The following is a 288,358-nucleotide window of genomic DNA, read 5'->3' on the forward strand; positions in this document are numbered from 1 at the left end:
TCTGAAAGAGTTTAGCCTGGAAAGATCTCCTCATTTTGTTGAAATAGGAAGCAAATGTCTTCAATCAATAGTCAATTGGGATATATGCTCACAAAGCAAATAAACAAACAAAACCCACCAAAACTTATAGCACATACACCAGTGTAGTCCTCAGAACTATTGGTTTTGTCTGGTCTGGACATTCCACTGGATTAAAGCATGGAAATAAAGAAGCCTAGATCACAGGTTTGATTCTCTCCCAGGTGAGGTACATTCTCCAAGTGCAAGATGTCTCCCTTCTAGAAAGTTCCAGCCCTTGAACCCCACTGGCTGTTTCATAAATTCATATTTCTCATCACAGGAGCAGCTGGGTGAGACAGTGTGACCCCTTCAAAGCAAACACATCACTTTAGCACGTCTCTAAACACATGCCCTTTTGCCTCTCGGCCATAGGTAGAGGTAGAAATTTTCAAATACATCAGAAGAGAATGTAAAAATCTTTATTCACCAAAACTTACCTTAAAAATAGAAACTTGTAGTTCTTTTCCATCACCATGAATGGGGACCATTTAAAAAGTGCTATAGAACAATAAACCTCAGCCTGCCATCTGTTTTTATAAATAAAGTTTTATTAGAACATGGTCATTCCATTGATGTATGGTTCATCTATGACTTTCATGTTACAATGATAGATACTGTATGGCCTACACAACCTAAAATATTTACTACCTGGCCTTTTATGGAAAAAGTTTGCTGATCCCTACTATATAATGTGATCCCAAAGTTTGAGGCAGAATAATGTCCTGGTTTAAAGCGCAGACTCCAAAGTCAGTATTCTGTTCAAAGCCTGGTTTTGCTGTTGAGTAACTGAGGCCTTAAATAAAGTATCCAACGTTTCTGGGCCTCAGTGTCCTCATCTGTAAAACAGGAAGATTAATAGCATCTCCCTAAGAGAAGTGTGGAAAAGATTAATTGAGATAATACATCTAAAAGGGTTTCAAATATTGCCTGGCATAAAACATCTTTATTAGTATGACATTGGCAACAGCTGTATAAACTGAACTCCAACAGAAAAGCTTCAGCTGAGTTGTAAATGGCACTTAAACATGCTTGTAAGAATTTCCAAGATTCATTGCTGTGTTATACAAAGGGGATTCTCAGCTTATTTCCAGTGACAAGCAATAGGCTGACATAAATGACAGCTTAGGAACACAGCCATTTTATATCCTTTCCTAACTCTATCCCCAAACCATTGCTTTTGATTTCAATAGCTTATGTCTACATATGTCATACATTAGTCTGTAGTCAGACATTCAGACTTCAAATTATTTGATCTTCAGACTTGTCATTCTTCATGTATTTTGCCTTCATCACATCTCCCTTGGCTTTTTTTTTTTTTATGCCTAGTACTCATTCCTTAATATTGATTTTACAACACCTACAAATTCTAGAGGTTATGGAGGATGAGGAGAGGAGAACCTCCACACTTCCACTTAAGCCAATGAGACTCACAAGATAGTGTACAAAAATCCCCAGAGAGTATTTAAAATGCAGGTTCAGTGCTCACAAAATCTTTTTTTATAGGGCTGGGAGGGTTCTAAAAAACTGCCTTAGTAGGAGGCAATACAGCTGATTCTTACATTGGATCAAACTTCGAAAAGCACTAACCTCCTCCTCCTCTTTCTTCTACTTTATCAAGAGATCAGCTTTTTGAAGTCAATACATGCGTCACCATGTCCCCTTTCTCTTTGAAAGACTGACTTGTATTTATTGGGGACTGGCAAAAGTGGGAGTGGGGCTAATATGTTTATGGGCCTTCATTGGTCTCAAATGAATAGTATGAATGGACTTACTGAAAAAAAAAAAATAAAACAAAACAGAATTTTATGCCTGCATGTAAGACAGCATAGATTTTCTGAGATGAATAATGATGCATACCATGTATCAGAAGGTAAAATTAAGCTTATAAGACTTTTCAGCTATATTTGATACTTTGGAACATGAAGGTCCTTATAGATCAATTTAAACTATCTGGTTGAACTATCTGCTTTAGTAATTACATGATTTTTTTCTGACTTTGCTAGTTTCAATTTGTAACTCCAAGTTTGGGAAAAACATCTCAAGTTAAAGGTTGGTTTTTAAAATCATTCTGTTAACCACTACCTGCCCCCCTCCCCATACAATGGAATGAATTATTAGTAATATGCTGAGGTCATACAGCTCTGCCAAGCTTTACTTCCTGTTTCTACTTGGGTTAGTTTAGTATTATTTTCCAGTGTTCTGAAATTGCATGTCAGAATTTATTTGGAAACATAATAATTTGGAAATGGATATCTTGCTAATTGGAGCATCTGTCTCTAGCTACATCTCTTTTCTTCTCTTTGTAACATCCTGATTTATAATGATCATCTCACCTTTGCAGATATTGCAGTATTTAGGAATAATGCTCAACCCTGTTCTGTCTCTGGAATAACATAAAGTCATCCTGGGTTATGCTATTATTCTACTACCTAGGAATTATCTCTGTGCTTCATTCCCTATCGGTTTGGTTTGTTGCCAAAGTGGTGATTTATGTTTGCTTGCTTCTAGACTATATTATTGCAATACTTTCATATACAGACTAACTGATTAGACTCTGCACAGAAAGAAAGGAATACAGTTCATTTAATCAAGTGTGTTACACACAATTCCCTGTTTCTTTAGGCTCCCTTATGGTTTCCTTTTCTGAGGAGGTATACAGAAGCCACACCACCAAAGTCAAGACCCTGACAATTTCCATTAATGTCTTTGAAGCCTATAGATCTTAGGTTTCTAGAATTGGTATAGCAAAAGAGCGCTTGCTTATATTTTGATAATTGCAAGTTTTATCCAAATAGATGTATAAACAGAGCTGATTTTGTTTTTGCTCTTAGTTTTCTTTCAGGGGTCATTTAGATTCAACATGATGTATACAATGCATCTTATTCTTATGGAATTAGGCCCTTTGGATTCCCTGGTGCGAAGAAATGATGGTTCTGGAGAGGAAGGAGTTTCTCACATAGTCTAACATTTCTCCCGGTGCAGATAACCTTAGCCGAAGGTAGACGCTTAACAACTGAGCCATACTGGTGCCCCCCCCCCCATGCAGCTAACCTTTATCTGGCATCTGTGGTCAATAACCATTCAGCAACCCTTTGGTCACCTTTAGTGGTGGGGTCTTCAGGATTTTAAACACAGCTGGTAGAACTGCTACGTATTTCTAGTTGCTGGTTCCTTTTTCCTTTTCAGTAGGATCTCAAGCGTCCTCTGTGGTAATCATCTTGGAGCCTTGTTTTGTTTTGTTTTGTTTTTCTCTTTTCTACAGCACTTGCTATGGACAGGTTGTGTCTGCCAGACTCATATGTTGAAACTCTTATCCCCAGTGTGATGACATTTGGAGATGGGGCCTTTGTGAGGTAATTAGGTCACAAGGAGGGAACCCTTTTGATGGGACCCTTGGGCTGGCCCTTATGAGAAGACACAGGAGAGAGCTTGCTTCCTTTTCCTCTTTCTACCAAATGAGGGTACAAGATGGACTTCTATAAACCAGGAAGAGGGACTTCACCAAAAACCATTGTGTTGGCACTGTGGTCTCTGAATTCCATCTTCCAGAGCTGTGAGAAAGAACTGCTTCTTGTTTAAACCATTGAGTTGATGCTACTTTTATGACAGCAGTCCAAATGGACCAAACCAGCTCTCATGAAGTATATCCATATGGTTACCCCTTCACCAACTAAACATATCCAATTTCTTTTGCCATCACTCACCTCCCTGGTTTTCAAATACTTTACCGTTCTGTTCAAGTTTGTAGCAAGTACCTCTCTTTGCCAGTTTCTCTCCTTTACCAGCCCATGTGATCCTGATAATACTACTTAACCACTTCCTAACTCGTACTACAATAGACATGCATAGGCCACACCTTCCTACTCAAAAACTCGAAATTCCAAGAAATTCACAGAAGGAACCCAATGCAGAGAAAAAGACTTATTTAATCAAGCACTCTCACAACTCTATGAGAGAGAAAAAAAAATTAAATCTTGTGTATAATATAGCTCCACAATGACTAATAGATCAAGTTTCCCGTTTACTTCCTGATAGAATGGGCATAATACTATTTTTTTAAAGTTTGAAAAGATAGAATCCAAATGATAATAATACAAATTCTTCTGGAGTGAAAGTATTACAGATACCTTTTGTTGCTTCAGCTTATTTGATGCTTCTAATTTTTTTCTACAAGGGGCCAGCATTGTTTCTGTAACTCTTTTTAAGACAGCCGGCATTGTTTCCGTAACTCTTTTTAGACTCAATATTCTAAAACAATTTGTCAATTAATTATTATGGCACAGATGACTTCCAAATGTTTAAACTCTGGGCATTAAAAAAATAGAAATTATATTTTAACATCTTTCAGTATAAAGCAATTATAGTTTTATAATTGAGACAAAATCATGAGAAATTATCCATGACCCTAAAGTAAAGGTGAGGATTCTGAACAAAGAATTCATTGGAAACATTCAAGCAAAAACATTGCTTCTGGGTACATTGTTTTAAATCCATTTCTTTTGGAACCTTAATGTGGAAGATGCACATACAATGATGTTAGCCCAGGGTAACACACAACAGAAAATGTATTATTAAACTTGGAATACTTATAAGCATCCTTAGACAAAAATGTCCAAAGTAGCTGCCTGAATTGAGACATCTGGAAAATGGAGGCATTATGTGTTGACCTGGGATAATTTGCTATGATGCTGGTGATTTCCTATTCATTTTCTTCAGTACTTTTCAAAGGACTATTGTATTTAAAAACCAAATTGCTGGCACTACGCAATTTGTAAAAAAAATTACACCAAGTACACAAATTACTGGAGAAAAATGCTGCCTGTAGTTTCCAACCAAGTTAGATCCACAGAAAATGTCGTGTCAAAATCCTGCAGGGTCATCCTGTATATATTTGAGGATGAATTTATTACCTTACTACCCAGACCATCCCAGCATTATAGAGCAAAAGTTGCCTGTGTAATGGAAGCTTATGCAAACATTGATTTCTTGTGGTTAACTTCCAAATGTCTTCAGATTATTCTTGGGCACTCTTGGAGCTTATCTCTTCACCCAGCAGCAGACAAGTGAGTTAATACACGGTGCGTGTGTGTCCATTTCTGTTGACACAATGTACAGGCTATCAGTTGCTATTAATTCCAGGAGAGTAAGGGCAGGGCAGAGGGCAGGCAAAGCGGAATCCCAACAAAACAGAAAAAGAGAATATGCGCTGTCGGACCTCTTTTTGTCGAACAGTTCAGTTGGGCACTCACTGATCTTTTAAGGTCTGTGTTTGTACTACCTTCAATTACTTGCTGAAAGCAGCACAGATTGGCTCGTACATGTCATTGTTTGGAGAGCACAGAAACGTGAATTAAATCTGTCAGTCTTTTGATCTGCATGCCAAGTCAACAGTGTAGTCATTGTAAGTACTTATCAAAAAAAAAAAAAAACAAAACCCAAAAACAACAAAAAAAACCCACCCCCAAAAAACCCACTTTGTATTTGGCCATGAAGAAGAGAAGGAACAGTTTTTGCCCTTTTGCCTATTTTTATCACTCTTCCAGTAATACTCCTTTTCAAAATGACATTTTTTTTTGTCAGTAGGAAAAAAAAAAAAAACAACTCTTGTCAGATGCAGTTCTTAATTATAGATTTTGAGATCTGTGAAGGCTTGCATTACCTCCTTCCATTCAGGATATAACCACAAGAGTAATAGAGAGAGAAAGGTAAATAGTAACCCAAGGAAAATACTGTTTTGCATTGGTCCCGGTACAACGGTGTGCAATTTCTTCCCTTAGTACTTTTCATAAAATTGAATACTCTGGGAGTAGACAGCACATAAAACAATCTTTCAGGAAGAAAGGGGAGGAGACACTGAGTTTCATTCAAGCTGAAGTTCAACATTAAAAAAACATAATCGTCTACTGGAAAAAATGAGGTTGGCACTCTCCATTTTGTTTAATCACCCAAAATAAACATTCTTATCATGTACAGTGCTTCAAGAAAGAACGAAATGCTTTCCAAATCATGTTGTTGAAAGCACAAAATTTGAGGACCAAGATTAAAAGCTCCCTAATTTTTTATTTAGCTTGTGTAATGGTTAATATTAATAGAAAAAATGTGCAGAAGTTTTACATTTGAATAGCCACAAGTAATTAGAAGGAGATGGATAGCACTGATGGTTGAACAATCCCTAAATCTCAAAGTATTAACTATTTCTTAGGCGTCCAGTAAGTAGGAGATTGACCCCATCCAGCCATTTGATGTGGAAAGGGATGGAAGAAAACTATAAGGAAGACAAGCGAGGTAGAGCGAAGGATCTCAGTAATAACCTATGTGATCAAACTCTGAATAACAGAGCAGCGCCTTCTAACTGAGAATCGTTTTGAATTCATAGCTAATCCTTATCCCCACAAAACAATCTGGAGGTAAACCAATCAGTCTCCAGCATGGAGAGTTAAGTCTCTGGACCTTCTGGGTTAACATCTTTAATGACAGTGACATTTATTTTATTTTAGGAGCTTAAAAGAACTCCCCCATCTGACCAACAATTAATATCCAAACCAACGATGTGCTGAAAAATCATGTTGACCATAATTGGGAGTCACTACAAGTTCCGTCTTCTAGACGGAGAGGAGAACAAAGATGCTACTGAATGTGTTGTCTTGGGTCTTTTTGTCTGGCTGACCTCTCTGTAGATGAAAAATCGGTGACAGCTGTAGCTGTGTGCGGCACAAACATCGCTCTCAGTATTCTGTGTAACACACACACTTCAGCTCTCTTTGCTTTGTTTCCAGAGGCGTTTTATTCTCGAGTTTCAAAGCTGAGAGGCAAGAAAAAGTGCCAATTGGAAGTCAAAAACAAAATAGTGAGGAGATACACTTTAATAGATTCATCTGCATCGCTTTGTTAGCAATCTGTGGTTCAGACTTTCATTTCTCCTTCACTCAAATGAAGCACATCTGAGCCACATAAAGACATAGTCTCTGAATAGCAAATTTTCATAGGAGGAGGAATCATTTTTGTTCCCTCATTTCCGCAAATAAAGTTTGTAAGGAATTGCAGGTTGTGTTTGGACTGGTTCCAGTGTCAGCTTCCGACGTTTGATTATCTACATAAACCCAATATTTTATCCTGCTGAAGTGGAGTAGAAATCTCCAGAGATCCTGTCTTTAAAGGGTATTTCTAGTACTTTCTGCTTTCAAATGTGTTCCTCCTCCCTGCCCCCTCTCTGTCTCAGCTCCCTCTTTTTTGTCTTCTCTCTCTCTGGTGTGTGTGTGTGTGTGTGTGTGTGTGTGTGTGGCTTTTCTTCACAAGTTCTGGCCAGATCTTAAGGCAATATGGAACTGAAAAATAGTTTTTTTGTGCTTTTGTCCATAAACAATACCTCTGTTTGAACTTACTTGCTGAATATCACGTGTCTGAATTCTGTCATATAAGGACAGGAAGTATTATAAGTATTCAGTATAACAGATGTGGGGCCATGTAAAACTTAAGAGTTAATAATCTATGCATTGTTTTTTAGTGAATGAATACCAATGCATTAATGGTGCATTTTACAAAAAAAAAAAATGCATATCCAGAGAAAATGGAGAAAATTTGAGTCTGAACATGAAGGTGACGCGCACTCTCATGCCCTGATAAAATGCCAAAAATATAACACACAGCTCCTTCTATGTGAGTAACAAGGAAAACCTGGCCTTTAATTAAGACAGTAGCCACCATGTTTGTGGTAGTGTTCTTCGGTCAACATCACAATGGTGATTTAGTAATCAGCCAAAATTCTGGGGAATTCTGCTGTAACAGCCCCATACTCAAAGTTTTAGGTGGAGTGAGACGCTGTAGCTTAACAATTATAAATTTGATACGTGGAGTCAGACGGACCTGAGTTGAAGTCCCAATTCTGTCATTTACTGGCTGTGCGGCCTTGGGCAAATTACTTTACTCTCTGAGCCTGTGTACTCAATCATTAGAAGTGGAAAATGAAAGAGCTTTACAAGTTTGTACAAGAGAGCTTCTAAATTTGCTGGAAGGATTAAGAGAGAGAATTCCTATAAAGCCCTGGCAGGTAGTATGTACTCAATGGAGGGCAATGACTTTATTTTATTATTATTGAATTAAAGGTTCTATCAGTTGTCAGTTGGCTCCAGGGGTGTTGACTCATTGATTCATCCCAGAGTAGAGTTCTTCACACCGAGTGAAACTTCCAGCGGTTCCCAGAGGAGGAAAGCAGAGGAAGGCAGGGAGAACAGTGAAGGAAGAAGGAAGTGGAGGTGGGAGAAGTTCTGCTCATCAACTAATGTGCCGTTGACCGTGAACCTTCCCACTGAAGGGGAAAACAATGAAGCGTCAGCCTTTGAACTCCAAACTGTGAGCTAAAACTATAGGAGTGTCTTGGGCATCTTCCCACTTGCTGCTCCAGAGATACTGAGGAAGACTGGTAGGAGTCTAGGTGGTTTCAAAACATAAAGCAGTAATGAGGAACCAGAGATGGACAAAGTCTTAGCTCTGTGAAGATTATGCAGAGTGCAGGATGGTACAGGTGAGGTAAGGGGCAACTTTGAGGTCCCTCTTGAAAATTCTAGGCTCTGCTCTTGAATGTCTGTCCTGTAAGCAGATCTCCATAGCCTCCAGAGCACACTCTGCGTGTACATACATTCACACTTGCACGGGCACACACACACACACGCACAAGTGCCCTTCTGATTTCAGAAATGCTTCCCGCATAAGCATTTAATTGCCTAATAGACAATCTAAGACTTAAAGTTAAGAGCTGGACCCCAAACAAGCACTTAGCACACAGTCACTTTAATATCAGTAGTTGCCCAGAAATGCTTTCTGATATAATACCTAAGAGCTCACCAAATGGCTTCTCAGGAAAAATTATTATAACAAAATCTCAGTAAATGTCTAAATGTCGAGGCAGGAAATAGCACCTAGTTGTTTAAGCCAAAAACGATTTCTCTCCCCCTTGCCACATCCAAACTATTGGCAACCTTGTTTTCTTGGCTCTAAATAGATCCCAAATCTGGCCACCATCTCTCATTCCCAGCCCTTGTCCAAGCACTGTCACTTCTCACCTGTTGCCTCTCTCACTCCTTGGGAATCCAGACTTTACGCAGAAGTCAAAGAAATTGTTCTAAATGTCAATCAGAGCACACTGTTCCCTGCTCACCTTCCTCCGATGTCGTCCCACAGGACAGAGGAGTGGTCTTACGGCCAAGCTTTCCAGATTCACACTTCACTTGTCTTTGGCGGGGAAGGGACCAGCCTTTGGTCCCTTCACTAGAACCTTGCTCCTCTTTGGCTCCTTTGCACATTCTGTCCCCTCTGCCGGAAACACCGGCCTCCCACATTTCCCGTGGCTATCTCCTTGATATTCTCCATACCTGGTGTGAAGTGACACACCTCCACAGGGTTCTTCACTGACCACGCAGGGAAAAGGCCACCATCCTTGCGACCACACGCTCACATCCTGGCTTCATGGTTCTTACTGCTATTTGACTGTGTCTTGGTCATTTCTGTTGATTTGCCTGGTGTCTGTTTCGCCCAGTCGAGAGGATAAGTTCTGTGAGGGCAGATGCTTTCTCTTATTTATCACTGATTCTTCGATTCCTAGGACACTGTCTAATGTCGACTGTTGTGGAATAAGCATGTGTTGAATGTTTCCTATGAAAAAGTATGATAGTAAGCTCTTTACATGGTGTATTTTATTTAATACGCCCCAACATTTTGAAGTTGGGCACAATTAGTTTCCCCATTTTCACAGAGGTGTATGAGACGTAGAGATTAATAACTTCCCTAATGAAATGGCAAGTGAATGACAGAATCGGTCTTTCAAAAATCAAGTCTATTGTGACATAATTTATTGAGAGTAAATTATTCCCATTTTAGGTATAGAGATTAATGAGTTTTGATAAATGTATGCATCTGTGTAAGCAGCACTACGACTAAGATACAGAATATTGCCATCACCCCAAGGGGTTCCCTTATGTCTTTTCTAAGCTGCTCCTAACTAACCCTGGCCCCTGGCACCTGGCGATTTACTTTCTATCATTATAGATTAGATACAACGTATACTCCCTTGTGGCATCTATATTTAAACCCAGTTTAGAAACTATGCTCAACTACTTTGTTTGGCCCTAAAGCCATTTCTGGCATTATCATCTTCTTTGATGCATGAATAGGTGACATTCAGAAATTTAGATCAGATTGCTATACATTCCAGAATTTTTATAATAAAAGTCTATTGTGCAAGCATAAATATAGATATGTGTCCATAAATAAGATAACTAAATAGCCACCATTTATTAAGGTAAAAAAATACTCAAAAACTAGGTTCAAATTCTGGTTTTGCCTCTTATTAGGTTTTGTGACCTTGACTTACTTTTTCACATACCAGGTTTTAGTTTCCTGATCCACATATAAAAATGCACATATTTATATCCAAATTGCAGAGACAGTACAAAGACTGTGAGAGATCTTGTAATTAACACAAAGAGCAGGTACCTGTACCGAACAGAGTATGGGTAACCACACCACTCATTACTATTTCTATTCCAGAAGCTAGGCTACACTGCCTTAAATTCATAGTAGCATTTGTCTTTTCGAAGTATAACATTTGCCTATGGAGACTCAGGCATCTCTGTGAAGCGGGTAGAGAAAGGAATTGTTACTTGGGCTGTTCTGATGGAGAAGCCACAGTCAGAGTGAAGGGCATAGGCTGCAAAGAGCGCTGTTGGCAGGGTGAGGTCAAGAACACAGATTTTCCCAAACACTCTCAAAGTAATTCCTGTGCATTATGTATTGTCACTATATTTTTGTTAAACTGGCAGAAGAAAACTTCCCTCATGGTATTTGGTAAATGGGAGAACTTAGGCAAGAGTGTCTTAAATGCCTTTTTGAATTGTTAGTGTTAAATAATGACAGAGCAAGGATTTAGCCTGTGGATTTACCATTTTCTTATCCCTGAGCATGCCTATTCCACAAACTTTAAAACTAGAGCTTTACGTAAATGAATTACTAATCAAAGAAAATGTAGAGAATAAAGAGACAGAAGGGAAATGGAGAGAACTCTAAAGAAATTTGATGGAATAAAGATAAACACTGAAAATGGTAGAAGTTGTGAATATGGCCCATATGTTCTTCTGAAGCCAGAAATTACCCAAATAGGTGGGAATATATGGCTGCTAGACAAGCAATGTACCAGAAATATCCATTTAGGGATATAGTAATCAATATGTTATCAAGAACTGTGTCTTCAGAGTCATGGAGAATCTGGTGTTCGAATGATGACTCAGAAATTTCAAAATTCTTGGTCTGTGACTGCTTAAAATGAGTTATTGGCTTGAACCAGAACAGAGAAGACAGCCTTGCAGTGCAGAAAAAACTGTACTCCCTCTTAGCTAGCTCCTTGAAAAAGAATGTTGTGATAGCTGATGAAGAAGCACTTTCTAAAATAAGAATATCTGTTTTGGGTACAGAACAATTCTTAATATTTCAATGTTTAAAAGCAATAGTTTCCAGCAGTGTTGAAAATTAGTAGAGTATAATGTTCCAGAATTCTTGTGCCCCTTTTCTGAAGACACAGAGTGGGGGAGGAGGGCTTTGCTGCTATCAAGTCATGAGCTACATGTGGTATACCTCTTGAGTACTCGCTGGCACAGACCTAATTCTACTCCCTCCATTGCCAATCTACTTTTCTTGCCTTTTAAGATACAGCAGAGTGAAGGTTATACTTTCATCTTTTTGATGGAGATATAGAACTTCATTCTCTAAGAGAAAGATACTTTCTGAGTATTTGTAAGGAGATCTTATTCCCAGGAGGGCTTAATGAATACCACAGGTGCCCAGATGTCAAGAAGACTTTAGGAACAGTCCTGCCTAGAGGCAGAATGACATATCTTAGCGGGAGGTGTTTGAATTATGCTGGAATTCAGAACATGCAAAGACACACTATAGTACTTTATATCAGTTCATTCCTATCCCTGGCTCTTAAGTAATACAAGAGCAAAACAACCCTCCATGTTTCTACATGCTGAGGATGTGTGGGTTGCATGCGCATATGGGGTTAGGTTTGGAAAGAGAATGTCTTTACTCCTTACTGAAGTGCCCCTCTTGGTGTTTGAGCCCCATTGTTCAAGTTTAACAGTCAATCTAAGAGAGAATACATAGCTGAGGAAAGATAGCTCAGCAAAGTTGGGGAATCAGTAAAAGTTATCACCAATGTCTTTTTATGGGACCACAGTTACCCTTCTCCCCCATTGTGTGACTCTGTGATTCCCTCTATGTTCAGTTTTCCCATCCTAACCACTCTACCCTACCATTACCCAAAAGCCATATGCCAGAACTTTCCTGGGATCTTGTCAAAATATTGACTTGGACACTTTCCGCTTCCAGGCCCAATGCCATGTGACCGCACGTGTGTCTGTCATGGCTCACATAGCATCTTTTCAGATGTGATTTAGTGCCGATCATGAAAAATGAACAGTGTTAACATACAAATCTGAATTTTGTACTTCTCCAAAACAACAGAGGGATCTAAAGATACTGGGTTTACCATCCTGCAGCACAACAGTCTCCAGGAGTGGACGGGCTGCTGCCCCCTCCCCTCAAACAAGGTAGACACATTGTAGTTTCCCAAGCTCCCAGAGGCGACCTGGCACCTTTTTTACTGTTTACATGGGGTAGGGTGTGTGGTTAGGGACTTCTGGCCACTGTTAGTCTCCGCCCTGGCCCTGTGGGAGCACAGTGGGGAGGAGTTCCCCATCCAGAAGCAGAGAGGGGAGCTGAGCAGCCTGGAGGAGAGGACTCCATGGCCAGCAGTTCGGTCATTATTGGCTGTTTACCCGTAGGCACCACTAAGGTGACACAGATTTGGGGAAACCTTTTATGTTTGCTTTGTTATTTTACCCAGAGCAAAAACTAAATTAAAATAGCAAAAGGAAGGAATCAAAGATGAAAACTACCCACAGCCTCATCACGCAAACCAGTCAGTGCTGTCTTCGAATGTGTTACCTGGAGAACTTTTTCATAGGTATATTCAGTGATTACCTATTTGAGATCATTGTAGATTGAATGGTGTTATTCTATATGTTCCCTTTACATTATACGAGGAACCTACTTACTGTTTTGCCCTCTTTTTCTAAATCGCCTTCCAGTACCCAAAGTAACTCTACAAACAGGTAACAACATCAATAAATGTAGATCTAGGAGCATTTTGTTAGGAAAAAATGGGATCGTGCTGTGTACATTTCTCTGCAACCTACTTTTGTCATCTAACAATATACCATAGATACAAGGGAGGTTTAAGTGACTTAAAAACCTGTGGCAAAGTCTCAAGGAGTGTCCTAGGAAGCCTTTGTCTCTTCATAGAGGTTCTGTCTCTACCCACATGGCTGTGAGTTAAGTAACAGGAAGGGGCTGGATGTATCTCGGGCATGGCTCACTGGGAAAGCCATGAGATTGGAAGTCCGGGCTTTGGCATCAGATAGATCAAAGTTTGAATACTTGCTCTGCCACTTATTGGCTCTGTCACCCTTGGGTGCAATTCTGCTTTATTTAAGAAGCTAGCTGAGAGCTCATAATCAAGGCACAGCCAAATGAGGTTCCCTCAAACCTGATAAAAGTCAACCTTTAATTGACTTACCCAGGATTTAGCTGTAAGAAAATCTGAAAGTAAGCTATTTTGACTCTAGCATATATATGAATATAATGCATGATATCTTATCTTATTCTGAATTATATATAGGGAAGGATATCATCATCTTTTTGGTGTTGAACTATTCTAAGGATCTTAATCATGTCTCATTTTTATGTGTGTGTGAGAGAAGTTATTAATTCATTCATTCATTTTGAAGTTTTGATCATGAATGAGACCAAAAAAAAAATTTATCTTTAGGGGCACCTGGGTGGCTCGGTTGGTTAAGCCATTGCCTTCCTCTCAGGTCATGATCCCGGCATCCTAGGATTGAGCCCCACCTATATCGGGCTCCCTGCTCAGTGGAGAGCCTGCTTCTCCTTCTCTCTCTGCCTGTCACTCCCCCTGTTTGTGCTCTCACTCTTTCTTTTTCTCTGTCGAATAAATAAATATAATCTTAAATATTTTTTAATCTTTAAATAAAGCTAATAGCAGGGGATTCATGAAGTTTGTAGGAGATGAATTATGAAAAGTTCTCGGCTCCCTTCTGGCACCAGGTGGGCACGCAGTAAAATGTTCCCTTCTCCCTTCTACCCACTTGCTCCATCACAGTCCTCTAGGCCTGGCCCCCGAACGCCTCCCTCAAGAAACCGTTGCTAACCTCCCTCTTTCTGTCTCCTCATCAAATCCCTTACAATGTTCTGGGTCTTCTTCTGCATCTTTGATCCCCTTCTCTCCACTGCCAGTCTGAAAGATCCTCGATGAGTGGCAGGAACCAAATTCCTCCATCCCCTAAGGTTTCTTGGAAGGAAGATTTCGTGTAACTTCTACTCACACACTGGAAGACACATAGCACAGGGGAACGTGTGGAAAGAAAGCAGCCCCTCAGTACAGATGTCGCAGGTGGTTACCAGCTTCTTCGAGGGTACACTCCCTCTGGGCTCTTGTCCCTCTGTCCCCTCTCCCTGTGGTGCTGCTGCCTGTTTTCTCTGCTTACAGTCCGCCTATCTTTTCCGGCTCAGGTGTTGGGAATAGGCGTGTTAAATGCCCCATTGGCACCTTTTTGCTAGGGACTCGGGGGAAGAGATGCCCTAGAGTGGTTCCTAAAACTAGAGACCCAGCCCGGGGCCCTGGCAATGGGGCAGGAGCCTGCCTCCTGCACTCTCACCTGGGCACCAAAGCAAAAGAGGTTGCAACCTTGTTTCCATCTCAGCTGTTGCACCAGCTTTCACTTGGGGCTTTACCCAGTTTCCGGATGCACAACCTGGCTGCCGCTTCTTTTCCTTTTAAGGGCCAAAGCGTCTTCTTTATACACCATTTAAAAGAAAATACGGCCTTCAATACTCCATCGAGTATCTTTATAGCTTTGTAGTTACTCAAAATAAAATTAGGTAGCTGTGCAATGATAAAGAGGATTTTAAGATTTAAAAAAATTCATTGCTATAATTTGTCTCCTAAATAATAACAAGAGGATGAGCTATAGCTTCTTTTATCTGAATTTCTGCTGTCTTCGTTTACTCCATGACACAAGGCCCAAGACCTACATTATTGCATTAAGTTTGCAAAGCTATCGAGATGCCCTTGAGTGAGATTCATCATCTTGTCCTAAATTCTCCACACGCTCCACTAAAAGCCTAGTGGCAGACTGAAGGGATTGTCAGAAAGCATAAAAGACAAAATAAAAATTTTATGCTCTTTTAGGCAAGTGAAGATTTGCCCTCTAGCAATTTCTGATATTAACTCATTAATCCTCACAACCTATCCAGAGGATAGATTTTGGGTAGGAGCAGCCCCTGTCGTCTCAATCACCTTGAAACTTGCACCAAACAGAGCACTGGCCATTCCCCAGGGCTTGGTCTGAGCATCTCCTTGGAGCCCAGAAGGAGCCAGCACTGGGACAGACAGGATAACAGACGTGTCTCTCCTACTCCCTTCCTCTGTCACCAGGACTGGCAGTGGCATAGGACCCGTGCTTGGTTGAATGCACTGCTGTTACCATCTTGAATTTTTGTTCAGATGAATGTTGATCAAGAAATCCTGCATTTTCATTTTGCACTCCCCTCCCCCAAATAATATAGCCAATCCTGCTTCTCACACCTCTTAGAAGAAAAGACACTGGTGATCAGGCATTTAGGTCAAGACTTGTGTCTTTGATCTTCAGACTGTTGCCAGGGGTGCAAGAGTGAAGTCCCCATGTCCTGTTGCCTCATCCGTGCTGAAGTTTCGCTCTGCTTGTTTAAAACTAAATTGGGCCGTGTGCTGAAGATGGTATCTAATGCTGAAGTCTAGATATTTTCCTTCTAAATTCTATTTATGCCACATTGACTTTATGTTTTCTTGGTTTGGAATCCTGTTTACTTTGTAGTGTTTTTAAATTGTTGCAATATAATACCATACCTTCTTTGCATGTGGCATCTCAACAATGTGCAATTTCTAATAGTCAGCATGAAATCATAACTTAGGAAAACATTGCTGAGCTAATTACAGGGACTATCAAAATAAACCCAAATCTTTTCTGGGCCACAGTCCATATCTGAATCATAATAAGTGTGAAAATGTTTACAAATCATTACAAATTTTCCACATAGTTTCGCTCAATGTTAGGACCAATCGTGTTTTTTCAGACATTTGAGCCGATGTGTTGGATCATCTCCAATGAGAACGTGATTTAGGAAAAGAGTTTCTTAGAATTTTTAAAAATCAAAAGACAAAATTAAGATATCCCCTAAAACATAAACTGTAAGGAACATATATTCACAGAACTATTTGAATATACCCATGAACATAATATATTGTTTATTTTGGAAAACATTGCACTGATGTTGTAAAGGCAAGAAGTAGAGGTAGAGTAGATAGACAATTTAGCTATTTTGTATATTTTAATGAATTCACATATGAAAGAAAATCCTATTTACAAAAAAAGAGAATTATTGTAATAAGTATTTATGTAATGTTACTTTTGTGACATTGGAATTGAGCTGCTACATCAGCATAATTCTAATACTGATTTTTTGTCACTTTATATAAGATTCATTATACCTACTATGTGCAAGGCTTTGGAAGAACCCATCAGTGTTCCACGTTTCTTATTCCATTCACATGTTCTTAATCCTACAAGGTTGAACAACTAGAAATACATTTTGAGAAAGACTGAACTCAAGCTCTTCCAAATTCCTAAAGCTATGCCTGTAAAAAGTCAATTATTATATATATATTTTTTGTTTTTTGTTTTTTTTTGTTTTTTCCATTTTATTTATTTTTTCAGCGTAACAGTATTCATTCTTTTTGCACAACACCCAGTGCTCCATGCAATTATTATATTTTAAAATTCAAGGAAAGGGAGTTTCACTTTTGTATTCTGATAAAAATGGTTTATGCGTGCTTGGGTCTAAAAATCAGTTTCAGGATGTTCATGAACCCTCAAAATTGTATGTGAAATTCTGAGTGGATGCATATTGTCCTGGTGTGAGCATTTGTAGCTGTCACCTGATTCTTACAGAACCCATGACTCCAAGCACTACCAGACTGCCTGATGTACTGCCTTCTGCTAAGCTGCTCAGTCACTATCATGAGACCCTGGTGCACTCAAAAACCATGAAGTCCAAAATAAGCCATATTCTTTGTTCTGAAAATCCTCTGGGATTCTATAGTTGGATCATTTTGTTGTACTTAGCATCCTCTGGTTCTGTGATTATTCTTCCTGTAAGTGAGGTGTATATTCTCTATGGGGATACAGAGTAATTTTGAGCCATAATTATTTTTGGCTACTGCAGCTTAGCTTAGATACATGTCGTATCCTCTGATATTCATGCAGTGTGATCCATGGTGTTCTGAGAATGTCAGAATTGAGAGCATAATTTTTTTTGCTAGAAATAGAAAAGAATTTCCAACTTGATTAGTATTTTGTTAAATAATATGTGTGAAAATAAGAAAGATTACATGTTGATAACACCGTGGATTGCTAAAAGCGGAAATTATCATTGTGGTGAAAATGATTCAAAGGAATTCATTGCAATCTCATTTCTATCTTACTTAATAATACTTTTTTCTAAAGAAGAAAATTTGGTTACATAACACAAAATATGACCCTTTAAGTACCACCCTCCAGAGATTCTGCAATGTGCTGTGTTTAATTTAATTGATCTAGACCTCCCATCCAATGAGACTAAATTTTCCATATGGCACTGCTTTGGGAGGAGGTTGAGAAAATTTGAATAGAAGTAAGTAATTCTTTAAATATCTTCATGATGATATACTTATGTCTATAATGATTACTAATCTGTGAAAAAGCAAAGAATTTGATGATCTATAAAGAACTGTGGTTTTATCTAACATTTGATCTCAAACTTGGGATACACCACTAGCTTTGAGGAGATATAGCATTTTAGTTTACTCGTTATCCATTATCTTTCTCTCTAATAATCCTACGCTAATTTTCATTTGAGTGTATTTTCCTCCCAAAACAGCATGTTTAGTAATGGAAAGATGACTTGTCCCCAACACCAAAGATGGATCCAGACTGGCTGAAATGAGTCAGCAAATTTCCTCTCTGACGTAATAACCAAAGCCCATGGAGGGTCAATGAAACACAAGATCTTTGCTGAGAGTTTCTGGAAAAATTAACTTTATACCCTCTTCTCTGAGAGCTACCAGAGGGGATCTTCTCTCTTTTACTGCTTAATGTGAGTTAAGAAGCATTTAGTTCCCCAAAGCTGAGCCTTTCTTGGATGAAGCATAGACTTTGCAGGTAGAGAGGACAGTCAGAAAGAAAATGGGATCTTTGACATTTAATTTCTTTAAAAAAAATTTTTTTTAAATCTTATTTATTTGACAGACAGAGATCACAAGTAGGCAGAGAGGCAGGCAGAGAGAGAGGAGGAAGCAGGCTCCCTGCTGAGCAGAGAGCCCGATGTGAGGCTTGATCCCAGGACCCTAGGATCATGACCTGAGCCGAAGGCAGAGGCTTTAACCCACTGAGCCACCCAGGTGCCCTTTAAAAATTTTTATTGAGGTATAATTAACATATAATATTATATTAGCTTTAGGTGTGCAATATAATGATTCCATATTTGTGTATATTGCAAAATTATAAATCTAATTAACATTCATCACTATAAATAGTTGTAAAGTTGTTTTTCTTGTGATGACAACTTTTAAGATCTACTATGACATATAATATTATATTAGCTTTAGGTGTGCAATATAATGATTCCATATTAGTGTATATTGCAAAATTATCACTATAATAAATCTAATTAACATTCATCACCATAAATAGTTGTAAAGTTGTTTTTCTTGTGATGACAACTTTTAAGATCTACTATCAAATATATTATGCAGTATTATTACCTGTAGTCACCATGCTACACATTACATCTTTGTGGCTAATTTATTTTGCCTTTCTCTGTCTGACTTGTTTCATTTAACGTAGTGCTCTAGAAGTCCATCCATATTTTTGCAAATGGCAAGTTTTCCTTCTTTATGGTTGAATAATATTCCATTGTATATATTTTCCACATTTTCTTTATCTGTTCATTCACAGTTGGACATTTAGGTTGTTCCTTATCTTGCTTATTGTAAATAATGCTGTGATGAACATGGGAGTGTATATATTCTTTGAGTTAGTGTTCTCATTTTCTGCAGATAAATATGCAAAGGGGAACTCCTGGATCATATGGTAATTCTATTTTTAATTTTTTGAGGAACATTTATATTTAATCCTTCATTAATTTCTCAATCAAACCTTGCTTGAACGCTCACCTACCTTTGACTCACCAGCTGGTCAATAAGTTACCTTTTGGGTTGTTTTTTCTGCATCATGCAGATGAGATTGTAAAGTCTATAAATCTAGAAATACCAGCATGGGACAGTTGAACACATCTGCAAATTTTTTCTCTAAATACTATCTTCAACACTTTTTAAGTAATATGGAATAAGAAATATTTTTGGACATAGTAATGAAGCCTCAGAAATATTTCCTAGATTCAAGTGATGAATAAGCATTTACTGAATAATAATGAGAGTAATATTTATTGACTACATATTATGTTCACAACAATAAACAAAAGCTTTTTTCTTTATGACGAAACTGAAGCTTCGTTTAAGTAACTTGTCAAAAGTCACCAAGTAAGTGGCAGAGACAGGACTTGAATCCATGTATGTCAAACAGCAAAGCTTACGCTCTGAACACCCACCATGTATCCAAACCTCAACAGACTAAATGCAATTACTGTTTAAAGTCGTTGGCATCCTCATGGAGATACATGCTTCACTCACAAGAACAACACTCAAGAAGTCAAATGGTACAAAGCAAAACAAAATGATGGATCTTTAGAATCTTAGAGAGTTTTCAGAACCCCATGCCCTCAAGCAAGTGACAGAGGGGTACCAGGAAGAGCTGTGACCTACTTGAAGGAAGTGGAGTAATGTAGGAATGTAATGAGTAAACCCATCCTCTGGGTTTCAGGCTCCTCGTCTTACAAATGACCCAGTGAACTGAGTAATTTTTAAATTCCCTTCTAGCTCATACAATCATGTAAGCGGTGTCAGAGGAAGATTTCAGAGCAACCTCATATGAAGTTTCAGTTTTAGTCTTTAAATATGGTGCTAAATTCATCTTTTGGGTGATATTAGATATTTCTTTTATAACCTCATTAAAAGGATTCTGAATCATGGCTAGACAATTTCAATCCCCAGATAAGTTAGTCCATGGAATAACACAACCAGGAAAAATAAGATTCTGTTCAAAGAAATATGGCTGATGCTCTTCCATGCATAGAACACTGTTTTGTCTAGCTTGGATTTTTCTGATCAATTGATGGCTGATTCTGTTATATTACATTACATAGATCTTTAAAATATGTTACTTATAATACTAGCAGTTTCCCTGCCAATAACTTTATGATTTTGAATGTCCAATAGGAAAATCAGGAAGATGAGTATTTGTTGTTGAGTCTTGTGATTCTCATCTTAACACACTGTTTTCCAAATTGGCTCAAGAGCTCAAAGTCAAATTCAGATGTTAAAGGAAAACCCTACTTTGATTGCTTTCCAAAGATCAGTGTTGAATAAATGTGTCATAGAGTTCTTTTGGCAGTGATGTTTTAGATGAAAAGCTAGTATCAAGTCACTGAATTAAGGCCTGATTTCATGTTTTCTGTAATAACACTCTATCATCGTCAGACATCTACCAGTTTGCATACAAAGTAGAAAACCTGTCTGCACCTTCTAGCCCCAGAGCTATAGCTCACCCCATCACTTCTTAAAATAACTAATGCATGTGTATTTCACAGAAGCTCTTTAGAGGAACACAGTCTTTCAGAAGGGAAAAAAATCAGAAATATTTTTCGACATTACATAGAATGACCCAGTCTAACAAACTGGCATATAGTGTATCAATATAATATTGCTACCGAGCAAGAAATAAGTACAAGAAGTCTGCAGATGACTGGAAGCCACATGAACAATTTCAGGTCTCTTGGTTCTATCTAGTGCACAGAAGAAGTCATTTATTACATGGACCTCCAGCCATGAAAAATCTTTTTTTTTTCAGCCATGTAAAATCTTATATAGCTTTGAGGAGTAAGTTACATCCTGAGGAAGTAAGGTTAATTGAACTGCTTTATAAAAAGGGGTCCTATCCGTATCAATGAACTTTGTGGAATGTGAAAAATACCCAGGGCCTGTGAGATTGCTAGCAATTTATAAATTTTGCATAACTTATCCCCAAATTTGTACCACAGTGTACCACATAACACAGAGATTTATTAAGGTGGTTAATAGTAAAAATTAGGTTGACATGAATAGCATTCAAATCTTTATTAAAATAACATCCTAGAGGCCCACAACACTCAGCACTCATTATTAACACATTAAATGGCAGGTAGATATAGCAAATAATGGATCATCTAAAGGCCTGAAGAGTTAATGCAATTGCCTCAGTCACACTAAGGTAAGACTGAAAACTGAGAATCTGATTCTTTAGCATTCACTCATTGATGAGAGGGCCAGTTGTCATTATTTCTAGAAGAGCCAGATACAGTATCCTTATGTCCTCTCACTTTCCAGGAACATATTTGTCGAATAAAGTGAACATTGAATAATATTTTTGCATTGACTTGCACTATTCTCCCATAAAAATGTTCTTTCCTAGGTATATTGTTCCTTGCTGTCTACGAAGCACATTTCACCTTCATTTTTCCATCACTAACCATATTACTTAGCATTCCACAACCTGAAACTCTCTCTCCTCAACTTTGCTACATTCCACCAAGACTTTTGACTCTGCTCCAATGTTGCTACCAATACCCCCCCCCCCACACACACACACTCACACCCAACCAATATCCTCTCTTTCATCCTGTGATTTTTGTTTATGTGGTCATCTCCACAATGATTTCATAGGCAGTTAGGAGATAGAAACCATGCCTTACCTCTCTGGGCATTCCCCACTGTATATGAGAATTCTTTCTTTATAGTCACAATGGAGACACCAGGAGGCTGACTTAGATAGAGGCAGCATCTTCTTTTTTTGATTGACACTCAATTTGTAACTGACCGGGAAGATGCTGGACACACTACTATAAGTTTGTATTCATTCCATTATGCCAATCGTTGTTTTTCAAATTACATGACATCAAGAAGATGGCTGTTTTAAGAAGTCTGGCTATGAAGGAATGAAAAAATCTGAGTCAATTGCATAAAGAGAAGGTGGGATCAGGAAAGGGATTGTTTTATGGATAGGGCTTGGAGAGAGACTGAGAGCATCCGTAAGTTGCAGGAAAGAGGATGGTGAAGCAAGACAGCCTGAAGTGATGGCTGATGATGCAACATCTCAGAAATGGTGAGAGAGGATGGCATCAGGTGGAAGTGTTTCACATACTTAAAAAAAAAGTAGGGGTGCATCTGACTGTTGATTTCAGTTCAGGTCATGATTTTAAGGTTGTGGGATCGAGTCCCACACTGGGCTCCATGCAGAGCCTACTTGAGATTCTCTCTCTCACTCTCCCTCTGATCCTCTGCCCCCTGCCCTGGCTCACTCTTCTGCGTGCATGCTCTTTCTCTCTAAAAATAAACAAATAAACACACAAAATAAACAAATAAATACACAAAGTAAGATAAAATTAAAAATGCACATTGGTCTGTGATGGAAAATAAAGGAAGACAATCCAAGTTTTCAAACATGACAGTTCAGGTTGATGTCCATTTGAATCTCAATATATGATGTGAACATGGTCAACAGGCAGCATTACTGCTGGATATTAGCATGCGCCAAGTGTTCATCACCTACCACGCACTGTACCAAAGCTCTCACATACATTATCCCATTCAGTTACCACCCTGGCGATTTAGCATTCTAACACCATGAAATTATTAAATGCATTAAAAACTTCTACCAGGAAACTTTATCAAAAGGGTAATTTGTTTTTTAACTGAGTGGTAGCAGAACATCTTGATGCTATTTACAGGAATCGAAGGAATGTATTTACATAGTGACTGCCTCAGAATAACTCCCTCCACGGAAGTTCCCACAAGGCAGTTACAGTGCTGTTCTGGAGTTGTAATAAAGCAAATGATTCAGTAAGTTGAATCCTTCCATTGTGTGATTAACAAAGACACAGAACATTACACATATCACCAAACTGCAGCGTGCTCAGAGTGATACAGCTTTAGTCTGAGAGCCTTGAGGACTGGATATATACTGGATGGAAACTGTTGTCCGGAGGGAAACCAGCCTTATCTGTAAAAATGCTTAGAGCAAAGTCCAGAAATAGGGTTTTCTTATTGTTTTGTTTTGTTTACCTTTTTTTTTTTTTTAAATTACACAGGTAAACCAGGTATCATTTTAAGGTATTTAAAAAAAAAATCAAGGTGCACATTTTTCAGAAAGCCCTTTTATATTTTCAACAGTATTATGTAAGAATATCACTGAGAAATACCACAAAAATATGAACTATCTGGAGAGCATGCATGTATGAGTCTCAATCATCACAAGTATTTATGTTCTGAAATCATGAGCTGATTTTTTCCCTAGTCATTGGGATGAGTTAATATGTGGAAATACAGAAAAGTGGGAAATGTTACTACTATTACTAATAATAAGGCTAGGGAAGCTACAGAATATTTCAGAGCATACAGAAAAAAGTGGAAACAAATTAAATTAAATTTTAAAAGGTAGCCTAAAGCCAAGAAAGGAGGCTAAGAAGCGCACCATCTCTTCAAGATTGCTTCACTCATGACATCAATGTCCATGCAAACTGCCCTGTATTTCCCTAGATTCTCCCAGAGAGCCTAGAGTTACAAAGAACTAACCTTCAACTCAAGAGGACAGTCTCACCGCACCGCCAAGATACCACTTCTCTAATCTGTGCACGGGGATTCTTGAAACATGACCAAAACAGACAGACTGAGTCATTAAAACACAAAGAATGAAATATGAATTCTTGACAATACCTATGGCATTCCAAAATCCAAAAGAAAAAAAAAGATTACATTGTAATGGGACTGACAAAAAAGAATATATATATATATATATATATTTATTTGTTGCTTTAACTCATACAGTAGAAAGATTATATTACAGCCGGATTTTATTATTCTACTCAACGTGCATAGATTTTCGAGGTACTATATCTACCTCATATCAATAAATAACATTAAATGAAGTAGGAATGATCCATGGCTGGCATAAATTTTTTCTGTATTACTACTTTCCGTGGACATTGCCGCTGTAGTGTTTGCTCTCTAATACCAGCACACACACACACACACACACACACACACACCGCAATCATAACCATAAACTAAATGACTACATACTCAGAATAGATGGCTGTTAGAAAATACTCACACTAATTGATAATGACATCATGCTGGTGTGCACATTACAATGTAAATGAGCCTTCCAGACTCATTTATGACTCTTTTATTCAAAGTTTAGTACTTAGTACTTTTTTTTCATGGTTTAGAAGGTTCTTCTTAAGGCTGTGGGATTACTTATTCCTTCTGATTTTGCCCCTTGGAATTGGACCAAGAGTACCAATTTTTAACTGTATTTTAAAACAGATGCTTACCAGCAATGAAACAGAATTGAAACGTCTAATGGAAACCACATTACTGAAAGAAAACAAGCAAAGAGGAAAAACTGATTAACAGATTTATCCAGGCAGCCATTTGGCTTTATTAAAAATTTGAATTATTCTCTGCATCAAAATATAATAGCAGTTTGCATGCTTCTGTCTGAGTGCCTGTGAAGAGAAAGCATCCAAATGAATACTCTTTGCTACTGATACATTTTGAAAGGTGGCTTAAAATACATCTCAAGCACATCTGTACGCTTAAGTGACTTCTCAGGGTCATAGGAAAGATCAAGGAATAATGCAGAACTCTAACCTTTCCCTGAAGTGTTTGTAAAACATAGCCGGATTTAGCAAAACCTGGAAAGAAAACAGTGCTGATACAAGGCCCAGCTTTCCTTTGGTTCTCATTTGTGATGATTCACAGCAAGACCACATGGTTTCCCTAGGTTTCAACTCCTTTTTCTAAGAACTCATGTTTCTAGAAGCCTGCATTATCCTCAACACTAAGAAGTAGAAAGGACTATTGGAGGATTGCAGAGTTGGAGGCCTGATGGAGATGCAGAAAATATTTTTTTCTTCTTCCTTAAGTTATGGAAAGCATATCAATCACAGCTTTTGGTAGTAAATTCTTAAGTGCAAGTAGGCTTATGTTTAATCCACTTATAAGAACATTCACTGATATTTAAAATAATTGCACTTGACATATATAAATCATAGCATGTAACTCCTTGCCTAGATATTATTTACCAATTACATTCTTCGTAATGAAGGTGGGAAAAAACTTCTGGTGTTCTCATTTTCAGAGCACTGAGTAAGTTTTAAAAAAAATTAATATAAGGTCTACCAAAGTGAAGGGGGATCAAACAATTCATTACCAAAAATAAATTACCGAGATGCAAAGTTGGGATCAGAAATGATGGAAGCCTTAAGAGAAGGAGATCGTGATGATCTCACCAAGTGATATCACTGCAGTCATTCTTCAGTGCAGTAGTCATTTGGCAGAGGGATGGTCTGACAGTAGCTCTGCATTTTGCTTAGCCGAGAGCTTCCCTTGTAGCATAATACATCACAGAATTGAAAGCATTCAGCTTTGTTTTGCAATTCACAATTCAGCCCAGGTGGGCCACTATTACACAATAACTGTGCAGCTGTTAGCATCATTGCCTAAATTGCCCTTCCTTTTTAAAATTTACAGTATAATCTGCTCAACCAATAGATACTAATGTCCAAAAACTCAGCTCTTATTTACCATTTACTCCCTATAAAGGTCCAGAATAACTAACAAATCATTCTCAAAGGAATTCCAATTATGCTGCTTGTTCCCTTAAAGAGTATAAAGGAGTAAAATGTCAGCATTGTGTGTAAGAAATAAAGTGCTCATAACACCTGCTAACAATACATACTGTATAAGGCACTTAGCCTGTAATGCGTTTCTGGAAATCATTTCAGAAATTTACAAACATAATTTTTGGCCTATCTTCCCACCATTGTAAAGACTCTACCATATGCTACAATTTTTATCTGAATTGCCTGATTCTCCATTCACGATGTTAACATGGAGGGAGTGTTTTACAGATATATAGGTTATATCAAATACATAGATTTTTGTCAGTTAATGCTCACAAAAATTAATAGATTCTGCCAAAACTTTCTGATTCTAATGAAGTTCATTTTTTTAACTGATTGCGTTTGTTTTATCCAAAAGCTGTTGAGCACATCCAAAGAGCTTTGTTCAGTCTGACAAAATGATAAGTAGAACATGTGTTTACTCATTTGTTTCCAAGGCTTTAAAAATATTTTTTTGATGTTCTAAGTGCCTTCAGTAAGGATAATAAATTAAATCAATTAGTGGGCTGAGGACTGAAGGGTCCAAGTCCAGGTATCATCTGTAACTTGTCAGTGGATGTTACCTAAATTAACAGACTAAGAGTCTATATTTTACTGGTGATACTGACTATGGGCTAAAGAAGCTTTTAGTCAGTTTTGGCAATTTTTGTGGGATTTACAGGAAAGGGAAGATTTTTTTTTTCATCAATTTCTGCAACATCCTGTTTAAAATTAGCTCATATGCAAACAAACTCACTCAGACTCTCGCCCCATACAAGCATCTGGCTTTATTGTTCACACTGTCCATGTGGGCTTAGTATCTATTTTCTGGAGTAATGTCTCCCTCTGACATGGGTATTTCCACTCCAAAGTATTATACTAAGAAGTATATGAATGAATATACCTGGCCCAGTTAATGACTATAATCTCTGTGAGCAATTTCTCAGTTTGTGTCGTTAAAAAGTTATCTGATCCTCATTCTGTTGTTTTCTGTTCTCCAAAATAGCTTCTATTCATTAATTATATATTTTATATATATGAAATGTGTTCACTGCCCAAGGACTTCTGGGCTTGTGCATAAAATTTAAACTAAGTTCAGCAGCTAAAATCCCTTTTAAACTATAATGAAATTACCAAGTTAATGGAGCGGTGTAATCAAACCAGAGTTAATAAATATGGTGTGGCCTTAATAGATGCCATAAGAACAAATGTCAATAGATATTGACAATTTGCCATGTGAAAACATGACATTTATTATGTTTATGCTCATGTTGTCACACATTTATTATTTTTATGGTCCAGTTATACTGAGTGCATTGGAATCACAGTATTGGGCCTTATGGGGGAAAAAAGGAAACAATTTTCCACTATCCCAAAGTAAATTATCCAGGATTTAAAAAAAACACAATTAAGTTCTCACAATTAAGACTAAGGGGTTTGCCTATCAAAATGCACACACTCCTGCTAACACACAGTGTGAAAAGTTGTCTTTAAAAACTCAAAGTTGTCTCCAAACTCAAGAGTCTGGAGAAAGGTTTTTAGTTGTAAACATACTGGATGGTTTTTGGTGCACCTCTTTGTGTCTTTTACTCTTCAGTGGGAAAAACATTTTAATTTGCGGGGGTCCTTTTTTCTCATGTAAGCACATAATCCTTTAGAGCAAACATGGGTCTTCACTTCTCCTAGAAAACCCTGGTAAACATCTGCTTGCACAGCATGTTCTGTATTTCAGTTTCTGAATTCAAGAATGAAAGGGCGCCTAAAACTGATTACAGAATATAGAGATCCTTTGACTTAAATGTGCTTTACCAAATTTTGCCTCATCTCTAACCTAGAGAAAGAAAGGCATGGGCAAGAGTACACATCACCTTTTGGATCTCATTGTTTATAGGTTCTTTTGTTATACATTCAAAGCAGCAATGACTAACTGCCAGAAAACAGAGATATGTTTTTTTTTTACTTTGATAAAAAAAAGTAAGAAATCATATTATTGATTTACTATTTTTGTTGACAACATTAAATGCTTTTAGTTTCCCTTTATAAAAAAAATTAGTGACTAAGCCAATGTTTTGGAAACAGGATTTGGGCTGTGGAAACAAGTTATTTTTCAAAGGAAGAGATGAGAAATTCTTTACGAAGAATCATAATTAATATGATCATTAGCTCCAGGGAGTTTGAACACAAGGGTTTGTGGGTAATTAAACTTTTAAAAAATTGTTTTAAAAGGACTTCGGTTGATAGCTGTTGGAGTGGAATAACTAGATACATGTAGGTTCATTTTACTATTCTCTCTACTCTTGTGTAAGTTTGAAATTTTCCCTTACAAATGGAAAAGTGATATTGCTTATTTACTATAGAAAATTTACAAAGTATAAATAAGCAAAAAAGAAAGAAATCACCAAAAGAAACTAAATATTTTAATGAGCATTTCTCCAGTTCCTGTACTAAATGTATGTGTATAGATTACACATTATTATTATGCTGTATTTCTTTGTACTATACTCTTTTAACTTATCATGAATGATTTCTGAAAAATGATACTTCATAACTATATAAAATCTCATGTCTTGTATTTAATTAGATTTATTTTATCTTTTTCTCCTTATTAGACATTATATTTTTTCTCCTCTCCACCCCCAGATTATAAACAATGTTACATCAAAAAGTACAGATGGGATTTGTAGACATTTATGTTTATGTCCTTAGAATACATTTATAGAAATGTAATTTATAAGCCAAGGAGTGTGCAAACGTTTATATTTTTATTTATATTGTCATATGAACTTCCAGAAACTGTACTAACTCACATGTCCATAAGAAGTACTGTATTTCCCCCCTTATCCATGACAGATATGTCCCAAGACCTCCAGTGGATGCCTGAGACCAAGGATAGTATCAAACCCTATATATCCTACATTTTCCCGGTACATGCATACCTATAATAAAGTTTAGTTTATAAATTAGGATCAGTAAGAGATTAACAATAATCATAATAAAATAGAACAATTATAACGATATACTGTAATGAAAGTTATTTTAAGTGGTTTCTCTCTCTCTCTCTCAAAATAACCATATATTGTACTCACCCTTCTTGTGAAATGTGAGATGATAAAATGTCTGTGTGATAAGATGAAGTAAAGTGAAGGATGCAGGCATTATGAGTGACATAACATCAAGCTACTAATGACCTTTTGATGATATGTCAGAAGGAATATCACTTGCTTCCAGACCAGGGTTGTTGGAGGATAAATGAAACCACAGCAAATGAAACCCTGGGTAAAGGAGGACCACTGTGCCTGAGAATGTGCACTGATCCACACATTTGTGAATCTTGGTAAGCAAGACATGCTACCCTTTCTATAATTGGTAGTTCTTTCATCCTTACTGAGGTTGAAAGCTTTCATGTGTTTCTTTTCATTAATATTTCTTCTTTTAAGATGTGCCTATATACACCCTTGTCTAGTTTTTTCCTAGAGGTGGTGGGTACATTTTTCTCTCTCTTACTATTTCACCTCCATTTAAATAATTCCACTAGTTCAAAACAAAATAAGTTTTGGGATTATATTGTATGTCTTGATTTTTCCACATTAAAATATGGTTTCCATATAAAGGAAACCATTTTCAACTTATTAATCAACCACTGGAGACAATTCCCTCTAGTGACCAAAGTAGTAATTATGGAAATGACATTATTAATGCCTACGTCTCATGTTAGAACTAACAATAAATAGTGTTCATTCCACCTGGATGAGAAGGTGAACTTTAGGTTTTATAGTCTGTAAGTGAGTTGAGGGTGATGAGGCGAAATTATTAGGGATCTGTTGACATGGCAGTGGCAGTCTTAAATTCAAGCGAATTATCTTGCCCCCAACATCCCAACAATAATGTCCATTCAAGTTCCACTACCTAATGTCAGTGATTGAGTACTGAAATTATGAAGGTTTTTACACTATTCTATTTCCTTAATGGTATAATTATATAGACTAAAATAGGTAAGAGAAAAAACTGTTTTGTTCATTGAACTATTTATATTCACAAAAGGAGCAATATTTCCTAGTTTCATGTGGGCAAGTATGGGCACAATCTATGCTATTTCCTAATTCCTTAGGTAGTTGTCATTTTAGAATCATTTCCATGTTTACATCAATGGATTTCAACCTATGTATGCCCGACCCCTTGATATTTTTAAAATTATGCTTCAAAACTTAAATAGATGAAAGCGTTATATTGTTTGTATAAATATACTGCCTATAGTCTATTTTAACATATGATTATTATAACTATAAACATTTATTTGCTGATTATAACATATACTTGTTTATAACTATAAAATTAGCATAATGAGACTATTCCAGCCATGTCAGTCTCAATATTAAATTTATTCCAATATTCTAACTTGGTTACATAGTGTTAAAACAAAAACAAAACCTTGATCTACATAAGTAATTTTAAATGATAAGTTTTAAAAGCAAGCAAACAAAAAATCAAGCTTTCCCATAGTCTCAAGATTCTCAAGATATTCTTCAATTAAGTAATTCAAAACTTAAGATAAAATCAAGGTTTAGTCACTAATTATATCTCAGCTTTTCTCAAATATAAGTCAGGCAAAAAGCATCTAAACCTAACAAACAGTACTAAATTACCTTTCATATCATATTATATAAACATGTTATGGGTTCCCTTGTTAATGAATTGTCAACAATTCCATAATGATGAGAACACACACCCAGCAGACATTTCTGATCCTACCCTGTGCTACACATGAGGTATTTCATAGTTTTATGTTGAACAGACATGCCAAGACCTGATTTTTTAAAAAATCATGCAAAATTTAAACATGTGTAACCAATGAAACATTTATACAGCATTCAAATGTATGCACAAAGGTCGAAAAAAGTATGCATGCAGGCATTCAAAAAGTTCCTAATCCAGTTTTCAGAGGTCAAGAATCCTCCAGTATGTTAACATGTGGATTATAGTATTGTGAATACACTTTTTAAAGATATGGCTAATAATAGATGTTTTAAAAAACTAATGTCACATCAAATTTCGGTGCAACCTCAAACACAGTTTGTGAACCACTGCCTTGAGACACAACTGTGTCATGTCACTTGGGCTTTTAATCAGATAGTCCTGAGTTTAAATTCTATCACCTTTACTAAATAGCTGTGTAATCCAGAGTAAATAATTAACTTCTTCAAGCTTCAGTGAACACATCTGTGGTGAGATTTAAATAAGATAATGTACAGAAAGCAGTTAGCCGGAGCACTACTTATGATAACAGTGATGAAACCCTTTGTTCAGGCGTCATCTTTTCTGTGCCACCTATCCTGACCATCTTACTTAAAAATGCAACGTGCCCAAATTCTTCCAAACCCACCCTTCGGATCCCCCTCACTCCACTCTATTTTTTTCCCGTAGCACTTACCACTTTCTAACAAACAATTTACCATCAACCAGTAGGATATGATTTCCAATTCAAGAAACACCACCTATCTCTTGCTCTTTGAAGATCTTAACTTCTCAGACTCACCCAGGCAAAAAAGCCTGGGTTTTTCCATAATAAATAATAATAATAATAATATAAAATATAATAAATAATATTTAATATAATTATATTTAATTTTAATATATTTAAGAAATATATTTATTATTTACTTATTATTGATATAATTAAATAATGTATATTTAATAAAATATATATTTAATAATATTAAAAATATAATAAAAATAATATAATAAATATTACAAAATATTTATTAGTGGGTTCTTATATCTGAAATAGAATCTAGGTTTGTTAACTCACTAGAGTGAAATTTGAGAGGAAAGAGGGCTTTTGTTCACCAAAAGCTCACAATAGTGCCTGCCCCTAGTCTGTAGTCAATAAACATTTGTTGAACAAATGGATGACCTTTTGTGTGAATGGTAAGAAAATGCTCCAGGCTATATTATCAGCAGTTTTAAACTGCCTTAAATTGTAAAGAAAATTCCTTTTACTCCATTTTCAGTTCTTACAACTCAGTATAATCATATAATTCAGCAGTATTACTGGACGTGGTTAGTTGGAAGCAGAACTCTGGCACTGTGTTTGTCTTCCCATGAATGGATACAACCCAAGCGGGTTTCATGGGCACCCCCATCTTGGTTTTAGTAGGAAAGACAGAGAAGTCTCCCTCGGCAAAGAGCACAGTTAAAGTTTATAGTGCTCTTCAGAAAGAGCCTAACACCTGATGTTGGAGAGGAGTAGATAGAATTTTTCCAGCAGCGTATGGAAAAACAGGACATTTTCTATCCAGTCCAGAGAGAAGAGTAATTCTGCCAATGGATTCCAGAGGACACAGTAACAATAAGAAACTAGAAGCATGTTCTTCCCTGTTGTCTTAGGGTGTTCTTGGAATCTGGACTTAAGACTACTGCTCTACCATTCATGAAGTCCAGGGAATAGCCCAGCTCGTCTTGAGTATGGTCAAGTTTCCGTGAGAAGGCTGTCACATAGACGATAGCTAGGCATCCAGGGGTGGGTTGCCTAGACAAGAGCAGCCCACTAGCCCTTTCAAAATCTACATTTCAAACATATTTCTAGTACTTACTTGAGTTGCTGCACTTTAACAAACTTGCATCAGTCAACTTAGTATCTATGCCCACGGTGTTAACTACTTCGAGAGGGAGTTTAATGTTAGAAAGAAAAAAAATTGTCTCATTTGCTTGGAGATCTAGATCCCAAAGAGGGAATTGTCCTAGCAACACTTCTACCAAGGGAAGGTAATTCCAGAGAAAGCAGAATCTATCAGAAGACTCTGGCCAAATCTCTTTTGGAGCTTACTCCTAAAGGCAGGAGTGCAGTTCTGCATTGTGGTGGTTTTGAATAAGGTGTTTTCTTGTTCTGTTTTGTTTTGTTTTTTATTCAACTTCATTTTCTCTCTCCAAAGTCTGAAGATTACTTTTGTTCTACCATCTACCTTCTCTTCTCTTATTTTACAATCTATATTCTCCCTTTTCTAGGCAAATATTCTCAGTTTAGATGACTTAACATAAGGAAATATTTAATGATTTTCTAAGAAGAACAATTGATTTTACATGAAAAAGAGTCATTTTTCCTAAAGTTATTAGCCAATCAAAAGTCTCACTTGACAGGATTTACTGTACTACCCTGTACTCAAGCTATGTCTACCAGGATATTTGTGTCCATGAGGTGGCACCATAATGGGCATGTGGAACTATTATCACAGTTAACAAGATGGAAGTTAACCAATAGTTACAAATAGCTATGATATTGAGTTGTAATCTTACAGAACTAGCTTTCCAGCACATATAGACAATCAGCTCTTTCAAAAAGAGTTAATTAGGGACGCCTGGGTGGCTCAGTTGGTTAAGCAGCTGCCTTCGGCTCAGGTCATGATCCCAGCATCCTGGGATCAAGTCCCACATCGGGCTCCTTGCTCTGCAAGGAGCCTGCTTCTCCCTCTGACTCTGCTTGCCACTCTGTCTGCCTGTACTCGCTCTCTCTCTCTCTCTCTCTCTCACTCTGACAAACAAATAAATAAAATCTTTAAAAAAAAGAGTTAATTACTTCTATTATAAAATAAGATAGAAAATGACAGAAAATTCTATGATACCTTAGTGTACTCTTCTGAAAGCTGCATAATGATATCATGAATTCCTGCAGTGTAAATGCTTAACCCAGCATAAAGGCACACAAAAATGCATTCCATCTTAAAAGACACACTTGAACCTTTTGATGAAACAGAAAAATAATGTTTAAAAATATACCATTTATTATGGAGAATCAAGCATAACCATAGCTACAAGTATATTTTCTATTGATTTGTTTACATTTTCATCATCCTGCTCTACCTATTAATTGGATGCTTACTAAAGCACTGCAATAGATGCTGTGGAGGATAGAAGAAATCACTGCATCTTATGACTCTAGCAAATGGAATTAAGCTGTCTCTAGGTGAGGTCTAAGAAGACACCAGAAGAGACCTGCTGTGTCCAAAATATAAACTCCACAATTTGGCAATCCTTTACTAAAACCTCACACATTTGAGTTACAAAAGAATTTTCCATCTTTAAGGAGTCTCCTAGTAAAATACAAATATACCTTAGTAGGTGCTAAGTCATATCACCTCAGACTTTAGTTATGACTGTATACTTGGTAAGTAACCTGCCAAGAGTAAAACACTAAATGAATTAGCAATTATTGTGAAGGCACTGGAGAAGTGGGGCAGGGATGAGAGGAGAATGTGGAGGGTTAGGTGGAAAGTTTCCAGTGACAAACCTCATCAATCCACCCAGGCTCTTAAGTGCACAGCACAGCTGAGGTAGTGGGACACGGCAGAGCAGAGTGAGTGGGCCACGTAATCACAGGAACTAGTTCATACTTGGGCTTGCCTGCTATATACTACACCACCAACATTAGGTCAGTTGGCTCTCTGAGCTTCCGTGTCCTCATCTGTAAAACAAAATAATACCATTGTATTAGAGTTCTCCAGAGAAACAGGACTGGTGGGATATGTATACATACAGAGAGACAGAGAGATTTATTATAAGGAATCGGCTCAAGTGACTATGGAGGCAAGATGTCCACGATCTTCCATCCGCCAGCTGAAGGCCTAGGAAAGCCATGGTGGAGTCCAAGTCCAAAGACCTAACAACCAGGGAAACCAATGGTGTCACTCCTACTCTTAGTCTAAGGGCAAAAGAAGACTGTTTCATCTCAACATCCTGGCAGAGAAAGCAAATTCTTTTCTCTTCCACCTTTTTTGTTCTGGTCAGGCCCTCCTGGGATTGGATGATGCCCCCCAAATGAGGGATGGCAATATACTTCTGCTTCAGTCTACTGCTTGAAACACTAATCTTATTCAGAAACAACCTCACAGTCATACTCAGAAATAATGTTCAGCCAAATATCTGGGTACGCTGCGGCCCATCAACCTGTCACATAAAAATAGCCTGGGGTGCCTGGGTGGCTCATTCAGTTAAGTGCCCAACTCTTGGTTTCAGATGAAATCATGATCTCAGGGTTGTGAGAAGAATCTCTCTCCCGCTCGCTCTGCTCCTCCCCACCCCCACCCCGACTCATGTTCACTCTCTCTCAAATAAATATATAAATAAATATAAAAACTAGCCATCAAAACTCTATACCTTGTCAGCTTGACATCGGTGTACATTTCCTTAAACCATACTTAATCTCCAAATAAAGAAAATAACATGGTCATAATTCTGTTTAACATGATACAACTATCCTATGTACGACTGAAAATGCACCAACACTTTCCCCAGAAAAGAAGGTAAAGTCCTGGAGTGATGTTTAGTCTTCTCCTTGATTTCCTACGACTTGAGTACCGTGATGTAAATTAATAATACTTAAATACTATGAAATGAAGTCAACAGATCTTATGTTATATAAGAGAGAAAGGGAGGAAAGAAAAATCACATATACACAAACATATAACAAAATAAGGAGAAAATACTCATGACAATTACAGTCTTTGTTTCTCTAACTGATCCTTGGTCATAGCTAGCATTTACAACTACCTTCTTCCACTAACTCATTTTGTATTCCCTTTGCCTTCACCAAGTAACTTAGCTGGGTCATGGTTCTTTACCTTGTGGGATGACCTGAACATTTTTCACTCCTGAAGAGCCTGGACCATTAGTAGTCCTGCCTGATAGGGTTGTTGTAGTTTTCCATTGACCTTAATCTCAGGCCATGGTAGTATTAAGAGAGGACTTAGGGGTCTCCTGTATTACCTGACATACTCTTTTTTACCATCATTATGAAGTACAAGCCCAATTTCCCCTTGGTGTTAAGGATTAGTCACCCTAGCCAACACCTTAACTTTCAGGCACAGGAGAAGCCCAAAGTGGTCAGGTGGCAGTTTTAATTTCCATTTCAATGGGATCAATGTAACATCTCCTGGTAGAAACATTCCTCCCTTTGGAACTAATTCCTCTAGGCCAGCAGAGCAGAAGGTCATGGGAACAGGAAGAAAACTTTTTGCTGGTGGCTCACTAGGGTAGTGATAGTGAATGTTGTCACTACCACTTCTACTCTTTGACTCCTGGACCCATGAATCCTAGCTATGGAAGAAGTAACACCATATACTGGATGCTCATTCAGAGCCTATACAGCCTTTTGGAGAAACTTGCCTTAGCCCTGCCAGGTACTGACACTTTACTGGTATCTTCAAACCAAGTGACTGGGCCTTCAAAAGGCCATGCCACTGTTCCATCACATGCTCCACTTCAGGATGAGGGGAAACATTGTTAAGACCAATGAGTGTGGGCCCATTGCCGTGCTTCTTTTGCTGTGAAATAATTTCCTCGAAAAAGAGCAATGCTATGTGGAATACTGTAACAGTGGATTCAGGTGATTAAATAATATAATGTATGTTATTTTACTTTCTTAGAATCACAAGCAAGCATATATACCAGAAGTGTTTAATAACAGTAATATTGTCTATTTGCCAAAGCGAACATTTTAGACAATGAATGCTTTGGGAAATTATGTTGTAATAGCATTTTCATAGATGAAGTTTCCTTAGAGATTATCTAGAGGCTTTCAAACTTTTTCAAGCTCACAATCCTTCCTTCTAACAAAATTTATAAGAAAGCTATTATGTAAAACAGGTAAAATTAGACTTGCTATATTTAAAAGTAGAATGGGGTGGGAGGCAGTGCAGAGAAGGAGGCAACGCTCACCCGCCCAGTCAGGCACTTCCCAGAATCCCCCAGGATAAGCGTTCTCAAAAACACATTGGAAGAGTAATAGATTCCCTGCCATTAATGAAGTGGCACCCAGTCACTTTTAGGCAGTTTTAAAAGGAGAGAAAATCAATGTAACTATTTTGATCCTACATATTTCACAAACATAAAATATGCGATGGATTTTGATTTTTACAAAATTCTTTATGAATAACTCAAATCGTGTGTTTAAAGATTCTGCTTGCACTTTAAGAATTTAGGTCAGGCTGCTTTGGCTAACATTCTGGAAACAGGGTGCAGTTTTTGTCAGCTGAAGCATTTCACTTAATATATATGCCATTGCCTAGGTTTAACTTGTTTTTTGACATTAAATTACCAGTCAGCAAATATGGATGGATGATTCAAAAGTAGTTCACTATCAATCGGAGAAAGACAACTATCATATGATCTCCCTGATATGAGGACATGGAGAAGCAACATGGGGGGTTAGGGGGATAGGAGAAGAATAAATGAAACAAGATGGGATTGGGAGGGAGACAAACCATAAATGACTCTTAATCTCACAAAACAAACTGGGGGTTGCTGGGGGGAGGTGGGGTTGGGAGAGGGGGAGGGGGTTATGGACATTGGGGAGGGTATGTGCTATCGTGAGTGCTGTGAAGTGTGTAAACCTGGCGATTCACAGACCTGTACCCCTGGGGATAAAAATACATTATATGTTTATAAAAAAAAAAAATTTGGAAGGGGAGGCGAACCATAAGAGACTATGGACTCTGAAAAACAACCTGAGGGTTTTGAAGGGTCAGGGCTGGGAGGTTGAGGGAACAGGTGGGGGGTAATGGGGAGGGCACGTTTTGCATGGAGCACTGGGTGTTGTGCAAAAACAATGAATACTGTTACGCTGAAAAAATAAATAAAATGGAAAAAAAAGTAGTTCACTGAAGCATAAAAGGAATGATGAAACTATTAACATAAATAATACAATAAAGAATAATTTATAAATGAAAATAATTAGTAGGACTCGTGTGCAAATATGATTATAAATCTAAATGTGTTGGGACGAGTGAAGCTGGGAACCACATGCATTCTCACAAGCCACTCCCCTTGATGTTGTGGTGCTTCTGGTTTCCAGATGAATCCCAGACCACATGGCATGGGAGGTTTTACTGGGAAAGGTCAAACCTTCAGGGCCAGGATCAGCATGAAAAGAAGGCACTGCTTCTCCCCCACACTTCCCATCATTCATGGAGAGAGCAGGACCAGGGCTGAGGCCCAGATGATCTGCTATTTTGTGTTTTTATAAGACAAATTTTAAAGAATTGTCAATAAGAGAACTATATAGGCTGCTCGGCGTCCAAAGTCTGGAATTTGGAAAGCCAGGAGTTTATATGAGCTGTCTGAGACAGACAACTGCTTAGGACATAGATGACACAGGTCCCATGGGTATTTACAATACTCCCCTGCCTGCCATCAACTCTGAGGGTAGTGGAACTTGGGTGTGGCTCTTCTAGGTAGAGAATGGGTGAGGGTGGGATGCAGTCCTACCTAAATAATTGTTTAAGATTTCTTATAGACAATATTGCTCATTGCAAAACAACTAAATGGTAGACAACAATGGTGTTGAGCAAGCCAGGTTTTGTCTTTTGTGCTAAATATTCTGGAGTTAATTTTTGCTGATACCACTCAAGGTACCAGCGGGAAACAGATGGCAAAAGGTGGGGACGAGAAAAATTTAGTAGAAGAGCTATTTATAAACATGTGGGCAGACATGAGGGAAAGCAGCAAAGGATGGAGAACCATCCTGGGGTTAGCAGCAGGAGGGAGGCATTACCACTTCTAGGCCTGGAAGGGGGAAGGGGACACAGTTACCAAAACCCAGAGACAGCTGTAGCTCTGGAGAAGCTAAGGGATGGGCCGTGGCCTTGAAAGAATTTGGTGTAGGAACCTGGTATTTCCAACCAACTATCCTGCAGGGAGGAAACAAGGAAGAAGAAATGACCCTCACCTCACTCTTCCCCACCCCCAAATCCCTACTGGTGTTTCCATTGGCCAAAATGAACCACAAGTCAGAGCTCAAGGAATGTAGTAAATCTAACTGTTGGAGTCCCTAAAGGTCAACCATCCCAGTCACAAGGATGAGTGGAGAAGGAAAAGAGGGGATATGAAGGGAAACAGAATGTCCACACACCAGCGAAGACAGAGCCTAGTGGCAGCTCTCAATGAGGTACAGCTTGGGGAGAGCAAAGGAAGTAAGGGCATGGAGTGGTTTAAAGGGAGATGAGGAGTAAGAGCCCCCTTTTTCAACAAATTGATCAGGAAGAAAACGTATAAGTTATAAAGTTATCTTAAAGAGGTCTCTGGATTAGGAAAAGAGAGTATTTGCTGATTAAGGAAAGAAACTTTTTCCATTTGAAGAACAAAAAGGATCCACTGTGAAAGGAATCACTGGAGAGAGAATAACAGAAAAACCCACAATAGAGAGTATAGAGTTTTGAAGACAAGTTGCACATAATGAACAACGTCAAAATTTTACCAACTGTTTGTTGAAAATCATTACCAGTTCCCATAGTTAGGCAGTCTTAGAAGTACTTAAAACTACTGCAATAGGTTTACTATGCCGTTTCCTAAACATATTTTACTAAGCTTTAAAATGTTCTCACATATGACTTGAACAGGTTACGGTACTTGATTGAAATAAGAAGGCCAGATTTGAGGATTAGGTAAAGGTTAAGAAAATGGAAGAGATTTCAAAATTGATTATCTATTGGACTACTTTCTTGGCTAAAGTTAAATACAGAACAGAGAATGAGGGCAATTACTCACAAATTAACTCTTTTTATATCTTTTTTCTTTCTACATCTAACAATTTTAATGTATTTCTAGGCAGATACGTGTTGTCTGAATTCCATCTGCAGAATGTTGTGGTGTCTCAGAACTGCTTAAAGGCCAGATTGGAATTTTTCCAACTTGATCACTTAAGATCATCAGGAGTGTTAAAAGATTGAAGACCTCAGGAATCACATTGTTTGAATGACTAGTACATCATTAATCACATTAGTGACATTATTTCATTTGTTGTTAAAGAACTTCATTCATAATTAAAAGGAGCCATTAACACAGGTACCATGAAATGTTTCCTTACCCTAAGAAGTCAGCTGACATCTTGCTATTGGAGCTCATTGCCATATATTGCCACACTAGGCCATCAACATCCATCATAGCATTGTCTAGACATTTCTTAAATGTTTCTCAGGTATTTAAATATAAGGTTTATTTTAAACATCCAATACTTGAATTAGCAAAATTGTGAAAATGCCTCTCTTCCAGAAAATCTGATTCTATTTATAAAAAGCACAGGTTTACAGGTATATGGATGAGAATACTTTCATGAGAACAGGGACCAATCTGAATGGTCAAAATAACAGTATCGAGCTATCCCATATTTCACTGTGATGTGGTAAAAGTCAAAGGTCTTTTCAAACAATAATTGTAAACTACAAGACCCATATGTTTCCCTTTCTCTTCCATCCTACAACAATAAGATAAAAAATTGAATTTTACAGGCTTCGGTTTGAAGCCTTTATCTTCAAAAGAGACCTGAGAAGGAAGACTTAACTGACCTTTCCATGTAAGAAAGCACATCACCTACTGAGATTTGTCTTCCTTGTTGGCACCTCCCTACAAAAGAAGTGGGAGCCTAAAATCAGCTTCAACTTGTGCAAATTAAAAGTAACCTTCAGGCTAATGGGCTTTCAACACCACTCCTTACTGGGCAAAAAAATTTTGTGTCCCATAAAATTAAATTACCTCCTCGAAAATGACTTCTCCAATAAATTACACCATTAAATACAGTAAAACTGGAATTCCTACAAAACAATTCTCCCCTTTCTGAGGAAATACTCCCATCACTGTGAAAATTGATTCCATCTTTAATGGAGTATCCATCTAGTCCAAAAAAGGGGCACAGAAAACCTAAAAACTATCAAAGAAATAGCAGTACAATTAAAGGCCAGAAAAATAAATTAGACCTTTGAGGTAACTAGAACTGCAGTTTGGAGAGATCAATGCTTTAGCACTTTATCAAATGCTAGATTTAAAGAACGAGAGTTGTCACCTAGCAGAGGGTGACTTGCTATTTTCAGTTTCTTTGAAGTAGCTATCAGAAGGAAACAATCAAATAATTAAGCATTGTAATGAGTTTGTGAGGTGGTAGCTCTTATATTAACTCTGGCAGTCACTATAAATCGACTATATTTTCACTAATTGAGGAAGTTCTAATGTAGTTCTCTTTGAATAGGGTTGGAAGTCATAAACACATTGTGGAATGACTTACTCTGTGTTAGGAGCTAAACCAGTTTCTTGAAGAATGAAGATATCAAGGAAAGGACACTACAATTCACTTGAAAGATTGACCAAACATACACAAAATGGGAGAATTCATGAACAAAAGTTGACAGTATGAATTGTATGCATAATTGAACTATGAGGCAATTGGGCACAATTATCATGAGGCTATGTAAAGCTACCGTGCTCAATTTGACCTGAAAGGCATTGAGTATATGGAGGGAGCAAATATAAGAGGTCCAGGATGAAATATTATCCTGGCTGCTGTGTACTGGATGGGTTAAGGTCACAAGAAGCATAACACAAATCAATACGAATCCTAATAACATCTAACACTTATAGTTGCCAGCCACTGTTCTAAACATTTTCATATATTAACATGGTAAATCCTCACATGTAAAACCCTCATGTATTAGCATGTTAAATCCTCAATGCTTTGAGGAAGGCCCTGTTACCATCTACTTTTACAGACGGGGGAACCGAAGCACTTACCTAATGTCTGATTTTTACAGTAAACTTTCTGCATAGCAACCAACCCCCATGCAGGTAAATCAAAGTGAATTTTCAAAGAGGGTGTTGTCATCAGAGAAGAATACTAATAAAGCCACTAGATATATTATTTGTAAATGCTTTATTATGGAAAATCTCAAACATATCTAAAATATAGAGTAGTGTAATGACCCCGCCCCCTCCATATACTCAATCTTGATTCACCTACCATAACTCCATTCAATGATCCAAACCCTTCCCCTCACTATTTTGAGTAAATGTAAACATTGTATCACTTCATTATCCCTAAATCTGTCTGTATGCATCTCTAACAGGAGCCTCCTTTTTTTCTCTTTTCTTTTTTTTTTTTTTTAAGATTTTATTTATTTATTTGACAGAGAGAGCCAGCGAGAGAGAGAACACACAAGCAGGGAGAGTGAAGGAGAAGCGAGCTTCCCTCCGGAGCAGCTAGCCCCATTCAGGTCTTCATCCCCTGATCCTGGGCGCATGACCTAAGCCAAAGGCAGACACTTAAGGACTGAGCCACCCAGGCGCCCCAACCTTCTTTTTTTCTTAATATCGCCTTAAAATGACAATAACTCCTTAATATCCAAAATCAATGATCAAATTCCAAATATATATCTCACTTTAATATTTATTGAGAACTTGCTATGCTAGCATTAGACACCTCTCCGCATACTAACTCATTTAAATTGCTGTAATTTAAATTTTTTCCCTTCTTGCTTTCATTCTTACTAAAAGGAACAAGTCTATCTCTACCAGACGATTCAAAGCGCTCCTGAGGGGGTCTCTCTCGGCAGAGCAGCCCTGGGGCGGCCCCCGCCCTACCCCTGCCCTCCCACTGAGCGGCCCAAGTTCCGACCCGGAAGCCTCTTCGCGGAGGGATTCGTTCCCCAGACTCGTGCCTGCGGCCCGCCTCGGTTGCCTAGGCGACGACGGTCCGCAACTCCCGGGCGAGATCCTGATGTCCGTGGGGACTACTCCCGGGGGGACGACCCCCGCGGCGACGACCCCGGCGGGAACCACACCCGATTCGGAGGTACGCCGCCCCTTCCCGGCACCCGCGACCCTCGACCTCACGCCTCAGGCCCACGCGGCCCGCAGCTGGGGCCCGTCCCCAGGGAGGCGCCTGGCTCCCGGATTGGGAGCGCGGCGACGAGTGGCGGCGGGCAGGGAGCGGACCAGAGCGGACCGGAATGGACCCGAGTGCACCCGAGCGGTGCCAGGGTCCGGGAAGCGGCCTGCGCTCCCAGAGCCTTGCCGCCGGCCGCGCCCCGCACCCCGCCCCGGAGCGCCGCGAGAGGTGCCCTGGAGTGGAAACTGCAGAAATTCCTCCCTTGGTCGTTTCCAGGTCCCCGCGACCTCACAACGCTGTTTCTCCCGGATTCTCTGCCATTGAAACGGGATCTGGGAATCTAATATGGACCGGTCCCGTTTGGAAAGTGCTGCTAATTCTTTTGCAGTGATCATAGTTCTATTGCTCAAAGGTGTCATGGAATAATAACTCTTCATTGTTAGTAGATTGATTAATATTTGAAGGTCAGGGCTTGGTGTCTCCCTGATTATTTTACTACTTCCTAAATACGGAGATAACATGATAGGACAAAGGAGGGGCCCTGGAAAATCGACCTTTTGGTTTTGGCTTAGTTGCTCATCATCCACTTGTCTCTTTACGAAGGTTAACTTTCTCCAGTTGTTTCCTGTATGTGAAAAAAAAAAAAAAAAGAAGAAGAAGAAGAAATTTATCTTTAGGCCCCTCCCAACACCAGCTCTCAATAATAAATGGGTTTTAGATAACTTTAATTGCTCATAAGCTTAGTATCCTGAGATTTTAATTAAGAACATATCTGCTATTCCAGATATTGCTAAAAGAAAATGTTTAAATCTTCACACGGAGTCCATCATGTTCTAGAAAGTTTTTTCTTGAGTTTTTTTTTAAGACTGAAGGTGAATAATAATGTTGTAATTAACATGGCTATACTCAACTCCCTTCTTAGTCTAAATAACATTTTTTGTGCAGAAGCTAAGTATTAGCTATTTTCTAAATGTAGAAACACACAGCCAATAATCTGGTGCCTTGCCGCAGAGATATATACAAGTCGTTCCCAATCCAGATTCTTCCCAATACTGCAGACCGCTAAATTAGCACACTGACTGTCCTATGAGCCTTTTGAAATTAGCATACATTAAAAATACATTTTAATGTGATAAACTGGTTACTAAGCTAGTTACTCCCTTGTGATCCCTAATGTAAGTAATACAATTTCGAAAGTGGCAGAGAAAATTTCCCAATTAAGTCGTGTTATTTAAAAATATACAAAAACTTACCTAAAGAAAATGCACAATCTTCAGTGTACACTTGCATGTATGTACTTATCCATGTAGATATAGATATGTCCTTTCTGATAATTTGGGGCTGATGAATCTGCACGTCAAAAAAAATAAAAGAAAAAGAAATCCCCCCCCCCTTTTTTTGAAGATGCAAAGAAGTGCCATGCCCCAAGGGGAAAGAAAATCACTTTTGTTTTTTGGATAGGTCAGATGAGTTGAGTTAATTATAGACCTCAGGTGATTGTCTGCCATCTTAGCACTGTTGGTGGGCACATTTGTTAACTTCTTGGAGGAGCTAGGTATTCCCTATGACAAGCAATTCAGAAAATGCTCAGTCTTTTAGTTGGTAACAAACTGAAGAAATCAAGAGGGAATTTGGACTCATTGAGCTGTACGCACTTAGCCTGTACTGAGATGAACAGGCTGATACACTGCATGGTAGAACCCAGTTTCCATTCCAATGACCCCAGGGTTCCTCTAGGTCACAGAGAAGCCAGTGGATCTGTAGAGCCCGCATTCTTTAGAGTGATGAGGTCTGCTGGCTGCCCATTTGTGCCCACAATATGTTTTAGGGGTTAGATGGAAAAGATAGCAGAGACCCCTCTTTCAGTTAGATACTAAAAGGTTCTTCTTAGGTCAGATTCTTTCCAGTGTTGATCTCCCAAGACCTGAGTAGGACCGTGGGGAAGGATGCCAAAATTATTACTTAAAATACTGTTGAGAAGACAGTACTAATATTCCTCAAAATGTTAATATACAGTAGTATTATTTATAAAACGGTTAGAACTTCTGGGAGTAGTGGCTGTGGGTGTGGAGAATTTGACAAACATCTGGGCTTGTCCTTCTTTTTATTAGTGGTCTTTGGGTTTCCTTTCTTATTTTTAAAGTCCTGTTTCTCCTGTCTTCATCCTCCCTTTCAGATGATGCAAGTAATCTTTACTCTTTTCCTAATATATAAAGTATTGTTTTACTAAGGTTTAGCCTTGAACATGGCTAAAATTAATTTTTGATAGATATATTTGATATATTTGAAATGAGTACCTAATTTTATTTTCTTCTAGACATGAACCATCAGTTATGCCAGCTTCATTTACTAAATAAACCATCCTCTCTCTTTCCATTGAGAATGGACTACCACTATCACATTATGTATATACATGTGAATGAACACAAGGATGGGCAGAATAGTGAAACAGAATAGAGACTCCAAGCATTTATTTATTTATTCTCACACACACAAACACACACACGTATGTATACATGTGTATGTATTTTTGAATTTCTGAAAATTTATATATATTATTATAGATATATTTTTGAATATCTTTTTCTTTTCCACTGACCAGTTTTCCCATTCTTATGTCAATGCCGTACTATTTTATATTTAGCTTTAATATCTAATTTGGAAAGGTTCCTCTATTTTTCTTTTTAAAAATTTATCTATTTTTCCATAAGAATTTTTAAAAATTAGTTTATAAAGGTCTAGAATGATACAGTTGAGATTTAAAATTGCCATCATGTTACATTTATAATGTAGGAAGGATTTAACTTTTTTGAAGGTTTCCAATAAATCTCCTTTATTAAGTTTTTTATTAAACTTTTGATAAAGTTTATAATTTCTATAGGTCCTATATCTTTCTTCTTATATTTATAACCAAGTATAGTTTAATCAAATTTCTGCCATTTCCATTTCTATTTAGTTTCTAATATAGAGAAAAGCAATCAGCCTTTATATATTTGTGTTATGTTGCCATCTTATCAAATTTCTTATTAACTGAAACCATGTTAGTACAATGTCAGGTGTCTTAGGTATACAACCATGTAAACTTCAAATAAAGATTTCTTTATTTCTTCATTTTTAATATTTAAGCCACGTGTTTAGTTTTCTCATTATATTAGTTAGAATTTCTACAGAGTGTTAAATTACAATAATGTTACCAGCCAGAATCCCTTTTTAGTCTCTGGTTTCATGAGAATGACTTCAGTTTTTTACCATTCACTCTGATGTTTTGACAAATAATCTTTTTTGTGTTTAAGCTATTTTTTCTATTCATATTTTACTAAGAGTTTTGCTCCTGAATTCTAGCAAGTGCCCACTTAATATTTCATTATTATATCATTTTTTATCATTTAATTTGACACAAAACGTATCTTGGTAATGATGATCCATCCTTGAATTTATGAATTTAATCTTATTTGGTCATAATGATAGCTTATTTTTCCTAGTAGACTGTTGGATTCAACTTTCTAAGACAATATTTTAATTAAAATTTTTACATCTGAATTCATGAATGATTTTGATTTATAATTTCCATTTTGTGCTTGTTTAGGTTTTTGTGTGTAGACTCTGCCAGCTTCTTAAAAATGAATTGTCTACAGTCTGTAATTATTAGTCTAACAGAATTTATGTGTTCTTCATTGTTAGGTAGAACTTCAAGTGTACAACTATCTGGGCGTGGTGACTTTTTAAAAAAGTAGACTTACAGTTTAGTTTATGTGGTCAGTTCCATTCTCTTTCTTACCCCTGTTCAAATTTGATGACTTACACATTGTCTTGTAATTTTCAAATGTAAGTCTATAGAATGTGTCATATGTTTATTTTTCATTTAATCATGTTTGCCAAATATTTTTGCCTATTTTATTCATCACTTTAAAGAACTAGTTCTTTAATCTGTTTTTTTTTTTAAATATCTTTCTTATTCTTAAATTGGCTCCTTAACATGGCCTGGACTGTAGTGAGGCAAGTAGAGCAGTTTCCTTGGGCATAAAATTTAAGAGATGCCAGAAATTCAGTAGTCAAGATACTTAACTTCAGTCAAAGGCACTTTTTTTTAATTAAAAGTTAATACAAAAAGCTCATAATGGATCAAAATTTTAAGTAAAGACAGAATCAGTAGTACTGATCTTTCCTTTTGCCTCAGGCTCTGACATGGCTCAACACAGTGTTGCTCCTTAGTTCATTTATTTTCATGCTTGAAGAGACTTTCTAAGTATAGAAATTGTAGGCTAGTCTATATTCTTTATGACTATGAAACCCCTCTTAGTCATCTTTGATGAACTATGTTATCTTTTTTTTAATGAACATTTATTAAGAATCTTTTGTGATACTACCAGTGATGGATAGAAAGATATCTCAAAAGCTTAAATTCTAGAATGAAGACATACAATGTGGAAACTTTAGGTGAATAAGAGAAGAAATATAGAGAAAAGATTATCTGGCATATAATATTAGGCTTACAATTTTATTGCTTCTGGAATAATTGCTAAAATTACCAGGTGGTGGAATAAAATGAGTTACAGTGAAGTTTAGCTTACATATTTTCCTAGTCAGAGATGGAATTTTACAGAGAAAACCAAATTACATATCACATTTTTATTAGCCTATTCATGAATTTTGTATCTTTAATTTTTATAAGTCAGGATATATGTATTGAAAGATTAAAAACTTTTACCACCTTATATCCTTTCAAGTGCAAGGCAGTATATAAACAAACAAGAAAGAGCACTAGTTTAAAATAGGTTCAGGAATTCAATTTAAGACAAAAGAAAACAAAACAAAGACCAGAGGCAAACCCTCTTACAAGATGATTATCTTAAACTATCAAGTTCTAGTAAAAATGAGGCACTAATATCAGGCATCTTACCTAGAATTATTATTGTACAAAAGGTTTAAGATTATTGTATTCCCTTTCATACAGTCTTGTGTGACCTATTTTTCTCTATCCAGAAAATTTTCACATCAAATAAAATTGATCTGAATGTCTGTACAGTGTACCTTCCATGCATATTTTTGTTAATAATGACAGTAATCTCGTGTTTTAAAACATTTCAAAATGATTTTTTACCATGAATTCAACTTAGATTCAAATGACTTGCTGTAAGTCACAAAATTAATCAGTAGTCAAACCCTCTGAGCCCTCCAAATACAAGTCCTACTATTCATCATTCACTATCATCTAATAATGTCATCAGATGATAGAGATGAATTCAGACAGTCGATTAACAACCCATGTTGACATAACTAGGATCTGCAGAATTGTAAAAAGAAGTAAAAGATTGAATGACTGTCCCTGAGGAATTTACAGTCTAATGGAGTTAACAGTATAGGAATAATTATACTTTACAGCTAATAATAAAAAACATAACAAACATTTAACAAATATGTAGTCATATGTTATTGACTAAAATACCATCCTGTCTAAAAACTGAGTTCATACAATTCAATTTACAAGATCTGAGAGCCTACTAGGTACAAGATATTCTATTAGGTACTAAAAATTTTTTTTTTCTTATTGAGTTTATAAACCAATTGAATGATCTAGTTTAGGTTATAAACTAATTGAATAACCAGTTTAGTTACTTTGCTAACCCTAGGTTACAAAAAGATAGCTAATAAAGTAGCACATTTTATGTCTAAATTAGATTTTTAAAAATAAAAATACAATAACCTAATATTAAATACAAACATTAAGTTGTTTGCCATTACCAATAAGTTTTAGTTTGGGGATTTTAGTACTCTTGAAAAGAAATAAGGAAAATGTCGGATGTGATCTTGTTAGCTATAGCAAAGCATTTTGTTGTTCTTACTCACTTGAACCCATTCACATGGAAGGATAAATAAATATTTATTGAATTGAAAACATTTACCCCCACCCTCCCCCCAAATCTCACAGTTTTTGATTTTTATGGAGCTACTGCTTTTTACCTCTGCTTCTCAGTCTCCTCTTCCGTCCGCTATTCACAGCTCTTCTCCCCATGCTCTGGTTCTGGGGGCAGTTTTATCCATTCTCATACTTGGAGTGACTCTTGAGCCAATATTTTTAAACTGGATTTTTCTGAGTCTAGCATTTCTAATTACCTTCTAAACATTTCTTCCTCGATATGCGTATTCCACCTTAAATTCAACCACTGAAATCAAACTTGTCATGTCGCCCTCTTAAAACGGGCATCATCTTCCAATGCTTTTATTTTTATTGGTGTAACAAGAGTGCCACATATGGTTTTTACAGACTGTACTCTGAACAAAAGGACTCAGCTTCTGGAGGGCCTGAGAATTTCCACCTTTCTCTTTTTTCAGTCATCTATTTCAGATACACATACTATTTATTCTTACCACTTATAGTCCCCCAGATAATGTTGCATTCACCCCTTTCTTTTCATCTACACTGCTAGGAATCCAGTGCAATCCCATGCCTCATTCCTGACCAGTTTCAAAGACATTTTCATTGAACTTTCCTCTGTGTCCTTTCTCTGCTCCTTTCCTTCCTTCATTCCCCTACAAATTGCCCTTCCTTAAAGGACAAATGTGTCTTGTCATTTCACTGCTAAAAAACTTCATGGGTTCCTTACTGTCTGTATTATTAAGAACAAACTCTTCAGCTTGTCATTCTTTGACCAGCCAAGGATCTAAAATATTTGTGATCTCTTGTGCAATATGTTGCATTTTGTAATCACTCAGTAAATATTTATTCAAGTATTAAATTTCATATCTCCCACAACATGTTCCCAAAGCCCACTTCCCACTTAGGTCCAACTAGTCCCTGACTTGTACCCAAGGCACCATTGTGTGAATTATTTGATATTTACAGAACCAGTCCACACGTGTTCTGTTGCTGATTCATTTTGTCATTCTTGTCCGGTCTTACCAAGTGCATTTCTGGACCTCCTCTCTATAGGCTTTCTTTGTCCTGTGTCTATTCTTGTCCTTTTATTATGACTCATTATTTTATTTTCTCATTTTAAAATCACCCTTGGTTTGTTCCTTCCACTAGATGTTAAGTGACTGAGGCTAACAAGTTTTTTTACTTGTCTTTGCCTCTTCTTGAGCCCCATGCTCAATGAGGAATATGTAGGTATTTTTTAAAGTTTGTAATTGACTCATTCTTTTTCGATCAGTTCCTGGATGCCTAAGAGGACGCATACAACAAGACCACAGTCCTCCATTAAAAACTCCAGATACCCAAGCAAAGATGAGGCTCATGCTCCTTTTCCTTTCTGAGTCTTTAGATGCTTTTACTGTATCTGCTCTCATCTCCTTGGCTTGCATTTGATTTCCATCCTGCATGAAGCAAGCACCCACTTGGCTGATCCTGTGGGACCCACTCTGGGTCCTCGGACTTGGGTTGCCTGCATCATCTTGGTAATTATGAAGTGACCCTCAGAGGAACAATGGTACCCCAAAATTAAGCACAATTTGACTTTGGGGGATTGCTAAGTTCCTCCTCTGTGAAATAGCATTGGCCTAATGCTTCTGTAATTTCTGTCTCTGTGTACTTCTGTGTAACTGGTCTATTTTCTGGGGAAAAGGAAAACTAGGAGAATTGATATGGGACCTATTCTCATTCCCTATTCTCACTCCCTGTTCATTCCCTGTGCTCTGGATAGCTTTAGTTGGCTCCAAAACTTTACTCTCACTTTAATTGTAAGACTCTCTGGTTCAGTTCTTGGACAGTTTTTCTTAAGGCTATTAGCTAGCATAAGAGACCGAATTACTCAGCTCCGAAGAAAAGGGACACTTGTTCCTTCCCATCAGAAAGTGTTTTTAGGTGACTAAGAACCCAGGGAAGTGTCAGGAGTTATTTCTTATGTAGCAGTCCCTACAGAGGAAATCTTCTGCATGATCATTTATTTGTGGCTTACTGGGAACACACACATAAGATTGATCATCCAAGTCCTCCAAGCCCCCCCAGCGATTTAAGACTGTCACTGGGAGAAACCAAGACACATTTGGGGATGATCAGCCTATTGGTGACTCTCTGGGAAGTTCTTCCCATAAGCAGCACGTTTGATCCACCACACATTTTCCCTAGAATAGAACGCAGACTTCTAAGTCTTCCTTTCTTTCTCATTGCTGGGTGGATGTCTCATTGTAATGATATGATGTTGGTATTGCATTGAGGATTGGTGGCCAATCCTGTTGAGGACCAAAACTCTTAGAATAAAGAAGTGATCCTGCTATACTCCCAGTTGCACTGGGTTTTCAGCTTGTAGGGCACGGCATGCTGGTCACTGCCGGGTAGATGTTGCGTCCTTGAATGAGACATAGTGGATATTTCAGTGAGACACGTGGCAGACTGGTTACTGCTGGGTGGATGTCTGCTTGTTGGATTTCCTAGAGACATGTAATCTACCAAAATAAAGCAATAAAAAAAAGAGCGAGAGAGAGAGAGACAGAGAGAGAAAATTTGAGCAAACCAGTTACTAGCAATGAAATTTACTCAGTAACCAAAAATGCCCAAAAAACAAAAGCCTGGGACCAGATGGCTTCACTGGCAAATTCTACCAAACATTTAAAGAAATGTTAATACCTATTCTTCTCAGACTATACCAAAAAAATACAAGAGGAAGGAAAACTCCCAAATTCCTTCTATGAAGACAGTACCACCTCAATACCCAAACCAGATAAAGACACCACAAAAAAGAGAACTACAGACCAATATCTCTCATGAATAAAGATGCAAAAATCCTTAATATCCTTAAATCCTGTATATATAATATTATATAATATATAATAAGAATATGTGGGATATAGAATATAATATATAATATATAATAATTGATTTAATAGAATATATAATTAATAATTATAATTATTAATAATAATTTATTATATTTAATATTATATAATAAACTATACATAATATATACACATTATTCAACCATAAAAAAGAATAAAATCTTGCCATTCATGACAACATGGATAGAGCTAGAGAATGTAATGCTAAGTGAAATAAAGTAGAGAAAGACAAATACCATATGATTTCACTTGTATGTGTAATTTAGGAAACAAAACAAATGAACAAGGTCAAAAAAGAGACAAACTAAAGGACAGACTCTTAACTACAGAGAATAAACTGATGGTTACTGAAGGGGAGGAGGGGGAAGTGGGACTAAAGAGTACGTTATCATGATGAAAAAAATAAATACCAAAAAACGAGTTTGTTAATTGAAAGCCATCACCCAGTCTTAAATATGCATAGGGGCGCCTGGGTGGCTCAGTGGGTTAAATATGCATAAAAGACAGTTTAACTAGACATTCAACTTTTGAGAGGTACCATTACTTAAAAATGAAGAGAAAAATGATTATCTGGAAGACTGTTGTGTTTCACTTTTACTTCTGATTGCAACTAGAAACAGTAAGCACATTTTTATATTATTGGGTTAATAATATTATTGAAATAACTCATTCCTTTTGTTTTGTTTTTGTTTTGGTAGAGAGATGCTGAATTCCAGGAACACGAAAAGATTCTGTCTCCAGAGTTTCTTTCAGCTGCTCAAATCACTGAAATGCTGGCAGAGGACATAGATGGAGTTCAACAGTAAGCACTTCAGTATTACAACCAAATATAAAACAGTTCTAATTCTGCATCTATGAATGATCACAATATCCTATTACATATTTTAAACTTTTTTCTAAGGAATTGTTATTATATCATGCAAATATAGATACAGATATAGATATATCTCCAAATATATATAATTTCCAGAGTCTGGAACACCAAAATTCTCAAACAACTGACTTTATTCACTGCTCAGCTGTCGTCTTTATGCGAGAAATGCATTTCAGACCAACATTCAAATGTTAACAGAGAATAGGGATTTATTGTTAAAAGCAGTCTTTAACGTATGCTGTCTTCTACTTCTTTTCTCTTTCATTAGTAAAACTGTCAATTATGCACAGTAACCTTTAGGTCTTCTGTCTCATCATGACAAGAATAAGTTGTTTTTTCTATAATATTAAGAATTAATACATTTTAATACTTTGGAAATTCTGAATATTATCCATCCATCTGTGATTTTTATTGGATATGAAGCTATACTAAACACTCTCACTTCATGTTTTTGCCTAAAAATATGAATATAACTGAATTTATGGGAATAATTCTAATACATGTACATCTCATTCTCAAGACCATTGATTTCTATAGCACATCATTTACGTAGAACTCTAGTCAGATATATCTAATACACAAGTTCCTAAAATGTGTTTTGAGTAATCAGTCATCTTAAAAGTTATCTTGCTCTAATAATATGAAGACTGATTCACTATAATGTGTAGAGAGCCCACTTTACACATGATGTGATATTCTGGACTGTAATGTCTCTTCTGCAGGCCAGTCATCTGGATGTTAGGAAGGTATTGTGGACCATAATGGACAAATAGAAAATGACTCTGTCAGTAGCTATCATTTGCAAATCTTTCAAATATTGTGGAATAGAGGTGATTTACTACTAAGAAGGAAATATGACAGATGTACTGGCTGGAAGAGAAATCTGAGAAGGGAAGACATATTAAGAGCAGGCAAATGACATTGACAGGCCTTTTCCCAGGATGGTCTTCAGTTTCAGGGCCTGCAAATCTTGCTAGAAATCCTGGTATCTGTGATTTGGCCATATTGCTTACCATCTATATCTTTGTAAGTATTAAGTCAATTAAAAATTTCACAGATTTTTAAACAAGTGTATCATGGTAATTTTAACATTTTTATAAAAATGAATGGCCATTGGAAATTCTGAATTTTAGTATCAGAATTGATTAGCAAAATTTTTTTATTAGTATCACTGATTATTTATGCTTTAATTAAATATTTTCCATTTCTAGATAATTCCAAATATTGATCATTAAAGTGCAAAAAATAGGTATTTCATACTAGGCAAAATAATATGACAGATATTTCGTAGAGTTTACAATTTATTTGTATTAAATATCAAAGATGTTATATTAAATGTAATTAATATTAAATAAAAGATAACGGAAACAAATTTTTTATACTTGTTTTTTTCTTACCACATCTTAAGTTGTACTATGTGCCATACCTTGTGTGACGATCTTTTTTTCCCCACTTAATGTCTCTCTTTGTTGCCAAATACTTAAATTCTAAAAGTATTTTTAATCTTTAAACAGTGATGTCTAGAATAAAGGAAATAACACAGAGGGTGATACAGAAGTTAACTGTATAAAAACAACCAGGTTCAACATGGGTTGACCTTTTAGACTGTTTCATTAATAGAATTCACCTGAAGTATTCTCAGATTTTGGATATCAATTTTGGATAAATGACAGTGTTATATCAGGAGCTATTTCTTTGCAGAGTAATTTTTTTGAGGTTCTTTTTTTTTTTTTAATATTTATTTTTATTTGTTTATTTACAGCATAACAGTGTTCATTGTTTTGGCATCACACCCAGTGCTCCATGCAGTACGTGCCCTCCCTATTACCCACCACCTGCTTCCTCAACCTCCCACCCCCCCCCCATCCCCCTGGAAGGGGAGATGAACCATGAGAGACTATGGACTCTGAAAAACAACCAGAGGGTTATGAAGGGGAGGTTCTTTTTTTTTTTAAAGATTTTATTTATTTATTTGACAGAGATCACAAGTAGGCAGAGAGGCAGGCAGACAAAGAAGAGGAAGCAGGCTCCCTGCTCCCTGCTGAGCAGAGAGCCCGATGCAGGGCTCAATCCCAGGGCTCTGGGATCATGACCTGAGGCAAAGGCAGAGGCTTTAACCCACTGAGCCATCCAGGCACCCCCTTTTTTGAGGTTATTTATAAGATTTTTGTAATAGTAATCCTGAAATATTTGCAATCAATCATTCATTTCCCATTTAAAATAGCATTATTATAGATGGGGATTATATACTTTTCAAAATGACGGAAATATAATTTAGGTACCCTGTCACCAAGTAACAGAAGTATACCAAAATCATGCAGTCTACAAAGCTATAAACCTATTTAAATAAATTATAGGAAATCACATTTCCCTACATTTTAAAATTAAAAACTGTTTCATGAAAGCAGCCAACCAAATGAAACATTATAGTATCATTAAAACATATTTCTAGATTACACTTCAAGTAAAGTTAAACCTCTGAGTACATTTCTCTGATCTCCTATTATCAAACATTCATGCTTTTAATGTAACCCTGATTTTCTACAGATACACCCAAATCCTTTGTGAAAAAATGTTAAGGACTAAATTGAAAATAACTAAACACAGAAATAACCCTGAGAGATCTTTTAATAACCTTCCATAACTGGGCTTCCATGAGCTGTTCAGCTCTTGCCTTAAGGCTTATTTCTGAATGTCATCATATTTAAAAAATAAGATGCACTCCAATTTCAAGAGCATGTAGGAATAATGTAATACCTTTCCTGAGCTTCTTGATGAGACGAAGTAGATAGTTACATCACCTACCACTACAGTAAAACTTCCTAAATCCAAGTTAAGCATCTTTCTCTTTCCCCGTAGTCTCTAATGCCACAGCTATAGCCATCTCTCCTCTCCCACGTCTCATCTTCCCTTATCCCCAGACGAAAAACTTAAAGATTTGCCAGTAAAATGCATGGAACCTTTGCATTCAAATTGCAGCAGCATCTTGCTCCAGATGCTTCCCTGCATAACCTCCTTTGGGGTGAAATATGTGAGCAGAGAATAGAAATGGTGAATATTCAGCCCTGCAATTCAAGTTGAAGGTTAAGATTCAAATGGTACTAGGGAAGGTGGTGGAGGGGGGATGGGGGAGAGCAAAGATAGAGGTGGTCAAAGAAGTTTCACTAAAATACTCTTAGACAGGGCGCCTGGGTGGCTCAGTGGGTTAAGCTGCTGCCTTCGGCTCAGGTCATGATCTCAGAGTCCTGGGATGGAGTCCCGCATCAGGCTCTCTGCTCAGCAGGGAACCTGCTTCCCTCTCTCACTCTCTCTCTCTCTCTCTGCCTGCCTCTCCATCTAGTTGTGATCTCTCTCTGTCAAATGAATAAATAAAATCTTAAAAAAAAAGTTTTTTAAAAAAATAAATAAAAATAAAATACTCTTAGACAAATAGTTGGCTTCATTTACATATATCAGACACTGAAAAAATGAAAATTAAAAGCAAAGAGCACATCAGTTATTTAAGTGAAATATCTAATTTTTTTTAAGGAACAGCATGGAGATGGCAGATGAAATGTACAGTTATAATAAATAAAATGGAAAAAAAAAAAAAAGAAATGTACAGTTAGAAGGAAGACTAACTGTTGGGAATAAAATGTTCAGAGATATTTGACTCCAGAATTGATTGACTCAAGTCCTTCATAGTATCATCAAGAAATTTATAATTTTAGAATTGATTTTTCTTATGACTATAAGATGGCTGCCAGTAGCAATCAAACATACCTATTTACTCTTGTATTTTTGTTCCACAGAATAAAATAAACCTCATCCTTAGGAATTAGAACAATTTAGGAGAGTGCCCACCATAGTCCAATAGTTACTATAGAGAATACCATATATTTAATACCATTATATTGCATTATGGAAAGAGGGGGAGATTATCTTAATTGTTTTAGAGGAATCAGAACTCACTTTTGCGGTTGAGGTCTACCTTGACACCACTGTAGATGAGATGGATGTTAGAGGTTAAATACAACATCAGCTTAATTTTTTCCCAAACTTGTTTCATCCTGCTGTATTTATTCTGATTATAGAACCTATTATAGAACCTATATCAATATTATGAATAATATTATGAATTATGAATAATAAGGACTTCCTTTTTTGAAAATGGCAGTATAAAGTTGTCACACACCCACACACAGTCCTTCAGAAATCATATACAATCAACAAGGAAATACCAATAACTTCTTTATCCAAACAAGGAGAATGCTATATGTCCAAACCACAAAATAGAGAATGACTGCCAGAAGCATTATAGTTCAAGCAGAAGTGGAAGAGAAAGAATGAGAAAGATACACATAGTTGAAGATCTTAGAGTGAGTTAAAAAACGTAATTATTCTCCTAGGTGAGAAGAAAACCCTGAAGTGCTATTTCAAGAACACTTGTTTGCAATAGCAAGAGAAGGATATACAGGCTTAGAACAGATAATTCCCATATTTACAAGAAATAGATTGTTTATGTGATGGTAATGACATACCTTTTTTTCCTTTCTCCCACTAATTGAAAAAAGAGTAAAAAACTAGAATAAATGACACAAACTTATTCTGTACAGAAAATAGCTTGTCACATGGCCAAGTCTGAGTAAAAAAAACAAAGGAATATGCATACAAAACCATTTTAAGAAAAAAAAGTAATCAAAGAATAGGGAGAAAAAAACTGGCAAGAAAGAAAATACAACCAAATGAATATAGCCATGAGCAAAAAAAAAAAAATAAATACTGTCAAACGTTTATCATGAATTAAAAAAAACAACTTATGAAGCAACCACAAGAGTATAAAATAGAGATATAAAAACTCAAGAGATAACAAGAAATAAAAGGTAATAAAGCATGTAAAAAGGCAGAGTAGAAAAGAGAGAGCTCTGTAAACAGCCCAAGGGGCAATTAATAATGCTGAAAACACTAAGGAACCTAGAAGACGGTATTGAGAAAAGTATAAAAAATGAAAAGGAAATGATTTGGAAAAAAAATTTGAAGGTTAATAGAAAATTATAGCATAGACAAAATGAGTTGCTGTACTTCGAAGACAGAAGAAGGAAGAAGAGGAGGAAGGTGAGAAGGAGAATTACAAGAAGAGACCAAATGGAAGAAGAAGACCAACAAGAGTGCTGACTCTTGCTCTCTTTATCTCTTCTTCCTCTTCCCTCTCTCTGTTTTCCTTTTGAATGTCATTGTGGACTTAGGATTTTGATATAACTATGAATATTTTTTGATTTAGGGCATTATAGAATTTTCATTCAAGAAAAATATTTGTGTTTTCAAAACTTAGAAAAGGAACTGTGCATTAATCTGATTTTAATGTCTGGATTTTCTTTCTGTTACAGAAAATTGAAAAAGTTTTTGAATTTCAAAAACCTTCACACCTGTCTAAAGGAAGCCATTCTACTAGATTATTATGTATCTGGATTTTTGTGGGCTAGAGGAATGAAATTTTCTGTTATTCAATATTCAAAATTTATGACTTTGCTAGACATGTTACTTCATAATCTTAGAAGTAAGTACATTATTTTTTCTTTTTTTTTTAAAGAAAATTTAGTCCACTATCTAAATTAATATTCTTAAGCAAAAGTTCCTAATTTGCTTGTAATTCCTTCAGTGAAAATTATAGGTTTTTTTTCTGGGTAGAGCAAAGATATATAGTTCATACCCTCCTTAACTTGTGTAATTTCAAACAATATTTAATAGGCTAAAGTTCTCTTAATTAACTTGCCAAAGATATGTTAACTTCATTTTAAAATCTTATCAAATGCCATATGTCCCCAAAATGTCATGTAGTTCACATTTATTTAGGTATTTTTTCATTGTTTGAATTATTTTCATTTCATCTTACCTGCAAGTATTACTGGGATATCTCATAAATGATTAATGAGAGGAGGTCCTTAAGTCGATATCTAAACCCCATTAAATAGACATTACTCACATACACTTAGATTTTGTCGCTTTTCTTCTTATATAACTTTGGAATGAGTTACCGTAGGAAATTTGGAAATTCTTCCTTAGAGCACTTTTCAGTTGATAATTTTTTTTTTTTTTTTTTCAGAATAAATACAATTGCTTCTTGGAAGGAAGAAAAGAAATCTGTCACTAATATATTGCCAACTCTGTGTGCTAGGCATTAGTTTGGTTCTAATCTCTAACATGCATTATTGAACCTCAGAGCAACTCCTGCATGGGAGGTCTTATTAACCTCAGTAGGTTAAGCATCTGCCTTCAGTTCAAGTCATGATCCCAGCCTCCTAGGATCAGGCCCTGTGTCAGGCTGCCTGCTCAGTGGGGAGTCTGCTTGTTCCTCTCGTCTGCTCATGCTCTCTTTCTTTCTCTCTCTCTCTCTCTCAAATAAATAAATAAAATCTTTAAAAAGCCAAAAGATAAATAATTGTACCAATAGAAGAAAAAAATAATTAAACTTGATAATGAAACAAATTGTATGATATTAACTGATCAGACAGACTTTGGTTGTTTTTTTCCCTAATGAGGAAATGTACAAATATTTATAGAATCTTTTGAGTATTACATGTCTCTAAACAGTAATCTTTCAATACCATTGCCAAAATTACTTGGCAAACAAGGAACCATGTAACTCTCAACTTGCATGGAAAAGAATAATAAATAGATGCCAACTATAAGATGAAATAGATATTGAGATTATATGTTAAAGACTGAAACAAGTATTACAAAAGTGCTTAAATGAACAACCGTGAACATCCTTGAAATAAATGTTAAAAAGAATCAGGAAAAAAACAAAATGGAAGGTATAAAGAAGAAATCAATGGAAATTTTGGAACAAAATTATACAATAACTGAAATTAAAATCTCATTAGATAGAAATAATAGCAAAATGGAGAAGAGACAAAGGAAAAAAATCAGTGAACTTGAACATAGAGTGTTAGCAATTATCCAATCTGAATAATACAGAGAAAAAAAGATTGGCAAACAAATGAACAAAATCGCAGGGACCTGTGAGACAAATAAAGTTCTAATATACATATTGTTAGAGTCTCAGAAAGACAGCAGAAAGAGTATGTGCTAAACAAACATTTGAAGAAATAATGACTGAAAATTTCCCAAAGTTGGCAAAAGGCATAAATTTATAAATTCAGGAGGCTGATTGGACTAGAGACAGACGAAACCAAAAGAAAAACACCATCCACCAATTGGGTCTATTTGACATTTACAGAACAGTCCACCCGAAAACAGAATAGGCATTGTTTTCAAATGCACATGGAATATTCATCAAGGTGGACCATATTCTGGGTCACACAACAATCTTAAATTTAAAATAATTGAAATCATACAAATGTGTTGTCTGATCACAAAGGAATTGAACAAGAAATTAATAGCAGAAATTTTCAAACACATATTAAACAATACAATTCTAAGTAGTATGTGGGTCTCCTGTATCTAAACAGATACTAGACAAGATTTGTAAGTAAAAATAGAACATGAAAATTTATGTGGTACAGCTGAGTTAATGATAAGAGGGAAGCTTATATCATTAAATACTTATATTAGAAAAAAATCTAAAATTAATAATCTAAACTTAAGCCTTAAGAAGCCAATTTTTAAAAATAAGCAGAAATCAAGCAGGAAAGAAAGATATACTAAAGAATAGAAATCAATAAATTGAAAAAAAAAACCCAATAGACAAAATCAATGTAACCAAAATCTGGATATTTGAAAATATCAATAAGACTGATAAACGTGAAGCAAAACTTAACTAAGGAAGAAAAAAGATACAAGGCACAGATTGTCATTATCAGGGATAAAAAAGAGGATATCACTATAGACTCTGTATACATTAACAGAATATTAGGAAAAAACTACTTATGTACATAAATTAGGAAACAAAAAGGAAATGAACCAAATCCTCCAAAACCACAAACCAGCAAATCTTGCGCAAGATGAAATAGATAACATGATAGTCTTATAACTATTTAAGTGATTGACTTATTTAACCTCTAGGAAAAGATCTCCAGGTCTAGATATTTTCACTGGAAAATTCTTTCAAACATTTAATGAAGAAATGCCACCAATTTTTATACATAATCTCTTCCAGAAATAGTAGAAGAAAGAATTCTTCCTAACTCATTTTATGGGGCGAGAATTATCTTCATACCAAAACCTGACAGACAGTGTGAAAGAGAGAGACAGAGAGAGAGAGAGAGAAGAAGAAGGTGGAGGAGGAGAAAAAGGAGAGGGAGGGAGAGGAGAAAGAGAACAGCAACAACAGCAAAAGGAGGAGAAGGAGAAACTACAGACCAACATCGTTTATGAACACAAACAAAAAAATTTTTAACAAAACATTATCAAAATGAATCAAGCAACCTATAAAAAGAATAGTACACATGACCACTTGGGGTTTATCCCAGAAATCAATGCTGGTTCAATATTTGAAAATCTCATCAATGTAAATATTCTAAAGAAGAAAAGCCACATGATCAAATAAATAGATGCAGAGAAAGCATTTGACTAAATACAACATCCATTCATAATTTTAGAAAAGAGTTAGAAAACTGAGAAAAGAAGCAATATTCTTCAACGTCATAAAAGAAATCTACAACAAACCTAAACCAGTTGTTACACTTAGTGGTGAAAGACCAGATTCTTGTCCTGTAAGATCAGAGTCAAGGCAAGAATGTCTACTCTCACCACTCCTATTCAACACAGAACTGAAAGAAAGTCTTAGCAATAAGTGCAATAGAGTAAGAAAAAGAAAAAAAAGAAATAGAGAAGGAGAAAATAAAAGTCTTTGTTCTCAGATGAAAGGATTGTCTATATAAAAAATTAAACAGAATTTTAAAAAATCCTAGAACTAGTAAGATTGCAAGAATAAGATAAAACACAAAAGTCAATTGTATTTCAATGCACTAGCAATATATACTGTACACCAGAATTTTAATAATAGCATTATTTACAATAGCTCAAAAAATAAAAAATAAGCATAAATCTAATAAAAATGTACAAGATCTACATACTAAAAACTACAAAATGATGATAAATGAAAGAAAACCTAAATAAACAAAAAAACTTACTGTGTTATTGGATTAGAAGTTTCCACATGCTAAAGATGTCAGTTTTTCCCAAATTGATCTGTAGATTTAATGCAATGTCAATCTAAATTCTGGCAGGATTTTTCTCTATACATACCCAAGCTGATTTTTAAATTTATATGGAAACGCTAAGGAATTAGAATGGCTAAAACAACTTCAAAAATAAGGATAAAGCTCCAAAAAAGCATATACCCAATTTTAAGCATTACTATAAATTTACAATAATAAAGTCAATGTTGAATTAGTGAAGGGATAAAAGCATAGCTCAATGAAACAGAAGACAGAATTCAGAAATACACTGATGCAAAAGTGGTCATCTGTTGTTTTTTTTTATAAATATGTAAAAGCAATTCAACAGAACAGTATAGTCTTTTCAACAAATGTTGGAACGATTTCTATCTATATTGAAAAAATATATAGCTCAGCCTAAGCATTTTATTTGCTACAGTTAGCTCTAAATGGATTATAGGCATAAAGTTAGAATGTAAAGCTATAAATTTTTTAGAAGAAAATTGGGAGAAAATCTTCATGACCTGGGGTTTTATAAGAAGTTCTTAGACACGACCCCCAGAACATGATGCATATAGGGAAAAAACGATAAATTAGACTTCATAAAATTATAATACTTTTGTTTTATGAAAAGTCACTGTTAAAAGAATGGACAAGCTACAGATAGGGAAAAAATATCTGTAAATCACATATTTGACAAAAGACTTGTCTCTGTAACATATAAAGAGCTCTCAAAACAATAAGAAAACAAATAATCCTATTAAAAATAGGCAAAGCTATCAAAAGTCATAACTCATGTCAACCAAGAGGAAAACGTTAGACAAACCCAAACTGAGGAACATTGTACAAACTATCCGACTGGTACCTCCCAATCTGGCAAAGTTATCAAAAATAGGAAAAGATTGAGCAATTTTCACTCTAGGGGAAGCTCAGGAAACAGGACTACTAAATATGATGGGATATCATAGATGGGATGCTTGAAATTTCTTATTCTTTTTCTAGAATATTAAGTAAAAATTGAGGAAATCATAATAATTTTAAAAATATATATGTAGAAAAAGAAAGGGATTTAATGAAAACAAAATATATATACACTAACAAAAAACTATTTAAGAATCAACTTTAAAAAGAAATATACAAGTCCTATATTAAAAAACTTCAGAACTTTTAAAGGTCACAAGGAAGTTTTCTACATTTGGAAAAACCTTACAACATTCTTGGAAACACTCCAATCATAAAGAAGCTCAATTTCTCTAAATTAATATATAATATTAGTATTTCAATAAAAATACCAACAGTTTTTTGTTGTTGATGTTTTTGGGGTGACTTACTAGGCAAGATGATTCTAAAAAAATATGGAAAGTAAGCAAATACAAATTGTCTTTAAAAACTGTAATAAACCATAACATATCTTGTTATTAGCAGTAGAAGTAGTAATAGTAGTGTTATAAAATCTCAAATATTCGAACACAGTGGTTAATGACCAAACAGACCAAAGAACACAATGGAAAGTGTAGAAATAGACCCAAGCATTGGAATTCAGTATTTGATAGAATGATATCTCAAGTCTATGATGAAAATATGTATTATTCAATAAATAATATTGTGTCCATCTAGAAAAAAAAATAAAATTGAATCCAACCCTCGTTCTGTCCATAAACCAAAATATATTTCAAGTGGGTCACATTTTTACTTAAATATAAAATAATTGGAACTATAAAAATGTTGTAGGAAAATATGAATTAATTTCTTACAACCTTGGTTGGGGAAGACCTTTATAAATATGCCTCAAAATTCCAAAGACATAAAGACAAAGATAATTAAAGTTGATATATAAAAGTAAAAATCTACAAAGAAAAAATACCAAAAGAAAAATTAAAAGAAGAATAAGTAAGAATAATTTTATTAAGCAAACTATTAAGTTCAATAATATAAAAAGAGCATGCAGAAGCAAGAAGAAAAAGACCAATAATGGAGTAGAAGAACAAGCCAAGGATATGACTAAATAAACACAAGAGTTTGTGTTTTTTTTTTAAAGATTGGATTTATTTTAGAGAGAGGGAGAGAGCGCACGCACGCGCACGCACTCGCGCGTACACACACACCGAAATCGGGGGAGAGGGGGAGAGGCACAGGGAGACGGAGAAACAATCAGAAGCAGACTCCCCACTGAGTGCAGAGCCTGACACCGGGCTGGATTGTGAAATCATAACCTGACCTGAAACTAAGAGTCTGAAGCTTAACTGACCGAGCCACCCAGGTACCCCAAAACAAGTGATTCTTAAACAAATGAAAAATTTAATATTAAAGATAATAAGGAAAATCCTAATTAAAACTACACAGAAATGTCATTTGTCATATATCAGATTGACAAAATTGTAAAATTTTGGTAGCATTTTGAGCCATCAAAGCTATGAGAAAATAGGTACTATCTTATATTACTAAAGGAAGTATATATCTATAAATCCCCCCCATGAAGTTTAGGTTAGCAGCTATCTATCAAATTTACAAATATACTGTCCCCTTTGACCCAGCAATTCTACATTTGGGAATTTATCCTATATATCCACTTACACACGTGTATGTAAAGTCATCAGTTGCAGTAATGTTTGTAAAAGCATAAACTTAGAAATATCACCTGGAGACATTAGCATGACTCATGTTTAACATAATGTAGATACAGATGTATAGTTGTATGTCAGGTTTACACATATATGCTTCTTTTTTTTTTTTTTTTTTTTTCTTTTTTTTTTAAATATTTTATTTATTTGACAGACAGAGATCACAAGTAGGCAGAGAGACAGGCAGAGAGATAGAGGAAGGGAAGCAGGCTCTCCATTGAGCAGAGAGCCCGATGCGGGGCTCGATCCCAGGACGCTGGGATCATGACCTGAGCCAAAGGCAGAGGCTCTAACCCACTGAGCCACCCAGGTGCCCTACACATATATGCTTCTTAGTTCTGTCCATGGAGAGGGCCTAGAAGCAATGACATCCAGTATTAATGAGCAAACCCAGGAACCAGGTCTTGCTTTATAATTTAATTCTCCAATAAAAGAAACCAGGGCTCCTTAGAGAAATGGCTGTTTGTAGACCTGGAGCAGGGAACATAGAAGATGAGCCTGGGGCATATTGTAGTGACTAAGAGTAAGAGCTCAAAAAATCAAAATGCTGGTGGTATGTCAATGGAATAGAGAAGACAACTGAAAAGATTCCAGTGTCCCAAGTTGGAACAATTTGAACAAAATAAATAGTATATTGAACTATAGTCCAAAGTATAAAATTAACATTCACAAATCCATACTGATACAAATTAATGATTTATATAAATAATCAATTGGGTAAAATACAAATTCCTAATACAGAATTCCTAATAATTTATGTAGATAATTCACCTTCCAGAAGATAAAGCACAATTCTTCACCCTTTCAATATGAGCTATACAGTGACTTCCTTCCAAAGAGGACAGCGTGGGAAGTGGGAAAAACTGGAACTCTACAGCAGAGAAGCCAAATAAATACTGTTTCAACCAGATGACTAAGGCTGACATCATTAATGAAGAGCCATGTCAAATATCATATGCCCCTGATATAATGTGATAAGAATGGCACAGTCATCTTTCTCCCCCAAATCCTTAACCCCTGTCTAATCATGAGAAAAATTTAGACAAACCCAAATTGAAGGACTTACTACAATATTTCCAACTCGTACCTCTCAAAACTGTCGAAGCTATCAAATCCCGGGCAAGTCCAAGAAACCGTAGAGTCTAAGGAGACATAATGACTGAATGTAATGTGGTATCCTGGATGGGATCTTAAGACAGAAAAAAAGACTTCAATAAAAACTAAAAAATAAAGAAATCCAAAGAAAATATGAACTTAGACAATAATAAAGTATCAATATTTGTTCATTAGTTGTGTCAAATGTACCACAGCAATGTTAGCAATATGGGAAACTGTCTGGGGTATATGGGAACTCTCTGTGATATTACTGAAACTTTTCTGTCAAGCTCAAACTACTCTGAAATTAAAAGCTTATCAGTAGGGATTAACTCATCCCTAACATGGAATACTATGCAGCTATAAAAATAAAAGAGTGAGGACGTTTTCTGGGCATGATATGGGGAATTGTATACTGTTATTGAGTAAGACAAGGTGTAGAATTGTGTGCTTTTGTGTATGAAAGACAAACGTGAGAGTTGTGTTATATATACAAAGAATACTAAGAAAATACAGAAAAAAACTAATAAAAACTTTCCATAGGTATCTAAAATATACAAATAACACCTACAACTCAATAGAACAAAAATAAATAACCCAATTTAAAAACAGGCAAAAGACTTGAATAGATATTTCTCCACAGAAGATATTCAGAAGGCTAACAGGTTTATGAAAATATCACTAGTCGTTATGGAAATGCACATTCAAACCACAGTGAAATACCACCCCATGACTGTTAGAATGGCCATCATCAAAAAACAAGAGATGACTAATGCTGGCATGAATGTGAACAAGAAGGAAGCCTTGTGCATTGTTGGTGGGATTGTAAACTGGTACAATCACTGTGGAAAACAGTATGCAGTTTCCTCAAAAAATTAAAAATAGAACAACCATATGACCTGGCAATCCCGCTTCTGGGAATATAGCCAAAGGGAACAACAACACTAACTCAAAAAGATATCTGCATCTTCATTTTGGCATTATTTAAGATAGTCAAGATATGGGAACAACCTAAGTGTCTATTGATGAATGAGTAAATAAAGAAGTTGTATATTTATAATAATGGAATGATATTCATCCATAAAAACCAAAAAATTCCTACCATTTGTGACAACATGGATGGACTTGAAGGCATTATGCAAAATGAAATGTCAGACCAAGAAAGACAAATACCGTATAATCATACATATAGAATTTAAAACAAAACAAAACAAAACAAACAAAACACCGAACCTATAGAAAAGATCAGACTTGTGTTTACCAGAGGTGGAAGGTGGTCAAGTTACAGATTTCCAGTTACAAGATAAGTTCGAGGGATGTAATGAACATGATGACTACAGTTAGCACCACTGTGTGGTATAAAAGAAAGTTTTTAAGAGTAAATCCTAAGAGTTCTCATCACAAGGAAAATTTTTCCCCTCTATCTTCTTTCCTTTCTTTTCTTTTTATTGTATCTATATGAGATGTATATTAGCTAAAGCCATTGCAGCCACCATCTCACGATAAATCATGCTGTGTGCCTTAAACTTACACAGTGACATATGTCAATTATTTCTCAACAACACTGGGGAAAATTTTTTTGTAGGGAAGGGTGTGGGAACTGAGCGTGTGTGCAACAAAGGTTAAGGAAGCCTTTTTACAATGTATTTCACATATGGTTTTTGAACCATGTGAATGCATCACCCATGCAAAAATTAAATTGTAAAAAAGAGTATATGATGTGAACAGTCCTATGGTTTGCAAACTTTAAACTGAGTGTTCACAAACTAGAAACAGAATAAAGAGAAGTAAAACATTTTCATGAATCTCACATTCCAAATTTGACAAGATATTTCCATTTTAAATTTTTCCATAACTTACAACTGGCTCAAAATATTTCTTTTAGGTGAAATTTTATATTGTTGATATCAGTTCAAAAATGAATTTTAAAAACTTGAGCAGGATCCATCCATTTACTCATAAACTAGGAGAGAGTGAAAGTGCACATATAAAACTCAAACAGGAAAAAAAAGTCAGGGATCTAGTTTTTCCTTTGTGAAGGAAAAAAAAAATCCTCTCAAACTTTTAAAACTAACAAGGTTATAACTATCATGAGGAAAGAATATAATTTTAGCCAAGCATGCCAGAGAAAGAGGAAAAGTCTGTTTATACTTAAACTAAAAGGTGGTAGAGTACTGAGCCCACAGTGAACATTCCCATCCAGCAACATTTTAATAGAAAAAGCTACAGAGAACATAGTTGGGGCTGTTAGTTGTAGCATGGTTGCCCATTAATAAAACTCCAGTGAGGGAACTGCATTTTCTACTGATTCAGTTTCTGATCTGTTCCTTGTCTCAAGCTTGTGCTACAAGGCATACTGCAGACAACCCACCTGGAATCATAGTGAATCAAGTTAAAAGATTATGCAACATGGGATATATACAGTTCTCTCACTAATACACATTTTAGGGAGCCTGTGTGGCATAGTCGTTTGAGCAACCGACTCTTGGTTTCCACTTAGGTCCTGATCTCATTATCCTGAGATCAAGCCCCAAGTCCGGCTCCGCGCTCAGCATGAAGTCTGCTTGAAGATTCTCTTTCTATTTTCCTCTGCCCCTTCTGCTCCTGTTCTCTCTCTCAATCCATCTCTCTCAAATAAATATATAAATAAATCTTTTTTAAAAAGATTTTATTTATTTATTTGACAGACAGAGATCACAAGTAGGCAGAGAGGCAGGCATAGAGGAAGAGAGGAGGAAGCAGGCTCCCTGCTGAGCATAGAGCCCCATGCGGGGCTCGATCCCAGCACCCTGGGATCATGACCTGAGCCAAGGCAGAGGCTTTAACCTACTGAGCCACCCAGGCGCCCCAATATATAAATAAATCTTTAAACTAACTAACAACAAACCAGTGTGCATTTTTGGGTTTAGTTTTTCCAGAGCCTGACCAAGAACAAAGCTGTCAAAGTATTAGATTATTTGACCTCTGTCCAGGTCCATAGGCTTAGATTTATTCCATTGTATATAACACGAATATTAGCAAATAACCATAGGATACTTTTTAGTTCTATGAAATTGAACTGTTTCCCCCTAATTAAGAATGATAATAATAGGTAACATTTGGGTAGGTTTAACTTGCACCAGTTATCATGCATTTGCTTTCCAAATTCTGTCTCATTTAATTCACACACAACCTTGAAATAGTTCTGTTATTCTCTCCACTTAAAAAATTTTTTAAAAAGTAAATGAGATTTAGAAAGATTAAATAACTCCTTGAAGTCACAAGCATCAGCCGCTGTGAGTGAGAAACTCACCCTTCCTACTACTATATCAAATGTTGCCAACTTTATGCTAATTCTAGAAAACACTATACATACGTAATACACTAGTGTACATAGCATTTCAGTTTCCTAAGTATTTGGCATGCATGTCTTATTTGATCCCCACAAGAGCACTATAATTTTGAAAATTGGTCTTATTCTACATTTATAGATATAGAAAATGAAACTCAGCTCACCTAGCTGGTAAGTTAGGGGTAGTTAGCAGTTACAAGGAACCATCTTAAGTCTTCCAGCTAATTATGACTAGCATCCTCTTTCATTACCGTAAATTCTTGAAGATAAATTTTATTTCTAACAGAACTTACTATTTAAATGGTTTAATCTTTCACATTTTAATCACATCACTAAATGTAAAGGTTTTTAAAAGAGCAAATATTTCAGTTAGATACGTGTAATGATAACTTTCCTAATTTTTAAAGCCATTATATATAGAAAGACACTAGACATAGAAAAACAGTTTTAAAGTGTCAATTATATTTCAACATAAGGAAATCATCATATAAATGTATTTTTGTGCTTGATAAGTATAATTACATCTGGAATTATAATCAATTATCTAAGAATTTCTTTTTCCTCTGCATCTTTAATTAATACCATTTTAGTAATAAAATGATTCAGATTTTTAATCCATTCATTTTTGAATTGCTTTTATCCAGTAGATATTTCATTTCTGAATTTATCTCAAGAAAGTTTCAAAAGAAGCATATCATAGGGAAAAAAGTGTACAATAATAATTGAGGTCCCCTTAGAATGATATAGGAAAGCTCAGTTATCCAGCAATAATTTGTGTATCTGACATATATAAAGGATGATCTGGAGGGAGGCTATGAGAGAGGGATGAATTGCCATTCATTAAACCAGTTTTTAATTGTTAACTTAGTTTGTTTCATTCTAATTCCTACAAATAGGAATCTAGATGAAACAAATTGCAAGTTAGTGATTATGGTGTCTTTCTAAAATTTTTAATTGCTTTACTATCATTATATCGGTAATCTGGGGTCATAACACATCCCAAAGTGAAAGGGTAGCTGTGTAACCGGAAGTGGCTATGTCCAGCAATCAGCTTATGTTCTCATAAATCCTGTGCATTATCCCCTCTTGCTGCCCTGAAAAATTCACTCAGTTAGCCAGAAGTGCTAACCGCACGGGTTTCCTGAGAGACATAGAGGTTTGGTTGGGACTGACCCAGAGGGAGGAGCTTACATGGAACAGCTCAGTGTTCCCTGGAGCCTTCCTCCAAGCCCCCAGCTGACACCTCCCCCAGGAAGCTGGTCCAAACTCGCCTTTGCTAGAGACTTTCAGTTCTCCACCTCCAGACTCTTCAGTTTTACGTCTACACTCGTCACTTGTCAGTGTGTGTGTGTGCGTGATGTCATAGTATTTTGCCTGCCACAAGTAAAAATGAGCATAACTAAACAGGAAAAGAAGATGGAAGTTCCTATTTGTATCATAGACACTATAAATGTTAAGTCTAAAGTTTCTGACATTTATCTCCTTTTTTTTTCAACTGGACACATGCCATACAAGATACTTTTGCTTTTTTGTTTGTTTTTAGTTGCAAGAGAAGAGCCCACAATCACTGACTTGTTTATTTTTGGTAATGGTGGCAAAGTGGTGTCAGCGTCAGCGTCACTCGGCGCTGTCATCTGGCTCTCACCACTACCACCAGGCATACATTTGAGAAACAGCTTACATAAGTTATAAGTCTGTAGCTTGGAAAAGAAAAAAATATCTTGATGTTTTACATAAAAATACATATTTCTGGCATCTATTGAAAATCTTCAGTCCCAAATTCCCACATGTTAACAATCAGTCAAAGCCAAGTGTTGGTTGACTCTGTTCATTTACATTTTCAGTTCTGATCAGCTCTCCTGTCTACAGTAACTGAACCTACTATGTAGGTCTTCCTCACCAGCTAATCCAAACAACTTTTGTTTCATTTCCATATATACTCTTATTCTAAGATCATTAAAAAGCATATTTTCTATTTTAAAGTAATTTTTGGGTAGATTTTAAATTATCTTTGCATCTTAAAATGGAAACAAAGTCTTTAGACAATTGTGTTGCATTATATTGTTGGGTGTATCAGCTGCTATTCTTTCACACAAAATGTAATTATTAATCTATCATTAAAAAAACATTGCTATTGAATGTTTTTCCACACAAATATTGAAAAAGTAAGTATTTACACACTAAGGACATCTTGGATTATTTTTTTCCCAAAACATCTATCAAAATAATGCTTAGGACTTCCCTGGATCTTATTTTAGCACTGCATATGTCTTTGGAAGACAGCATAAAATGGCTTGGAGAAGTTATGGCTGAAACAGGACCATCGCATTCACAGAAAAATGAGGAATGGAATGTCTTTAATATAAAACAAGCCAATGCTGTCATCGATTACTTAAAAATCAGGTATGCATTTTTCTTTCAGTAGCATGTATTTTTTCATTTCATTATCTTTTACAAAATGTCTATTAAATAAAAATTCAGTTTTTAGATATTTACAGAATTTATGCTGTAATTAACCCAGCCAATAATGAGATAATAGTAAAATCTTTCATCCAGCAAGTAAAGTTCAGGACATTGAGATTTTGGCTAGCCTTCCATTCTTAAAAAAAACGTTTGTGTTTGATGAGTATAATTTCAACTGAAATGATAATAGATTATCCAAAAATTTCTTTTTTTCTCTGAATCTCTAATTAATATCACTTTATTAACAAAATTATTCTTTTAGATTAATCAGACTTAATTACAATAGACTATATTTTAGTAGTAGTTGGCCTTGGCATCAAAATTTCACATTTTAGAATAACATTCATTTCCATTTAAACATTTATTTTAGATGTTTTGTATTAGAAATTAAAGAGATTTATGTGCAAATTTCCTTAGGTTTATTATGTGCCCTGAAATATTTTGTAGTATTGACCTATTAAATTCATCAAGTTTTTCTTTATGCTTAGAAAATGATGGTGAATGGAGGGAAAGTATTTTTATTACAGTGATTCTTCATTGGTGAACTAAGAAATCTTTTTATATAATCTGTCCCAAGGACCACATTAGAGGCACGCATCTCTCCCAAGGGACATTTTTAGAGTTTACAAATATTTAAATAAGAGTTGGTAAAATCTTTCTTTTGCCTAACTAAAAGCTTCTACAGAATATCTCTTTTCCTCCATTACTATATACTGCACTGTTTTCCAATTTTAAATTTTAAAAATTCCAAAATAAATCTTGCTGCATGATGTCCTAGACATGCTCATCAGTTGCTTGGCAAAGATCCTGGCTGTTGTCTGGAAGCTTTTTAAATATTAATATGTTTACCTTGATAATTCTTATATGCTGATTTCTGGCATGAATTAATAATAATATATGATATAATATATTTTTTATATAATAACACCTGATATAACCTGATTTCTTAGCATAAAACATATACCTCCTAATATATGTCTCTCACTAAAAGCTACATACTCTTCATAGCAATTAGAGTAAAGCAAGGTCCTTGTGTGGGAGGAAGGAAGGGAGTGGAAATTCAGAACTGGAGAATCTGTTCTCCGAGGTCTTTCTGCCCAACAGAATCAGTAGGTGAGGGGAATTCTCTGCACATTTATATAGCATCCTTCTTTCTCTTCTTTATCTATTTGAGACCACGAGGTCTCTCTTTGAAGAACACATTATTACATCTGAGCTCTAAATCCCGGAGGTTTATAATGGGCAATGGGACTGATAGTTAACCATAACAGATAAACCCATGCAGATGTCCTAATGATACCTTCTAGATAGTGAAAGATGGCACCTCCTTTCTCTTCCGTCTTGTCTTTCTGGACAAACACTCATCAGTCAATTTCTTGACATTTCATTTCAGAAAATGGTTAAGTTAGGAAAGGATGTCAGTGTTAGTCACAATTAAATGCTTACCAGGATAACTTTACTTACCAAAAATTTCTAGCCTCATTTCTAAAAGCAACAACAAAAAGTAGTATTTGAGAGATAGTCATGTAAAGTAAATCAGAACTATTTTTGATGCCATTAAATCTTCATATTGTGATTTAAAGAAGTGTACATTTTAAATGCATCTGTTACAAAAAAATAAAATATCAGTTATTATGATTATCTAGAATCGATACTGAAGTTGTGTAAAGACAAATGTCATTTTCTACAATTCCTATTTAGAATGACTCATAGGTCCACAAATATAAATTTAATGGCAGTTAAACCATATAATATTTTTCATTTTAATGACTACAAGAAGTTTTGTAAATATGAAGCTAACTCAATTATTGAAAGTATAAGCATGTTTCAATTTAATCTGATATTAAATTTACTCAACCAGTGAAACTCTCATCAACTTAGAGAGAGTAGTTTTTAGAACATGACCTATAGCACATGAAACTTAACTGGCAATAAAATTGAAATTTTATTTGATACTGTTAATAGAATCTAAATTGTATATTCCATCATGTGTCTGCGATTTGAAAAAAACTAATACCAAAATTCTTCTCTAATGTTATTGTAAGTACTGACCAACCTACTCATGTAATATATACATTGATATGTTTTATGTAATATATACAAATATAAACGCTACTGCAGCTTGTCAATATAAGACATCATTTAGATATACGTGGTCCAAGTACACTTCTGTCATTGTGTATTCTACCCACTCATTGGGAATTAGGTAAAGGTAATGTGCACAGGTGTTTCTCAATATAAGAAAATCAACACTGCCCCTCTGTGCACAACAGGGTATCCTACTTCCTGGCACGGAGCCCAGATGTCTTGACCCATTTTATTTCTTCCTTTGATTTAGAACTAAGACAAGATGTTTAACAAAATAGTCTAGGGGTTTGAGTCAGCTGGAAGTCTTCCTTCTAAAGGAAAAGAGAGGAAATGTATTCCCATAGCAGACATGTCACTTTGTTCCCATAGGAAGTCACCGAATAGTGCCTTGATAAAGTTAGAGAACCTCAACCAGTATGGGGACCAGAGCGAGGCAATGGAGGCAACTTATCCTAGCCCTGAAAAGTGCCTCCTTCGTAGGTGTTCTACTCCCCCCATCTGTCTTACGCTAGTCCTGGCCTTGCCCCAACTTGTATCTTTGACCACTGCATCCAAGTCATGAATTTTATTTTCATTGCAAGAAGTGAATTTTCCTTTTGGCATGAGACAATCTAATTCCTATATGCAATGAGGAGAATAACGCTGAAAGATTATAAAATTGCAGGAAGGAAGATTTATGAATTAACTTGTTTGTGTAACATGAGATGGAAGGAAAATTTTACACTAATTCACTGAAAGGAAATCAAGTTATTTCCAAATACTCTACAGGCTTCAATTTTTCTACTCAAAATCAGTTATTGCGAGTCTAATATTTTTAACCTTAAAGCTTTCTCTAGGTAAGCAATGTAAGAGAAGGAGAATTTGAATTTATTTTGCTTCATTGAATCATCAAACTTCACTTATCTTGATGTATTTTCTAGCCAACAAATCAAGCTAATGTCAAAAGCTTAGTTTTCTGAGTGTTGATGACTAATTTGAATATACAAGGGGTTTTTTTCCCAAAAAAAATTAAAAAACCCATGACTGAAGTCTGCATATCCATCACTTTTTAATGGATTGTGTTAGTAGTGAAATCAACTGCTGATAAAACTCAGAGAGACCCAGCTGCCTAAGGATTTCTTCATTGATTTCAAATGAATTGAAACTTTGATCCATTACAGCATTCAGGAGAAGCCATTATTATACATGCTCTGTAGCTACATTTTGCAAATGTTAATTTCTCAGTTATATTAAAATCAATTTTCTTAAATAGCAAAAGGCACCAGAGTGAAAGAGAAACCACTAAGACAATTTTTTTGTTCTTGGGCATTTTGCTGTATTATGAGTCTATTAATTTTCCCAACCAGCAGGAAGAGAATTAGAAAAATCCAAATATTATCACAAACAGGATATTAGAAATCAGCCTTTCAGTAAATTTTTAACTCTCAATAATACTTCACTGAAATCTTTAAACTTACTAGAAAAACTTTTTTTAAGACTCCTGTCCTTTAGCTCTTCACAGTTCTTATACACTGACCACCTAATCTTTGGGTAGAAACTGAAGAATTATCTTTCTTAAATTAATTCCTCTCTTTGACCTGTGATCAAATATTCTACAAGAAAACCAGACACCTTATAAATGGATTTCAGTTCACGTTCCATCATTTTCAGGTGTTATCAGAGATTAATTTAATCTTGAAACAGTTTGAGAACATGAGAAGTAATTGATATGGAAGTAGACTATAGAATTCAGTGCCATTCATTCCAGAGGAAATTGACTCTGGTTGGAAGCAAAACATGAAAAATAATGTGAAATTTAATGTTATTTAGGGGCAGTGCATTATTTGATTGTCAACCAAGTAAAGTCAAATGTAGTCTAATTGTTCCCTTATCCCAAACCTAGCCACACATCACAGATTAATTTACTGATCTTATATTATGTACTGTGTTATACTGTCAATGTCTCAAAAGAGTAAATCATTAGTTTCTCACCATTTCTGGACAATTCATTTGGAATATAAGGTGTAGCTAACTCCATATTAGTGTTTAATGTCTTTCATTTGATCATTATGAGCAAACTTTCCTTTAATAAATACTCTTACGTATTTGTTTTCTTTCCTAATATAAGCTTATCAGAGTTGCACATTTATTTTGTATTTCAGCTTATTTCAACACTACAAGCTATATGAGTTTCTATTCTACTCTACCAGGGAAGAAATTGTGATAGGAACTGAGGTAAGTAATTTATCTAGATGGAACCAATTAAGCTGAATCACTTAATGCATGCTGATCAGCATCTGGATCTTTAACTGCTTAAAGCAACTTCTTGTCAAGATTACTCAAGTGTTAATATAACCAACTAGTAGTTTGCAAAAAGAATAATTACATAAAGTGAGCTTTGGATTAAGAAAATAAGCTGTCTTTGGGCATTAAAAGCATTGTTAATCACATATACTTTATGTATTTATGGATTATTTGACAAAGCAAAATTGAATAGGTTATATATGTCTTCATACAAAGAAAATTTAAGGAAGTGAGATAAATTAATTGTTAAATCTCTTCTAATTTCACATTTTTTTCCAATCTACTCATTTTTTTAAGGTCTAATTCAAATCCCACTTCCTCAGTGAAGCAAATCTTCCTTAATTGCATCGCATCTCAAAGGAAGGATATAGACAATGTCTTTAATCACATTCTATTATTTTATTTTAGTTTATCTCTTTCTGCTGAATACTGGGTACTCTTACTACACCAATAAGCACATAATGATGCACTATGCTACACACTTTTTAAAATTCTTTTTTGTGGATTAAAATAGTCAACACAATTCAACTGTAGTTTCCTTGAAGGCAAGGATGAGGCACTGTTTTTCTACCAAAGCGTCAAGTATAATGCACTATAGTGGTCCCTCAGTTAATACTATGCAAGTGATTCAGTGACATTGAGTACAATGGCATTTCTACAAAAAATGATCTACCTAAAGATACCTTGGAACAGCTTTACATATTAATTACAAACTCATAATTGCTATAAATAAATCCTGAGTAAGAAAACATTTTAAGGAGGCTAAAGATGCCATAAAAAGTGCTCCTTTTGTTGTCAACTACTGGAGAAGGTAATGTTGCCCAGAAGTACCAGATATAGGAGAGGCCCTGGTCACAAATAAAGAGTGAATATGGTTTATTTACATGATCTTTTTAATTTTCTGGGTATTAAGCACCAGATGGAATGTGCAAACTTTTTTGTCTGCCAGAGTGTTGTTTTCTGAAGTTTATAAAGTGCTTATTTCATAAACACCTAAGTCACTGTGACTCATCCTCCATGTAGGTACTTTTTCTAATGCTTGCCTTTTAAGTGAATTGAAGGAAAACAAGGAGCCCTTCTTGCCTTTGACTTTCCTTAAAATTTCTTCTTTGTGGGGCGACTGGGTCGCTCAGTGGGTTAAGCCTCTGCCTTCGGCTCAGGTCATGATCTCAGGGATAGAGGGATAGAGCCTTGCATCTGGCTGGCTGCTCAGCAGGGAGCCTGCTTCTCCCCTCTCTCTGCCTGCCTCTCTGCCTACTTGTGATCCCTCTGTCAAATAAATAAATAAATAAATAAATCTTTTTAAAAAATTCTTCTTTGTGTTCTCCTCATACTGTATCTTTTTTTAAAGATTTTATTTATTTATTTGACAGACAGAGATTACAAGTAGCGGGAGAGGCAGGCAGAGAGAGGAAGGGAAGCAGGCTCCCTGCTGAGCAAAGAGCCCAACGCGGGCTCGATCCCAGGGTCCTGGGATCATGACCTGAACTGAAGGCAGAGTCTTTAACCCACTGAGTCACCCAGGCACTCCTCCTCATACTATATCTTAAATTATGTGTCACTTGACAGAGTTTTACTGAAAACATTTCCATTGGAAAATTACATCATTCGTGCAGCAGTGTTGCAGTAATGATCAGTTCAGAATACAACCCTATCTCATCTATTCAGCAAAACTTTGGGAAAATGATAATGGTTTTAACAGCAGCATAAGCAGATATTTAGAAACATCAAGAAAAAATTTCATAAAGAACTCCCTTTTCCCTTTGTTAGTTACACAATCACGCTTTTCTTCTTTGTTATAAGGATATATTTAGGTGACATTTATGCTTATGGAAAGATAAAATGGAGAAAGTAGACTGGGATTGGTGCCTTTATATTCCTTTGTCTTTTGTATTTTCTCCAAGCTGACCAGATCTATAAAAAAAATCTTTAGTGAATGGATATTGGGTCTTCAAGTATTAGACCACTCATGGTACTTTAAAGGATTAACCAAAGCAGATACTATACTATAATATTTAATGGCATTGTAGAAGTGTCTGATAACCCTTGGTACAAATATGTTTTTTAATTAACAACCTTTCATAGAGGAGGCAGCGGTCTGCCCCGCTAATGTGATTATTCATGCTGACTTCAGTGCTCTGGGACCAAATAAGGTCCACACAACAATTGCATAAATATTTCAAGTTTAACTCTCAGGCTAGTGTCCAAATTAAAGAACACTTAGCAAAATTTAGTTTCTTTCTTAATTGTTGATAGATGGTTATAATAAAACATATAAATCCCCTCTCAAAATAATTACTAAATATTAATTTCCATCATGAAAAGAACATGAGTAAACTATATTCATACTTCTCTTGGGTTTTAGCTTAAAAGAATCATCTTTTTGTTTTGGAATTTAGTGATCATTTCTGGCTGTGTCTACTCACCTTTTCCAAGAAATTTCATGTTATGCTTAGATCACTGAAGCACATTTTCAGTAAAATCATAATCCTTGACTTGAGATGCTTCATAATCTAGAAACATTTCTAATAGATACAGTTCTATAAGTGGCATGTTTTGTAGTTCATTTGGTGGTTCACAGATGATATATGTTGAAAGGCAGTAAACAATCTGATTGAGCTAGGATAATGACAGAATGGAAGCAGCAAATTCCCATAGTTGGGGCCTCCTGAGAGGATGCAGGATATGAGATTCACTCACTATTTAAAGAGATGAGTCACTGATTTCTACTTCTGAAACCAATTTGCACTGTTTGTTCACTAAAATTTAAATATAAATAAACAAACAAAAAGGATGGAAACTAACTAAATAAAAAGATGAGGACTCCCTTCTAGTCCCGTAAGCCAGGAGCTCTCCAAGTCTAGTTTTGACAATGCAGTTAACCCAGATACTCTGACACAAGAATTGTAAGGGAATCAGATTCTCCGTTGGGGATATGTATTTTCTTTAGCCTAAGGCCCCACCCAGCAAGAAACGTGGAAACTGTTATGTTCTCTGCTTTTGTTACCTAAAAACTACATGAAACATTTAAAAATTGTACACAAAGAACACTGTCAGATATTAGCAATGGCGATGATCAAAACCTCATAGCAGATATCCAAAGTCATGGTTCTAGTCAGGTATCTACCACCCGGCATCTATTAATATGAGATGATACAACTATAAAATTATTTATTTATTCATTCAACATATGTTACTAGGTCCCTATTACACTGTAGGTTTTGTTAACTTCCAGGAACACACAATGATAAGCAATAATTCTTGTCCTCAAGGAGTTGGCTGTCTAATGAGAGGAGAAAGGTGATTAAATAATTAATTATAGTATAGAACCCAAATGTTATGATCCTATGGGAACAAATAGAAGACAAAGAGGAACATCTAACCTTTATAGGTTTATAGAAGTTTCTAAGAACAAGTAAAATCCTAAGAGAAAATCTAAAGGTTGTGAATGAGTTAGGCAGTGTACTTTCGGCACCAAGAAAGAAATCCCACTCAAAATTGTTCATACAATTAAAAAAAAAAAGGAATGAATAAATTACTTGATCACAAAGTGTTAAATAGAAAATGAGCTGGATTAAGGTTAACTGATCAGTCATGTGACTGATAAGTAGTCAAACAATGTGAACATGTGAATGTGTATATGCATGCATATACCTCAATTCTCATCTCTCTTAAACCTTTTTCATCACTTTTCTCTGATTCTTTTTTTTCCCATTTTATTTATTTTTTCAGTGTAACAGTATTCATTCTTTTTGCACAACACCCAGTGCTCCATGCAAAACGTGCCCTCCCCATTACCCACCACCTGTTCCCCCAACCTCCCACCCCTGACCCTTCAAAACCCTCAGGTTGCCCCAACCTCCCACCCCTGACCCTTCAAAACCCTCAGGTTGTTTTTCAGAGTCCATAGTCTCTTATGGTTCGCCTCCCCTCCCCAATGTCCATAGCCCGCTCCCCCTCTCCCAATCCCACCTCCCCCCAGCAACCCCCAGTTTGTTTTGTGAGATTAAGAGTCATTTATGGTTTGTCTCCTTTGTTTGGGTCTCATTGCCCTCTACTGCACAGAGTCTTTCCTCCAACTGGTGGGAGATATGGCAGAGGCAGCTCCAGTTTAGCAACTCCAGGAGAAAGGAACATTCCTTCTTATATTGTTGACATTATTGGCTATGCTTGTGCCATGTGTCCACTCTCAATTAACCATCATGGCCAGAGGAGTGGAGTCATGCTACTAGAAGACCCAAGCAGCCATACTGAATGAGTGTCAGAGGATGAATAGCTCCCCAAAGGAAACAGAAAGAGCCTTTGCAAAAGGGAAGAGTGACTTTATCAAAAGAGTGAACTAAGCAGACATGTATGACTCTCCCATCCAAAAATCCATGAGGTCAAAAAATCCAAAATCCATAATGTTATGGATAAAAGATTTTATAACATGTAAAACTATGGATTGCTGTTTAGATGAAACCACAACTAATACATGCAAAGAAGATGCTACGGAGTTAATGACGTTTCTGTAAGCATCCCTCACTGATACGGAAATGAGAGAAAGCTTTAGAAGGAAAAAAGCACGTAGGGGACTGCTTTCAGAGTAACTGCACTGTTCATCTCCTTTACCCTCTGCTGCTTGTGCAGAGCACAGGGACTCCATAGTATTTGCGTCCAAACTAAAGAAACTAGTATGGACGTTGACACCAAAGAGGAGAGCAGTTCTGAAGTTTCCAGGAGAAATGATGACTATACCTTCAGTGTAAGGTACTGGCACATAAAATTGCCACAAGTATTTCCCCTCTCCTATAGTCTCTGGCAAAAAACTTTAGCAAACAAACATCTCCAAGCAAGTGAACCAAGACCATCTAATGTAAAGATAAGCTGGTAGCCCAAAATCACCAAACAGTTGAGGAAAATAAAATCATAGATAGACATTAAACTCTATTAATAAATCAAGAATAGCTAAGGAACAGAGTTGATAGAGCAAATGGTAGGAGACTTTAAGTCTGATTAAGATTCTCAAGAAAGTTTGAAAGTTTATTGTATTCTTAAAAAAGGAACTAATAGAAATCTTGGGAATTTAAAATAAGATTTGAAAACTTTTAATAAAGTATCAGGTATAATGTTGAAATCTAGAAAAAAAAAAAACTTAGAACTGTGAATTACCAATATTTACTTGAGGGGATGTAGAAAATCTTAATAGAATGATAATTACATAAGACATTGAAAAATCCAAATGTAAAAATGGCTCCAGCCTTATAAGATTTTACAGATTAATTTCACCAACATTTCAAAAGTGGATAATTCTCTTTTATATAAAAATTATGACAGAGGATAGAAGGAATTAGGGAGCTTTCAACTCGTTCTTTCAAGTTAGTATAATTCTAAGAATGCTTTCAACTTATTCTATGGTTGACAATAAATTATAATAAAAAAAACAATAAATACTGTTACGCTGAAAAAATAAATAAAATGGAAAAAAAATTATAATCAAAAATAAAAAAGAATGACACAAAGTTATGGTCAATCTCAGGTATGATAATAGCAATCTTAAATAAAATATTAGGTGGTGGGGTTATGGACATTGGGGAGGGTATGTGCTATGGTGAGTGCTGTGAAGTGTGTAAATCTGGCGATTCACAGACCTGTACCACTGGGGCTAAAAATATATTACATGTTTATAAAAAAATAAAATAAATAAAATAAAATAAATAAAAATAAAAAAATATTAGGAAGTGAAATGTAGTAGAAGATTGGATGTTCAGATAGGATTTATTCCATATGTGAAAGGGTGGTTTAACAGTGGGATATCTATTAATGCAATTCAGTACATTATCAGCTTTAGAGGAGAAAAATCAAGTGACCATCTCAATAGATATGGTAAAGTATTTGATAAAATTAGACACCCATTTTCACTTTAAAAAAACTTCAGTTAATCAGTAATATATAATTTTTAACTGAGAATATACCAACACAAGAAACTCTCTAAAACCATCTTAATGACAACATTAAAATACCATAAGGAATAAGACAAAGCTGATAATTATTACCAACATTGCTTTTTAGTTCCTAGCCAATGTAATAAAACAAAAAAGAAGTCAAAGTAGAATAAAAAGAAAAATATTAAAACAAGACACAAAGCTTTTATTATTTGTGGATGGTATGATATGAATCCATCTTTAAGAAAATAATATTTTCTTATACATTAGTAACAGCTAATAGAAATAAAACGGGATCACAATGATAATAATGAAAACCATAACATTTTAAGAAATGACCCTAACAAAAACATGCAAGGATAATACAAAAAAATTAAGTAGTTTTAGTAAAGTTAATTGGTTTTGATTCTGAGTAAATAGAAAGTAAAACATGTTCCCAGTTGAGAACACTCAATTGATGAAGACATCATGTCATTCCGAATTGGCCTGTAAACTCAGTGTAATCAAAAAGTGCCATGATTATTGTGGTACTTTACCAAGTAATTTTTTTAAAGAATTTTTATTGTGGAACGTTTCAATCAAATACAAAATTAAAGGAATAGGATATTAACCCTCATATATCCATTACCTATCTTCAACAGTTATGATCTTGTGGCCACAATGGTTAAGTATTTTAATATGTGATTCTAAAATATAATGAACTTAAGGTAACTCTTTAAAATCATCACATATGCAGTTAATATTCAAAATTATCTTATAACTTCTCTGTATTTGTGTTTTATATATCTATGTGTTTGTTTGTATGTTTCTTTGAAGTAGCACCCAAATAAAATATCCATATTGCAATTAGATTCTTATGTCATTTTAAATTTATAGGTTCACTATTTGTATTTTTTTATTTCCTTATAATTTGTTGAAAAGTCCACATCTTCTTTCCCATAGAATTTTCCAGAGCCTAGTTTACCAATTGTGTTCTTGTGCTATTCTTAACATTCTCTATCTTCCATATTTCTAGTAAATGGGTAGTTAAATGTTGGAAGACTGACTAAATTAAAGTTCAAATGCTTAGAAAGAAGAATTTACAGGTGGCTATGTACAATTATACTAAGAGGCAAACAAGGTTTAGTTTTCTTTTTGGTGATGTTAGCAACCACTGATCATCATTACTTAAATCTATTATTTCATTAAGGGTTAAAAATGATGATATTCTACTTCATTATTCTTTTTTTTTATTTATGAGCTGGATACTTCTATGAATAGAAACTTCCACTCTTTAATTATTTGATTAAGTTGAGGTACAGTTCATATAGAAAAGACAGGATAAGTGCTAGATTCTTCTCCTTTCTTCAATAGTTTTTAAAACAGTAAGTTGGATTTTTAGTATCCTCCAAAATTGACTGGTAGACTGCATGATTCCCCCCAATCACCTCAAGATGCTTGGATACTAATTCCTGAAACCTCTGCATATGTAGCCTTACATGGCAAAAGGAGCTTTGCAGATGTGACTAAATTAAAGGATTTGAATTGGGGAAATTATCCTGGATTATCTAAGTGAGCTCAATGTAATCATAAGATTTCTTATAAAAGAAAAAGGGAGAAAGGAGAGTCAGAGTCAGAGACAGGGAGAAAAATTTAAAGATGCTATTACTAACTTTAAAAATGGAGGAAGAAACCAGGAGCAAAGGAATTAAGGTGGCCTCTAGGGGAATGGATGAAGCAAGGAAACAGACCCTCCTCTAGAGCCTCTAGGATGAATGCAACCCTGTCAACATGTTAAGTTGAGAACTTCTGACATCCATAATTGTAAGATAGATCTGTGCTGTTTCAAGCCACTCAGTTTGTGGCTTGTAATTTGCTATAGCAGGAATAGGAAACTAATATAGACTTTGATATAATAGCATGCATTTGTTGCATTTTGATCTATTTTAATTACTATTTTTATTAATGCTCAAGTTGTCTCATCTTTGATCAATGATCACATTGATCTGTTTGCCAGTCCCTGTCTGAATACCATATTGTTTTCACTACCATCACTTTATAGATGTGCTGGTATCTGATATGGCAATGCCTTTTCCTCTTCCTCCTCCTCCCTCAATCTTCCTCCCCTCTCCACTTCCTCCCCCTCCTTCATCATCATCATCATTATCATCATCATCATCATCATCATCATCATCGTCATCATTAGTATTTGACTGATTACATAGTTCATTATAAGATAGTTTATATTTCCATCAATATGAAATTTGGAATTAAACACATGTGTGTGTTTCTAGTATGTAACATATACAAGTATTTAGAAAAGTGACATTTAAAACCAGTCAGGAAACTAGAGATACAGTAGAACACATCAACGAAACTAGAAGCTGGGTTTTTTAAAAGAATCAGTAAGATTGATAAACCATTGGCCAAACTAATCCAAAAGAATCCAAAAGAAAAGAGAGAGGATCCAAATTAATAAAATTATGCATGAAAAGGAAGAGATCACGACTACCACCACAGAAATAGAAACAATCATCAGAAATTATTATCAGCAGTTATATGCCAATAAGTTAAGCAACCTAGAAGAAATGGATGCATTCCTGGAAACCTATAAACTTCCAAAACTGAATCAGGAAGAAATTGACAACCTGAATAGACTGATATCTAGTAACGAGATTGAGGCAGTGATCAAAAGCCTCCCAAAAAGCAAGAGCCCAGGACCTGATGGATTCCCTGGAGAATTCTATCAAACATTCAAAGAAGAAATAATACCTATTCTCCTGAAGCTGTATCAAAAAAGAGAAACAGTTTTCCTTCCAGACTCTTTTTATGAAGCAAGTATTAACCTAATCCCCAAACCAGGCAAAGACCCCACCATAAAGGAGAATTTCAGACCAATATCCCTGATGAATATGGATGCTAAGATTCTCAACAAGATTCTAGCTAATAGGATCCAACAGCACATTAAAAAGGTTATCCACCATGACCAGGTGGGATTTATCCATGAGATGCAAGGATGGTTCAACATTCGCAAATCAATCAATGTGACAGAACAATAAGAGAGAAGAACCACATGATCTTCTCAATTGATGCAGAAAAAGCATTTGACAAGATACAGCATCTGTTCCTGATTAAAGCGCTTCAAAGTATAGGGATAGAGGGAACATTCCTCAACTTCCTAAAATCTATCCATGAAAAACCCACAGCGAATATCATCTTCAATGGGGAAAAGCTGACAGTCATCCCTTTGAGATCAGGAACAAGACAAGGATGCCCACTCTCACCACTTTTGTTCAACACAGTACTAGAAGTCCTAGCAACAGCAATCAGACAACAAAAAGAAATAAAATGTATTCAAATTGGCAATGAAGAAGTCAAACTCTCTTTGCAGATGACATGATACTTTATATGGAAAACCCAAAAGACTCCACTCCTAAACTACTAGACCTTATACAGCAATTCAGTAATGTGACAGGATACGAAAATCAATGTACAGAAATCAGTTGCTTTCTTATACACTAACAATGAAAATACAGAAAGGGAGATTAGAGAATTGATTCCATTCACTATCGCAAGAACCAAGAACCATAAGATACCTGGGAATAAACCTAACTGAAGAAGTAAAGGATCTGTACTCGAGGAACATTCGTGAATGTTAACATGTTAACTACAGAACATTCGTGAAAGAAATTGAAGAAGATACAGAAAGATGGAAGACCATTCCATGCTCATGCATTGGAGAATAAACATTGTTAAAAGGTCTATACTGCCTAGCGCAATCTATACTTAAAATGCCATCCCGATCAAAATTCCACTGGCGTTTTTCAAAGAGCTAAAACAAATAATCCTAAAATTTGTATGGAAACAGAAGAGACCCTGAATTGCTAAGGAAATGTTGAAAAAGAAAAACAAAACTGGGGGCATTACGTTGCCTGACTTCAAGCTTTACTACAAAGCAGTGATCACCAAGACAGCATGGTACTGGCACAAAAAAAGATACATAGACCAGTGGAACAGAATAGAGAACCCAGATATGGACCCTCAACTATATGGTCAAATAATCTTCGACAAAGCAGGAAAAAATATACAGTGGGAAAAAAAGACAGTCTCTTCAATAAATAGTGCTGGGAAAATTGGGCAGCGGTATGTAGAAGAATGAAACTCAACCATTCTCTTACAACCATACACAAAGGTAAACTCAAAATGGATAGAAGTCCTCAACATAAGGTAGGAATCTATCAAAATTCTAGAGGAGAACATGGGCAGTAACCTCTTTGACAATGGCCACAGCAACTTCTTTCAAGATATGTCTCCAAAGGCAAAAGAAACAAAAGTGAAAATGAACTTTTGGGACTTCATCAAGATCAAAAGCTTCTGCACAGCAAAGGAAACAGTCAACAAAACAAAAAGGCAACCCACAAAATGGGAGAAGATATTCGCAAATGACAGTACAGACAAAGGGCTGATATCCAAGATCTATAAAGAACTCACACTCAACACACACAAAACTGATAATGATGTCAAAAAATAGGCAGAAGACATTAACAGACACTGGTCCAATGAAGACATACAAATGGCTAACAGGCACATGAAAAAATGCTCATCATCATCAGCAATCAGAGAGATTCAAATCAAAACCACATTGCACCAGTTAGAATGGCCAAAATTAACAAGACCGTAAAAAACAAGTGTTGGAGGAGATGTGGAAAAAGGGGAACCCTCTTACACTGTTGGTGGGAATGCAAGTTGGTGCAATCATTTTGGAAAACAGTTTAGAGATTCCTTAAGAAATTAAAGATAGAGCTACCCTATGACCCTGCAATTGCACTACTGGGTATTTACCCCAAAGATACAGATGTAAGGGAAAGAAGGGCCACATGTACCCCAGTGTTCATAGCAGCAATGACCACAGTTGCCAAACTGTGAAAAGAACCAAGATGCCCTTCAACGGACAAATGGATAAAGAAGATGTGGTCCATATATACAATGGAGTATTATACCTCCATCGGAAAGGATGAATACCGAACTTTTATATCAACATGGACGGAACTAGAAGAGATTATGCTGAGTGAAATAAGTCAAGCAGAGAGAGTCAAGTATCATATGGTTTCACTTAGTCGTGGAGCACAAGGAATAACACAGAGGACATGGAAGATGGAGAGAAGTGAGATGGGGGAATCGGAGAGGGAGACAAACCATGAGAGACTGTGGACTCTGAGAAACAAACTGAGGGTTTTGGAGATGAGGGGGTGGGGGGATGGGTGAGCCTGGTGGTAGGTATTATGGAGGACATGTATTGCATGGAGAACTGGGTGCAGTGCATAAACAATGAATTTTGGAACACTGAAAAGAAATAAAATTTTTTAAATGGAAAAAAATAAATAAAACAAAAACCAGTCAAGATAATGTGCTATGTGTTTGATTTTAAAAGTTAGGTTTCTACCTTACCCTAAACTTGGAAATGAATCTAACCTATTAAGAGATTTATTTTCTATGATAGCAAACATAATAACAAATTATAATTTGGCCCATGCTTCCCCTGATAACAACTAGAAAGACTGAACAGGTTTTGTTTTGTTTTGTTTTGTTTTGTTTTGTTTTGTTTAAGACTTGATTAACTGTATGGTGACTAACATAACTCAATAAAAAATACTATAAAAAGTAAACATTAAAAAAAACTTAAGTGTTTGAAAATTATGTGCTAGACAAGTTCAAAAATATTGGGGGCCAAGCAGACACATGAAAAAGTGCTGACATCAGGGAAATACAAATCAAAACCACAGTAAGATACCACCTCACACCAGTCAGAATGGCTAAAATTAACCAGTCAGGAAATGACAGGTGTTGGCATGAATGCAGAGAAAGGGGAGCCCTTCTACACTGTTGGTGGGAATGTAAGCTGGTGCAGCCACTCTGGAAAGCAGTATGGAGGCTCCTCAAAAAGTTAAAAACAGAGTTACCCTAGGACCCAGCAATTGCACTGCTGGGTATTTATCCAAAAGATACAAATGTAGTGATCTGAAGGGGCATGTGCACCCAAATCAAATGTTTATAGCAGCAATGTCCACAATAGCATTTACACAGACACACACACACACACACACACACACACATACTATGCAGCCATCAAAAAGCCCCAAATCTTGCCATTTGCAACAACATGGATGGAACTAGAGGGTATTATGCTAAGTGAAATAAGTCAATCAGAGAAAGACAATTATCATATGCTTTCTCTGATATGATTAATTTGAGAGGCAGGGTGGGGAGCCATGGGAGGGAGGGAGGGAAAAATGAAACAATATGGGACTGGGGAGGGAGACACCATAAGACACTCTTAATCTCAAGAAACAAACTGAGGGTTGCTGGAGGGGAAGGAGGTGGGAGCAATGGGGTGGCTGGGTGATGGACATTGGGGAGGGTATGTGCTATGGTGAGTGCTGTGAATTGTGTAATACTGATGAATTGCAGACCTGTACCTCTGAATCAAATAATACATTATATGTTAATTTAAAAAATGGGGGGAGGGCAAGTAGTGAGCCTGGCATTTGGAAATGTTTTGGTGGACAAATGGTGCTAAGGGAACAAAAACTGGAGGGGAAGGGAAACAACGTAAATCAAACAAGTTGCATGTTGGGACTCCAAAGAACCACACTCAAAGAAATCAGCCCTGTCATAAACTGCACTTCAACTTCAAATTATCTCAGGTTTTTGTAGATTTAAAGAGTATCAGTGTGTAGTTACATTAACCTCTTCTGTAGAGTAAAACAAACTCAGGCTATACTTCAGATAATATCAATAGTTTTTTTTAATAACCAGTGTCTGCCACTCAGTAAAATTATGAGACACATAAAAAATAGAAACAGATCCATAAGTGTTTCCAGTGGTGGAGTTATTAGTCATACACTGTAAAATAATTATGCTTAAGAAATAAAAAATATTCTGGAAAATAAAATATAAGATAGTGAATTTCAGCAGAAAATTAGAAACTATTAAAAATACTATGATATTTTGGAATTAGAAAATATAATAATTGAATTAATAATCAAATGGATGTATTTAACAACAGGCTAGTCATGACTACAGAGAAAACTGGTAAATTGGAAGATTAATCAAAATAAAATACCTAAGATGAATTATGGGTATGCAAAAGCATAGTAAACACAGTAAGAGATATAGGAGAATACTGACAGAGAGAAAAGTTATGTCATAGAGTAACTGAAGTCAATTCCACAATAAGAAGATAGACACAACATTTAAAATTAATTTTCTAGAAATAACAAGCTTTACACCACTTTAGATTTTATTCACCTCTAAATATACCATGGTAAAATTCACATCTAAACATATAATAGTAAAATTTCTAAAAACAATAGGTTGGAGTACTTTCCAGATCTGCACGTACGGAGTTTGAATTCTCCACTCTATCCTAACCAAGAGTAAAAAAGCTAAACAGACTGAAAATGAACAACTTTTCATGGATACATATGAGAGGGAAGGACACAGGGCAAATGGCTTCCCCCAAGATTGGAAAAACAGGCAAATTCAGGTCACTGCGGCTTATTGTAACAGACTTATGAATAGAAACTACCATGGGAACCAGTGCCAGGGTAAGAAAGCCTGAAATATAATTGATGAACTGCTGGAAGCTCAGTGCCAACAACTCTTGAGAGTTAAAAACTCCAAATGGGCCCAGTCATGAGGGACCCCACTACATTCTGAGATTTGCCCCCCAGAGCATGATCAGAAATCCACAGTAAATATGAAAAAAATACCACTGTACTTCTGGCAGGGGGAGAGGAAAAAGAGCCACTTTGAAATATGCCAGACCACTTAGTTACTCTTAACAAGGCCTGCACTCAAGGGAAATGAGTTAACCAGAGCCTAACCTGCTGAGGGTTAGGCTGACAAACCTGTGTAAATGGAAACACCCAACTCCAGCCCACTCTAGCCGTCTGTCCCATCTAATAAGGGATAAAAAAGCAGAAACTCTTGTGAAGTTTGCAGTCCAGAGGCTCAGGAAAGACTGATATGTTATCATAGAACCATAGAGCATGTTCTCTACCCTCATGCTTTACCACCGCATTACTGAAGGCCAACATACAGTAGTTTCTTTTGCCATTTTACTATTTATATTAGATCCAAAAGATGAAATACTTGGGTATAAATTTAAATAAATAAGTACAAGATCTGTATGAGGAGAACTATAAAGTTCTGACAAATGAAATCAAGAACTAAATAAATGGAAAGATATATTCCATGATCATGGATAAGAAGACTCAATATTGTTGTCAGTTCTTCCCAATGTGATGCATAGATTAAATGCAATCACAATTAAAGTCTCAAAAGTTCTCCATGTCCTCATATCAGGGAGATCATATGATAGTTGTCTTTCTCCGATTGACTTATTTCACTAAGCATGATACGCTCTAGTTCCATCCACGTCGTCGCAAATGGCATGATTTCATTTCTTTTGATGGCTGCATAGTATTCCATTGTGTATATATACCACATCTTCTTTATCCATTCATCTGTTGATGGACATCTAGGTTCTTTCCATAGTCTGGCTATTGTAGACATTGCTGCTATAAACATTCGGGTACACGTGCCCCTTCGGATCACTATGTTTGTATCTTTAGGGTAAATACCCAGTAGTGCAATTGCTGGGTCATAAGGTAGTTCTATTTTCAACATTTTGAGGAACCTCCATGCTGTTTTCCAGAGTGGTTGCACCAGCTTGCATTCCCACCAACAGTGGAGGAGGGTTCCCCTTTCTCCACATCCTCGCCAGCATCTGTCATTTCCTGACTTGTTAATTTTAGCCATTCTGACTGGTGTGAGGTGATATCTCATTGTGGTTTTGATTTGTATTTCCCTGATGCCGAGTGACGTGGAGCACTTTTTCATGTGTCTGGGGGTTGCTGGGGGGAGGTGGGATTGGGAGAGGGGGAGCGGGCTATGGACATTGGGGAGGGGAGGCGAACCATAAGAGACTATGTACTCTGAAAAACAACCTGAGGGTTTTGAAGGGTCAGGGGTGGGAGGTTGGGGGAACAGGTGGTGGGTAATGGGGAGGGCACGTTTTGCATGGAGCACTGGGTGTTGTGCAAAAAGAATGAATACTGTTACACTGAAAAAATAAATAAAATGAAAAGAAAAAAAAAGTCTCAAAAGTTATCTTATGAAGATCAAAAAATTCATTTTAAAGTTTGTATGGAAAGACAAAAGGGTCTGAATAGCCAATACAATGTTGAAGAAGAAGAAAAAAATTGAAGAACTGACACTACCTGAATTCAAGACTTACTATAAAGTTAAAATAATCAAGACAGTGTGGTACTGGTAAAGGATGGACAAATAGATTAATAGAACAGAACAGAGAACTGAGGAATAGACCTTTATAAATATAAATATTTATAATACAAATATTGATCTTTGACAAAGGAGAAAAGCAATATAGTAGAACAAAAGTGACTTTTTGAACAATTCATGCTGAAACTGGATATCCACACACAAAGAAATGAATCTAGATACAGAACTTACACCCTATATAAAAATTAACTCGAATGGATCACAGATATAAATGTAAAACACAAACTATAAAACTCCTAGAAGATAATGTAGAGGAAAACCTAGATGATCTTGGGTATGGTGATGACTTTAAAATACATTAACACACAATTCATGAAAAAAAAAATAGATTTAGCTGGACTTCATTAAAATAAAAAATTCTTCTGAGAAAGTTCATATCATGCGACTGTAAAGATAAGCCACAGACTGGGAGTAACTATTCACAAAAAATACATTTGATCCAGAATATACAAAGAACTCTTAAAACTCAACAATAAGAAAACAAACAATCTGATTATAAAATGGTCCAAAGATCTTAACAGACTCCACACCAAAGAAGATATACAGATGGCAAATAAGCATATGAAAAGATGCTCCACATCATATTTCATCAGGGTATTGCAAATTAAAACAACAATGGGACACCACTACACACCTATTAGAATGGCCAACTGAAACACTGACAACAGCAAATGCTAATAAGGTTGTAGAGCTCCCTAGTGCATTCCCAAGAAGTATTGAGACACATTTTATAAATTAAGTGCAGGCATATAAACATGTTTCCATACTAATATATTGACAGAGAGAGATCATCTGGGTGTTTACACAATAAAAGACAGAATAGAAAAATAAGTGAACTCCCAATCCATAAAATTAAATACTTTGCAAGTGTGTTGCTGCCACATTTTAAATATAAATTAGGTTTAGCTGAAAAGTAATTTATAGAGTAAAAATCTGGTGTGTTATAGCATCCCAAATTTTTCCTAAGAAAATAAAATTGATATCATGAATTATGTATACATAGTACATTTTAAAAATATTTATTCATTTTAATTTTACCAAAGTGACAACATATCAAATCTTGGATCATCTGTACTTTCAAAAGTTTTATATATATACATATATATATATATAATACACATATACAAATATATATATATTTAAACACACACATACATATTTGTGTTTTAATATAAAAACCTTACATGATTGCTTTGATAGTTTCTCTAATTTACAAAACATAATAGGTATAGTTTTATTTTTGACTGTTTAAGCCAGCATACTTGATATGTTTCAGAATTTTACTTTATAACATGGACTTCTTCACATAGACCCCCCTCTGCACAACTCCAGGAGGCACCGTTCCATTGTAGTCTATATGATTAATGGAGTTGTGCATTGTACAAACTGCAGCTGCTATGGAGGCCCTGTTTTCACAAGTGGTACTGTAGTAGAATCTGATTATTATAAATATGGTATGCTCAGAAAGATATTTAAAGAGAATGATAAATATACCTAAGTGGTTACCTTGCCTAGAGTCATGTTTTGGCAGCCTTTCCTAACCCAAAATAATACCACTTAAAGTCAACAAATGTAGAAAATTCAGACCTCTCTAAAATCAGTGAATGTCAATTGTATATAATTTCATTTTCTGAGCACTTATTCCTAAAGCAAAAACAAAATAAAGAAAACACTTTTTTCTTTCTTATTTCAAAACCCACACAGATTATGGGTGTTAATGACACTGTACTTAAAAATTGTTAGCTTTGGGGGAAAAAAGTAACCAGATAGGAACATAAATTTTATTTTCTTTCTTTAAACTATAAAGTTACAGTGTCCTGAATAAACAAAATATGAGACTTATGTAAACACTCACCCTTTTAAGGGAAAAAAAAGCAGCAAAAACAACATTGCATGTCTGATCATATTTGGAAAGGGGAAAGGCAACTGAAGCATATCTATAAAGATACCTTTTTTTCTATTCAGTTTACCCTTGAGATGTAATGTACCTATCAAAATAATCTAAACTTATCCAGATGATATTTTTAATCTTGAAAAAAGACTTTTTTTTTCTTGTTGGATGATCCTATTAGCAAACTGCTGGAAGGGAAAATCATACAGGACATAATTTGTAGTTTGACCTACTCACATTGGGTGTTGCTAAAGAAAATCAATCAGAAATTGTTGTGTTAAAATAACTCTATCTGCTCTAGCTGGCATGTGTGACTGACTTTAGAATCTATCATTTAAAGAAAATGGTTGACGTTTGGGTATACAATTTATCAAATTTCACTCTAGTCCTTTTTCTCCAAAGCACAGGAAAATAATCATCCCTCCCTAAATATAAATCTTTTAAGAGAAATTCAGAGATCTGTCTTCAGTAAAATAACTGATAAATAGCAGAGCATAATTTAAAGATGGTTTCCATCACAGATCACATGGCACCTAAACTCTTGAACCTGTCACTCAAGTCTTTTCATCAGTTGGGCCACTAGCATTAATCTCAGCTGCTCTATGACCAGTTTTCTGATTGGTCTTTTCATAATTATAGGTTTCCTGCTTACTGCTGCCATGAAGTAAACTCTTCCTACTGCCTGAAATTCTCCCCAACCTCTCTTCTGCCAACCCAAAGCTATTATTCCCTTACAGCTCAATTTGAGGGACACTTCTTTTAAGGAATCAAAGATAGAAAAATAAAGGAAGAAAAGAAGAAAAGAGAAAGGCAGGAAGGGAAACTAGAATGGGTGGAAGGAAGGGAAGGAGGGAAGAGTTCTTTCAGTCATTACATTTTTATTTCCTCATTATTAAATGCCTTCCAAATATAGCACTATATCTTGGGAACTAATTACATAGTTCTGTGAGATCAGGGCAACTGATTTTTTTCTTTTGTTTTTTCTCAGTATAGGAACTATTTTTATTTACCTAATGTTTTGGTAATTATTTACTGAATCAATTAACATAAAAGAAGGGACACTTTTTTCATTGACCAAACCCAAAACATTATATTTGGAGGCTATTATTTCAGTGTGTAATTTGAAAAATCTGAATCACCCCTTTTAAATATCAGTCATTCAACCCATTACCAGAAAATTGAAAAGTTGATATAGAAGAAATATGCTTACATTCCTCATTTTTAATTATGAAGATTCCACTTTATACGGACCACCTAGGGAATGTTTATTGAATAATGAGAATGTCCATTATAAATTGAGGCTACTAATATAGTAGTATTAAGACACCAGAGGCCGCTAATATATTGACCACATCAGAATGCATAGCTTCTGTTTTCGGGTATGGGAACACCACAAAAAGAAATCGAACAAACCCAAAAAATAAAATTTATACTACAAATGACAGAAAGGCATAAACAGACTTAATGTTATACATAATTTCTTATAAATCAATGAGAAAAAGGTGACCACTAATAAAAAATTAACAAAGCATATTTAGAAGAGAAGGTATATAAAAAACCAATAAATGTATATAAAGATTTTCACACTAAGACTCAAAGAAATGCAAATTGAGCTAAAATGATCATATTCTCCCAAATTACAATGGTAACATGCTGTCTTGTGAGAGTGTGGTGAACTGACATTCTCATATACTGATGGGAGGAATGTAAAATGGTAAACTCTCCAGAGAGCAGTTTGACAAGCTATATCAAACTTTAAAACGTGTTTACCTTTTGAGCCAACAATTTGAGTTTGAGTTTATCCCAAAGAGGAAATCAGACAATAGGCAGAATTGTTTATTTGTATATAGTAGAAAAAAAAAATATATAAAACCTGAACTGTGAATTACCTAAGTGCCTATCATTACAAATCAGTTTTATAAAAATATGTGGTGACTTCATATAATATATTGCAGTCATTATTGAGAATACTCATATAGGATTGTGTTTATGATGGAAAATCATTCACGTTATGTTAAGTAAAAAAAATACTACTGAATGTGTTTATTGTGATTTCAGTTTATAATTTTATATCTCTATATATGTATATATAGAGAGAGAATACTCCCTGAAGGACAGACATCAAATCACTAGCTACAGTCATTTGATATTAATAGTATATACCACATAGTATCTGCTTTCCCTTTACATTTGTCTGTATGTCCTCAGATTTTTTTGCAGTCAGCATGTATTACAGCATGTAGCTTTTTCCTAGAGTGAAGACTTAAACTATATAAGTTTTATCTCATTTCCTTTTATTTTTCTTATTCGGCATTATTTCTTCTTTTTCTTACTTATTTAACTTTAAAAGATTGCATAACATTATGAAAATGTCTGCTTTATTTTGAAGGGGTGCATTTCATCTTTATGTGATTAGGCAGTGTTCTTTTTCCCTAAAGCAAAAGGTTCTATTGCAAATGATTTAATTGTTACTCGAGGATGAGCATTTTATTATTCATGAGTTATATAAATCACCAAAATGTCCACAGTGATCACAACAAGACTTGGAAAACAAGGATGCTAGCTACAGGGAGTTACTCTATTACTTAAGATATTATCCGGCCAATAGATGGCAAGAAGTGGCAGGATGAATGGAGTCTAAGAAAAATCAATGTCCCTGTTTTGTGATTACATACTCAGCAGAATCCATTAATAATCCAAGCTTCTGGTTTAAAGAAAAAGTGCTCTTTTCATTCTTCTCTAAGATGTCTGGACATGTCTAAAATAGATTATATAATGTTCAGAGCCCGCGTGTGAAAAGGAGCATATTCAAATCACAGTGTGTTCAGAGAAAAATAACCTGGATTTTCCGTGACCAGAGGACTGACTCTGAAGAAGAAAAAGTTCAGAGAAGATATAATAACTATCTTCAGATCTAAAGATCTGGCAAGATAAAAAAGAGATTTGTCTTGTCTGTATAACTCCCAGCTGGCAGACCAAAGACCAATGACTGGCTATTCTGAAGGAAGATTTTGACTGGGTATATGCAATCACTTTCTAAAAAATAGACATACAGAAATGGAAAGGATAAGTTGTGGAAAGCCAGGGGCTTATGCCTTCCACACTGATGCTAGCAACTCTTAGCACAGATCCTGACAAACAAAAGGCACTTACAAAATTTTATTGAGTGAATTGAGAGGTAATAAATTTTATCTTCATTGAGTGTACTCTGATTCAGCTTTATGATTGCTTTGGAAAGATATTTTGTAAAATAGTTTACAGCATTAGGTAGGAGATTGAGTCAGATCATCTATAAGTGTGTGGCTATCCATCCCAAATTTTTCTAGGATTTTCTAGTATAATTCCAATTTAAACTATTTTGGCCCGTTCTTCCCTTGAGTATACTTCCAAATGTTGTTCTCATTAGTAAGGTTAATAAAATTTATGATGAGCCATTCTTACTCTAGGTAGCATAACTAATAGAATGACAAAGTAGATTCCTTTCTACAGGCTGGAAATGATGTTGGACTGATATAGTTGGTGTGGATAGAGGACTACAGTTGTTTATAACTAGGAAGTCATTTGCTATAAATGTATAGCTATCTCTATCTTGGTGAATGCAGACTTAACTGTTACACATTTCTGTAATCAAACGAAGCCAATCAAGATTGTATGTAGAGTAACATATTTTTATTGATTATTTTCTTTAAGAAGATGATTTTGGTCACAGTTCTATACTATTGGGCCATACATATACCAGTGTTTCCATAGCATTCAAGTTTGATTATGAGGCCAGACTTAAGTCTTCATGTTTGACAGATGGTTGGGAATATGCAAGTAAGTGTGCATTGTGCAGAAAAGCATGCAAGTGAAGAGTCAATCAAGAGAGAATAAACATGCTTAGAAAGAGGCCACCTTATTGGTATTCTGACTACAGAATCAAGCAACTTTCTATGCAAATTATGCAGCTGCATCAGCACCATTGACACTATAGGAGTAAAGAGGATAAAAATCCCAAAGTTTTCTGTGGCAAACTAGCTCTGCGCTTTATCAAGGAAATAAAATAAGGGTAGGTGAGGTAGAGTGTTTTTTATTGGTTGATTGGTTGTTTTTTTTTTTAATTGCTTATTTCTTTTGTTTGCTTGAAGCACTAATGACCATAGCAAACGTGGCAAGTTTAACTGATGAATATAGAGTTTCGTAGCTCCCAGAGCATGGCTTTTGGACTAATAGGAATTTAGATGGTAACAGCAACCTACTTTCCCTTATTTCAGGATTAGCATGCCTGCTGGTACAGACAGAATCCTGCCAATGTTTATGGGTGGAGTGTCTCTCTCTCTTTCTCTCTGTCTCTGTCTGTCTGTCTTTCTGTCTCTGTCTCTGTTTCTCTCAAAAGAACAACCAAATGGGTACAACAACCCATTATTCAGAGAATGTTTTTCGGTCCTTATTTGATACTCAGTAACTTAAAGAATTAGGGCGTATTAACTAAAGAGGTCAAGAATTTTAGATGGGAAGGGACACATAGAGCTAACAAGTGAACAGATATTTTTGCTCCATTTAAACAGCAAGAAATCAAACTTGAATTATCTTTTTTTCAATAAAAAGCAAAATACATAAACATCACATTTAATATTTACAATTTGAAGCAACTCTTCTATGAAGCCATTCCTGACTTCCATAAGCCAAACTAAATCCTCCTTTCCTACTGACCACTGCTGGGATTTGACATTAAGGCATTGCACTTTACAGTGTTAGTTTGTATGTCACCTGACTATGGAGGGCGTTCCTCTCAGGCCTGCCCCTGCCTTTTGAAACACACACACACACACACACACACACACACACACACACACACAAAACATGTACAAACACACAAACACAGTTGATTCCTAGGAGCTAGAGGGAAATAGTTAATCTTTATATTGTAAGCTTTTATTATAAAGTCAGCCCAGACATTATGCATCTGGATATATCCGGATATTTCCGTGCCCCTTCATGTTTCTTCTATCATTCTTAAATTTATGTATACAACTCCCTTAACACTTCTCCATTCAAGAGCTGGAGGTTAATTTCTCTTTATTTAATGCAGGCTGGATTTAATGACTCTCTTTTAGAGAATAGAATATGGCAGAACTGATGGGATGTCACTTCTAAAATTAAGCTATGAAAGAACTGTGGCTTCCATGTTGTAATTACCATAAGGCTTGCTTTCACTCTCTTGCTATCTGCCTCTTGAATCATTTGCACTGGCGTAAGCCATCCGCTGTGTCATAAGGACACTCGGGAAGCTTTTGGAGAGGCCCACTTGGCTGGGACCTGATGCCTGTCATCAACCACATGAGTGATGTAGGAAGAGGATCCTCATCCCAAGGTGAAATGATTACAGCCTTGACCAACAGCCTGACCAGTGAGACCCCCGAGCCAAAACCACCCAGCTGAGCCAGCTTCAGATCCTGACCCACAGAATGGTTGACTTTAAGTGTTTGTTGTTTTGAGCTGCCACATTTGGGGTAATTTACATAACAACAGATAAGTAATATATTTCCCATTTATCGCAATAGCTAAAATCTCTTTTTCCCCCAATTTCAGTCACCCTCCAGTTCTCACATCTTCATCTTCTTTCATTGTATCCTCCCCTGACACAGGGGAGGACAACACACTTGTCCTACTCTGATGGCTCTTCACTCTTAGGAGGAGTTGTAAAAAAAATCAAATTCTCCACTGTGAATGGCTCATACCCCAAATTAGATTGCACATCATAGGTGCTTAATAAATAGTTCTTCATAGTATAACCTAATTTCAATTTCTTCTGATTTGTGCAAATAAAAATCATTCATTTGAAAAATAGTATTTTCTTATTAGGTCAGACAAGAATTATAAAGAGAAGTGTTTAAGTGTTTGAAACTAAGCCTTTCATAAGCATGGCTTATAGTAACTCTAAAACCTCACCCGGCACCTGAGCCAAGCAGATATTGGACTCAGTGCACTCTTTAGCTTCAGAAACTAGAGATAGTGTGCATTTAAGTTCCACATGGGCAAAGCTCAACAAGTACTTTGTCCTGAGGAAAAATTGTAGGTTCAAGATCACTGTCTTATAAATGCATTTCCAGTACTAGGTTTTACCAGTAATTTTCAGATTTGTGTCTATTGCTACCTTTAATAATCAAGATAATTATTAAACTATTGTGGTATGCCTGCCATACTAAGTTCTCTGAGTCAGTTTGTTTACAAATGCTTTTTTCACTATCAGTGTGTGACATGGGTTAGCAAACAAACACAGTTATTCATAATGCTAAATAGGCAAAAGAAATGGACAGTGATTTGATGAACCCACAGGCATGTAATCATAAGCCATGTACTGTAAAGGAAAAATACAGATTACTATAAAGACCTGTATTAGAAAGCTTTCTCTAATCTGGGACAGAGAATCACAGGAATTTCCTCTGAGCTAATTACCTTTGGGTAGAGATCTAGGATAATAAGTAACTAGGCAAAAGTGTAGGGCTGACAGGAAGCTAAGTTAGCTGAGCATTTACAATATACCAGGAACTGTCTAAGCACTTCAGGTATCAACATAGGTAATCTTCACCATAGGAGGTGGGCTCCAACTTAACCATATTTTAAAGATATGAAACCTGAGGACTAATGTCCACATACTTTCTGGTGTTCCAGACTTTCTGCAAAGGCTGTGATTTAAACCCTAGGGACACCAAAGAAAACTGTGAATGAAAGTGATTGCTCAGACCACTTTCTAGCTAAGCAGCATGTCATATTAATTACCTATGGAAGTTTTAACAATTGAAACACCAACAAATAGGACATGGTATAACTTTATTACCTTCCAAACATGTTCTCCAAAAAAATAAGATATAAATCATATTACAAAAAAATTTGTTTTAAATTATTAAGCACTTTTATTATTTTCTTGATTTCTTTATGCTTTCTACACAACAACCCTAGGCTATCCTTTTTTGTATAATAAATACTGCTAAACAAATACATATACTTGGCTTACATACAGTTTATGAAAATGGACACTGTTACTGTATATTAAGTTACAGCCAACATTGAGAAAAGAGAAGGGAAAATATTATTCTTTGTTAAGTAATGAATATTTTGGAGTAATGTAATCCTTAAACACAAATGAGCATAACTCTGATATAAATGTAAATTTTTTAAATCTTGAGATGTTCCTTAAGATAAACTCTTTGACTGAAGTCCTGAATATTTAATTGTTCCATTTTGACAAAATGAATGCAGTCATCTATTCAACATAATTAGTTATCTAGGTAAAAACAATTATAATTGAACATAGCTATTTCCTAAATACATTTTAAATACCACAGATAAGCCTACATTAAATACTTGGTCTATTGTTTGGATAGATTTTGTTTGCCACTCCAAGATCCACTCTCCCTTTTTCTACCCTACTCAGTGCCTCAGAAGGCCAGCATTTCTGGAAATTATCAGTAGGCTCCTTTAGCCTTTGACCTCTAGCTGAGCCAGTGGGGTGGCAGGGGGCATGAGTGGGAGGAGAGAAATTGAACTGGTTTTCCTCTCAGCTGCCTCTCTACTGGGTCAGTGCATATTGGGTATGTCCTCTACAGAAGGATAAGGTTCCTGTCATGTCTATACAGCCCTTCCATCTGTATTCCGGAAAATGTACCATCCCTTTCCCCATAAGGCCCAAGAATAAGAACAGATAGAGTGCTAAACCATCCTTGTTACTTTCTCCCAAACCAGCCTCCATCTTTGTAAATAATCCCTTTATTAAGCCCTCCTCAATTACCTAGGGCCAGTAACATAGTTATTTGTAGAAGCCTGACCGTATAATAATTGACAATAGGATTGGCCTCCAAAATTTGCCTTCATGGAATTCTGAACTGGGCTGATCACATCTGAATGAAGTATCCAGATAATTTACTGGACAGGAGTAGGGGGAAGTGGAAAGGCAACACCGAAGAATATGGTATTAGACAAAGAAAGCAAAGCAAAAGATGAGAAAATAGAGGTTGAGGAGAATGAATGTATTGATGTGGGTACACTTACTCGGGATTCAGGACTTGAAAGTGTGGCTTGAGTACCCAGAAGTGGCTTTATCAGTCTGCTTGGCTGGTTAACTAAAGATTGAACTTAATGGTGGCCTACAGTCAATTAGGATGATGTGCCAGAATTTCCCTGCTATAACATAAGGAGAGGATTCAGATAGCTCAGGAAGAGGAAATAATGTATAACCTATTTAGCCGCTTGCTAACCATTATCCTTGGGTGGGTCCAGAGGACACACTTCTTTGATCAAGGCATTAAGAAATGCATTGGTGAGGGAGTCAGTAAGATCACTGGTGGCTGACTTTGAGTAAGATCTCTGTAGGCTGACTTTGAGCAGGAGAGTGAGATGCTGGGAACCATGTTTGGAATATAGATCACATTTGCCATTCCTATGACATGCCTATACTTTAACCACTAAATGAATTTTTAATAATATTAGTGAGAGAAAAGAATGCTACAATGAAATTCCCCTTTTAAAAAATCTCCCATAAAATCTACACTGGTCACTAACATTTTAATGAATATACTTTGCATAATTGATACAAAAAAACCCACTGAGTCCTATTTCAGGTTTGGCACAAGGTGAAAATAGAAGCTGATACATGAGATTGGTCCAAAGTAAAACACTTACCAGTTGGGTTATCATTGACAATACTCTTAATCTCTATGAAGCCCAGTTTCTTCATCCACAAAACGAAGGGAATAATATCTGCCTCTCATAGTTGTGAGGATAAGCAAAATAGAAGGCAGCAACTCAGTTAATTAAGTTTGCCATCTTCTGGGCTCCAACACCTTGGGCATTTCTCTCTCATAGCACTTGCAACCTAGTACCATATGCTATACTGCAAACATCTTAAGCTTGGGATCCATGTCTCTTTATATCATTCTATATCCCCAGGGTCAATACCTCACCACATCATCAGAGGCCAACTGTGTGAGCAGTTGAATGAAGAATAAATGTGTTATGTTGAAAATGAAATGCAAGTGGTCAGCTTATGATTTACCTTCTTTTCTGTTCCTTTGTGTGTTTAAATTTCATTGCCATCTGCTCCCTTTATAATCATAAACAAATTACTTAACCTCACTGAGCTGTAGTTTCCTCATCTTTGAAACTGGGAAAGATTTGTATCTTTGAGCTTTGAAGTGTTATAAAAATACATATATAATATATAATATAAATAAATGTATAATAAATATTAATCTATTAATAAATATAATATGAAATATATAAAAATAGTGAAGTTATAAAAACCTTTGAAATGTTATAAAAAATAAATTATAGGGGCACCTGGGTGGCTTAGTTGGTTGAGCGTCTGACTTGATTTCAGCTCAGGCCATGATTTCAGGGTCATGAGATAGAGCCCAGGATGTGGCTCCATGCTCAGCAGGAAGTTTGCTTGAGGTTCTCTCCCTTTCCTTCTGCCCATCTCCACCCCACTCTCACTCTCTCTATCTCTCTAAAATAAATAAATAAATCTAAAAATAAAATAAGCTATATAACAATTAAGGTATCTGAAAAATAGGGAATACTTCATAAATTTTATTTCCCTTTCTCTTCCTCCTTTGTATCTCAAGTGTCTGGCACATTAAAAGCACTGAAATATTGTTATCTGTGATGGATCATGCATGCATTTCTAATTTTAAAGTTTATACACCATTCATTCTTTAAAAAAAAAAAAACTCCTAAATGTCAGATTACTGTCCATGGGATTTCAAAATATTTTTAAGTCTTTTATAGTTCAAGTGCTCTAAGAATTTGGAAGAGGCCCCACTTCTGAAAATTATTTCAATAAATCCAAAATGGATAGTTGTGGAACATATTTAACATTCAATAGTTAATTTTGAATAGAAAGGATATATAGTTAATTTTTTTCCTTTTTATTTATACAAATCACAAGAGGCAGTTTAGATAGGTTATTCAAAAGAAGCTCCCTCAAATCATTTCTAATGGGATACATCAACTCAAGTGTTGCCCGAAGATTATTCCTAACAAATGTACATATTGTTTGACTTTACTTGGAATAAACAAAAAGCTTAAAATTAAATTATTGCTTAGACATAAAACCATTAAGTTAAAATAAGTCCAGACATTTGGAATTAAGTCAGTTTAAGATAGTCACCTTTGATTAAAACATAGCTACAATGTTTGGATTATTTTATTAACTTTATGTCATAACCATAAAAACTCAGTTAAATTTTAACAGTAAGTTCATAGTGCCTTCACACAAATTCATTTAAATACTGCAAGGGACTCCAAAAATTACTAAACCGCTAACGACAAAAGACAAAAAAAGAAGACTTTTTAAAAAGTCATTTAAATAACTACTGGCCTGCCTTTCTTTCTTCCCTTCAAATAGAAAAACATATATGTGTAATTGACAAAACTCAGTGCTATTTCACTGATTTTTTTTAGGGCTCTAGCACTGTATCACTATCTAAAATATAAGTAATCTAAACTGATTTAGAAAAGGAAGCTTTACTTGGAGCCTTATTTGTGTTGAGTGACTTTTCAGAAATCACATTTTTCAGATTAAAGGGAATGTTTGTGGTAACATAAGCTGCACTTGCCATTTCAAAATTATAATGAATTAAAGGATGAAGGACATGTTAAAGTATGAGTGACTTCATAAAAAAAGCATTTTACATAACTTGTAAATTTAAATTTTTGTTAACTTGAAAACAGAATGATTTTAAAATGTATTAATTTGCCAGAGAAAAAGAAGAAACTTACCTACTTACTATTTTAAAAGAAATTTCCAGTGAGATTTTTGTATATAGTCAATGGGAAACTTTTGTTCTATGCCATAGATTTCCAGTTCCTAATACAGCATTGTGACTGGAGGCTTTAGATACTGAATCTGTGTCCATGTGTGTGTGTGTGTGTGTGTGTGTAAACATAGATATATAGAGAGTGATTATAATAGCCTTCTTAAGGAGCTCTTAGAGTGAACTAGAGAAATCCTAAGTTTCTGTTGAACAGTTTGGATCCTAAAAGCATTTGTGATGCTGCTGATACTCCCTGAATATACATATACTGAGATTCTCCCCTTAGGACAGTGACAGATCTTGGTACATACATCCTCAACTACTGGGAAATATTAAAAATGTAATAGGTTGCGTGGACAAGCACAAATGTTAGAGACACAACAAAGAACTGAGGCAGAGTTGAGTGACAAGGATCATCTCCTACATAAGCACACTCCTTCAAGACTGGGAAACATGGTTATTTTATCCAGAAGCCAACACAGAATCAAGCAAAAGGAAGAAATAGAGGAGTATGTTTCAAATGAAAGAAAAATGTAAAACCTTAGGAAAAAATCTTAATGAAATAGAGATAAGAAATTTACCTCATAAAGAGTTCAAAATAATGGCCTAAAGATGCTCACTGAGGTGGGGAAAAGGATGAATGAGCACAATGAGAACTTTAACAAAGAGATGGAAAATATAAGAAAGTACCAAATAGAAGTCACGGAGCTGAAAATCATGATAACAAAAGTGAAAAAAGAAATACACTAGAGGTGTTCAACTGCAGACTAGATGAAGCAGAAGATCAGTCAGATGGAAGAGAAGACAGTGGAACTCATCCAGTCAGAGCAGGAAAGAATGAAAAAAAAAAAAGGGTAAAGATCACTTAAGGGACTTACAGAACATCAGAATACTAACATTCACTTCAGAGTTCCCAGGAGAAGAGAGAAAGGAATAGAAATCTCATTTGAAGAAATAATTACTAAAAACCTTCCCAACCTAGAGAAGGAATCAGATATCCAACCCAGGAAGCCCAGAAAGTTTCAAATAAGATGAACCCAAAAAGACCAACACCAACATATGTTATAATTAAAATGTTAAAGACAAGAAGAGAATAAAACAATTTGTTACCTACAAGGCAACTTCTATAAGATAATCAGATTTTGACCAGAAATTTTGTAGGCCAGAAGAGAATGGCATGATATATTAAACTTACTGAAAGAAAAAAACTCCAATCAAGAATATTCCATGTGGCAAACTTATCATTCAGAATTGAAAGAAAGATAAAGAGTATTTCAGACAAACAAAAACTAAGGAGTTCATCAGCACTAAACTGGACTTAAAAGAAATGTTAAATGGACTTCTACAAGCAGAAAGGAAAGGACACTAATCAGTAATAAGAAAACAGAAAAGAATACATCTCACTGGAAAGGTAAAAATATAGTAAAGGTAGAGATGATATTATATAGAGAAGATACGAAGTAGTCCATCAAAAAACTGTAAGAACTAAAAAATTCAACAAAGTTGCAGGATAGAATGTCAAATATACAAAAATCTGTTGTTTCTATAACAAACCATCAGAAAGAAAAATTAATGAAACACTCCAGTTTACAATTGCATGAAAAAGAATAAAATGAGTAGGAATAAATTTAACCAAAAAGGTGAAAGACCTGTACATTGAAAACCACAGGATATTAATGAGAAAAAAAGGAAGACACAGATAAATGGAAAGATAGTCCATGCTCAAGATTTGAAATTATCAATGTTGTTAAAATGTCCATACTACCCAAAGTGATCCTACAGATTCAGTGCAATCCCTATCAAAATTCCAATGACAAATTTCATAGAAATATAGCAAATATTCCTAAAATTTGTATAGAACTACAAAAGACCCCAAATAGCCAAAGCAATATTGAAAAAGAACAAAGCTGGAAACATCACACTCCCATATTTCAAACTATATTAAAAACCATAGTAATTAAAACATTATGCTATTGATATGAAAACAGGCATATAGATCAATGGAAAAGAATAAAGAGCTCAGAAATAAAGCCACACAAATATGGTCAATTTATTTATGACAAAGCCAAGAATACACAATGGGGAACATTCTCTTCAGTAAATGGTGTTGGAAAAACGGAGCAGCCACATACAAAAGAATGAAAGTCAACCACTATCTTACAGCATACACAAACATAAACTCAAAATGGATTAAAAATTTGAATATAAGACCTGGGGCGCCTGGGTGGCTCAGTTGTTAAGCATCTGCCTTTGGCTCAGGTCATGATCCCAGGGTCCTGGGATCAAGCCCCACATCTTGCTCCCTGTTCAGCGGGGAGTCTGCTTCTCTCTCTCCTCCTCGCCCTGTTTGTCATCCCTCTCTGGTTGTCTCTCTCTTTCAAATAAATAAATAAATAAAATCTTTTTTTTTAAATAAATAAAATCTTTTAAAAAAAGGATATAAGACCTGAAATCATAAAACTCCTAGCATCAACAGTAAGTACCTTGATACAGGTCTTGGTGTTGATTTTTTTGAATCTGGACACTAAAAGCAAAAGCAACAAAAGCAAAAATAGAGACTATGGACTCTGACAAATAAACTGAGGGTTTTTGAGGGGAGGAGGATGGGGGTTGAGTGAGCCTGGTGGTGGGTATTAAGGAGGGCACATACTACATGGAGCACTTGGTGTGATGCATACACAGCGAATCTTGGAACACTGAAAAAAACTTAAGTTTAATTTTAAAAAAATAAATAAACAAGTGGGACCAAGTCAAACTAAAAATCTTCTGAACAGCAAAGAAAACCATAAAATGAAAAAGCAAGCTACTGAATGGGAGAAAATATTTGCAACGCATGGATCAGGCAAGGAGCTTATATTAAAAATATATAAAGAACTCACATAATTTAATAGCAAATAATAAACACAAACATTCTTATAGGAAAATGGGTAGAAAATCTGAATAAATATTTTTCCAAAGACCTACAGATGGCCAAGAGGTACATGAAAGTATGTTCAACACCATTAGTGATCTGAGAAATACAAAACAAAACCACAATAAGATATTATTTCATACCTGTTAGAATGGTTATTATCAAAAAGACAAGAGATAAGAAGTATTGGCAAAGCTGTGGAGTAAAAGAAACACTTGTGCACTGTTTGTAGGAATGTAAATTGGTGCAACCACTATGGAAAATAGTATGAAGTTCCTCAAAAACTTCAAAATAGAACTAACATGGGATCCTGCAATTCAACTTGAGTATCTGTCCAAACAAAGAAAATACTAACTTAAACAGATATTTATTGCATCATCATTTACAATAGCCAATACATGGAAACAACCTAAATGTCTATCACAAATGGATAAAGAAGATGTGGGATGTGTGTGTGTGTGTGTGTGTGTGTGTGTGTGTGTATGTGTGTATTATTCAACTGTTAAAAGAAAAAAAATGAAGATTTTGCCACAACGTGGATGAACCTCAAGGGCATTATTTTAAGTGAAATAAGGCAAAGAAAAACAAATACTTTATAATGTCTCTTATATGTGGAATAAAAAAGAAATAAGAGAGAGAGAGAGAGAGAGGGAGGGGGGAGGGAAAAGAAAGAAAGGAAGAAAAAAGAGACAGAAAACAAAAAAACAAAAACAAAGCCAAGATAGAACTAATTGGTGATTGCCAGCAAGGTGCAGCGAACAGCAGGAGAAATTGGTGAAGAGTTTCAAAAAGGTAAAATGAAAGAAATATATTCCTTCTTTTCAAAATAATAGAAATATGTTCTTTGAGGGCATTAAACAATAAAGTATAAATTTTAGAGATAATTATAAATTTCTTCAGTGTGAAAAGTTCTTCATTCAAAAAATAATTATTCTGGCACATATCCCAGCTCTGATTGATTATCTTGTAATGGATCATCCAGTAATAAAGAGCAAAAGAAAAGTGGATACATTTTTAGAAATCCACTTGAAGGCTTCGGAGATCTCACACGGCAGTTAGGACTTAAGGCACAATTCCAGAAAGAAATGAACCTAATATTTTTGTTCTGCTTTTCCCCTAGGGGCATTTATTTTAGAAAGTACAAGGTAAGAAGTTGAGAAACAGGTAGAGGACAGCCTTTAAGAAGCAGAAAAGCCAACGGAACTTTTGGCAATTTTATAAGGAAAACAAAGGTTAGAGCATGACTATTCCAAGGCTGTCAGGATTAAGAAATAGAGATCACAGGTAGAAAGTAGATGTAGAGCAGTGAACCTTATACTCTCTGTCAGCTATCCACTCCACACATATGCCGATTCTTAGGATTTGGCAGGCAAATAATTGAAATGTTATGCAGATGCACCTCTTCAGCAAGCAGATCTTTGAGCAGTCTTATGGTACGAGGGGCATAAAAATTAAAAAAAAAAAAGTTCAAAAATCCACCGGTCAGTTGGGGTCTTAGACTGATATATCCTAAGAATGGAGGTGAACTGAGGCATACCTAGCCTTACAATGTTTGGAAACTAGCTCCATTATTTTTTAGTCCATGATTGGATTGAAATTACTCTACTCCTACTTATGCCTGTCTGGAGGAAGATAAAACAAGTCAGTGACCTGACGGACAACTTCAACTGGCCAAATATATGTGTAATGGACTCCTAGAAAGAGAAAAATTATTTGCAGAAACAGTGACAAATTTTTATTTGAATTTCATGAAAACTATAAACTCACAGATCTAAGCAAGAAGCTCAAGAAACCCCAAACATGACACCCATAAAACTCAAGAGAAATCGTAAAAGCAACCAGAGAATAAAAATACATCATCTTTTTTTTTTCCACATGGAGGAAAAAAGATAAGAATGAGAACACAGTTCTCACTGGATGAGAACAAAATTCTCCTTGAAAACATGCAAGCCAGAAGATGGTGAAGCACTAAAAGAAAATAAACTGTCACCCTAGAATTCTATATCCAGTAAAGATACCTTTCAAAACTGTAGGTGAAATAAATAATTTTCCAGAGATACAAAAGCATAAAAATATATCATCAGCAAACCTGCATTACCAGAAATGTGCAGGTGAGTCCTTCAGGCAGAATAAAATGATACTAGAGGGAAATCTGATCTATACAAAAGCATGAAAGCACTGGAAATGGTTAATATGTGAGCCAATATAAAATAATGAAAAAATTTTAAACATTTGACTATTTAAAGCAAAAATAAAAACTATATTATTGGATTTATAACATATAAAGAACCTAAAATGTATGGCAACAGTAGTACAAAGGCCAAGAGGAGAGAAACAGGAGTACATCATCATAAGTTTCTATACATGAAGTGATACAGAAGAATATTACTTAGGGTAGACTGGATTAAAGGTGTATACTATAAACTTTAAATCAATCACTAAAAATACACCAAGAAATATAGTTAAAAAGAATTGAAATGAAATAAAAATATGCTCAATTAATTTAAAAGTAGACAGAAGAAGAGAACAAAGGACTTATAGGACAAATAGAAATAACTTGCAAGTTGGTAGTTTAAACTCAATTATATCAGTTATCACTTTCAATGGAAATGTAAAACTAACGATATCAATTATCACAAATGTAACATCATAAATAAAAGGAGATCGTCAAATTGCCAACTGCATGGCCCAGCTATATGATGCCTATGTTAAACACACTATGAATATAAGGCCACAAATCAGCTAAAAGTAAAAATATGGACAGTATATATATATATATATAATTCTAATAGTCATAAAAATAAGGGAGGAATAAATTTATAAATATCAGAGAAACTAGATATCAGAACAAAGAATTGACTAGTGAAAAAGAAGGTCATTTCATAATGATAAAGGAGTCAATTCAAGAGGACAAAAATTCTAAACATTTATGTGCCTAAAAACAGAGATTCAAAATGTGTGAAACAAAAACTGATAGAATTATAGAGAGAAATGATAAATCCATAATTACAGTGGGAGATTTCAACCCCTTTCAATAACTGATAGAATAAGAAAACTAAATGAATAAAGGAATTGAAGACTGAACAATACTACTAAATAACTTGACATAGTTGAATTTATAGAATAAAAACAAAACATTTCTCTAAAATGAACAAAGAATATTTATAAACTTGTCTGTATTTTGGACCATAAAACAAGTCTGAATTAATTTCAAAGACTTAAAATCATGCAAGGTGTTTTCTGATCAATCAAATTAAATTAGAAATCAGTAACAGAAAACTCTGTATTTGTATAAGCTAAATAACACAGTTCTCAATAATCCATAGATTAAGAAGAAACCAAAACGGATTTTTTAAAAAGATTTTATTTATTTATTTGACAGACAGAGATCACAAGCAGGCAGAGAGGCAGGCAGAGAGAGAAGAGAGAGCAGGCTCCCCACTGAGCAGAGAGCCCGATGCGGGGCTCAATCCCAGGACTCTGGGATCATGACCTGAGCCGAAGGCAGAGGCTTTAACCCACTGAGCCACCCAGTCGCCCCCCAAAAAGGAATTTTAAAACTATTTTGAATGGGGTGAAAATTAAAACAAAATATATTAATTTTTTTTTATTTCCTGATGTTCTTTTTTTTTTTTTTAATTTCTTTTCAGCGTAACAATATTCATTGGTTTTGCACCACACCCAGTGCTCCATGCAATACGTGCCCTCCCTAATACCCACCACCTGGTTCCCCCAACCTCCCACCCCCCCACCCCTTCAAAACCCTCGGGTTCTTTTTCAGAGTCCATAGTCTCTCATTGAGACAATTTCCCTCAACTCCCTTCTCTTCTCCATCTCCCCATGTCCTCCATGTTATTTGTTATGTTCCACGAATAAGTGAAAGCATATGATACTTGACTCTCTCTGCTTGACTTATTTCACTCAGCATAATCTCTTCCAGTCCCATCCATGTTGCTACAAAAGTTGGTTATTCATTCTTTCTGATGGAGGCATAATACTCCATTGGGTATATGGACCACATCTTCCTTATCCATTCATCCGTTGAAGGGCATCTTGGTTTTTTCCACAGTTTGGCAACCGTGGCCATTACTGCTATAAACATTGGGGTACAGATGGCCCTTCTTTTCACTACATCTGTATCTTTGGGGTAAATACCCAGTAGTGAAATTGCAGGGTCATAGGGAACCTCTATTTTTAATTTCTTGAGGAATCTCCACACTGTTCTCCAAAGTGGCTGCACCAACTTGCATTCCCACCAACAGTGGAAGAGGGTTCCCCTTTCTCCACATCCTCTCCAAAACAAGTTGTTTCCTGTCTTGCTAATTTTGGCCATTCTAACTGGTGTAATGTGGTATCTCAATGTGGTTTTAATTTGAATCTCCCTGATGGCTAGTGATGATGAACATTTTTTCATGTGTCTGATAGCCATTTGTATGTCTTCATTGGAGAAGTGTCTGTTCATATCTTCTGCCCATTTTTTGATATGATTATCTGTTTTGTGTGTGTTGAGTTTAAGAAGTTCTTTATAGATCCTGTATATCAACCTTTTGTCTGTACTGTCATTTGCAAATATCTTCTCCCATTCCATGGGTTGCCACTTTGTTTTGCTGACTGTTTTCTTTGCTGTGCAGAAGGTTTTGATCTTGATGAAGTCCCAAAAGTTCATTTTCGCTTTTGTTTCCTTTGCCTTTGGAAACATATCTTGAAAGAAGTTGCTATGGCTGATATCGAAGAGGTTACTGCCTATGTTCTCCTCTAGGATTCTGATGGATTCCTGTCTCACGTTGAGGTCTTTTATCCATTTCGAGTTTCAAAATATATTAAAATGTATGGGATAAAGCTAAAGTAGTACTTACTGGGAAATGTATACCACTAAAGAAAATGTCTTTATCTCTGATCTCAACTTCCACCTTATGAAATTAGCAAGGAAGAGAAGATTAAACACAAAATAAATAGAAGAAAAGAAGGAAGTAGGAATAGAAATCAATAAAATACAAAAGCAGATCTATTTCTTAGAAGATTGATACAATTTATGTCTCTGTGAAGCCTGAGCAGAGATAACAAAGAGAAAAGACAAAATCACCAATATCATCAAGAATAGAAGTGACATTACTAAAATTTCTACAAATGTTAAAAAGATAAGGGAATATAATATTATTGACAAGAACTGTGAAGGGTCTGAGATTTTACATACTTTTCAGTTTAGCTATCAGTTTCATGGATGCTGGCAAAAGACCTCAGACTCCTGAGTCAGAGACAAGTTAGAGAAATAAATGTAAAATACCAAATTACACTGAAAGAAAAAATTAGGAAGGAAATTAAAAAGCTAAGAGAAGAAATTAACAAAATGAAAAATATCAACCAATAGAGAAAATTAACTAACCCCTGAGGTTATTCTTAAGAAAGACTAATAAAATCGATAATGTCCTAGCAACACAATTTAAGAAAAAAGAGAGAGTACAAAATACAATGTTAGTAATAAGAGGGAGATCTTTAAAAAATCATACAGACATTAAAAAGATAGTAAGATAATATAAACAATATTGTATCTAAATTTTCATACTACATAAAAATTATAAAATTTGTAAAATCCAATAACTCTATTATATCAAAGAAATTGAATTTAATTAAGATGTTTTAAAGTTAGCTTAAAATATTTTCCTAAGGAAATTTCCAAGACCAGATATCTTCATATTTAAGAAAGAAATAAAACTAATCTTATATAAACCATCAAAGTTTATAAAAAGATTAACATAACCTTAATTTCAAAACTTGACAAGAACATTACAAAAAAAGGCAGATTCTTGATCTATCTGTTATGAACATACACGCAAAAATTCTAAACAACATGTTAACAAATCAAATGCAATGGCAGATGAAAAGATAATCCACCATGAACAAGTTAAGTTTATTTCAGGAATGCGAGGTTTATTTAATATTTGAGAATATACCAATACAATTTATCACCTTAGACTAAAGGAGGGCAATCATACGATCTTCTCATTAGGAGCAGAACAATCATTTCATAGATCTGACACCCCGTCATTATAACGTCTGCTAGAAAATGTGTAATAAGTATCATAATTAATGATCAAATATTGAAAAATTTACCCCTGAAAGCAGGAATAAATATATCTGCTCTCACTACTTCTATTCGGTATACACTGGCAATTTTAGCCAGTGAAATAAGGCAGGAAAAAATTGGAGATACAGAAATAGGAAAGATCAAAAGCTATCATTTTTCACATTTGACCTGATTGTATATGTAAAATGCAAGAGAACCTACAGGAAAATCATTGGAACTTACAAAAGAATTTTGTAAATCAATGAGCAAATAACCAATATACAGAAATATTTTTTCTATGTACTAGCAAAAAACAATTAGGAAATAAAATTTAATAAGATGACAACCTTTATAATAACATCAAAAAAGCATGAGATCTAACTGAAAGTGCATATAGCATATATACACAAAATGTATATATTCGTAACTTCAAAATGTTACTGAGTGAAATTAAAGAACACCTAAACAAATGAAAGAATACACAGTGGCCATGTGCTGGAGGACTCAATATAGTAAAGATTGACAGTTCCCTCCAAATTGATCTACATATTCAACATAATCTTATTAAAAATCCCAGCAGATGTTTTGCATTGACAAACTGATTCTATAATGTATAAAGAATAGTGAAAGACAAAAATGGGCTAAAATGATCTAGAAGGAAAAAATTAAACAGTTTACACTATCGTATTTCAAGATTTGTAACTCTACAGTAATTAAGACAATGTGCTTAATTTTGGACATATAGACCACTGGAAGAGAATAAAAGACTCCAAAAAGAGACTCACAAATTTTTGCATGGAGCACTGGGTGTTGTGCAAAAAGAATGAATACTGTTACGCTGAAAAAATAAATAAAATGGAAAAAAAAAAGAAACTCACAATTACATGATCATTTAGTTTAATGACAAAAGTGGCAAAGTAGTACAAAGAGGAAAACGTGGTCTCTTCATTAAGAGGTGTTGGATCAAATGTATAATTCCACAAGGAAAATAACAAATCTGGACTCTTACCTCACAATATAAACAAAGATCAATTTCAAATGAGTACATCTCAGTATGAAGGGTAGGGACACCTGCGTCACTCAGTTGGCTGAGCATCCCCCTCTTGATTTCATCTAAGGTCACAATCTCAGGGTTGTAAGATCAAACCCCACTTTGGGCTCCCTGCTGGGCACGGAGCCTTCTTAAGATTCTCTCCCTCTAGCTCTGCCCCTCCCCACTCATAAATAAATAAATAAATAAATATGAGAGTAAAGCATTTAGGCTAGTAGAAAACCTAGAAAAATGTCATAATAGCCTTAAAAAATACTAACCAGAGGAGAAAAACCTTGATAAACTGTATTATAATAACATTACAGACTTCTTTCTAACTGAAGACACAATTAAAAGGACAAAATTTCAAGCATATTGGGAGAATGTGCAGGAGAAAAAGATTTTCTGCAATAGATAAAAAGCTACAAAGCAGTAAGATATACGACAGAGAAGTCAATAGGAAAAAAATGGCATACTTGAACACACACTTCACAAAAGATATCCAAATGAAAAGGTGTGTCCAACTTTGTTAGTCATCAAGAAAATGCAAACTGTTGGAAGCTGACCTCTCTCTATATGCTCTCTCAGCATAGTTTCTCCATGTGGCTCGCTGGGCTCATTGCATGGTGCTCATTACATGGATCCCACAAGTGAGGTTTGCAAGAGGGAGGAAGAGGAAGCTGGCAGTCCTTTTTAAGGTTAGGCTTAGAACTGGTACAGTGTCACTGTGACCATGTTGCATTGGTATAAGTCATCACAGAACCAGCTAGGATTCCAGAGGAGGGGAAATTAGTTCAACCTCTCAATGCAGGAAGTGACAGAATTTGCAGCCATCCATAATCCATCACATCACCTCCCTCAAAATTATGCTTTTCCAAAACTAGCTCTATCATCAAAGTTCACTTCAAATCCTCTCTCTTTTATGAATTATTAACCCCCTAAACTGAAAATAGCTCTTCCATTTCCCCCTGTGAACTCTCATTTTATCTGTACCTTTCTCGGGGCACTTATAACTCTCAACATTGAATTATTTATATAAGTCTTATCTCCTCTACATTTCAAATAACATTATTACTAGTTGCTGAAATAAGAAATTAATATTGTAGAAAATTATCAGGATATATATCTGAATTATATGTGCCTCCCCCACATTGCTTTACAAATATGAGATTAACAAACATTTATTGAGGAACATTGGAATAAAATCCAAATTTCTAATAGGCCAATACTAGAGGTTTCTGAGAGTATTTGACTTGCTACTTTCTTCTTTCTACTTAATCATATTTTTTAGATATAAATAGATAAAATAATACTAAATAATGTTTGTGTATATTCTACCAGGCTCATATGAGGGGTGGGGTACCATAATAAAGAAACTAAAGAAAATGACAAAATGCTAAAACTGAGCTCTTAGTTATGTGCCAGGAACAGCTCTGAGAACTTTATCCTCACAGCCCTACAAAGCTTTTAAAGAAAAGGAAGAAATAACCAAAGAATGAAGAACAAAGGAAACAAAAGAGTCAGGAGAAAATGTATCCTATAGACCCCTGAGCAGTTTCAAGACTTCTGAAATTCTGACATAAGTTGGCTTACTTGATGAGGAAAACCAGATTCTAAAAACATACTCAGGAAACGACTTTCAGGGGGAAAAAAGGCATCTTTCCTCTGAATTAGATTCTACATTTCCCTTATTTATATGGAATACAGTCCATCTCATGAATTCTTATTTTTTTAAGGATTTATTTATTTATTTATTTGACAGACAGAGATCACAGGTAGGCAGAGAGGCAGCCAGAGAGAGAGGAAGGGAAACAGGCTTCCTGCTGAGCAGAGAGCCTGATGCGGGGCTCGATCCCAGGACCCTGGGATTATGACCTGAGCCGAAGGCAGAGGCTTTAACCCACTGAGCCACCCAGGTGCCCCATGAATTCTTATTTTTTTTAATGAATTCTTATTTTTAAAAGCAAAATTATCAGTTCTTCCTTCCTAGAATTTCTAAGTCTTCAAATTACCTTGGTGAAATTTTTAATATAATATTAAATCCTTTAATCATCCATACAGGAAAAGCAAAGTCTAAAAATGACTTACTTCTTAAAAATTGTGCTCTACCTAGACGTAGTAGTCCACACTATAATTAGAGAAAATTAAACATATTTCTGATACTTTTATTTAACAACGGAAAGTATTATGTGCTGAATGCTATGCTTTATGACTGTTGAAAACTTTAAAGGAGTGTAATGTGGTATCCAACATTAGAGAATATGCAGTCTGTTTGACAAGATAAAATTAAATAATTAGGGACTTAATAGGAAAGGTTTTGTTTAAAAAAAAATAAGACAAAACATCAGGAAAGGGAATAATTACTGTGGAATATAATACAAAAATAAAATTCTGTGGAGGAGTTGGGAATTGAGGTGGACCTACAAGGAAGTGCAGAATTTGAAAGGTTAGCAAAGAACATCCCAGATTTGAGAAGGTGGAAATTCGTAACAATAAGAGCAAAGCCACGGAGGCAAGTATGTTATATTTTAACTAGATAACAAGGAAGAGACTACTCATCTTGAGCAGGTCTATGTATTAGAGAGTATTGGAAAATATAATTTAACGGGTAAGGCAGGGTAGATTATTATAAATGGATGCTAGTCAGTGTGTGTGGTTCAGGCTTGGTACAATAAACAACTCAAAGGCGTTTTCATACTTCGCTGTGAGAACATTTAATGAACTAAAGGGAACTTGCCTGAATTTTAACATAGGAAAATTCTTCCTGAAGTACAGTACATTTGGAATGAAAGCTTTCTATTTCTTTGCCATGAATTCAGCATAATTTTCCATAAAGAGATTATTATTTTTGACATGAAGCAAAGGTCAGAGTTTGGGTGTGTATTTGTGTCCATGAACATGATGATGTGTGTAGATGTTTTAATTTACAAAGTCAGGGTCAGGAGGCAGGTTAGGGCTTCAAAGTGTCATAGTAGACTGTTCATTTCAGTCCAGAAAGTAGTCAGTTTACTGGAAAATACTCAATCAACCGGGTTTAAATTAAAAGTTACAAATTATTTGTGAAAAGCAATCCCAACTTGTTTAAAGAAAAGCATAAGAATAATCATTTTTTTTCCACAAAGAGATTTTTCTTTAAACATGAAGCAAAGGTCAGAATTTGTGTATGTGTGTGTGTGTGTGTGTGTGTGTGCGCACGCTTAACTTCCAAAGTGTGGTTCAGAAGACAGTTTATTACTACATTTAGTCAATCCAACCAATCAAGCTGGTCATCTCAGTCCATGAAGTAGACAAATTCCTGGAAAAAGTTCCAAAAAACTAACTTTAAAACAATATATTTACTAATTCATTGTGAAAAACCACTGTAGGTTTATCCAATGAAAGTATTCACAAAGGCATTATTTGTTGAGATCTAACAGCTTCTCATTCTGTCAATAGAAATAAATTTGATTAATCTGATGGGATACATTTCTCACAAAAAAATGGTTAATTTCTACCCAGTGCCTGTATCTTCTAGGTACTTAGAATTGATGTTCATTTCATTATAAAAAGTCCAGCAAAACTGCCAAATGAAAAACTGTCATCAATTACTTTTCATTGCATAAATATGCTTTGAAAACACTGTTAATTTTACAGAAAGTCATTAGGTTAAGTAAATTACCACTTGGATACACTTACTAATGGAGTAAAATAATTCCAATATATAATTTACTTCTAAATGCCTCAGAGTTTCAGAAAGTATTAATAAAACCCTGACTTCCTGTATCTTAAACCAAACAATAAGACTGATCATTGCTTTCCTGGGTCTTACTAAAACAAATTATGAAAACTATAATGGGCTTCTTGGAAAGGTAATGACATGGGCATGTTTACAAAACTCTTTTCTTTGATTTCCAACTGAAACTAAGAGAAGTTAGGCTGCTACTATAAATGCTTCAGAACAGCTATTAGGTACAATACTATTTAGACCACATTGAGAGAGGATACAGAGAGCCAAGTTTAGCTCTCCAGTTTATGACATAGTACAGAGCTGCAGGTGACATGTGATAAAAAAAAAATCTAAAGATTCCTGCTTTTTTGTTATTATTTGCTTCAGAAAGCCAAAAAATACTCAGCATAGGGTCCACTTTTCTACTTCAAATGAGCAAGATTGCCAAACAGATGGGAAGTGGTTTCTCCAAACAGCACGCAGTTATCTCTGACCTGTTCTTTTAATCAAAAGTGGTGCCATCTTGGGACAAACATTAAGTGGTAGGGTATGAAAGCCTTCTTTCTATGTTATTCTCTAGATTTTTTTGTATTTCTGGACTGGAGGATGCTTCTCTCTATTAGGAGTTTGTTCTATATTGTGATTTGCTCCCTTAACTTTCAATTACTGATTTGGGATGATGTCAAGGGGCACCAGATAGAGGGTCCCTCAATCAAAAATAAGTAAGCAGTTTTCAAAAAAAGTATCTGTAATTAACAAAAACAAAAATGAGAAAGAAGGAAAAGAAGAGGAGGAAGAGAGGGAAGAAAGAGAAAAAGAAAAGAAAGAGATGAGGAAGGGGAAGAGAGAGAGGAGAAAATGAATGAAAAATACACACTGGCTTATTAAAAATAGATGAAGAAGACTAATGTTAGAGAAAAGATTTTAAACTAAATGTTTCATAGCCCCAAAGAAATAAAGGAAACATGTATGACATATAAAGATATAAAACAGAGTAAAATGAAAAAGGCACTGATACTCTAAAGAGAGAGAAAATGATGACATCAAAGAAATTAAATATTTTAAAAATAATAAAGAGGAGAAATGACCCTAGGAAAACTGACGCATGACATGGAAATCACAGAAGAAGTATGTGGGGAAAAGACAGAGACAAGGATTGTAAGAGATTCAGTGGAAACCCAATATATGGAAGACTGCCACCTCTGAAGAAAGCAGCAAAAGTAACAGAATAAAAAACATAATTGAAGTAACACTTCTGAAATGAAGAAAGACAGGATATGAAGAACAAAAAAGTCACTGTTCTAGAAGAAAATGGTAAAGAATGACAAACTCTGACACATATCCAGGTGAAGTTATTGAACTTCATGGTTAAAGCATGCAAGCAATAAACGTTAAGTCACCTTGGGTGCCTGGGTGGCACAGTCAGTTGAGTGTCCCATGCTTCGTTTCTGCTCTGTCATGGTATTAGGGTTGTGGGATCAAGCCCCGCACTGGGCTCCATACTCTGCGAGTTTGCTTGGGATTCTCTCTCCCTCTTCCTCTGCTCCCCTCGTTCACGCTTTCTCTCTTGCTCTCTCTAGCAAAATGAATCTTAAAAAATAATAAGCTGCCAACAAAGGAAGAAGGAAAAGAAAAAAACCATAAACAGAAATTTAAGAATTCTCCTTAGAAGGTTTAGATGCAAGAATATTTTTTTAGGAGCACCTGGGTGGGTCAGTCTTTAAGCCTCTGCCTTCGGCTTAGATCATGATTCCAGAGTCTCGGGATCGAGCCCCACATCGGGCTCCCTGCTCCACCGGGAGCCTGCTTCTCTGTCTCCCACTCCCTCTGCTGTGTTCCCTCTCTTGCTGTGTCTCTCTCTGTCAAGTAAATAAATAAAATCTTTTTTTTAAAGAATATTTTTTAAAGATTCTACTTATTTATTTCTCAATGAGAGAGAGAGAGTACAAACAAGGGAAGCGTCAGGCAGAGAGAGAAGCGGGTTCCCCTTGAGCAAGAAGACTGATGCAGGGCTCAATCCAGAACTCTGGGATTATGACCTGCCAAAGGCAGCCGCTTAATTGAGCCATCCAGGTGCCACTAGCTGCAAGAATGTTGTGGAGCAATGTCAATGGAATTTGGGGAAAAAAGAGATTTGACTCTAAAATTACAAATTCAGTCAAATTGGTATTCAAATATCTAGACAATATGAAATAATCTTGGATATACAAAGTTTGAGGAAGCATATCTCCTAGGTATCCAGGTAACATTTTTGAAAAATCCATTAGTGAAAACAGTCTAGTCAATATAGAGAGATTCATCCAAATAAAAATTATAGAAATGGCAAAGTCACAGGATGAGAGATGGTTGGTGAATACTAAAGTTGGTTGAGCATAAAATAAGGCCAAATTCCTAACTAATGAAGCATAAAACAATGTAATCATTATAATTTCTAAAAGAAAAACTACATAATGTGGAAGGAAAATGGTGATAAAAGACTTCATGAACACCACAGTATCAGGATTCTGGGCATGAAACAGCATCCTCAAAACACTTTTAAAAAAAACTTTACTTACATGGGGATGAGAACCCCCATAAGCTGGTAAGCACCTAGGTACAAGAAAGAGTGGGAAAGGAATTAATACTTCTGGTAGAGAGTATTACTGTTCATCCATTTCTGCTTCTTCCTGGGGAGGCTTATATCTCTGTGCTCCACTGAAGTTAGTGTTGGCCATTACTTGTCTCAGCTAAGAAAATGTGATCTGAAATGTCATGAAACAGATAGGCAGAGACTTTTTTAAAAGATTTATTTATTTATTTCAAAGTGAAAGAGAATGAGAGGGGAGGGGCAGAGGGAGAGATTCTTTCAAGCAGATTCCCCACTGAGTGGGAGCCCCGTGCAGGGCTTGATCCCACAGCCCATGAGATCATGACCTGATCATAACCAACTGAGCCACACAGGTGCCCCATAAGCAGAAATTTAAAGTTAAATTGTGCTTCTCCATCCTCTGGATCCCAAACTGGACATCAGATAGCAACACCACAATGAACAATAAATAGCTTTTATAGTTGTAGGTCACAGAGGTTTGGGGGTAATTTTTCACAGTAGCAAATCTAGCTTCATCTTACTAGTGTACTATCTCTAAGCCTAAAGAGGAAAGGAAAAGGCAAGTTGTCACTAGAGTCTAAAAAGTGATGTAATCCTTGAAAAGGAGCCTAGAACAAAAGTCAAAAAGAGGTACAATATAGGCAAAAACCATACTAAAGCAGTAGGAAATAGGGAAATAAATACACCAACTTTTCTTTCTCTCTGCGCTTACATTCTCCTTGTGGCTCCATTGGGCCAAATCCAAGAGGAAGCAGAAGACTAAGAAATAATGCATTCCACAGAATTCAGTGTCACAAGTTGGGTTTCCTATAATCTGATGCTAAGATGAGTTCAGATGTAAAATCTTTACTAGGCATCAACACATGTGAAGAGAAGGGGGATGAAACAGGATCAGACAGAGAAAGACATTAAATAACAACACAGACAATGAGCTGTAAAACATAAGCCACCCCACTGGAGAATTATTCATCAGAGCATCCCACATAGGACCAAAATGGCCACCATATGTGTCCTTCTTGCCAGCAGTAGAAAGCCTGATAACAAAAGCTAGTTGATGTCACCTGACTGAGTCATTTTGTCTATTCAGTCATTTAGGTCTTCCATGGTGGATGGCCTAGAGTAGGCCATCACATTAACGTGTGATACATATACACACACAAACTACCTTTATATTTCATCTGTTGTTTACAGAGAAGACATTAACTTTAATCAGTCATCAAAAAATTGTAAGTGCAATATTTTAGTCCCCAAAGAAGGCCTTCCTCCACAAATTCCTATATTTAGAAATAGCACATAACACACTGGCAATAATTCATTAAAATTAGGAATGAAAAACAACTGTAAAAGAAACAACACAGTAATAGGTGCTTGCAAATGCTAAAAGTCTCTGAAATGACTATAACCAAAATCGCTAGAGAAATAAAAAATTTAAACACTAATTGCCAAATCTACAAAATACAACCAAAGCTTTACACAGGAACTTAAAGTTGTTTTACTATGAAACAAAAAAGAACTAATAAAGAATCCTACCAAGAATTTAGGGCATAAACAACAGCTAATAGCAAAGAAATCAGAGGAAAGTCATTAATTAGGAAAAAGAAGAAATTAATGATTTTTTAAAAAGAAAAGCAGCTTAATGAATAAATAATTGCTTCTTCAGAAAGAAAGTATACTAAGTAAAATATTAGCAAGTCTAAATTTTAAAAACATAAAGGAAAAACACTGATACAAAACTAAATATGAATTAGAAAGTAGAAATGACCAAGATCACTATGGAAAAATGTGGTTGAGGGGGAAGAAAAAATTATCAAAATAGTCACAAGATGATTTTTAAAGCCTAAACCAACTGATAGCTGTACCATGGAAACTAAAAACAAAAAAAGTCTTCAGAGGTGAATTTTTTAACCTTCAATGATAATTAATATGTATTTAAACTCTTACAGGGCTACAGAAAGAAGAAAAGCTGCTCATGTTGTTTAGGAAGCCAAAATAATGATTCTAAGTCTTGTCAAAGTAATCTAAGAGAAAACTATAAAGCAATTCACTAATGAATATTGGTGAAAATAACTCAAAAACAATCTTAGCAAGTACAATTTACTGATACTGTAAAAGATCAACATGCTGTGATTAAGTAGAGTTATTGCAGGAATGCAAGGATGGTCCTCTGACCTAAGTCATCTCTGAATAGACAACAAGAAAAAATTATGTTATTTCCTTGATAAATATTTAAAAAGCATTTAATACAATTTAATAGTCACACACACTGCTGATAAGAGCTCTTATTAAAATAGTAATAGAAGGATACTTAACATTTTTCAAGTATGCATTTCCCAAACTTAAAGCTAAAGTACAAATACTACAAGCATTCCCATTAAAAATAGTGCCCTAGAGTTCCTGCTATTATTTCACAATTTTAATGACTTACAGTCTGTATAATAAGAGAATTAAATAAGCATCTCCTTGGGCTGCCATAACAAAATACCACTAACAGGACGTCTTAAATAATAGAAATTTATTTTCTCCTGGTTCTGGAAGCTAGAAGCCTAAGTCAGTGCCCCTATGGTCAGTCTTGATGAGAGCTCTCCTTAGAGATGGCCCCATTCCTTCTGTTCTCACATGAAAAAGATTCAACAGATCATTGTAGCACAATGAAGAATTTAGAAAGAGCTGTGAACATATATGGGATATTTTATTTTTATTTTTTATTTTTTTTAAGTATTTTATTTATTTATTTGACAGAGAGAGATCACAAGTAGGCAGTCAGAGAAGAGAGGGAAACAGTCTCCCTGCTGAGCAGAGAGCCCAATGCGGGGCTCGATCCCAAGACCCTGGGACCATGACCTGAGCTGAAGGCAGAGGCTTTAACCCACTGAGCCACCCAGGCACCCCCATATATGGGATCTTAATACACAATAGAGATGGCATTCAAATCAAAGAATTAAATATGGAAAATGGAAAAATACACATTCCCAGGTCACTCTTAACATCAAAGAAAACACCAGATAAATAAAATATATAGTTGAGAAATTAAATCATAGTAGAACTAGATGAAAATATGAGTGAATTCATTTTTATTTTCTTTATAATTCTGGATAGAGAGAGCCTTTCTGAGCATGTAAGAAAAAGATCGATAATTATAAAAACATCATAATTACATTTTTAATAGAAAGAGACAACAAAAACAAGTTTGAAAAATTTTTAAAAGAGAAATATTATTTGTAACACATATTAAACAAAGAATTAATATCCTTAGCATCGTATATATAAAAAGAGAAAGAAAACACCACAACCGTAATATAAACAAATAACGTGAACAGCATTTCATAAAAGAAGAAACAAGTGTGTCAACTAGATATATGAAAAGAAATATTCAGGTTCACTAACAATCACAGAAATACAAACAAGGTAATGTTACACTATTTCCTTTATTAGACTGGCAATCCTGAGTGTTAGCCCTTTTGTGAAAAACTCTCCTGAATCGTCCATGGAAAATTAAACTGGTACTCTGCTAGAGTATAATTTGTTAAAATGTATCAAAATTTTAAAAAGTCATATCCTTTGATAATGGCAATTCCAATTTAGCCTTAGTCCAAGAAGATAATTCAACATGTACAGAAATATATCTATGAGGACTTTTATCCTAATGTTGCTTTTTACAATCATGAAAATTTGGAAAATAATGTTCCTCAACAACAAATTGATTAAGCACATATGAATACATCTATCCAATGTAAGACTATTTAATACCCATTAAAAATAATGAACTCATGAATTTCCACTCAAGATTGACAAGGAAAGATTACAAAATACCTCTATCCTATCACTCAATTTCTTAAAATAAATATATACATATGCAATATTAAATGCAGCAATATAAAAGATATGGATTTATCTTATGTTATATTTGGGTACATAGAATAATGTCTGGGAAATGTTGCATGTTAAAGATTTCTGGGATTCGAACAATTTTTAGTTATTTTTCTTTTGTATTTTACTGTTTTGTATTGCTTGACTACTTTCACAATGATTCTGTTCTTTTTTTTTAATTAAAAATCAATAAAATCATTTTCACTGGTGGGGAAAAAATTATGACAGGGGATATGTTTATTCATTCCAATAGTTAGAAACCACTATTATTAGCGGAATCATATGATCGCTGAGAATTGGACGACTTATTTTGAACTCCTACATCACTTCACTTATTATACTTGTATAAATTATACTAATGAAAGACAAAATGTGATTTTTTAAACTATCATCTTCCACCAGGTTATAAATTCTTGAAGTTATGACTATTTCTTATTTAATTGAGTCTCCTACAAATTTTAATATAAGGATGTACTCAGTAAGCATTGATTGAGTTGAGCCAATTAAACTTATGCAACCATTTGAAAAAATCATGATCTTTATACCTATTATACTAATAAAACTGGAATTTTCAAATCATTCTAGTGTCAAAAACCAAACTCTGCATACTGAATAAAACAAAGCAGAAAGATAGATTTATCAGAAAGCTTTTGACCTGCAAGTTGGGAAATTCAAGGTTACAGGAAAAAAGAGTTACAAGTTGCTCAAAGACTAAGAGATTTTTATGGAATAAATGTGAAAGTCCTTGGCTTTTTTGGGTGATGGGTTACCCAGTTGTCTTCTTTCTGCTTTGGATCAGGGTAGCTGAGTCAAAGGAATCAGGAATTGCGGGGATGGCATGAACGAACAGATCTGGCATTTGGGTTATTGACTAGTATCCTCTCCTGGTTCTGAAAAAAGCTGTAAATTCCTGCAAGGTTAGGTTAGCTTTGCTTTATGTGCCTTCATTGACTCCATTTTGTCCTTGACATAAGTGACTTCATTTTAGTGTGTTTCTACACTAGTTACAAACAAAAAGACTTAAGAATTGGCTATTGCATAAATCTCAAGAATAATTTTTACAATAGTAAGATTTTTACTGGTGTTCTCAGAATATTGAAGAAAGAGATTTAAATCATTTCAAGTTAATTAAAATGCATCCAAAAGAGCTCTAGAGTTCAAAGAATGTACAATCAAGCCCCTTACACACAGCATTTCTCTCCAGTAAAAAAAAAAAAAAACCTAGAAATGTCTGTTTTCATCTATAACTCTGCAAATAGCACAAACTCAGTTTAAAAAATGATTTTTGAATGTATCTAAGATAAAAGAAAAGCAGAAATGTTTTTTTGATAATTGTCTGTCATTCTGTTCCTTTTCTGTATTTTCTGTAATGTGCATCTATAATGATCAAGAATATTTTCTAATTTTGTAAATGATCAGCATGACTCAAAAAAAATAATTTTGAACACCTAACCAGTAATATTTTTAAATATTCCTTGAGCTGGAACAATTAGATGTTTGAATTACGTACTCTGAATGCTAATGTATGAATACTTTTCTCCTGTTCCACATTCATCTCTCTATATATAAACTATTTAAATCACAGTATAATTATGGAATATGTTAGTAGAGGGAAGGCACAGTGTTTTATCAATGCCTGTAAGCATCATTTACATTAACATCTGTTACAGAATTGGTTTTAAATTTATTTCTAGAGCCTTAAAATCTGTGGGTCACACACATTCAGTGTTTTTAAACTATAATGTTATAGGACTAAAACCATTTTTTCAACCTTCCTTTGTTTTAACATGCTTTTGAAGGCACCTGAAGATACGGGTATTTTATCTTTCTATCTAATTTCTTTAAATATTTTTACCTTTGTAAGTCTTCTTATGTGTTGAGTTTTCCATTTTGTTGTTTGTTTTCTTTTAAATATACAAAGTTAGTTCTTACTCATGTTTATATCTGGGCCTTTACCACTTTGCATATCAATTTTCAGATGCTGGCAATAAACGTATCTTTCTTGAAATATGGAAGTATGAGATAGATTTGCCAGGACTGCAGTTGACCTATCAGTATTTTTAAACTAGCACCAAAGATCACCAGGTGATTGTGGATCTCTGGGCAAAAGCATATCAATGGGGAACTAGCCTCATAAGTAAATTCATTAGATATCCCTTTGCCAATTCAAAGGGAAGAATAATCCCTAATATTTCTATGCATTTTATATCTTCCTTCAAAGATGAGAAAATATATTGAACTCTTGAGATTATAAGGGAAAGAGAATATTACAATATTAGTTCTTTTTATAAACAGATAGCTAACCTGATAGTTTCAATTAATATTGAATAGACTCCAAAAGATTATGTCAGGATTTGGAGTTTCAAAAATTTTGACCAAGCTAAGCTTCTGCCAGCACACCCGGCAGGAGGCTGGGGAAATACAGTTTATCCATCCAGAGTCGAGAGTTTAGTCACTACAACTGGCAGCAGGATGGGAGATTGATGTGGCCAGAGCCAATATTCTTAAGCCTTTCCTCCTCCTTCCTCTCTTCATCCATTTCCCTTTCCTCTCTTGGAGTCTGACTTGGGCCAATGGGGAGAGAGAGAGGATAGCACATGTCTAGAGTTAAACTTTTGATTGGCACAACTTTGAAAACTGGTTGCATGGGGTGGCGGGGGGGGGTAGAATTGAGCAAATAGGTTTGTCAAGAAAAACGGTTTTTTTCACTCTAGGAGAAGGAAATTATATATGTGGTAAGAGGGAAGACTACAACAAACCATATGGTATTAGAGTTATCAGTGTGAACTAATGAATTTTAATATAGATAGATGATAGATAAATAGATAGAGTATAATATAATGATAATTTTTTTTCTAATATCGTCCACTGAGATGACCCAGCACAATGATACCTTGGTAACAGTGAGCACACTAAGGGCCCAGCTCTCGGTTTCTAAAATCCATTGTCCAGTAAAAGAAATTACTGACTTTGGGTTTGGGGGGGGGAAAGTTAGATGGATCTAGAATATGTTGACATACTAGAAAGCAAAGAAGTATACAAAGAGTGATGGGATCTTGTCCAAAGGATACATGATTCAGCTTGCAGGGCCTCCTATTAGCCAATCTGAACATCAGAATAAATTATGATACTAACAAACCATAACCATTTGAGTAAAATATGCATCCATGAAGCATGACTCTTACAAATACATGAATTAAAAAAGATAGATATATGTGGGAAATAGGATGCATCAGTAGAACGACAACTAATAAATCCAAAAAGAATAATGAAATTAGAATATTACTATTTGGTAATCATCACAATAATAATTGATTTCAGCATGAATGATCAAAGAATGATAAAACTAAAGGTGTAAACTTGATAAGGAAATGAATATTTACATAGTCTCAATGTATCTTCCCATAAAAATTGTTATTGTTTATTAAATAATAAGTCTACTAGGCTGAATAATTGACTTCACAGCAGAGAACCCTAGCCAATACTATCCTATCCAAGTAATACACATTAATATTATAAGAAATTATGCAAATTAACATTGTTGTTTACTGATAAGCTGCAATGAGAAGACTATAATATCATAGAGTACTCCTGTCAAAAATGCGTTTAAGAAGGTATGTGCTATGGTGAGTGCTGCGAAGTGTATAAACCTGGCAATTCACAGACCTGTACCTCTGGGGCTAATAATACGCTATATGTTAATAAAAAAATAAAATTTTTTTAAAATGCATTTAAGTCATGAAGATCAAATGAACCCCAAAGAACAATATCCTAAAAACTAACTGTAGGCCCTTCAAAAATGTCAGGGTCAAGAAAAATAATCTTATAAATTGAAACAAACTGCAGAAACATTTAACTACGAAACACGCTTCTTCAGGATTGGATCCTAGACATATAAATGACATTATTAGGATACTTGGCAAAATTCTATTAGAATCTGGGGATTACATGACAATATTAGATCAAACTTAATTTTAATAGCTCTTCTGTGCCTATATAGAAAAATGCCGTTGTACTTAAATGTACTCTGAAGTCTGATAAGAAATGCAGCATTAGTCTGCAATTTAATTTCAGCAGTTATACAGGAACTCTATGTATTATTTCCATAACTTATGTGTAAATTGGAAGTTGTTTGAAAAGAAAAATGGAAAACAAACAAAATTTGACCAAAGCTCTATGTAACATTTTTAAAATCTTAAGGTCTGAATTATGGGAGCACTGAGAATTTATATGGACCCTTCAAAGAGGTTGCTTCCTCATGATATGACTCTTATTTCTATTGGATTTTGTTACATAATCCTGCCCAAGGAAGCACAGTGTATCATTTTGTTTACCTAAAGATGAAGCCCATATAAAATCCAGAGTTGTAAACTTCCCTTTATCGTCCTTTTAACTATTGTAGTGTGAAGGTTTCTAGTACTCAGCTAATCTCATATTTCATCTTCTGATTGTTCTTGTTTTTAAAATCAAAATGACAATCACTCCTCAAGATACTGATTTTTTAGTGGAGTCAAATTTGGAAATTAAATAAATTTTGCAGCAGAATTTTGCTAAATGTTTAAGAAATGGAACATTTTGGCTAGCCAGAAGTTGCTTTTATTTTGACATGTTAGATCTTGCAAAAAATCTATCAGTATTTCTTACTGACTGTGGTAAAAATAATAAATGAAGAAGGAAGGAAGGAGGGAAAGGGAGAGAGAGGGAGAAAGAAAGGAAAGAAGAAAAATAGTTTTCTTAATAAAACTCTTTGTAAGGAAGACACTTTAGTATCCAAGAGTGATATAAAATTCAGTGGAAACCTGGTCCATCCCTAATATAGATCCCAGAAGTTACATTTTTTTGAGTTACTAACATCAAGTCATTTGACTACAACTGAAATAATCTTCAACAAGTGTGCCAGGAATACACAATGGGGAAAGGATAGTCTCTTCAGCAAATGGTGTTGGGAAAACTGGACACCCACATGCAAAAAGATGAAATTGGACCTCTGTCTTACACAACACACAAAAATCAACCCAAAATGGATTAAAGACTAAACACAATACCTGAAATGGTAAAACTCCTAGAAGAAAGCATAGAGGAAAAGCTTCATGACATTAGTCTTGACAATGATATCATAGCTAGAACACCAAAACCATAGGTGACAAAAACAAAAATAGACAAGTGGTAGTATATCAAACTAAACGCTTCTGCACAACAAAGGAAACAAAACACAATGAAAAGGCAACCTACAGAATGGGAGAAAATATTTGCAAATTAAATATCTGATAAAGGGATTATTTTCAAAATACACAATAAACTCCTACAATTCCACAGTAAAACAAAACAAAACTGATTTTAAAATGGACAAAGACTTGAAGAGATATTTCTCCAAAGAAGTCATACAAATCAACAGCAGGTATAAATAGTAAAGGTACTAATATCACTAATCATTAGAGAACTGCAAATCAAAAACACAATGAGATATCACATAACACCTGTTTGCATGGTTATTATTTAAAAGAAAAAAGATAATATGAGGATATGGAGGAACTGCAACTCTTGTGCACTGTTGGTAGGAATGTTAAGTGGTGCAGCCACTATGGAAAAGAGTAAGGATGCTCCTAAAAAAAAAAAAAAAAATTAAAATAGAACTACCATATGATCCAGCAATCCCACTTCTGGGTAGGTAGCCAAAAGAATTGAAATCAGCACTTTGAAAAGATATTAGCACTTCCGTGTTCATTGCAACACTACTCAAAACAGTCAAGATGTGGAAGTAACATAAATGTCTATCAGTGGATGAATGGATAAAGAAAATGTGATATATATTTATATATATTGGAATATTATTCAGCATTTAAAAAGAAGGAAATCCTACCATTTGCAACAACATATGGATGGATCTGGAAGACATTCTGCTAAGTGAAATAAGCCAGTCACAGAAGGACAAATACTGCATGATTCCACTTATATGAGGTATATAAAATAGTCAAATTCATAGAAGCAAAGAACAGAAGAATTGTTGCCAGAGGGCGAAGGGGGAGCTAGACAGGGAGCTATTCAACGGGTATAAGGTTTCAGATAAGTTGCAGAGCTCTGCTGTACAACATAGTGCCTATGGTTAACAATATATTATTGCATATTTTAAAATTCCTTACGAGGATAGATCTCATGCTAAGTGATATTACCACAAAAATAAATAAGGAAGGAAGGAAGGAAAGAAAGAAAGAAAGAAAGAAAGAAAGAAAGAAAGAAAGAAAGAAAGAAAGAAAGAAAGAAAGAAGGAAGAAAGGAAGGGAAAGAAAGAGAAACAAGAAAACCTTTGGAAGTAATGAGTATGTTTATTACCCTTATTGTAGTGAGAGTATCGTGAGTATATGCATGTGTCCAAACTCGTCAAAATTATAAATTAAATATGTAAAATTTTTAAATGTATTAACAGTATACTTCAGTAAAACTGGAAAAGCTTTTTGAACATAGATGTCCTAAAAACAAAAAATCCAGTAAATAAAATGCTCTGGTTAACTAGATTCCAGATTAAAAAGCAAAGAAAACCTTAATGGTATATGATTCTATTATTTATGGTAAGTATCTGATTATGTAATTTGCCAATTTTACATAAGAATAATATTTAAAAGTCATTTTTATTGTATGGAAACAGTTTATCCAAGTCTTTATTTTTTATTACTTTTTAATCTACTTTTTGAGTTCTTTATTGGCTTAAGAATCTGTAACTATGAGCTAAAAGAAAAGATAATTAAATTAAAACAGACTGTCCTGAATCCCCAGGGGAGTGATGAACTAGCATTTTAATTACCAACAAATTTATTTATTCAACCCAGGTGTAAACCAACAAAAGTTTTAAACAACTCTGTTTTAAGTAAGTGCTTTGCATTTGTATGAAAATATGATGTCATTAATTTCTAATGTGGAATGCAGATTCAGAAAGCTATGAGATTTGTACTGCAGTTATATTATTTTGCTTCACCTATGAGTTCCCAGAATATTAAAGCTATTTGCATTTGACCATAAAGAGAGATATGTACCAGCCAAAAGTTAAGCCAGGTTGATGTAGGGATTTTTCCACTTTAACTTACTACCAGTCTTTCCCTCCATTGTTAGGATTTACCTAATTGCATGCCATTTTTTTTTGGCAAAACTATACTGAAATGACTAATTTACTTAATGGAAATAGATTTGTTATGTAAGGTTGTAGAACTATGTAACTTTATCTTTAACTATTGATCTTGTTACTCTTCAAATTTTATGAAACTGTCTATTCAGTATAGCTGTTTTGAACTTGTGTGGCATTCTGTTAGTCCTCAAAATAACAAGACAAGACCCACAAGAGGCACATGATAACTGCTAAGAGCACAATTATTTTCAAATAAATTTAACTCTGGTAAAATATCAAACTATTTTATCTCTAAACTTATAAAAATAGTTTAAAAATAAACTATTTTTATTTGACCTGAAAATACACTAGTAAAATTGAAAGTCAGGACCAGGGGCATTAAAAATATCTTAATTTGGACTAAATCCCCACTTTTATCATTAGGGTGAATATTTTTAGAGCCCTATTGGGAGGAGGTGAACCAGTTTGGAAATGCTTTGCTATTTATATTTTTATTATATTTCTATATTCACTGAGATTGATTTATCTACCTACTGTCTGGTTAGCTAGGCATACCATTATAAGTAATATATTTATTTGTAATAACATTTACATATCCTACATATAGAAATGTACTGTTTATAAGTAATAATGCATTTATCCATTGAACGTCTTTGGTTTTGATTGCTTATCCTGATAGTTCTAAAATATTATTGTTATTTGTTAAAATATTATATAACTTTAATCTGTTTAGATTTTGCTTCATCCAGACCACACATCTTACCAAGTTGGCTATATTTTGTGATAAGATTTAATGTTGAGTATATGCCACAAAAGAAAAATTAAATTACCTGTATTCTTTTTTAACCAAAGAAAAAATGTTTGCCACATGTGAAATCTACCTATCTTGAGTTTTGAAAACTAGACTTTTCTAATTAAGGAGAAGGAATCACTATTTTAGATGTTTAATCAAGGACCAGCTAATGACAGAATGGGTTGCTATAGTTGCAATTTATACCAGAGTCACACTATAGTGCCCTCCTGTGGAGGTTTGGTTAAAACTTCACTTTTTTGCCCATGAGAATGACTTTCACACTAAGTGACAAAATCATTACGTTCAAATTACTGAAGTTTCATATAATTTGGTCATTTTTTTCACTTATAACTAGATGTTAAATTACTTTTAAAATATAAGAACATTCACATTTCAGAATATTTGCAGTTGAAAATACCAGTTGAAACATGTCAGCTTTTTATCAGTATTTCTTAATTATTTTATTGAAATAGATTTCTTGCCTTGATTTTTCCTTAAATAAATAATGAAGAAGAAAGAGCATACTCAAACCTATAACTAGAATGATAAATTCTTCGTCTAAGACATTTTCAGATTTATGTAATAGAAACAGTTTTATTGTAAGAAACATAAAGATTGTAATATTTTTAAACTACAAAAGAAAAAAATGACAATAAAAGTTTAGTCTAGAATATATACTTAGTTATACTTGACCAAAAATATGCAAAAGGTGACTTTTTTCAAACTCAAGCTATCCCCCCCCCCACCCAATTCAAGATTTAAACTTTTTCTGAGGATAAGTTAATGTTACATATTGGGTATTTATTTCAAATAATTTGGTTTATTTGGTTTTCCTCTCAGCCCTTAACCTTCTCCTACTCTCAGTTCCCAGGGTTTGGAACTGCTATTAATTACCACGTATGGCACACAGACACACGGACACACATACACTCAATACATATCCAAAGCCCTTTTCACTCTTGGCACGTATTAATATTCAAGTTCAATGTGTACAAAATCCTCAGATCAGTGGATTTAGGTGTCTCCTGATTCCTCTTGTATTTAGTCTTTCCAGTATCCTACTGCTTTACTACCCAACCTTTTCCATTTGTTAATGCTAAGATACCTGCTAACTTCTGAGAGCCTAAAGCCCACCGTCCTTCTTAAACGGGAAATTAGACAGGTGTTAAGAACCACTAGAACATAATAAGGACTTTCTTGAAGAAGTAGGAGAGGAGAAAAACATTAAAAAGAGTTGAGACAAAAACCAGAAAGCTATCTACAGCACTTTATGTCAACAACAAATACAATGGATTTTTGTCTCTTCACATAAATCTCTTTAAATCTGTCTCCAGCAAATGGGAAGGGGAAAACACTGGTTTTTCAAAGTTTAAACGTCTGTAATTACAGACTATTAGGTAACTGGCAACATTCATGACTAGAGAAGTAAGTGGAGCTCTTTCTGAAGCAATAGCCATGATCAAAGAGATTATAAGTAAGCTCATCCAAACTAGAAGTATTGGATAAAATCTTAAAATAAAAATAAGATGAGATAATGTGGAAGCGAGTGGAGAACGGCATTCATTTTCTTTAATAAAATGAGATTAGAACCAAAATTGAGAAACTCAACCTAACTTAAAAGTAACCTTAAAATTTTAGAAGTATTTTTAGTACTGCATATCCTTGTTCTTCTACATTCTAAAGTGAATCTAGGAGAAAAATGGGATTTCCCAAGGCCAGGAATGTAGGAAGTTCCATTGACAAGGAGTGATGTAATGTGAAATATCTTTGTAGAACAGTAAAGCCACTGGAATAAAATTGGGGCCCAGGCAGAAAATTTCCCTCACAGGGATCCAGGACAAAGCCCCCAAACTGTTTACAGCAAGAGCATCATGTGGTCCTCAGTCAAAAAGGAACACATGGGGCTCAAATACAACCTCAGAAAGCTAATTCAGCACAGGAGGAACTTCATCTCTCTTTCTAGACTCCAGGCAGGCTTCGGTCACAATAAAATCAGATAAAGTCAGCCAGCTAAATCATCTAAGACTAGGTGATGGTTATCCTTCAAGACCGAGTCTTAGTTTCCCACCAAAAGTCCCTGAAGCAGCTACATATGCTAAACCAGTCCAATAACAATACAGCTTAGTATTCCCTCACACTAATATTTTTTGAGCTTCTACCATGCCATAAGCCCTGAAGGTCCTCTTGGAGAAGGAAACTTTTTTTAAAGCCTAAATTCCTTTTTTTTTTTTTTTCTACTTCCTATAGCAAAATTGCTCTGGGGGCTTGACGACAGGTGGGGAAGAAGACTGGGTAACCAAGTCAGATAAATGAGGGAAGAAATAAACATTTAAAGAGATGCTCACAGGGGTTCCTGATTGGTTCAGTCAGTTGATCGACTGACTCTTGATTTCAGCTCAGGTTGTGAACTTAGAGTTATAAGATTGAGCCCTACATGGGGTTCCACACTGGGTATGGAACCCACTTAAGATTCTCCCTCTGTCCCTCTGAATATGCTCATGCTCTCTCTCTCTCTAAAAAAAAAATAAAATGAAATGAAATAAAGAGATGCTAACAATTCTAATCCAATGCTTCCTATATTCCCTACCCTTATTAGTTCTTAAATAATATCCCACCAAGGGATCTGTGCTACCATCTAAGACTGACCATGTACCTGAATCATTGGTAATATTTTCAAAAATTTATTCTTGACCTCCCCCACCATAATTCTAGTTCAGTAGGTCTAGGTTAGGGCTTGGCATCTCTACTTCTTACACACTCCATGGTAATTTTGATGTACAAGCATGGTTGAAAACTGGCAGATTAAGCTTTGCCTGCTGCAACTAAGTTTAATTTTCTGGCATAGTTCCTACCATCTCCTAAGATGTATGGTTTATTATTTGACAGTTGTGGACAATATGATCTGTGACAGAATCTCTGATTTGTCTCCCAAAATCTATTCCCTCATTTTGCCCTAATTGAAGATTTTCAGGGGGCATCTGGATGGCTCAATCAGTTAAACATCTGTCTTTGGCTCAGGTCATGATCCCAGTGTCTGGGGATTGAGCCCCACATCAGGACCTCAGTGGGGAGCCTGCTTCTCCCTCTCCCTCTGCTGCTCCTCCTCCTGCCTGTGCTCCCTTTCTGTGTCAAATAAATAAATAAAATCTTTTAAAAAACAGAAAATTTTCAGTTGGGCAAATCGTTGACTGGAATAGACTTCATTTTCCAGCCTCTTTTTCAATAAGTAAATAAGTAAACTTAGCCAAAGCAATTCTGGTTGATGGGATGTAAGCATAAGTAAAGTGTGGAACTTAATGGAAGTGTCCTTAAAGGGAAGAAACATATCTTTCTTTTCCCCTTTGTCCTATTTTTCTCACTAGAATATGAAAGGGATGGGGGCACCTGGGTGGCTCGGTCAGTTATGTATCAGACTCTTGATTTCAGCTCAAGTCATGATCTCAGGGTTGTGAGATAGAGCCTCACATCAGGCTCTGGAATGGGCATGGAGTCTGCTTAAAAATCTCTCTCACTAACCCCCCCCCCAACCCCAAACTCTGTCTTTCTCACTCTCAAATAAAGAAATACATCTTTTATTTGCTTATAAATAAAATTTACTTATAAATAAAAAATTTACTTATAAATAAAAGATGTATTTATTTACTTGTTTAATTATTTATTTTATTTGTGAGAATGAGAGATCAAGAGAGAGAGCATGAGCAGGGAGAGGAGCAGAGGGAGAGGGAGAAATAGAATCCCTGCTGAGCAGGGAATCTGATGCAGGGATCAATCCAGGGACTCCAGGTTCATGACCTGAGCCAAAGAAAGGCACTTAACCGACTGAGCCACTAGGTACCCCAATAAAGGAATCTTTAAAAAAGAGAGCGGTGTGGTTTCAGGTGGAGCAATTATTTTGGACCATGGAGTAATCTTGCAAATAGAGGCCAGGCCAACATAGAAGCAAGACAGAAGGAACCTAGACCCTAAAATAATAGCCTTCTATTGCTAAACTCTGGATTTTTATGTGAAGGAAAGGTAAAATAAAATCTTGTTAAAGCTATTGAATTTTGGATTTTGTCACTTTAATAACTAAATGCTATCCAAATACACCAATATCACTACCTTATATTATTAACAAAAAAAGTTACCCACTTTTAATTTTAAAAATTAAAAGTTTTTTTTGACAGTTTACACTTTTTTTATTATTTTTTTATAAACATATAATATATTTTTATCCCCAGGAGTACAGGACTGTGAATCGCCAGGTTTACACACAACACAGCGCTCACCATAGCATATACCCTCCCCAATGTCCATAACCCCACCTCCCCCCAGCAAACCCCAGTTTGTTTTGTGCGATTAAGAGTCACTAATGATTTGTCTCCCTCCCAATCCCATCTTGCTTCAATTATTCTTCTCCTATCCCCCTAACCCCCCATGTTGCATCTCCTCGTCCTCATATCAGGGAGATCATATGATAGTTGTCTTTCTCTGATTGACTTATTTCACTAAGCATGATACCCTCTAGTTCCATCTACGTTGTCGCAAATGGCAAGATTTCATTTCTCTTGATGGCTGCATAGTATTCCATTGTGTATATACACCACTTCTTTATCCATTCATCTGTTGATGGACATCTAAGTTCTTTCCATAGTTTGGCTATTGTAGACATTGCTGCTATAAACATTCAGGTGCAAACGCCCAGTCAGATCACTACAGTTTGTATCTTTAGAGTAAATACCCAGTAGTGCAATTGCTGGGTCATAGGGTAGTTCTATTTTCAACATTTTGAGGAACCTCCATGCTGTTTTCCAGAGTGGTTGCACCAGCTTGCATTCCCACCAACAGTGGAGGAGGGTTCCCCTTTCTCCGCATCCTAGCCAGCATCTCTCATTTCCTGACCTGTTAATTTTAGCCATTCTGACTGGTGTGAGGTGATATCTCATTGTTGTTTTGATTTGTATTTCCCTGATGCCGAGTGATGTGGAGCACTTTTTCATGTGTCTGTTGGCCATCTGGATGTCTTCTTTGCAGAAATGTCTGTTCATATCCTCTGCCCATTTCTTGATTGGATTGTTTGTTCTTTGGGTGTTGAGTTTGCTAAGTTCCTTATAGATTTTGGATACTAGCCCTTTATCTGATATGTCGTTTGCAAATACTTCTCCCATTCTGTCACTTGTCTTTTGGTTTTGTTAACTGTTTCCTTTGCTGTGCAAAAGCTTTTGATCTTGATGAAATCCCAATAGTTCATTTTTGCCCTTACTTCCCTTGCCTTTGCCAATGTTCCTAGGAAGATGTTGCTACGGCTGAGGTCGAAGAGGTTGCTGCCCGTGTTCTCCTCAAGGATTTTGATGGATTCCTTTCTCACATTGAGGTCCTTCATCCATTTTGAGTCCATTTTCATGTGTGGTGTAAGGAAGTGGTCCAATTTAATTTTTCTGCATGTGGCTGTCCAATTTTCCCAGCACCATTTATTGAAGAGGCTGTCTTTTTTCCATTGGACATTCTTTCCTGCTTTGTCGAAGATTAGTTGACCATAGAGTTGAGGGTCTATTTCTGGGCTCTCTATTCTGTTCCATTGATCTACATGTCTGTTTTTGTGCCAGTACTATGCTGTCTTGATGATGACAGCTTTGTAATAGAGCTTGAAGTCCGGAATTGTGATGCCACCAACTTTGGCTTTCTTTTTCAATATTCCTTTGGCTATTCGAGGTCTTTTCTGGTTCCATATAAATTTGAGGATTATTTGTTCCATTTCCTTGAAAAAAATGGATGGTATTTTTATAGGGATTGCATTAAATGTGTAGATTGCTTTAGGTAGCATAGACATTTTCACAATATTTATTCTTCCAATCCAGGAGCATGGAACATTTTTCCATTTCTTTGTGTCTTCCTCAATTTCTTTCATGAGTACTTTATAGTTTTCTGCATATAGATTCTTAGCCTCTTTGGTTAGGTTTATTCCTAGGTATCTTATAGTTTTGGGTGCAATTGTAAATGGGATTGACCCCTTAATTTCTCTTTCTTCTGTCTTGTTGTTGGTGTACAGAAATGCAACAGATTTCTGTGCATTGATTTTATATCCTGACACTTTACTGAATTCCTGTACAAGTTCTAGTAGTTTTGGAGTGGAGTCTTTTGGGTTTTCCACATATAGTATCATATCATCTGCGAAGAGTGAGAGTTTGACTTGTTCTTTGCCAATTTGGATGCCTTTAATTTCCTTTTGTTGTCTGATTGCTGAGGCTAGGACTTCTAGTATTATGTTGAATAGCAGTGGTGATAATGGACATCCCTGCCGTGTTCCTGACCTTAACGGAAAAGCTTTCAGTTTTTCTCCATTGAGAATGATATTTGTGGTGGGTTTTTCATAGATGGCTTTGATAATATTGAGGTAGGTGCCCTTGTTCATCAAGGATATTGGTCTGTAGTTCTCTTTTTTGGTGGGATCCTTGTCTGGTTTTGGGATCAAGGTGATGCTGGCCTCATAAAATGAGTTTGGAAGTTTTCCTTCCATTTCTATTTTTTGGAACAGTTTCAGGAGTGTAGGAATTAGTTCTTCTTTAAATGTTTGGTAGAATTCCCCTGGGAAGCCGTCTGGCCCCGGGCTTTTGTTTGTTTGGAGATTTTTGATGACTGTTTCAATCTCCTTACTGGTTATGAGCCTGTTCAGGTTTTCTTTTTCTTCCTGGTTCAGTTGTGGTAGTTTATATGTCTCTAGGAATGCATCCATTTCTTCCAGATTGTCAAATTTGTTGGCGTAGAGTTGCTCATAGTATGTTCTTATAATTGTCTGTATTTCTTTGGTGCTAGTTGTGATCTCTCCTCTTTCATTCATAATTTTATTTATTTGGGTCCTTTCTCTTTTCTTTTTGATAAGTCTGGCCAGTGGTTTATCAATCTTATTGATTCTTTCAAAGAACGAGCTCCTAGTTTCATTGATTTTTTTCTATTTTTTTTTGGTTTCTATTTCATTGATTTCTGCTCTGATCTTTATGATTTCTCTTCGCCTGCTGGGTTTAGGGTTTCTTTCTTGTTCTTTCTCCAGCTCCTTTAGGTGTAGGGTTAGGTTGTGTACTTGAGACCTTTCCTGTTTCTTGAGAAAGGCTTGTACCGCTATATATTTTCCTCTCAGGACTGCATTTGCTGTGTCCCACAGATTTTGAACTGTTGTGTTTTCATTATCATTTGTTTCCATGAATTTTTTCAATTCTTCTTTAATTTCCTGATTGACCCATTCATTCTTTAGAAGGATGCTGTTTAGTCTCCATGTATTTAGGTTCTTTCCAAATTTCCTCTTGTGATTGAGTTCTAGCTTGAGAGCATTGTGGTCTGAAAATAGGCAGGGAATGATCCTAATCTTTTGATACTACAGTTGAGACCTGATTTAGGACCCAGAATGTGATCTATTCTGGAAAATATTCCATGTGCACTAGAGAAGAATGTGTATTCTGTTGCTTTGGGATGAAATGTTCTGAATATATCTGTGATGTCCATCTGGTCCAGTGTGTCATTTAAGGCCTTTATTTCCTTGTTGATCTTTTGCTTGGATGATCTGTCCATTTCAGTGAGGAGAGTGTTAAAGTCCCCTGCTATTATTGTATTATTATTGATGTGTTTCTTTGATTTTGTTATTAATTGGTTGATATAGTTGGCTGCTCCCATGTTAGGGGCATAGATATTTAAAATTGTTAGATCTTCTTGTTGGACTGACCCTTTGAGTAGGATATAGTGTCCTTCCTCATCTCTTATTATAGTCTTTGGCTTAAAATCTAATTGATCTGATATAAGGATTGCCACTCCAGCTTTCTTCTGATGCCCATTAGCATGGTAAATTGTTTTTCACCCCCTCACTTTGAATCTGGAGGTGTCTTCACGTCTAAAATGAGTTTCTTGTAGGCAACATATAGATGGGTTTTGTTTTTTTATCCATTATGATACCCTGTGTCTTTTGATTGGGGCATTTAGCCCATTAACATTCAGGGTAACTATTGAGAGAGATGAATTTAGTGCCATTCTATTGCCTGTAAGGTGACTGTTACTGTATATTGTCTCTGTGCCTTTCTAATCTACTACTTTTAGGCTCTCTCTTTGCTTAGAGGACCCCTTTCAATATTTCCTGTAGAGCTGGTTTGGTGTTTGTTGTCCTGGAAGGTTTTCATCTCTCCTTCTATTTTCAATGATAGCCTAGCTAGATATAGTATTCTTGGCTGCATGTTTTTCTCATTTAGTGCTCTGAATATATCATGCCAGCTCTTTCTGCCTGCCAGGTCTCTGTGGATAAGTCTGCTGCCAATCTAATATTTTGACCATTGTATGTTACAGACTTCTTTTCCCGGGCTGCTTTCAGGATTTTCTCTTTGTCACTAAGACTTGTCAATTTTACTATTAGGTGACGGTGTGTGGGCTTATTCTTATTGATTTTGAGAGGGGTTCTCTGCACCTCCTGGATTTTTATGCTTGTTCCCTTTGCCATATTAGGGAAATTCTCTCCAATAATTCTCTCCAATAGACCGTCTGCTCCCCTCTCTCTTTCTTCTTCTTCTGGAATCCCAATTATTCTAATGTTGTTTTGTCTTATGGTGTCACTTATCTCTCGAATTCTCCCCTCGTGGTCTAGTAGCTGTTTGTCCCTCTTTTGCTCAGCTACTTTATTCTCTGTCATTTGGTCTCCTATATCACTAATTCTTTCTTCTGCCTCATTTATCCTAGCAGTGAGAGACTCCATTTTTGATTGCACCTCATTAATAGCTTTTTTGATTTCAACATAGTTAGATTTTAATTCTTTAATTTCTCCAGAAAGGGCTTTTATATCTCCAGAGAGGGTTTCTCTAATATCTTCCAGGCCTTTTTCGAGCCTGGCTAGAACCTTCAGAATCGTCATTCTGAACTCTAGATCTGACGTATTACCAATGTCTGTGTTGATTAGGTCCCTAGCCTTCGTTACTGCCTCTTGTTCTTTTGTTTGTTGTGATTTTTTCACCTTGTCATTTTGTACAGATAAGAGGATATGAAGGATCAAAGAAAATACTAAAAGGGTGGCAAAGACCACAGAAAAATGCACTTTAACCAAATCAGAAGAGACCCCAAATTGTGTGGGGGAGAAAGGGGATAAAAAGAGGTTCAGAAAAAAAAAAGAAAAAAAATTAAAAAAAGAAAACAAAGAAAAAATATATATTTAAATAAACTAGTCAAAAACGTTAAAAAAGAAAAGGGTAAAAGTTTTTTAAAAATTTAGTATAAGAAAAAAAAGAAAGAAAAAAAATTGAAAAAAAATTGAATTAACCACAAGACTAAAGAATCATGGGGAGAAAGCCATGAGTTCCTTGCTTTGCTTTCTCCTCCTTTGGAATTCTGCTGCTGTCCTATGTATTGAACCTGCTTTCCTTGATAGATGAACTTCGTCCTGGCTGGATATTTTGTTGATCTTCTGGGGGAGGGGCCTGTTGTAGTGACTCTCAAGTGTCTTTGCCGGAGGCGGAATTGCACCGCCCTTACTGGGGCCGGACCAAGTAATCCGCTCGGGTTCGCTTTTGGGAGCTTTTGTCCCCTGAATGCTTTCCGTAGAGTTCTGGAGGACAGGAATGAAAATGGCGGCCTCCTAGTCTCCGGCCCAGAGGAGCAGAGAGCCTGGGGCCCCACTCCTCAGTGCGCCCCCAGAGAACAGCACCCAATCACTCCCGTATCCCCAGCCTCCAGCTGCGCTCCGAGCTCACCCAGCCTGCGACCGGTTCAAGGTAACCCCGAGCTGAGAGTTCAGTCCTCGGCTCTGTCTCTGCAGCCGGCTTCTCCGTTCTAACACCTGCAAGCTCTGCGACATTCAGACACCCCCGATCCTTCTGTGACCCTGCGGGACCTGGGGCCATGCTGACCCCGCGTGGGCTTCACCCCGGTTTAGCCTCTGGAGCAATGTCCCTCAGTGGAACAGACTTTTAAAAGTCCTGATTTTGGGGGCACCTGGGTGGCTCAGTGGGTTAAAGCCTCTGCCTTCAGCTCAGGTCATGATCCCAGGGTCCTGGGATCGAGCCCCGCATCGGGCTCTCTGCTTGGCAGGGAGCCTGCTTCCTCCTCTCTCTCTCTCTGCCTGCCTCTCTCCCTCTCTGCCTGCCTCTCTCCCTACTTGTGATCTCTATCTGTCAAATAAATAAATAAAATCTTTAATTAAAAAAAAAAAAAGTCCTGATTTTGTGCTCCGTTGCTCCACTGCTTGCCAGGAGCCAGCCCCTCCCCCTGCGGTCTATCTCCCGTTGCTTTGGATTCACTTCTCCGCCAGTCCTACCTTTCAGAAAGTGGTTGATTTTCTGTTTCTAGAATTGCTGTTCTTCTTCTCTTCGATCTCCTGTTGGATTTGTAGGTGTTTGCAATGTTTAGATAAGCTATCGAGCTGATCTCCTGCTACCAGATGTAGTCTCAGCCTGCTACTTCTCCGCCATCTTGACTCCTCCCCAAAAATTAAAAATGTTTTTAATGATAACCCCAGAGTAAATGTTATATTTTATCCTCTCAAAATATTTGGATTTTTCATATACTTCTAACATAAACATTGTAGTATACATTGTATTATATGCTAACAATTATATTGAATGATACACATTGTAACAGTTTGAGTCTTTTTGAAAATAATAAACAGTAAATACTTCATAAATTCAAACAAATAACTTAAAAATTTCAGAATGTCAACCTGGTCTACAGTAATACTAGTAAAATTTTAATCTGTAAAAGAACAGAGACATAGAATGTAGACAATACTACATGGAGGCTGTTTATAAACAGCATCTTGCTTTCTGAAGTGGGAAAGGTTTCTAATTTGGCAGTATTCACTGTTTGTATGCAAATGGGCATTGTTATTATAAATGAAGTAGTTTTGTGTGTTGTTGTTTTTTTAAGATTTTGTTCATTTATTTGAGCGAGAGAGAGCATGAGTAGCATGGGAGATGGAGGCAGAGGGAGGAGAAGCGGACTTCCCACTGAGCATGGAGCCTAATGCAGAGCTCGCATGGCTTGACGTAATGCAGGCCTTGTTGCAGGGTCCATGCAGGGCTCTATCCCAGAACCCTGAGCCAAAGTCAGAGACTTAATGACCGACCCACTCAAGTGCCCCTGAAGTGAGGTTTTTTAAAGTCATTTAAGGTGAGGTTCTTTAAAGCCATTAAGGTAGATAGAGAATCTCTACTTGTAATATTTTATTAACAATTTATTTGTTTTGCTAATCTTTTTAATAGTTGTTCTTTAAGAGACTAGGTCTTACAGAAAGTTGTTTAGGTGACTATTTTCTTGATTTTCTCAAGAATGATACATAGTAAGATTCTATATGCATAGGAAAGAAGTTAATTTATTATAAACAATGGATGCCTTAGCACAAAGGCTGACATCTCTGTAAATCCTTGTTGAGAAGCTGAGAATGCTACCACTTAAAAATAAAGCTCTGTTTAGAAGATATTCTATAAAGCTGTCAAATTGAGGTTGACTCTTCACTCAAGTCATCCAAACTAATAATATTAACTTGAATTCTTCAGAAATTTGGGCTCATTTTTTTATTCCATCTTTGGTAAGATGGAATGTTAAAAAAAAATTCTAGATTACAGTTTTTAAGCGTGAGACTGATATGATAGAAGCAGTATTTTGATCAAAGTAACTTGGTAATATTCTACACAACATTTGAAATGAAAACACATTAGAGACAAAAAGATAGATGAGGAAATTATGAAATTGAGAAATAATAAAAAACAGGCCTAGGATAGAGCAATGGAAATGGAAAGGAATGAACATATGCAAAATTAACACAGAAGTTGATGCCCATTTAGATATTGAAAGACTAAGAAGGTGAATCAAATCTTGTACAGATTTGAGCAAGAAGACCCGAAAGTAATTGTGCCATTGACATAATTAGAGAAGACATTTTCATAATGATAGTAAGGGTTGTGATGATGACTTTAATGTTAAATGCATTAAATTTGATGTGATAATGGAATGAGAAAATATAAACTTCCTATAGACAGCTGGAGATAGATAGCTAGATATATTAGAAAGGTCAATTGTTTGAATCAGGAGAGGGAACTCTTTCTTGTGTAATAATCTATATCTAACTAGCTTTGTGCTTTTACCACCCACTATGACATCTTGACACAAAGGTACAGGGTCCAAGGTCATATTGCCATGTGAGTGTGTCCTTTAGGACCAGGCCCCAGACATGTGTAAGCAGTGGAAGAGAAACCAGGTTTGAAATGTATTGAGCTAGACGTTAGTCTATGGAAAATTCTAATAATTATCAACAGTGTAAAAAGTTATTCAGGTCTTGCAATAAGAGTTAAATGACATTTTAAGAACTCTAAAATATATTTTTGAAGACTTGGAAGAAAAACCCAAGTGCAAATGAAATGCAAACATTTTATTCAATAAATTTTGAATATACCATTTTAACTGCAATTTGGGCAGACTTTTGGAATGTTTTAGTTCAACAAGTGAGAAATTACAGCTTGTGATTTGAACTTATATTCAGAGTACCTTCTTTTGTCATCTTTAAATTGATTTATTAAAGAACTGAGAAAAATTTAAAGTATAGTGGAATATGAAACAAGGGTAATACAGATGAACAATTAAATCAGTAGAAATTATTCTGACATCAATGAGTAATTGTAAGCCCCCAAAATTCAGATCAGAACAAAAGTAGTAATCCAATAGAAAGAAGAAATACATTTTAAATCGAAGCAATGAATAGGCTTCTAGATTGCTTGATAGTCCAGTTAGTGAAGAGGAGTGAATCATAGGAACACACTGTAAAAAGATTTCAATTTATTTCATTTTTACAAAAAAAAATACTAACATCAATGAAGATAACATCAAACATATAATATTCCTCTACAACGAAGACATCGACATAAATTGATTAATGAGTGCCATCCATTCAACAAGTAAAGATTATTTTAAATTATTCACTGCAGAAGAAAAGCATCTTAAATTCTGCAAGTCATATACGAAAGGAAACTTGGGTACAGGTTTTCTGAAATCTGACATCAATTCTCAAATGTACATGATACTACCAATAATGAGTTGCAAGGCTGAAATTCCATTAACAGGCTAAAAGAAAGACCCACTAAGCTGTACATTCTTTCTATGGAAGATAATATTACAAAACCGTCATCATGTGAATAGCAGATTAGAGTATAAAAGCCAAAAAGTTAAATATATTACAGATGTGAGGTCAAGCAGTTAATATTCTTTAATTTATTTTTCTGTCCTATTTGTAGAATTTGTCAGGTTTTTTTGTTTTTTGTTTTGTTTTGTTTTTACATTTTATTTATTTGAGGAAGAGAGAGAGTGAGCCAGAGAGAGAAGGAGTGTGAACTGGGGAAGGGGAGAGGGAGAGGGAGAAGCAGACTCCCTGCTGAGCAGAAAGCCCACCTCCAGGCTCTATTCTGGGACTGCTGGATCATGACCTGAGAGGAAGGCAGACGCTTGACCTCCTGAGCTACCCAGGTGCCCCTGTCAGCTCTTTAATATATGTAGTTTCCTGTTACTACTGTTACCATTCTATATATTCACTTTTGTATGTAATTTTGTATCATAGCAGCTTCACCTTCCTCTAAACCTACTCTGGCTGCCCCTTGTACATCGTTCCTACCGGGTAGGGGAGAAGAGACACTTACTCTCCATAGCTAGAAGGTGATGGCTGTGGTCCTGGGAGCTTGGAGAAGTTGGTGGTGGCAGGGAAGGTAGATGGAAGTAGATGTCAGATTTCAGAGCAGATCTGACGGGACTTGCTGAAGAACTCCATACAAAGGCTGAGAGAGAGAGAGGAATCAGGATGGCCCCGGGGTTCTGATTTGAATAGCTGGATGCATATCTGCGCCATTACCTGGAAGACTGGGGAAGGAACAGTTTAAGGGACAAAACAAAGAGTTCCTTTGGACAGGAGGAGTTTGTCATGATTTTCCCCATCACACCACACTGCCTTCCGTGCTGCCTATCATACTGTACTTCATACTATAGTCACACCCACACCAGACTATATAAACTCTAAGTAGAGTAGAGAACTCACTGCTCTTTGCCCTTATGAGCTTAAAATTTCCATTCAGTTGAATTTAACATGTATCACAGCGAACATACACAAGATGCTCTACCAGAACTAGCTTTAAAGTCTTTGAATCAAACTTGTCCTACAAAAAAATGCAAATGGATGAGAACCAGGTTTAGAATGAAGTAGACCAGATTTAGCACTCTACTTCAGTCTCCTGCCAATTGTGGCATCTGGGAAAAATACCATAACCTCTCAGAGCCTCTTGTTTCTCATCTAGAAATGAGAACAATTATCCTTACCTGGTAGGATTATCACAAGTAAGAGTAAAACAATATACACAAAATGCTTATCACAGTGCCCGGCATCCATGAGCACTGAATAAATGGTAGGATGCACTTGCATTTGGTTTTCTTGCTAATACAGATAATGTCTATAGCACTGGCATCACAAAATCAGTGTACTAGAAAATGTTGAGAGAGAAAAGTTACACTTTCAGCATAAGAACATATCTTAAATTATTTCAGGAAAAGATAATAGGCTTCTGTACTCTTTCAGTCCTGAAAAGGGGGAGGGGAATTAAAGGCGCTGCGAGCAAAAATAGAATGAATTTACCCAATTCTTTACTGCACTATTTAACCTCTGCTTTCTTAATCATATGCACAGCAGGGGAAAGGATGTGCTAAAACAATTCATGTGTCATGAACAAAGCAGCCACAGATTTTAGCTCAAAAATCACACCAGGAAAACCACCAGTTGGAAGTAAAGTAATAAGGCCAAATTTATTTTTTTAATTGAGTCTTGAGTTACAAGCAACCCTTTAATTACATTAATCAAGCAGGCTTCCTCTCAGCCAAGGATGAGGGAACTGCATTGTTCTAACTTTTGCTAAACTTGTTTTAAAAATTGCCAGATATTATTTAGACATACGGAAAATAAATCCTTTGATTTCTTTTTAATTTTTTTCCCGTTTCTTTTTTTTTTAATATTTTATTTATTTGACAGAGAGAAATCACAACGAGGCAGAGAAGCAGGCAGAGAGAGAGCAGGGAACAGAGAGCCCGATGCGGGGCTCGATCCCAGGACCCTGGGATCATGACCTGAGCCGAAGGCAGAGGCTTTAACCCACTGAGCCACCCAGGCACCCCAATTTTTTTCCCCATGTTTCAATGTAGCTCTAGCAAAAGACACACAGTTACATCTTAGACATGACTTACTCTAAAAGTCTATAAATCACATTTTCAATTTAAAACATTTAAATATTTAAAACATTAGCACTCCTCAAATAAAATTTCATTTTGTTGTTAGACTTTTACATCATAATTTTTATTCCCACTGTTCTGCGCTTTGAATTTTTGATATATGCTCCTACAAAATCCCCAAGAAAATGGGTTCTATCGATTAAATGTCAATCAGCAGGTTACTTGCCCCATGTGACAGGTGGCAAATCTAAGGCATACTGGAAATTAAACGACTTGCTCAAAAGTTATGTAGTTAACCAACACCTGCTCCTTATGACCCTAGCTCTTCACCAACACTGAGTGCATCTCTTGTCAAAGTGCTCTTCTTACCCTTTATGTTTATGTAGATGCCGCTCTCCCTGTCTGTCTTTCTGGCTGGGATTTGCCCTCTCTGTCTGACTCTGTCGGCTTCCTAGCCCTATTTCTTCTTCAAGATTTAATTCAGGCACCATGTCCCTTTTACATCTCCCTGGGAGATCCCCCCTTCCCTTCCACCACAATGAAGTGGCTCTTTCCTCTAAGTTTCTAGGACACCCTACATATACTTAAAATAATTACTGCACACTGCCAATTACTGTGCTATTTCTACCAAGCCCCCCACCCACACACTGGTTTGTGACCTCCTTGAAAGTTGGGTAATGTGTGTTGGTCATGTCTGATTTCTCAGGGCCTAGACAGCAGTTGGCTTATTAGTGCACCCTCAGTAAAGGTATGATAAAAATGATTGTATATGCGAGAGTTTTAGAAACATAGATTGACTTGTTTTCTGGGGGAAAAAAATTATGAAAGCTTTAAGGAGAAGCTGGGAATTTAGCTGAACTTTCGAAGACATACAGGATTTATATTAATCTCTTTACAGGAAATGTAAAGAAACTATATTTCTGTCACTGCCAGTCATACTTTGAGAATGCAATAAAATAATTAATATTTTACAGTAAGGGCCCTAAAAGTATACATTAAATATTCTATGTTGTCTCATTTTTTAAAGTGATTATTGCCATGTAATTTACACTTTGCTCAAGTAAGTATGACAAACATGGCATATTTTTCATCGGTGTCACCAAGCAGCCCAGCAACAATTCACTTGATCTAATATTTCATAAATGAAACTTGTTTGAGCCAGGTGGTTTCTTTCAGATAAGTGAGGATAATCTTGGTTTGTAATCAAACAAAACTAGACCTCCAGTGGCACTCTCGTGTCGCACTGGTGTATCAGCCCTAGGAGGCACTACAGAGCCAGAGCTGACACCCTCAGAAAGGAGATGCATTCGGCCCTGGTCCTTACTCACTGCCATGCAGCAATCATAAACCAGCTCAATCTCCATCTAAGAAAAAAAAAATACAAACACCATCTGTGTCTTAGTAAAAAAATGGAGTTAAATAAAACCACTAATTCAATAAGGTTGAAATAAAATGACAAATGCTTTGGGAGGGAAGTACTGTGGAATGAGTTTTCATTTCCAAATGCACACCTATATTCTGCAGACCTATATTTAAGTAGATCATCCACTTGCTACTTTTCTCTTGAATCAACATCTTGTCCTTTGAAAGAGTAGCAGCATTTCAGTGCTATTCCTGTGTGTGTATAGTCAGTAATGTTTGTCAAGAGCTTTGGGAGAAAAGGACTACACAAATGTCAGTAGTTATTAATATTTGGGTTTTTAAAATATATTTAACTATCAATGCGTTTTCCATAATCTACAACCAGAGGCCCATTTATATCTCTCCAATTATAAACATTTTAAGTAAAAATAACCATTAGCCAACAATAGTATTTCTTCTGTTCTTCCTTATAAGCAAAGTAATATTTATCAGCAATTAACAATTATGCTCAAATTCTTCATGAGCCAAGTTTATTTTAAAATGTTTTTATAGTCAAGTGGTTTAATGCCACTTATTCCTCTGGCTTTGGATAATTATTATGAGGAGGAGCTGACAGTGGAAACAACCACATACAGCTCCATGTCCTTCCCTTTCTTGCTAGTGTCTTCATTTGGCTGATTCCCTAACTGGTACATCATTCAGTCATCAGCTAAGTAAAGGATGACTGACCAGCAGTCTCCTATTCTAGCCCAGTTGTAGCCATTTCCACACATCGTTATAACTGATTTCGTAATCCCTTCCCTCTAACTTCACCTCTAGATGGTAACCCCTGTGAGCTCAAAAATCCTACCCAGATGGAATGCACTCATCTCAACTGAACGGAACTGAAATCTAAATCTCACTCAAGAGACGAAACTCTTCTTTTAAATATGGGATCTGGTAAGCATATAGCTTACTAGCAAAGTCACAGCAAAGCCAGCAAAGCGGCTTTTTACTTTTCTGTTAAGTGGTATTTCTACTTTGTTTTCTTTGAAAGATCCAAAGTATTAAAAAAGGGACAGAGGATAATGGAACAGGTGGGTTGACCTACAGCTGGTTCTCAAGTTCTCTAATTCAAAGTCTAGTTTAGCTTAAAAAACAAATTGATTTGAGGACCTCTCACCATGTGCCCCATCCACTCATGCATTTTTAAGAAGTATACAAATTCCCACGTTTGGCATTGACTCATAAAGAGAAGAATAGGCCAAAATGTAAAGCCAGTGCTACATGAAGCAATCTACAAATACGGACGTATCCTCTTTCTGGCTTAAACCAGCAACATTAGCCCTTCACTTTTACGTGCACTAAATTTCACTCTAGTTTTAATAATATCATCAATAAATATAATAATAAAACCTTGTTTATATAAGAGGTTCTTCTAGTTAAAAATGCAGTGAGACTCATGGTACTTTATATGACCCAATTTATATTCCCTTTGATGATTTGAAAGTGATAACTTTGGGTGATTCATTGCCACCTAGTTCTGAATTTTAATAACATAATGACTCATCACGATTTTTACATTTCTTAGAGAACCAGCTTGGCCAAACCATTGCAATTGTTTTTACCGGGGTCATCTGAACTACGGTTCCCAGAATGCTCATGAAAGGGATATGCTTATGTGTTTCGAACAGCCATAATCTATCACGGCTGGTGCCAGGTCTACATATTATGAGTTTACAGTGTCAGCCCAGTGAATTACAGCTTTGTTGTAGACCAGCTTACTCTGCAATTATTTCCAGTTCATATCCTATAAATCATCACTCTTCACATGACAATCAGCAATTTCCATCTAATATTCTAAACATCCATGTTTTATGTTAATTGTGCTATCTGATTCTGCACCTAGAACAATGTGACACGACTGGTACCAATAGCTTAGAAAATAAATTTCACTATCACTAGAACCTATTTAAGGATTATTCTACCTTCTCACATTTTTGTCGAGCTGTTTGGTATTTATGTTGAAATAATAGGAAATGAATTTAAATAGAAACACTTCTCGTGTCTTATCTCTGCAAACAAAAAAACATAATTTACAATAAATTAGCACCGCAGTTGTTAGTGTAGCTCGGCTCTATTTTGCAATTCTCACACCGAAGCTCACAAGTTGACACTTTTTCTGATAAGGTAATCTTTATAAGGTAGTTCTGTAGGTGATTAAATCTGACAGATGCTAGTGAGATGGTGAAGTTCAGAGATGTAGCAGCGAACGCTTTAAAAAATTCTTGCTAGAATAATAAAATGCCTATGATCTACCAGCAGGAAAATCGATGTAATAAAAGAATAAATCAGTTATAAGGCTGTACTTCTGTGTCTACAACCAAAAATAAAATTATTTGCCAATAAGCAAGTAAGCAAACCAATTATAGCAAAATAAACTGTAAGGAAAACGCTATTTTTTTTTAGAAGAAAGAATGACCGTAAAATATTATCTTCCCAGGTGTTTCTTAGTATTTACCATCACTGCTGAGATGAACCGAACAAAATGTTTCAAAAACAACTAGAAGCTAAAGAAATAGAATTTGCCTTTTCATAACATTTTGATATTCTATCTGTTCTTCAAAACATGCCAACATGCCTTGAACAACAGATCCCTCAAAGTAAATCTTCATCTTCTCTGAGGGCAATGAAGTAATCAGGTGGCTGATGTTTACAGTGATACTCCAGTCCAAAATGGGTGAAGGCTCAGTTGTAGATTGTATAATTAGATTAACCCAGCTAATACCATGGCTTAGTTTTGCAATTTACCTTTATTATCTGAATGGTTTTAGTCCTAGTTTCTTACTTCTAGCCAGATTTCGAAACAGTAGCTCATTGTCCTTGCTTGTTTTTGAATACTGAAATGATGTTAGCTTGATACTACAATCTGTTGAAGCACTATATTATAGCATGTGCTGTTTTCTGATTTTCTTATCTAAATATCAGTTGCCTAATGTATGGAGTTCATTTATAAATACCAGGAAGTTCCCTATATCAAGTAAATTAACATGCTGGGCCACATTCTCTGGCTTCATTAGCAACTCTTCATGCCAGGGCTGTGTTCATACAAGTGTGAAAACCAGAACGATCCTTCAAGGCTTTTCTCCTGGCCTGAATAATTTCTTCATCAGGGAAAAGGCTACACTCACCCTAATATTCCGGTCTTACCACCACAATCTATACATTTGGTATAACTGCATCTTACAGGGACACCTTTCGGAAGAATCGAACCACTAACAGAGGGAAGAATACGTCAAGGAGCCAGGCTGGACACCCAGATCAGGAGGGTCTGAATTATAGGTCATAGTAGATGGCTGAAGTCGGGGGCACGGGCTGGTGGCAGGAAGGAGATACAGAAAAAAATTGTAAAATGTGGCAGCTTGTATGTCAGTAGACTTCTATAGCAGGGGGACATGGTGATAGAGCGATCTATGGACCACAGTGATTTCCTACATTTAATTGTTCAGTAAATATTTATTACTTTCCCATTATTTATCTGCTGCCTGCCAGGAAGTGAAGTGGGGAACAAAACAGACCAAGTCCCTACCCTCAGGAGATCTTTGCTTATCGTTATTGTAGACATAAATAAGTGACATGAAAATGTATATTTTTTTTTAAAAACTGCACACTTTCAAGCTGTCTCTACGTGCCTGACACTGTGTAAGTGCTTTACACATACTGATTTAATCTTTACAAAACCCATGTGGTGGGTGACTACGATTATCCCCATTTTCTAGATGAGGACAGTGTCCTTTGTTGTAGGACCACGTATGAATAAGCCTCCTCAGAGAGCTGCAGTTATGCCTTTTACTTGTGCCAGTGACTGTGTTTCAATATAGCAGGTGATATTTTGGTGCAAAGAATTTTAAAATAAAACTTGTGCGTTCTGTTTTTCACTCAAAATAAATGAATGATGCAAACTATGAAAACAGGTGTCTACAATCTGTAAAACAGAACACTATAGTCCCTATAGGACAGCTGTTGAGATCAAGCCAAAGCACCACTGGGTCTCTGCTAAAAGAGTAAGTTGGTACAGCTGTCTAATTCCTTTCATGAAATGGATGGGGCTGATCAGAAATTAGAGCCACAGGGTGGACAATGAAACTCGTCCACAACGGAATGAATATCTCATTCACCCAGGTTTGACTTTAAAATTATATCAGCCATGAAAATTATTTCACTGTCTTCTGTCGTGAGTAATCAGGCTATATTTAATTTTAATCATTAAAATGTAAAAATAATAAAAGCCACCAAAATAGTCTATAGTCAATTTTCTGATAAAGCAAATTTGTTTTTTCCTCCATTTGTGATTTAAATGGGCTCCAGAAAGTTTTTTGGGACTAAGTGTTAATTAAAAATATGGAAATGGATTTAAAGCACATTACAGCACACAGTGGAAGAATAATCACAAGAGATTTGTTCACACAACCATACTCATTTCTCAATGTGTTTTTTAACGGTCTAGGTTATTGGTTGCTTTCTGCATGTGCCTGTTCCTAGAAAAAAAACTGTGATTCCAAAGAAAACAGTAATTACAATTACAACAAATGAGACAAAATGCTATTTGAGCGGGAACATGCAGTTTTAGTCACCAACAGCAAACTGGTGCTCCTATGCATTCCTGCTTACACAAATGAATTAAGCATGTTCTCAAATTTGCTTTTAAACCAAATGCCTTTTACATCTTGCCATCTTAAAAAAAATTTTACAACCTCCATGTCTTACTTTTGTTGAGTTAATTTTGAATTATGCACAGTAAGGCTGTGAGGAACCGGTGAATAAATTCTTTCTGAAATTCCCTGACCACTTATGGTCAGATCCTTACTGTGCATGTATCATTTCACTTTACTGATCCTATATTTTTTCACTTGTAAGCCAGAGAGAAACATTCTTGGGACTCCACAAAAAACAAGCAAACAAACAAACAGTGGGGTTGCACTTGCTGCCGAGGATTAGGTGCATGGATTTTGAAGTTAAATAGATCTGAGTTCAAGTTCTGCCGGAATTTGCCATTCTCTAGTTAGTTGTGTGAACTTGGCTGAGTTACCCAAGCTCTGTGAACTTTAGGTTCTTCATCCAAATAATGAGGTCTATAAAACCTCTCTTCACAAGGCAGTATGAACTGAAGGACCTAATATTTATAATGTGCTTTCTAACTAGCTCAATGCCAGGCTCAGAGTAGTTTCTCAATAAATGAGAGTTTCTTTTCTTCATCAGCAGTGTTCATTTTCCTGGATGGTGACCAGTACTGCCATAACTCCAATAGGCACCATTCATATTTGTTTTGAGGGTTGCGGATGACGGTGGATGGCCCATGGAGAGCAATGTGAATCATGGACCCCGGAGTTGCACAACTCAGAAAATCTAGAGATTTTCTGATGTTAATATTACTTCCATTAGAAGCTGTGTAGGGAGAAAGTGGTATCTCTAAGGAATTCTCTAGAATTTTAAACTATACTGTGTAAAACAATTCTTAGTCAGTTTAAGCAATGCAGTCAAGTCAGTGAGAGGTGGTTTTGTTGCTTGGCATTATGGTAATCAAGCGAATACTCTAGGATTCATTCATAACTGAGAAATACAGGTATTGCCCTGATGCAACAATAAACCATTAGATTTGCTTCTCAAGTGGTACGATTTTTCATGTTAACCTTTTAAAACTGAATCATAGCAGATCAAACAAATTGTCAGCCCTGAAAATTCTTAAATGAATCGTTGCCCTAATGGAGTATTTAATACCTAATGAATGCTGCCTTTGTACAAAGACCTGCGCTAGGGTCCCAAGATGAATAACGCGGTCTTTGCCCTCAAGTCGTTTCCACAAAGTGGTGGGAGATCAGTCCTGCATAGCTATAACTCAAAGTACATAGAACAAATAGTCTGCAAGGGGAACAAGCAAAATGCTCTGGCACAAGGGAGATCAAGGAGAACTTCACCGAGGTGAACGAGCTAGCCTGGAAGGGCAGATGTAATATTGATCAGCCAGGATGAGGAAGAAGTGCCCTCCCAGCAAAGAGGGCATCATAGGCAAGACTCACAGCTGGGAAATCACCTCCATCCACCCTTGCTGACTGACTGACTGGCTTTCTCTTTTCCCGTAGCAAATGTTTATACAGCACCCACTGTGTTGTAGGCACTGTGTGTAGTGGGAAAGTAGTAATGCAATATGGCTGGAGTTAAGATCTCTGAAGGCAAGAGCTTGGCTCTGGAGGCTACAGGTGGGCACGGTTAAGAAAAAGAAGGGGGCAGGTATGACACGCATCACAGAGGTGCCCCCCAACACTTGATTTAATGTTAGGGCCAATGGAGAGGGAACAACTGAAGACAACCTCAACGTTTTGAGTCCAGAAACCAAGAAGTTGGTGATGTCCTTGAGAGAGAAAGAAAATGAAGGAGGAACTGGTTTGCAGAAGATAATTAAGTAGAAATAAATGGGCAAGCTGTAGCCTGTCTAAGACTCCATTAAGTACTGAGAGTGTCATCCAAATATTCTTCTACATCATGACAGAAAATACTGAATCTGAGGATCTGCACAGGCTGGCGGCTTTGAGGCTTGTTTAAAATAGAGAAAAGGCCACTTGAAATTTAGTAATGTAGGATATAGCATCTGTAACTGAACTAGAGAAGACCTAGCCTAACCCCCTGATTCTACAAATAAAGAAAACATGTTCCAGAGATACTCTCTACTGAGTGGCAGAGTCAATCCAGGACTCTGACTACACATTTAAGGGGGGAGAAGGGGAACCAGATTTCTAAAACATTCAAATCTGAAATACAGACACCACCTAAATTTTTCAGAGTTGCCATGATTTCAATTTGTTTTTAACAGATTATAGGTGAAAGGGGTTTTCTTTGTTTTGCTTTTGTTTTGTTTTGTTTTGCAGAAATCTATTGCTGTGTGTCATTGTCCACAAAACCAGTTTTGTAATTAATTTCCAAGAATTCAGATTCCATGAAAAGCCTCGGAAACTTAGAGGACCTAGAGCTATTCCTGGGAAGGAAAGACAAGACTCTTTTTAAGTTATAGAAATAATGACACCCCCATGTATATAATAATGGGCTGCGCGGCATAGAAGGAAGGACCTGGGTGCTCCCTGAAAGAGCCCAGTTTCCAGAACGCCAGGCACACAAGAGTAATCAACAGCAGTTTTCTCCCAAGCAAGAAAATCCTGCCCTGCTGATCAAAGAAGAATGACTACTACACTTAAAGAACCAGTTAGTGGAGATTTTAAAAGGAGGGCTGGGGGAGGGATGGTGGAGGGAGTTAGGCTGAGGGGGAAATATTTATAACTGTGACATGTTTCCTTGTAATAATTTATGAGCCCACTGGAGAAAAAGGAAACACACAAACTATGAATAAAATATCCCAAATGTAAACATCATGCCTTCTGCGAATTTTCTTTAGTTAAAAATTAAAGTTGAGGTTGACTAAAGTAAATGACTACATTTTCGTGGTCTCTTATTTCCTTGATGCTAAGGGTTACCAACTGATTTACAATTTCCTGTGTTGTTTTTTAATCTATATTTGTCAGCACATTTTTAATGTCAGATTACTTAAAATAGACATCTTGGGTCTAAGAGGTCAGGAATAATAATATTATGTTGACTTTTCTAAAGACTTCATAGCACTCTACAAACATTTTAGTTTAGCCTTAAAAAAAAGTTTTGTATTTCTAAATGAAATTAATTTCAATATAGTTTTAAGAAATTTTTTGTTTGTTTTAGAGGGTTTTTTGTTTTACTTTTTTTTTTCTTTTTTTTTTTTACTTCCAACGGATGATGACTTCAGGACTGAAGTGCAAGTCAATTGGTATGCTTTGAAGTTAAGTAAATTACATGGATAGCTTTATCCAAATAGTTTCAGCCTCCTGTTACTCAGGTAATTTAAACTGTGAGAATAACAGGAAGTCCATGAAAAGAGAAAAACGAGAACCAAAGACTTAGGGTTCCTTCATTTATTGTAGTTTCTCTTCTAATCATTATGACTTACTGTCTCAGATGATTTCTGCAAATTCCAGGTACTTGTTCAAAAAGAGTATTCTCAAATATAAAGCCCATGAACTAATTTCATCTTCATAGAACTTATCATAAGATATAATTAGAATGAAACATACATAAAATCAATTTTTAATTTATATTTGAAAATTCAAAACCAGCTTCTCAAAGCAGCAAATATAATTGCGTAAATTATCTTTACCATGCTGACTAATTTACAGATACTGATACTTAATTCTTGAAACAGGAGATAATTTAGAGTATTTCTCAATTTTAAATATTAAAAACCATCAAGCTTTAAATAGAATGCCAGGATGAAACTAAAACACATTTACCCATGATGAGAACTGTTTGAAATACTCTATCCTGAGTTCAGGGATATCCCTTTCAGAGTGTAACTTAGTTAGCTAAACAAATACACTCTGAGTGCCTTTTTGTTAGTTATTTTCCAATTATTTATAATAGAACCAACCATACATTCCCTCTCTCACCCTAAGGAAGTCGCAAGATAAGGTCAATCTAAGAATCAAAGGTACAATGTTGAACTTAGCAGTTTGAAGAGGTCCGGTGTTCCAATTTTCACAAAAAAGACATGCTAAAAAATGTGTCCAACAGGCCCTAAGTCCTTACCTTTGATGATATCTGTTAAAGGAAATCTTTTGGAAGTGAACTCAGTTTGGACAACCACGGGCCATACTGGATGCTGAAAAACGAAAGGTGAAAAGAGTGATACATCGGATGGGGAAGGGTGGAGAGGCAGTTTTTCTAATTTTGAAAGTTAGATGTAAACGTCTCCTTTTCTAAATAGGTGGTTTGCCTTAGTCTCAATCATGTCACAGAACAAATAACTATGTCATGCTATCTAGGTCTCCAGAGAGGAGTTATTTGGGTCCGAGGAACTCTTCAAATAAGATGGCACTGAATACATATTTGGTAATTTAAAGGCTGTAACTATATGGAAACAGGGTGACAGCATGTTCTTATTAACAAACTCTTCTCCATTAGCTGGACTCTTGGGGCAATGTTAATTATTTCATACAGAAACATCATGGACCGATATTCTCAATAAGGCTACTCTACTCTTTCTTCCAGCGCTGGCATTAGAAAGATGATCCTTTCAATAATAACAGTAATTATAAATAATAATAATAATATACCTTTGGGTTTAATAATACTTTCCCTTTGAAGAACTCCCAGAATTTTCATCCACATTATCTAATTTGTGCTTGAAACAATTCAATGAAGTAGCCAGGTAGCAATTATCATTATCCTACTCTTACAGATAAACAAACTGAGGCCTAGGGATTTTCTTAGCATCACACAATTAGGAAGAGAGCCAAGTCTAAAGCCTATAATTCAGTGGTCTATCCTCCAGATTATTGCCATCTTTAGAAAATATCTGGGTATCTGAAGAACTGTTCAATCCCTCAGGAAATGTTTACAGCAGAGCCAGATCAAAACATCTTTTCCTTTTAAATTGCATTTACACTACAAGAAGTTACTTTTTTTTTTTCCAAATTCATTAGAGAGGATTTTGTTGTCTGAGGTCTTTAAGATAGGAGTACTCAGATTTCTTTTCGAATTGTAATGTTGGCCTTAAGCAGAACTACCTTGGAAATACTAGAGATGTCTAAAATACTCTGGAATCAGTTTCTTTAGTATTTCACTTTTTAAAAAAAATTTAAAGCCCAAGTTATATCAACAGATCTAAATAAAAATGGGCACAAGGTGTTAACTCGAGTGTCCTAGCCGGGCTGCAATTTGGTTTACTGTGGGCCTGCCAACTTAAATTCCTCCTTGCCACTTCAGCTGGAATGGGGAGCCTTCATTTCCTGTCCTAACGTTTCGTGGGTCACTGGTCACTGTTGAGGTGATCAGCGTGTGGATCTGATGGTCTCAAAGCTCTGTTAAGTTATAGATGTTCAAACTGCCAGTGTGTCGTGGATAAAAATAGAAGTTGCTATTAGATGTCTATTCATACCCTGCAGAAGCCTGGCAACATTTTGAACCTTTTCAAAATGTAAATACTGCATATTAAGCACAGGAAAGAAAATTAATGTGCTGCATTTGCAAATTTATTTCCAAGTCAAAAATGCAAAGGGGGAGGAGGACTCTTGTAGCAGAATTGATATTCTACATTTATGGGGTATATTAAGAAGTTTGTAATGGACTGAACACAAAAGAAAACACTTTAGAAATGGATTAATTGAAGTTTCTCTGATAATCTGAGCTTTTGAATTTCCTCTCTTTTGATTTTAAATTTATGGCCTCAGTATGACATTACCAGAGTTTATTGCATTTTGCAGGTGGCACTCATATGTTGTTACTTTTTGTGTGGTATATTGTGGGCAATGGGTTACAATTTTTGTTAAAAATTTCCAGAACCACACATGTACCTCTTCATTAGACTTGCAAATGAGTAATGCCTTTTTTCAAGGGGAGAAAATAGTTAAAATATTACAGGAATTTTTGTGCGTTTTTTCCTTAGTTAGTATTGGGAAATGTTTGCAATAAAGTTTGCTTTTTGAAACTTTGACATTTTGTAGTAAGTTTTGATTTACATATGAAGTCATCATCTGACAATTTGAAACAAATGTCTTTTTACAGCATACCAGTTTTTTGTACGTATTTCTATCGCTCCAAAAAGGTTTAACAGATTTATCTTGCTTTCTGCTGTTCAAAACAGTGGAGAGTTGTCATTTCATTAGAATGGCATTTTTAATATCTTGAATGTTTTAATAATTGGATTTAATAATTTAGTAATTGCCACCTTGATAATAGATTTTATCAGTACAACCACTATCCACAAATCCACCCATACTTTTTTTCAAAGAAGAATAAAAAATAAATAACAATAAACAAAAACATTAAAAAAAAAACCCAGAATAATGAAAACAGTAAGCCAGACTTGGTACTATCAATAACACAAACACGTAAAATAGAAAAAGAAAGCATGAAGTAACACAATTTTCAGATACAATTTTTATACTTCTCAGACACGATAAAATCTGGAGCAGATTCTAATTCCTATAAGCATTCTTTAAACCTACACTGACCCTGTACTTAGTTCCAGGAGGACTCAAAATTCCTATCACTTATTCCCATGATAGATGTCCATTTCATATTGAATATGTAAAGTCTTAAAAGTATTCTAGTGATTTCATTTGGCTTGCAAAGTAAAGATCTTGGATTTTTTTAAACCTACATAATGTTTCAGTGATGAAATTTTGTACTTATGAGTATTAAATTATGCCAAAAAGCCATTTACTTTATATTCTTTAAATACCATAGCACAATTCAACTAAAGCTCAGATTGTAGACCATCTTAAATAACACTAATGCAGTGTGCACGTAATGAACAATATAGCTAACTTAAGTTAATTTTCATGTAACAGATAACATCTGGGGGAAATGTATATTGGTAAGTTATGCAAAACTAATTTTCTAGCGACCACATCTGTAGATGTTATTTATTGTATGTTCACTTAACAGTCCATTATTCTGTTTAGAAATCTATTCTCTTCTTTATTAGAACTTTTAATGTACTCACCTTGGTTCAAATGGTCTGCTCATTATCAGAAAAAATATAAATGGCATTCACATGGAACAACATGATTGTTTTTATTATATCCATTTGCGTGCAAGCATTCAAAAATGGCAAGAGAAACACATTTATTGCTTTACATTCAAAGTAATATTTAGGGGGTATTTGAAAGTCAAGCAAAACCAATCATTTGGCCAAATGGATGTATGTGTATAATCAGAAACTCCTGATTTTTAATCTCAGCATTAGGCCTCAGGCAAGTCACTTAAAGTCTTTTCCTTTGTTTCCTGCTCTGAAGATTATGGGTGCTATTCTCTTAGAGAAGAAGAAAGGGTGCTTGCTAAACCAGGGTACCAAATAGGAGCGTTTTTTTAATAAGCATACTTGATCCTTTTTCTGTTTTTATTTTCCTAGGTTTAAGAGGTAACATATTAGACTTTTGAGGGAAAAAAATGAGACAATTACAATGCTACAGGAATGTATAAAAATAGTTATAAAACTAGCTTTATTTAATTTGCCTCAACTATTCATAGACTTGAGGAAATTATAACGTTCTTTCAGAAAATCTAACTTAATAAAGCTGACCATGTCTTTCTGTTTTAAATAGATTTTATTACAGAACCAGTGATGTTGTAAAACATGAGGTTTTGTTAAAAAAAAATACAAAGGCCTAATTGTATTTTTTTAAGAAAGTATTGCATCAGACGGTTTTATTTAAACATATTTGCTAGCTCTGTGCTCTCACCACAATTATTGATTCTAATTTTCCTTAAACTTATTTTTTAAAAAGACTTCTTAATGGGGGGGAAATCACTATGATGCTTCTGGCACTAGGTTTATTTCAAACTATATATTTGACAGTATGTCTTCTTCTTAATGAGATGATTTTATATTTACCCCCATCTAAAACTGGGGCATTTCTTTCCTTTGTAGTATCTTAGTAACAAAGCCAAATGTAACTCTTTGTGAAAGAGAAAAATGTGGCTACGGTTTGTTTCACTGATAGTATGCAAAACACTCTGAAGAAATTCTCACCACAAGTTTTTGTGCAGGAATTAGATCAAATGAATACCTGTATGAGCTATGAGATATACTCATAAAAGTCAAGCAAAAGAGGTTCTTGAGATAAACAGGAGTTCCACTCCATCAAAAAAAATAAATAAAATAAAAATGTAGGGCTGGAAGTGGCCCAAGTTCCCAAGTATGTGCCTGATACACACACACACACACACACACACTGCCAAATACCAGGAAAACTGGGTAGTTGGCAAGTAGTTCAAATGAGCCTCGTAAAGAAATGCGGACCACAGAGGTGTGAGGGACGAACCTTGCCCATATATGTGTCTCTTGCACTTATGTGTACAATCCGATAGAAGAAAAGGCATGAGGGGGGAAGGGGGAATCTGTTACCACCAGGATGCAGAGGTGATCTGCTGAGAACTTCCACGAGAGGGTCAGAAAAAACTCGCAGGAAGTCCTAGCCTGTGTGTAGAAAAGCAGAGCTGCAAGACAGATTTGGCAAGAGCAGCAAAATAAAATTCTGCTTCAATAAAAGAAATATTTTACCTTGAAGATTTGCTCATGCTTTCTTTCTCTGGGCGTACAGTAAAAGCAGTAAACCCTATTGGGCTCCTTGCTCTCTGCTTTCCAATGGCTGACTCGCCACCACTTCCCCCAAATTCCCATTCCTCACCCTCTGTGAGAGTGTGCACCCCTCATTAAATGCTTCATCATCCACCCTTGTCTCTGGATTCCCATGTGCAGCTTATTTATTTTACTGATAATGTTGCAAAGAACACTAAATTATATTTAGCTGTTTCATTTTCCAAGCTTGGTAAAATAAAGAGCAATATAAGGTGTGGGAGGATGAAAAATAAGCATGATGAAAAAAAGGTACAAATAATTTTGTGGGAAGAAGAAAATGTTTGCTTGTCCCATTTAGGGGAAAAGATGACTTGTGAACATGATGAAAGAAAAGAATTGTTCTTCTATATTTTTTATATTTCTATTAATGTTGTCAATTTAAGAATAATAATCTGGAATGATGTCACCTAACAGAATAGAGATTAAGTGATTAATAATAATCAATAATTTCAAAGTACAACAACATGATGACATGGATACTGAAAACTGCACAGGCTGAGAAGTTGGCACAGCAGGGTTTAACTCCCAGCCTGGGCCCTAGGTGATGATTTGACCTTAAGTCAACCATTTAATCTCTTGGTTTCCAAATTGCCTTGACCATTAAGTTCTATCTAACACTTCAGTCTTTCTCTAGATTTACTAAACAGCAACTTCCTATAAAATCGAATCAAAGGTAATAATATGAATTTAATACAAAATACATTGGGATGACCAAGCAATAGCTTAAGTTTTCAGGACATTCCCAAACCTATCTAAATAAAAAATATTATCAATATTCAATTATTAATATTCATAATGTTTCGATCATTATGAAACATTACAAATTGTAAGTTATACATGATCACATGTTTAACATGCAAGTTAACTTGAAATATTGTGGAGAAGAGGTTGGGTTATGGACATTGGGGAAGGTATGTGATATGGTGAGTGCTGTGAAGTGTGTAAGCCTGACGATTCACAGACCTGTACCACTGGGGCAAATAATACATTACATGTTAATAAAAATAATTAATCAAAAATAATAATTAAAAAAGAGAAATATTGTAGAGAAGTTAGAAATGAATGGATGATGATTTCCAGTTTTTCCAACGCCTGGAGGATGGTAATTAGCTGGTGATTTTATGCGTTTCCCCACTCTTGTCTTTAAACATGTATGTTCATGGTTTGACCTTGTCAGCACATGGTGGGTAGCTTCACCTCTGGGCCTCAAAAGCAAGCTCACTGTATAAATGAGAACATCAACGTACTGATGTACAGCAAGGAATTTAATAGGGCATGAAGATCAAAGCACTGAGCTCGGCACTTCTTTATAGATCAGTGGAGATGGGAAGTCAAATTATGGTCAAAATTTGCTTGTTAGAATCAGAATTTTTAAAAAACTAGTTAAATGATTCAGATGTTTGCCATCATCAGTACCTTCCTCTCTTTCTCACCTCCAAGTCATGGTGGGATGGACACCCCGTAAGCTGAGTTTTTAGACTTCTATTTCTTCATTTCCAGTGTTGACCAACCATTGCCCTCCCTCAGTTTTGCACACTTGCTATGCAGTTCTGAAGTGCTCCTGGTGAGGTCTTGCCTTGCCTTCTGTGTTTTCGGTTGGTTTTGCAGATCTCCTCTCTGATTCATAGTGTGCTGACTTTATGCATTAACCTTCAGAGTCTTTATTGTCCTCATCACCAAGTTCTCGGTGGTCACTTGCCATTGCCCCCAAGAACGGCCACACTCTGCTGACTAACATGATCACCATTAGGCTGTTGGTAAATATTTCAAGCACCCAACCTCGGCCAGAACTGGAGAAGGTATACAAAGGATCTAAAGCATGGTCTCTAACTACAGAGAGCTTGTAGGAAACAGGAAGGGGACACTGATGCATAAAACAAGTAAAGATCAAAAAAAAAAAAAAACAATTAAAGATCAAGGCAGGATAAAATGAAGTCCTAAGCCACATAGTATAGAAAGAGAATAAGACAGTAGGAAGAATAAAATGCTAATTATCAGATAGAGAGATACAGAGAACAAAAAGCAACAGAGAAATAAGAGGGCAGTGGTGTCAAGAATTCAGAGGAGATAGCACTTAAAAGGTAATAGACTTGGAACTATGTATAAACATATGCATACTTATGTAAAAGTTTTATGTTACATTAATTATACATAATTATGTATTATATAATTTTAATTAATTTAATTGATAATAGGTATGTATGTTATATAATATGTGCTATGTATTATATACTATATATGCATTACAATATATAGAGAGAAATGAATGAATTGGCCGAAATTGTGGTTAGTCACCAAAGGCTTTTTCATAATACAGCTCTTTTCTTCCCCTCCAGCAAGTGTTAGAGGTTGTCAAGCCTTCAGGTGGTCTCTTCCCAGATCCTCTAGAAGAAGGAATCTCCTTTGATATTTATTCAACATTCATAGAGCCATCCCCAAAACTGGATACAGAAATGAAGGTAGGTTTCCTTCTGTCTCTTAATTCACCTTGTCTCAGCATTATATTCTCTATGGGCAGGAGGAAAAAAAAAACCAAATGCTCTTCCATTGTCTTTCCCTCTGATTTCTCCCAGCTCAATATAAACATTTCTTTTAGGGTTGACTAGCTGGTGGGCCAGCTGAGGATGGCTCAGCAATTTTAATCTCTCTACCTTCACTTTCCTCAAAGTAAGCACTGATGAGCAGCACCATGACTTATCTGTCCTGATGCTCATGAATAACAGAAATGCAGGATAACATCCAAAATCTTCTTCCAGATTGACATCGTTCCTTGTAGAAAAGCACCCAGGAGAAGTCTGAGGGCACATATAAATCACTGAATATTCCAGAAGTCACTTAAGTGTGCTTTCCTTTTAATGTTCCAGGGATTGGATCAAGAACAAGGCTCTGAGGAATCCCAATCAGAAGCCAACACTTCCACCATGGATCCTTTAGTGGGTTTCACCATCAAGGATATAAAAGCAGTGTTGGATCAAGTCACAGATGATATTGTAACTGGCATTCAGGTACTCACCCTTGATAGTGTGCTCACTTACTTTATTATTACTGGTTAATTAGCCAACCTGAGCTTTAATGTCTGTAAACACTACCCACACTCTGCCAGCAAGAGTGATACTTCCGATGGAGGATTTCAATTTCACATCTCCACGTAATTCACAGTTGAGTCATCGGAGACTCAATAAGATCACAAAACAGATTCACCAACAGCACCAGTGTGGGGTGTGTTGCCAGTTTCCAAAATCACCCATCATCAGAACCCAAAAAGTAACACAGTAAAGACTCCATGCCCGTCATACTGTAAACATGGCTCGTGAAAGAGTAAACGGAGTATGAACATGAATTTCAGCCACAATTCTTAGGTACGTCTTCTCACCAAATTTGTAAAGAGAGGCCTTAAAATCCTTGAACTCCCTGTCAGGTAGTTTGTTCATTTTTAAGTACCATTAGTAGCTAAGCCATGTACACCAAAGGCTGCATGGAAATGGGGATGGAACAGCTATCCCGGTAGCTCACGGATCAGTCGGTTTAATTTTATGTTTAATCTTTTTTTCTTGTCCAAAAAAACAAAAACCCATCTTTACCTGAATACAAAGACTTAACATCATTTCTCAGGCAAAATGGTTAAATAAGTGAATTGCATATTTTAAGAAGATTTATGATTTCTTGTAGAAATGACCATGAATCAATAGAACAACATACTACATGTTTAAAATATTAATGCATCTCAAGGAGAGATTTAATTGTTATCTGAACATGAGATGATATATGAAAAGCACATCATAGTAACAACTAATTTAGAGAGAGAAAAGATTGGCTTGGCATAAGCATACCTTGTTACTTGTCTAATCATCAAACGTTAATGCACTATTTACATGAACATTTAATGATTTGATACGAACAGAATCAGCCAAAGTCCTTGGCTTAATAAGGGGTGTTTAGTGTTTACCAGAAATAGTGGTAGAACACGTTTTACACAAAGCTTTATTGTTAACAATCCCATGAATGTAATAACTGGTTACTGTGTGGAGGGGCAGAGTGCAGTTGAATTAAACTGAGTTTAGAACATATCTCCTTTTTAGATTTGATAACATTTCATCTAAATATAGTTTATGTATAATCATGGCCCTGGGCTCCTTTGCCATCCTGCAGCTCTGAAATTATTGCTGAGGAACTACTAGACAGTAATAGAATTGTTTGCAGGCCCCCAAAATTGAAAACATCTTTACCAAGGCCATGTTCCACGTAGTGAGCAGTATATTTTTAACTGTTCATTGAATTTGTTTTTAACTGTTAGAGTTTGCAACACTTACACCACTACTCCATAACAGAAAGAATATGATTACTGTCTGTGTGTGTTACTGTCTCTTTGGCCTGAAGCCAACCTTGCTGGCCCTGAAAGTTCATTAGCTGGTTCATCTAAATGCAATTAGGCATAGAAAGGACTTAGACCAGAGGTGGTGGGAGCAGATCTTTTAGGTGCCACAATCCTTTCCAGTTTAAGTGGATTCATGGACATTAATCTGGGCCAAATCACTGCCGATTTTTCAATAAAATGGCTTGATGATGTGGATTTATACAATGTCTCAAGATATAGCAAACCCCTTTATGTCTTTTCTCTCAACAGTCCTGGTAAACTACATGAGAATGAGTCAGGCACTTTCCTGATAAGTAAATTGGAGAATGATAGACATGGAAAGACTAAATCATTTATCCAGCATTTCCAGGGTCAGAAACTGTTGAAAGGCCCCGAATGGGAGCTGTGACCTGTATTCTAGTTCTAATCTCAGTGTTATCCACAAAAACCACACAACTTCTAATATCACAACCAGACTACTTTGGACTTTAATACTCCGGTGGTGTGGCACAATTTCAGTCTTGGTCAAGTCCCAAGTTTAATTACTCTCTGCCTACCTAATATTTTTCCCTATTTTAGATAGGTAAGTTATTTTCCCCTTCTACCCTGACTTCCAATGTTGCTCGCTCTTAAAACTGCAGCATTCCTATTCAAAGGTAGCCACATGTCAGTGGTCAGGGTAGGAACATGCTGACTGGCTGTAGGAACATTTAATGAATTAATATTTGCAAGATGTTTTCAATTTTCCAATAGTTTTTTTCTCCTTTATTTAAGAGCCATGCTGTTATTATAATTTTTGGAGGAAAAAGCAGTAGAGAATTCATGTTTTGAATCCAGTTTTTTTAGAGCTCCTTCTCCAGTGTGGTTTCAGGCATTTTTCACTTTCTATAATTCAGAAATTTCAGAGAATGTAGTGTGAATCTTTAAATTTTTTATGTTAATCCACTTACTTTCCCATTGACGCACTTTATAGTTCTAGAGATTTATTAAGAATGAAGTTATCTTGGCCCTGAGATGTTAATTAAAATTATACTGAATAGAGCAAACATTTTAAGCTTATATAGTTTAGGTATTTTAATTTTAAAGATACATTCAAAATGAAATTATTTTGGCCCTGAGTTGTATAATAAAAATTATACCCAATGGAGCAAACTTTAATATATTTAAAGAATTACGTTTCAGAGAACTATGAATACTAACACTAAATTCTTACATTAAATGTTGGCTGTTGGCCCTGTCCAAGCAACAGGGCAAAATAATGTAAAAACCTTGAGGGAAGTTTGCCATCTTGGGACTTAAGGTATTTTTAGGTCAACTTGAGTTTCCAGGTTAAAAAGCTAAATAGGAGAACACCTCAAGGTAGTGGCCAGTGAGAGGATACTGAGCCCAGGTCATAGGTTTTCTCTTTTTTTTTTAATTAGGTCTTTTATTATTATTATTATTTTAAGATTTTATTTATTTATTTGACAGACAGAGATCACAACTAGGCAGAGAGGCAGGCAGGGAGAGAGGAGGAAGCAGGTCCACCTATGAGCAGAGAGACCGATGTGGGGCTTGATACCAGGACCCTGGGATCATGACCCGAGCTGAAGGCAGAGGCTTTAACCCACTGAGCCACCCAGGCACCCCAGTCATAGGTTTTCCATTCTTACCTTAAAGGCAATAGAAACTTTCCCTATGCTAGTGGTCGTGGGATAGCTAATCATCTGCTCAGCAGCATTTGAAGAATAACATGGAGATGTGGTAGACTAATGACAACCTCGTTCTTGACCAGAGCAGGAGGCTTTTCATCCAGGCTCTGCTGGTTGTACCTGAACCGAAGTACTGAACACCATGGTTTACAGATCTGAGATGTGTCTCCCCTTGTCAGCACACAGTGCTCTTCGGCACAGACCTTATCCTCACAAATCTTCTCCCCCAAGCCCATACCTGTGTCAATGATTTTGGTTTCAGTGAAATACCAGAGAGGTCTCCGGCTTAATGTGCAAACACTGGTGACACAGTAAAACAGAAGCTGGTGTAGTTGAAAGAAATGAAAGTATAAGGGGATATAGAACGCATTAATTCCAAGTGGGAAGAGTTAATTAACTGCTAAGTTAGAGTAGCGTTTCTCAATCCTTTGGAATTGTGACAAGATTATTTCTTCAAACCATTTCAATTCCTATATCGTCTATTAGGTTGCACACCAGAAAGAAGCAGGAGTGACATATTTTAAAAATATTTCACAAAGCCATACTACTGAAATATAACATTGTTGAATATATCAGAAAATTAAGAGTTGGAATTACAAATTTAAAAGTTAGCATGTAATGTTAACATACTTAATTTTTAACTACTTAATTTTTCAGGTAAGAACTAATACCCAAGGTGGCTAAGTGACTTATCCAAGGCTACATAACTAAATTAATCCATCTCCTAGACCAGGGCTCTTTCCACCTCTACTAAAACCATGACCAAGGGGATGAGTGATTTCTGAGAAATGACAGAGTTCCTTTGTAATCTGGAGGCCCGTGTTCATTCTTCCTTGCCTCCTCACCCAACCACCAAGAAAGGAAGAAAGAAAAAAATAAGAAACCAGAGGCCAGAGCCTTAGGTAGGGCTTGATAAAACTTGAATCGGGGGACCTTGGTGACTCAGTCGGTTAAGTGTCTGACTCTTGATTTCAGGTCAGGTCATGATCTCAGGGTGCTGAGATGGAGCCCCACATCAGGACTGCGCTCAGCAGGGAGTCTGCTTGAGAGTCTCTCCCTCTCCCTCTGCCCCCACCTCACGCATGCTCTCTCTCTCTCTTTCAAAAGTAAATAAACCTTTTTTAAAAATAACAACAATGAAAAAAAAAAAAACTTGAATCAAAAAGACAGATACTCACATAAGGATCCAGAATTGTTAACATCAATGATCTTTTCAAAAATATTGATTCTTACCATGAAAGTGAAACAAAATCTTATCCAGTAAGATAACCAGGGTGTACTATCTATTACAGTTACACTCATAAATAAAGAAGAATGAAAATTTATATGCAGCCCAAAACAGTATTTGATTTTTTAAATGTATTCTGTATAAATTGAAATAACAGAAGTTTCTCAAAATGCAGTAACCCCGAAGACATCAAATTATGTTATAGATGTTAACATTCTAAACTTCAAATTGCTTATTAATAGTTATGTGTATGAACTACTCCTCGTACGGCCGTAAACGTTTCTTAAATCACCTAAACAAAACACCAGTTTTGCCACATCGCTCACCACTGGCTTCTCGATACATAATTTTATTATCTGTCATGAAAAAGGGAAGACATTTCCGGGACTACTAATGTTCAGACAATGTGGAAGGATTTCTGGAATTGTGCAGGTAGTAATGTCAGCCCACAGAATATCACTGCCAGAGGCTAAATGCTATCACAGCTGCAGCAAACACTCAAACCTGTCAGCAATCACGTACTTTTTTCTACCCAAACTGTACCACAAAGTGGCATAATTCCAAGAGTTATAATGTATGATGAATATTCTTAATTATGAGAACTGTTCTAATTGTGAGATTATTTGTGTTGTGATTTCACAACAGAAGCTTTCTGAGATCTCATTTAGAAGGTATTACACAGGAGACAAAAACATCATGGCACAGGGGTGGGGGCACCCACGACGCTGCACTCGCTGAGCCCAGAGCAGTTATTCTGATTCGGTGCTTATTGGTAAAGTCTGTCTGAAAATACAGATAAATTATCCTATCTCCCAACACAAGGCTATGTGAAAAATGGCTGTCCAAATACCACTTCCTGTTCACAGGAGCCATGCTATACGTCGGGAATGTGCACAGAAATATGATAAAGTTTATCACATCACTACAGGCTGAAACACGGCTCTGTCTGCAAAACAGGAAGGTGTGTGAGGGATAATGTCTGTCTTTAGGCACTATAGTATGTCAAAACCACAAAGACAATGTGCAGCAAAAGATAGCTCCATCATAACCACTTTTTTATGATTGTCTTCACAGACCGAGATAAACGAAAAGCTGCAAATACAGGAAGAGGCCTTTAATGCACGAATAGAAAAATTGAAAAAGGCCTGAGGACCCAGTACAAGGAGAGCGATGCTAAACTTCACGGAAACAAACACAAGCAGCCGAAATAATAGACCTTCCTGAGCAGCCGAACTCCTTCATTTTGTTGCGAGAGGAAAACCAAGACCCACATTTTATTATCCAAAGTAATTAGAAAACTATTGGCCCCCATTTTGCTATCTCCTATCCCATAACAGCCTCCAAATTTATGGCACTAAGGGTAATAAGGACATTTTGTATACAAGAGTTTGGAGAATTATATATAAAAATACAATTACTTTTACGATACTCCTTTGACATTTTGACTAATAAATGCTATTCATCTTCAGGGAGAATGAAGCCAACTTTTTTAAATAAGGAAAAATAATAATTTTATCCATATTGACCCAGTGAGCTGCCGCATTCCTGGAACTCTGTGAACGGATACGACACTGCCAAGGATAAAACATGCTAAACAATAGTAATTAAAATGCATATACTGTGGGTTTTTTTCTCCCCCTTAAATCACTGGGTTTTCTTATTTAAACGTTTCAGTGTGAAGCCAATTTTCTGAAATTATATAATGCAGTTTGAAGCACTTTAATTTATTCTGTACTGTATTTGTTATTTCTAATCTTGTTACTCTCCCAGGAGAATACATGACCTATATAAAAAGAAGCAATGTATAAATGGTTATTAAAGACCAACCTATATATAGATTGTAAAAATCTTAAATACAAATCAAACTCACAGAGCTCTTAAAATTAACTATTATATTGCAGTAGAATGATTGAAAACATCTCAAGCCCTTAAATATGCTTAGTAAAATATGATTTTAGAAGAAAAATATCCATTTGCAAATTGATTGTTTCAGGTTGGATAAATTAAAATAAGAGCTAGCTAGATCCTTTCCAAATTTCTTAGACTTCAGAGTATCTGAGAATGGAGAGCATTACCAGGAAGGTGAGAGTTCCTTCAAGAACTTTCCAGTTTAGGAACGCCTGGGTAGCTCAATCAGTTCAGCGTCTGCCTTTGACTCAGGTCATGATCTCATGGGTCCTGAGATGGAGTCTCACATCAGGCTCCCCGTTTAGTTGCTTCTCCCTCATCTTCTGCCTGCTGCTCCCCTTGCTCTCTCTGTCAAATAAATAAAATCTTCTTTAAGAAATAAATTTTGAGGGGCGCCTGCGTGGCTCAGTGGGTTAAAGCCTCTGCCTTCGGCTCAGGTCATGATCCCAAGGTCCTGGGATCAAGCCCCACATCCGGCTCTCTGCTCCGCAGGGAGCCTGCTTCCTCCTCTCTCTCTGCCTGCCTCTCTGCGTAGTTGTGATTTCTCTCTGTCAAATAAATAAAATTTAAAAATAAATAAATAAATAAATAAATTTTGAGTTGATAAAGGAATATACACACTTAGTTAAAGACAATGACAACAAAGTGTAGACAATGAAAAATACATTTCACCCAAGCTGGGTACCCCCATTTCTCTCCCTATGAGGCAAACGTGACTTCTAGTAAATTCTTTTTTTTAAGATTTTAAAAATCTTTTTAATAATGCTGAGTTTGATCCCAGGACCCTGGGATCATGACCTGAGCCAAAGGCAGCCATTCAACTGACTGAGCCACCCAGGTGCCCCCCCCCCGTAAATTCTTGAGGAAGTATTTTTTGTCCATTTAAATAATTAGACACTTGCATAGAGTGATATTTAAAAAAAAAAAAAAAACGTAATTTGCATTGTTCTTTACATTGCTTCTTTCATCAAATAATATATTTTGGAGATAATTCCCTATCAATACATTTTAATGACCATACAATATTTCATTTTATCAGTTCCATAAGTTTCTAAACTAGTCCTATTGATGAACTTTGTATTGTTTCCAGTAACTTACCAGCACAATGCTATGTTGCCATTTTTATGAACATGTACGATTGTACCTGCAGGATGAACTCCTAGAAAGGGAAATTTCTAGGTCAAACTTAATGCCTTTCAAATATATTTCAAATATGAGAATACTTAACACTACATTGTTACCAACAACAAGCATTGGCCAGTTTTTTATCTTTGGCATTCTGATAAGTAGAACATAATGTCACACTGTTTTTTTAATTTGCTTTTATCTTCTTATTCCACACAGATTGAGCAACACTCATATGTTTATAAGCAAATGTGTGTGTGTGTGTGTGTGTGTGTGTGTGTGTTAAATCCTCCTGATAACCCTAAGGCAGAGAAAGATATGTATTATTAGCCTCATGTATGATTGTACCTATTATGGATCCTGAAGCTTAGGGAAATTATTAACTTGAACCGAGTTGCACAACTAATAATGGATGGATCAGGGCTTTAAACCCAGGTCTGGACTATTTTATAGATGAGGAAACTGGAACACAGGAATATTTTAGGTACTTTTCCCATGATCACACAGCCAGTATGTGGTAGAAACAGGTTTTGAATTTAGGTCACTATGATCATAAAACCCACATTCTTCACCTTTACCTTCATTGAGCTATCTCATTGTCAATATGAAACAAAGTGAAAACTGGCCTTCCTTTTTTGTAGTAAGTTATAATAAAGGAACACACTCATTTTGTTGTTACCATATTAAGTATTTAGGAAAGTTGCCCAAGAAAGGAAAGTATAACTCAGCTCTGTTCATTCATTCATTCATTCATTCAATCATTATCCTGTCCATAGCAATTGAGTACCAGGGCAATGAGTAGTGAGCCAAGCAGATATGGTCTCTGCTCCCAGTAATCTAGTAGAGGAAACAGTTAATACTAACTGTGGTAAGGACAAGCTTTGGGGAATTATGAGAGTATTGAACAAAGGAGTTTGGAAGGTCATGACATGTTCCACTGGTTTTAACATTTGTGCTGGGAACTGAGGGATACCTAGAATAACTAGACAAAGAAGGTAAAAGAAGAGGAATTTCAGACAGAGAATCATGTGCAAAGTCCCTGGGACACAAGGAGAGGCTGAACAATTTAGACACAAAGTTCTCTCAGGGTCCCATAGACCACATTATAGAATTTCATTTTTAAGCTAATAGCAATGGAAACTTGTTGATAAATTTAAAATAGCAATTGACATCCGATTCGTATTTTTTTTAAAGATTTTATTTATTTACTTGACAGAGAGAGAGATCACAAGTAGGCAGAGAGGCAGGCAGAGAGAGAGGAGGAAACAGGCTCCCTGCGGAGCAGAGCCCGATGCGGGACTCGATCCCAGAACCCTGAGATCATGACCTGAGCCGAAGGCAGTGGCTTAATCCACTGAGCCACCCAGGCGCCCCCGATTCGTATTTTTTAAAAGGTCATCTCTCTGGTGCTAGGACTTCTATCCATGGAGATAAGGAAAATAGTATTTTCGTAAAAGGATTCCTACTGCTAATGATGCTAAGCTCTACTACTTAGCAATTCCTACAAGTGAGAGACATAAAAAAAATTTTTGAATTTTGAAGTCACAGAGTTCACCTACTTGAAGCAGTCTTTGACACAAAGGCAGCCTTCTGAAGAGCCAATTAAAAACCAATACTAACCTATTACTTAGACAAGCAGCAATCTTTCTCTTAGCACCCACAGTAAGATATCTTTCTTCCATCTGCAGGAATAATTTGAGGCACTTTTTTCCTCACCTCCATGATAAGTTTCAAAGAGAAAATATATTCATTATGTTATGAACAAGCCACAGACTGCCACAATTTCAGGTATTTGCAGGCACTGTTGCGCCTATATATAGCTGTGGAGTCATTTTTCCAAAATCCGAATATAAAGCCCCTATTTCTATCCTCCATTTGATTGGAACCATTCAACCATCCTGGTAGATAATAAGTTTGCATGTTCTTAGATTGCATTTCATTATGCTTCAGTTCCCCTAGAGAATAAACGTGCTCCTTTTCCCAACAATTGTAGAGGAGAAATACTTTTGACATCTCAAATTTCAGAGAGCCTCAGGAAGACGTCCTTCTTCTGGACATCAAAGTCTTTATTTTTTTTTTTTCCTGGACATTGATTTGTTAAATAAGAGAAGTCTGTACTCCTTCATGGCAGCCAAAATATCTATTAATTTAAGTTTCCTAAGTAAAAAGGAATCTAAATCAAAATAATACCATCTTGTTGGAATTTAAATTCCAAAACAAAGAAAGAATACCAAAAATCTCTTTTGTTTTTAGGGTCCCTCCTTTTTTCATGGAAGTACCAGCAGTGGAGATTGGCTTATCTTTTTTCTTGGTTAGAGCCACCAAAGACTTTTGTATTATTTTACTTAATTTTTAGCTTCAGAGAATGTTCAGTGCTGATATCACCAAGGCTCATTTGATGTTTGTTTCTTCTTTTGAATATACTCAGGGCACTTTCTAGCTAGGACAAACAAAATAAGACAGATACGGTCCTTGACTTGCTGGAGTTCATGGAATTGATAAAGTTTATAATCTAGAAGCAGATGCTAAACAAAGAAAGAAATAAGAGGATCTTAGATAAAAATACATGATGCTAATAACTAACACAAAACTATGGGATAGAAGGTTCTGGGATGTGGGAAAGCTACTTTACCTGGGGTGCTCCCAGAACTCTGCTTGGGAGTTGTGGCTTTCAAGTTGAGACCAGGATAGGAGAAACCAGCCATGGGCTACACCATGGAACATTCGTTCCAGGCAGTGAGGATAGCAAGTAAAGTGCTGTTGCCAAGTAGAACCTCCAATCACACCCAGCAGCTCTCAGGGGAGACGGGTCTACCCACGCCTCACTTCTGGGAAGTAACTTGGCTGCTCTGCAACCTCAGACCCTTGTGTTCCGAATCCAATACCTTTTCCACTCTGTCAAGTTGCCATGGTCATATTGCCATATCTAAAAAAATACATACGTAATTATAACCACAAATGCTTATTGGGATAGCCCGAAACCCAAATAAATCCACCAACTTAACAGAATCTTGGTCTGAATCTTCCTTGCAAAAGAATTTCAAATAAATTATGTAGATATTCTACTCCAAAAGAGGAGGAGCATAACTGCCATCACTATGTGTGAGCTGCACAAAGTGACTTCTTTCCAAAGAATACAGTATGGAGAGATTATCTTAGAGTTCAGAAACCTGACGAATGCTACTTCCTCCACATAATCAATATCAACATCAATAGTCAAAAATCATGTTGATGTCATATACACTTGATATGAGCTGATGAAAATAGTACTTTCCTCCCAAAACCCAATAACCCTTGACTACCCATGAGGAAAAAATCAGGCAAATTCCCCAGTAGAAGAACATCCTACAACATACCCTATCAGTACTCAAAACCATCAAGGTCGGGGGCACCTGGGCTCAGTCAGTCAAGTGTCTGCCTTCAGCTCATTTCATGATCCCAAGTGTCCTAGGATCAAGTTCTACATCTCATCAGACTCCCTGCTCAGCGGGGAGTCTGCTTCTCCCTCTCCCTCTGCCCCTCCCCCTTCATTCCTGCTGTGTTTCTTGCTTTTTCTCTCAAATAAATAATTAAAATTTTTTTAAAAAATCAAAATCACCAAAAGCAAGGAAAGTGTGAGAAAATGTCATAGCCAGAGGGAACTTAAGGACACGTGACAATAAAATGTGGAATCCTGGATGAGATTCTGGAACAGAAAAAAGAAATATAAAGAAATATGAATATGAAATTTTACTTAATAAAAACATATCAATATTTGTTCATTAATAGTACCAAATGTGCCATACTAATGCAAAACTAATAAGAACAATAGTAATTATCAATAATACGAGAAACTGTGGGCAGGAAGGGGAGCAATATACAGGAAGTCTCTGTACTATCCACTTAATTTTTCTGTATATCTAAAACTTTTTAAAAATCATCTATTAATTTAAAAGAATCTCAGTCAAAACGAAATTAGTTAGGAGGAAAGATATCCCTAGTCAGATTTCATCTCTGTTGTAGTGACATTCCCTTCCAGTGACACATGAAAAATCAGATATAGCCATCTTGCAAACTGGCAGGAAAAAGAAATGCTAATAAAGAAGGTCAAAGTGATAAATTCCATTTTTAAGAGAAACTGCAAACATCATCAGTCTTGGGCCTCACCTTACCTTCTCAGTTCCATAGCACATTTTGATACTTTCTAAAAATGTGCATAACTCATAAAAGCAGAGGGTATGTGGGTTCATTTTAAGTACCCAACTGTACAATATAACATGATAATATGGTCTATCAGCTAACCTTAAATAAAGACATCAACCATTTGAAGAATAGTCCCAGTCTCTAAAGGTGTTCTCAACAAGGTAAATTTCCTCTAGATCCCACTAAGACTTCTCTCAATGAGCATTTCTTGACTTATATCATAAGGGCATAATATAGAGGGTGCTGTCTTTAAATAGAGAGAGGATAGATGATAGCTTAATTGACAGATGATACATAAGTGATATCCAATAACTTAAAATCAGGCATGGCAATGATCTCCTGCCATTATACCACAAAAAAAGGTTAAAATATCCTGGATATTAATCTTTTTTTATTGATTATCAATCTCAAAATTTTAAAAAGTTCCTGTTCATAATACCGATAAGTTTTATATGAATGCATTGTCATTCCTACTGTCCTTCCTAAAAATCAAGTTTTAAATTCAACCAGAATAAAAGTAACATGGTGCTCATGTTCAGACCCCAGAGAGAAGTTAATCTTATAATGATCAACAAAAGTTTGTGGCTTTTGTTTCCTTATCTTTTTCTGTATAATGACTGATACTATTATTTTTCATTAACCCTATCTAATCGCCTTTTCAGTTGTTACTGAACTTCGTGGGTTAAGATACAATTAACGTTTACGTTGAAATTCAAAGTGAAACAATAAGAGTGTTCTCACTCTACCTTTCCAGACCCAGAACTTGTTGCATCTGCTTAGGAAATGTAGCTGAGTGACTACACAAATGTGATGACCCACAGGATTCAGTTTTCAAATAGTAGGACCACAGGACCATGGTGATGAAGTTCTTGAACACCACCTAATTCAACCCTGTCACAATGAAGAAACTGAGCCCTGACAAGTGAAGACTTTGTGATCATAGTTAATTTGTAGCAGGACCCAAATTAGAATACAAATCATTCATTCATTCACTCACTCATTCGAACATGCTTATGTTCAACACATGTTTAGCAAGTATCTTCCAGCGGTAAGAATTGACACTGAGCACATATAAGCTAAAACAGACAGAACCGTTGACCTCATGGAGTTTATAGTCTATAGGGACAGAGAGATTTTAATCAGTCACACAAGCAATTATAAAAATGTGACTAATGGGTGTTATTTAAAAAAAAGATATACTCCCTGATATGAGGACATGGAGAAGCAACATGGGGGGGTAGGGGGATAGGAGAAGAATACATGAAACAAGATGGGATTGGGAGGGAGACAAACCATAAATGACTCTTAATCTCACAAAACAAACTGGGGGTTGCTGGGGGGAGGTGGGATTGGGAGAGGGGGAGGGGGCTATGGACATTGGGGAGGGGAGGCGAACCATAAAAGACTATGGACTCTGAAAAACAACCTGAGGGTTTTGAAGGGTCAGGGGTGGGAGGTTGGGGGAACAGGTGGTGGGTGATGGGGAGGGCACGTTTTGCATGGAGCACTGGGTGTTGTGCAAAAAGAATGAATACTGTTACGCTGAAAAAAAATAAATTAATTAAAAAAAATTAAAAAAAAATTAAAAAAAAAAAAAGAAATATTGATAATTCAAAAATAAAAAAAAAAAAAGATATACTCTTGCAATGAGAACTTATTTAGAGAATTATGAGCAAATCAAGGAAGGTTCCACCAAGAGAGTGACATTTAAAGGAGTCACTGGGAGAGTCACATTTAAAGGCACTAATGAAGCAAAAAGGGGAGAAAAGAGTTTTCGGACCAAGGGAACACCAAGTGTGAAGAATACAGGAAGTAGAGACTGTGAAAAGGGGTGTGCATGGCCAGAGCCTCAAAAGTGAGTAAGAGTATTTTCCAAAATTGAAAATGCTTAGGTAAATGGAAATTAGATTATGCAGAGCCTTGTATGTCAGGATAAAGAGTTTTGTCTTTGTCCAAAATACAGTGAGGAGTTATTGAAACCTTTTAAGAGATTTGGAGGTGGTTGGTGAAGGACAAGCTCATTTGCCCTATGCCAAGATGATTCCAATTCTAATAATTTAACTAGTGGGGAGAGTGGAGAAGAGACCAGGGAGGATGGGGTTACCCACCTGGGAGACTTTGCCAGTCTGGTGCTCTGTTATACTACCTATGTGTCAGAAGCCGTCCACCAAAATCCACTCTCCTGGAATGGCAGGACTCCATTTCCCAGGTCACGTGGCAGTTGGGTGTGAACGTGTAACTAAGCTCCAGCCAGAGAAATGTGAACAGAAGTGAAATGGGCTACTGAGGCTGTTGCCCAAGACCAGACAACACCTCTCCTTGTTCTTTCTTCCACCTTTCCGCTGGATGGCCGTGAGGAGAGTGACATTTTGAAGGTAATAGAGCAACTGTCTGCCTAGATTCCTAAATGCCCCCATGGCAAGAGACACTTACCAACCTAGATCCTGTGTCCAGACTGTCTCATGAGAGAGAAATGAGCTACCACTTCTTAGGGTGACTTCATTCCGGGGTCTATCTGCTACAGCAATTTAGCACGCCCTAATTAACTCAGTGAATATGTCTGTCTGTGTTTATGCATATGCACTATGTCTCATATAGGTCAGTGTCTATAAACTGGGAAAACAACTAGCAAATTCATTAACTAGGGACCTGCTTTAGTTTTATTACATAAGGTAATTACTTCTTAGTTTATATAAGCCCACAGCCCCTCCTAGACTGACATTCTATGAAATAATTGACTGAGCCTCACAAGTGTGATGAATTGCACACCCAGGAATTTCCCATGAGAGGACACACCTTAAAGAGTTTCTAGTTTAAGCAAGGCCAGTAAATTTTTAAATGTTTGTGGTTAGTTAGGGATTACTCTAATATAATAAGAAAAGTATAAATAAGACTCTAAATTATTAATTCGCTAATAATTTTTTCTTTCAGCCAAGGTTATTTCCTGAGTTGAAATACTCTTTAATTCACTGAAAATTGTTTACTAAATACTTCTACAGGAACCTCACTAAGAACCACATTAGAGCAAATATTGATACGTTGGGTGCTATCAATATTAACTATATTTATTTCTAAAGACCAACGTGTATTTCTGAAGTATTATTCTGGTTTGGATAGTCTACAAGTTAAAATAAAAGACACACTCAGATCATGGACAAAGTTGGGAATAGAAAATTGAGATTCTGTCAGGGAAAAAAAAAAAAGAATGGTCGTTGGACTGGCAACTCCATGTGTACTCCGTCTCCACAACACCTCATACTTCAGGATGTCCTACCACGCTCGGCATTTTCCAATTCCAAATTTAGATAGAGTGATAGGTAGATGAGAGAGAGAGATCTTTTCCTCCTGTTCAAGGATTATGCTACTGGTGCTGATTATTATCTCTACGGATGGGTGTGGTTTTTAAAATGTTTGCAGTAGAAGAAGCTAAATGCATTCCAACATGCCTATGAAAAATAGCAAGAAATTGTTGAAACCAAACCTTTTCAGCTCTTAAGGTGCTGGATTCATATTGAATTATTATTATCATTTCCTTTCTGCTGAAATTTTGATGACATGGTCATCATTCATTCAACCAAGTGTGGCCATTTCAGATTCAGTTAAGTGTCTTTATTCAAGGCGTCCTCATAGGCTCCTTTATTTGTTAGAACTATTTCAAAATGAATAGCCAGATGAATCACCAAAGCATTGCAAAGCAAAACTCATGTGTCAGGTCTAAACTGAGGAAACAGAACAAACAAAAAGATGAGGCAATTACAGGCTTGGGAAATTGTTTATGATATAATATTGAATAAAAAAGGAAAAATCTATCATTTAATATGAAATGTGTGCTGTGGAGAAAATCTGATAGGCAAAGAAAAAGCATTCAGACAAAATGAGGGTTATCTCATGGCAGTCAGATTACAGGGGATTCTTAAATTTTTTGCACTATTTTCCCTTCATTTTATATTAACTTTGTTTTAACTAATAAGAAATAAGCACTGCTTTTACTAGGTTTAAGTTATCCCCTGGCCTGCACTGTCATCACCCTTTTTCCAGCTCCTGGGCCAACCCCCTGGAAGAGGGGCAGAGTTGGGGCAGGCCTGGAATCTCTAGAGCAGAAAGCGTTAGGCGATAACAGGTACCTTTTGGACCAGCGCAAGCACAGAGAGCTACCCAAAATGTCTGCTGTTCTAAAAAAGCTCCCAGTCTTAACATTAGCAGGCCCATGGTGTTGGGTAAGTGGACACATTGCCCATTTGGTAGTGAGATGACTTCTAGAGCTGGATTCCGCAGAGGATTCTGTTGGAAGGAACCGCCTACTGGCAGGCATGTCACATAACTCCACTGGGCTTTGGGTTTATTGTTTATAAAATGACTGACAACAGGTAAAAGGACATGACATTGAAAAGCCTTTTCCTAAAACTCCCTGATTTTAAAAAACTAGTCTTAAAGGAACACGGCATGTTGAAGAATGTCTCATTTTGGCTTAAAATTGAAAGACCAGATGTATTCTCATCTAAGCCAAGAATGAGACAAGGGTAGTAAGCAATGAAGTAATTATATGAAGACCTGTCTAATATCTGTCTCCCAGTCCAGGCTATAGCTCTAGGAGGACAGCGACCATGCTCTGTCTCCAACATCTACCACAGTGCCGAGCAGAGTAGGTGCTTCATGAATATTTTGTAGACGGGAGAGCAGAGAGCAAGCAGACACATTGGCTGGCTGGCTATTTTCACCACCAGTATTGAACTTTTCCTAACACTACAATAAGACAACATATGGAAATTAAAAGTATAATTAACACAAAGCTAAAATTATTATTGTTTTTAGATCATATGATTATCTACATTGAAAACCCATGAAAAAACTGTTTTAAAAAATAAGAAAAAGCTAAAAATAAATATTAAAAATAGATTTCCTATAAATTAATGGATTCCAAAATACAATGGAAAAAAAAACTCTTATAATAGTAACACAAATACCAAATATTTCAGGTGGAAATAGGAAACGTAAAGAACCTGGCTGAAGAAGAACATAAAACTCTCCTACAGGGTGTTTTGCTAGATGTAATGTTTAAATATGGTAAAAATGTCTTTTTAAGTGTAATTCCACTGAAAATCTCAGGGTCTGTAATTGCAAATGCCAGTCTGTGATCAACATGAATGCTGAAAGAATAAAAAAGGGCAAAGGCTTTCCAATTTAAAAATGTGACAAAGCTAAAAATACTTTCAAGTATGATATTAGTGGGAAAAAAAATAGTCACCAAATTAAGAATTTGTTTTTACAGTGAAATTTACCTGGTGGCTGAGTCTATGAATTGGGTCCTGAGATCCATTCTTAGATCTGCCCCTGTCTGTAAAAGTAGTGTGAGCTCACTCATCTCTAAAATGGGTATAAAAAGAATTCTATAGTCACAGAACAATGGGAAAATAAATCTATAAGAAATGATGCTGAGACAATAAACTGAGGAAAAATGTTTATTTGTTACATATTCATGTTCTGTATGTTACATCTTACAGAGTATCAACAGGCTAACGCATTAAATGCAAAATGTTAAAACTACAGAATAGCTAAAAGAAAGTATAAGTGATTCTTCTCCTAATCTTGTTATGGGGAAGGGTCTAACAAACAAAAGAAATTAAACAATATCACAAAGAACAGGCAAAAAGGATCATTTTAACTACAGAAAAATTTGGGGTGGTGGGTAATAGGGAGGGCACGTATTGCATGGAGTACTGGGTGTGGTGCAAAAACAATAAATACTGTTACGCTGAAAAGAAATTTTTAAAAAGTGGAAAAAAAAAGAAAGAAAAATTTGGAACTGCTCCATGTAAAAGAAAATTCATTGCAAGTACAAAGAAAAAGAAAAAAATTAAGAGAATTAGAAGAAAAAAATAAATAAAAGAGAAAAATACTTTAGGCAAGACATATGACAAATATGGAGTTAACAACTTTAATATAAAACAGCTATTTAAAATCAATACAAAGAATACTAAAAACTCAGTAGAAAAATTGCAAAGGATCTGAACAACTAATTCACAAAATAGAGAACTAAAGAAAAAAGGCAAATTGTCAGAATAATGAAAAAGTGTTTAACATCATCAGTTCCAGAATTTCCAAATGCTATATATTTTATGTATTTGGAGTCAAAGAAATCCATAAAGGGAAATGCAGAAATGAAAGCACTTTGTGTACCATTTATGCCAGAAATTGCCTAAAATTGACTCAAATATGTGAAGTATTGTGAAACTCCCATTTAACCCTGGTGTGTTAAGGAGTACTTCAAAAATTTTAATGAGATATTGGAAATCAATTTTGATAACTTGCACTATGCCATTTGCTCACTCGCTCTGCCACCTCGTGTTGTTCTCTAATTTTCTAACATGGTGCATGTAACTTTCCGATATGACCATTTCCACATCATAAATACCAATATGGATGAGCAAGAACTAATTAGTTGATGAAAGATCCCTGAGGAAACTGTAGAGAGATCTAGTTGTGGATCTTGTTTTCTTACCACAGTCAATACTTGTTCAAATGTAAGATGATTATTAAATCAGTGTTTCTCCTAATGAGGTCTAAAATTCCTGCACCCTACTTCATCCCTTCAGAATCAGAACCTGGAAATTGGCATTTTTAACAAGCACCCCACTGAATGCTTAGGGACTTTCAAGTTTGTAAACTTTGACTATAATGACAGACCACCCAGTCTCCTCTATTGCCCCCAAATTGGATAGTCTGAAGGGAAAAAAAAATGCACGCTGACTAACAGCCTCCTTCTGTACATACAAGAACGATACCCACCTCAATTCTCAGATCCTTGTTATATTTGCGTTGACGTCTCTTTGGGTTTATTCTCCCAATTCCATGCATCAAATTACACTCATCGAAGCTGCCAGTCTTCAAAAGTGCTTTCAGAAGGCACATAAATTCAATCCTGACTCCTTATGATTCAGACATTTAATCACACCATAAACTTAATGGAATCCAATTTGAATGTAGACACCTCAATAGCTACATTGCATTGAATTCGCAACCTTCATAAAATGTGGGTCTCAAAATGAATCATCAGCTTAATGAAAAGTTCAGAGGAGAATTCCGCCCTCTCATTGGTCACTGTCCTGGGTCTTCAGCTGCCAGGAAAAGGACTGGAGCTGTCAACACAACACTGTAGCCCAGGCAACCAGCCATGCCACTGGGAACTTTTCAACACTTGAAAAAAATAAAAGTTACTATAGAAACTTTCAGATGTTCTTTAGATTGTTTGGACAGCCCATGATTTATAACAGTAATGATGCCAGGGTCAGACTTCACCTGTCAGTTTAGGACCTCCCTTCATTAACAACCCAGGAATAGGTTGCTTCTGGGATTCTCAGACTCTTGCCTGATTCCCACCATAAAGCGTGTTCCTCCAGTGGTGTACGTTCTCTGGGTAAGAAGAAAGGGATAGAGGGATAGCATGCTTCCAAAAGCCCAACAATTACTTAAAACAACAGGAAATAAAAATACAACTGGTTCTCCAAACATCCAGATGTGGTCTCAATGATGTTTGGCATCCTCTAGGTGAAGACATCTGGGTGATCGATTCTGACCTTCCAACCAGATGTTTAACCATAGTGACAACTCAACTTTGAACTGAAACTTAGTAAGGTTTGCAGTTATTATGGAGGTATCCGTGTGAGCTCCTTATACTGGGAATGTCTTCTCACATTAGCTTTTCTACTTTGGGTAGAGTGGCTTTGCCAAAGAACCTCAGGGTCTGCAGAACCTTTGAGATCAACCTTCTCAACTGTGCTTTCTCTTTGTTAAGCTTTTATTATCATTGCTAAGCTAAGTAGAAGGAAGACCAAATCCTTTTTTTTTTCCATTTTATTTATTTTTTCAGCGTAACAGTATTCATTCTTTTTGCACAACACCCAGTGCTCCATGCAAAACGTGCCCTCCCCATTACCCACCACCTGTTCCCCCAACCTCCCACCCCTGACCCTTCAAAACCCTCAGGTTGCCCCAACCTCCCACCCCTGACCCTTCAAAACCCTCAGGTTGTTTTTCAGAGTCCATAGTCTCTTATGGTTCGCCTCGCCTCCCCAATGTCCATAGCCCGCTCCCCCTCTCCCAATCCCACCTCCCCCCAGCAACCCCCAGTTTGTTTTGTGAGATTAAGAGTCATTTATGGTTTGTCTCCCTCCCAATCCCATCTTGTTTCATTTTTTTTTTTTTTGAGGACAGCTGATAGAATCTACCTATTCTTAAAAAGTTATTTACCTGAAGTAGGAACCATGTCCATAAGGGAAGGAGGTAGGGCTCTCAAAATGTCTTGTAAACTTTTTGAGTCTAATATGCTGAACTGCAAATTTAATCCACTGAAGTGGTTTCATGCAAACACTCCTCTCAAATTCCTTTTGTACAAAATCTTGATGCATAATGTATAGAGTCTGAAAATGGATTAAGCTACATTTGGAGATGGTTTGAGTTTTTTTTCTTTTTTTTTTTTTTAAGCAAGCAAAAACAAGCGGTTTTTTGTTGTTGCCTTGTTTAACCCTTCCTGCTCAAGCAAGCACACATGGATTGTGTCTTCTCAAAGCTGCCTTCCACACAATGTTTCTTGGTTATTTTTTTTCCTTGTTCTTTCTGTCAAAAAGTTTGAAATGTTAGAAGTTTTAATTAGAAATGTGAAGAGTGAACTAGACTCATTTCCCTCAGATTTCCCGACTCAAGCAAGCAAATAGACTGGTAAAACCTTCTGATTTACTTCTAGAAGATAATTTAGCAACCGAGTAAGCAAATGAGTAGACTCTTACTAAAAAAAAATGTCTCCAGGTATTCCTGGATCTTAACTACCCTGGGACTGTGGCCATAGGTGGAACGCTTAGTCTGTATGTTGTTGGAAGAAGGTGTGGTAAATGCTCAGAGACACATGCCCACCAGTGCCAATCAGGGCCAAAATGGTGGAAAAGGAGACAGCCAGGGAGGATTGTTGAAGCTTTGAAAGAAATCACAGATACTAGGAATCTTACACTTAACGCTTTGATGAATCAATACATTTGTAATGCTCTGTTTCATCATTTGCTTATTTTTGCATATCATATGAATATTATGTAAATTGTACTGAAAAAAGAATTGTGGCTAGAATGAGGAAATTTGGGCTGAAGCCCTAAGTTTGACCTAGCATTGTTCTGTGACCTTAAAACCATTTGGTTTTTCTAGGTTCCGTATCATCATCTGTCATATAAGGAGAACCACCCTCCCTCTAGCTGCCCACCTGCATCTGGGCCACTGGGAGAGCAAACGAGATGGGTGGGAAAGTATTGTGTCAAGTCTCAAGCCTCATGGACATGGCTGAATTCTCTGTTTTGGGTTAACTACTGTCTTCTTCTGAATAAATGGTGGCATCCTTGGCTGTTCTACCATATCTTTCCTCACCAGGCTTCTCCAAAGCCAACGTGAAGAGAACAGTTGGTTCTCAGGGAGATTCACAGCTGCAGCACAGCTGGCCACTCCTGGGGGCTTCACATACTGGGTCCCAACAGGAGCTTTCATGCTCACACGGGGATCCATACATGACTCTTCAAAACATGGCTTCGGATCAATACAGAAAACCAACACCACCCTGACCCAAGATTTCCTGTGGTTCCTATTCTGAATCCTCACCTAGTACCACCTTGTTCCTGACTTCATGACTAGCCCTTCTACTATTATTTGCCTTGCTCCTCCTGCTTCCAGATCATTCCAGTTAACAGGTTTGAGTCTCTTCTCCATTGTGATTCAAAGGATTCACTTACTCATATTCCCTTTCCCTTGTGCCCAGCACCTGACACCCCAGGCCAAGAATAGGACACAAACAAAAAGCAGGTTTTATTGGCAGGTATAAAAATTGAGATGTGCCTCCCAAAACAGGCCATGTAAAGCTTTCTGCCAACACTACAAACATTTTCTCTTTTGGAACTACAGACTTAGAACAATTGGACAATTTCAAATTCTATAGGGGAAGACGACAGAGGAAAAAGGATAGTTTTTTCCCCAATTCACCTCCTCTTCCTACTTTAAATGTTAACACACACTAGCGTATGTGAAAACAGAGGAATCATATCCTGTTTGTGCTTCTCCATATAGAGCTTGATTTGTTGGATGCAGTGTTGAATGGGAAGGGAAGACTAATTTAAATTCAAATTCATTCCCCATGACTTCACAATAATATGGACCTTACTAAACATTTTTTAAAATCTCTACAATGTAGTGAGAGCAGGACCATGCCTGTCTTGTTCATTGGAGTATTTTTAGGACCCAGCACGCAGAAGGTGTTTAAAAAATATTTGTTGCCTGAATGAATACATAAGAAGAAAAAACAAAGTAATATTTGAAAGATTTCTTATTATCTGATGCTGATAGAGAGTAAAGTTAATGATTTAGAGAACAAGTATCCAGCAGTACAGCTCGCTAATACCTTTTGAAATGTGTTGATACTCATAAATCCAAAATAAACGACCTGTAAAATCACTTAAGAAGAAATAATACGCATTTAATCAGGCTTCCAGAGGAAATTCTCGGGGAAAAGCTGAGAACTTCAAGAATTATTAAATCGCTTCCAATTCAATCACTGACCGATCACAGACACACCGCATGTCCCTCTGCCCGCAGGGCTGTCACATTCGGCAGTCCTGCTCAGCCCTTCGTTATAAAACTCCCAAATTACAGCCACCTCCTGGAGCCAGAGGGAAAGGCTTTGGATCAGCTGCAAAGGGTAAGTCCTCTTACAGGTCTACCCAGCACGCTTTTCCACATTCCACAGAGGGATCTTCAATCAAGGGGGAGAAATTGAACACATCACCCACATCCTAAAGCCAGCATCTTCAAAGTCTTAACACACGGCTTTAGCTTCCAGTCAAAGGGCTCTTCCTCTGGCAAATAAAATTCAAAATACTGTGAAATACAGTCTGTGCTTTATAATCCTGTTGAAGTTTTTGGAATTTAACAGTGTTCTGGTACCTTCCATTCCATCCTGGATTTTACCTCTCAGTCTGCTAATGAGAGTTACTATACCTTTCCCAGAGTTTGATTAAGGTCCTGAGGGTGGTCGTAAAATGGATCCATGTTTTTGTTACAAATTCAATTAGCAGAAGTTGGAATTGCTCTCTTCAACAAAGTTAAATAAATTGTTAATGAGAAATTTACCTTCACTTGATTCGTTAGTTGCCTTATTAGCTTGGAGTCAACACCATTAAAGGAGAAGATGCTTATTAAAGCTTAAGGTGTTGGATTGAATGTTAAAAAGAAGATGGCAGGATAGCACTGCTGACTTCCTGCTTCCAAAACCCGGAGGGGTTTCCATGATGCATCCAAAATAAGCAACTTTGAGCCTTCATTTGGGGTTTCCTCATCAGAGAAATAGAGATGTACCTGGTAGGTAAAAGTTCCAAATACCCATTGGTAGGTAATATCTAAAGCTTCTCTTTTTGGCTACTGTGACGAGATGGTTTTCTAAGCCATATAGACACTGGCCTGAAGGAAGTCCACTCAGTTGCAAGTGAGTCTGAACACCTTGCCTCCTCTGATAAAGAGGGATCTAAAACATGTTGGAAGAGGTCATCAAGGGGACATGACCACTCATTGACCTGTGAACTGGAACCACACAATCAAAGCTTTCTCATTCCCTCTCCTGTCTTTGGAAGGAATATTCTACCTACCTTCCCCTGAAAGTAGGAAGAAACTGGGAGCCAGTTTCAAGGAGTAGCTTTGAGAGAGCAATGTATTGTTGAGACCATCTGGACAGTATATGTGACTGAAGCTGATTAAGACCTCTAAACATTGAAGATTCTGGCAGGAGGGTACAGAGATCTACTCATCTTGCAACTTTCCAAAACAAGCCTCATATGTAAATTCCCTTGTTTATTAAATCTTCCACCTACCAAGCTGGAGTGATCTACCATCTGCTTGGTCCTCTCCTTGCCCTTCCTGTATGGGAGCCGGTTTTTCAAACCACCACCCCCACCAAAAACATCAGCGGCAAAGGAGAAGGAGGTTATTTACTCAAAAAAAGTTTATAAGCAGATCTTAAAACCACCTCCCTGATGTGGCATTTCTAAAATGCCTCTCTTTGATAACCAGGACTGGCTCTAGGCATAGTTGTGAGGTCAGTCATGACTGTTTTCAGCCCCTTCTCCATTCCCCTCTTTAAAAATGCTCCCGTACATTCCCACCATGTGGCTCCTCTGCCAGAATCTGCAGACTGGTTCTCTCTAGTTCATCTCAACATCTTCATGGCCTTTGGATGGCCCTGCAGAGGCTGGCAAGCTAAGTGGTGTCATTTCCCAGAGTGACCTACAGCTTAGGTTCCACACAAGACCTAACTTCAACCAAGCAGACATTCCCCCAGGAAATATGGAAGTAGACTTCCAAATGTAGGCTATACTCCTCTACTTTCTCTAGCCAGCAAGTGTGGAAACATATGGACAATCTAACAGAAACCCCAGGGTCCAGATCCTAACACTATGGCTACTGAGAGGCAGGCCAAAAAGGGCATTTGTTTTGTTGTTATGGGCTGGGATAGACACAGTGAGGTACAAAAGCTAGCAGTTGTAGAGGTGACTTTCTTCTTTATCAACTGGATCATGGCAGCAGCTGCCTCTGTGGGTCAGTTCTGAGGTGTTGTTCTAGTGTGTGATTCCTGGAAGGTCAGCTGAAAACCTTTTCCCCCAGCTCTTCTAGGGGTTTTTGTAAACTCCTTATTCCTTGTATGAAATCCATTTCTGCTAAAAATAGCTAGACTGAATTCTGTTACTTGCAACTAAACTCTAACAAAGACACTTCTTTCCTACATAACAACCGAGTGCCTTAATGCTCGCCCCCCCCAACTTCTCAGATGAAATGAGTTGATAAATTAATTCACAATAATGCAGTTAATAAATACTAAAGTAATTTGCGGGTACTTGCCTTAACCCAAGCAAAAAATTTCTAATGGTGAGTTTCCAAACATGAACCCTTTACAGTGTTGATGGGAATTTTTTGTTCCTAGGTGGGGAGGCATATGTTTTTTAAACTATAAAGTAGCTGTTGCTAGTTGTTAATGATGATAGAGATGATAATTACAGTGGTGATGTCAAAAAACATGAGAGAGCAAATCAAACTTGTAAGGTTCACTCAGCTGATATCCCCAAGCTCCCCGACTCTCACTCAATCCTCTAACCAGGGCAGGAAACACCATGGTCACCACCCAGCTTCTCACCCCTCACTGCAGAACTCTCAGAGGGAGTGTTTTGTGATGTCATGACAATCCCATGAGAGAGAAAACCTGCATCAGAAGGAGACGAGCAAGAATCTCCCTGATAGTCAAGCACGTTACTCTCAGAGAAGACAAAGACAGGAGAAGAACGGGCAGTTGAGTGGAGAGATGACTGATGACGTTTGGCTGCAAAGCCACAGAGCTTTTTGGAGCAGCCATTCTGTGGAAGAACTACCCTGACACTTGTGGAGCCCATGGTGCAGGAGAAAATAGGGACTGCCGTTTCTTAATCATTTTCTGTGTGTCAGACATTCCTTCATTCATTTCATTCACTCAACAAACACTTTACTTGCGTTTTTGTTGCTATTGTAGATGCTGGTGAATAAACTCTATTTCCCTATCCTGATGTGACACCAGTACTCACATGGAAATTTCTAGATTACAGTTGAGGTCAGTATTACAAAGAAAAACCATAGCACACTGCCTGATGTGGGAAGTTAGCATAACTAAGTCTTGGGGTTCATGGGATACTTTCCAGAAGAGAAGCCATTCCAGCTGAATTTTAGGGACTGAGCACAACTTAGTCAGGTTGAGGGAACAGCACAAGCAAAGGCCCTGAGGTTGGAGAGAGCATAAACCAAGGGGATACATATTATTACCTCTACTTTATACAGGAAGCAACAGAGACATAGAAAGATTAGGTAACTCCCTAAGGTTATGCAGAACTTAGGGCACTAGGAACCCAGAGTCTCCTTCCATGAAATCCAGCTTCCATGAGAGGCGGAGATAAAAATACCAGACAGGCTTTAAAAACAATTACCAGGAGACCCTCTCGAGCCCTTCAAGGCCACCCCTCCTCCTGAAGGAGTTGAGGACAGATTTTCATTTTCTCACTCTACTGGGCTCGAGACTAAATTAAATGAAAAACCTGCTATTTCAGACGCAAAAGTCCTGGGTGCTTTTCGGGAATGAAACCATCTTCCCTCCTCCCCGGGGCCTTTCATACCATTATGGTGCAGTCCCAAGCTATCAATGAGAGTAAAAAAACGGGGCTTTGCGGTAGAGGAAAGAGGCTATTCACACTGCTCCTGATTTCTATAAAAGAGATCTTTTGATCTTTGAAACAGCCAAAAGGGCAGTTTGATCTTCCTCAAACTCATTTATTTTCAGATTCTTGCAAATTTCTTTTCTGTAGGTTTACTTCCTTAGAAAGCTCAATATTCAATTGAACAGTGACTTTTATATATTGAAATGCAATATTGAATAGCTGACGCCCTAATAAATGCCATCCTGGCTATAGAGGATATTTTAAAAATCATAAAAGGGCCGATTGAGCCCGATCCAGGCAAAGATGACAAAGCGAATTCAATGCTTCTTTTGAAAATGAGTCATGGTCAGAAATACTCACTTTGACCAAAAGCATTTCTTTGAATGCCAGAGGTAAATTTGCTCACTTTCATTTTCTGCCTGGATTTCAAGTCGGCCCCACAGAACTGAACAAAATCAACTCCGAGAGGCCCTGGCAGCTGTTCCAGATGTAAATGTGAACAGGATCGTGAGTTTGGGCCTATTCCCTTCAATGTCTCATTTTCAAATTATGTAGATGATGTTTGTGTAGGGATTGATCACACTTTGTATATTTTTTCAGGGAGGAGTAAATCATTGCTATTTTCTGCTGCTTTAACATTCCCCAGGACCACCCTTTCTTTTACATAGGAAAAGGATGTTTTATTATCATGAGCCTCCAAATTACTGGCAAAGGGAGAGTTTGACATATGTTCCCAGTCGTGGGGGACTCAGGGGAGGACAGGCACAACATACTCAATCGATTAGCCAAAAGGAACAGCCTTTGATGTCAGGGAACCTTTCCAAATTTCATTTAAGACTCAAACAATCTGTGGGAAATCAAAGTTCTCAATCAGAACCTTTGCCCCACTCCTCTGGGTGCAGCCGTGGCTGGAGGAACTTTTGTTTTAACTATTTGTAGATGATGACTCAGCCTGAGGATGTGTCCATCCTGTGGCCCTTTCGACACTAGGCTCGTTGAGAAGATGATAACTTCATTTTCCGCTTTCTTCTTGTCACGTGTGCTTTTTGCCTCTTGTGTGTATGTTTCAGGAAAATGCACAAGAGCACTGCCAAAGAGGCCACTATGCAGAAGCCCCTCCTCAGCGTGACCTTCAAAGTGGGTCTGATTGTGTGAAGTATTATAGGAATGCCCTAGGTTTTGCATACTTCTAGAATCAGCCGAAAGACATAGAGAGGAACGAAGCCCAGGAGAAACACGATGGGCCGTGTAGGGGAAATGATAACCACCAGGAAGGAGGTGAGGGAGAAAAAGGAGGACTCAAAGATGCATGGAAGAATCTGGGTCTCACTCTCAGAAATAGTAAAGTCAAGAGGAGGAGCCGAATGTGCTGTCTGGTTAGAGATCATGGTTCGGATTTTGAATAAATTTGATTTTAAGTGGTACTTTGGATTTCTTTTTTTTTTTTTTTCATTTTATTTATTTTTTCAGTGTAACAGTATTCATTCTTTTTGCACAACACCCAGTGCTCCATGCAAAACGTGCCCTCCCCATTACCCACCACCTGTTCCCCCAACCTCCCACCCCTGACCCTTCAAAACCCTCAGGTTGTTTTTCAGAGTCCATAGTCTCTTATGGTTCGCCTCCCCTCCCCAATGTCCATAGCCCGCTCCCCCTCTCCCAATCCCACCTCCCCCCAGCAACCCCCAGTTTGTTTTGTGAGATTAAGAGTCATTTATGGTTTGTCTCCCTCCCAATCCCATCTTGTTTCATTTACTCTTCTCCTATCCCCCTACCCCCCCATGTTGCTTCTCCATGTCCTCATATCAGGGAGATCATATGATAGTTGTCTTTCTCCGATTGACTTATTTCACTAAGCATGATACGCTCTAGTTCCATCCACGTCGTCGCAAATGGCATGATTTCATTTCTTTTGATGGCTGCGGTACTTTGGATTTCTTAGCAGAACAGGAACTGCCTGTGAGCCTGGATTACTTCGGTATTCAGAGGCAGATGTTTATCCTATAAATAAGAACATAAGAACATTCCAGAAGAAGATTCCTGAACCTTCACCTGTTCTGTACTTGGTCAGACCATATCCAGGATGCCACACCACCTTCATTGTGGAAACTACAATTCTGTTCACCTCAGCACTGTCAGTTCTTCGTGCTGTTTTCTAAGATAGACACTGACTAGCTAGAGTTTCCACAGACAAGAGTGTCAAGATGGTTACACGTCTGGATAGCAGTTAATACCCTAGAGATGTTTAGCCCAAGAAAGGATGACTTAGAGAAGATAACACTGAAGATCTGTCATTTGAGGAGGGATTTGATGGGCCCTTTCCTAGGAGGGAGGATCTGTGGGAGCTACTGGGAGTGGAAAGATGATCTTCACAGTTACAGAAATCCCATATAATGCCTCGCTAAAGTAGTGGGTTTCCTATCATCCTTCCCATCCTTTGAAGATCTCCTTCACCTGAAAGGGAAGTTGTTGAAGAAGAAACTCACACATTCTTGGATAATATCGAAACTGTAAAGGACCCTCAGTTGCCTGTGTGTCAGTATTCCCAAGTGTCCACGGGGCATAAGGAAATCCTGATAATCACCCTTAGGGCTTGCTACCTTACCTGCAAGTAGACACTTTCCTTATGGTGTCAGAACACCATAAATTGTTTTTGAGACAACCAAAAACAATTCCACAGAAGAAAGCCTCTCTTGATTCAGCACCCCCATTCTGGGTATATGTACTAAGGAAATAAAATCAGTATCTTGAAGAGGTAGCTGCACTCTCATGTTCAATGCAGCATTATTCACAGCAGCCAAGATACTGAAACAATCTAAGTTCTGTTGACGGATGACTGGGTAAAGAAAACGTGATATAGATGGACTAGATATGGATAGATACATAGATATACATACAATGAAGTATTATTCAACCATAAAATGAAAGGAAAGCCTGCCATTTGAGATAACATGAATGAACCTGGAGGACATGATGCTAAGTGAAATAGGTCAGACACAGAATGACAAATATATTCTCACTTACATGTGCAATAAAACTGTAGAACTCCTAGAACTCAGGATTAGAATGGTGCGGGGGTTAAGGCTGGGGGAAAGTGGGAGTTGTTGCTCAAATTGTATAACCTGCAGTTATAAGATGGGTAAGTTCTGAGGATCTAATATATAGCATGGTGATTAGAGTTAATGATGTAGTATCAGATACTTGAAATTTCCTAAGAGAGTAGATCTTCAGTATCCTCACAAACAAAACAAAACAAAACAAAACAAAACAAAAAGGAAATATCTATGGGAGGTGATGGACATGTTAATTACCTCGATTGTGGTAATCATTTCACAATATATATGTGTATCAAAATATCACATTGTATGCCTTAAATATATACGATTTGATTTGTCAGTTACATCTCCATAAATCTAGAAAGAAATAAAAGAAAGTTTCTCTTAGGGGTGGGTAAACTATCCACAGCTTCAAAAACAATGGCTGATAATTAATGCCCACGAAAAAACTTGAAACAGAGAATACCAAGCAGCTCAAGAACAAAATTCAGAGCTAACTGAATACACATAGACATGCCCACATCTCTTTCTAAGGCTCTTAGTTCCCCAGTTTTGGGAAAGGAACTATTTTTTTTTCTTAGAAGCAAATGGGGGCCTCCCTTCATTTCCTTGGAGAACATTTTAAGACAAATTAACTAGAACAACAAAACAATACCTGGATTTCTTGTCACTCACAGAAGGGCCCTTACAATCCAAGGACTAGACATAACTTAACATGTTCCAAAAGAAACATAAGATATAAAACAGGTAATTTCATTCAGGGCATAGTAATAAAAATCAAAGACAAAACGGCACCACCTACATCTCAGAACGAGCATGTGTTGCATCCAGGTGAACTTTGGTTTGAATAACACTAGTGTGACAAGATTGCCTTTGTCACTCTGTTAGCGCCTCTTGTCTACTTTTATTCACTTTGCTGCTTTCTGATCACAATTTTATCAGGAGATTGAATCAAGCTGTAGACTTCTTATGGAATAACACCCCCAGACACTCACTTAAGAGTAGTTGGGGCAAAATTACCAGTGCCAGGAATAAAAAATGTTGGAATTGAAAGGGAAGTAGAACCAAATGGAAATCTATAAATGGCAGACAGGCTGCCCACCTAATTAGAGCGGGGGACAGGGGAAGAAATTGTGGGGCAAGATGCTAAATACCACAAGAAAAAATGGAGGGACCTGCCTTCAAGTAAGTAGGACCCACTCTCCCAGCATTTTTCCCAGGCCTCGGCCATCCTCTGCAAGACAGACAACCAACTGCTCATCGGTAAGAGTGTGTCACTAAGTAGAATGGGTTCATCGGCACAGCTGTTTGGTGTGCTCATTAGTTCTAGGATAAAGTGAAAGAAAACTCTTCCAATGCAGTAGTCAACACTGATCTTGGTGCCCGCCACCCTTACATATCCAAAGATCTTCTGGGAAAGCAAGAGAAAACAGCAATAAAATTGCAAAGCAAAAATGTAATTTTGCTAACATCATTTATGAACTAAGCAACAGGGAAGAGTTTGGGGGAAATGTTCACTGATAATAACCCAAAAGCTAGATATTTGCCCTAAACTTGCTATCAGTAAAATGCTATCAAAACAAGCAAGGAAAAATACTTTCTTATTTCAATTTCTATTTCAATGCAAAATACACCTCTCAAAATGTCAGTTTCATCTAGCCTGGCCTTTCCAAGGACGTGCATAGTTAAATTTCAATGACCTGGAGTGTTTGGAGGAGGATATTTAATTGGATTTTCAGGTTAACTGGGGGTGAGGCAGAAACCTTTTTTTCTCTTTCGGTTCCATTATGACTCAATATAAGATACTAATGGAATGAAGATGATTTTCTTAGAGATCCAGAAGCCTAGATCTGTGACAATTCAAGAAACTCCCACAAAAGAAAATACCTAATGCCTCATTGTCAATTGCCCTGTGTCCTGAGCTCTGGGCAGGCCTCTCTGATAGGGTCAATCAGAACCGATACCCTAGCTCAACACTTTTAGGTCCTCTCCTTGCCCATCTGCCTAAACCCTAATCTAGTCATTAGGACATCATAGAACAAAAGAACCTTGCCAAGTCCCACATGGGAATGAGTCTTAAACTTTGCTACTTCAGCCTCATGAAGGGAGAAAGCAGACCTTGTTTCTTACTTATAAATGTGGTTCACAGAAAAACTAAATTTCACTTAATGGGCAGTTTTATGTCTTTTGCTAATTGTAATTTTGTTATACGCAGGTGACAGTGTGCAGGTCGCTTCTGCATATCTTTACCAGGTTCTGGAGTTGTAGCACCACCTTCATCACTGCGATTACCATCATCATAAACAAGACTTTTCTAACACAGTTAGTTACCGAAAGACCAGTACATCCATCCTTACTGTAGGGAAATGTAAAAGAGAAGGTCAGTTCAAAGGTGAGTGGGCAGTGGTGTACAGATCTAAATCATCCAAAATATCCTCCTAAAACCCTTCAAAGTTCTAAGAAGACAAGCAAAATTAATTTAATTCTTAAGTAAGAATACTCTAAAAAATTAACACATTGCTAAGAAAAAACACATTATAGCAGTCAAATAGATTCTTATGTGACATATGAATATTTCACATATAATTGGGGCACTTATACAAACAATGGCTAAGGAATATACATTTCATTTAAAACTTGTGATTTTAGGCTTTTTAAATTTAATAGGAATTCGATCTTACTCTCATTATTTTAAGATTTTGCAGTTTGTATCTTGAATTTGGTGACAATGAAAGGTCATCTCTAATATATTTGAAGCTATAGCCTTGCTCAGGAACACAACTCCCAATATAACACTTTGAATGGAAAATATTGTCCATTATATAGTGATGTGCGCAATGATCCGGTTTCCAAGAATATGTCTTGGCAAAGAGCTAGGACTGAATCCGTGCCTCCCTGTTTTAATTACTTATCTGCATCCATGAATCAGGAATAGAGAGCATTTGATGTATATTGAGCATATTGCTTATGGTAAACAATCACCACAGGGATCTTCACCACCCCTTCATCAAAGGCTTCTAGGAGAGAGAGATGCTTCTACCCTTCCATCCACAAGACCATTCCATGGCTGGAGTGACTGTAGCACCTAGAGACCAACCATGAAACCAACTCCAAATAGCCTGCAACTCCTTTTGATTCTCCAGCCCCAGAAAGGGGCAGAAAGTGGTCTCCTAAGAGAATATGAAGGCCTTTGCCCATTGCTGGACATGAAGCTCATTCAGATTCAGTTTGAGGCCCTGCTTCTATTGGCTCAAAAGCTTTGTGTTGCTTTGAGATCACAGAATACCCTACCAGCCCCAGTGCATTCACGCTCCCACAGTTCAGCCCAGAAGACCAATATGTAAAGTTCAGACCAACAGGCAAAGTGGTTGAATCTGTGTAAAACTATCACCACTCCTAGAAGGAGAATCCTGGGTGTGTGCTCAGCTCTAATACTAGCCAGTGCATATCCTAGAGCATGACACTGGGATTGGGGAAAATAAGTCAAAAGCATGCTGGTTTTCTTGATTCCTGATTAAACACCTAAGACAAATTACATGGATGCAAAACACAGATGAAGAAGTGAAAGCATAAGGCAAAGCCACAAAGGAACAAAAAGCACTAATGTCAGTAATAAAAATACCATGGCATTTTCTTTTCCACTGAATTAGTCAGAACTCTATCAGTCATTGGTGACTGACCGAAATGCAGCTCAAACCAGTTGCAACCGAAATGGGAGTGAATCTACCAGTTCTCGCATTTAGAAATTCAAGGATTCAGCTGTTGAATCCACGTATTCAGCGAAGTCTTTATCATGCCTTCACTCTGTCACCATCTCTTGCGTCTGGTTGATCTGTCGTGGCTTCACTGGTCTCTTCACAAGTCCCTGAAGAACCCGCTGTTCCATGCTTGGTTCTATTGCTTGTAATCTTCAAAGGGGAAAGAGACCCCTCTTACCTAAGAGTTTCAGCAGGAGTCCCAGAGTTACCAGCTTGAGCCGAGTGCCCATGCCTGAGCTTGTCCCAGCACCTGGGGGATGGAATATGTTTATGAGACCTACTTCTGGTCCCAAGATGTGGACAGCTCTCCCTGCAGGACACAAATCAGAAGAAGGAAAGGGAACAGTTCCCCAAGGGAGAAGCAGAGAGGTAAAGGCAAAGTAAGGGGGAAAGGATTTTTGGTTTCATTTTATTTTGTTTTGATAAACAACAAATAATCACATTACTTACCAAGACCAGACGGCATTACGAAGAATGAACTTGGAAATATCTAAAACTCTCTGGACGCTCTTGGGGCCCTCTGTGGCATTTGTTCTTGAACTCAAGGATCCAGGGCTACAACCAGAAGACACAGTGTGCATCGGTTATTCATTTGACCGTTGTGTACCAGAGTGCATCCCAGAGCTAGGTACTGGGGATACAACAGCAAGTAAGAAATACACATGTGGTAAGAGGTGGGTGGGGGGTAGCCACAGCACATGCCTAATGAGTGTTCATCAGGGGACAGATGTCGGAATCAACTTATGTATTTTTAAGGCTGTGATGGGGGCACAAAGGAAGAAATCCTCCCTTAGACTTGAGGGACCACAGAATGCTCGTAGAGGAAGTGAAATCAAAGCTGACGTTTGAAAAACGGGTAGGAGTTTAGCTAGTCAAAGGGAGAAGTCAAGTAGTTCAAGCAAAGGAAGTAGCAATGCAACGTCCCCCAAACAAGGAAGAGTACAGTGTTTTAAAGGCACAGAAAGACGTACATGAAACAAATCAGTTATTAATATAAATATCCTCGAGGGCAAAAACCGTATCTTACTCAACTCGCTTTGTGATCTCAAACAGGTCATTTGAATCTGCTGGGTCTCCCTCACCAAGTTGTCATAAGGATCAAAAGAAATAATGTACGTGAACGACTTTGTGGGTTTTAACGCCTCTAAAGGAGTTAAAGGCACATTTAGAGAACTAAAAGAAACACACAGAATCGTAAAATCCTGAGTGAAGAAAAAAGATTGGCTCTACGTAAGTGAGCTTCTCAAGAAAAACATACTACAGCTTTATGAGGTCTGTTTGGCCACTCAGGCCTCCTCTTACTCATGGGGGTTTAGCTGTTAGTCTAGACTATGGTTAATAGATAGATATCCCATTGTCTGTAAACAATGAAGACAGGGATCACGTGTTCTCTTCATCAGCAGCCAGAAATATCACAAGAGGGTGTGGGCAACACAGAAGAGTGTGCTCCCTAAGAAAAACAACGCAGGCGCTCAAAACATATAGGTTTGACAGTGTCGTGAAAGCATCGCTGGCAGGATAAAGGGATCCTGGGATTTTAAAAGGAAGGGAAGAGAAAGTTCGCTTGCTAAGGTTCTAAGAGTAGAATCAACGAAAAAGATGTACTTGGAAGATACCTGAAAGGGTGAAAAAAAAAAAAAAAAGCCTACCAAGGCATGAAGTGACTGCAGCAGGTCACAAACTATGAGAAGAAGTACAGGAAATGGTGTGGGGACTTGGACTCTTAAAACGTCAACATAAGGTATGTTTAAATTGTAACCTAGGCCAGAGAGTCATGAATAATCAGTTTGTCTTGGAGAATTCTGGAATTCTAAACAAAAGGATACAAAACATTGCCCAAGGTAAATATTGACATGACTGAAGAGGAACTAGAAAAACTTTTAATGAAGCCAAAAATACTGCATCTGGGGAAGATGTTTCACATTCTTATAATAAACACTCGGATACAAGAAGTTTAAGGACGATGGGAAAGGATGATTGTCCAGTAGTTTGAAAAATTGAATTAGAACAAAGGCTTTTTCCCATTTAAAATAGTAATACTATAAAAACATGAGCATTCATTTTTATAACCATGTTATTTCTTAAAATAAAGATAATTCTCTCTACCAGACACTTATTAGCCCAAAATACAAGAGGATTAGTATTCACATCCTGAAAGAACCACCCAATTTATGGGTGGCAGATGTGCCGTGGCTTTTTCCTTGACTCCCAGCCGACTGGGAAGTCCCTCCTCACCAAGGCCCAGGACCCTGCCCCAACCCTGACAAACCTTCTCCTCGGCCCATCCCCATCAAGGAGAGCGAGGGAAGGACTCCCCTCGTTCCTCCAGGTTCATTCATTCCTTCGTTCCAGAGGACGTTCAGGTGGGGTAACCTGAAACTTAGAATAAACAGAAGCCCATTATTGCTGCTTAGTGGGAGCCAGTGAAGGATCTTGTCAGCAGAACAGCACCATGGCAACCAAATCTTCAAAGCATTTTTTAAAAATACAAGTCAAATTTCATCTGGAAACATCCCAATTACCCAATTAGACTAAGCTGTGAAGTCTTTTTAGAATAATCTCAGATCATAAGTGAGTGAACAGCTCAAACCCAAACCATTGTTTTCTGATACTCAGAAAATGTAAGTTGTGGGTCCTGGATTCTGGGAGGAAGACAGTCCTTTATTAGCAGGAGAAATGAAGCCAGTCTGCATTTCCACGGGGTTCTCAATGCTAATGTAATATATAACTATATCCCATTGGGAGCCATGAGATTCTGGTTTTATTTTTCTCACCTTACAGATGGGAAAACTAAGGAACTCTAAGTAGTCTCATCCCCCAGTGGGACACAGAACGAGGCTCGGTTGGGGTCAATCTGTCATCCTCTTGCTGTGTGTGTGTGTGTGTGTGTGTGTGTGTGTGTGTGTGTGCAAGGAGTTGGGGGAATTAGGCCCCAAGCTGTGTAGATTCCACCTCTGAAACGTCTCTACCCTTCATCCCTTCTCTCCACCGTTTCCTGTGCTGGTCGGACGTTCAGTTTTGATAGCCTGGACCGATGCCATCTTCTTGAATTGCTCCTGGACGTGCCCACCAACGCACAGGTCAGAACATGGGCTCCCTTATGCTCAAAGGATCACAGTTTCCCTGGAGCCTATAAAAAATAGTTCCCTGTGCTAAGGATGGCAGTCAAGGTCTCCTCGATGTCACAGGTTAAGAGAATTAAAAGAATTGTCCATTATACGCTGCCCCACCACCCAACACACCATGAGTCACCAATACTCTATTATTCCTCAGACATTCTCTGTCAGCCTAGAATTAACTTACCTACCTTGGCTTCTTATCACTCAGCACTCAAGGCCCAAGCCCAGACCATGAAGTGTCTCCCTAACCCCTCGCTAAGGGATTATCGCTAAGACTTGAGAGATGCTTTTCATATGCCAGGTTCAGTGCAAAAGCATTTTCCACACACTGCCTCATTTCATCCTCCCAGCTAGCCTATAGGATGGATACTCACGCTGATCTCATTTCATGGAGACAAGAGACGAGGTGGCTGTCATCCCTGCTAGTAAGTGGCATCCTCACTCCAGAACACCTGCCATCCCTCGGCTCTGTTCTCCCTCTTTGGGGGTAACATTTGCTCTGCATTCCCACTCTACTGTGACCCTCAAAGGGAGCATGTTTATTTCACTCTCCCCCCTTTGAAAGGTGCAAGGCACTGTGCAGGCTGCTAAGCCTCTCCTCATCTGCAAAATGGAGATAATAACTGACTACATGGTTATGTTTTCTAAAGTCCACACGAGCTACTGCATTACGAGGAAATGCTTAGAACTATGCCTGGCACACAGCAGGTACTGGATGGATGGCAGGTATTAATTGATCAGACTCCTGGTTCTCCAAAAAGAATTTGAGCTCCTCCATCCGACTTATCTTGGTATTCTCCAAACCTCTAAGCCGAATGGAATGCTCTGCACAAGCTGGGCACTAGGTGAGTAGCTATTCAAATATTCATGGAATTTGTCACTGACAATGGATACAATGTATGGATCTACCCTTTTCCCATCACTCTTTTTTTTATATAATTTTTTATAAACATATAATGTATTACTAGCCCCACGGGTACAGGTCTGTGAATCGCCAGGTTTACACACTTCTCAGCACTCACCATAGCACATACCCTCCCCATTGTCCATAACCCCACCCCCCGCCCCAGCCACCCTCAGTTTGTTTTGTGAGATTAAGAGTCTCTTATGGTTTGTCTCCCTCCTGATCCCATCTTGTTTCATTTATTCTTTTCCTATCTCCTAACCCCCCATGTTGCATCTCCACTTCCTCATATCAGGGAGATCATATGATAGTTGTCTTTCTCCGATTGACTTATTTCACTCAGCATGATGCCCTCTAGTTCCATCCACGTCGTCGCAATTTTCCCATCACTCTTAAAATGAAACCCAAGGTCTCCACCCTGCCCTGCCCGGGGCTCTCCCCACTGGCATGGAACTACTTCTCCCACCTCATTTCCTCCTTTTTTCCCTCTCCCTCCATCAGTTCAAGCACCCTGTGGTCACCTCGCCCTTCCTCAAACACACATAACACATTTCGATCTCAAACACACCTAACATTTCCATCTCAGAGGTTCTGCTCTAACCTCTCCCTTACCCGGCTACATTTTTCTTGGAACTTGACGGTTTCTTACAAATCTCTGCACGCATTTGTTATCTGCCCTCCCCATTAGAATGACCGCTCCATGGGGGCGGCAGCTTTGTCGGCTCCACGGCTGTGTTCCCTGTGCCCAGACAGTGAGTGGCACGTAGCAGACGTTCTGTAACGACTGGAAGACCACGCGGGTGAACAAGTAAATCTCTGAACCCAACACTGTTGAAAGGTGCACACCATTTTACAGATTTAAAAAAAAAAAAAGCTATCTAAGCTAAGATGCAGAGATATTAAGAAATTTTCCTAGAGGCACACATTGAGTAAGAGGCAGAGCTTGAATTTTATCCACGTCTCTCTGATTCCAAAATTCATTCCCGTGTCTCCTGATCTTAAAGCACTCAGATGCCACCTTCAAGAGATTTGCTGCATTCCACACAACATCTGAACTAATATTTACCTTGCATTTTTATTTAAGTCACTTATAGCTTATGCAAATAATTTTATTTTAAAAGAAAAGCAATCATTCCCATGGAATAAATCACACTGAAATAGCTGTGTATCCATTAAAATTCAAAATATTCATCAGTGTATTTTGAAGCATGGATATGCCTGCTGCATTTGAAAACACAGACAGTGTCTTTTTCTGGGTACCCCTGGGGCTGGTCCTGAACCCAGCGGACCAGGGGTCATACTCCTCTACACCCTACAATCTGTATTCTGAGCTCTCCTTCACTCAGCTTCCTGCTCACAAATCATTCTTCTCTTTCATGGGACATTCCTCATTGAGAGAACGCCAGAAAAAAGCCTTTAAAAGTACACAGACACACACACACACACACACACACACACACACACACACACACACCCCACGTGGGAAATTCAGAGAGCCCACGAACACTCCAGCTCCCCAAATGAAAGCAAAAGCAAGATGCAGGAGGTGGGAAGAGAGAAATTAATTGAAAACTTGAGGTTGTCAAGCCATACTGACGAAAAGCTCTGTGAGTTAAAGATCGGGGACATAATCAAGGAAAGTGGCTTCTATAAAAGCTTGATTGGTTGATCGAAACCTCCAGTCATCCCGAAAATAATTGCCTGGAAGAAAGCACCGAGCGACCTGTCTGCTTGGGAAGGAGCACCCGCGCCGACGGCGGCCGGCCTCCCGCCAGCGGTCCTCCCCTCCTGCCCATCGAGGCCCCGACCGGGATGCAGGGAACCTGCTCGGGGAGGCATAGCGCCTCATTATTTTCGGCTCTGACATGCATTCATATTTCTCATGGATGTTAACGCTCAACAACATAGAGGAAGTGTTTGTGCTCTTTGTTTCTGCAGCTTTTTCATCTCTATGTCAGTGTTTTGTAAATATTCAGTCTGTACTCCTCTTGGGGGAGGGGCGAGGGAAAAGGAAGATGACTGCCTGAGGGCGAAACTCCTGGAAACAGGCCGGTGCCGGGGCTCTCCTGAGTCCCCAGAACGTCCCCCCGACAGGGGCTTCCTCTGCCTGTACGCACTTCTCTCCCTCCTCCTTCCTGGCGCCACGGTGCCGTCAAAAATGCAGATGTGACCACAACTCCTTTTAGGCAAAAAGCCTTTGGCATGCTCTACAGCCAACGGAGAAAATTCGTGGTCCTCCATGTGATGGTCAAGGCCTTTCAGGATCGAGCCCTGGGCTATCTCTTCTGAGCTCTTCTCCCAAATCATTCCTGTACCAACTCAAAGACCTTGGAGTCTCACACCTCTGTACCTGCCTGGGTTGTTCCGACAAGGCCTACTTACCCCTGCTCCTCACACCCCTTGTGAAACTCCTTGGAACTCCTTGCAAGTTCTTGGAACTTTGGAAAGTCCACCTCGGAAACTCCTTTTCATCCTGTAAGACTCTGCTCCATGAAGTCTTCTCTCACCAGCCCCCTGCCCAAGTCCACTGACACACAGAAGAGAGAAGCCCAGAGCCTTAGAGAAATGTCCCCGCACTGGGGCTCCAGCCCTGCATCCAAGATCGTCTCATACTCCACCCACTTCCTTAAGGAAGTCTTCCCTGATTTTTTTTTTCTTACCCAGCCCACATAGATCTCCAACTTTCCTGAGTTTTTTTGTGATTTAAATCTGTGACACACATCTGAATATTTTTCTTCTACCACAGATTTGAAGTCATGCCAAAAGTTCTGACCAAGTCATTCTCTTCCAGGAATCTGTCCTAAGGAAATAATCAAAAAGCTGACTAAAGATTCATGGACACAGAGGCTCATTGCATCATTTTTTATAATTACCAAAAAAAGGGAACAACCTAAGTGTGTAACAGTGGGAGTTGGTTATATAAAATATATCCATACGGCCATTAAAAATATTTTGAAATATATATAAGGACATGGAAAAATACCCATGAAATAATGCTAACCATGGACTCCAGAACTTGGCTGCCTGCATAGGTTTCATATTTTGGTCTTGGGAATATTACTTAGCCATTCTTTCCTTCAGTTTCCTTCAGCACCTTTCATGTAGGGTTGCTGTGATGATTAAATTAGTTAATATATGTGATGTGGGTGAAATTACTCCTGGCATATCACAGGTGCTATATACATGGCAGTCATCTTTGTTCTTAGCTGCTGAAAAAATACTGCCTTTTCTGGATGATGGAACTATAGTGATTTTAATTTTTGCCTTTACATTTCTCTATCTCCCCCCACATCACCATGACTTATAGTCATTTTTTAAAGATTTATTTTTTTTAAGATTTTGTTTGTTTATTTGAGAAGGAGAAAGGGAGAGAGAACACAGAGCACAGAAACAGGGGGAGGGGCAAAGAGAGGAGCAGACTTCCCAATGAATAAAGAACCCAACACAGGGCTCCATCCCGGGACCCTGGAATCATGACCTGAGCTGAAGGCAGACATTTAACCAACTGGGTCACCAAGGTGCCCCAATATTTATTTATTTTAGAGAGAGAGAGAGAGAGTATGGGTAGCGGGGAGGGGTAGAGGGAAAGGGAGAAAATCTCCAGCAGACGATGTCCACTGAGTACAGAGTCCGATGTGGGGCTCTATCCCAGGATCTTGAGATTATGACCTCAGCTGAAATCAAGAGTCAGACACTTAGCCAACTGAGGCACCCCAGAGTCATTTTTCAATCTGAAAAATACATGGTGTTTTTAAAGAATAAAGCTCCATTCAAAATCTGTTATTCTTGACTCAGGGTTCAAATATTGGATCTTTTCCTTCTCTCTTTCCTTCCTTCTTTCCTTAAGATATACAGACAGAATGTGCTGTCCATCAGTCTACGTTGCCTAAACCTCTGTTCCCCAGAAAAACACAACCCCTCAGACTCGGGGAAGAAAGTTCAGCTATAGAATCCAGCTGCTGGGAACAAAAGCACTGGGGACCAAAGAGAAAATGATTCTGCATCACCTGGGCAAGTTGCAAACTTGAGTCTCAGATTTAAGTCTCAGATTTCTTATCTGCAAAATGGGGAAAAATAATTCCTGTTGTGTAAAGTAGCTGGAGAAACACATAAGCTTGAATGGGGCCTGGCCCATACCAGGGACTCAGGAAATGTTAGTCATCAGAGTCATGATCAAAACTTAAAATAGAGTTCCCCAATTGACACAAGTATAATGGAAGGAACAGCTTTGGGGACTTCACACTTGGGTGTGAACCAAGGCTTTAATCCTCTTGCACTGTGCATTCAAGTTCAAGGTCAAAATCAAGGTTACTTTCATTCTGCATTCCCAATTATTCTCTATCTTAATATACTCTATCATATATATATATATATATATGTATATATATATATAAATATATATATATACATACACACACATACATACATACATACACACACACACACACATATATACATACACAATCTCAGTGGGAAATAAATGATAAGTGCTCCAAAGGCTTTAAATTATATTTAAGATTTTACTTATTTGAAAGAGAAATCGAATGAGCAAGTAAGAGAGAGAACATAAGAACATAAGCCGGGAGCAGAGGGAGAGGGAGAAGCAGACTCCCTGCTAAGCAAGGAGTCCAACATGGAGCTTGATTCCAGGAACCTGGAATCATGACCTGAGATGCTTAACTGACTGAGCCACCCAGGCACACTTCTCACTGATATATTCTTTGTTTAGTTATATTCTATCTATCCTCCCAATTAGGTTGCAAGCCCCAGAAAGGCAGGGATCAAGTGTATCACATTCAGTATGGGACCCCCAGGGCCTAGAGCAATGCCTAGAACAAGATAGCACTCATTAAATTATTTTGTTGTAAAAGAATAAAGGGGCAAGTGAACAAATTTAACTTGGGCAAGTTACTTTATTTGCTTTTGCCTTTATGAAAACTAAATAATGGAAGGCAAACATGGTACCTGATATATACTAGGTATTCTTTCAATATTAATTTATTCTTTCTGGCTATTCACAAGGATAACTTTTATCAGACCCATACACTTTCTAAAATTGCTTTGACTGTCTGGACAAATGCTATTCGGACACATCTTAAACTATTATCCCTTGTGCCTGAACAATTGCTATCTGATAAAGGGAATTTTTCCCACAGAACAGAGCAAAAGAAGCTTTGAAACCAGAATTTTTATAGTTCACACCCCATGCATGCCAGACGCAAAAATCACTTTGAGGTGCTAATTGGTGACGTAAAAAATGAAAAATAAAAATGTAAAAAAATGCAACAGTGGGTTTTAGCAGCAAGGGAAAGAGGTTCTTTTCAATCTAAAAATGGTTGTCATCTCAATTCTTACTGCCTTAATTCATTTCTTAAGCAGCGGGCAAAAAAAAAAAAAAATTGATGATTAAGATGTGTAATGGAAAATTTTTAGAGCAGAGTGAGGAGGTGACTAGAGACCATATGTTGCCCAAGAACGAAGCCTTCAGCAAACATTGGAGAAGAACGAATGTGCTGATTTGCATACTATTAGCGATTATGTCCTAGTGAAAGAATACATCCCATTAGTACTAATGGGCATTATATACACATACGATTAAAACACCATATAACCTTTCCTGAGACCAAAAGCAAAGGAAAAGCTGGTAATACATTGCTAGGGGAAGGAAAAAAAAAAAAGAAGAAGAAGAAGAAAAACAAACAAAATAAACTGCTGGATAAGAATATTTCACATAGTCCACATTAGAAAAAAAATTTTTTTTTTTATTTTTTTTTTTTGACAGAGAGAAATCACAACAAGGCAGAGAGGCAGGCAGAGAGAGAGAGAGAGAGGGAAGCAGGCCCCCCGCTGAGCAGAGAGCCCGATGCGGGACCCGATCCCAGGACCCTGAGATCATGACCCGAGCCGAAGGCAGCGGCTTAACCCACTGAGCCACCCAGGCGCCCCTAGAAAAAAAAATTTTTTAACCAAATTCTTAATATTAGCAAAGCAATGAGTCTCCTAGAATCCTATGTGAAATCATCCCCCTCTGTCGGAAATGCAGACTGCATCGTTGCTGTGGCAATGAACAAACCTACAAAATAAGGTATAATGGGCCTTGTCATTTACCTTGTTTCTCGGAGGTCAACTCAAACAGTAAAACTTACAGATAAATCATGCAGTAAATATAAGCTCAACACTCACTAGAATATTCAGCAAACACTACCGGCACAAAATGCCAGCAAAGTTCAAGGCAATTCTCCCAAGAGTGGTTTGGGCAAAGTTTTCAGTGTCAGGAATAAAAATGTGGCCATGTGCTTCCATCAGTCAGTGGTATAAACGTCAACAGCCTGGGCCATAAATTCCACCCAGGCCAATGGTCAAAGTCTTTGTCAGTCAGAAGTTGAGAAGTCAAATCCAAAGTAAGTCAGGCCAAGGGCCACTTCTGAGACGAGGAGGGCAAATTCAGTGACTCAGGTCACAATGATGTTGTAGTCAGTACCTGAGGAAGCTGTCCCAAGATACGTAGTGTGGTGACAGTTGGAACAAAGCTATGGTTATCCTTGGTCCTGGAGAAGGGCACCTCTGGCCTTGGCACAGTCAGCAATGAGCTGGCTCCATGATGTGGTTGTAAACATTTAAAACATTGTGTCCAAAGGAAAGACCTGCTTGAGGACAGAGACCATCTTGTAGTTTTGAGTTTCCCATAGTGCCTATCATTATGCTTTGGTGAGATTAGGAAGCTTACTGTTCACCAAACACCTATCTCGTCTTAGCCATTGTCCACCCCCCCACAAGTGCCCAGTGCCCTTAAAAATGTCACTTAGAGTCGCCACCAAAGCTTAAGGTCCGGTCAGATCCATGTTTAAATCCGATTCACTACTTAATAGTAGTAAACACTTTTACCCTGCCACACCTATTTCAGGCACTATTCTAAATACTCATACTTAATAACTCCTTTTATCGTCACAATAACCCAGAAGTAGATACTATATTATCCCCATATGTAGATGCAGAAACTAAGTTACAAAAGATAGATGTTAAGTATCTGGCCAAAGGCACAAAACTAGCATCCTGGAGCCTTAAACCCCAACCTCAAACCCCAGTTGTAATACTAATTAACTATGTGACCTTGGACAAGTTACTTAACCTGGCTGAGCCCTATTCCTTCATTCAACAAATATGTATTGAATGCATACTATGTGTCAGGAACTATTCCTAGCACAAGGGATAAAGCGGTGAATAAGACAAAGGTGTCTCGGAGCGCCTGGGTGGCTCAGTGGTTTAAGCCTCTGCCTTCGGCTCAGGTCATGATCTCAGGGTCCTGGGATCGAGCCCCGCATCAGGCTCTCTGCTCAGTGGGGAGCACGTTTCTCCCTCTCTCTCTGCCTGTCTCTCTGCCTGCCTCTCTGCCTGCTTGTGACCTCTCTCTCTCTCTGTGTCAAATAAATAAATAAAATATTAAAAAAAAAAAAAAAGACAAAGGTGTCTCTTCTCTATCAGGTGAAGACTTAGTAAAGACACAGGCAACATACAATAAATAGGATTATTTAACATAAGACCAATGGAAAAAATTAAACAAGATAATATGATAGAGTAGAGGGGGCAAGCCCTTAGTTTAGGTGGTTGAGGACATTCTCTCTGAGGCAAATAAGCTGAAATCCAAACAAAAATTCTGCGAACCTATTGGCCAAAGCCCAAGATTGCACAGTAAGACGGTACTTGGTTATTAGTGTTGGTTTGGGGATAGGTGCTCTGAGATGGGGGTTAACATATCGTACAAAGACCTTTATAGTTCCTGCCCACTTTCTGAAGTCCCTCCACATGCGTCTTGCCCAAATCTTGTCCCCTGTCTTGTAATCTTTCTCCTTCCAGGTTCCTGTCTAACCAAGCCAACCATTTGCCATGACTGAGTCTGTGCATATGCTTTCCATACATGTTCTTACCTTGGGTCGCTCATCCTTTTGCACAAAATGGCCATCTTGTGTACCCCTGACGCCCTGCCCATTGAGAGCATCTCCAGCTGCTGTCTTTCCTGAGCAGGACTGTCGTGCAGCAACAGCTTGTTTTTGGCTTCTACCCACATATTGAGCAGACCCACGTGTGAAACAAGCTCTGCTCTTTCCTCCTCTGACAGTAATAATGAACCCTCCATGGGGACATATGTGTGCTGAGAGAGACCGACTGGGGCAAAAGTGAGGATGGTGCAAGGATCTGGCCACTGCCTTGTAAGGCTTGCTCCTGCCTTCTGACCTTGCCATGTCCAATGCCAGCTAACGATGTTGACAACGATGATGATGGATTGCTGAAAGGTCCACCCAACATTTGTGGATCTGAGAGAACCCAGCTTATGATGGGTAACTCTGGCCACAAGATCTCTTGATAGTACAGGGTCAGATGTTCTGTTCTCCCAAGGACAAGTACCATGTAAGGAGTCGCTTTCTGAATGCTATATAATCCTCTGTGAATGGAATGACCTTGCTTTAGAATCCCAGGGGTCTACACTGTTATTTTCCTAGGGGAGAGTGCCATAAACTGCACATGGAGGTGTTTAGCATCACACATACTTCTATTATCATAGGGTCTGCCAAGTCTTGTAATGCAAGTGGCAGGGCTGCTTGCATTGTAGCCTGGATCTGCTACAGAGCGCTTTCGTGCTGTTGGCCCACACATAGCACAGAGACCGAAGCAGTATTCTCAAGTGTGGAATATGCTGCAGCAGAACCCAGAAATGCCTACAAAACACGGTTCTTCTTTCTTAGTGGTGGGAGGGGAAAGATGGGATAATTTTTTTTTTCTTTAGAGGTGATGCCTTGGCATGACCTAGACTTTTTTGGTCTTGAAAAGCTTCACAGTTTTAATATCTTACCTTCTTAAAGTTTGTCTCTCACCCTCTAGAGCACAGATCTTATTCAAACTTCCACTTAGTTGCTGCTTTTGCTTATCTGATTCAATAAACATGACATCACCAAGGTAAAGGACCAATGTGATGGTCTATCTCTGTTGTAAAGATAGCCCAGAGCCCTTTAGATTCCTTGGTGACAGTGAGAAGGAGAAATAACAAAGCCCTGGGACAAGAATGTCCAGTCTCCATAAATGAGAAATATTTCTAATCTTTCTTATTGATGGGGATGGAACAAATACATTCGTTACCAATGACCACACACTGGTCTACTCATCTGAGGTCATGGTAACCTGCCCTAACAATGACATCATATCCAGCATCACACTGCAATGGGACTACTGTTTACCTACAACTGTGTGGTCCACTGTTGACTACTGGAATCCAATCAGTTTTTGTTGGGGTTAGACTGGTAAACTGGAGGGGGGCGGGTAGTGGATACCACTAATCCTGTATCTTTTAGATATTTAAGGATAGCCCTAATTTCTGCCATTCCTCCAGGGTACAATATTGGTTTTGATTCACAGTTTTGAAGGGGAGTAGGGAAGCAGTTCCAGGGGATTCCACTTGAAATTCTGCTCTAAAATAACTTTGGCTTCCAGACCAAAGAAACAAACGGGATGGTTCTGCCTACCACCAAGTACATCTGTTCCAGTTGTATATTCAATATCCAGGGGAATGACCACGGGGTGAAACTAGCAGACCCACTATGGGGTCTTATCACACAGAGATAAGATTCCATATGTTACCTGCTCCCTAAACTCATGCTAATCCATGATGCTACTCTTTTCTTCTGAGCCTAGATAAGAAACTTAGAATACTTCTCCACAAAGTGTTCTGGGAAATCACTAGTAATTAATTAAAGTTGATACTGAACATAAAACCTACAGACCACCTCCAGACTAAAAGTTCCCCTCTTATTGCCACAAGCCATGATTGCTCAGAGCCACATATGGAGAATCACAAACCCACACTGACCCAGTGATTCTTAAATATCATCAGCAGGACCATGAGGACAACTGCTCAGGCAGAAGTCACAGACTGTGTCCCAATTTTTCCAATGCCTTCATTCTCTCTGCCTTTTGGTAGGCTAGGGCCAGGGTCCCAACCATAAGCTTAGGCTCCAGCCCCATTTATCCCTGACTTGGGCCAATAAGTAACTCTTCAGTAGAGGTGGCCCTCGGGCATGCCAAGCAATCACACCGGGTGAAACGATCACATAAAAAACCAATTTTAGCACAAGTCATCACCTCAGTGCAAGTGAGCTCTGATCTTTACTTGTCCTTAATAGGACTTTTGTTTTACAGGAATTAAGTCTTTTATTTCCACAAGCAACATAAAGACAAACCACCCCCAACCAACCCTCATGCCCTCACCATTCCACGATCACTTCCCCTCTTCCCAACAAACACACACTGATAAGAAACCACCTGACCCACTAAGGGCAAGACCAGTCCTCTTGCACAGCCCATCTGAGTCTTTCCCTCCCAAAACTCTCCCCTTCCCACACATTCCCTTATGCCATCTCCCTGTCTTTCAGTAGCTCATTTTACATAATGAGGGTTTTGCAAGACAAACCCCATGGTTCTTAAAATAATCTACTGTCCTCGTTAGGGTTCACCTTTTAAGGCCCTTTAACTATTTTGAAATTCTTAACACTGTCCTTGTTCCCTGATTTGTCAGTAATGCTGCCAGATACAACATATCATTCAATAAATCCTACTGCTTGTCAAAAATAGCAACTGAATTCTCCATATTGCCAACTCAGAGCTTGATCTCCTGAAGCCCAGACACAAAAATACATTAAGCTCCACCAGGTTCAAATTGCATTTGGAGATCTTTGGCTGAAGCTGCCAGTTCCCAGGACCCTAAGACCTAAAGTCAAGCATTAGGCGAAAAGTATGCCAGAATATAGGACATCAGGTCTAGAGGGGACCTCGAAGATCATGTAGCCCAGCCCCCTTGTTTTACAAAAAGAGAAAATATGCCCAGGAAGGTTAAGTGATTTACTCAGGGTCACCCAGCAACTTAGTGACAAGGTAAGAATTGGAACGCTTGCCTGGTGGGCACCCTACACACATGCTTGCACCTGCCTATCAACTTTTGTTATTCCAAATATTCACAGCACATTCTCTTCGAGGGCCTAGGAAAAAATGGGGCCAAATTCCCAATACCAACTCTCCTCTGGTAATGTTATAGGTTATATGTTAACTTCCTACCCAATAACCATTTCCACTCCACCTTATTTTCCCTTATCCTGAAAGAACAAGAAAATCCAGTTGAGGCAAATTTTATTGTTGTTGTTTGTTTGTTTGTTTGTTTGTTTGTTTAAGTATCAGGTTTTGTTAAGGTCATGGGCAGTGTAGAAATTATAAGAATAAGGGATAGGCTGCTGAATTCATGTGGCTTGGGGCACCTACTGAAACATCTCCTTGGCTCAACATACTCCCATTTGCTGGCTATGGTGTCTACGGGAAAGATGCTTCAGGAACTAAAGAGTGTTAAGGGAGGACCTCCCTGACAAAGCAACAGTTGAACAGAGACCCAAAGGAGGTGAGAGAGCCAGTACGGTGGGTATCTGGAGGAAATGTTTGTTGCAGGCAGAAGGCATGGTATCTGCAAAGTGTATATGGCCAAACTGAGCAGAAGGAGCCAAAGGGAACATGACAGGTAAGAGAGTGGGATTGGGAAGGGTGGGGAGCAAATCACAAAGGGCCTTAAAAACCACTTGAAGAACTTTGGATTTTACTAGGAGTGATGAGCCATCTGGGTACTTAGAAAAGGGAGGGGGCGTGACACGATTTGACTTACATGTGTAAGGAACATCTAAATAATGAGAGATCACTTCACACTCACTAGGATGGCTGGCTATAAGCAAAAAGTCAGATAAAAACAAATGTTGGCAAGAATATGGAAAAAGTGTAACCTTCATACATTGCTGGTAGAAATGTGAAATGATGCAGTCACTTTGGAAAACAATCTGGCAGTTTTTCAAAAGGTTAAACAGAGAGTTACCATATGAATCAGCAATTCCACTCCTACTTATATACCCAAGAGACATGAAAACATATGTGCATGCCAAAGCTTGTACACAAATATTCATAGCAGCATTATTCATAATAGCCCAAAGTGGAAACAACGCAAATGTCCATTAACTGATGAACAGATGAATAGAATGTAATCTATCTATAGAATACAATATTACTTGGTAATAAAAAGAAATGAAACACTGATCCATGTTATAATATGAACCTCCAACACAGCAGGCTGGATGAAGAGAGCCAGTCACAGGGGATCACATATTGCATGATTCTGTTTATACAAAATATCCGAAGTAGGAAAATTAATAAAGACAGAAACTAGATTAGTAGCTGCCAAGGGACTGGGGATGGGCAGGGAAGGTGACAGTGAAATAAGAAGTGGCCAGGAAATGGTTTGGGGTTTCTTTGGGGGGGGGCGGGTAATGACAATGTTCCAAGCTTTATTGTGCTAACAGCTTCACGACTCTGTAAATAAACTAAAAGTCACAAAATTGTACATTTTAAATAGGTGAATTACACAGAATAGGTGAACAATATTTCAATTAGGCTGCTATAAAGTGCAAATCAATCTATCATTAGGATCAGGGTGGCTTGGGTAAAACAGAGTGTCACAGTCAGAAGCGCAGAAAACAATTAAGAAGCAATCTCTGAAACAAGGTCTTACATGATCGTAGCTGGAACCAGGGTAAGAGGCAAAGGTGGGAGAAATCAGTATTATATACCTTCTGAAAGATGAGTCCATATCCTTCATTCTGATGGATTAAGTATGAAATAGGAGTTAGAGGTAAATGTCATTTTGGGGTCTAAGCAGATGATAGGGAGAGTTAGTATGGACTCTGAAGGGGTCACTGCTGGAGGAAAGCCTGGAGGGTTGGGGGGACCCATGAGACTGGAGTTTACTCTGGGCTCTGTTAGCTTTGAGATCCTATTAGACACCTAAGTGGAAGTGTTGAGTGGGCACCTAAATCCGACATCTGAGGAAGAGGTCAAAATTGAAAAATAAGATAGGGATGGTCCGCATTTAGATATTCTGAACCATGAGATGGACTATCACATGGAGCGTGAGATCAATGCAGAAGCTAAGAATGCTAAGGGCCGAGTCCTGGCATTATGCCAGAATTCAACAGTTTGGGAAATGAGGAGAAAGCATCAAAGGATATGCAGAAGGAGTGACTATTGAGACAGGAGGAAAAACAGATAAATAAGGAATCTTGGGGCCCAAGAACAAAACATATCTCAATGAGAAGAACTGATTGTCATGTCAAGTACTTCTGAGAAGTCCAGGAAGTTCAGGACTGAGAATGGACCGATGTCCATTCTCATGACACATGAGAAGTGTCACATGAGTGTGGTCACATGAGTGTGACCTTCACAGAATTAGTTTCAGTGGCCTTAATCTGGAGGCAAAAGACTGATCGGAGTAACTTCAAGAGAGAACAAAAAGAAGAAAAAAAGCATAAAGACAATTTGTTCAACAAAAGAAGTTCTAAAAAATGAAGTGGCAGCTGGAAGAAGTGTGTGTCAGGAGAGTTTCTTTTTTTTAAAATGTGAAAACTTACAGCATGTTTGTATGCTGATGGGAAGTATCCGGCAGATGAGTAAACAGGGAAGGTTGGCGATATAGGACAGGGAGAGACACTGACAAGAGTCAACTTCTCCCTCCCTAAACAAGAGAGAAAAGTGGAGGTCTGACACCCTTGATGGGGATCCAGACTGAGACAAGAGCAAGGACTTCCCATCCACAGTGAAACAAGGTCAGAGAGGGCAACGGCCAGAGTCAGGTAGATGTAGAAACTGGAAGGTGAAGACATCTTCTATTGATTGCATCTGTGAGACAAGAAGCAAGGTCATTAGCTGAGAGGGAAGAGGGAAGAGGAGAGGTAGGGATACAGCATTTTGAGGAAGGAGAACAGGAAAAAAATCTTCCATTGGGAAGAGAGGGAATGACCATACCAGATATTTCAGTGACTATTAATTAAAGCGTTACTGTTCATCATGTATGTTTTCACCGGCCACATTTAATTGTATGGGTACAATCAGAGAGTGGAACTTAATCAAGGCTGAGGTTTTCCAGAAGAGAGTAATGATGAGGGAGAGGGTGAAGTCATTGCTGGGATGCAAAAAAATGATTATAATGATGGCCCAGGGACTCTAAGATAGTAGAGTGAACTGAGGACATGGAGGGGATTGAGGGACAGTGAAAGGTTGGTGGGAAAATGGAGTGTAGGTCCCAGTGGGGAAGAAGAAATTTGGAAGCTTGAAGGAGGGAGAAACACATTAAGCCATTATCAGATATCACCACCTCTGCCTGAATTCATTTACAGGCACTTGTTAAATTAAATTAAACTTTAATGCATTAATACCATCGGCAATGTTACATGGTGTATTAGTTTCCTGGGGCTGCTTTAACTGGGTGGCGTAAACAACAGAAATTTATTGTCTCACAGATCTGGAGGCTAGAAATTCTAAATCAAGGTGTTGTCAGAATTGATTCCTTCATAGGGTTGTAAAGGGGAATCTGTTCCATGTCTTTCTTCTGGCTTCTGGTAGCCGCAGGCATTCTTTGACTTATAGATGGTATACTCCCTGTGTCTTCAATAGTCTTCCCTTTGCATGTCTGTCTCTGTCCAAATGTTCCCTTTGCATAAGTACATCAGTGTTATTGGATTAGAGCCCATCCTTGTGACCTCATTTTAACTTGATTACCACTGGAAAGACCCTGATTCCAAGCAAGATCACATTCTGAGATATGGGGGAGTTAGGACTCCAATGTACTTATTTGGGGGGACATAATTCAACCCTTAACATTGGTATCCTAAGAAGTAATATACATAGAGAAAAAGAAGTAATATACATGTTCAAGACATACACAGGCAGGTATATGTGCCAGCAGGATATTTTACACTGAGAGTGATCAAACTTGAACCTAAAAAAAAAAAAAAAGACAGTCTTTTTCAGTTGTTGGATATTCATTTGAACAGGTACCAAGTCATCCATTACCCTTTACCTCTACGTGGCAATAGAAAGGGGGGGGTACAGAAGTGGGGAGTGAGGGAATAGGGAAGCCAGAAAAATTACCTGGATAATGGTCCAAACAGAGGCCCTGGAGAAAAATCACACAGAGGCTTTTAGTCCCCAGCTAGGGACCCGAAAAACATTTCTCCACCAGAGTCTGAAGCTCCTTTTCCTTCCTCATCACAGTCTGTGAACCAGGTTAGCCATTCTGTACTATTGGTCCATGGATGGACTGGCATTCTCCCAGCCTTGGGAAATGTCATGCTCACCACTGAGGCATGGCAAACCACATAAGCCCTCAACACAAGGCACTTCTCTCTCTGAACTACAGCACCTGGCAAAACAAATGGAGCCCCAGAGTGATCAATAGATGCCCAAAGACCTTGTTGAAAATATATAGGAAGCAGACACCCAGTGTCTGGGCCCTTACTTGTGGAGGTATTTGCCAGAAAATCTACCTAAATTGGGATCGAATTGGAAAAAGTCAGGCAATCTGGTTCACCAGACTTCTAGAATTATGATTATCAAGCTAAGACCAATGAGACCCATTGATCAGCTGCCATTTCAATGGAAGAAAACCGGTCCTGATTTAATTCATAGCCATACGGATTATTTATTGCTATGTGGACTATTAGAGGTCACTAAATTTTAGTCTTCATAAATTAAAGTCAGCGCATTACAAGTGGATCGAGGATGCTAATTCATTGCTCTGCTAACAAGTTTGGCTCCCAGACAATGCTTGGCGACACTGCCAACTCCAACATAAGCCAGGCGCACACAGCTGGAATTCCCACAGGTTTCAGGAAGGATCCATTGTTGTCAATGTACTAGCAATGTTGTTTTGGGTTGGTTGGCTGTGGTTTTCAAATTGTTGCTATTCTTGTTTTTTAATTACAGATTACTGTGGTTTCATTATATCATTATTAATCGTGTTTGTTGTCAGTTGTTTGGTAAACCCTACTGTATGTAATGGTGCACATTTGCACCAAGAGTATTTTAGGTCTATAATTATCCAATAACTAAACTTCAAGGCAAATATGAATCATCCAGACCATTACTTTTACAGCAGATTATATACATACATATATATAATATGTGTGTATTTTATATATATACATGTATGAATTTATATACATAAATATGTACATATAAGCATACATATGTAGTATATTTACGTATTAGGTATTCCTTCCAAATTTGCTTGTACAATGGCATTTTGTTGGTGATAAATATTTGTGCTTTTTGTTTACATAACTTCCATTATTGGGTTATTTTTGTAGGTGTAGGGCATTCTTTTATAATAAGGAATCATGTATTTATGTATCTTATCTTCTCTTATATGATAAATAGTGGGTTTTTAAGTTGTAAGAAATGGATTAGTGACACTTTCTTATTTTGTTCCGCACATAAGAGGATATAATGTCCTGTGTTTGTAGGTGTGTTCCCTGCCAGAATTTATGTCTGAGGCATCTGAGAGTTGGAAGCCTTGGTACGTGTGTGGGATGACAGCTTGACAGAGTTATTGGGATGGATATGTACCATAAGATGAAGCAGTTTAGAGCAAGGGCCAGATCAAATCCTGACCCTACATTCTAGGGACATGACCACAAGAAACTTTTTCAATCTGAGTTCCAACTCCCTCATCTGCAAACTGAGGAAACAGATCTACTTCACAAAGTTGTTACCAAATTAAAGGAGATGGAGCATGCAAAATCCTTAGCACAGGGTTTAGCTCCCCAAAATGGCAATATTCTTATTGCTGGGGTTTTTACCATCATTAACATATCAGCCAGGATGGGCTAGTTTATACAGCCCTAACAAACAGCACACAGAGAAAAGCCCAGTCGTTTCCAACAGCAAGATTTCTCTCTTGAATTCACTACGTATCCATTGCAGGTTCGCTGCGGCTTTTTTCCAACTCACATGTGCTCGGGGACCCAAACTGGAACATTGGTAGCTATTGTGGCAGAGGAAAAAGAGAGAAAAATGTTGCTGGCTCTTAAAGCTTTTGCCCAGGAGCCATGCATCACACTGGCCCATATTTCATTGGCAGACGCAAATCATATGGCCACCTTGTTTAACAAGGTGGAAACATGTAACTGCCCTGAAGAAAAGGTCCAACGAGGAAAAGGGAATATTTGGGGAGCAGAGATATCATCAACTGTACTATTACTAACTCAAAGACAAGGGGAGGCAGTTAAATGATGAAATCACCCATCCGAGGTTTATTCATGGACCCATGAGTGGAAATGAATGGTATCAAGTCTTGGTTACCAAGGGCACGATCCCCACTTCCTCAGTCTGGGAGTTGACCCAGGTTAACTGTTAGGGTCCAAACTCCCTGCCAATGCAATACAAGCTATACTGAACAATCACCTGAAAATGGACCCTACAATGAGGGCACCTCTCCAAATCTCTCTTATATTCAGATCTGCCTCCCGCTGCCGTTTCACGAATGCTCAGAGCAGTGAGTTTGGGCTGTCCTCACCACTACCGCCTCACTTCCAGCCAGATTCTCCCCAAGCCAGAGCTATTCCAGCACCTTAACAAATGCAAAGTGCTCTTCCCCTCTCAGTTTCTCTCCTCCCCTGCTTCCTGAAGTGGCAGGTCTTGCTGAACCATAAATGTCCCCAAGGAATAAGTAACTAAATTATTTGTGTGGAAGAGGGAGGAGACACATAAAAAGGTAATACAATTTCCTGAGAGCTGATCTTAGAGAAGCAGAATGATGTCCACTCTCAGGGGATTTGTTTCTACATCCATTATGGGCCTACCACAAGCTAGACTGGGAGCTAGACTCTGGGCATGTTCACATCTCAGTCAGCTCACAGTCTCAGAGTGAGTGGCCAGTAACTCAAAGGAAGGATTTAGGGATGGGAAAGCCAGGGGATGGGAAACGGAGTCAGGAAGAAGACCTATACTTACAGCAAATCAAAATTTGAGCTTATGTCAGTTAGCAAATATAAAAACACAGCCAACCATGATGACCGTTCCCCCAAAGTCACTCAGATGCAGGCCCATATTTAAAGACTGATACTTGGGGGTCTGACACTTCCTGGATCCTCCTGAATGATGAGGATGAATAGATTAAATTCCCCCCCAAATTCACAAGCCATCTTGGCAAACTGTCTAAAGTGTCACCTGGACAACACAAGAGATCTAGTCTAGACCTGGCTCCAGGAAGCCGAGATGGTATTGTTGTAACCCTTTAAAGTATGAAGTTGAGGCCCATTGAGATAAAGACATGTAGGGAATGAGTGATGCTCTCATCTCCTGTCTCTATGCAGGAGCTTCCCCAAACTCCAGCCATCCCTCTGCTACCTGCGGAAACCATGCCACAGCTATGTGCCGCCTGCCGTATTATAACCTAATCCTTTCAATATTGAATCACTCTTTTTAAACTGAACTTAAATTTAATCTTTTCCTAAGCAGTAGTAGCTGTGAACTCACAGCCTTGATGTGCTAATTATTTTGCCTGATATACTTGAAAATAAATAACTATTAAAATATTTTTTAAATGAGTCCATAAACCCCAGACCCCACAGGCGAAGTGCACACTGAGCTCAGAGGACGAACTCTGCAACCTGCTGCCTGTGCAGAATCCCTCTGTGTGTCTCTGTGAGGTTGGCCATGACTTTATTCTTTCTCCTATTCTTCCTTTACCCATAAAACAGACCCAAGCCAAGACTTACTTACTTACTTACTTACTTACTTATTTATTTTTACTCAGAGGGGCTTCGGGGAATGATTTGACAACTTTGGCTTCTCTGGTAGACTCCTGAATTTCTTTTTGAATGTTTGGCTCACCTGAACACCAACATGTACGTTGGGGGATTCCACACCTTATCAGCCCATCTCAGCACAAAGTTGATACAAACTCTACTGGGCTTCCTGCAGTGAGGGCACAACCATGTAGTTCAGACTCAGCTCATCTGATGACCTCACATGAGAATGTGAATTCAAAATCTGGTCACACAAAGAAGTGCCACCAGGAGCCCGTCTACAGAAGGTGGAAGACACCTCCATCCTTCTCCTCAACAAGTTCATGATCTAGTGCATTCCAAACAAATGTCAATGGATAATTGTAATATACTGAAATAACTATTCTAATTAGGACAGGTGCAGAACACTTGATGCAGAGATTATGGAAAAATTCACCAGGGAGGAGATGTTTGTGTTGACTCACGAAGGATGGGGTTTCCTAAGATGATAAGGAAAAAGGTAGCTCAATTCATGTTACCTATTATTATTACCATTCGTACAAGATTTGAGTCACACAGGCATAGATTCAAGTCACAGCTCCAGCAGGAAGGTTACTTTCTTCATCTGTAATCTTGCCCTATTTTGTTCTGCAAAGAATAAGTAAAATGATTTAAGTAAAACACAAACTAAAATACTTAATACGTAAGCTCTTCGTAACTGCTCTTTCTCTTCCCAACTCTGGTTTGGGTCGTTTTTGTTTGTTTGTTTTTTCCTTGTTTTTTTTTTTCTTGGTTTTTTTTTCTTTTTTGGAATGCCTTTCTCCACTCCATTTCCAACCAAGAAAAAAATCTACCTATTATTCAAATTGTACTTGAAATACTGCTTCTTCTGTGAAGCTATTACTTACCAAGAAGACACAATCTTCCCTCCTTGGAAATCCCTTTAAAGTTCATCTTGACCTCCATAATGCTTTGCTTGTGGTTGGTACGTGTTTGCTGAGATAAATTAAATTGCCCCCCATTCTGACTCCTGTTCATAGTCTTAATGTTTGCTTAGTTGTTTTTTTCGTTTGTTTTTTCAGTTCTTTCCATGTGCCCAGCTAGCATTATGACCATGACAAGGCAAAACTGATTTTTTAAAAATACTTGTCCAGCAGTTGGGATAACTAAACTACAATGCGTCTTTGATCCCAAGATTCTGCATGTCCCTCCACTCTTAGCCAATCTTGTTCCAAACCTGTTTTCTTCTCTCCACATGATACATAGCTACTGCTCCTTCCACATACGAGAGAGGGTCATAGGCACTTGGGATATGTCAGTGAATAACACAGACCTTGTTCCTTGTCCGTGCTGCGAAGGAACTTACACTCCAGTGTGGGGAGAAGGTGAGCAATCAAACAAAAACACAATGCCAATGGTGCTACAATGGAAAAGTACCGATAGATTGTTCTAGGCCCAGTCTGTCTCTTGTCTTGCTTCACCTAGCCACTCCACCATCTTTTCTTCCTCTCTCCACTCTCATCCCAGTATCTGTAGGTCCTAATTCTTATCTTTAAGGCTCAGTTCAGTGCCATCTTCTTCATGAACGTAGAGAAAAACATGTGCACCATGTAAGCATACAGAGAGCTTTTCACGTGCAGCTTCTCACCCATACTACAAGCTCCCGAGAACAAGTCTTCACATACTTCATCTGGGTGTCAAGACCTCCCAACAGAAAGCCAAGAAAGGAGCACTCTGTTGCTCTTTTGAAATGAGCAAATGGTCCTCCCCTTGTCCTGCCACATTGTACCTAAGGAACCCCCCATCCATATTCTTTGTAGGAAACCTGTTCTGTTTCTGCCTCCATTCAGGAATATATTCCTTACAAAAGGTAAATAAACACTTGCCATCCAGAGATGCCAAGAACTTAGAACATTCTGCATCATGATTTCCATGGTAACTGAAGTTGTGCGTAAAGAACTCTGCCATGACAGCATCTTAATCCAGAAAGGCTGAGCATTTTTCAAATTAATTCTGCTACTCTGGCCATAATGGTTTCCTGGATTGCAAGCTGCTGCACACATCGACACTCTGCATTTTTAAGCCCACCGTCACTGTTCCACTGCATAGCCACCATGCATGTAAAGTACTACTCACCAACAGATCATCTGAAGTTGTTATTGGAGCCCTGGACCAAGTCAACACTTATTGCCGTTAGTAAATAAACAGAAACTTATAGAACATTAGGCTAGGCTATATACGCGTTATTCCTCAGTTCATACAGAGCTCACTACTTTTCACCATATATTTGATTTTTATCTTAGGTGCTATGCATAAACAGAGCCATAGGCACTGCTATGAGGGCTGGTGAATGTGCACGCCTCTGTTTATTTAGGAAATGTCAGAGCTGTGGGGTTTTAATTACCCTGAGCTGGTAGAGATCAATTTGAAAAACAAACATATTAGTAAAAAAATCAAGTGCTCTTTTGCTGCCAGAGGATTACAGTTGAAATCATGGCATCCTAGAGCTTTACAGCTAGAAGAAACAGAAACTAGGGAGAGTCAAGCCCCTCATTTTACAGATTGGAAAAGAGAGCCCCAAAAGCTGAAATAGCATGAACCTTGTTTAAGATCTTGGGTTCTGCTATGAGATCTTGCTCAAATTCCAGGTCCATGACTTAGCAAATGACCTGGAAAGTCACTTGGCCTTTCTGGGCTCAGTGGCCTCATCTGAAAAATTAGGACAGTGATAGAGTTGTGAGGATTAAATGTGGTAATGGATGTAAAGAGCTCAGCATGGTACCTGACATAGTCAATAATCAAAAATATGAACTTGAGTCATTATCATCATCATCATCAACATCATCATCATCATCATCATCATCAAGGTCACAAGGCTTATTAGTAACATTGTTTTTGCCTGAACTAATATCTCCTTACACATACTGAGTTTGTTTTTTAAAGAGTAAGAAATAAAGATAAGTCTTATCCCAATAGTCATATGGTCCAAATTAGTTTCCAAATCAACTTTTACAGTAATTCAGTGTTCTCTAGTGCTCACTGAATCTGCCAGTAATTGTAAGTTCTACATTGTCGCAGTTCTGGAAATACAGTTCACTCAGCATGAATATATTCTTGTCCTGAATGTGTAGCCACTCGAGAACTATGATTTGCCAAGATGTTTTACTTTAAAGAGTACAGAATCTCAGTATATTTGGCTACAATTCTTTTACCCTTTCCAAAGGCCCCAACTTAACAAAACACGATGCTCTTTGTGGCTTGATCTAAATGGATAATCCGTGACTCAGAAAAAGATGATTTCAGAGCATGACATGCAAATGCAGAATTCATGGCTGTTTGTTTAAAATCTGGGCCCTTTTCCTTGACTGCATTTACTATAATTAGAAGACTAGCTGTTCTCACAAGGGGTTACAAACACACCATGGGCAATGTTATATGTGCGATGCCAGAAAAAAGATTAATACATTTATGCTGAAACCGTCGGCCCCCAACACAACTTGCTTATCTAAAAAAAGAGAAAGAAGGGCACCTGGGTGGCTCAGTCAGTTACGTGTCGGCCCTCCGCTCAGGTCCTGATCTTGGGATCCCTGCTCAGCAGGGAGCCTGCTTCTCCCTCTCCTTCTGCCCAACCCCACTGCCTGTGCATGCTTGCTCTCTCTCAAACAAATAAATAAAATATAAAAACATAAATAAAAAATAAAAAGAAAGAGAGATTCCAGAGAAGGAACACACTAGGAATTTGGATGACAGTTAATAGCCAGCCAAGAGAAGAGAACTGTTTACTAGATTCTCCATGGGATGGTGGGAGACAAGAATGGGAGGACTGGACTGTGTGATGATCCAGCCTGGAATAAAATCATGCTTTCAGTGGCAGATTCGAGTTTTGTGGGGTCCAAAGCTCACATAATTGAGGAGAGCCTCTTTGAGTAAAGTAATACAAAGTTATAAATAAAAACTACTGGGACCTCTCCCAGAATCTTACAAAGGGCCCTGGCAAGGGAAAGGCCTGAAGCTTAAGCTTCATTAGTAAATCTGGTAAATAGTAAATAGTAAAGTTGATACCATTTTCACTTAGGTCAGATTTAGTAAATTGATTAACGGCTGTAGAAGTTGGGGAACTGTGGTTTGACTCCTGGGTCAACCATTTATAGCTGTGTCTGTCCCTTTAGGCAAGTGTCTTCATGTCTCTGATCTTCATTTTCCCCAACTATAAAAGAGAAAAAATACAATCAATTTTGTATGGTTATTCAAATTTTTTAAATTCATGTAAAATACTGAAATAAGCATCTCACTCACATCTAGCCGGTGTTCCAAAAATAGTAGTATTGTTTTTATTTTTTATTTCCTATATTTCTCATCTAGTTCACATATTAATCCTATTGGTACACTTCTAGAAAATAAGGTTTTCCCCTTTAGTGTCAACCTTTGATAGTCTGGGGATTACAATTGTCTAAGTATCTATCTCTTGCTTCTCTCTTCTGATGCCTCACTTCTTCTCATGATTGTTTTACCTAAAAATGAGTATGGAGCAGGGTGAGAAATGGAATTTGAATTAGCTAGTTAATATCCCGGAAAGAAGAAAAAAAGAAAAAGATACATAGTGTCCCAAGTATTTAATCCCTTGGCCCCAGGCCAGCTGTTCTAGATCAGCCATTCCTTCTCTGCAATGGTCACAGACCTCGGGGAGAGGGGGTGGGATGCAGGTACACACATGTGGGCTTCTGCACCTTGTTCCTTCCTTGGTGAGGTTAAGAAGATGGAACATGAGACTGAGGGGTTTTCCAACTCTATCCCTTCTCCTGGAGATATAGACAGTGTCTTCAAGTTTAGAATAAGGACGTGTCCCTACCTTTCCACAGTTTGCTATTGCTGACATTGCTGCCATAAACACTGGGGCAAACCATGCGAGACTTTTAACTCAAGGAAACAAAGTAAGGCTTGCCAGAGTCTAGGTGGATGGAGGGTCTGGGGTAACTGGGTGATGGACATTAAGGAGGGCACTTGATGGAATGAGCACTGGGTGTTGATGAATCATTGAACTCTACCTCTGAAACTAATAATACACTTTACTATAATACTAAATATTACTACTAATAATACTGTTAATTAATTGAATTCAAATAAAATTTTTTTAAAAAAGAAAGAAGGGCACAAATTTTTCATTGAAAAAGAAGAGCCTTACTCCCTGGGGGTGTCAGTCTCACATTTCTGACTCTGCAGGTGGAGACAAGCTTCAGCTCTGCAGAGAGACACATTGTGTAGATTTGAAGTCTGTTCCACTACTGACTGCTGGTGGGACCTTGGGCAAGTTAGTTTCAGGAGATGTAACAATCGCACCCAGCTCCCAGGATTCTTGTGAGCGTTCAATAACATATGTATGTAAAACACACAGTATAGTTCAGGGCCAGAGGGGAGTGGGAGGGAGGGAAAGGGAGAGAGAGAGAGAGAGAGACAGAAAGAACAAGAAAAAGCCCCAAAGAAATTCAAAGCATTCAGTTGTATCTCAAAGTATGAAGAATTAAGGCATGTCCCAACAGCTAAAAGGCCTTCACAGGGCAAAAAGACTTCATCCTTTTGTGCCAAGACAAGCCCTGGGCACTTGCCACACTGTAATAAGAAGGATCTTAAGGCCATATCCAGACATAGCAGGAAGAAGTACCATGATCTATGAATAATGTCTGCCATAGACATGGGACAGAGCATCTTGCAACATATAGTCCCCACCTACTAGCTCCACCTTCTCTGCTCCTGGGGATTCAGATCATTTTCCCAGGCTCTGCCACTAGATAAATATATGAGGTCGCTATTTTAGGTACAACCTCAATCTTCAGAACTAAGAAGACCTACCATTTATGTAAAAATTAAATAGTTCCTCACAATAAATATGCCTGGAAATAACCTAAACAATGGGAATCTCTGTTGTTCTTCCTATTGCTTTATTAGTTAGCTACTTGGACCTTCCAATTCCATTTAATCTCTGCAGTGATCAGCAAAGTCTGTTAATTCTCTTTGGAGACAGAAACAACAACCACCACCTCCCTGATTTACAGATTTCTAAACATTTCAAGACAGATGGTGTTCATTTTAATTCTGCACTGTGGATCTCACCTGACGCTAACTTTGGTACATAATAGGTGCTCAATAAATACTTTCAATGAATTAATAAGATCTATTTTATGCCAGCTTCTTCATTCCGATACGCACTTCTGAAAGACAGATATGATCTATTACTCATTATTTGTTCCCTTGCCCCATTCCCTCAAGTGATTGACCTAGTATCCAGTGCATGGTAAGAGCTCTATAAATATTTGTTAAATGAATGAAGTATTAATGGCAGGACTGCCAACCCCCATAGCTTCAAATTCCATCTCTTCGGGCCTCTGGCTACATAAATCTTTCATATCAGCGCATTAGAGTATTTGAGAATTTCCCATTTGCAAAGCTCACCAGAGAATGTTCCCCATAAAGAGGAATGGCCCCTATATCACCTTATTACTCACTAAGTTCACCAGAAGTGCCATTTGTTGAATTCCCCCAAGCTACTTCCTTTTTTTGTTTTTTTACTTTCCCTGCCACTATCTGCCCGGTTCTCAGAGGGACTGCTCATTCTGTTCGAGCCACAAGCAGTCACTGGGAGCCAAACGCCTTCTGGTCCCACTGTCACAAATGTCATGAGCTTCCCTGCTGCACCTTGGGCTGGAGAAGTTTCCATTTACCGAATCCAGTAAGCACCTTTATAGCTCCATGACTCAGCAACTCATTTCTAACACTCGATCAACGCATGCTATGTTTCCATCATGTGTTGGTTAAGTTTAACTTAAGACAAAGATTTCTTCACACTCTTACTCCATTTTGCTTCCATTTCCAAGGCTATTTGTGTTTGTGCGGAAACCAAATGGGCTTTCCGCAGGCAGATGGATGCTGGTGTTTTATTCGACAGGTGTCTACCGACTACCAACCTATCTTCTCATCTTTCTAGTCTTGTTTTTTCTCTCTGCAGAAACTTGTCTTTTATTTGTTTCAGTTCATGTCATCTCATTTTATTGCATTCATCTTTGTTAGCTACTCAAATCTATTTGAACTAATGTGGTTTATACAACTCAATGAATGTGTATATATGGATGTATACACACACACACACACTCACTCACTTGGGGAACAACACAAGAGAGTGAATGGCAGACAGCAGCAAGTACACACTAGTACACAGAAGGTTAATTTGAAGGGACATTCAAAATCATCCCTCTGAGGTTAGGGGCACTGGCCTGAAGTCACATGACTATTTAGTGGCAGAGTTGAAACAAGTTCTCAGATCTTCTAACACCAAACCTCGTGCTTCATCAGATCCTTAGTATCTTACCCAGTGCTTAGTGTTAAGGCAAATATATGTAGTAATCCTTCTGGGCAGGTGACTCAACAGAAGTGAAATAATCTGTCATCATAGGGCAAACACCATGTATCCTCTAAGAGTTATACAAGCAAATGTCTGCCCTTAGTCATAAAATCTTTTTCAATATATTTCTTTAGTCTAATGGAACTTAGGGTACTATTTGATTGGCTGAAAAACTCTCTAATTCTGAATCAATTCAATTTAAATTTATGTTTTTGAAACACTTGTTTCTCTTTAAGAAGTATTTGAAGGAGCTTATAGCTGGAAAAAGAAAATTAATTAAAAATAGGACCCAAAAGGGAGATTCAGTCTTGAAAACAGTTGGTAGTCAGTGACAATAGTTGTTATCTTTGCACTTTAAACATGGCTCTGAGCTTCCTGGAAGTACAATCAAAAGAGAAAACACAATTAGTTGTGTGGTTCTCTTTAGGGAGAAATAGAATCATATTTCTCAGAAAAGAAGAAATTTCTTTATGTTAAATTCTGAGATAATTTTCTCACAGGGAGCAATATTTGGGGGAATGTAATAAATGGTATTTTCAATGACAATTCTCAGCTACATCAAAATCCACACAACTTTTCTGTAGCAATTCCAGCAAAAAGACCAAGATGATGTCTTAAATTATATGAGAAATATTCTGTGAGGAACCCAGCAGTCAACTCGATCAAAGGGGAAAATGTAGGTAATCTAGAGAAAAGGGCAAATTACATGATCCTTAAATTATTCTTCTTCAACTTTTCTCTCTTCCAGGCTCTGAACAGGTTGTAGATGTGATTCAGTTTCAAGGCCTTACTCTCTAGCAAGAACGCAGTGCAGTTATCCAGAAGGCTGCTAATTGTGGGGCGAAGTTAAAATTTTGACAACATGTAAGCAGGTGTTAAATTTGATACTGCCTCGGGCAAACCGTCAAGCCCAGGCCAACTTCCTGCCTGAGTGCAAGACCTCCACCCAGAGACGGGTTAAAACTTCCTAGTCAGGAAAAAGTCAACAACTCCATGCTGTCTTACTCAGGGCTGCCTCAGTTTCCTCAGCTATAGGATGGGAATAAGAGTTGGCCAACTCACAAAGTTGTCAGTGGAGAGTGACAGTGATAACAAGCAAACATCCTTGGAACCTAGTGGATTCCCAATAAAATGCTACATGCATGAAAAAGTAAGTTTCAGTTGATACTACAGACTTCCACTGAATGTGAACTGATTCCACTGAATTCATCACTCCAAACGAGATCTCAAAACCAGCTTTAACGGACCTGTGTGTTCTCTCTCCTTTTAACGTGTGGTTGTACCACGGCTCCAGTCATTGAGAGCAGAACTCACCAAACTACTGCCCTTGAACCAAATCCAAGGCACTGCTTGTTCTTGTAAATAAAGTCTTATTGACGCATAGCCACGCCCATTCATTTACATATTGGCTACGCCTGCTTTCCTGATGGACGGGCAGCTGAATAGTTAGAACAGAGACCATCCGGCCCATAGAGTCTAAAATATTTCCTACCAGACCCTTTACAAAAATGTTTGCTGACTTCTGAACAGAGCAAATGTCCTCTTAGATGCTGCACATCATTTCAAACACGGAACATTCCAAACTATGATTTTCACCTGAGCATGCCCATTGATGAGCATTCATGCCGACTTACCCTTCTCAACCTTAGATCCTGGTTCCTATCATTATTGCTCCCATCTTCTGAACCCAGTTAATGAATCAAATCCTACCATCTTCTTTTCCCTTTAAAAACTCTCACAGTCTACAGCCTTTCCATTCTACTCCCAAGGTAGCCCAGAGGGCTACTAGCCCCGCCCTTTATTCTCCTCCCCTCCCCCCCCCTTCTTCTCCCCTCCAGGTGCCCTCCCCTCCCCGCCATGATCCCGACACACACTCTGCTGACAGACCCTGCAATTCATCCTCCATACACCTGCCTGAGCCAGTGGCCTAAAATGCCATTTTTACCCTATTCCAATCCAGCTCAAGAGTCTACAGTGGCTCCCAGCCGCCTTTTACACCAAGTCTGACTTCACTGTCTTGGCTTTTATAGCAGTTTACAGCCTGGCTCCACAGCACATGTATAAGTCGAAGTCCCATTCCTTCCCCACCCACACCGAGCATTGTGGTCTGGCCCATCTCCATCAGCACCCATCTTGCTAAAATCTCGCCACCGTTCTTCGTTCCTACCACAGCCTCTGTTCTGGACTGCATTGAGTCCTCGAAAATCCCTATGTCTGGACCCCTAGTATCTCCGAATATGATCCTACTTGGAAATAGGGTCATTGCGGATATAATTAGTTAATAATGGAGTAAGATGGGCCTTATAAGTGTTTTTATTAAAAGGAAAAAAAAAAGGAGAAATTTGGAACCAGAGACAGAGGGAAAGCACCATGTGAGCATTCAGATCAGGGGGATGTAACTGTAAGCCAAGAAATGCCAGAGGCGGCCAGCAAGCCACCAGAAGCTGGGACAGGGGCCTGGAACAGATTCTCCCTTGTGGCTCTCAAAAGGGTCCAAATCTGCCAACACCTTGCTCCTGGACTTTTGGCCTCCAGAACTGTAGGACAATAAATTTCCACTCTCTAAGCCCCATCTTTGGTACTTTGTTAAGCAGCCCCGGCAAGCTAATACAGCCTCCTACCTGCCCCAGGCTCAGAGGCTTCCTGGAATAAGATGGCCCTGAAGGCCCTGTGATATGTGGCCACAGAGAGGTGACAGGTAGGGAGGTCTGTGAACAGCGAGGGAGCAATTAGGGAACCCAGCAGACTGGGCCCTCCCTTCCCAAAGGAAACTCAGCCTGTTTCCTCACAAGCCTGCATGCTTTCCCGGACTTCACCTCATTCTTACTGGGTCAGGGGTCGAGCAGGATTGAGGAAAGCCCAGATCCGGAAATGCATTCCAGGGATCTGCCTTCCTCGCCTTGCTTCTAAATGTCCACTCCTCCCCTCCCTTCCTTTCCTCACTGAAGACTGAAGTCACAAGTTTTGTAAAAAGCAAGTTCTGAGCCAAGCAAATCCACTTCAGGAGTCCAGTGCCCTCCCTCGCCCTGCTTCTGTCCTGGAAGTCTGCACATCTAACTGGAGATGGCCACAGTCCTTGAACGAAGGCCACCCGCCAGAGGCTGCCAAGACTCCAGCGTTGTCCAGGAACTTTAGGGAGCTAAATTGGGACCTATCAACTCATTAAGGAGACTTCTTGCAGGGAATGTGACCCTGGGGAATGAAGAAAGGCAGAGTGGAGCTCTGTGGCCCTGTTTTGCTCTTCTGCGCAAGCCCACATGACTCTGGCTGGTTGTTGGTGAGAAAACAAAACCCCCTCCAAGTCACTTGACTCCAGGAGACCAAAGGCCAAGCCAACCGTTCAGCCACCGAGTCATCATAGACTGTGTGTCTGTAAGTGTATTATCCTCTTCCCCCACGGACATCTGGTAAATTCAAATGGCTTGGTAAACTTCTTATCTCAAAGGATGTAGAGCGAGCAGTGATCAGATTTTCTTAATCCCAGAGAAGAAAGAAGGACATGCACTCAAGTGAGGACATGGCTGATAAGGTGGAGGGAGAGACAGTGCCAGCTGCATGGGGATGCAGGGTGTGCACAGAAGCCATGCATTTTTATTTGCCCTGAATCCTAAAAATTATGTAAGCAGTTCTGGGGGAAAGTGTGTGTGTGTGTGTGTGTGTGTGTGTGTGTGTGTGTGTGTGTGTGTGTTTAGCCAGGAAGTGGGAGTTGATGATGAGTGATGAATAGAGAAAGAATGGCCCAAATTCAACCTGGGAGTAAAGAATAATAAGTCCAGTCTGTTCTCAGTATTTATATTTACTCAATAAAGTTACCACAACTTTTCATGTACACTGAACAATGCATCGCTCCTAGGGGAAATACAAGGTTAGGTTCCTGTGAGCCTCTGGTCCCAACATTTTCATCAATTTATCCACATACAACCTACTTTTGTATGTGTTTCTGTTTAAAGACACCCTATTAGACATACATTGTTGGTTCATTAACATAAAACTCGCAGCCCACAGCTCTGTAACTCAAGCAGGAACAAAGCTTATCTAACCCATTTTCTCTACAAAGCACACTGCAGCTGGTTTGCATGTGGGGGCACCAGACAGCACTTCAGCACAGTGTTCAGGGGCCACTTTAAATAGTGAAATCACCAGCAAAAAGCACAAAAATGTGAAAACACGTGTTTATACCCTGAAAGAAGAAACAAGGCAGATGTTTTCTTGTTTGCCTTTGACTGGGAACATACCTGCCTAGTGAATCAATTCACCACTCTGCACGGGTCCACAAAAATCAGCAAAACTGCCCCAAGAATTGGTTTGGAGTTACAAATAATTCACAAGCCTGGACTCCACAAATAAGGAGGATTGAAGGTGGATTCAACCAGGATAGGGTGCCTGTCAGACAATTTCTTCTCCATCACTGCTGCATGACCTTCAGCAAGTGATTTATCCTCTCTGTTGCTTTCCTCTTCTCCATCATTTGAATTTCTATTCAAACTTCAAGACACAAGAAGCACTATTTCATCCATGAGGATTGTCCAACAACCTCAGTAGAAAATTAATTGTTTCTTTTTTTGTGGTCCCAAGTCACTACTTTTCCATGACATCTGCCCCTCATCTGTTACCGTGCCTCGGATAATAGCCATATTGTTGGAGCATGGGGCAGCTTTATCTACACACACTACACCACTCCATCTTCCTCCTCACCTCCTTTAGTTCCACTGACTGCTACCTCCTGGCTCTCATGGCCAATGATTGCCACATGGCTGGGCGCCAATCCCTGCTTTATGTCACCGTCATGATGCAGAAAGCCCACTTGGGTTTTGTGGTTGGGACTTATGTCTTTGGCGTGCCTTTGTGATGAATTGTTCCTTTATCCTCAATATTCCTCATTTGTGCCTCTTCTGCCATTATAAAGATGATTTAATTATGCTTTACTGCAATTCATTGTTGATCTTCTCTTATTCCGGTAAGTAGATTATAAAATCTGTTAGGAGAGGGATTATATCTTATTCACCTTTATAGCCACAACACTAGTGAGCCATTTTCCACAATACAGGTGGTGAATAGGGATTTATTAATTGGAAATGGGAATAATAATCCTGGCCTTATCTATTATCATTTTTTAAATTGTAGTAAAACACCCTTAGCATAAAATTTATCATTAGGAGCATTTAGTACTTACAATGATGTACAACCATCACAGAATATTTCAACACCTCCTAAAAATACAACAACCCTGTACCCATTAAATAGTCATCCCTAATGTCCCCTTCCTTTAGGCCCTGGCAAGTACTAATCTGCTTTCTATCTCTATGGGTTTGCTTCTTCTGGACATTTCATGTAAATGGAATTACATAATATGTGGCATTTGTGTCTGGCTTCTTTCACTTCACGTGATGTTTTGGGAGTTCCATCATGTTGTATCACTACCAGTACTTCATTCCTTTTTTATGGCTGAATAATAGTCCATTGTGTGAATAGACCATATTTTGTTTATGTTTGTTTATTAATTAATGGGCACTTGGGTTGTTTCTACTTTTGGCTTTTACGATGAGTCTGCCATAATACTTTAATACTATGATTCACTATAGAAATGTTAGTGATAATGACTATTTTTGTTATACATAGGGACTGCCTGTTTACCAGTCCCTACCACATCCCCACTAGACTATAAGGTCCTGAGGGCAAGGACGTTATCTTGCTCCCTGTGGATTCCCTAGGGTCTTGGCTAATTCTGGTCCAGAGTACATGCCTCAATAAATCTGCTGACTGATGAATGATTTCTGCTTAGAGGTTTGACCGCCCTATCACAATAGATACAAGACATAGCAAAGCCCACTCTCCTAAAATCATAGACTATTAGATCTTGAAGAGGAAACCATTTGGTCCAAAATTGCCCTTGAATATTCTTGGCACCATCACTTTCTAGCTGTGTGACCAAGCATAAGTTTCTTAATCTGTTATTCAGATTCCTTATCTATAAAATAGAGGTAATAACTTGATCTACCCTCTAAAGCTGTTTTGATGATTAAGTGACTTAATACATATTCAATGCTGATTATTAAGAATGAGGAATTAAGTTCAAAAAGGGTAAGTAAATTATCCAATTTTGCACAGCTAGTTGAGGCAGAGCTGAGATTAGAACCCATATCTCTTAACTTTCCCATCTTCCATGTGGTTGTTTGAGGGCTACTCAGAACCCATGGGGAACAGAGCTTTCCCCTATACTGAGATCAGTACTACTTCCACAATCATATTCTCTGGGGCAAACATCACCTTCCTTGAACAGGTGGCCTCCAAGCATGGTGGACTTTTTTTTGTTTGGTTTGGTTTGGTTGGGGGATTTGCTTTTTGTTGTTATTGGTTTTTGTTTTTATTTGTTTGTTTTTTGCTTTTGCCTCCTTCCACATTCCAAATCTAAGTTTTTGCCTACCTCAAGAAAAAAGAACATCTCTTGGAAAGGGGCAATACAAACTAGCACAGTAAGTCTACTAAGAAGTTCTACATCTAGATCCCTGCTCACCCAGCAGTTCCAGAGCATAAGGAAATAAGAAATCTTTTCTCAGCAGAGAATCTCTATCACCATACTTGGAATGCCAAAACAAACATAGTGTTTTGGCAAACACTGGCCTCAGTTGTCACCCTTAACATCAAATGAAAGAATTTTGTCTAGTTTATTCACTAGAACAGTACCTGGCAACAAATGCTTTTTGTTGAAGAAATGAATAATTTTAATGAAAATAACTACTTGGAATTTGAGGTATTGGCCACCGGTGGAGAAGAAGCCCACACATCAGCTGCTGGGTCTTCAGTCTAATTGTCCCCTAGCAGAAGATACCCTGTTGAGTTGGCTTTCTCACAAGAAGAAGGCTCCCATCCACCAGGCTACTGGCTTCTTGCTTTCCAAGATGGTGAGTCCTTGTCAGAGCAGCCCAAGGATGTCACTCCAGTCACTGCTACCTGGTTCACTAGACACCTTCTCCAGGTTACCAATGTTTCCAAGGGCAACAGTCTTCGTGACTTCCACACAAAAATCAGGTCCCCCTATAGATCTGATCTGAGTCAACAGCTCATATGAGTCTAACCTGAACACTCATCAGTGAATGAATTCCCTGGGAACTCACTGGGACCTGCCAGTCCTTCTGAGCTTATCTAGGCAGTAGCCAAGAGCACTAGGGAAAGGAAAGGCTGCTTCAACTTTTCCTGGCAAAGGGGCCTTCCTTTTCAGAAACTTTAGCTCAGCTAAGTGGAGACACCTGGTGTTTGTTGTTGCAACTTCAAGAACAATACATCAAAGGCTCCAGGCAGAAAGTCAGGCTCCTCCTAAAAATTGCATCATCACAAAGACTGTTGGAGAAGAAGAAATGCAAATGGCTGGCCATCTCACGCCTAGGAGACTTTCTTCCCTCTCATATTTTCTAGTCTCTGGTTTTCCTCCATACTTTTGTCTTTAAAACGTTGGGGAAAATGCATTTACACGGCACCCAAATTTTGTGAGCCGCCAGGCAGAAGGAGAAAGCCTCCTTCCTGATTGCTTCTTTTTGTCAGGTGTCTTATCAGAGTACTAACTTCTGAGCAGTAACCGGCAATACTTAATAAGTAGCCGGCGTACCAGAGTCCCCCGCCCCACCCCCAATTTTTTAAGTCTATACAAGGCCAAAAGAATATTAAAGTTTCACTGTGGAAGAAATATGGCCACTGCCAAGAACTGATTAGTCATAAAATCCACAGCATTATCATCATCCATCACTGCCTTTCTTTTAATGACTGAATAAAGAGAGAGACATCAAAGTTTTCAAAATAAGGTTATAAAAACGCTGTACACAGATGAGGCCTCCAAATATTTTGATAGAACCTGAACAAAAAAAATACAGAAAAATCATTGAAACAAATCACAAAACATATGTTGTTATGTTTTGCTCTAAAAACCATGAAGTTTATCCAGAACCCTATTATGGTAACTGCTTAGCTTTTCATGCATTCCTAAATTACCATGTAATCTAAAACCTTGTTTTCAGCTGCCCTATATTGGAAAGTCCCTTAAAATAATCAGGATGATTACAGGCTAGTATTCAGAAAGAAACTTGCTTTTATTATAGTAAATGAAAGTGTTATTTATCAGGCAGGCTCCTTTAAAAAAAAAAAAGAAAGAAAAGAAAACTACCTCAGAAACACAATGTATTCAGGAAATACCTAAACCAGGGATTGCATTTTGGGCTCTCTACATTTTCAAACACATGGATAGTTGGTGTAAAAATATGTTCTTTTCCTGCAGGGACTTGACTGTAATTAGTGTATGCCAAAACTCTCTCACAGAGATTTCATTGTCTTATCTACTTACATCATCTTAATGCGATTTTATTTTACTTTGTCAAAGTCATATTAATGTAAATGTGTTCTTGATAGCAAACAGAGTTCTTTTTTATGCAAAACAGGATTCAGCTGACTAATAAAACAGCTTGCAGTCTATTAGACTATAACAGTAATGTGCTTATTTTGTTTCTCAAATCAAGACTGTGTCAGAAAGCTATAGACAGAGATTTGTCTTGTTTTTCACAATAATTGCTAGGGTGGGGTTACATTATGATCTTTAAATGAATAGTATCGTTTAGAACAAACACTTCATATATCTTTTATCTTCCCCTGCATACAGTTCTGAGTTTTCTTTGAAAATGCTGCGCTACTTTTCCACATAAGTCATCAGAATGTTTCCAAAGAATTTTAACTGCCAGATTAATTATATCTTGCAAACAAAGATAGATTGCTTACATTCTTTATTCAGAATTCCTGCCAGTATGGAGCAACTGGCAACAAATTAATTTCTTTTGCAACCATGCAAAATGTTTTGCTATGAAAAGCTCTGGAAGGTAAATGGATCCTTTAAAAAAAAAAAAAAAAAGCAGGTTGCTCATTCTGAAAGGCTAATCTGTAAGCAAAGAACAGAGGATTAAATGAACTTCATGCTCTTCCCCCCCACCCTGCTTTTTAGCATCTATGTTATAGCCTTCCGTTAATGTATTCAGTTAATTAAGTATTGCTGTGACCTGGTGGCAATTTTTGAAATCCAGGGAATTTTTCCTCCTCTAAATTCTGCCTCCCCCACAGAGCAGAATATAATCTGTTTCCAGTCAGTCTGTTTATGTCAGCTGTGCCTCTACTACAAGCCTCTAAAATGTTTTAATAAATTTATCAACCAAAAAATATTACAAACATTTCATTTCCTTTGATTCAGACACACACACACACACACACACACACACACACACAGGCCTCTGCCTTCATTGCAAATTCTTGCTGGTATGAATCATTCTAAGTAATATTTGCTTTAACTTTCGTGTGGTTCTACAAACAACCTTTATATGGCTGGACTTCAAAGCTAGGAGAAATAAAGGTTAGAAATGTGATAGGAGTAATCTATTATTAGGCATGAAACATTAAACCACTTTTAGCTATAAGTCTTAAAACCTGAATAATCTAGGTTTTTAATGTAGTGCATATTTATGGTGCTTTCCTTACACAGGCATTTATCACAGGGAAGTGTTTGGAGGAGAAATATTTTCCATTGCACTATGCGTCACAATTTGGTTTAATTTTTCCTAATATTTAATTTAGAAAAACGGTAATATTATAACAGGGTTCTCATGTTTCCTCGCCAAAATGCTTGGTGTTCCTCACAGAGTAAAATTAATGCTACCAGCCTGCTGACCTGTAAGTCAGGTTTCAGTAAAGTAGGCACGGAGCCGGGAGGGCAGAGGAAGGGGGTGAGTTAGGGTGGGTAGGGAGATAAGATCTCTTTCTTTGACTAGAAGGAAAGAAAAAAAGGGCTTAGAGGAATGTCTCAACCCACCCATGCCATCAAATGACAGAAAATAAGCTGAACGCGTATTTGAGCTGGGGAGTGTTTGAAAACATTTATTAGCTCCATCCAGAACGACTTGCACTACAGGAATGTTAATTGTTAAAATCTGTACTGCAGTGATTTCTTGAAGTTGGGGGGCTGATGGAGTCGAAATTCAGCTCCTTGTTTCTCTTTTCCCTCTGTGTATATTTGCTCTTAAAACGAAACAAAACAAAAAAACAAAAAAAAAAACCCTAATGTTATGAAATAAGTCAATGTCAGACGGGGAGCTTCCTAGCACAAGGGAATGCAAAACAGTGTTAAGGATATATGCATATGCAGGAACAAAAAAACAACATTGGTAACATTTTGTTCTTGATTTAATTTGTGCTCCTAATACAGTAGATTAAAAATAAGTCCAAATGTTAAACACATTAGTATTCAGTCACTACCCATGTGCCAGGAAAGCAGCTATCACTTTGGACCTGGCCGGACTCTCTCTGGAATCTTGAGGAGACAGGAAATCTGACCTCTGGAAATCTGAGTCCCCAAGTCCATCAATGACCCTCCAGTTTGAGGATTCCTCATTTTCATCTGCTGATTAAATCCCAGAAGCTACTTCACATCTTCTCACACTGTGTCAAAACTGGGGTCTCTCAACGAAGCTGAAAGAGAGTATTGGCTTGGAAAGATGGAGGGAAAAAATGGCTAACAACAGCCACAAGCTGTTGTTGAATTTGAGGAAAATTCAAGTAAAATTGTAGTCTACTCGACAATTATTTTTGAGATTTATGTCGTTAAAGAAGGTTGGTGTAAGTCCCACCTTCCACTCCCCTAGAATTTTATGATTGGGGCTAAAGATAGGATTGAATCTCTATATGCCTGAACTAGAAGACATTCCAGAGATCACAGCACTCTCTTCTTCAGTGGGTGATGCCCAGGGAGGTTAAAGACATGGTGTGACCAACGTCCTACAGTGAATCTGGCCCTTTTACTAGACATGAAACCCAAGCTCTGGTTCCCCCAACCCTGTCTGTTGTGTGATACCACACTGCCCTTTCACTTTATTCAGCAACAAAACAAAATGAAGTTAAACCCACGTGTAGGAAAAATAATGTATTTCTTCAGGTAATTACAGCAATGGCTCTTTACCTAATCTGTGTGTTATTCCACCTGTATTTTCTTTTTAATTTTTTTTAAAGATCCATTTATTTTACAGAAAGAGAGAGTAAGCTGGGGGAGGAGCAGAGGGAGAGAGAGAATGTCAAGCAGACTCCCCACGGAGCCTGGAGCCCGATGCAGGGCTCCATTTCACGACCCTGAGATCATGACCTCAGCCAAGATCAACAGTCATGTGCTTAACTGACTGAGCCATCCACGAGTCCCACACCTCTGTGTTTTTTAAGAATAAGTATAGCTTCTTTTTTTCTTAAACGAACATAGCAACTCTTCCGTTCTTACCCCTCCTTGCCTCACACACATCCTCCTCCCCCAACTTCCCCTGCTCCCTCTCCAGTGTACTTTCTTGTGGTCTTTGGTCAATCTGGTTTAATAGGTTACCTGTTGCTGACACTCTCACTTCACACAGAAACGAAGCTCTCTGCTGCGACATGCTTTCTGAAAGCAGAAGCGTACGAGGCTGTGACATCTGTAAGTCTAGGAAGTAATAGCTCCCCAAAAGCAATGCGGAGAGCTGCAGATCTTGCCGGAAAGGAAAAGAGTTAATTGAAACTATTTGGGGCATGCAGTATTGAACAAGGAGACGGTTTCTGAGCAACACATATCTAAGCGTGGCTTGCCAAAGACCTGCACACTTTTAATTTGCTCTACAAATTTGGTTAGCCCTATAAAGTGCAAATATCAAACAGTGGTCATGGAGAGCATTAAACATTAACCAACTGAGACCTTAAAGACTGGAGTCGGACATTATAAAATTAGAGGAGAAAGATAGACCAGGCAACTCTGGGAAATTAGGTTAAAACTCCAAAAAGGAATGTTTGTTGGCTGAGTAAAAATAAAGTAAAAACTATTTTGAGACTGGTAACCATTTGTCTCTGTAGACAGGCCATTTCCCCCTCTGAGATTATATTTTTAAAATCAGGCAAACTTACCAAAGTCTATTTGATTTTCTGATTATTCTTTAAGATGCAATGTATTACCACCCAAATGAACCCTGAAGAGGGCTATTTCAATTACCCTTCTGAGACCCATTACCTTACCTGGAACTGTGCATTTTATCCTTTCATGTGTTGATGTGGTTTCCATGTTGCTTCGTCAGGGGTTCAAATTCTGTAAAGGTTCAATAAACTATTGTCAAGCAGCAAAATAAAAATGCTCTTTAAGGCAGTAAGAATGGCTCCCAGGTTCACCCATTCAGATTGTTGGATAAACCCTAACACAAAAACCTGCTTGAGTCCCAGATGTACTATCTTCTTCACAAGGGGAATAAGCACTTCCTTTGAAATAGTAGGATTCAGAAAAAGGAGAATAATACCATATTTAAGTACCTTGTTCTCTAAGTATCCTTTGGCCCTGCAGGCCTCACAAAGTAAATCCCTGCATGGGAAGAACAGTTTTCTCTCAGGAGAAATTTGGTACAGTATTTCTTTGATATCTACTAAGTGTCTAGGATAAAGTAGGTGACGGCTCTCAATAGACCCACATAAGACATGGGGAGGCTGAAGTAAAAATAAGTTAAACCACTACTAGACCAAGAATTAACTCCTAAGACAATTTAAATATGGCTGCTTATCTTCATAAGATTAAAAATACCTACTCATGATAGAACAAAAGAATCCTTAGGAGCCCTGTCTTAACTCGGGTTGCCTGAAAAGTAGCCCCTGAGACAAGGGTTTGAGTGAAGACATTCATTTGGGAGGCAAAAGAAAAACTAGTCAAGGAGAAGGGAAATGAGACTGGATAGGGAAGGCAGCCAATACGAGATGTATTGACGAGCCAACTACCACCACGGACAATGGGCACAAACTCTGAGAGCCAGTGTAGAATACACACGTCAGTGTTATCCCACCACAGAGAGGGGAGCCGGGGTATTTATATACCAGCTGCCGTCAGTCTTCAGAGGAAGTTGTTCCTGAGAGGCACTCACTCGGGGGCACAGAACAGCTGGCCACGCAGGCCGACAAAGCAGGTTTTGGTGACCAAAGGAAGCTCTCAAGCAAGGAAATGCAGGAGATGGCAATTATTACACAAGTCACCAGGATGAGAAACTATGGGCAGGGCCCTCAAAGGACCCTTTGGTGGACTCTAGGTATCAGCACTAACTTCCGAGAAGTTCAACAGTCGCTCTTTGTTATGTTTAATAGAACAGCTAACACATCGTAGAGACTTAATCAATACTTGTCAAATAATGGAAGGACAGAATAAAACATCAGTTAATGATTTTTTTAATGCTTCACATAAACACCTTATGCTCTATTCAATATTGAAAATTTTTTTTCTAAGGAAGCTATATAATATGAGCTCAGGCTTGGTATCAGACAGGCCAGAGTTTAAACCCCACTTCTGTCCCTTTCAAGCTGTGAGAGCATGAGCACACTACACTTCTTCTAGGCTTGGTGACTCCATTTGCAAGGTGCCTATTTCATAGTATCAAATGATACGAGGCTAGAAAAGTAAGAGATACAAGGATTGGTACAGTAACAGACGCATACTAAGTACTCAATGCTACTCTAAGGACTCAAGAGTCAGTTCTCTGACTTCAAATCCCACTTGGGCCACCAACGACCCATCTATCTTCAAGCAAGTCTTCTAGCCTTCTGGTGCAAACTTCCCCATCTTAAAAGTGGAGATGAAAGTTGTCTGCTGCTCATTCCCCAGAGAATGAGGTCCTAAGTGGATATCATGACAGGGATAAGTCACACTGATGAAGCATGTCGTAGGTTACACAAATCTTATATATACGTGTCATCTCATTTCCGAACAGAAAAGGATTCTGGACTTACGTATCATTCTTCCAATTTAAGGGAGTGCTTCTTCATTCCTCCAAATGCCCCCACCCACCAGTTCTGATTTGTGCTTAGATTATGTCATAGACCATGAAATGATCTAGGACCTAGACAAAATCCACACAGGTACCCTGAGGAAATGGGGTTTGACTCCTCTCCTCAGTGCTTGGTGAGGCAGTCCATGTGGGCATGAGACTGGTGTTCAGCAGGGGCATGCCCAAGTGGATTTTATAAGTCTATGTCAGGATAGAGTGTTAATAAAGATTCCAAATGAGCCAAGAGTAGAATTTATACCAGCAGTCGCTGAACCAATGAAGTCATGGGGCAGGGGATCTGAGTGGGCTTGTCTGAGACGGGCAGGTAAGGTAGGCCTCATGCACACAAAACCCGAAGACAGAAGCTTAAAACTTTGCCTGAGGATGATCCCAACAGAATGTCTGAGCCGTCATTATGTGTCGGGTATGGTAAAGGATACACAGATGAATCTCCTTTTATTATCTCTATTTCCCCATTGATAAGATGGAGGCTTAGAAGAGGAAGTTATTTGCCTTGGTTATGCAAAACCATGGGCGGGCTCAGCCTGATGCCAAAGAGAGGTTGATTAGAGAGAGGGAGAGAGAGAGAGAGCAGGCATGGTGGCCAGGGCAGGGGAAACACTGGCTTTCCACAACATTGTAGAATTGATAACATTCAAAATAAAACTGTAATAGATAAACACCAAATAAAGAAAATCTAGTTGATAATATATATTTTTTAACTTTCAACATCCTGAGGGAAAAAAGCATTGCCCTGGAATGAGCATTTGAATCAAGAGTACACTCCACAAGAGAAAACAAAGTCATGGCCACAGCTCTCCAAACACCCTTGTTCTAAGTCATTGCTAAGGTTTGGGCAAGAATTTAGCCAGGTTAACACAAATAAATTTAAATAATTAGTCCTGTTTGTGATCAGTTTCCTTCATAGCATCTCAGTGAGCTCACTTTAATATAAGGGGAATCTAAGAATCAACTAATAATTGCTCACTTACTATTCATTTGCTGAGCACTTACTTCGTGGTAGGGCACTGACTCAGTGCCCTACCTAGCTTGTAGCCTGTATTCCTCACCACATCCTTCTGGGGTAGAGGCTCTGAGTTTCTCCTTTTACAGATGTGAAACTGAAGCTCCAAAATGTTGAAGAACTTCTCCAAGTTACCATTAAACCTAATGAATGGAAGCTTTGAGATCCAAATCCTGTCTCCCTGGTTTAGGACCAATACACTCCTTATCCAGAGTGCTTGACTATCTCTGGAGCCTTGAATTCTAGTGATGGAAAAGTACCCACTTTTATTTAGGCATTCCTTATTACATGGGACAAATATGGGCTTTTAAGTATTATAAACAACTTCTTTTTTTCAATGTACTTGAGCAAACTCAGTTCCTAGGAATTCTTGAGAACAGAGTTTACGTTCCAAAACAAAACAAAGCTTCCTAAAATGAGCCTGTTCATGACAGAATTGTATAAAGAAGTCCAATATACAATTGCACACAATATATGATCCCAATTTCATACACATTTTTTAAACTTTTGTTAAATATATATTTGTAAAACTAAGCCTTCAGAAAGCACCCTATTTCATATGCAAGTTTATAATCCTGACACTTAACTTTATTTTATGAGTATACAATCTTCATAAAATTCAACGTGGAATAAAACTCTAGAAAGAAATACAGTACAACTCAAAACATGATCTCTATTTCCTCTTATCTAAAAGAACAATTATTATACTATTATCAGGGAAAAAATGAGCATTTGTATTTTCTCGTTCACCATTATCAGGGATAGAGCTGGGCTTTTCTCATCTATTATATCAACTAATATCCACAACAAGCTTGTGATGTAGCTATTGTTTTGCCCATTTTATTAATAAGGAAGCAAGATTCAGAAAAATTAGGTGACTGTCCCAGGGTCATATGAGTAAAACCTGGCAGAAGCAGGAATCCTACTCTTTCTTATTCCAGGCTGAGAGCTCTTTGCACTATAATATGACCCATCTTACAAATTATTTTTGTTGGCATCTATACATGTCTCCATGACAAGATGATTTCCTGAGATACTAATTTATGCTATGTTCCTGATTTTATAGGGGACTGGAAGGAAAAGGCATTTTCTCCACCCTAAATCAAAACTGTGGAGAGGATCATCCCAAGACAGGAGAGATTCCTAGGGCAGAGGAGACCTATAAGTGGAAAGGGATGGATAGGGTATTGGGTTTGTTGAAGATATGGATGGGATGCTAGCGCTCCAGGCAGGCTGCCCACGAGGCCCCCAATCCAGGCATTTTGCCCAAAGATCCTGTTGCTTCTGCTTAGCCCATGGCAAATAAGGCTACCCACCTTTGAAACAAGGAATCCTAGGATTGCTCAGAGCATAACTAGAAAACCTCCAACCTGAAGAATTCAATGAATGGAACTTTCTCCTTCTCTGTCAGGTCAGGGCTCAGACTTCGTAGCAAGGCATTTACTCAGACACAGGCACAAAGCCCATTTCACCAGGGCCTCTGAGGTGTTGAACTCATGGGCACCATACCAGGAAATTCATCCTCATTGTGGGGACAGCATGAGAAGCAAACTGTGGTGAATACGCCAATAGTCTTCTGCTCCTGTTTCTTTCAAAAGTTTCTCCTGAGGCAACATGGCTGCCATTTGGCATGGCCGGAGCCCACCATCCAGCAGAAAGGAGCCGATTCCCGGTAGCCTGTGGACCACGTGCCCCATGCCCTCCCAACAGAAGCCACGTTTCAGTCCCATCAGCTCCTCCTCTAGCTGCACCTCCCAGCGTGGGCTCTACGTCGATCATTAGCAATAAATAGAGAATGCAAGAAAACTCCTCCCGGAAGTCTCCTTTTCATTTAAAACATGGAGATCTCATTGCTTGTGCCATGGCTAATAGCAGGCCACAAAGTGACACGGCAGTTCCCCGAGTCCATTCTGTGGGCAGGAGCGTTACCCTCGGGAGCGGGGCTTATCCGTGGTGCGTGCATGTGTTTTGAGGTTGTTTTATGGCACATGGTCAGGAACTCAGGTGCTGGGCCTCTTTAACTCCAGCTTTCAGCAGCTGCCTTGGCACTTCCCTTTCACATAATTAAACACCCTATGACACTTAACAGAGTTATAAGTAGCACATCAATAAAGCAATAAATAATTGCATTCAGGAACACTCCAGAGCCATCATGCATTAACCAGCAGCTGTGAGCAATAGTTTTGATTAATCAATAAAGTTATATAATAGAAAGCAAAAGTCAGGCCAGGCCCGGGGAGGAAGCAGCCAGACTCCTCAGCCATGAAAGAGTCTTATCTCTGAGGTAACTTGCAGGCAGAATATCAATCGGAAGCACTAGCCCAGGGACTAAGTGCAGCAGCAGGAATCCCCACCTCCAGAAACTAGTTAAAAATGCTAGTTAAAAACAAAGAAGCGGGACAATTCCTCTCTAAGGCAGGAGGGCTGCCTACTGAGACTATGGAGGGAGGGCTCCATAAAAGCAAAGTGCTTCAACCTCAAAAAACAAATCCTGGCAGCTGAGCAAGGAGGGGGAGCAAGGAGCAAGGAGGGGGATCATGACGGGCTTGCATCCCCATCAACGTGCCCACCGTGAACGTGCCCACCGTGAACTTGTCCAGGTGCCCGTGGGAAGGTGCTCAGCCTCCTGCCAACAGGGAGGCGCCATGGGACATGATCAGACGACCGCTCTGGGCTGAAGCCAGGAGAGGGCCAGGGAAATCATTTGGGGAACTGCTCAGAGCCCTCAGAATTGGCTGTGAAGTTTTGGGTTGCAGTGGCTTCCCTGGGCCCGGGACCTGCAAGAGAGACCCAGGAAACCGTATTTTTAACACACTTTCAGGTTGTCCTGCTGCACGATCCATAGGGAGACCCTCAGGTTTAGAGACCCCCAGGGACTTCGTGGGGTGGGTCAGCCTTGCCCCACGGGAGGCACGAGGCGGTCCAGGTCCTTGGCTTGCCAAGCAAACACATTTCTGACATTTCTAGTTTTGTGAATGAGGCAACAGCTTACTTGTTTGCACCCATAGTGCAGGGCCCATGCTGCACAGAATCTCAGGGGCTCCTGTCCAAGCCTCTGAGATGTAGGGTGTTCCTCCAGTGATTCTGATGGAACTAGCCTAATACCACTCGTGCTGAGAAACATGCATTGATTCCACAAAATACGGAGGACCATCGACGTGCCAGGCACTGTTCTAAACTCAGGATTCTTCAGGGATGAAAAGTAGTAATGATCCCTGCTCTCAGGGAGCTTTGTTCTAGTGGTGCCCCAGAGGATGTCCACGTCTCAGTGCGTGCGAGGGTGGGGACTGAGCCAGTGGACCCCATCCACCCAAACTCCAGTGTAGCAAGACAGCCATGTTTTAATGGCAGAACCATAAAAGCACACAGAAAAGTAGGTGAGTGGTATAGTGAACCCCCATAGACCTCCTACGTATTTCCACAACTCTCAGCTCATGGGCAATCTTCCACACTCGCTGTCACACCTAACACCCAGGTTTTTCTGAAGCAGCCCCAGACAGCATATCATTTCATCTGTAAGCATTTTCAGCATGCATCTCCAGGACACAGATAACATTAAAAAATATATAATAATGACTTCTTTTCTTACCTAAAATGTTAACATTAATTTTTAATATCATTAAAGTTACAGTCAGTGTTAACCATTCCCCCAACTGTCTCCTATTTTTTAAGTGTATGTATGCAAATCAGAATCAAACTAAGGTCCAAACATGGAAATTAGTTGATACGTCTCTGAAGTCTCTTTGGCTCTAAAACATTTCCTTCCTCTCTCTCTCTCTCCCCCCCTCGCCACTCTCTGTTGAAATTTGCTGGAGTAACCATGTCCTCTGTCCTGTGTATTTCCTGTAATGTGCTAGTTATAGCCAGACATTTGCTGGGAGTTGCTTCTGACTTTTCGGCAAAAGTATTTCAGAGGTCTGGCAGGAGGCTTTTCATATCTGGTTGATGTTTAGCTTTTTGTGAAGTCAGCTGCCTTGTACGGTCATCACCTAGATCCCTTATTTCATTAGGGGTGCATGAAATAATTTGTGAATCACTAAGAGAATTCATCAGAATCATTACATTAGATCCCTTATTCAGTTACTGATATTCTGATTTGGATAACTTAATTTGTCAGCTGAATACTTTTATGACGAAAACTTCTCATCAGCTTTCTGGTTGCTCTGAGGACAGGAAAAACAGGACAATGTTCGATTTATTATCAGTTTTCAAAATTAGTTGTTTCTTATTGCCAATCAAAGGTTTTTATAAGTATCAGTATAAATCCATGGGTCCAAACAATTTGATGTGTTTTAGTTCATTGCAGTTAATGTCCTTCTGAGCCTCGTGTTTCCACACCTTTGTCCAGTGGAGCTAACTTAGATTGGCTTCTGGGTCCTTGCCGTGTGACTCAGTGTAGTCTTTGATGTATGCTAAGATGTTCTGGTATGCTAAGATGTTCTAGGTGCTTCTTGTACCTGTCCTGCCTCTGGTCTGGAATTAGCCATTTTCCCAAAGAACCCTGCTGCATTTTTAATGAGCAATGGTGTTTAAAGACCATATTCTGCAGTCCCACTTTTATCAGTTGTATTTACTGGGCTTTCGCATGAGATCCCATAGAATAAAAGGGTTTTGCTACTTAAGCATTTCTTTGACAGTCCCTTGTCTTGGGAAGGAAAAGTTAACAAAGGGTTAATGTGGAATATATCATGAGTTCCTGACAATTAACTTAAAGTATAAATAACTCAATGGAAATATAAGCAAAAAATTTCAATAGACAATTAAGAAAAAAAATACAAATGTACAGGAAACACAGAAAAATGTTCAAGCTTCGAGCTGTCAGGGAATTACAAACTAAATCACTAATGAGGTAGTGGTTTTCAGCCTTCGATTTGGAAAAATTGGAGCATTACATTTTAAGTGGTGCCAGAGGTAACAGACATAGACACTCTCATACACCGATGTTAGGACTGTTAATTGACCCAACTTTTTCTGGAAAGTAAAAATTTTAATATGTATAGCCTCTGACCCTGTAATCTCATTTCTAGGAATTGAGGCTATGGAAATGAAAGTGCACACAGCATATATTTGGATTTTGTCACAGCATTGTTTACAACAAAATTGAAGGGAAAAAATACGTAAAGTCCACTAGAAGGGCACTCGTTGAAATTATGACAAATGCTATAGAACGTTATGCAGCTATTTTTAAAATGTTATACATTTATATTTACCAATATGTACACATATCCATAATATACCCATAGTTCCACACTAATAGAGGTAGGATAATCTTGTGTATAGATGGATGGATATATATATGGGTCTATGTTTATATACATACGTACATATAACAGATAGGTGGTAGTTAGATAGAAAGACAGCAAAATGACTCAGAGAAGATGCACAGCAAAATGTCGAGTAGTTACCTTTGGTAGGCAGAGTAGGATGAGAATGACATTTTTAATTTTCAATGCTTAATTTCATATTATTGTTAAAAAGTGTTGACAATGTGAGTCGTTCTTTCTTTTTTTGGTATAACACCCCTAACCAAAATAAAACAAAACAAAACACAACCCACCACATTAGCTCCAGTTAAGACAATATCACTTATCAAAGAGTTTGACATGGGTTATCGAATTCTATCTTCATAAATCCATGACAGATACTTACAGAAGAACAGGGTGGTCAAGGGTAATCACTACTGACTTCGACCTTGGTATTTGCACCATGATTTAGTTTCTATACCCTCCAAGATTCTGTGAGCATGGTAGGATGAGATGTTTCTTCAACGCACCCCTTTTCTTGCACTGAGTTATCTTTCTGTGCTATTGCTTCTTTCTGTTCAGGGTCTGGGTAACTGTTCCCAATAAAACTGTTGCCTCTGACAACTGTGGAAGCTTCGGAGGGTTGGATGCTGAGTGCTGCTGCTGAACTGTAAATCTATAAATTGTTACTGGTTTCCTGGGACTCTCCCCATGACACATTACCACTGATCCCCATGGACTAGTCAAATGAAGTTTTTACCAAGGTGTTGCAGAAATTAAGAAGAATATAAAATGTAATCGAACGCATTAGGAAGGCTCATGGGTGGCATTAAGTTTAAGGCTCTCCAGTGGGTGCATGATAGCCTGTCCTGGCTTCCTCTCTAAGTCCCATTTTTCTGCAATAGAAGCTGGTTGTATGGCTCATCTTGTTTGAATGTGTATGGAGCCCTTGGCCATCATAGATGAGTTTAATCAACCCAACACCCCAAGGACATAGATCACAGTCATTATCTCAGTGTAGAAACCTAAACACTATACTGCAAGTTAAGCCACTTCCCTGAGTCCTTATGTGGACACTCCTACCAATACTGGAGCTCTTCTTGACATCCCCAGGTCAGTCAGTCCTCAGACACTCTTTTTGGCTTTATCTTTAGGGTCATCATCTCAGTAACAGTCACGTCTCTTTGAGTTCTAAGTCAAAGAGATTTCCATTTACAAAATCCCATTTATAAAATACCAACCACTTGCAAATTGAGACACCTGCCCATGCCATTGCAGTGCCTTTCGTGGGATCCCACGACTGGCCTCCAGCTCTTACAGGAAAGGCCATGAAGTCATTCCTTTGAATTTCCACCACATTCCAGGTGCTGTCTCTGTCCTATCTCCCTCACCTTATAGAACATTGGGCATTTGGGATCTAGAAGGAAACTTGATAACAAGCTCATTCAGCCCTTTTTAAACTCCTGAGCGAGTAGTTAGGTGGTCATGACTTACTATATATCATAAAGATCATTTCATAGCAGCCAGGGCTAGCGACCCACTTAACATGTGGATCTCCTGGCTTGGTCTAAGCACGTATTTTCCTTCAGCATGTAAATTCAATGGCTCCTCTAGCCTTTCCTTTCATTTAAATGTTTTCAGGTCTTCTCCAACCTCTTGATTCAGACTTAGCTGCAATACTTCCTTCCTTCCTACAAGCATTCTCGAAATCCAATTTTTCCCAGCAAAACTCATTTTAGGCTCATCATTTCTTGTATGATGATATGACTGAGGGGAAGACTAAATAACAGGAAAAGTGACTTCTCCGGATGCCTTTCCTTTTGCATATCTGGAAAATAGCATATTCCTAGTTACCCTTCAATACCTTACCCAAGTATAATGCCTTCTCTTAGCCTTCCCTGCTACACACCCTTTATCCTCTGCTGGGCAGAAGTATTTTCCTCCATTTGTGCTGGAGTGATTGACAACATGCTGGTCTCTCCTGCTAGACTATGAACTCCCTACACAAGTGACCACATTCCTATAGCACCCCTGGGGCTCAGTACAGTATCTGGCACATGAAAAATGTTTAGTAAATGCCTGTTGAAACAAAATGAAATGGATATCTACCATCCCTCCTAATGAATCCCTCATTCCTTCCCAGTATTTATTTTTTTAATCTATTTAATTTATAATCTCTCTATAGCATGGAATAGTTTCTGCTCTTAAATGCTACCTGCCACCTACACGTAGATGAGGTTGACAACATTTCTAATTATACAGTATCATCAAAGAATGGGGTGTTTCACATAATAAAATTTTCAGTCTTCTTTTCAGGATTAATATACCCTTCTTTTAATTAATTGTTGGTGACCTTTGTAAAAAGTATTATAAACTTCCCAGAGTTCTTAAACAGAGTGCAATGATTATAACGTACTGTTTTCCCGGTGAGTCAAGCAACTATAGGCACACCAGTTATTGTACTCTGATATCACATAATGAAGCCCTTGGGGGCTATTAAGGAAAGTAGATTTGTTAACCACCCCCCCAACTCAAGACCCTAAGGTTCAGTGTTATTACTGCTTCAGTCTCATTTTGGAACTTTCTGTTTCCTTATTTGAAGTGCCATTGTTACTCTGTTAGCATCAAAATGTGAGACTTGCCTCTCCTAATTCATATTGTGTTTTCAATAAGTCATTGTTGACTGTGATGAATTGGTTAAAAAGCAAGGACTTTTTGACAGCTACTCAGCTCTTGTTCCTACTCTTCAAGTAAAAGGGACATTACTAATGTGAGGACAGCCAGGCAGCCACAGAACAGGAAAAATGTTACATAAGGATTGGGCGCAGGGTTCATGAGATGAGAAGAATCAGAGACATGAGAGAAAAACAGCAACATTCTACAGGATTCCAAGGGAAAAATAGGCAGAACTAGCAAATCAACTGCACCAATGTTTTTATTCACTGAATTCTGGGGCCCTCCACTCCTCATTTCCCAATTCTTACACCATGGCAGACATCACCGAGTCCTCTGGTCTTTTTTTCCTATTGGAGAAGGTCTTAGAATCTTTCTGAGCTTTGGTGTCCAGAAAGCCACCATTGGTCCATCTTCAACTATAGAATAGAATACTTTCCAATAATCAATCTAGTAAGTAGTTCTCTCTACGCAAACAATGAATCATAGAATACTACATCAAAAAAATAATGACGTGGGACACCTGGGTGGCTCAGCCGGGTAAGCTGCTGCCTTCGGCTCAGGTCATGATCCCAGGGTCCTAGGATTGAGTCCCGCGTGGGGCTCCTTGCTCGGGAAGGAGCCTGCTTCTCTCTCTGCCTCTGCCTGCTTGTGTGCGCGCTCTCTCTCTCTCCCTGACAAACAAATAAATAAAATCTTTAAAAAAAAATAATGATGTACAGTGTATAGTGACTAACATAACATAATTAACAAAAAACAAAACAAACAAACAAAAGAACTATTATGTATTGGGTGGGGGCCGTGTGCTAAGCAAAGTCACAACCACTTTATAACATTTAAAGTCTACAATCACACTATGATGTAAGCAACATTATTTCCACATTTCACAGATGAGGAAACCAAGGCCCATGGAAGTGATATAACTTCCAAAAAAGGCAGAGCTTGCAAGTAGTGGCACTGGTCTTTGAACCCTGGGTCTTCCTTACTCCAAAGCCCATGGTCTCAAACAAACCCTATCCTGTATCTCTGTTCCAGGGAACTGCATTTCTTATCACTGAAGATATTCAAACACATACTGAGTGCCTACTTGGCAGGGATACTGTTGAAGGCAATTAAGTATCATATGAGGTTAAACCAAATGACCATTTAAATCCCTGGCAGTTCTGACAGTCTTATATTTCCATTTGCTCCTTGATAATAGAATTACTTACATGAGACAAGTCTCATAAATCCCAAATATCACTAGATAATTTCAAAGGTTTCTGTGTTTGCAGTTTTAAGATAATACACAGGAGGACATTGTTAATGACGTTTATCTAAGAGAAGCCCACATTTATTGAATTCTTTTTTTTTTAATTATAATGAGTTAAAGCAGGTAATTAACCAGGAGCTAGAGTTGAACATTCTGTAAAGCTGGCTGGGTTGGAGTGGAAACACAGAAATGCCAAGTTGGGCTGCAAAAGACCTTAGAATCTTTGAGTGGCTGACCAACATCTGTTTCTCTCCTTTATGAGACAAATACTTATTCAGTGGCTATTATGACTGGGCTCAGGGGGTGCAGTAGAGGTTCAGGTAGACAAAACTCTATCTCACAAAGTGGCAGTTAGCTGGAGACAGCCTCCTCTGCATCAGGACCACTGAGGTAAGCTATGAGTCCTGGCTTCCCTTTTGAGGAACCCCTGGAATATATATGCTGTCTCATCTAGTACATAGCCATGCGTCATCTACTAGAAGTCAACTGTAATATCTCCTTCAGGTCTTATTTTGGGGGGCTAGGCACTCCCGATGTGTCAACCATCTCTCACACTATGTGGTTTCCAACCCGCCTGCCATCCTGAAGGTCCTGCCCTGGATCCATGTTAACTAATGGATTTAGGACTATCATATTCCAATTGTACTTTGACCAATAAAAAAGATGCTAGGTTTGCCTTCTCCCTCATTAGTTTTCCTACTTTTCTCATGGACCCAAGAAAAAAAAAAAATAGTCAAGATAGCAGGCAACATCCTAGGAATAAAAACTACTGTCTGTTCAGTATCTACCCTGTGCCGGGCACGATGTTAAGAATTTTCCTTGCAGTAACTCATTCACTCTCGAATATTTTTCCACTTTAAACATGAAGAAATGAGATTGTAAGAGGCTGTAACTTCTTGGAAGTGACATTGCTAGTAAGAACGGAAACGGAATTCAGAATGGGAAACCGGAGTTTGCTCTCTCCCAAGGTCGCAACCTATGGTCTGCATCAGGTGCATCACACCTTCTCTGTCCTGACATCTGGAAGGTGGGAAACTTCCGTGAATAACCACTAAGGTGGAAGTGCCTTCACTCCCTGCAGTGCACAGTTGCCCTTCCCAAACCTCCCATACCCAAACAGCAAATGGGGCTTATTCTCTCACTAATTTATTTCCCAAATATTTACCTAGCAAATACTACGTAACAGGTACCATTCTAGGTTCTGGGCCATGAAAGGATTAAAGGACAGACTAGGTTCCTACTCTCTAGGACATACATACCTATGTGAACGATAAACATAGGAGCAACACCCTGAGGGTAGTAATAAGTACTCTAGAGAAAAGTAAAGCAAAGGAAGGAAATAGAGGACAAGTGTTGTTGTTTCAAAATGTACTTGGGATTTTGGTTTTATTTAGGTGATTAAGAGACAGTTACCATTGAAAAAATAGTTACTCACAGTTCCCACTAGGAGGGGGCCCACGGGGTGGCCTCCACTACCTGGCCCTGAGTGATTTATTGCAAAGGAACAGCTATCTGCGACTATTGGAGCTTGGTAAAGGAGATGGGGGTGGGGGGAGTAAGCCTCAGGATTGGCTGGTTCACATATCAAAGTCAGGCTCCTACCCCAAGGCAAAGGGTTTGCTCTCCCTAGGAATTAGCCAGCCCTGGGAGGAGCAGTCTCCCCCCAAGGCCCTGAAGGTCCTGAGATGCCAAAGCCTCTTAAAGTCAAGAAACAGAACAAAACAAACAAACAAACAAAACATGTTTAATGTAATGAGGTTGAGGGAAAGACAATAGTCTGTCTATTGGTCAGGGACAAAGGAGGATTTGAGCAGAAACCTAGAGATGAGGTCTGGGGAGGAGCCTCAAAGGGCGGAGGAAACCCCAAAACCTTCTGGGAGAAGAGGGTCTTTACCTGAATACTGTAAGAGGGCCAGTGTGGGGCAAGTGGAGTGCACAAGGAACAGGACTGTAGGAGCCAGACCTCTCAGAGCTCTGGAGGCCATTCTAAAGTTGAGCTGTCTTCTCAATATAAACTCAAGACACTGGAGGGAATTTGGGGTTTGCTTGTTTGCAAGTTGATTTATTATAGAAAATTTCAAACATTTACCGAACTAGAGAAAAATAGTACCAGACATCCCCATATTCTTACCACCCTGCTACAATTGTGAATTCAGATGGCCTAATTCCATCTAAGCCCATAGTATGATTTCAAAAGAGATCCTAGGCATCATGTCATTTTATATGTTAGCATATATCTCTAAAAAATGATTCTTTGTTTAAAAACATGACCCGTGTATCATAATCAGACCTAAAATATAACTAAATAAAATAATACCTGAATATCATCAAATATTTAATCATGTCCCTACCACCCACACAAACACAATTTTTATTTAAGTAAGACCTAAATAAAGTCCAACTGTCTGTGTCTTAGGCCTCTTTTATTAATCTGTGGGATCCTCCTCCCACCCCCGCCCCCTCCACCACTGCTAAGGATGACCAACCCTTCAGGGTTATGTGGAAACCCTTCAGTGGGTTTCCAGAATGCTGGACTTTTCAAGTAAGTCCTGGGAAAACAGGTACAAGTTGGTCCCTTCTTTGCTTTACTCCCCTTGGTATTTCTTTTTTGACATGGCTGAGTCATTTGTCCTGTAGCAGGTCCCACATTCTGGATTTTGCTTAGTGCATTCCCATTGTCTCACTTATTAAATATACCTCTCTCCCTTGCATTTCCTATACATTGACAATTAGATGTAGAAGCTAGGCCAGATTTGGATTTTTTTTTTTTAAGATTTTATTCATTTATTTGACAGAGAGAGATCACAAGTAGGCAGAGAGGCAGGCAGAGGAGGGGGGAAGCAGGCTCCCCGCTGAGCAGAGAGCCTGATGTGGGGCTCCATCCCAGGACCCTGAGACCATGACCTGAGCTGAAGGCAGAGGCTTTAACCCACTGAGCCACCCAGGTGCCCCTGGATTTAATATTTTGACAAGAGAATTTTGTAGGTGGTGAAAAATACAGCCACACATGATGTCAGGTTATCCCTTTTTCTGCCTAATCTTAGCAGCCACTACCATTAGCTAGGTATTTTTTTTCACTAGATAGTTTTCAAATGGTGGTTTTCTTATTCTATCATTGTTTCCTTATTTATTAGCAGTAATACTTTTATAAAGAGAAACTTTTTCTCATCCAGTCTTGGTTACCGTGAGATACAGTCACTGAAGGATTCTGAGAGGAGAAATGATAAACATCTCTGGATATTTTTCTAAATATCACTCTGCTGCTGTGTGAACAACCGATTGTGTGAGCTTAAGAATAGAATCAAGAATGGGGCGCTGAGTGGCACAGTCGGTTAAGCATCCAACTCTTGATTTTGGCTCAGGTCATGATCTCAGAGTAATGGGATCGAGCACCGGTGTTGGACTCTGTGTTCAGTAGGGAATCTGCTTGAGACTCTCTCTCGTCCTTTCCCTCTGCTCCTCCCCCTACTTGCTCTCCAAATAAATAAATACATAAATACATAAATAGTCTTTAAAAAGAAAGACAGAATAGAATCAAGAAAACTCTTTGGAGATTAACCCGGTGTTCTAAGAAAGAGATGATAGAACCAGTGGATGTAAGAAAAAGTGGTCAGACTTGAGATGGAGAGTCAGTGCTGAGGGCTGGAAGCAGGGTATGAAGGAAAGTAGAGGAGACAAGAATGACTCTAAGGTTCTGAGTAACTGAGTAGGCAACAGGACAGTTACTAAGATGGAAAGAACTTGGGGAGAAACAGATTTGAGCTCAGGAGAGATAGAAAATGGTACAATGAAACAAAATCTCAAGGCCTAAAATGCATCAAGAGATTTGAAACCATTCCAGAGGATCTTAATAATATCACATTCAAGTGATAGTCCACTAAAGATATGAGTCTTCTTTTTTAATTTGTGGTTTCTGCATCAAATAAGTTAACTCTTCTAAATATTTAGAAGTTGTTCTATTTCCAGTCTAGCACTAAGGCTACACCGCCAATGCCATTTATTAGAGCTATGATGTCCATGTCAACCCCCGAAGGTGAGCCGTGCAGTACAAACATCACATTCACACATCTATGTAAAGCAGCCAAAGCTGTAACAGCAAATTTACTTAGTCCAGAGGCTAAACTAATATTTCATGAAGGCCAAGAGCAGCCACTTTTCTCGCTGCTGACACAGGCTTCCTTTCCAGGGCCATTGTGGATGGTTGTGCAGATTCAACTCTAGGGAACCCCCTTCACACTGCAATCCGTGTTCTTCCGTCCCCATGAAATCTCACTTCCTCAGGAAAATCCTGAAGAGAAAGAGAAAGGCAACTCACCTCAGTAGAGATGGTAGCTGTTTTGTAGGTAGCCAGAGAAGCCCTGGGCAGGGGCTCTTCCCAAATTGCTCTCCCAGCATCGCCTGCCTTCAGTCGTGCTTTGTGGGCATGCTTTTTCAGATGAAACAGCACCATGCATACATTAATACACTTAAAGAATGCCGTTCACCCAGAGCTCATCTACAGGTGTCACTCCCCTCCTGCCTTTGGTTCAGCATCACGTGACATTATGACTTTTACAGCCTCTGGCCCATTAAACCAAATATAAAGTTTAACCTAGCTGATATCATTGGGGGGAAGAAGAAAAAGCAAACACACTTCTCCATGTTTGTCAGTAGGGATACGTGACACACTATCATTGTTGGTATAAGGAGTGAGGGAAGAATGTGGGTGAGCACATGCATAGGTTTATTTGTCAACGTATTGACCCTGAATGAGCCTGCAAGTTTCCCACCATGGAGTGGGAAGCCATCTTGGAGAGAGGCAGTGGCACTGAGCTATAAACTATTACAAGAGAAAAGTAAATAAGAGCTCAGAGATGGGTAACACTTGACTGAAAGGAGGACCGTTCACATCATCTCTTGAGACCTGTCCAATTCACCTTGTGAGTTAGGCAGGGCCTGTCATATTCACCCCATTCTCGAAATGAGATAAAATTCGGTTGGGGGAAGATAAGGGATTTGCATGATCCCACTGCTTATAAAACAACAGAGCAAAGGTTCACTTCACACTCGGAATTTAGGGCCTTTGGGTCTGGGGGAACCTCTGGCTTGCCCAATTGTAATTAGTGGACTTCAGGCTTCAGTGAGGTAGATGCTTCAAGTGTTAGTGTTCCCCAGAGCCCCTCCTCAAAACCTGTGATGTGAATAACTATTCTCACCCACTAATGCATGAGGCCCACGTGGACACTCCTTCCCCACACTCTAGACTTAAGGCCAAAACCCAGTTACCATCTTCACTGGGATGATTTATTCTGGAAGGTCGATGTCTACCGAAAACAGTTATTTTGGTTTTCTTGTATAATGTACCATATATTTTCTTCTAATTTTAAGAAGTGTTACAAGCTCATTGTTTTTAAAAGGGAAAATGCAGAAATGCTCTCTCATTTCAGGGATAAAAATAATATTATGCTGTAATTCAACTGGAATTACATAATACAGATGTTCCTTTAACTATATATACTGAAGTCATAATGCTATTCTATTTCATAGCCTGTTTTTCCCCCTTTCTATATCATGAGCATATATACCAACCATTAAATATTTTACCAAACTATTATTTTTGACTTCTGCAGAGTAATTTTAGCCTACCATATGGAAGAACTGTTACGCACTCAACCATTTCTTTTTTTGATGGACTTGTTTGTCCAGTTTCAGTTTTCTTTTCCTTTTACCTTTTATTATAGGGAACAGGTGCATATGAACCCCAATATTTGTCATGCACTTGAGTCCTCTCTATCCCTAATTTCATACATCTGGCCAATCACTGACTCCTGCTGTCTTAAGTCCTGCCTTCTTGCCCTCTGTCTTTCCTCCTCCACATCTGCTACCAGTGCTCCAGTCCAAGCCTTCCCACATCTCTCTGGGTTCCCTAAAATCCATCTGGGCCCACCCCTCTCCATTTGCCAACTCCAGCTTGAATGGTCTAAAACTCTAGTTGGACTAAATTGCTGTCCTGCTTATAAGCCATTTTGTGGCCTCGCATAAGCAAAGGCTAATGCCCAGTGTCCATTCCATAGAATATGAGGCCCTTGACAGTCAGGCCCCTAGAAGCATGCTTTCAGTATAATGTCCCACCCTCTCAGCCTCCAGCTCCCCACACCAAATGTAACAAATGGCCCCCAGCAACCACTCCTGCCCTCTCAAGAGTCATACTGTGCATTTTCTAGATCTACCGTCTCTACCTGTGCCATTTTACTGTTCCTAAAAAGCTTTCTCCTCACCTCATTTCCTCACGGGATAGCTCTTTTTAGTTGTTCAAAACTCTGATCAAGAACTTTCCTCAGGAGGGGCGCCTGGGTGGCTCAGTGGGTAAAAGCCTCTGCCTTCGGCTCAGGTCATGGTCCCAGGGTCCTGAGATTGAGTCCCATATCAGGCTCTTCGCTCAGCGGGGAGCCTGCTTTCTCCTCTCTCTCTGCCTGCCTCTCTGTCTACTTGTGATCTTTGTCTGCCAAATAAATAAATAAATAAAATCTTAAAAAAAAAAAAAAAAAAGAACTTTTCCTCAGGAGAAAAGTCTGCCCCACTTAATGTCACCCCTCATCACTTCACCTACCTGCAAGCCTGTGCTGGTAGCCCTTCCCTCTTGGGTTCCCACGGGCCCCTGGGCACTTATTCATCATACGTAACCACGCATTGCTTGCAAGGATATGCACACCTGTATGTATCTCTTGTTAGACAGTAAAATAATCCAGGGCCAAGACCAACTCTTTTTTACATTTCAACACCCATAGGCCTATATACAACACTTGGCACAGCACGGGTGCTAAAGACATTGTTAGTGAATTCGACCAATTTATTACAAGGGAGTGAGGCTCGTTGTGCGCGTAATCTTAAACTTGTCCCACCTACGTTGCCTCTGAGTCTCATTTCTTGAGATTGACTTAATCTGATTGTCTATTTTTGGTGGTTTACTGATGATCTACCTGCTCTGCATTTCACACACATGACCTAAATTTAATCTCACCACAAACTGGCGGAGGTAGACAGCTGGCATTTCTGCCTCCTTCTAGAATTCACTCTTCTTTCATCTTATAAACTTACTCCAAATTTTTCTGCAGAACAATCCATCTCCTACTCCAGAACCAAGTGACTTTGGTGGAGTGAGCAGTGTTACCAGCACACAGAGTGAGCGGGCAGGTGAGTAAGGGCAGCGCCATATAGCATAGCACATTGTCCTAGCCACGGCGATTGTTTCAGAGATGAGCACGTGACCCCACGAGCCAGTGAGAGGCAAGAAATGCAGTTGGGCTGTTAAGATAAATGTACATTCTCTTTCCCAGAAACGATGCCAGAACTGCTATAGCCATCGTGCCCCACCTTAGCCTCCAAATGACACCAACGAAGAGAAAGGCAGAGCCGAGAAAGGGGAGACATCATTGTGATGATGTTGAATAAGCCCTAGATGAACGTGGGTTGAAAGCCACCCCTGTGACCTGAACTTGTCACTTGCACGAGCGTATCAACTCCTTTTATCTACATAAGTCGATTGGAATTAGGTTTCCTATAATTCACAAACCAAAAGAGTCTTAATCCATATGCCTATAAATGAATCCGTATGCCTATTATTACTGGAAATAATTATTGTAAATTAAGACTCTGTAACATCATTATAGGCAAATTATAGCTAATAAACAGCATAGCTAAGATTCAAATTCAGGATTTTGTAACTCTATACTTTGCTGTTCTCAGTCGTACGATGGAAAACTAACACAATGTAGAAAAGGGAAAAGCACACACACACGCACATACACATTCATATACACAAACACACGATCTCTTCACCCTACCATGAGGCTATGACCTCTGGGAGTCATTCTGTTCTTCTCTCCAATTAAGAAATATTAGTACGTTAAACAATTCTGAAGGTCCGCCTCACACATTACAGAAGAGTATTTCCAAAAATGTAGGTACTCATTACTTTTTATTAGTCAAACTTTATTATATAGAAATATTCTTTATTTAAAGGGATTTAATGGCAATCCTTCCGCAAAGTGAAGAATCTTAATGTTGAGAAGAAAATGAGTGCCATAATTTAAATCTGGGCATTGATCAATCAGGATCACTTAAAATAAGTCTGATTTATAATTTAAAGAGAAAGGGAATCCTGACAGCATGCAGGTCATGTGTAAAAGTCAGAGCATATCCTACCTTGTGTTTCAAAATTTGGGACAAATAGATCATTCAAAATGTCCAAATTACTTCCAAAGTCCTCCCAGGGTTGAGATCCTCAACTGTGTAAGGAAAATTTGATTTAAAGCAAAACAAAATAAAACCAAAAAAAAAAAAAGAAAGAAAGAAAACAGAAAACAGGGGCACCTAGGTGGCTCAGTGGGTTAAAGCCTCTGCTTTCGGCTCAGGTCATGATCCCAGGGTCCTGGGATCGAGCCCCACATCGGGTTCTCTGCTCAGCAGGGAACCTGCTTCCTCCTCTCTCTCTCTCTCTGCCTGCCTCTCTGCCTACTTGTGATCTCTGTCTGTCAAATAAATAAATAAATAAATAATCTTAAAAAAAAAAAACAGAAAACAAACAAACAAAATAACTTCTGTTGGAACAATTGATTTATCTAGCAGGCATTAATTTAAAAAGAAATTTGGGGGGGAACATCCTGAATTCCAAAGACTGTGCTAGGTGCCTGGGATATGACATTAAGAAAAAAGGAGAAAGGGGCGCCTGGGTGGCTCAGTGGGTTAAGCCGCTGCCTTCGGCTCAGGTCATGATCCCAGGGTCCTGGGATCGAGTCCCGCATCGGGCTCTCTGCTCAGCAGGGAGCCTGCTTCCCTCTCTCTCTGCCTGCCTCTCTACTTGTGATCTCTCTCTGTCAAATAAATTAAAAAAAAAAAAAAGAAAGAAAAAAGGAGAAAGCCTGTTCTCTCGGAGGTTATAGTATAAAAAGTGCATTCTGTATGCTGTACTAGAAACTGAATATACAGAGGTAAATAAAAGTGACACTGTCCCTGCTCTCACAGAGCTTCAAGTACAATATCTCTAATCTATCTTTTTTTTTAATTTTTTATTTATTTGACAGAGAGAGAGATCACAAGTAGGCAGAGAGGCAGGCAGAGATAGAGAGGGAAGCAAGCTCCCCGCTGAGCAGGGAGCCCGATGCAGGGCTCGATCCCAGGACTCTGGGATCATGACCTGAGCCAAAGGCAGAGGCTTAACCAGGTGCCCCCTCTCTAACCTAACTTGATTGTTTCACCCCATTATTACAAAGACTCTTGAATAAGCATCCTTCATGAATGTATATTTACTTGTTTAAGTATTTTAGCTTTATTCCAGTTTCAAAAATGTGTCACATAATGTATATACATCAAAACCAACCAACAGAAAGCAAGAAAGATGAGACCAAAATTTAATATAGAGTCCTACTATTTCCTTCCTATACCCCTCATTGGAGAACACTGGTCTAGTAGACTGGGTCTCCAATGGCCAAGCTTTGTCCTGATGGAATGACAGCTCCCTGCAGGCAGAGTCGACGACTGACCTGCACTCTGGGGCTGGCGCTGGACTGAGTCATTTCTTACTTTGGGCCAAAAAACCACCAGTCAGTGCCTGGCCACTGTCCATGATCCTGTCTGGGATTCACAGACACCTAAAACCCCTCTTCAAAACGGGGCAACCATGGTCAATCAGTTGGATTTTTATTTTTCAACCTTGGCTTTGGCATGGGGTAGACACTCCGCTTGAACGAATATTCCTCACAAAATATCTCATTTATGCACCAAGAAGAACTGGTTTATCTGGCCAAGCTGGAAAAGTCACAGACGAAGTCTCGGGTGCATTCTCTCCAGAACTGCATTATTTCGACACAGCTGGCTGCATCGTCCAACCAGGCCTTCAGTTACAAAGCACCAGTATCCTTGGCATCCTCTACTTCTAAGACCAACATGTGGAGCCTATAAGCGCCATGAAAACAGTGTTTCCTTCCAATGTCTGCTCCGATTGCTGCAAATCAATTCAACCAACACTTATCAAGTGCCTCCCTTGAACAAGACATAACAAATAAAATCTTATTTTTGCCAAATGATTTGAGCCAACATAGATATGTGGGGGAATAGACTTAGTTATAGGAAGAGCTCCCACTTTAAGAAAATTATTTCACAAAAAAATGAAGGCTAAGTAGAGTTTTCATGCCCATCCCCCGGCATCATCGTGAGCATACGTTAGCAACCAATAGCCTGCTTCATTCCCACAGACGCTAATGAAAAATGATTGCTTGTCTTTCTAAAACCAAACCAATTATTCTTGTTTTTGTTGAATGGAAATTTAGCTTGTGTTTAGTGACAGAATAACTAAATCAGTCTTATTTGGAACCCAAGCGTCAACGTGGATCCTGTCACTTCACTGACAGGAACTGTAACCCAGATAGCTTATTTGATAAAACAGGGCTATTTTGGCTTTGAAACAAAAAAACCTCCACTCTTCTGACTTCACAACGAATGAACCATGTGCCCTCGCCTCCATCTCTCTCTTTCCCTGGCGCCTGTCCTCACGCAGCCCATAACGAGGCAACATTTTACATAACCCACAATATCTGCTCCGAGCGGGTACACAAACGCCTACCTGATTGAATATCAGCATTTCAGAAGTGCTGCCTAATCACATTTTTTCAGGCTGTGTGAGCAAAATAATGTTTCTTTAATTACGTGAACTCTTTATTTTTGATATTTTAATGACATTTCAGAAGATAGAACGGCCACTTCTCTTAGATCGGGTGGTATTAATCAGGTGTGACAGCTAGTTATTTGATACATTTTTAAATCCCACTTGTATTTTCACACGAGTAATCTGGGACTTGATTTCTCAGTCTTGGGCCTGTAATGGCAACTTGTGTTTCTGCCCATAATGAGCAAAATAATTGAACCAAATTAGCACTATCTATAATTCAGTGGTAGCTTAGAGGCCTTATTTTATTCTACTTTTCTTAAATGAAATTAAAAAGCACTCTCCCCCCATCACCACCCCGCCCCAGGATAAATGTTAATAAATAAAGGTCAGTGAGATCTACATTCTTCATCGTGTCGGTTCAACATACATTTTCCCCTGGGGCTGCACCCAGTGGCTACACTAGAAACGCGGCTGGTCCATCTCTTCACTGAGCGTGTTTTGTGCTGGAAAACTTCTCAGACACACATGGGGGCTCCTTGACCTGGGTCAGGATGCTGGGGACCATTTAGTGCCTCTTAGGCGTTGTTTGGGGATCACAGAGGATTAGCATGGGATACGACCTCGGCCCGCGTTTGTCATAAGTGCAGTAATTGTTAATTTCTTTGTCTCTCTGGTATTCTGAACCAAGAGGCCCCAGAGGACAGGCCTGGGTTGCCTCTGCCTCGTTGGACTTCAGAGCCTCAGCACCCAGCGTTGTTTTGCAAGCACTTGCCTGGAGACCACACCACTAGTAAGTGTTTTTATAGAAGATAAAGTGTAAATATTGCTTGGGCCTCTCGTCTGACAGAGAAAGATGAGGAGGCCCAGAGTAGACTTGATCAAGTCATAAAGCCCGTATTCTTGAATTCCATTTGCAAGTCCCAGGCCAGTCTCCCATTTGCTATACTGACCATCTACAGAAAGCTGAGAGTCCAAACATCCAGCTAATAAGAGCAGGGACACCTGGGTGGCTCAGTCAGTTAAGTGCCTGACTCATGATTTCCACTCAGGTGGTGAGATCGAGCCCTGAGTCAGGCTCCACTCTCGGCGTGAAGTCTGTTTAAATTCTCTCTCCTTCTCTCTCTGTACTTTTGGCCCTCTCCTGCTATCACGATCTCCATAAAAAATAAATAAATATCTTAAAAAAAATTGTAATACTAAGAGCAACAGAACAGTCTTTTGCAAATGCTAATGGGCATACGAATCCCCTAGGGACGCTGTTAAAAGGCAGCTTCTGATTCAGTAGTCTAAGGCGGGACCCGAGATGCTGCCTGTCTAACAAGCTCGAGGTGACCCCAGGACTGCCAGTCTGTGGACCACACTTTGAGTAACCAGGCCAGAGAATAGAGCGATTAATCCCGCGGTCTCTGGGGTCAGACTGGAAGGGCTCAAATCCTGACTCTGCTACTTTCTGCATGTTACTCTAAGCCAAGCACAGTGCTGCTACCATATGACAGACCCTACCCTGTGAAGTCTACGGAAGACAGATAAACAAAGCAGGCAGTAGGGAGTGGGGGAGACTGAGGCAAACTGGAACATTCGTGTGTTTTCTGGGTCGTAGCTGAGGTTTATCTTCATTTGATTATTACATCATGGGAACAAAAGTCCTTGCAGCGAAAAATCTGCATCATTGATTTCATATTTGGGGAAGAAAAAGATGAAGACAGATAGACAGACAGACAGGAAGACAGTTCAGTGATATCTCTTAATTTTTAAAAGTTGGCAACTACTCCGCACATTTCAAAACAACTTGCAAGCCTCCCGTGGGCTGGGTTCTGCCTCTATCTTGTTACTTCTTTACAAACATGTTCTCATTTAATCTTCAAAACAACCCCAGGAGGTGAGTATTTTTATGATTACCATTTATCATCATGGAAACTGGCCTAGAGCCATTCGGGAGCTCCCTCTCCCTGCATGCTCAGATAAAGGCAGTGCCAGGATGCGAGCTGGGAATGACTGATTCCAAAGCCCGATGACTACACAGCAGTGTCGATTGTCACCAAGTCCTGTCCGAATCTCTGTTTCCCAAATACCCCCTGGGCCATGGCTGATGTGCCATGTTCCAGCAAAAGGGAGCAAACACCAATGACCATTATCCAGCTGGCCTGAAAGATCAAACTTGTGACCTAGGCCTCCTGAGCGCTGTGCTATCTTGTTTCTACCACAGGCTCTGTCCTTATGCGGGTGAAGGTTAACAGATCGAAATAACTAAAAACACCATGTTGAATCTTGGTACTGCAAGCCACATAATGTCCATAGCCCTCAATTTGCCATGATGCCTACCTCGTTGGGCTAGTGTGAGAATTAAATGAGAGCTGAGCTCATGGAGCAACTAAACCAGGTGTATAATCATGCTCAATAAATAGCCACCATATGTATACACGGTCCCCGTAATCTCCAGGGCATCTCCCCTGGGACCCGAACACAGAACCGGAATGTTCCTTGTATGTCAGGAGATCTAATTCACAGTGCACCTTTCTCAGTAGCTAATCAAGAGGAAATCTCGGGCCACTTGAACAGTGCCTGACCTCCCAGGGTAATCACTGCTCGTCTCCCTCTTTTGTTTTCCTTGCCCCCACCAACCCACCACTACAAAAAAAAAGCCTATGCGCAGAAGACAAGACAACCTCATCTAGATCCTATTATGCCCCTGGCTTCCCCCAGTCACATCACAGAGGCTACTAAGAGGCTCAATGATCCCAACTGAGAAAGTATAATAATCTCTATCTCCTAAATTTTCTTCTGTTTTTTGCAGGAATTAGATGAGATGATGTATGTAAAATGCCTGATACATAGTAAGCACTTTGCAAATTTAAGTTTCTATATCCCCACCCCCACCCTGGGCCAACCTTATCCCAGAATGTCACCGGTAAAGAGTGAGCAGATTATACCAAACGTACACACATTCTCTCTCCATGCTGTGAAAAAAAGCCTGTAGAGGAGGCAAAATTATACCACATTCAGCCCTGGACTGGGAATGGAGAACTTAGATGTTTGTTTATAAACAAACAAGAAATGCAAACTGTCATTAACCCCATTTTAAGGGCAGGGAAACAGAGGTTTAGAGAGGCTGGGTCACTCACACTTTGCTATCAAGGAAGACGCAGAGTCTCATTCCTGCGTGGGTACACGCCAAGACAAGTCATTTTATTTCATCCGTCAAATAAAGATCTCAGCAATATCCAAGTATTTAAGAAATTCATAGTTTTGTCCTGGCTTCTGAGGAGTCTTCCCCATCAGATTCTTCACTGAGACTAGACCAGGATGCAGCCCCTGTTGAAAAGGAGCCCAAGGCCCGTGGCTCGCCCTCAAACACACTGTTCTGTCCTGTTAAAGGCAAGTCATGTTTGGTGATCTGCCCCAGTCTCCTTTCAAGCTGGCCTGTGTGGACAGTTGAGTAGTCTCTCTCTTGGATCTAAACTATTTTCAAGTGGCTCAGATCTCCAGGATGGAAAGGATCCTTTTGATACAGATCAAGTTCAGCTTTGATCATTAAACCATTCCCTACTTCCCTGTGAATTTTCACCAAAGCGGGAAACTGAGCCAATGCATGCACGTCGTCTCAGAGGGTGGGTGCCTGGGATCAAGGCGGGACAGAGGTAGGGGCACAGCTGTCTCCTCTAAGCTGCATGAAGACACCCTGTTAGGACTGCAATCCAGGGCGAAAAGAGGCCCTTTAAATAGAAATCAAATACTGCTACCCTGTCTTTCTCCCTCTCCACTCTCTTGCAAACAAACGCATAAGGTTTATGATTGGATAACCGTTTGGTTTCATTCCAAGTGTAGAAATGGGTTTAGAAGACTTCAGTTTCCTGTCTCCTAACTTTCCTGACCACAAATATTTTTTATTGTAAGCCATGAAAGCAAAGGGTTATTTAATAAATTAACACTTCAAATGTCTTTGGTTCAACTCTCAGTTAGTCCTAAACTCAATTATTGGCCTTCTATTCATTTAGCTCAGGCACTTAGACCTGCCTCGCCTGTCTCTTAATTCCTTCACCTAGAAAGCTTTAGCTCCTATCCTTGCTACATTTTATGGGTTTACAATACTTTATTCAATTGCTGTATTGTAATATTTCTGCCCTCCACCCCCATCCCAAATAGTCCTTTATGAGGAAGTGTGGACACAGACTGGAATGCAGTGAGGTAAGCCCAGCAGTCTTTACAGCGTTTCACAAATTACTCTTGGCCTCAGAAATCACAAAATAATCACATTAAACACACACACACACACACACACACACACAATAACAACAATAACAAAAAACAACCTAGCCCTTTGCCTGCAGGACAATGAATGTTTTTTTATTAAAAGAGGAATTTAAATTCCTTCTGTGCACAGACTGTTTTAACTAGAAAGACTTAGAAAATTAATTTTTGCCTATAATCTCTTATAGATAATGCTATAAAAATAGTTCCTCTTTAAGAAGCATATTTCATGCAAATATCAAAAAGCCTTTTATCTGTGTTCAAGATTTCTTGTTCTATTTCTGTCCCTTGTTTCCTCTTCATAGGAGAAGATCAGATTTCGGGGGCCCTGGATCCCAGAACTCAGTGCTGGGAGGCACAGTGCAGGGAGCAGGCCACGGGTCAGCAGGCCGGCCATCTCACAAGCGCAGAACCTTAGGTCCCCACACAACTTCCTGCTCTGTGCTGGGTCCCTGGCCATGTACTGGGGCCACAGAGGGGAGTGGATTCAAAAGATGAGAGAGGCAACGTTGCAGCTGGAAAGATTGCAAAGGCCTGGTGCTGAGGTGCCCGTGTAGAAAGAGAGGGAAGGGCAGGAAATAGCATCTTGGAAGCAGTGTTACCCAAACCACTATCACTCGCAAACCACCTTCAGGGTTTCTGCACATCCTAATACTGCCTGTTTTATTATTTATTTAATATTTTCTTCAGACGATTCCCTTTTTTCCTTTAGGTCAGCCTCATCCTAAGCGATTGGATTCAGTGAATGTCACTGTTTAATGAGATGCTCTATGTGTGTTTCTAATATACATTAAAAGAAGAACATAGCCATTAAAATGAAATGTTTATCCAGGTGCCCCAGAAATGGTCTCAGGTATACCACCAGGCATCCCCACAACACATTTTGGGAAACCCTACTGTTACGTACTGAATGTAACAGTAACAGTAAACAGTAAACAGTTAACAGTTAACAGTAAACTAATGTTTGTGTTCCCACACCCCTACTTCAAATCCGTATGTCCAAATCCTGTGCTCTAATGGGGTGGTACTAGGAGGTGAGGACTTTGGGAGATAACTACTTATTGAGGGTGGAGCCCTTTTGAATGGGATTAGTGCCCCTATAGTCACAAGGGCTGGCTCTGAGTCTCTGTTCTCCACTCTGTGAGGGCACAGAGAGAATGCAGCGGTCTGTGAACCGGGAATTAGGCCCTCACCAGACACCGAATCTTCTGGCACCTTGATCTTGGACTTCCTAGCCTCTACAACTATAAGAAAAATAAGTTTGTTAGTTAAGCCCCCCGAACTATGATATGCTTATTGTAACCGCCCGCATGGATGAAGATACAGAGGAAGACACCAGGAAAAGGCAGGAAGGAGAAAAAAATAGCTAGGACTCAGCATTTGTAGGCAAAGAGTTTCCGAACCGTGTTGGGTGGTGGGGGGATGCTTCACCGGTTCACACGCTCCCCCGAGGAAGCCCTGAAATGGAATGCTTGAGATGCTTTCTGTCCTTCTGTCCCCAGAGCCACAGGAAACGCAAGACCCTGCAAACTCATGCTGTTTGACAGGGGGTTGGGCCTGGAGAAATCTGACCAAATCTATCCCCACCACCAAAACACCCCATTGGAACACACCTCCTATCACTGTAGCCCATGGGATAAGCTCTCCCCAGGGAGAGACCGTGCTCGGTGATAGGCTCATCTGCCATCAACATGGTGCATTTATGGCCCACAGAGGATATGATACCTCCCGTGCCCCGAGTATCGGACATTTTGGTTTGCTGATTTGCTGAAGGCAGTTTCCGGATAGACAGCTGCACAGATACAACAGGATACAGGCTTATGTGTAATTCCCAGCATCCTGGCTGTAACTCCGCCTCTCGTCCCACCTGTTGTGTTTGTGTTGGGAATCTTTGTTTCAGAGCAATAACTCAAGAAATAGGTTATGGAGTCAAGTCTCTCCTGCATATCTTCCCAGATATTGACCAGATGAGCTGTCTTGGGTCCGTTACATAAATCCTGTAAATCCTGGGACTCCCAGCTTCCATGTCTGTAAAATGGAGATAATGATCCATATTTCTAACAGGTTTTTTTTTTTTTGGAGGGGGGCTGGACAAAATGCCTAGTGTATATAAAAACATAATGCTTAACACATAATTTGAAATCACACAGTATATATATATTTTAAGATGGACTACCTACCCACTAGAAATGATAAAATTATAGTAAAGATGACTGTAAAGCAATTATCAGAAACTCATAAGGTGATTAAAAGATATTCCAAATATTCCAATATTCCCATTTTAATACATTCCGGTGTGTGTGTTTACGTACATTCACTCGAATTTCACATGAGAAAAACTGTGCATATTTATGGACAACGACAAATAAAACCATAGTAAAATTAAACGCTTTGTGCCTTAGAGCTGAAGAGACAGTATGGCATAGAAATGAAATCCCGAGTCCACTACACTGGGCTTTAACCCCAGGTAGGCCCCCTCCCGAATGTTATTTTAGCTAAGCTACATAGTCTCTCTAAACCTCGGGTTCTGCTTCAGAAAAACAGGAATATTAATAATAGTATCCACCTCACAAGTGGGCTTTGCTGGTCTCAGTAATTCTGGTGTTGAGTAAATTTGCAAGAAATAGCAGTGATATTAAGGTCATGGCGTGATGGGCGATACTTCTACCTTTTCGGAAAGGATCTTTATTCGCTATCAAAAATGTAAGTAGCCAAATTACAACTACAGTCACTGTGTTTCTGTTGTTCAATCCCAAAGCTGTACTGTGGGAAAGAGCTAGAAGAGCAAAGGCAGGGCCACCACCAGGCTGCCCGACCAATGCTAAGCCACACCTGGGTAGCTTGTGACCAAACCAGAGGGACAAATGTTCCCTTCCCACCCTGCACAGTCAAATAGGACATAATCATCCAAGTGCTTCTTTGTCACACAGAACAAATGCATCTGAAATATCCCTGAGCTGTATGTCTACCCTGCCGCTTCCAATTTTACTTTGCAGCTCCATTGGAAAAATTTAAACCCCCTTCAATTTAAGCTGCTTTTATTTGTATTCAGACTAAGATAGAGTGTGGGTGCCAGGGGATAACTTGACCATTAAAAAAATTCCATTTGACTACATATATTTTTTATCAATTTGGGAAAGCTATCAAAGCAGGCATTTTCACTTAAAAGCTTGGAAATAAAGCTGATATTATCTGGCTAGGGGAGGGCTGGGGAAATCACTATAGCAAAAAAAAAAAAAAACCCTTTTGTGTATCCAATTTCACATTGCTGTTGTCATGTACAGGATGTATATTCAAATGTGTTTGCATATTTCTAAACTTATCATACATCAAAATTAGAGCCATATTGTTCCTTTTACAGTGAAACTGTTTATATAGGAAATATTGAACCAAACATTCCCTGCCTCCACCCTGGGTTGTGACTGATTGCAGAGTGAGATAAAAGCACTTATGTCCACAAACAGGAGAAAAGCCTATATGCATGCAAGAAATCAAAAGAAGGTGTGATTTTAACACAAACACTATTATCAACCAAGGGGGGGAAAAAAAATGATTACTGGAGTTTATGCGAATCCAGAGGAAGCAAAAAGCATATACTTACACACTGACAGACTGAAAATTAGGGGTTGGGTTCGATAACAGAATTCAGTTTGGTATAGTTCACAACACCTCCTGGATGGTGTTTTATTCCATGTGACCCACAGAATTAGAGTCATTTACAAGAGAGAGCTATGGCCCACCAAGGGGAATCCACGTCCTACTCTGCCATGGGAAACAGCGATAGAAAGCCCGCCCCTTGGTTCTTTGGCATATTCTCCGGAAGAGCTGAGCTGGTTTCAGTAAGTTCAGCTGAATTTTCCCTCCTCCACACTCACCATTTCTCCCTTCTCACTCAAAAGCTTGCTCCAACTACAAAGTGAAGTGGGAAGCTAGCAATTATCCTATAAATCCAGGTTATGTTGTTTGGTCAACAGAATTGTAGATTTGATGGAGCTTAAAGGAATTTTAGAGATTATCCCATCCTGCAGCTTTCAGACTTTAAATATTTTGTCAATGAAGTCATATGTAGAACCCCCAACGGATAAATTAGACGTTAACAGGATTCACCGTAAATTTATTTTAAAAGCAGGCAAGGAAAAGTCCTGATTTTAACATTTCACCTTTTGCATAATCGGCAAATCACAATGATAAGACTGATTTGATAAGTATAAGATACTGGTATGTGGATTTACGAATGACAGTTAACAGTCTTACATCTGCCTCAGGATCTCCTGTGTTGCTTTTGAAAGCATCATCTCTCGCACAAATAAGCAGTGTAAAAAAGTGGCAGTTTCACATTTTAAAAGTATAAACAGAAAACTTGATTTAAAAAAATGTCAAATGGGGGCGCCTGGGTGGCTCAGTGGGTTAAAGCCTTTGCCTTCAGCTCAGGTCATGATCCCAGGGTTCTGGGTTCTCTGCTCAGCAGGGAGCCTGCTTCTCCCTCTCTCTCCTGCCTCTCTGCCTGCTTGTGATCTCTGTCTCTCTCTGTCAAATAAATAAATAAATAAAAATGTCAAATGTTGGGGTGCCTGGATGGCTCAGGTCTTGATCTCAAGGTCATGAGTTCAAGCCCCATGTTGGGCTCCATGCTGGGCATGGAGCCTACATTAAAAAAAAAAAAAAATTTAAATAAATAAACCTCAAATGTCAGAGAACACTGTATTCCAAGGCCTTCACAAAAACAAGGAAACATGGCCACATAAGACTGATAGGCTGTAGCATGCAGAATTTAAGAGACTATGGTTTTTGTCACTATAATTCTTAAAATTGAATAGAAAGCAATTTTAAAACAAAATTCAAATTAAAAGGCTACAAAACAAAAAAAAAAAAAAGGCTACAAAACTCTTGAATATGGTTTGAAAAACCACTGATCTGGCTCAACATCCATATTCTAGAAGCAGGGAGACCACGACCCGGAATTGAAACAGCTGCCCCAGGGACGCAGAGTAAAGCACGTGGCAAGCTCCTCCGGTTCTCCCTCCTCTTGCTTCTCCCATTTCTACTTCTCTGTGGATTGTTCCTGGAGTTCTAATAGGTTTCATTATCTCCCATTTTTTAAATCAATAAAATAAACAAAAAGCATCAATGACCCAACACCTCAACATCTTCATCATATTATTACCTGCCTTCCTACTCTCACTTTTTAAGTCTCTTGAAGAACACCCTGGAGTGCCATCTCCTCCTCCGTCAGCTCCGGTGTGACCACCCGTCCTCCCTGCCTACATTTCCCAGAGTCTACTTTCCTTTCACTCAACTTGATTGTCTGTCACCTACACTAGATTGCTAACTTTATTACGACAGAAATTTTTCTGTGTTTTGTTCATTGACACATCTTGATTACCTACTCACAGTAGGTGCTTAATAAATATTTGTTGAATAAATTAATAAGTCATGATAGGGTCCCTGTCATTTGCGACTAAATCTGATTATCCAAAATCTTTAAGAGCAGAGTACAATTTTCAAATCATCTTTGCTAAAGGACTGAAAGGGAAGGGATATGGTTGGTCAAAAACAATTGCCCCATAAGAATCATTATAACCATAATCATTTAATGGCTCTAGAAACATTTGTGTTATTATAAGAGACCAAGTTTTTCTTTAAATTTTTAATTTTTTTATTAACATACAATGTATTATTAGTCCCAGGGGTATAGGTCTGTGAATCGCCAGGTTTACACACTTCACAGCACTCACCATAGCACATACCCTCCCCAATGTCCATAATCCAACGACCCTCTCCCTACCCCCTCCCCCCGGCCACCCTCAGTTTGTTTTGTGACAGTAAGAGTCTCTTATGGTTTGTCTCCCTCCTGATCCCATCTTGTTTCATTTATTCTTTTCCTACCCCCCAAACCCTCCACGTTGCCTCTCAACTTCCTCATATCAGGGAGATCATATGATTATCGTCTTTCTCTGATTGACTTATTTCACTAACCATAATACACTCTAGTTCCATCCACGTCATAAGAGGCCAAGTTTTAACCCAACTGTGGCACTCAAAGTCCTTCTCAGTCTGAGTTTTATTGATGACACATGCTTCCATTTTCCATAAGTCCTGAGATTTGGAGCTTATATATGCCCTTTTAGCTTTACCTGTCGACCTGCCAGTTCAATTTCAAGTTCGTCTCTTCCATGCCACATGCAGCCAACAGAACCAAAGTATACTAGCAATATTCTATTTCCCAAACTCCCATACTTCCTGGTAATTGCAGATGACATCCGATCAGCAGCTTAGGATGATAAAGGTTTATTTCCCACTCATGCCACACGCCCACTGCAGGACAACTGTAGCTCCGCCCCATGAGTCTTCTTTATTCTCAGACACAAGCTCAGGGATCCTCACCTTTTGGGGACATTGCATTCTCATGGCAGAGGGCAAAAAAGCAATGGTCCCTAAAGCTTCCGCTCAGAGAATGAGACACTTCTGCTCACGTTTCATTGGCCAAAGCAGCTCATGTGGCAAAGCCTGATGCCAATAATTGGAATGCATTCTTGCCATGGAAAACGAGGTCCTGTAGAGGAAGAAATCCCATAAAGATAAGAGCAGTTAAGGGGGTAGTCACTATTTGAGGAGATAAAAAGTAATAATACTGTCCTCCACAGTGACAGTTTGAATATTGAGAATGAGAGAAAAACTGGAGTCTAGAGGGACTCCCATGTTTCTAGTCTGAGGAGTAGAGCAGAGGAGGACGCCATTCCTCCAGTTCAGAAGTAGAGATGGAAGAGCAAACAGAGAAGAGAAGGGTTATGGGTTACATTTTCAAACATGTTGAGATATTGCTGGCTCTGGCATTCCTGAATAGAAATGTTGGTTTGACCCCTAGTTACACTACACTAACTTGGATTAGAAAGATGGTAACTGTGCCAAGATACAGTTCTAGAGTCATCTGCATGCAGACTGTGGATGGAGGCACAAGAGTGAATGAGGTCTCCAGGGAGTGGGAAGGAAGACAGAGGTGAAGACTGAGGAAAGCACATTCTTGGAACTCCCAATTCAGTTGTTAGCAGTGGAATGAGAGCCTACAAAAGAGACTGAGAAGAAGAAGAATGAAAAGATCCAAGAGAGGCCCATGGAAATCAATGGAAGAGAGATTTCAAGAACTTGGAAACAGCATCAAAATACTATTAATTGAGGGCGTCTGGGTGGCTCAGTGGGTTAAAGCCTCTGCCTTCAGCTCAGGGCATGATCCCAGGATCCTGAGCCCTGCATTGGGCTCTCTGCTCAGCAGTGAGCCTGCTCCCCTCCTGCCTCTCTGCCTACTTGTGATCTCTTTCAAATAAATAAATAGAATCTTTAAAAAAAATACTGGTAATTGATAACTGCTAAATGCTTACTAGGTACCAGTCACTGTTATAAGCCCTTCATACATATTACCTCAATTAATATCCACAACAGCCCGTAGGAAGTAGGCTCTACTTTGTACATGAAGAGACTAAGATAAAGCTGGATGGCCTGCCCACCCATGGTCACAAAGTAAATGAAAGAGGAGTGATGTGGAACTGAAGTGTATAACTCCAGAAATCACTCTCTACTTCAAAGGTTATGGAGTGAAGAAAAAGGGAGTGAGCTTGATTGTCAAAAGCTGTTGAGTGCATGGAAGGTGAGGAAATGGAGGTGTGGGAATCCAAAAGAGGAAACAATCCCTTTTGGCTGAGCTGACCAGGAGAAACTTCATGACATGGGTACTAAAGCATGGACATCATTTGGACATTCTTTCCTTCCTTCCTTGTCTTCCCCCACTCTTCCTTGTCAAAGCTATTGTTCAGAATTGTGATTATTTTTTTTTTAGAGATTTTATCTACTTATTTGACAGAGGGAGTGAAAGAACACAAGCAGGGGGAGCAGAGAGAGAGGGAGGAGAAGGCTCCCCCTGAGCAAGGAGCTGGACGAGGGGCTAAGTCCCAGGACCCCAGGATCATGACCTGAGCCAAAAGCAGACACTCAACAACTGAGCCACCCAGGCACCCCAAGAATTGTGATCTTCTAAGAACTCCATCTAAAGGGCAGCCACATGGGAATTTTTTAACCTGAATAGGTTGTCACTTCCCTGTAATGACCGTCCTGCCTTTGGATCTTCTGGCAGAGATGGTTGGCTGGTCACCAGTGTTTCCTCTTCTTGCAAACACAACTACATTTCCCAGCATGCTTTGCAGCAGATATGTTCATGCAACTGAGTTCAAACAATTGTAGGTGGGAAATAATACTGTATTCCAGGCTTGGCCCATAAAAGTTCCCCCATGCCATTCCCCCATTCTCCTCTCTCTTTTGCCTGCTTCTTTTGAAGCCCAACATGACCTGTGCTGAGAAGCCACGTGTTCAGAATGGCAGAACCTCCATTTATCTGGATATCCAAATGACCACATGGAGCAACCACCTACCATTAATAATGGGCACTATCTGGATGAGTCCATTAAATGACCAAGAACAGTTTATGGTATTAAACCTATAATATTTTAGAATTTGTTCCAGCAACTCTTACACCCCTAACCAATACAGAGATCTTTCTCTATGACAACCACCTCAACTTTCCATTCCTTGAATACCTTTGTGTTTTCCTGGACATTTTGCGTACATCTCTAAACCTTTATACATCATAAATTGTACAATCTCGGGAGAGCAGATAACAAGAAGATGAAATTCAAGTGTCTTTGGAGGAAGAGATCATATGTCTGTGTAGGTGTTTGACTCTAAACTCCTCCCCTTTTTCTTTATAGACAAAGAAGACTGTGGAATTGACATGGCCTAAATCTCTTTGTAGTATAAAGTTCTGTTTCTGCAGTGACAAGGGTGTCACCAAGAGCGTGTAGTGCACTGATAAGGTGTCAAAGAGAACGCACACTGGTGTAATGGAAGGGTCACCAGACTCAGTCAGATCACCTTATTCCAGTTGCATGATCTCACGCATGTCCCCTAATCACTCTGTTCCCTCATTTGTAAAATAGGGATAAAAATACCTACTATGTGGACAATTTTGTTTATTCATCCAAGATTGATAAAGGAACAGAGAGGTTGCCTTACCACATAAAGGGAGCACCTATGCATGTGGGGAGGTATTCTGTCAGCAGAAAGGACTCAACAATTTTTTTTAAAGATTTTATTTATTTGACAGAGAGAGACACAGAGAGAGAGAGAACACAAGCAGGGAGAGTGGGAGAGGGAGAAGCAGGCTTCCCGCTGAGCAGGACTCGATTCCAGGACCCTGGGATCATGACATGAGCTGAAGGCAGACCCTTAATGACGGAGCCACCGAGGTGCCCCAGCACTCAACAGGTGTCGATGACTGTGTTCCCATATCTCCCTAACTAGGTTTCTGCTAGTGTGTGTCGGTGCTCAACCAATAAGACAGAGAAGAATGTTCAATATCATTATAGCCAAAGGATTATAATCTGTCTTGGAGACTGCAGAAAAGGGCTTTATAAAACTGGCCCCCCATGTCCCATGGGCCACTTCCTCACATTAGAAACACAGGTTTCATTCCCTGCTTCCTCTGTGTGAACCAGCATCACCAACATCTGCTCTCTCGCTCTTTTATAGACTCTACCCATTCCCAGGTACATCTGAATAGTCAAGAGATAGAATTTCAGCCAGATGTGAGCAGGGAACAGAGCCCATCAGTCTGAGGCGCCATGCTAACTCACCCTTGGGGTCAGGGTTTCACTCGCCATGGCAGCTCTGTCCGCATCAGGTGGGCACATCTCATTTCCAATTCTTGCCAAATTTCGGGGCCATGTAGAAATACGGAACAAAGGGGCTTTACTCTTTTTTTTTTTTTAAGATTTTATTTATTTATTTGACAGATAGAGATCACAAGTAGGGAGAGAGGCAGGCAGAGAGAGAGAGAGAGAGGAGGAAGCAGGCTCCCTGCCAAGCAGAGAACCCGATGCGGGGCTCGATCCCAGGACCCCGGGATCATGACCTGAGCTGAAGGCAGAGGCTTTAACCCACTGAGCCACCCAGGCGCCCCCCAAGGAGCTTTACTCTTTCACGACCACTGGCCTGTGCCACCACGGGCATCATCCAAGAAGGCTGTCTCAGATTTGGGATCACTGAATGTCAGGACAAGACAGGAGAAAGAAGTTGGTAGGCTATTTTCTGATTCCTTTTTTTCCTTCCAGAAAACATTTCAAATTCTGAAACAGGTCTGCAGCTAAATAGCTACAGAAAATTTGTAAGGCACTGAAGCAAGTGTCACGAGGCAAGTGACTTACTCTCCAGTCTTCACTGTCCTCAACTGTAAACTGTAGGATATATTACATATTTTTTTTTTCTGCTGCACAGGATTGTTGTAAGGCACAAGTTAAATCATTTCCACAGATGGTGGACATATTATCATCAGTATCTTTATCACTATCTTATTGAAGATCAGCACCAAAGACCTATGCCTCGAAATCATGTCATTGACAGGACATCTTCTAGGTCAACCATCTTGGATGTAAGCCTACATTACTTCATGTTTGAAAGATGCAGGATCTCTCCGGAATTAAGGTCTTAAATAAGAGTAAAGTCTCAGGAATTAAGACACTGCAAATTCAGAATCTCTCACTCCATGGAGGGAGCTAAACTAAACGTGCCTTTGCACCAGTTGCAAAATAAGGACTGAGTGTGTAAACAAGGATTCAAGGGAAGTATTGACCCTACTCTTGAGTTAATCTTCAAAGCATTTTGCTCAGAACTTTAAGAAATATTTTCAAAGTGACGTCTTCCTATAAAAAAGTAATACAGCAATTCGGAAATATTTTTACTGCTTTGTTATGGCAAGTCCCACAAGGGCCTACTCATGAAGATTCTGTTCACTGAGATTTCTTAATTAAAAATACATTTGCTGAAAATATTCTATAATTTATACTTCATAGCAAGAATAAGAATTACCTTTTATTGAGGGCCCATTGGGGCAACATCATCTCATTTAACCCTTAGGACAACATGACAACTCCCAGATATATTATAGAAGCTATTCTTTTTTTTTTTTTTTTTTTTTTTTTTTGTACCAGCAGGAAAGTCTGGTTTGGGGAGTTTAAGTAACTCATCCAGTGTCCTAAAGCTAAAAAATGATAAAGCAGGGATACACACCAACGATTATATAATTCTAAAGCCCTTTTTCTTAACCATTTTTCTAATTTGTCTCTTAATTCAGACGGCTTCTCATCTAGTGAGACCAATGTAGTAGGCACTTTGCTGCAATGAAATATGCTCAAAGGGTCAGCCTTCACGTCGTCAGCTGGCATGTTTCTAGAAAGAAGAAGACGCACTGAATCAGATCTTCATTAAGTCCATTTGGCCCGGCTGGGTGTCATCATCCATGGATGCCACAGGAAGTCTGATACTCATGATCATGACTTCCAAGTTCCCCTCATTGTCAAGATACTGATAAGTTAAAGAAAGGACCTGTGTAAGGTCACAAAATCACCTAGCCTCTGGGCAGTGGGTAGAGCAGGTTAACTCAGGGCCTATCAGGCTCATCTACCATCTTCTCCTTAACCCTCTGGCAACACTGCTCCCCGCAGCAGCCCTGGCACTTAGAGGGAAGGACAAGAAACATTAGTCTTTCTCGATCCTTCCCAAGAAAGAAAAGAGACCCAGCTGGAAAGGGCAGTACAGTTGTTTCACGGTAATGCAGGCTTGAGAGGGAGCTGGCCCCAGCATAAGGAATGTGCAACTCTATCCGCTGCTGATTTTCTCCCTAAAGAGAGACCCTGTGGAACGTAAACTTCAACCAAGAATTGGATTTTCCTTACAATGTCAACAATTACTTTGTTATTAAAGAAAAAATCTGGGAGGGAGACAGCAGATGGGCACATCTGACAAGAGGCAGGGAGGAGGGAGCAGTGTTCCAGGTAGTGGAGAAGTTGTTCAAGGACAATTTGTGTGTAAAAATATAACCCCTATAAATCTGCCAGAGCCAACAGGACTGAAGACGAATCACTTACAGAAATGTGTCGTCTCTCCCCAGCAAAGCTGACCACGGGCTTAATTTAGGTGTACGCCCTGTTTGTACTGGGTTTCAGATATTTTTTTAAGTGAGGCATGGGCAACAAAGAAGTAAATTGATATCAGTCCCCCTGCCTTGTCCCGTTAATAGCGTCTTTTGCCTCCTGGTATTTTTAGAGCTTTGATTCAAAATATAAAAGTCTATGCCATAATCCAGATCAGCGAGCATATCATTGCCTTGGCAGTAGAATACTGGCCTAAGAGCAAGAGAGCCAACTTTTTGTTCCCAATGCCATCATCAACTTTCTTGTTCTTGTCGGCATGACTAAAAAGGATGGAAGAGCTGATCCATTATTTAGCCAGTCGAGAATTGCCTAAGCAGCTCATTCAACCCATTAGGATATAAGTCACATTAAGGCAGAGATCCTTTTTTTTTTCCTTGTTCATGCCGTATCCCCAGTGCCTGAACCATGACTAGTTCCGAGCAAGAGGTCAGTCATTATTTGTCACATAAATAAATAAATTTGTCACATTAATAAATAAATCATCCATCCATTTATCCATCCTCGAAGACTAATGCAAAATAGGTATGGGTTTCCTTTCCATGGAATTGCAAATGATATTCATTATCTCGTTCAACTTTTTCCCTGAGACATGGGTAAACATATTTCCATATTACTTTAACTGCTGTTCTACGGTTTTGGAATAGGAGCTCCCCTCTGGGACTGTCTTGCACCAATGAATACTCCACTTAATTTTCGTACCCACCCCTACCAACTCTGTAGTAGTGGCCTACTTTCTTAACTTCATGTGCTCGGCAGCTTGGATAATATAGGTTACAGACAATTAAACAGAGTTGGGCTCAGAATCATTGCTCTCTGGATTATCAGATTACAGTTTTATTCCATCATACTTTCTTAAAATGAATGATCCATCAGTTTATTATGGGAGGTTTTAGAAGAGAGACTTCTGATCTGCCCTTGGCTAAGTCACTTCCAACTCCTCATTTGGAGAGAAACACTTGGACCAAATCAGAGGTTTTAAAATGGCAACACTCACAGTGGATGGAAACCATGGACCCTTCTATTTGACCTACATGGAAGTTTTTGTTTCGTGTGTGTGTGTGTGTGTGTGGCAGAGGTGAGGGCGGGGGTTGGGAGAAGAGGTAGGGATGTTCAGTTGCTTAGTTGCCAAGAAATAAAGACATCTTCACCTAACAATCCAAAAATTCAAATCCCCCATCTTCTCTTTGGAATTCAGATCTGGCATCACTGGGTCTAAAGTCTCACATTGTTCTCTTTCTAGTGTGATCTCTCTGGTTCTACCTGTGCCCTATGATCCACATCACTCCTTAATGCTGACCCCCTGAATTGGGGGATCTCTGAAATTTCTTCCATACTGGACATTCTATTATTATGGAATTCTATGCAATACTGCCAAATGGTATTTGTTCTCTAATAAGCATTTGATGAGAGTCTGCAGTGGGTAAAATTCTGTGTTGTCACTATATATGACTTATTTACTATTTAAGATCCTAGGGACACTTGATGCTCTGAATCTGTTTCCTCATCATTAATGAGGGGAAGGGCTGCTAAACAAGAAACTCTGAGGCTGAGATATCCAAACTACTTGCCTCACTTTGAATATAAAGCTAAAGGATTAGAATGTTACCTCATTGCTGCTTCTCAAATATGCCCAGGTATTAACTCTGAATGACTATCAACCAAAGAATTTGCTCATTGACTGTCTTCTAGTCGATGAAGTAGATAGTATATGTTGTAAGCCAGTACATTTTTCCCATGGAACTCAATAAAGCTATTTTTATTTTGAGTAGAAAATAAACACAGCCCATAAATTTTGTTTCTTTTTTATTTTTTTTTTTTTCCTGAATAGTCCCTTCTATTTCTCAAATTCTGTGATTCTGTGTTTTGGTGTTTTGGGTTTTTTTTTAATGTCTTTCTCCACCCAGAACAAAATAGTCCAAAACTGGAGATATTCTACAATATCATCTCGGTAGAAAGAAATAACACTGAAATTGCCTAAATATACTCTATATGTTTTCCAATACAATTACCTTCTGGCCTCACAGGAACCCTATAAAGTAGGTATCATCATCTTACTTTTACTGAAAGGCCAGTAAGAGCTGGAATTCAGGTCTGATTAAAGACCACACTGTCATATAGACAATTACATGATTTTAGATGGAAAGAAGCACCAGTGAGTTGACTATCCCTCCATTACTAATATTACTAAATAGATACATTCTTCTCAATAAGAAAATTAGAAAGAAATTAATAGAAACTTATAAATCTCTCAATAATTTTATCAGTAATTACTTTTCATTGTTGAGGGTTTTTGGTTGTTTTTTTTTTTTTTTTACTTTTTCAACATTTTTTGTTTCCTTTGTATTTATTTTTTTTCCTACATTCTACTCATTGAAAATGACACTGATTTTTCTTTTAGTCATAAAAAGTTTTAAAAATGAGTCACTATAAATAAATATTAACCAGGAGAGAAATACAGGTGGCAAAATGAGACACCAAAGATCAGAAAGAAATGCCAATGTCTGAAGTTGGAGAAAGACTAATCTGAAGGAGGAGGTGTGTGACCAGAGCTCTTGGGAAGGACTTACTCTAGTTACAAGTTAATGAAAATCCCTCCCCAGGGAGCTGCCATCTTATTGGCTGGCTGTGGGGAAAGACCAGAAATAATGAAGGGTCAACAAGGAGAGACATTACTCAAAGGAGAGATCTTTTTTTTTTTTTAATTTATTTATTTATTTTCAGCGTAACAGTACTCATTGTTTTTGCACCACACCCAGTGCTCCATGCAATACGTGCCCTCTCTATTACCCTCCACCTTGTTCCCCAACCTCCCACCCACCGCCCCACCGCCCCCGCCCCTTCAAAACCCTCAGGTTGTTTTTCAGAGTCCATAGTCGGAGAGATCTCTTTTTGTCTTTGTAGTGTTTCTCATTTCCTCCTCCATATACCTCTGTCCTGTCTTTTAACTACACCTGACCCAGGGCCTATTATTTTTCTATTAAGAGGTGCATGCATCTTTAAATCCAACTTAATTGGTCACTGATAAATCTGACTCCTCTCTTGAACACTGAAGTCACTCAACTCAAGTAAAAATTAAAAATTTTCTTGTCTCCTTAGTAGAGCAAATGGAAATTATCTGCATAAAAATAATAAAATAGATAAATAAAAATTCCTTCTGTAAGAAAGAACATTAACAAGAACACAAAGTAGAAAACGCCAAGTGTTTAGCAAGACTTCAGCTTCATTTTATTTAAATGCTCCATTGTTTGTAAAAAATTCTTAATAGCTTGCAAATCCAAATTTTCCACTACCAATTTTATCCTTGGCCACTTGGCAAGCACTGACTTTTTTTTTTTTTTTTCCTTTTTCTGCCTCTGTTACCCCAGTGCAGAATTTGGAGATTTGGATATATGAATTCTGAATTATGAACCATTGCAATAAAAATATCATCTCTGTGCTGGGAATAGCACTAAGAAGCATCAGGACCTAGACTGTTACAAATTACTGGGAGCAGACTATCTCTCCACCCTGCTATAAAACAGAGATTCAGAACACACAAAGAATAGAGACACAAAGTCTCTAGGGGTAGCTGATCTGTAGTGAAATCCTTTTATAATTCAGTACACACAATTGCATCTAACTTTTATACTAACCACATATCATTCATTGCATAATTATTTCAGGATTGAAAATGTATGACAAATGTGTCATAACTCCCGCACCCCAACCTACACCATGACAGACATTACTAATCAATCGTGGACCTGTTTCCTGTTAAATGGCATTGAGGAAGAATGGCCAGAAAAAGTGTCCTGATTAACCCTTTTCTTCATAATAAAACCCAGCTTTCCAAGGACTGATACTCCCATGGTTGCCAAAATCAAAGCCTCCCCTTTTATAACACTGGATAAATATTCAAATTTTCCTCTTTTGGTTCTTATTTCAGAAATCCCAAGAAGTTCATGAACATATTCTTTCTTCTGTCAGATCTTAATGCAATGGGTTGAGTTTCAGCTTTTGTCAGGTTACTGCCCTTGAAAAAAATTGAAGCTTCCTGCCTATGTCCCTCTTAAAGAGTCATACCTGCATTCTAAAGGCCATGAGTAAAAATCCTCACTCAAACTTATTTGACCCATTTTTCTTCCTGAAAAGCTTGTTTCAAAGATCAAACCTCAGGCAGTTACTTTAAGAAAACTTGCCATAGCACTATTTTTCAGCATATTAATATTCCCCCTTGAATGGATATGAGCTATTCTCCTCTCCCTATGCCCACTTCAGCCACTCAGGCTTTTCCTTAGTCGGTGTCATTTCCAGGTCTTTGGCCTCATTGATCATACATGAAGTCTAGGTATTAGCACACCCTTATAAGAGCAATCTCCTCTATGATATAGGATTTGGCTTATGGTTTAAAATAATGTCCAATAATGTCTTGGATAAAGGCCTTTCACTTCTTTTACCTAACTTTGCTCTCACAATAGTTCAATTAGGTATGAGCCATTTTGTGTCATTTGTCCCAATGGCAGATGACAGAACTGAGTATCCAGGAAGAAACTAAGAATATCTCTTAGTGATGACCTAACCAAGTCTATAGCCCATATCTCCTACAGCTCATGCTTGACCTAGAAGCCAATTCAATCCTTGCACAGAATAAGCTCAACACTTTTCACATTGGACTTTTCATTTGAAGCTTTATGCATTGAAGGCTTAGTCTGGTAGATTAGGTCTAACTTTAAATCACTAGGCTTCTATCTACTGAAATAAGTAGGTTTGCACCGCCCTAGTCATTGCTGTTGTTTTCCCACTGTTGTTATTTTAGTAGAGTTCCTATCCTTGGAGAGAAGAACAGTGTAACTATGTAACTTATTCGAAGAGTCACTGCCAAGAAAAGAAATACACGGGCCTATGGAGTTCCAGGAACACTGAAATAATTCTCAGTTGATAGCATTAGAGAGGTCTTCATAGAAGAGGGGCCCTTGAGTTGGGTTTCAATGAATGATGAGGAAGGGAAAGATGAGTAGAGGCATTCCAAGGAACATAACCGTCATGAACAAAACTTCACACCAGTCATGAAGGTTTTCCTGTCTTTTCAAGATTCTGGTTCTCACTATTTGAGATAGAATATTAGGGATCATCAATGGCAAGAGTGAAAGCAATTCCTCTGTGTCTGAAGGCACCCTGAGATTAGACAGAGACCCAAGGGCGCTAGGCACATTTGTTTTTTTTTGCAACTGGTCACTGAGTCATTACCTGTCCTTGGGACTAAGTCACTTATCAGTGGCCCATTCTCTGATGGACACAATTAATGTTTTCTCATTCTCATGCTAAGTGCTATGCAAACACAACTTGGGAAAGTTCTCCTTTCAACCATACTCCCACCCTTAGGGCCCTTCTGTTTAGAAGTTCTAAAGTTCCTTCAGCATTTAGTACTTCCATATTTCCCAAGTAGTTGGGAGAAAAAGCCAGATATCAAAGGATGAGACTCTTCAGGCTATAGGAGAGAACATTAACTGTTCATAGAGAGGAACAGGGACGGGGAGGGATGGGTGTCTAGCCAACCAATCAAAATTCCCAAATTACCAAAATGAATTGAATTGATCTACTCTAGGCTCCTCGTATCAGATAACCTTTGTATCATATCCAATTTAAGGGGGAAAAGTCCACCAGGAAAGTGCTTTCTATTTGGTAGAAAAGTTAACTGGCCATCCAAAATCACACAATATAGTTATTTACCTATGCTAGATCCCCTTAGGTCTCAATTTCTAATAATGGATGGCTTAATTTTTAACCAGGTAAACTAATCCTCTTTGGGGGGTTAACTAGGTAATTCGCCATTCCCCAGGAGATGGTGCCTTAACACCAAAGGGTCAACTTTATTTTTTTTGTTTCTGAATCCTACAGACTATTCACATCCCCTTCGAAGCTTCCTCCTTAGTGACTTTGAGCAAGTTATTTAACCCCTCCATGCTTCAACTGCTAAAAAGGACTGCTGAGAGTGCTTCTATCATAAGAGTTGTAAAGATTAAAAGAAATAATTCATTCAAAGTATTTAGTGGAGCTCCTAGCACATAATGAGTGCTCGATAAATATTAGCTATTAATTTCACTTTGAACCGTCTCCGGTTACAGTCACTGCCTGTTCTGCACATTTGCACAAGTTTGCCAGCGGCTAAAGCAAGGAAGGCTGAGCGGTTTCTCACACATGTATGAGCTATATATTACACTGTAGAAATTCTCGAACTACCAAAAAGTACAAAGAAACATAATCGCCTCAATTCTATTATTGACATAAACTTGTCAAGTTTTAAGTTAAAAGCATTTCCTTTTTTTTTTTAAGATTTTATTTATTTATTTGACAGAGAGAGATAGATCACAAGTAGGCAGAGGCAGGTGGGAGGTGGGGGGTGGGGGGGAGGGGAGTAAGCAGGCTCCCTGCTGAGCAGAGAGCCTGATGCGGGGCTCCATCCCAGGACACTGAGACCATTACTTGAGTGGAAGGCAGAAGTTTAACCCACTGAGCAATGCAGGCACCCCAAAAGCATTTCCTTTTTACAACAGTATTTTAATATCTTCCCATGTTGATAAACATGTTTCTATTACATTCTTAATGTGTGTGTATTTTTCCTTACTGGGGTTGTGACATGATTTTTATAGCCAATCCTAGATTTCCATTACTCATATTTCTTCCAGATTTGTGTTATTTTAAACAGTGTTCTGGTGTAAATTATATATTTCTTTTTGTGACTTTGTCCAAAATTTTCTTTAACATAAATTCAGAGGTGGAGATTTTCTGAGTTTGAGGGTATGCTGTATTTAAAGGATGTATTATTTCCTGCCAGATCATGTCTTTCAGAAGGACTGTACAAATTGGCCCTCCCCTCCTTGGCGCGAATTCCATTCTCATACTTCCAACCCACCACTGGCTACTCTTTAAAATCTCTGCCAGGTTGATAGATTGTAAATCTAATTTCATTTTTTTCTAATTTAAGTTTTTTTTTAAATCAAAAGTGATGAAGAAAAAAGCTTAACGCATTCATAATATTTGACTTTTTTCCTCTGTACATCCCTGACAGTGTCATCAAAGAGATGGTTTTACCAAATATGCATGGAGAGCACAAACACTGCACCGGTGACCTGAGTTTGAATCAAGACATTATCTCATTCTAGCTGTGTGATCCGAGGCAAGTTTCTTCTCCTCTCTGTGGTGGTGCACAACAGACCCAGTGTCTTTGTCTAAAATGGGGATAATACTAGCACTTACCAAGTACGTGCAGGCATTTAGGACATTTTTTGCACGTTTCTCGATGGGTGCGTTGGAGTTCTTCAGATAGATTTGATGAAGAAGACAAGGAGAAGGAAATCTAAGACAAGTAATGGCATAAACAAAGACATAAAGGAACATGAAGTGTCGTGCCCGCTCCTACATTTGAACCTTTCCAATATTTTCATAAGACTTAAAGAATGAAAAACAAACATGGTTTCATGCACTGTTTTTCACGTCATGAACCCCAATTTAAACCAAATGAAAAAAAAAAAATTAAAAGCCTTGACAAGTCTACAACATGAAATTTTCTTGGTCCACACACGGCTGTCCCCTGGGTCTAGCAGCTCTGAGGTCTTTTACCTGTAATGACCCTTATTGAGCAGGTGTGATGAAGTTTGCCTACACTTGCTTCAGAATTCTTCAGAATTCTTCGGAATTCAGGTCTGAATCTCAAAATGTGAATTATGCCAGAATACCTTTCTTCTTATTATGCAGCAAAAGCGAGGATGTTTAGAACCCAATTTTGTGTTCTAATATTGTCCTCATGTGTGGGTGACACTACCTAGAAAGCAGTCTCAGAAAATTCATGGAGAATCGAAAGAAACCTCAGACTTCATCTGGTTCAACCTTTTTAGTCACACTGAAGGTTCTAGACCACCCTGGTCACAGCAGACCCAAGAATGGGCATGCAGATCACTCAGGGAGGCTTCTAACCTTTGAGTTGAGGAATAGTCTAAGTAATTTGTTTAAAAATGTGTAAACCAGCCCCAATGTTGACAGATCAGCTAAACATGAGGAGCCACAATTACTTACCCCATTTGCCCATACATCCTGTCCCAGAATGGCTTGAGGCATTTTATGAATGTGAAATATATTTGAGAACCATTTGTCTAATATGCCAAACCTCTCTTCCCAGAGCTTTGCCTTACAGAAGTCATACAACACCACTTTGAATCTCTGGGTCTCAGTTTCCCCCACAGGTAAAACAAGGGTACAGTTCTAAAATGCCTTCTAGAACAAACATTTCAAGATTTCACTTATGGGATCATGATTCCCCTTATTCCATTTAGGTATATATATTGACTCAAAGAACAGACTTCCCGAGACAAGGTACTTTACGACAACAGAAAATCATCATTTGAAAAATAGCCCAAGGGGCCAGCAGAAATTATTAGCCAGGCACAAGATAAAATTCAGGGCTCCTCACTTCGAGACCATGAGAAGCCAGGTACACTCCAAACGGGCACTGCTTCCAAAAATAAAAACACAGGGGCGCCTGGGTGGCTCATTGGGTTGAAGCGTCTGCCTTTGGCTCAGGTCTTGATCTCAGGGTCCTGGGATCGAGCCCCGCATTGGGCTCTCTGCTCAGCAGCGAGCCTGATTCCTCCTCTCTCTGCCTGCCTTTCTGCCTACTTGTGATCTCTGTCTGTCAAATAAATAAATAAGATCTTTTAAAATGAACAAATAAATAAATAATAAAAAGATAAAAACACAGGTACTAACTTAGGCAAGAGACATTTTCAAGGTAATCTTACCTGACTTCACAGACAGGACATTTCAATACTTCCAAGAAAAAATTTTAAAGCTGCTTTTAATACCGTCTTCTCCGTGATGTTTTCCCCAAGATACAGTCCCTGATTTTCCTCGCTGGTATCACAGTCTGGGATTCTCACCTATTATTGCACATTAGAATTCCCTGCTTGGTGGAGAGGTGTAAAAAATTCTTATGACTTGTGTACCTACCCTCAGAGATTCTGATTTAATTGACCTGGGGGCATGACACCAGCATCATATCTTAAAAACTCTCCAGATGAGCCTGGCAGGCAGCCAAAGTTGACTGCTGCTTGGCTAGAAGAACTGGCCCCACAGCGAGGTGTCTACTCCATCGACCTGCTGAACAAAAGTTTAGGATGTCTTTTATATATATTTCAACTCTTTATAATTTGTATCTTTGACTATATTAGTATCTATTATTACATTTGTAACGGATTAGTGTAATGGCAAATGTATAATTTATAAACAAATACACATTTATCTGGTATGCATTCCAAAACAAGGGTTTTCTGATAGAAGTATGTCCCTGGAAAGTTTGAATCTCAATAACTCATGGGGTAAGTAAGTAGCCATTTCTAGTAAGTGGGCCTTCCTTTAATTATAGTCTCTGAGGTCTGTTTTTAGCTAACTTGTGTAGTGTTATCTGCCTTTCATTTGTGCAGTATGTCTTGTCTCCCAAAGTAGATTGTAAATGGCTTTAAGGCAGAGACTCTGTTTCTTGCTTGTTATTGTTCTCCATATTTCTTGGCATGAGACCCATGGCTGTTCAACTTTGGGTAAGCCTCACTTAGCTCCCTCACTAAAAAAATATTGGTAATAATAGTACCAACTTCAGAGCATTTTTATGAGGGTTAAATCTGAGACACAGTTTCTAATATATACCATGGGCTCAGTGAATGGGAATGATTTAATGCTTGTTTGTTGAGTTGAACTCTCACCTCATATATATGGGATACCAGGTCCATTCTAGAAAATGAGGAGAAAATGCATAAGACATAGTTCCTTTTAAGGAACTCACAGTCTAACAACAACAGTACCCTAGACATTTAAACATAGATAAGGACACATAATAGACGCTAAGATTGGCACATGTATAAAATGCTATGAGAATATAGCTAAGATCCCATCTTGTTTCACTTTTTTCCTCCCTACCCCCCATGATCCCCCACCCAAGATGGGACCAGGGAGGGAGACAAACCATAAGAGACTCTTAATCTCAGGAAACAAACTGAGGGTTGCTGGGGGTGGGGGTGGAGGGATAGGGTGGCTGGGTTATGGATATTGGAGAGGGTATGTACTATGGTGAGTGTTGTGGATTGTGTAAGACTGATGATTCACAGGCCTGTACACCTGAAGCAAATAATACATTATATGTTAATTTTTTTAAAAAAAGAATATAGCTAAGGGAACAATTTTTCCTAGGGCCTTGAGGCATGAGTAGGAGTTTTCCTACAGACAAGAAAGAGGCATATGCTTGGAAGAATGGCAAAGGCAAATGCAGAGAGTACTGGTTCTCATAAGTGTAGTCAGGGGACCTATGGGAATTCCTGACACCACTTTATGTGGTCCACAGGGTTAAAATAATGATTATAAATAATTATTTGCTTTTTTCCACTCATATTCTCTCTCAAAAGTATAGTGGCATTTTCCAGAAGCTACATGACTTGAGTTATTCAAACGATTGAATGTAGAAGCAGCTATGAGAATCCAGCTGTCTTCCATTAAAGAGATTTGTAAAATGTAAAACAATGCTTCTCTTTTCACTAAATTTCTTTGTTTTGGAAAACACAGTTATTATTTATATAAAAAACATGTTATGCCAGCATGTAATGAGTTTATTATTATTTTAAAATTAGTTAATGAATATTTAAAA

General features: G+C 38.0%; 1 protein-coding gene and 1 long non-coding RNA gene across 3 annotated transcripts; one reads left to right on the plus strand and one right to left on the minus strand.

Moving 5' to 3' along the window:
• The first annotated feature begins 42,557 nt into the window (after nucleotides 1-42,557).
• Nucleotides 42,558-170,576, plus strand: CABCOCO1 (ciliary associated calcium binding coiled-coil 1). 2 transcript variants are annotated; one of them, XM_046026247.1, is made up of 7 exons: nucleotides 42,558-42,685; nucleotides 52,192-52,295; nucleotides 70,774-70,918; nucleotides 75,208-75,280; nucleotides 163,475-163,597; nucleotides 164,003-164,143; nucleotides 169,486-170,576. In XM_046026247.1, exons 2-7 carry the CDS (start codon nucleotides 52,283-52,285, stop codon nucleotides 169,558-169,560), a joined length of 570 nt encoding a protein of 189 aa, XP_045882203.1. In that variant the 5' UTR covers nucleotides 42,558-42,685; nucleotides 52,192-52,282; the 3' UTR covers nucleotides 169,561-170,576. The 2 variants fall into 2 exon arrangements, with proteins under 2 accessions (XP_045882203.1, XP_045882202.1); XM_046026246.1 differs by lacking the exons at nucleotides 163,475-163,597; nucleotides 164,003-164,143; nucleotides 169,486-170,576 and adding exons at nucleotides 57,734-57,903; nucleotides 75,647-75,675 and having other exon boundaries at nucleotides 42,564-42,685.
• A 24,930-nt stretch (nucleotides 170,577-195,506) lies between these two features.
• LOC123955509 lies at nucleotides 195,507-203,264 on the minus strand. The gene is made up of 4 exons (XR_006821293.1): nucleotides 203,095-203,264; nucleotides 198,959-199,068; nucleotides 197,140-197,244; nucleotides 195,507-196,939 (listed from the first exon to the last, which is right to left on the minus strand). It is a non-coding gene; the product is annotated as an uncharacterized LOC123955509 (long non-coding RNA).
• Nucleotides 203,265-288,358: the final 85,094 nt, after the last annotated feature.

The sequence above is a fragment of the Meles meles genome, chromosome 13 (genome assembly GCF_922984935.1).
Source record: "Meles meles chromosome 13, mMelMel3.1 paternal haplotype, whole genome shotgun sequence".
In the NCBI taxonomy this organism is placed as follows: domain Eukaryota; kingdom Metazoa; phylum Chordata; class Mammalia; order Carnivora; family Mustelidae; genus Meles; species Meles meles.

Bases quoted from the DNA above. Each gene is read 5' to 3' on its own strand.
- CABCOCO1 (XM_046026246.1), top strand. From the start codon at position 42,611: ATGTCCGTGGGGACTACTCCCGGGGGGACGACCCCCGCGGCGACGACC. The intron at 42,686-52,191 runs GTACGCCGCCCC...TTGTTTTGGTAG, and splicing joins GAACCACACCCGATTCGGAG to AGAGATGCTGAATTCCAGGA. The intron at 52,296-57,733 runs GTAAGCACTTCA...TTTCTGTTACAG, and splicing joins GACATAGATGGAGTTCAACA to AAAATTGAAAAAGTTTTTGA.